Source organism: Scyliorhinus canicula, chromosome 2, assembly GCF_902713615.1.
Source record: "Scyliorhinus canicula chromosome 2, sScyCan1.1, whole genome shotgun sequence".
In the NCBI taxonomy this organism is placed as follows: Eukaryota; Metazoa; Chordata; class Chondrichthyes; order Carcharhiniformes; family Scyliorhinidae; genus Scyliorhinus; species Scyliorhinus canicula.
The window spans coordinates 174,032,631-174,317,576 of NC_052147.1; the positions used below are offsets into that span (position 1 = coordinate 174,032,631).

Here is a 284,946-nt window from a genome sequence, read left to right on the forward strand (position 1 = left end):
GCATTTGAGGAGATTTAAAACTTTGATGCTTTCATTAACTAATCTATATACTGAGAGCTGTTTTAGATTTTTAGAGGATTTGTTTTCACCTCCACATGAATCCTGAGGTCTGCCCATGATGAATACTGGGTGGATTAGTATTGTGTTGGCATGGGAGATACGAGTGACCACGGTGGCTGGGCGGGGATATGCATTGGTATTGACTTGGCATGAGGGGTATGAGGTGCCATGGAGTCGAGTGCTTCCAAAACAACTGGGAATTTGGACTGATTCTGGGAGAAGTGAGTGACCACTCAAAGGATAGTGTAACATATACCCGATGAATGGCTTTCTTTGGTTGTGCTTCAAATAAAGGGTGCAGTATTCTGTAGTTTAAATATAAATTACTTACAATAGTGTTCAGTTAATGGTGCTTTTAGTCTGCTTGATACAATAGATGTCTTATAACGTGAAATCTTGTTGCATTATCCATTCAGCTATTAACTGAAGTTCAGATTTCTTTTTTTAATTTTTCAGTCTCCATGCAGGTCATAATAAATACAAGAATAAGGAGTCTTGCTATAATCGTGTGCAGACTTTGGTGAGACCACACCTAGGAGTACTGTGTACAGGTATAGTCTCCATATTTAAGGAAAGATATACTTGCTTTAGAGACAGAACAGCAAAGGTTTACTTAATTGGTTCCTGGGATGAGAGGATTTTCCTACAATGAGAGGTTGAGTAAATTGGGCCTATATGTTCTAAAGTTTAGAAGAATGAGGGGTGATCTCATTGAAACATTCAAGACGCTTAAGGAACTTGAAAGGGTAGACACTTACAGGTTTTGTTCCTTAGTTGCGGAACCTAGAACACAGGCACAATAACAAGATAAGGGGCAATCATTTAGAACTTAGATGAGGAGCAATTTCTTCACTCAGGGGATTGCAAATCTTTGGAAATCTCTAACCCAGATGGTTGTAGACGCTGCATCATTGAATATATTTAAGGCTGAAATAGATACATTTCTGGTCTCTCAAGGAATTAAGGAATACGGGGAGCAGTGGGAAAGTGGAGTTGAGGTTGAAAATCAGCCATGATCGTACTGAATGACATGGGCAGGCTTGATGGGCCCTACTCCTGCTCCTATTTCTTATGTTCTTACGTTCATCTAAAAGGATAAGGGTGAATGGGAACACTACACCTGGAAGTTCACTACACCTGGATGACACACCATCTTCCCCGAACATATATAATCGTTCCTTCATAATTGCTAGATCAAAATCTTGCAATTCCTATCCTAACATCACTGGCAGTACCTCCACTGTTTGTGGACTGCTGCAGATCAAAGAAAGTGACTCACCAGAACCTTTCCAAGATCAACTATGTTGGGCAATAAATGCTGACTAAGCAAGCAATGCCCACATCCTACCAATGAGCAAAAAAAGACTTTTGCCTAATCAGTACAGAATAGATTACATTTTAATAATTTCATAACTATTGTAAATACAATTTTCTTCAGTTAACAATCTGTGCATTGTCATTTTAAGTGCATTCAAAGTTTGTTTAAAGTTATGATATTCTGAAATTTATTGAAATGTGTTTGTTCAAAAGTACAATGAATAACATTGAGAGTTCTTGTACATTCCCCACTTCCATCTGTTCTTTTGGCTGTTTATTTTTGACCCGCTAGCTAATGACTCACAATTCCTTATTGAATACATTTTACAAGTATTTGGTTTAAGCTGATAAAGTTGTGGCAAACACAACTTATATCTTGTTATTCACTTATTTTTTTCTGTTAAAAGATCACGAATTTGTTAAAGAATGTATTAATCGCGTGCTTTGCATATATACCTATCAATATGGCCAGTTCAGAAACAAACATTAATTAGCCATGGAGGCAAATACAGTTTGGACCAATCGGATCGATGTTAACGTTCAATAATTAATAAATCAAATAAGCTGCATTATAAACGTGTTTTCAAATAGCTTGACACATTATAAGTAAGACGTCGGTTCAGTTTTCCTACTGAAGCATTTATCTGTCAACTGATACTTCAGAGGAATGCTGGGCAAGGGAGGTCAAAGCCGCACGAATGATGATGTGAGATCAAAAGTTCAGCCACAACGCACCCTGTCTTTCGGGTTAGTTGCTATCCCCACGCTCACGAGCCATCCAGCAGGCTGCAAGTCAATAGCTTCGGGTAGGTGTGCGGTTTCTTTCTCAACACAACCATTGTGACTAAAACCCAAATCCAATTTTCTGACTCACATTATATTCATGATTGACCTCGCCAACTACACGGACACTGAACAAACTGGGAGTTGATTGACAACACCAACAGTTGCGCCAGTGACTTCGGGAAAGTAAAGCTTTCCAAAATGAAAATTGCAAAACACGGATTTGATTTTATTGGTTGAACACAAAGTTTCTTGTTGCTAAAATTTTCTCCGGAAACAAATAAGCCGTCACTGGTACTGAATATTTAATGATATTTAAGGCGGACTCAGCGCCCCTGGGATTTGATTGGTTTGGTTTGTGAGTGGAGCCAGTGGGGGTTTGGCCGCCCCCGGTCACTGACTCGATGTGGTATGACCCAGTAATTTAAGGTGCCCACAAACCCAAATAGAGAATCAACGGGCTTTTTTGCGCGTTGACTAAAATCGGTGACACCCCTGAAAACCAACTTGTCCGGACAGATGGACACTGAAGGAGCGGTGAGTGACCTGGGTGGGGAGGGGGCAGCAAGGGTGGCAGTGAAGTTGTTTATCAAACACTTGGGAAAGGATTGTCTGTTACACTGACCAATCCGATTGTAATCGCAGACACAGCGACGGCTGGTTCCTTCACTCAGCCAGATATATACGAACTATTAATAAGTTTGGGATTGGCAGAGACACCTCGACATTATGGGTTTAGGCTAAGCGTTGGGCTCGGTTCGCAAGGCGTGTCGGCAAAACATGGCCACGCCGCCGCTTTACCTCGACGCCAAGTGTGAAGGGTGCTGTGGCGGCGACTTGAGATTGTGGGCTAAGATTTCATCTTGGGTATACTTCGTGTTGCATTTGTTTAACGAGATTGCGCGCTTCGCCGTTTAATTTCTGGGAAAGAAAGGTGCAAAATTCAGTCAGGTCAGGTTAGGGCTTACATTTTCAGAATATGAAATGGTTTTAACAATAAGATGGAAGTTCGTAACACTTTGAACGACAGCAACTTTTTATTGGGCTGCTGTCTGATTCGGTCATTTCGACATTAAATCCCGGTTGCCGTTTGTTTGACCCCGATATTGCTCGATGTGAGGCGAAGTGTTGGAGGAAAATAATGGTATCGTATAGTTTTATAACTTACTTTGTCGACGATATTTACAGTAGGATTTAGATTTTAACGGCCGTAATAAGCAAGTCCAACATTGGCATCCCAGGGTGTTTGGACCTTATTTTGTTGGTCAATTTGTTTATGAGGGGGGAGTTTGCGAGCGTCGCCTTTCCGCAGATTCCCGCCAAAAGCCGTTGCGCGAGCGCACTGGTTCCAGTTCACACCAGTTCGGTCCGATCCCCGCGGACAACAGGTGAACTGCCACTCGCTTTAAATCGGTGTGACCGGACTACATGCACACATATATACCACGCGTTAAATAAATTATTACATTTATAAATAAAAACACAAACAAATAGGTGAGCAAAATTAAAAGACATTGTTTTCTAATGTTGAGAATGGGATGGGTCGAACGAGATTCGTTGTGCTGATTTCAGTGTAGAGTCAAAATTCGGTGTTTGGAAATAATGTTTTTTTTTCTTTGTTATGCCGTTTCCTTGTGATTTATACGCTTGGAGGAGGCCCAGGGTGGTTGTGCCGTGGCCGTTAGGCGGGCGGGGAGGGAGAGCCGCGTGCCAGGGTAACGGCTGTTGGGACTCGCGCCTGCGCGCGGGGTGGCCGGCTCCAACACGGGGATTATTGTTTAAATGCGGCTGAACCACAGAGGCAATAATTGCAACATCGAGTTATTGCTTTATGCATTTCTATATCGATGGTTTGGCAAGATTAAGAATGTTATCAATTGTGATTTAAAAATATATATATAGACAGACGTGTTTTTACTGAGTTACTTTGAGGAGTTTGGGTTTTTAATGACAGTTGAAACGTGAGAGTTGTAGCCTAACCCAGCCCCCCCCCCCCCCCCATCGCCAGAAAGAAAGACCTGGAGAATGCTTGAATTTGTTTTTGAATGGAAAATCATGGAAGCTTTGAAAGTGAATTATGCATGGTTCTTGGGAGTGCAGGTAAGAGCTTCTCATGCTGATGGAGGAGTTCCACTGCAATTTGTAATTTTGGTGAATGCGAGAGAAATCCAGTAGAAATGGAGTAAATAAGTTCAGATATTTCAAAATATTGTATGAAATCAGTTTTTTAACAAGAAGTGAAGGTGTACCTTTCCAGATTCTCTAGAAGTTTAAAACCCAAACATTAATCAAAATTCAATTTTATTTTCTACATTAAAAAGAAATACTCATTTAAACATTTTCAGATTTCATGAATGGTTCACACAACCTTGCCCATTCCAAAATGGTAATCAAACGAGTTCTAATTCTAACATTTTAATTTGCACTATTGCCTACTGTACTGATGTAACACCAAATATGTAAAATTGTTTTATTTAATTGCTAATTACTTGTAGTACACGAAGGACAAACTCTTCCCTCTCCATTATAAACAATTGGATGTATAGTTGATAATACCATTCCACATAAAGCATGGAGCAAGACCAGGAGGTCAGTCTTACAGCTGATATGGGACTTTAATCTGTGGTGTTGAAAGAATGATACAAATCCTGATTTCTCCTGCTTCTTCAAATTTTCTCCTTGGCAGAAAATTAGGTATGTACTGATCAGTTGAGAAATCTGATTATACTTGAGAGAAATGCAAATCACTGTTCAGACAGACAGTCTGCATCCAATGGGAACTTTGCTTTGAATAGCATAGCGCAACAAACCAAATCTGAGGCTCTTTGAATAGTTGGACTGAAAGTAGGTCAGCAAAGTCCCGAAAGACATGCTGTTAGGTGAGTTGGGCATTCTGAATTCTCCTGTGTACCCACACAGGTGCCGGAATGTGGCGACTAGGTGCTTTTCACAGTAACTTCATTGCAGTGTTAATGTAAATCTACTTGTGACAGTAAACATTATGATAGTAACTTGAGCCTATTATTCCTTTTACCTTGTGTTTCATATGCAGATCTTAAGCATATTTTAAATGATGAGTACAAGAGTGCGAAATGGATTGGGACGTTACAAAAAGTTCTAAATCTACAAAATAAAATAACCCATACAAGTGTAGTATTTTAGAACAGTTGAGGCCTGTCATATTTCTTTATTCAAACAGATTTTAAGAAGGCTCACGCAATAAACATCCTTTTAGTTTGAAACCTTTTTCCATGTTTTTGGATCATTGGTGTTTGATTTCACTAATTTAGAAGTACTGAGGAAAGGGATGAGGGTTAGCATGTGGTTTAGAATAACCCAGCATGGGTTTGATTTCTCCATTCTGGCTGAGGCGGAATGGAGGCTTGCCGCCTCATTGCCCTGTGGTAAAATCACAGCATAAAACCATTTTTGTGTCCCTCAGTAATTGAGAATGTTACCTAGAGAAGAAAATAACCTTAATTTCCAAATGTAATATATGTTTGTGGTGTTCAAATTCTATAGCTGAGCGTAAGAATGTAGATAGGACAGAATAAACTATGCAGCCCCTTGAACATGCTCTGTCATTCAATACAATCATGGCTGATCTCTGCTAAGCATGCTCAGATCAGCCATAAGTGAGTGCAAATAGTCATGATGAGTGCAGTGTAATTTTAAATCCTATTTTCTGCTGATTTTTCTTTGGGTAGCTTTGCTTGTTCATCATGCTTTTGTAATTAATAATTGCTGTTTAACATTTTAAGAAAATCCATCTCAAATTTTACTTGTTGTAGAACAGAAAATAACTCGGTTATGTTTGCCAGTTTTGAATTTGGATTACACATACAAAGTGTCATAATATCAGTTGTTTAGTCCAGTTACCTAAAAGAGAGGTGAAGGAAGTGGTAATGGAACTTGAGGACAGGCTGGATTTAATTGAAGACAAACTGAACAATTTAATCATTTAATAATCTTTAATAATTTTTATTGTCACAAGTAGGCTCACATATTAACACTGTAATGAAGTTACTGTGAAAATCCCCAAGTCACCACATTCCGGCGCCTGTTCGGGTACAAGGAGGGGGAAATCCGAATGCCTAAATGATCTAACTGCATGTCTTTCGGGACTTGTGGGAGGAAACCAGAGCACCCAGAGGGGACCCACTCAGGCACAGAGAGAATGTGCAGACTGTCCGCACAGACAGTGACTCAAGCCGGGAATCGAACCTGGAATCCTGGCGCTGTGAAGCAACAGTGCTAACCACTGTGCTGTCGTGCAGCCCAGTGGGTAATGGTTAGGAAATCATTAACAAATGGCAATAGAAGGTTGACTTCCGGTGGCGGCAATGCACAGCTGAGCCGCACGTTCGGCGGCTCCCGAGATAAACGGACTGCGGGGCTTTTTTAAAGGCCCCCAACGGAGCTGAAGAGGCAAACCCCACGTGGGAAGAGGCCAGGAGTCGCCCCTATGGTCAGGAGCGGGGCAGGGAGAGAAACGACGGAAGAAACGCCCAAAAAAAAAAAATCGGGACCCGAAAAACAAAATGGCGGCCGGAGAAAGCTTCAAGGAGCTGAAGAAGTGGGTCCAGGAGCAGCAGACGATTCTGCTGCGCTGCTTCCAGGAGCTGAAGGTGGAGATGCTGGAGTCCATCAAGGTAACCAACAGGGAACTGATGGAGGCCCAGACAGCCCAGGGGGCTGCGATCCGGGAGCTACAGCATGAGGCCACCGAAAGGGAGGATGAGGTCGTGGTCGGGAAGGTGGAGATGCACGAGGCGCTCCATAAAAGATAGCAGGAGCGGTTCGAGGAGCTGGATAACCGGTCGAGGAGGAAGAACCTACGGATCCTGGGCCTCACGGAGGGGCTGGAGGGGTCGGACCTAGTGGCCTATGTGGTGATGATGCTGAACTCGCTGATGGGGGCTGGGTCCTTCCAGGGGCCCTTGGAGTTGGAGGGGGCCCACAGAATTCTGGCTAGGAGGCCCAAGCCGAGCGAGCCGCCGCGGGCGGTGTTGGTGAGGTTCCACCGGTTCGTGGATCGTGAGTGTGTGCTCCGGTGGGCTAAGAAGGAGCGGAGGAGCAAATGGGAGAACACGGAGGTGCGGATCTTCCAGGACTGGAGTGCGGAAGTGGCGAGTTGGAGGGCCGGGTTTAACCGGACGAAGGCGGTGCTCCACAGACGGAAGGTGAAGTTTGGAATGCTGCAGCCGGCGCGTCTGTGGGTCACCTACAAGGATCGACACCACTACTTTGAGTCCCCGGAGGAGGCGTGGGCCTTCGTGCAAGCCGAGAAGCTGGACTCAAACTGAGGGTCCCCCGAATGGGGGATGCTGTATAATACTGTAGTTATTTATACTGTATTTGTATTGGCGGGGTTTAGGGTAAGAGGTGGGGTGGCCTTAGGGTGGGTGGGGTGATGTCGTACGGGTGTTTTTTGTATGGGTTTTCAAGCGGGTTGGGTGGATGGGTTCGGACTGAGGGGTAAACGGGGTGTTCGGGGAGCTGGTGGGGGGGACTGACAAGGGGAGTGGCCCTGGAGGAGGCGGGGCCCGGCAGGGCGAAAGCACGGGCTTTCTGCGGGGTTCCCGCGCTGGGAGAGGGAGGGGGTGGGGTTCCTTTTCCCGCGTAGGAGCGGGTGAGGGTGGACGCATTGACGGGCACAATGGAGGAGGGGCAGTCCCATGTTGGGAGGAGCCGAAAGTAGGGCGGGAGCCGCCGGGGTCAGCAGAAGATAGCTGGCTCACTGGAGTGCTGTAGAGGGGGGGTGGCGCGGCTAGGAGGGGTCCGAGCTGAGGGGGGGGGGGTTACCGGGTTGCTGCTGAAACGGTCAGGAAGGAGCTGGAAGACGCAGGGGGTGCTGGAGGGGGGCGGGGGGGGGGGGGGAGTTGCCGCCGTGGGAAACTGGCAGAGCATGGGACGCTGGCCGGGGGTGGGGTATGGCTAATCGGCAGGGGAAGGGGGCAGGGAGCCCTCGGATCCGGCTGATAACCTGGAATGTGAGGGGGCTGAATGGGCCGGTCAAAAGGGCTCGAGTAGTTGCGCACCTGAAGGGACTGAAGGCGGAAGTGGCCATGCTCCAGGAGACACACCTGAGAGTGGTGGACCAGGTCCGGCTGAGAAAGGGACGGGTGGGCCAAGTATTCCACTCAGGGCTGGATGAGAAGAGCAAGGGGGTGGCGATCCTGGTGGGGAAGAAGGTGTCGTTTGAGGCGTTGAAGGTGGTGGCTGACAATGGCGGGCGGTACATGATGGTGAGTGGCAAGCTGCAGGGGGAGCGGGTAGTGTTGGTGAATGTCTATGCCCCAAATTGGGACGAAGCGGGGTTCATGCGGCGTATGCTGGGCCGCATTCCGGACCTGGAGACGGGGGGGGGCCTGATCATGGGGGGAGACTTTAACACAGTACTGGTTTCCCATTGGATCGATCCAAGTCCTGGACGGGTAGGAGGTCGGCGGCGGCTAAGGTGTTGAGGGGATTTATGGACCAGATGGGGGGGGTGGACCCTTGGAGGTGGGGACGGTCTGGGAGGCATTGAAGGCGGTGATGAGGGGGGAATTGATCTCCATCCGAACCCATAGGGAGAGGGGGGAACAGAGGAAAGGGAAAGACTGATGGGGGAGATGGTGCAGGTGGATAGGAGATATGCGGAGGCCCCAGAGGAGCGATTGCTGGGGGAGAGGCGTAGCCTTCAAGCCAAATATGACCTACTGACGACCAGAAAGGCGGAAGCCCAGTGGAGGAAAGCACAGGGGGCGGTGTATGAACACTGGGAGAAGGCAAGCAGGATGCTGGCGCACCAGCTCCGGAAGCGAGACGCGGCCAGGGAGATTGGGGGAGTGATGGATAGAGCTGGGAAGGTGGTGCGGAGGGGGGTAGATGTCAATGGGGGATTGGTAGGCTCCCATTGAAGCAGGCAGGGAAGAGTTTCAGGTACCTAGGGGTCCAGGTGGCGGGGAGCTGGGGGGCCCTGCACAGGCTCAACCTCACAAGATTGGTGGAGCAGATGGAGGAGGAGTTTAAGAGATGGGATATGTTACCGCTGTCACTGGCGGGGAGGGTGCAGTCCGTCAAGATGACGGTGCTCCCGAGGTTTTTGTTCCTGTTCCAGTGCCTCCCCATCCTTATCCCGAAGGCCTTTTTCAGGAGGGTCAACAGCAGTATCACGGGATTTGTGTGGGCGCATGGGACTCCGAGGGTTCGAAGAGTGTTCCTGGAACGAGGCAGGGATGGGGGGGGGCTGGCGTTGCCCAACCTCTGTGGGTACTACTGGGCGGCCAACGCAGCGATGGTGCGTAAGTGGGTAATGGACGAGGAGGGGGCAGCGTGGAAGAGGATGGAGGCGACGCCCTGCGTGGACACGAGCCTGGAGGCACTGGTAACGGCACCGTTGCCGTTCCCTCCAACGAGGTATACCACGAGCCCGGTGGTGGCGGCTACCCTCAAAATCTGGGGGCAATGGAGACGGCACAGGGGAGAAATGGGGGGCTCGATGGAGGCCCCGATACGGGGGAACCATCGGTTCGTCCCAGGGAGCATTGATGGCGGATTTCTGGGCTGGCACAGGGCAGGGGTTAGGAGGTTGAGGGACCTGTTTGTGGAGAGGAGGTTCGCGAGCTTGCGGGAGTTAGAGGGGAAGTTTGGGCTCCCCCCGGGGAACATGTTTAGGTACATCCAGGTGAGGGCGTTTGCCAGGCATCAGGTGGAGGGGTTCCCCTTGCTGCCCCCACGAGGGGTGCGGGATAGGGTGCTCTCGGGTGTGTGGGTCGGAGGAGGGAGGATCTCGGACATATACCGGGTATTGCAGGAGGTAGACGAGGCCTCGGTGGAGGAACTGAAGGGGAAATGGGAAGAGGAGCTGGGGAGGAGATCGAGGAGGGGACGTGGGCGTATGCCCTGGAGAGAGTGAATTCCTCCTCTTCCTGTGCGAGGCTTAGCCTCATACAGATCAAGGTGCTGCATAGGGCCCACATGACTGGGTCGAGGATGAGCAGGTTTTTCGGGGGAGAGGACAGGTGTGCTAGGTGCTCGGGGAGCCCAGCGAACCACGCCCATATGTTTTGGGCGTGCCCAGCGTTGGGGGAGTTTTGGAAGGGGGTAGCAAAGACGGTGTCGAGAGTGGTGGGATCCAGGGTCGAGCCTGGCTGGGGACTTGCAATTTTTGGGGTGGCAGTGGAGCCGGGAGTGCAGGAGGCGATAGAGGCCGGTGTTCTGGCCTTTGCCTCCCTAGTAGCCCGGCGGAGGATCTTGCTCCAGTGGAAGGATGCGAGGCCACCAAGCGTGGAGGCCTGGATCTCTGATATAGCGGGGTTCATTAAATTGGAGAGGGTGAAATTTGCCCTGAGGGAATCAGTACAAGGGCTTTTCAGGCGGTGGCAGCCTTTTCTGGACTTCCTGGCGGAACGGTAGGGAAATAGGCTGAAAGCAGCAGCAACCCGTGTGGGGGGGGGGGGGGGGGGGGGAAGGATTGGGGGGAGGGAGAACTGAGCACATGGGTTGGCGGAGGGTGCTATCTCTCTTTTTTTTCTCTTCTTTTTCTTTGTTTTTGTTCTTTTTGTTTGAAGTTGCTCTCGAAGCTGGGGGGTTACTGTTCATGGGGTGTTACTGCGGTTGTATGTTAATAGAGTTAAGATGTGTATATTTTATATTTTGTAAAAATTTCAATAAAAATTATTTAAAAAAAAACAAATAGCAATAGAAAAATATTGCAGAACAAGATAGAGTTAATGCATATACTTAGATTTTGTGTGACTGCTTTATGGTCAGTGCTTAAATTTTAAGATAGTCACAACGCTATAATAATAATAATCTTTATTGTCACAAGTAGGCTTACATTTAACACTGCAATGAAGTTACACTGGGAGTAGTCCTGCTAACCATGTCTTACTAGCAAGATGATTTTACCTATTAATAATTGGGTTGAGTTCTTTAAAATCAGATTGGTTTAGAAATCCTAAAACAACAGACTCAAAAAATGTATGAATGGTAGTTGTATTTAACCTGACATTGACACGAGAAATGGTCAGTAACAAACAGGTGTGTTGTTTAGATTTGTTATCATTCTAAAGAATCTGCATAGGAAGAAAATTATTAGCAACATTTTACTGATTTATCCAAATGAGTTGTTCAAAAGAGTGAACTAGCTTTAATTATTCATCTGATCACTAGAGTTGGAAGGGCTGGTTTCTGACCCGGGTCTCTTAATGGCTCAAGAGTTAACCTGCAGCAGGTTAAATTTCAATTATGGCTACCAGCCATTACTTCCACCTTGTCACAAAGTGTAAGCACCTGATTTTGCTGTCTGGAAGTCTTCCATGTTCTGCAATCCTGTTACAGAGAGCACAAGCTATTTTAAGGATTGCAACTCGCACTCTGCCCTGTTTCTGCTTGGTTTGTGATCAGTGGGACAACTGGCCCATTGTTGGATGGATGTAATAGATGTGGTCCCCTCTCCAAGGCTCCTTGCATTTATGAGATCTGTGCTATTTTGGCATATGGAGTGATGGTGGATGTGTCATGACTCTTGCAATCGACTTCAACTAGTGGTTGTTCTCGTTGCCCCACATGTAGATATGTTACTTGGCTGGCATCTGTTCTTGTATCCAATGGGCCACGTTCTGAACTTGCACTACGGTCTGTCAAACTCCTCTTTTCTCTTGTTTACATCCAGAGCAATAGCCACATCCTCGCTATTTATCTCCTGAGGCAGAATCTTGGAATTAATGAAAAGAGAGAAAACTAATATTGATGTAAGCAGGTCTAAAAGCCATGGGTTTGAGGTTGAGTGGCCTGGCACATCCTTTGCTTCCCTGTGATTTATCCAGAGAAGAAGAGAGCTTATAATATGGGGTTGGCAGGGAATTCCTAAAGGATCCTAGAGGAACGTGAATTCAATTTAACAGAGGTTGCCTGTTGCTGCAGGAAGAAGAAAAAGATAGACAAGTGTTCGCAATTGGCATGGGTCCTGTAATTTCTCTGCCCTTGACAGGTATTCCATGACCCCCTCTAGCATGCCAGATGCCTATGTCAGAACTTATAGGGGCAGGCATTTAAGCATTACATTTCGTAGCACCATGCAAGAAAGATAGAGGAAATGTAAAAGGCTGGTGCCTCTTGGTATTCTGCACTTCTCCGCTGTCAACAGGGAATGTTACATGGGTAAGAGAACAGACATAAAGTGAGAATTGAAGAGTTGCCATGCATGTGAATCTTGGGAAAGGAAGTCCATGCGGATGTGATATCGGAAAGGTGAAAGGGAACCGTAATGTGCATTGTATGATAGAAATCTTCACCTCGGGCTAGCTTGTCTGTCTTTGGAAACCCTCCATTTTACTCCCTTGCCGAAGTTCTGTTTGTGAGAACCTCCCAGCATAAATAATATTAATAATAATCGCTAATAGTCACAAGTAGGCTTCAATGAAGTTACTGTGAAAAGCTCCTGGTCGCCACATTCCAGCGCCTGTTCGGGGAGGCCGGTATGGGAATTGAACCCATGCTGCTGGCCTTGTTCTGCATTACAAGCCAGCTGTTTAGCCCATTGTGCTAAACCAACTGGGACTAGCCACGTGGCTTCGCACACCAAATCAACGGTGTCAATTTCCATCACAAGTTTATTGAAAGAAGCCTGGTCAAAGTCTGTTTTATTCTGGGAGAACAGTAACAAGGTAAATGTTATTTTGGTGAGTGAATTAAACATTTGCGCTAATGTTGTTACCTGTAGAGAAATGCGGCTAGATCAATTGTGCACTCCTCCCATCCCGTTCGTAACATTGGTGACATTGCTAGCTCCAGTGATGTCTCACTTCAGGTAAGCGTTCCATCTTCTGCTGCATCTGCTTCAGGAGAATCTCTGGTGTCCAAGTCAGAGAAATTACAACGGCCTTATTTCATTGAAGAACGTTGTCTGGGTATTATTTCCATTTTATATTTAATTGCTTGGGAAAGACAAACGTAATAATTTAATAATGAAGTTGACGTTGGTTGCTTAAGTTTACTGCAGGCTTTTTAAGTTCTGTATCCACTATGGAGATCTCTATCCCAGTGTTTTAAAAAAACTTTTCTGCCCAGGACCCATTTTACCGGCCAGCTGAGCTTCGCGACCCACACTACTTGGACTTCACAACTGACTTTTTTTGCTTACCTTTAATACGACAGGTGTGCCTGCTTGGTCCTCATGATCTCACTTGCTTTGTCATTCAATGCTACACTTCTGCTAAGGGCTTCGGCTGATTATTTAAGTTCTTGCTGCATCCTTTGCAAAAAATCAGCAGGTTTGTCCTCGAATTCTCCATGCTTAGTCTTCAAATAGTTTTGAAGGTTTAATCGTTCATTTGCCAGTACTTCCCTGCACATAACATGTGGGCATTGCATCCTATTTGCATGGGCACAATTAATAAAGCCATACGTCAAGAAATCATTTTTGTACTGCTTTGTTTCTGATTTCAGTTTTTTAATGGGTTGTTCATCAGAGACCCTGGAGCTCACACCAGCACTGCTTTGTCCTGCTTTGGAGTCTCCTGAGAGGCGCTATCCAGCAGATTCAGTTGTGAGATCCTGGACTGTTGGAGCTGTATTCTCCGTCCCGCCACACCAGATTTTTAGTTCAGCACGCCGGCGGGATGCTCCATTCCAGCAGCTGGTCAATGGGATTTCCCATTGTGGGGCAGCCCCACGCTGTCGGGAAACCCCTAGGCTGCCGGTAAAACAGAGAATCCCGACAGCGGAGAATCCAGCCCTTGTGTCACTGGTCCTCTCTTCCTAATTATGAAGTGATACATCTTCAGTTCTTCACACACTCTTGTGGCTTGCTTACTGGCAGCTGCAAGATGGCGGAATCTCTCCAGGATTTCATGGCCAAAGCACGGATCGCGTGACATCGGTGTACCTAGTTGGCGCGTGATCTGCTATCTCACACCACTTCTGGTGTGAAGAATCCGCCGTTTTAATAAGAAATTTGGTCCGGGGGGAGAGCATGCTGACGTCAGGAGGAGATGGTACTGGACAACGCAAAGACGTTTGGACGAGAAAGTACTGGGGTAGCGCGCTGATGTCAGGAGTGGCATTCTGACCTGCTGGGGTGCTGCCGGATCTGCCTGAAGGGGCATGCATGCGGACCACACTTTTTTTTTTTAAAACAGCACATGGTGTCCCATGTGTTTTATTTGTGAAGACTGATAACTTATAATTCACACAGATTTTACATGATGGTGCTTAAATTTCACTTTCCCTGCCCCAGATGAGAACCACAAATAATTTATTTTCTGTGATTGCTGGTGACTTCCTGGATCTCAGTTTGAAGAACAAACAAATTCTTGCAATTCCTGTTTATGTTGCTATCATATACTTCCTCCTTCCTGTGATGTTGTAGGCAATGAAGTACTTGTGGCTGCCAATGAACTGGTGCTGACTGCCAGCATCGTGACCCGCCATTCTCACCCCTCACACAAACTTCACTCGGCTGCCCTCCGTGACCTTCACAGGCTCCGAGCCTCAACACTTGTACTGCCCCCACCTCCTCCGATTGGTCAGCAGAACAATTAGATGCCGTTGGCATCGTTCTCAATCTAAAAGCCAGTTGCGGCTGTTGGGCGCTTCTCCCGTGATCGGGCGTGCACGACCTATGACTCCGTGACTCTCCTGATACCTGCCTGTGACCAAACCCTGGGTTTGAAAAAACCTACTCTCCCCCACAGCGCACCATTGGGGGAGACAGAGTTCCATTTCCTGCGTGCTCATAGTGAACTGATCCTGAATATCAGTGGCCATTCATGTGTCATGCATAGCTATTATTTTCTGCCATTCATGTATTCAAATGTCAATAACGAAGATAACTACCAAAAGGGAGAAAATTTAAATAGATTGTAGGTGTAAATTGGACATCTTGATTAATGAAGTCTAATTGTGGGCCGCCTTCCAGCAGTTAGCTAAAGAGAAGAATTTTGGAGACTTGGGACGGTTTCCATTTTAATCAGTGTTGCTATGATTTTGGTGACTGATGAATGGCACTAGTTTGTGCTTGGAAGCGGGGGAGGAGAAGCCATAGTAGACCTGTGGATTATAGACCCATCACTAACAGTTGATTAAAGGTTTTAAATAGAGGTGGCAGTTTATCCATTTAGCTGAGATAAGTACTGACATGGAGGATCAAATGCCTTGTGGTCATGTGTGACATTTTCTCTGAATTAATTCATTGTGGATAGAATAGACTAAATTTCCTCATCTCCTTCTGTACTTGCAATCATAAAGGCATAAATATAATAATTAATGAAAAGTCAATTTACAATAAAATCTATTATATATCGCATGTTGAATGGACTAGTCGAGATAAGCAAGCAGCTCCAGGTCCTTCAAAATACTGTTCAATGTTATGGAAGAAATGGTTAAGGTTATGGAAGATTACTGTTCAATGTTCTGGAAGATTAGGTTACTGGAGGATGAGCAATGATGAAACTCATTGGGTGGGGTTTTCTGTCCGTTGACTCAAAATCGGGAAACACGATTGGGCGAAGAATCTGTTCCGATTCCAAAAGCGCCGATTTTACGTCTAATCGCAATTCTCCGTCGCCTTGACAGCAGTGCCAACGCGTTCCAGAAATCACGTACAGTCAACAGTTTGCATACCATTAGTGGGTCTGGCCCAGTATTCTCTGGGGCCTCCATGGTTCTCTGCCTCCCGATGGGCCGAATTCCTTACAGCAAGGTACGCTTCTGCTTTTAAAAATCGTGAAACCAGCGAAGGAGAGAGAGAGAGCAGGTAGGACATGGGAGAGGTACAACTGGGCTGCCAGGCCGGACATTGGCTGTGGGGGGGGGGGGGGGGGGGGGGGGGGGGTGATGGGTTGTGTGGTCAGGGTAACCTTGCATGGGGATGGGGCTGTGCCACGATCGGACCACCTTTGCCATGGCCTGCAAGGCAGCCATCTTGCTGTGTACCACACTGACCACCCATCTTGACCCCTAGTTCTGCAGAGTGACACTGGCCATATGGGTTCCCCCACCCACCACCATGCAGCCCACCCTCCACCCTAGCCCAGGAAACACCCACCGGTAGCCCCTACGGCGAGGGTGGGGGGTTGACACATGGCATGAGGAACCGCAACTCAGTGGAGTCTCACCTCCTTGCCTGGAGCCGATCTCCACCCCGGCAACTTCTCTTTCTCTGTAGGGCAGGTCTGGCCGTCCCCCTCCAGCTTTCTCCCGCTCCTGGCGATTATGGGGGGGTGGAAACAGAAAGCAACAGTGTTAGACAATTCGACGCACACAGCCCAAGGAGTGGTAGCTGGTGGCCTCAGTGGCCAGGCGGCCGGTATGGGTGCCGGCATGTGGTGGAGAGTGGGGGTTCCGACGCCCTCCGGATTGGGGGGGTGTGTGGGACGGGTTAGTGTCCAGCTGAGACCTTTTGTGTTTTCTTTTAAGGAGATAAAAGTGAAAGAAGCCAGAGAAACTAAGAATAAGCATATTAGTGCTGCAGGTTTTATAGTAGAAAACATTTTGAAGGAATGTGCACTCAGTTCCAACTTTGGACTTTCTGATTTTTTTTACACACCATGAAAGATCTCCAGAGCCACTGGGTGGGATTCTCTGTTGGTCGACGGCAAAATTGGAAACGCGATTAGGCGGAGAATCGGTTCCGAAGGTGACGGTTTGACGCCAATCATGATCAAATGTCGCTGCAACAGCGGCGTCAATCCGTTTCAGAACGCATGTATAGTAAACCTAGTTGGCATTCCATTAGCGTGCCCGACCTGGTATTCTCTGGGGCCTCCGATGTGCCGAATTTCCAACGGCAGGGTTCACTCGTGCTTTTAAAAATTGTGAAACAGGCACCTTAGCTGATTAGAGGAGAGGAGGAAGTGGGATATAGAGAAGTGTGATGGCGGGCTGCCAGACCAGATACGGGTGTGGGGTGTGGGGGGGGGGGGGGGGGGGGGGGCGCAAGGCCGGAGTGACCATGGATCGCCATTGTTGCGGCCTGCAAGATAGCCATCTTGATGACCCCACTGACTGCTCACCTTGGCCCCAGGTTCTACTGCAGACAGACGCCAGTCATGCGAGTGCCCCTCCACCCACCCGCTGGTGGGGCATCAGGCGGCCCACCCTGGTCCAACGCCCACTGCAGCCTGGGCGGGGACTGTGAAGCATACTGCTGGCATGGGCAGCACCAGCCAACGGTTGCAGGCATGCAGCAGGCATGATCGCCAGTGCCAGAGCGCGGGGGGGGGGGGGGGGGGCAGTAGAATTGTGGGGGGAGGGAAGAGCTCTCAGTGCCAACCAACACACCATGCTAACATGTCGGCCTTTCACTCACTGCAGACAATGGATTTTGGAATTCAGCCAGCAATGGCGCTCTTACTCCTAGTCGCCGCAGCTCTGGGAGATACAAACTGCCGCTGCTCAAGGAGGAGGACCATGCAGCAGGGTGTGCAGCAGCGGAGCCTGCCCCAGAGGAACAGAAGGCAGCCGCCCACAAAGGAAAGCTGGCTGTCCAACAGGCTGAAAGGAGGTGCCTCATGAGGCCTCATGTGTACCGGCAGCACCTGTTATTCGAAGACCTGCCGGACTGGGCATGCTGTCAAAGTCTTCGGCTGAGCAGAGGGACAGTGCGACATATGCCAGATCATGACATACCTGGCAAGCGAGGGAATGGGAGGGAGGGAACGGGGGAAAAACAACCGCTCCCGGTGATTGTTAAGCTGACGGTTGCCGACGGGGTCCTTCCAGGCGCTGAGTGGTGACTTGCCCTGGAGCTTGGTGCACAGGTGCATCTGCCCCACCACGGAGGCCCAATATGCTGAGTCGGCAGAATACGTCCATTTCAAAGCCCACCAGGATGTCTGGGCAGTGGGGTTCGCCGGCATTGACGGAATCCCCCTGGTCCAGGGGACCATCGACGGGATGCATGTCCCCCACGAGCACCTGCAGAGGATGGGCCCCTCAATGGGTTCCACTCTGACGTACAGCTGACGTTCAGGTGCACATCATGTAAGTCTGTGCCCGATACCAGGCAATGTGCACAATGCCTTCATCCTGGCACACTCGTTTCCTGATATGCGGGGGCGATTGTGTCCTGGCTGAAAGAGATTATCTGCTGCAGCCATCGCTGATGACGGCAATCCGGAAGCTGCAGACAGACTGCTGGAGACCCACTACAATGACACCTATGCTGCGGCCAAGGGTGTGATTGAGCGGTGCTTTGGCTTCCTGAACATTGCACAGCAGAGGGGCGATGTGGTGTCGGAGTAGGATGAATGCCAGACCTCTGACGAGTAAAGCTGGATGAGGGTAGGCAGGAAATGGGACCCAGACAGGCACGGAGGCCACACGACATGTGCGCCAAGGGCCACGTGCATAGGACGCTCTGATCGTCTCCAGGTTCACTGGTTTGTGGGGGGGGTACATGAGGAAGTGGCTAGGAGCCACAGCATCCCGTCTGCAACCCCCTCCATGATACGTACCTGCCGCACTACAGGGTGTGGGCCCTGGGTTGGCAGTAACACCGGGTTTGGTCCATGGAATAAAGGATGATGACAATCCGCTCTGTGATTGAGCTCTGGTGCATTGTATGACAACGTCTGACTCTTGCCCACGGTCGGACTTTCCGCCTTCCACCTGGGTGATCTGTGCATGTGTGCTGGCCATTCCATCACACTGTCCGATCGAATCCCTGGGGTGATAGTGGTAGGGACAGGGAGGAGCCCCTGCACCGCACTCTGGCCAGCCCAGATCAGCCAACCTCTCACACTCATCTGACAGAATACTGAGGCGTTCTAACAGATGATTAATATTCACAAATATTTACAGATACATTCCCTAGTCCCTGTAACTAAACCCTGCCCTTCACCGGTGCAAACTTAACTGGTGTCTAACCTTCTGGCCTAACGAGCCCTTATGCTGCATCTAGGTGGATCCCCAGACGGTACATCAGGAGTGGAGGCGTCCTGAAGTGATTCCCGCCATGCGACCTGGGTCCCCATGGTGGCCATTTTCTGGAGGGATTGGGCCTGGATGGACCCAGTGGCAGCTCGGGTACCTCACGTGGCATGGAGCCGCCCTGATCGGCCCACTGCTCACCTGATGATGCCAGGGACAGGAGAAGGGGGGAGGGGGCTGTTCCGACACCTCCCCTGTAGGAGTCACCAGCACAAGCCGCATCACCACTTCCTCCATGGTGCCCTGTAGCCCCCGGGCTATGGCATGGGACGGGAGCTACCCCTGAGGCTCCCTGGCATGGCCAGTCCAGGAGGCCTGCTCTGGCCTCGACCAGGGTCTGCATGCTTGCGGCCATGGAGCACAGGGAGTGGACTACCACTGTCTGGAACTGCACCATCTCCCTCTGGGACTGGGCCACCTCCCTCTGTGTCTGCGCCATGTCGGTCCGGGCTATGCTGCCGGCGTTCTCAGCCATGGCCCGCTGTGACTGGGCCACGCTCAGAAGTGCGGCTGCAATTGCCAGGTGACTCTCGCACATGGCTGCCTGAGTGGCAGCAACCCTGTCCTGCACCTCCGCCAGCGCCTGCACAGAGTGCCCCAGGCCTTGGGCATGCTGATCCATAGACAAAACTTCTCTCTCTCTCTCTCTCTCTCTCTCTCTGTGTCTCTCTCTCTCTCTCTCTCTCTCTCTCTCTCTCTCTCTCTCTCTCTCTCTCTCTCTCTCTCTCTCTCTCTCTCTCTCTCTCTCTCTCTCTCTCTCTCTCTCTCTTTCTTTCTTTCTTTCTTTCTTTCTTTCTTTCTTTCTTTTCCCCCCCCCCCCCCCCCCCGGGTGGCAAGCATGGACGGCACTACCTCCTGCTCCTGCACGCGGTTGGACTCCTCCAACAGCACCTGCAGGTACTGGATGCTCACCGACGGCCCCTGATGTAGTCCCTGGCTCTGTGCCTACATCTTGACGGGACTGTCCGTTCCAGAAGCCCGAAACCCATCTGGACAGCAGCTTTAATTCCTGGGGTCGGCCTGCCCTCCCGCCATCCTCGCCCCGGGATGTTTCCACCTCCACCTGATATACCGGACCAGCTGTGTGGTGAGCACCACATAGTGTCCCAGGAATCTCTTCGCTAAAGTGCCCAACCGAGATGAGTGTCTCTGGGATGGTGGAGGCTATTGGAGATAGCTGTGACGGGAAATCACTGTCATCCCTGGATTCGAGCTAAATGGTGTCTTGGGTCTCTTGTCGAGGGCTGCCGTGTGTCCTGCTCTTCTTCATGCTGAGTGGTTGGGGGGGGGTCGGTGGGGGGTGATGGCGGGGCCGGCGCTCCGGCTATGGCATCCCGCCAACCTCCCTTTCCTCTGGGCCAGGGTGGGGTGGCAACAGAAAACAACAGTGTTAGACAGTCCAATGCATGCAGCCCAGGGGGTGAGTAGCTGGAGGCCTCAGCGGCCTGTATAGGTGGTGGCATATGGTGCAGGCTGGAGGTTCAGTCGTACCCCGGGGGTGGGGGGGGGGATGGGGTTGGCGCTAGGGGCACAGTTTCCCTACTCACCGAGGCCACCCTGAGGAGGTTGTGCAGAGTTTTATGGCATTGCTGGCTGGTCGGGATATTGTTGTTCACGGCGCTGACCACCTCTGCCACCTGCATCCGGGCATGGCCTACGACGATGGCTGGCAACTTCCTTCCAGGGCTGGGGTAAGGGTCAACCGCCTCTCTTCCACTTTGCCCAGGGGGGTCTCCAGCTCGGCGTCTATGAAATGGGGTGCTGCCCACCTTGCTGCCACCTTGTTGGCTGGGATGGTGTGTGCGGAGAGTGAAGTGTGTATATGTGGCTGCAGCTTGTCAGCCTCCTGAGTGTCAACCGCCACCGTTTCTCTTTGGAATCTATTGTGTTCCACTTGGCGCCGGTGCTAGCTCTTCAACAAGTCACTGAATCGGTCAAAGTGTGGTGCCAGTGTTGCTGTCATGGAAGACCACAAACCCTGCCCTGGCGTCAACACCTGGGGCGGTTCCCCCCGGGTGAGAGAATCGCCGAGGCGCCGTGCTAGTCACGCCACGCTGCCCCGACACCCGCACGCGATTCTCCCACCTCCCCGAAACCAGCGCCACAAGAATCGTGCCGGGCCGCTCGGAGAATTGCCACAAACGGCGAGCAGCGATTCTCTGGCCCAGGTGGGCCGAGCAGTTGGCGAGAAAAATGACATTCCCGCCGACGGCGTTCACCCCTGGTCGCTGCCGGCGGCAACTGTGCGGGAACTCTGGGGGGGGGGGGGGCCAACCTGTGGGGGGGAGAGGCTCTTCACTTGGCGGGGGGGGGCTTCTGATGGGGTCTGGCCCGCGATCGGGGCCCACCGATCGGCGGGCCCCCCCCCCCCCAACCAACCGGGCCTACCTCCTTCCGCAGCCGGCCCCAGAACTCCGGTGCCATGTTGAGTCGCGGCCGGCGCACGTAAGGAGTTCCCCGCGCATGCGCAGGATGGCGCAGCCCAACTGCGCATGCACAGGAATGAGCTGCCCCAACTGCGCATGCACGGGTTGGCGCGGCGCCCGTTTGGCGTCGCGTAAGGGGGCTGGAGCGGCGTTAACCACTCCAGCACCATGCTGGCCCCCTATGAGGGCCAGAATAGGTTGTGCCCGGGCCCTGTTCACGCCATCGTGAAAGGCGACGGCGTTCACGATGGTGCGGACACCTCGTCCTGGGAGCGGAGAATACTGCCCTTAGTCTCAGAAATGGAGAATCCTGCCCATTGTGTTTTGGAGTAGGGGAGATTGCAAAGAGAGCATGGTACAAACTGCATCTGTTAGTAAATCAGAAAGCGAAATTAATGGACATTGGATTATATTGCTGTGGTGAATGTAACTCCGTAATTCACACTATTGTATATACATGAGACCATGCATTTGTAAGCGCAGTTGCGTTGCCCGACCACTAGGGGAGTAGCGCTGGGAATGCTTTGGAGTTTGTACAGGGCTCCACCCTTGGCTCCGCCCACAACTTCTCCCCCTGGACTACTGTATAAATACCAATGCTCAGAGCCAGTTGTTCAGTTCATCGAGAGTTCAACGCGGAACAGGCTGGCTCTGTAAGTAGATTAAAACCACTGTTCATATCTTTAAGCTCGTGTCTAGTGAATTGATGGTTCCATCAATTGCTGACTTGGCAAAGGTACATAATTTGCTTGTGGAAGAAGGAAAATAGGACTCCTTATCTCAAAATTGGATTTAAAACCAGATTTCATTCCAAACTGTACATACTTCCATCTTAAAACTCATGAAAATAAAAGCCTTGCAAGTAGCTGCATATTTGCCGTGCATTATTCAACGAATTCAATAATTGTATGTTCTGTAGTTGAGTCAATGATTTTTAAAAATAAATCCTTTTCTTTTTACAGCAGCAAAGTTCTAATTTGCCACAGATGGATTCTTCATCTCCATCACCAAACCCAGTTTCTCCAGTGCCACTGAACAATAACAATCCAACCAGTGCTCCAAGATTTGGAACAGTCATTCCCAATCGGATTTTTGTAGGAGGGATCGATTTTAAAGTCAGTTGTTTTGTACATTGTAATTTATTAGTGAAACATAATTACAATTAAATAGAACTTTGTGGATTCAAGACTATTTGTGTTTCAGGCAGCCTTTTCTTTTTTTCCCCCACTTCCAAACAGACAAATGAAAATGATCTAAGAAAGTTTTTTGCACAGTATGGAACAGTTAAAGAAGTCAAAATAGTAAATGACAGAGCTGGAGTTTCTAAAGGGTGAGTACAATATCATTTTGATTTTCAAATAAAGAAGTTATGAATCACAAAAATTGTGTGAGGTCGGGTTAATAGGAGAACGTCATCAAATGTGCAGAGATTTAAATTTTTTGCTGGCTCCCAGGAACATCATGAACTAAACTTTGCTCATTCCGTGTCAAGAGCTGAAATTATTAGACACCTTCTTGTATCCTAGACTCCATTGGTTAAATGCACCTTGTGCCATAGGCAGTTCAGGTGTGAGTTTGTATGGCTGACCAGGTGAGGCATATTTGTGTCTCAGTTGTACGGAACCTGGCAATGCCCTGTGGTTCTGTGTTCAAAAATACAATTCCAAATATTCTTTGAGCAAGATTGCTGCTGATGAGTAAATTTCAGACAAGATCTTGGGCGGTATTCTCCGCTCCCGATAAAAATCGGGATGGCCGTCGTGAAATCGGCCGAGGTTCACGACGGCCTCGGGGCCCGCTCCCCACACCTAGAGCGGGCCCCCGTCGTTCCCGGCCGTGACCTCGCCGTGCCGGAAATGACGCGGAAACGGTGCTTTTCTGATGTCATCCACGCATGCGCGGGTTGCCGGTTCCAACCCGCGCATGCGCGGATGACATTAGCGCGCAGACGGCACGAACCCGCGCACGTGCGGTGCCGTCTTTCTCCACCGCCGCCCGGCAAGACGTGGTGGCTTGATCTTGCCGGGAGGCGGAGGGGAAAGAGTGCGTCCGTTTTGGACGCTGGCCTGACGATCGGTGGGCACCGATCGCGGGCCTGTCCCCTCCTGAGCACAGTCGTGGTGCTCCCTTCCAAATCGGGCCCCTAGATGCCCCAAATGGGCATCTGGCGCCCATTTCACGAATGAAGCGACTAGGTGTGGTTGCTGCCGTGGTGAAACGGGCATGAAGGGCCGGCCGCTCGGCCATCGGGCTCGGAAAATCGCCGTTCACCGTAAAAAACGGCGAGCGGCAATTTTTGAGTGGGGGGGGAGAATCGCCAAGGGGGGCGTAAAAAATGTCGGGAGGCCCTCCCACGATTCTCCCACGCCACGTGGGGAGCGGAGAATTCCGCCCCATAACTTTAAAGAGGAGTAAATGGAATGTACAATGGGAGTATTTTGTTCAGGTTATTTTGAGATTGCCAAGAATGTTCATAATTGGGGTAGAACTATTAGAGTGCTCAAAATTGTCCAAGGTTTTTGCGAGAGTAAATAAGAAATTTTACACAAGTAAATTATATTTTATGATGGTGTTCAGAATGATAGGATCAGATATTTGTAGAATGTTGGTAACGTCACTTGACGAGTTTAAAGGAAAATGGGTAAAATACACATTTGGGAAGGATATTTCAAACGGAACTGGGATATATCTCCAAAGAATTGGAAGAAATTTCTTTCAGCCACCTAATGAGAAACCGTTTGCATTAAGAAATTTAGAAAAAGCTTTCCAGACTTCCGCTGGCGGTCATGCTGTGAGTGGTTGCACACAGGACAGCTCCTGCTTGAAGGCATAATAAAGAGCTCTTTTTAGCCGAAAATGGGAGTAACTTTGGCAAAGTGTAGCTGAAGATTGGAGAAGACTTGTGTGCGTGTGTCTCACCTTGGGATGTGGCATGTCTGCTGGTTACAAAACCCGGCAGAAGGAGGTGAAAGACCTTGCCAAGGAGTTGGAAGAGACCTGTGGTGCAGGCACTATTGGGAAGATGACGGAGGGGGAAGAGTTAGTGCAAATTGGAAGGCCCCAGGTGGAACAGTTGATCGTTTTCATCAGGGAAGAGTTCCGTCAGCAGAGGAAGAAGGTGCAGGAGGACAGATTGAAGTCCATCGAAGGGGTTGTGGCACCCCTGAAGGGCTCGGTGGAAAGGGTCGAGAAGTCTCTGGAGGCAAGGGTCGCAGATCCGAGAGATAGAGAGGGTGATGTCGGATCGCAGCGATCGAGTGGGGGCGGAGATGGGGCTCTTGGGAAACTGTTGCAAGACACTGAGAACAAAGGTGGAGGAGCAAGAAAACAGGTTGAAGGCAAAATTTGCGAATAGTCGGCCTGCTTGAAGGAGTGGAGGGCACGACTGCCACGAGGTATGTCTCGATGCTGGGGGGGCTGGTGACGGACGGGATGCTGGACAAGGCCCGTGAGGTGGACAGAGTGCAAAGCTCTCTGAGGCAGAATCCAAGAGCTGGGGAGCCGCACAGGCTGATTTGTAAGACTCCACAAGTTTGTGAAGAAAGAAGATCCTGTAGTGGGCCAGGGAGAAGTGGAACTGTGAATGGGAGGGGAATAAAGTCTGAATATACCAGGACATTGGAGCTGAACTGGCAAAAAAGCGGGCGAGGTTCAATAGGGCCAAAGCGGTGCTGTATCGACAGCAGATCAGGTTTGGGGGGCTCTATCTGGCAAAACTATGGGTAACTAAGTGTGGGTTCTACAGGCCCATCTCGCTACTCAATCTAGATGTAAAGATGCTGGCAAAGGACCTGATGCAGCAGTTGGAGAACTGTATGCCAGAGGTAGTCACAGAGGGCCAGTCGGGCTTTGTCAAGGGCAGGCATATAACATCGAACATCAGTCACCTGCTGAACGTGATAATGATCCCATCTAGGGAGAGAACACCAGAAACGATCACCTCTCTGGACGCAGAAGGGATGATCAAAATCCTAAAGGACATTTGAGCCTTCTCTGATTGCAAGCTTAACCTGAGCGAGACCTCTCCTGTGAACCGGCAGGGGGGAGGGACAGAACTCAGTGGACTGCCTTTCAACCAGACCAAGCCAAATTCCACCGCCTGTGCATCTAAATAGCCAAAGATGGACACTGATCCACAAATGGAACCTGACGAGTCTGGTGGAGGAAGTCAAAAGGAACCTGCAGAGGTGGTGCTTACTCCCACTCTCCCTCGCAGGGAGAATACAGACAATCAAAATGAAAATACTGCCCAGGTTCATCTTCCTGTTTAGATCCCTCCTGATCTATATCCTCGAGGATCTAAAAGAAGGTCCTACAAAGGTAAAGAAACATGGGAGGCCTGGCCCCCTCGAACGTACAGTTCTACCACTGGGCAGCCACTGCAGAACGAGTGAGGGGGTGGGTGAAGGGGCTGGGAACAGAGTGGGTGAAGATAGAGGAGCATTCCTGCACTGGGGTGTCCCTCCTGACCCTCAGCCACAGCCGCTCTCCAAATTCTACCCCCCGCCAAACACTAAAGGAGCCCAGTGATCGCTACACACGGGACATGGTACAAAATGAGGCAGCACTTCAGCCTAAACAAAATGTCCAACATGGCTCCCATCTGCAACAACCACAGGTTTACTCCCGCAATAATGGACACCACCTTCAAAAGGTGGAGATAGGCCGAGGGGACACTGATGGTTAGGGACATATACAAGGACGATAGAGTCGCAACCTTGGGGGAACTTAGAGGTTCCAATTACCAAGACCAAACGACCTGAGGTTAAAAATTCAGGTTAAAAACTTACTCCGTAAGGAAACAATCCTAGATACCAGGACACCCATTAGTGGAAGAACTGCTGGACGCGGGCAAATGGGGCGAAGGCACACAAAGAAAACGAGAGGGACAAAGCCGCAGGGGACTGATCCGCAGGCAAGCTGAAGTCCAAACTAAACTGTAAATAGACACCTATAAATATGTGCTTGTATGCCGACTAAACGGGGGCCATGGCCACACCTGGAGGGAAGATAATTGCCTGTAAATATGCGTTAATTTTGTTAATTTTTTTATTTCCCTTTTTTGCACAGTTTTGTAATATGTAATTCATGAATTGTGAAATATAAGATGTTAAAACCCAGTAAAAACTTTGTTTAAAAGATGTGCTTAAAAGATCCCCCATATCAGTCAAGTGAAGCTCTCTGAACTGTTTTTAATGCAATTATATTCTCTAATAAACAGGAGACCAAAATTGTACACCGTATTCCAGATGTGGTCTGATCAACACCCTGTACAGCTGTAACAAATCATCCCTATTTTTATATTTCATTCCCGTTGCAATAAATGAAAGCATTCCATTTCCTTCCTAATCACTTGCTGTATTCATACTATCTTCTTGTGATTTATCTACCAGGGCACCCAGATCCTTCTGCATCTCCCAGAGTTCCACAATCTCCATTTAAATAATATACTGCTTTTCTATTGTTCCTGCCAAAGTGGACAACTTCACATTTTCCCACAATATATTGCATCTGCCAAATTATTGCCACTCACTTAACCTTTCTCCGTCCCTTTGCAGACTTTTTTTTCCTCTTCACAAAAATATCTTATGTCATCAGAAAATGTAACAATCATACATTTGGTCCCTTCATCCAAGTTATTGATATAAATTGTAAATAGTTGAGGCCCCAGCACTGATCTTTGTGGCGCACTCACTCGTCACATCTTGCCAACGTGAAAATGACCCATTTCTGCGTACTTAAATCATCTACACATGCTAATATGTTACCACCTAAACCATGGCCTGAATGTTGCACCGGTTGGGCACACACATTGGCCAGGCCCAGAAAAGGGTGCAAATGAGCTTCCAACACGATTTCATGCTGCTTCGCCAATTAATGGGCAGCCATTGTGAAACGCATGCTGAGAAAGACTTAGCGCTGCCAGGGAGGATGGGCGCCAAGAGAAGGGAGGATGCAGGCTTGCACTTGAATGATTTCATATGCTGTCGGGTTGGATGCACACCCACTCAAACCATGTAAAACTTTGGCCCATGAGCTCTTATTTTGCATAGTAAGTTTTGATATGGCACCTAGATCGAAGCCTTTGGCAAGTCTATATATACCACATCGACAGGTTCTCACTTTATCCACATTGCTTGTTACTTACTCAAAGAGCTCTAATAAATCAGCCAAACATTATTGCATTAAGATTTTCGAAGTGCCCCATTAAATTCCAGAATTTCCTACAACCGATGTTAAGCTAACTGGCCTGTAATGTCCTGCTTTCTCTCGTGATGAATGTAGGAATTTCAGATATATATTTTGTGACATCATTAAGATTTTCGAAGTGCCCCATTAAATTCCAGAATTTCCTACAACCGACGTTAAGCTAACTGGCCTGTACCCCTGCTTTCTCTCGTGATGAATGTAGGAATTTCAGATATATATTTTGTGACATGTAACTGGTGCAGTAATGATTAAAAGCCTGGGTTAGGATGTATGTCTGACTGCTGTAGCACTGCTTTTAAACAAGGCAGCTAGACTTAGTGGCGATAGAGGAACAATTAAAATAATGTAAAAGTAAGGTCATAATTCATTCAAGCCATGGATCTTGTTTGCCAAAGTAGGGCTAATGGTATTTTGTTATAGAAGGAAGGTTCCCTGGGGAGTAGTTAATAATTAGAGACATTGCGTTGGTCAGATGATCATAACCCAGTTTGTGGGATAGAGATTATTTGGTTAATGGAGGTGCCAGGGGTTGAAGCATTTAGGTGTTTGGTTTTCATCTGTTTGTGAGCAGACTAGCAGCTTCTGACTAACTTACAGTTTAGTTAAAAAGATTTGACTGAACAGAACAGAGTTTTTTTTTATTGCCAAATGTTGGAAAGTTAAACAGTAGTTTGATGTAGGAATTAATCTGCAATCTGGATCCTGAAGCATCTCTCTGTCAAGCGGTTTATCCAAGACTTCTAAAGCAAGTATTCCTGGGTCTGCTAACTATTTAAAAATGGGTTTTGACCAGAGATGAGTTTGCTTGATTGGAGATGAAAAGATAGCAGTTAAGAGAGAAAGTGTTTCATTTTAGCCTAACTGGTAATTGTAATCTATTTTCTTGTATGATAACGTGAGTTTAATACTGTGTTAGTAATAAAGTTTGTTTTAATATACCATATCCCTATTTGTGTGTGGAACACTTCTGGAGTGAGCTATCCTTTTCTCAGTCTTACAAATAAAACAAAATATTGATGTTTTTGTCCAGTATCGAGCAAATGCTGGGGTCTGGTCCAGGATCGTAATATTCTCCCTCCTTAGAATCCCTACTGTGTAGATAGAGGCCAATCGACCAATCCAGTCTCCACCAACCCTCCGAAAGAGCACCCTACCTAGGCCTACTTCTCCGCCCTAGACCCGCAGCCCCACGTAAGCTGTACATCTTTGGACTGTGGAAGGAAACTGGAGCACTGGGAAGAAATCCCTGCAAACACTGACTAATGTGCAAACTTCACACAGTCACCAAAGGCCAGAATTGAACCCAGGTCCCTGACTACACTGTCACCTTGCCGCCTTCTTAAATAGAGGAGTAATGTTTGCTATTTTTCAATCTGGTGGGACCGTTCCAGGATTGAAGGTATTTTAGGAAATGAAAATCAATGCATCTACAATCTCAGCAGGCACTATTTCTCGACCATAAGATGAAGCCATCAGGACTTGGGACTTGTCAGCTTTTAGTAATTTCCCGTTGTGGTTTACACTTAGTTCTGGCATGTTATTTGTTTCTATCGCAGTGAAGACAGATGTAAAATATCTGTTCAATTTGTCCACCATTTATTTAGTTTCGATTATTAATTCCTCAGACTCACTCTTTATAATAATAATTAGGGAACCAACATTCACTTTGCTGCAGAAAGAAATTCTTCCTATCTTTTTATATTTCGCGCCAGCTTTCTCTTGTACTATAATTTCTCCCTCCTTATTAATCTTTTAGTCATTCTTTGCTGTTCTTTACATTGTGTCCAATCTTATTCAAGTTGAAAACACTTTAAATCTACCATCTTCTCCCTCAAACTGATAGTTACATTTAATCATATTGTTATCACTGCTAGCCAGGGGTTCCTTCTCAATGAGGTCATTAATGAATCCTTTCTCTTTGCACGCACATCTAGTATAGGCTGCACAAAGAAACTGTCCCAAAAATATTATATCAACTCCTCATCCAGGCTACCTTTTCCGTTCTGATTTGCCAAATCTCAGCACACCCATACTTATTGCCATACCTTTCTCACCCATCACTATTATGTTTCTGTGCACCTTGTTTGACTCCGTGACTTTTTTACTATTTCTCATTTTTATCCAAACTCATTGTACTCCTTGATCTCAAGAACTAGATCTTCACTTAATCTTCTGTCACCATGATTTGGGGAGCTTGGCTGAAAACTACATGGGTACAACAATTCATAAAGTAAGTACAGGCAGTCATCAGAATTGCGGCAGTTGGTTCCTGAAAACTCATAGGAAATAGAAATGTCATGGTTTCAGAACCTATTTTAAAAGTACAAAGAATACAGCACAGGAACATGCCCTTTGGCCCTCTAACGCTTTACCGGTCATAATACCAACCGTTGCCAAAATCCTCAGAACTTCCTTGTGGTGTATCCCTCTATACCCATCCTATCCATGTGTTTGTCAAGATGCCTTTTGAACTCTGTTAATGTATCTGCTTCCACAACCTCCTCTGGCAACGCATTTCAGGCACTCGCCACCCTCTGCGTAAAAAAACCTGCCCCGCACATTTCCCCTAAACTTAGCCCCCACAGACCTTAAACCTATGCCTCCTGGTGATTGACCCCTCCACCCTGGGAAAGAATGCCTCCCCATCCACTCTATCCATGCCCGTCATAATCTTTTAGACCTCTTATCAGGTCACCCCTCATCCTCCTTTCTAATGAAAACAGTCCGAGTCTATTCAGCCTCTCCACATAGCTAACACCCTCCAGGCCAGGCAACATCCTGGTAAACCTCCTCTGCACCCTCTCCAAAGCCTCCACAACCTTCTGGTAGTGTGGCGACCAGAATTGTGCGTAATATTCCAAGTGTGGCTTTATATACTGGTTTTTATACTGGATGCCCCGTCCAATGAAGGCAAGCATTCCGTATGCTTTCTTGAATACCTTGTCCACTTGTGTTGCCACCTTCAAAGATATGTGGACCTGCAAGCCCAGATCTCTCTGACTTTCTATATTCCTAAGACTTTTGCCATTTACGGTATATTTCCCCTCCTATGTTAGACCTACCAAAATGCATTACCTCATATTTGTCCGGATTAAACTCAATTTGCCATTCCTCTGCCCAAGTCTCCAACCTAGTCCTGCTGTATCTTCTGACAATCCTCAACGCTATCTGCCACTCCACTAACCTTGGTGTCATCCACAAACTTACTAATCAGACGGGTGGCATTTTCCTCCAAAACATTTATGTATACTACAAACAGCAGTAGTCCCAGCACAGATCCCTGTGGAATACCACTAGTCACAACCTTCCATTCAGAAATCCTCCCTTCTACTGCTACACTTTGTCTTCTGTGTGCAAGCCAGTTGTGTATCCATCTGATCCCATGTGACTTAACCTTTTGTACCAGTCTGCCATGAGGCACCTTGTCAAAGGCTTTACTGAAGTCTATGTAAACAACATCCATCACCATCTCCTCATCAATCATCTTTGTCACCGCCTCAAAAAACTCGATCAAGTTAATGAGGCACAACCTCCCCTTAATGAAACCATGCTGTCTATCGGAACCATGCTGTCTATCACTTATGAGTCCATTTGTTTCCAAATGGGTATAAGTCCTGTCACTGAGAATTCTCTCCAATAATTTACCGACTACTGACGTGAGGCTCACCAGCCTATAGTTTCCAAGATTATCCCTGCTAGCTTTCTGAAACAGCGGTACCACATAAGCTATTCTCCAGTCCTCTGGGATCTCACCTGTAGTCAATGAGGATACAAAGATGCCAGTCAAGGTCCCAGCAATTTCCTCCCTTGATTCCCTCCGTATTCTGGGTTAAACCCCATCTGGCCCAGGAGACTTATCTAATTTAATTTTTTTTTAAAGACACAATACCTCCTTTTCGATGTTAACTTAATCCAGAGTGTCCACACTACCTACCCAAGAATCATCTTCCACAAAGTCCTTTATATGGTGAACACTGATGCAAAGTACTCTTTTAGTACCTTGCCCATTTCCTCTGGCTCAACACATAGATTCCCCCCACTGTTTTTTAAAAAGTATTTTTATTAAGGTTTTGCAGAATTGTTCATAATAAAACAGTAGTAACCATAATAACAAACAAACTAGAGTGAACATTAACATAGTGCAAAAGGAGAATATACAATAAGAATTAAATAGACATTACCCAATCTTCCCACACCATCCCAATGAAGCACTCACACCCCCCCACGGATTGCTGTTGCTGCTGACATTTTAATTTTCCCCGAGAAAGTCGATGAACGGCTGTCACCTCCGAGGGAAGCTAGCGTAGACCCTCTTAAGGCAAACTTTATTTTCTCGAGGCTGAGAAACCCAGCCATGTCGGTAACCCAAGTCTCTACACTCGGGGGCTTTGAGTCCCTCCACGTTAATAAAATACGTCTCCGGGCTACTAGGGAGGCAAAGGCCAAGACGTCGGCCTCTTTCGCCCCCTGAACTCCTGGGTCTTCTGACACTCCAAGGATCGCTATCTCTGGACTCGGCACTACCCGTGTGTTAAGCACCTTGGACATTGCCCTCGCGAACCCTTGCCAGAACCCTACCAAGCTCCGGGCATGCCCAAAACATGTGGACATGGTTTGCAGGGCTGCCCTTGCACCTCATGCAACTGTCTTAGAACATAGAACAGTACAGCACAGAACAGGTCCTTTGGCCCTCGATGTTGTGGCGAGCAATGATCACCCTACTCAAACCCACGTATCCACCCTATACCCGTAACCCAAGAACCCCCCCTTAACCTTACTTTTTTAGGACACTACGGGCAATTTAGCATGGCCAATCCACCTAACCCGCACATCTTTGGACTGTGGGAGAAAACCGGAGCACCCGGAGGAAACCCACGCACACACGGGGAGGACGTGCAGACTCCACACAGACAGTGACCCAGCCGGGAATCGAACCTGGGACCCTGGAGCTGTGAAGCATTTATGCTAATCACCATGCTACCGTGCTGCCCCCCAAAAAACTTGCTCATTCTCGCTGCCGTCATGTGTGCCCGGTGGACCACCTTAACTTGAATTAGACTGAGCCTGGCACATGCTGAGGAGGAATTAACCCTGCCCAGGATCTCTGCCCACAGACCCGCTTCCAACACCTCACCTAGCTCCTCCTCCCACTTGCCCTTGAGCTCCTCCACCGGGGTTTCCCCCGCCTCCTGTAGTTCCTGTAGAGATATCCGACACCCTCCCCTCCCCCACCCAGGTGCCTGAGACCACCCTGTCATGTATCCTCAGTGGAGGCAGCGTCGGAAAAGGCCACTACCTGTTTTTTCAGGAAGCTCGTACTTGCAGATATTTAAAGGCGTTTTCTGGCGGCAGATTAAATTTGTCCTCTAGCGCCTTCAAACTGGGAAAGCGTCCGTCTATGAACAGATCTCCCATCCTTCTGATGCCTACCCTCTTCCAGTTCTGGAACTCCCCATTCATCCTACCCGGGACAAACCTGTGATTGTTGCCTATCGGGGTCCAGACCGACGCTCCCTCCACCCTCTTGTACCTCCTCCACTGTCCCCAGATCCGCAGTGTCGCCACAACCACCGGACTTGTGGAGTAATGGGTCAGCGAGAACGCCAAAGGATATAACTTGGAAGGATATAACAAAATCACCAATCACTGTCGGTTGCCTGTTAAGCCTTGAACTTCTGCTAGTCCGAGTGCATACAAAATGCACCGTGAGCATATAAATGCAGTAAAATCGCAACGGCTGTGCTGAAAATATTTAACAATAAAACGCTCATCCCCAATCTAATAAAGATTCACCTGTCCATCATTCATATGTTCAGGTATAACGTTCTGGTCGAAAGAATGTGCTGGTTGAAACCGACATAAAGTTAAAATGGGGTGTCAATCTTTAAATGTCAACGTGCTATTCGTCATAACTCAAACATTGTAAAGTCAAGAACTTCCTGTACTTTAAAAACGCAGATTTAATGTATATTTATCTATAATATGTGAAATTTAATAATAGCATGCCGATTGTTACTTTATTGTTATTGTTCCTGCTGGAGAACATTTGAAAAATATTTGTTTGAGATGTGGACATTGTTGGCAAGGCCAGCCTTGGTTGCCCATCCCTAATTGCCCTTCAGATGGTGGTGGTGAATTACAATTGTAAGAAAAGAGTTTGTGAAGCACTACCATGGTCCTTTGTTTTGCTTTGCATGTACATATTCCGTTATGGTCTGTTGTTAGTATAGACTTAATTCTGTATTACATGCACAACTGCATTGAATGCTGAAATGCCGAGGCCATTTGGTGAATTGTTACAGATGCGTTGATCCACAGTCTTGATGGTAATAGAAGGTAAAGAAAGGGGAAACTAATCTTAGAATCGCTACAGCGCAGAAGGAGGCCATTTGGTTCATTGAGTCTGCCCTGACCCTCTCCCCATAACCCAGTAATTGTACCTAACGTTTGAGACACTAAGAGGCAATTTAGTATATCCACATAGCCTGCACACCTTTGGACTGTGGGAGGGAAACCGGAGCACCTGGAGGAAATCCATGCAGACATGGTGAGAAAGTGCAAACTCCACAGAATTAAACCAGGGTCCCTGGCGCTGTGATGTAGTGCTAACCACTGTATCACCCCACCAATTTTCCTAATCATTTGGAGCCTAACCATTCCACTCATGTGATGTAGCCTCAAAAGTATTTGCATTTCAGTACAGAACAAATAAAGTGCTATAATATTATTTCCATGTCACGAAAATGTTTTAGACCATTTTGTATTAAGGTACTCAGGGCTTCCAGGGTTAATTTAGGTACTGTCCTTTCCCCTATCTCACATTATGATGTAGGCAGCTACTTGCGAGTAATAGAGTGTAGTGGTGAATCTGATGCAAGTCAACATGAAGTTAACACCTAACCAGGACTGTATCCTGTGTTTGTGTGTGTGTGGTCGTGGCAGCAGGTAAAGACGTAAAGAAACTGCAGTCTGACCTGAGTGGAGTGCCTAACTTGTGGACCTTGAATATGCAACTGGAGATCGCCAAAGATCAGCAATGTGATGGAAGGGGCCATTGACAGTGCTGTCAAGTGGTATTTACTTCACAATAATCTCATTGATGCTTAGTTTGTGTTCTACCAGGGTCATTCAGCTCCTGACTTCATAATTGCTTTAGTCCAAACAGGGACAAAAGAGCTGAACTCCAGAGCCAGAGTGACTGCCCTTGACATGAAGGCAACATTTGACCGAGGTGGTATCAAGGAGCACTAACAAAACCAGTCAGTGGCATTTGGCGGGGTGGGGGGTGGACTCTGCATTCGTTGGAGTCATACCAAGTATAAAGTCAGGTGGTTTTGATTGTTGGAGGTTATTTTCTCCATCCCAGGACCTCACTGCAGAAGTTCCTCAGGGTAGTTTCCTCGGCCCAACCATCCTCAGCAACTTCATCAATGACCTTCCCTCTATTCTAAGGTCAGAAGTGTACAATCATTAGTGAACCTTCCCAATGTTCAGCACCATTCACAACTCCTCATACTGAAGCAGTCCATGCCTGCTATACAACAAGACGTAAACAACTTTCAGGCATGGGCTGATAAATGGCTAGTAGCATTCGTGCCACACGAGTGCCAAGCACTGACATCTCCTGACAAGTGGAATTCAATCCCCCCCCCCCACCACCCCATTGACATTCAATGGCACTACCATCACTAAATCCTCTACTATCAACTCCTGGGTGTTACCATTGACCAGAAACTGAGCTGGACCAGCCATATAAACACTGTGGCTACAAGAGCAGGTCAGAACATCTCCGGAATGCCTAAAGCCTGTCCACAAAGCACAAGTCAGGAGTGTGATGGAATACTCTGCACTTACCTGTGCAGCTCCAAAAACGTAGGACACGACAGCCTGTTTTATCTGCTCCCCAACTACTATCTCCCAACAGCCACTCAATTCACTGACGCACACTGGCAGCAGCAATCATCTACAAGATGCACTGCAGCAACTGAACATGGGATTCTTCAATGGCACCTGCCAAACCTAGAAGTGTGATCAATGTAGAACGTGTGAGACATATTTTGTATCTGTGACAGTAATGTTATTAAAAGCCTGGGTTAAGGTATACATTTGTTGCAGTAATAATTTTTTAAAACCTAGATTAAGGTGGCCAGACTGTATCTACTAAAGCTATAATTAAGAAGTCGTAAACAGTGAGATCATGAGTGATTCTAACCATTTACTTGTTTACATATAGAGGTCTAATGGAACATTGTTATCGTTGCTGGAGAATCCCTGGAGAGTAGATAATTTACGAGAGATTGTATTTAATCCTAGCTAAGGAGGTCATGTGACATCTTAGTGGGATACAGATTGTAATTAATGGGAGGAACCGAGTCTGTCTAGTTTTGCAGTTTACTGTAGGAATTGAGTTGACGAGGCAGAGGTTTGAACAGCAGATTTTTGCCAATTGTTGCTAAGTTGAACATACGTGTACTGGTTCTGCTGCTGAAAGGAGGTCACTCCAAAAATCTCCACACAACAAAGTGTATTTTAACATAAAAGATATCTATTGGTCTGAGTAATCACTCACGGGGTGAAGTATCCGTTCCTCAAAATGTTGCAATTTTTTATTTTTTTTGGGGTTCTTATCCTAAGAAATGTTGCAGTCTGGTCCAGTACCACAACAAAATTGGGACTCACCCGGGATCCTAACAGAGGGACATTGGTAGTAGATATATGGGAAATCCACTGCTGCCAAGCCATACACCATCCTGACTTGGAATTATATTGCTGTTCCTTCACTGTTGCTGGACAGCACAGTGGATTTACCTGCACCACGTGGACTGCAACGATTCAAGATGCTAACCACCACCTCTTCTGGAAGGCAATTTTGGATGGGCAATAAAAATGCTAGCCTAGGTAGTGATGCCCACAGCCCACTAATTAAAGAACTCTATCACAGATTTAAGGTAATTGGTAGATGAGTGGGGTAACTGAGAAAAAAACCTCTGCATCCGATGGGTATCTGGAATTCACTGTCTAGTTTGGGGTGGAGACAGAAGATAACTGAATCTGCACCTGAAAGGCTACAAACCATGGGCCGGGATTCTCCCCTGCCCGGCGGGGCGGAGGGTCCCGGCATAGCGGAGTGCCACCAACCACTCCGGCGTCGGGCCTCCCCAAAGGTGCGGAATTCTCCGCACCTTTGGGGGCTAGGCCCGCGCTGGAGTGGTTGGCGCCATGCCGAGTGGCGCCAAAACCGGCAGCAACTGCCTTTGACGCCCACCGGCCGGGGTTGAGGCTGGCCGAAAGGCCTTCGCCGGTTCGCGCATGCGCCGGTGCGTCAGCTGCCGCTGACGTCACCGCCTGCGCATGCGCAGTACGGGGTTTCTCTTCCGCCATGGTGGAGGCCGTGGCGGCGGCGGAAGAAAAAGAGTGCCCCCACGGCACTGGCCCGCCCGCCGATCGGTGGGCCCCGATCGTGTGCCTTGTCACCGTGGGGGCACCCCCTGGGGTCCGATCACCCTGCCCCCCCCCCCCCCGCCCAGGACCCTGGGGGCACACTCGCACCGCCAATCCCGCCGCCACCAGAGGTGGTTGAAACCACGGCGGCGGAGAGAGGCCTCTTAGCGGCGGGACTAATCGCAGGCCGGAGAATCGTCGCAGAGGGCACGCCGATCGGCGAGGCGCGATTCCAGCCCCCGCCAATTCCCGGGTGGCGGAGAATTCCGGCCACGGCGGGGGTGGGATTTTCGCCGGTCCCGGGCGATTCTCCGACCCTGCTGGAGAATTCCGCCCCATGTGCTGGAAGGTGAGATAAGGATGGGCGTTAAGTTTTCGTTTTTTCTTTTAAACCGGCGCAGACACAATGGGCTGAATGGCCTCTTTCTGTGCCGTAACTTTCTTATGGTTCTATTTCAGGCATGGAGGCTGAAGGGCAGAAAAAAGATCCAGTGTGCAGCGCAAAAGGACTCTACCAGAGCTCATAGAGGTCCATTGCGAGACCTGATCGAAAATAAAGAACCTAGCCTGATCGCAAAAGGATAAGCAACCCCATGTAAAGGCTGAAATGAGGTTTAAATTTTTGCGCAATAAACAGGCAACACTGGTAGACCGATCGTTTAATGAGCGCAACTTGAAGAACACTGCAGCCTGGATTCAAAGTAGGTGCCATAATTTGTGGCGAATGCATGTGAAAAAAAAACAATTTAAAGAGAATTAAGTGCAAAGAAATTGGATTCAATTCAATTCTCCAAGCTCAGGAAATCAACTAGCTGGTCAAAGCCATTCATTCAAAAGATTTTCTGCAGAATCGCTGCAGTTTAATACAGCTCCGTAACAGTCATGGAAGCCGTCCAGATCTCAGCAAGTGCAGGAAGGGAAAAAACATGGGCGGGATTCTCTTGTCGCCTGCACCAAAATCGCGTTCAGCGATCGGCCGGACAATCCTCGTTTGTGCCTAAATTGGGGTCGTCGCTTTTGCGATGCTCCACCCCCTCAAACAGCGTACTCAGAATGTCACCTGAAGCCCTCCCCCGATGGGCTCAGTTCCCAACGGCGTGGAACACATATCGTGAACCCGGTGTGGTGGCTGCGGACTGAGTCCAGTGCCCGTCACAGTTGGGGACGTTGGGGGGGGGGGCTGAGCTGCTCCACAGGCAAGGGGGGCATTGGCGGTAGCTGGGGCACTGGTGGGGGCTGGGTTGGGGGGGGGGGGGGGGGTAAGCGAGGTGTTGCTGGGGGACAGTATGTGGCAGGCCGGGTCCAAGCGTGGCTGGTGCCATGTTCACGGGCGCAGCCACTGTAGGTCGCCACCGTGCGCATGCGCTGCCACGGACCCGGCAATTCTCCGGCTGTATCTGCAGGTAAAGCCAGGGGCTTTACGCTGTGCGGCTGCTCGCCCCCTACCTGACGCAGCCATTGCGCCATTTTTTCGGGCGTTAAACGCCACTGTTCACACGCTGGCGACAGCACTTAGTATGCAATTCGGAGATTCCAGCCCCATGTTTTAAAGCTATATTTCTCTGCTGAAAATGGCCGTGGATGGTAATCAACATTGCCAGGCCCGTTAAGGCAGATGGAAGGGTCAGACCTGGCACAAAATTGGGCATTCTGTAAAGATTTAAAAAAAAATCTTTTTATTGGCATTTTCAAAATTATGTACATTGCCGTTCATTTCCATTTATTGTACAGTACAAAAAGGCTTCTTCTTAGGTTTCTTTATTTACAGTCTGTCGCTGTCTGGCTCAGCATACAATCCTCTAACCCCTTCCAGCTCCCCTCTCCCTAAACCCCCATGATGTCCTCCTTTTTTTGAATAAATGTTTTAAAATACAGTTTTGTACAAGTTATGGATACAGGTATATACCTTGCAAAGCAAAACACATAGGCTCTAGGAAATATACCTGGTCGGGAGGATCTTTCCTGCCCTCTCCTAATTTCTTTTTACCGATCCACGAACTGGGCCATTTCTCGTTTCCCCTTCCTGATTTTCTTCACGTTCTCTTGCCCTGCTGTGGTTGCTGCCACTGTTGTCTTTCCCTGTGCTCCCACCCTCTCCTGTTTTTGTTCTCTTATCTGTTCCCCCTTCTGGCTCCCCTTTTTTTGTCCCCCCACCTCCCCTTCACAGCTTTAGGTGGTGCTGCTGATCGCCAGCTGAGCATGATTCTATGGCGGGCAATCAGGGAGGCAAAGGCAAGGGCGTCCGCCCTCCTAACCATGAAGAGATCTGGCTGGTCTGATACCCTGAAAACCGCCACTTTCGGGCATGGCTTCATCCTCATCCCCATCACTATAGACATTGCCTCGAAGAAGGCTGTCCAGTACCCAGCCAGTCTGGGGCAAGACTAGAACATGTGGGCGCAGTTGGCCGGGCCTCCTTGGCACCGTTCACATCTATCCTCCACCTCTGGGAAGAACCTGCAAATTTGGGTTCTGGCCAAGTGGACTCCATGTACCACTTTTAGCTGCGTTAGGTTGAGCCTCGCACTTGTGGGGGTAGAGTTGACCCTGTGCAGTGCTTCGCTCCAGAATCCCCACCCTATTTTGAATCCCAAGTCTTCCTCCTTGTCGTGTCCAGTTCGGTGTCATCCCTCTCCAGCAGTCGATCATACATGTCACTACAGTTCCCTTTGCCTAGGATGTCTGCATCCAGCAGCTCTTCTGGTAGTGCCTGTCGTGGTGGTCGTGGGTATATCCCTTTTTCCTCCGTAGGAAGTATTTAAGCTGCAAGTATCTGAGTTTGTTGCCTTCAGGTAGTTGGAATCTCTGCATCAGTTTGTCCAGTGTTGTGACCCTACCGTCAGTGTATCGGTCTCTGACTGTCAATGTCTCCCTGTCCTGTCTCCAGCTTTTGAAGGTGGTGTCGGTGAGTGCTGGTGTGAACCTGTGGTTATTGCAGATGGGGGCTTTGTCGGATATTTCGGCCAGTCCGAATTGCTGCCGTAGGTGGTTCAACGTCTGGAGAGTGGCTATTACTGCTTGGCTGCTGGAATGTTTCTTGGGCGTGGTTGGGAGTGCTGCCGCGGCGAGGGTAACTTGCCCAGTGAGTTAAAAAAGGCCTTGGGGATATAGATTGGGATGGGTCTTAGTAGGAAGAGGTACCTACACAGTTAAGGCCCCCCCCCCCCCCCATCAGTCGATATGTTGCTAGGTCGGGAATTTCCACCATTTTTATTAATTTTGTGTCATCCCAGTTGGGAGCATAAACATTGACCATGACATATCGTCCCCCTGGGTCCGTTACCGTCTTTGTCGCCTTACACATCATCCTCTTATCCAACAGACTCGGTACCCCCTTGGCCCTGGTCCCGTAGCAGGAATGGTAAGTGTGTCCCACCCAGACTTTCCTTATACGCTGTCGGTCCTGCTCTCTCAGCCCTGTCTCTTGGAGGAAGACTATATCGGCTCTCATGTTTCATAGGTGGGTGAAGGCTCTGTATCTTTTCACTGGGCCGTTAAGTCCCCTGACATTCCAGGTGACTATCCTGGCGGGGAGGTTTTGTTCCCCCCCCCCACGTCTATGGGATTAACCATACTTATCTGGTGGGTGCGTCCCTGCACTCCGGGGTTTCCCCCTGTTAGGGGGCGTCCAAGAAGGCCACTAGCAATCAGAGGGCAGCACGGCGGCCTCGTGATTAGCACAGCTGTCTCACGGTGCTGAGGTCCCAGGTTCGATCCCGTCTCTGGGTCACTGTCCATGTGGAGTTTGCACATTCTCCCCTTGTCTGCGTGGGTTTCGCCCCGCAACCCCAAAATGTGCCGAGTAGGTGGATTGGGCATGCTAAATTGCCTTTTAATTGGAAAAAATAATTGGGCAATCTAAATTTCTAAAAATAAATAAATAAATAAATAAAAACATGGCTGTCCGCCATGTGGATATGCCCCTACACTCCGGTTTTCCCTTTGTCCAGGGGGCACCCAACACGGCTGCTGATGCACTATCAATTGCAATGAGACGAGAATAGAATGTAATGGAGGCATTATTAAGCAGAAATGTGGAGCCTTCGCAGCTGCTGCCAAAATGGCTGTAGCTCGGAGAGCCCACACATTTATACTCCGCCTACTGGGCGGAGCCAGCAGGCAGGGATCTACCCCTGTACCTGCACTACAGGGGCCTTACCGTAATACACCTCATATGCGGTACATACAATACAACAGTGGTGACTACCACATTTACCCCCTGTCCGGCGGGGGTGGTGGAATGCCATCTACATGTAAGCGTTTAACATTTTAGGAACAGTTCATAAATTCAGACGATCGGGTGCCTTGATCCATCGTTGCGAGCGCCGCAGTCTCGGTGGTGATTCAGGCGTCGGTTCGGTCGTCAGTGACTCCAGGAGTGTATCAGCCTCATCTTAATCCCCGGGTGGGACCAAGGGGAGGACGGATCGTCCTGGAGCGGGCGCTGGGGGGTAGGGAGGATGGCGCCGGGGCAGAGGGGAGATGTGTGGGGACCCAGCTGGTGCCAGGTCCCTGAGGGAGACTGTGTCTTGGCGGCTGTCAGGGTTCGCTACGTAGGCGTACTGCGGGTTTGCGTGAAGAAGCTGTACCCTCTCAACCAACGGGTCAACCTTGTGGAGCCGCACATGCCTGTGGAGGAGAATGGGTCCTGGAGCTGCCAGCTACGTTGGGAGCGAAACCCCGCAGGTGGACTTCCTGGGCAAGGCAAAGAGACGTTCATGGGGGAGTTTCGTTAGTCACTGTGCAAAGGTGCGACCGAATGGAGTGGAGGGTGTCGGGGAGGACCTCCTGCCAGCGGGAAGCAGGGAGATTTCTGGACTGTAGGGCCAGCTGGACGCCCTTCCAGACCGTCCCATTCTCCCTCTCCACCTGCCCCTTTCCCTGGGGGTTGTAGCTGGTCGTCCTGCTCGAGGAAATGCCCCTGCTGAGCAGGTACTGGTGCAGCTCATCGCTCATAAATGAGGATCTCCGGTCGCTGTGAACGTAGGCGGGGAAACCGAACAGAGCGAAGATGGTGTTGAGGACTTTGATGATGGTGGCAGACGTCATATCGGGGCATGGGACGGAGAAGGGGAATCTGGAATATTCGTCAAACACGTTAAGAAAGTACATATTTCAGGAGTAGCCCCATGTTGGGAGGGGTCGGAGGTGTGGCGGGAGCTGCCGGGGTCAGCAGAAGTTAGCTGGCTCACGGGAGTGCTACGGAGGGAGTAACGCAGCTGGGAGGGGTTCTAGCCTGGATTTGGGGGTGGGGGTGGGGGGGGTACCGGGTTGCTGCTGAAATGGCCAGGAAGGAGCTGGAGTCTGCAGGGGGGGCCGGGGTGGGGGTTTGCCGGCGTGGGGAACGGGCCGAGCGAGGGGCGCTGGCCTGGGGCGGGCAGGGGACGGGTTATGGCTAGTCGGCAGGGGAGGGGGGCAGGGAGCCCTCTGATCCGGATGCTAACTTGGAATGTGAGGGGGCTGAATGGGCCGGTCAAACGGGCTCGGGTGTTTACGCACCTGAAGTGGCTGAAGGCGGACGTGGCTATGCTCCAGGAGACGCACCTGAAGGTGGCGGACCAGGTTAGACTGAGGAAGGCTGGGTAGGCCAGGTGTTTCATTCGGGGCTGGATGCAAAACATCGGGGGAGGTGGCGATTCTGGTGGGGAAAAAGGGTGTCGTTTGAGGCGTCAAAGGTGGTGGCTGACAGTGGAGGGAGGTATGTGATGGTGAGCGGCAAGTTGCAAGGGGAGCGGGTGGTGCTGGTGAATGTCCATACCCCAAATTGGGACGATGCGGCGTATGCTGGGCCGCATTCCGGATCTGGAGATGGGGGGCCTGATACTGGGGGGTGGACTTTAACACAGTGCTGGATCCCCCATTGGATCATCCATGTCCAGGATGGGCAGGAGGCCTGCGGCGGCTAAGGTGTTGAGGGGGTTTATGGACCAGATGGGAGGGGTGGATCCTTGGAGGTTCGCGAGGCCGAGGGCCAGGGAGTATTCTTTTTTTTCCCACGTGCATAAAGCCTATTCCCGGATCGATTTTTTTTGTCCTGAGCAGGGGGCTGATTTCGTGGGTGAAGGATGTCGAGTATGGGGGAGGAGAGGGACCAGCACCCGCTCTGGCGCCTGGAGGTGGGACTGCTGGCGGATGAGAAGGTGGGCGGGCGGGTTCGGGGGTGTATCAAGAGGTACTTAGAGGCCAATGATAATGGCGAGGTCCGGGTGGGTACTGTTTGGGAGGCATTGAAGGCGGTGATTAGAGGGGAGTTGATTTCCATCTGAGCCCATAGGGAGAGGAAAGAGAAAGGGAGAGGTTGGTGGGGGAGATGGTAAGGGTGGACAGGCGATACGCGGAGGCTCCGGAGGAGGGACTGTTGGGGGAGCGACGTAACCTGCAGGCCAAGTTCAACTTGCTGACCACCGGAAAGGCGGAAGCTCAGTGGAGGAAGGCACAGGGAGTGGTGTACGAATATGGAGAGAAGGCGAGTAGGATGCAGGCGCATCAGCTACGTAAACGAGACACGGCCAGGGAGATTGGTGGAGTGACGGATAGGGAGGCAATGTGGTGCGATGGGGGGTGGAAATTAATGGGGTCTTCAGGGACTTTTATGGGGAACTGTACCGGTCCGAGCCCCCGGTGGGGGGGGGGGGGGGGGGGGGGGGGATGGTGCGCTTCTTGGATAGGCTGAGATTTCCGAAGATGGTGGAGGGGCTGTGGGTGCCGATTGAGCTGGAGGAGTTGGTCAAAGGGATAGGCTGCACGCAGCCGGGGCCAGATGGGTTTCCGGTCGAATTTTACAAAATGTATGCAGACCTGTTGGGCCCTCTGTTGGTTAGGACCTTTAACGAGGCAAGGGAGGGGGGGCTTTGCCTCCGACCATGTCACGGGCGCTGATTTCCTTGATCCTTAAACGGGACAAGGACCCCCTACAGTGTGGATCATATAGGCCGATCTCGTTGTTAAATGTGGATGCCAAGCTGTTGGCGAAGATCTTGGCCACAAGGATAGAGGACTGTGTGCCGGGGTCATTCATGAGGACCAGACAGGGTTTGTGAAGGGAAGGCAGCTGAACACCAATATACGTAGGCTTCTGAATGTTATAATGATGCCGGCGGTAGAAGGGAAGGTGGAGATAGTGGTAGCATTGGACGCGGAGAAGGCCTTTGATAGGGTTGAGTGGGGGTACTTGTGGGAGGTGCTGGAAAGGTTTGGGTTCGGGGAGGGGTTTGTCAGTTGGGTTAGGCTGCTATATGAGGCCCCGATGGCGAGCTTAGCCACGAATAGGAGGAGATCGGAGTACTTTTGGTTGTACCGGGGGACGAGGCAGGGGTGTCCCCTGTCCCCTTTGCTCTTTGCGTTGGCAATTGAGCCCCTGGCCATGGCGTTGAGGGAGTTGAGGAATTGGAGGGGTCTGGTGCGGGGTGGGGAGGAGCACCGAGTGTCATTATTCGCAGATGACTTGTTGCTTTATGTGGCGGACCCAGTGGGGGGAATGCCGGAGGTGATGCAGATCCTTAGGGAATTTGGGGGCTTTTCTGGGTACAGGCTCAACCTGGGTAAGAGTGAGCTGTTCGTCGTGCACCCGGGGGATCAAGAGGAGGGGATTGGTAGGCTCCCGCTGAAAAGGGCGGGGAGGAGCTTTCGGTACCTGGGAGTCCAGGTGGCTAGGAGCTGGGGGGCCCTTCACAAGCTTAACCTCACTAGGTTGGTGGAGCAAATGGAGGAGGAGTTCAAAAGATGGGACAGGTTGCCGCTGGCGGGCAGGGTGCAGTCCGTCAAGATGACGGTGCTCCCAAGGTTTTTGTTCCTGTTCCAGTGCCTCCCCATCCTTATCCCGAAGGCCTTTTTTTAGGAGGGTCAATAGGAGTATTACGGGATTTGTATGGGCGCATGGGACTCCGAGGGTGAGAAGGGTGTTTTTGGAGCGGGGCAGGGATAGGGGGGGCTGGCGTTGCCCAACCTCTGTGGGTACTACTGGGCTGCCAACGCAGCGATCGAGCGGAGGTGGGTAATGGGCGGGGGCAGCATGGAAGAGGATGGAGATGGCGTCCTGCGTGGACACGAGCCTGGAGGCACTGGTAACGGCGCCGTTGCCGCTCCCTCCAACGAGGTATACCACGAGCCCGGTGGTGGCGGCTACCCTCAAAAATTTGGGGGCAATGGAGACGACATGAGGGGAGATGGGGGGCTCGATGGAGTCCCCGATACGGGGAACCACCGGTTTGTTCCAGGGAGCATCGATGGCGGGTTTCTGGGCTGGCACAGGGTAGGTATTAGGAGGTTGAGGGACCTGTTTGTGGATGGGAGGTTCGCTAGCCTGGGTGAGTTAGAGGGGAAGTTTGGACTCCCCCCCCCCCCCCCCCCCCAGGGAACAGGTGGAGGGGTTCCCTCTGCTGCCCCACGTGGGGTACGGGACAGGGTGCTCTCCGGGGTGTGGGTTGGAGGAGGGAGGATTTTGGACGTGTACCACGTCATGCAGGAGGTGGATGAGGCCTCGGTGGAGGAGCTGAAGGGTAAATGGGAGGAGGAGCTGGGTGAGGAGATTGAGGAGGGGACGTGGGCGGATGCCCTGGAAAGAGTGAATTCCTCCTCTTCCTGTGCGAGGCTTAGCCTCATACAGTTCAAGGTGTTGCACAGGGCCCACATGACTGGGACGAGGATGAGTAGGTTTTTCGGGGGTGAAGACAGGTGTGCTCGGGGAGCCCAGCGAACCACGCCCATATGTTCTGGGCATGCCCAGCGCTGGCGGAGTTTTGGAAGGGGGTAGCAAGGACGGTGTTGAGCGTGGTAGGATCCAGGGTCAAGCCAGGCTGGGGACTCGCAATTTTTGGGGTTGCAGTGGAGCCGGGAGTGCAGGAGGCGAAAGAGGCCGGGGTTCTGGCCTTTGCGTCCTTAGTAGCCTGGCGGAGGACCTTGCTTCAATGGAAGGATGCGAGGCCCCCAAGCGTGGAGGCCTGGATCAATGATATGGCGGGGTTCATCAAGTTGGAGAAGGTGAAATTTGCCCTGAGGGGATCAGTTCAGGGGTTCTTTAGACGGTGGCAGTCTTTCCTGAACTTCCTGGCAGAATGGTAGGATAATAGGCCAGCAGCAGCAGCAACCCGGGGGGGGGGGGGGGGGGGGGGGGGGGGTTTGTTTCGGGGCAAGGGAGAAATGTGTATATGTGTTTATTAGATATTCCGGGTGTTTATCTCTCCTTTTTGTAGTTACTGGGGGTGAGGTTTGGTTTTGGGGGTTAGTGTGTCTTTCTTTTTGTTGTTGTTAATATTGTTTTCTTGTTATTTTCTGTTTTGGATAGGTTTTTGAAAATCTCAATAAAAATTATTTTAAAAACAAAGAAAGTACATATTTCGATCGGTGGAGGAGAGGGGCCCTTTGAAATCCATGCTGAGGCGTTCAAAGAGGCGGGAGGCCTTCACCAGGTGCGCTCGGTCTGGCCAGTAGATGTGCGGTTTGCACTCCGCGCAGACCTGACAATCTCTGGTGATAGCCCTGACTTCCTCGATGGAGTAGGTCAGGTTGCGGGCTTTTATGAAGTGATAAAACGGGCGACCACTGGGTGACAGAGATCATTGTGCAGGGCCCGGAGTCGGTCCACTTGTGCGCTGGCACATGTACCTTGGGATAGGGCATCGAGGGGCTCGTTGAGCTTAACGGGGTGATACAAAATGTCGTAATTATAGGTGGAGAGCTCGATTCTCCACCTTAAGATCTTAGCATTTTTGATCTTACCCCGCAGTGTGTTGTTGAACATGAAGGCAACCGACCGTTGGTCAGTGAGGAGAGTAAATCTCCTGCCGGCCAGGTAATACTTCCAATGTTGCACAGCTTCTACGATGGCTTGGGCCTCCTTCTCGACGGAGGAGTGCCGAGTTTTGGAGGCGTGGAGGGTGCGGGAGAAGAATGCCACAAGTCTGCCTGCCTGGTTGAGGGTGGCGGCCAGAGCGACGTCTGATGCATCGCTCCCGATTTGAAAGGGGAGGGTCTCGTCGACTGCGTGCATCGCGGCCGTGGCGATGTCGGGCTTGATACGGTCGAAGACCTGGTGAGCCTCAGCCGTCAGAGTGAAAACGGTGGAGTGGATCAATGGGCGGGCCTTGTCTGCATAGTTAGGGACCCACTGGGTGTAGTACGAGAAGAACCCCAGGCATTGTTTGAGGGCCGTGGGGGAGTGGGAGTTCCATGAGGGTGCGCATGCGATCAGGGTCGGGCCACATAGCCGAGGATGGCTAATCGGTTCACGCTGAACACGCACTTCTCCTTGTTGTAGGTTAGGTTGAGGAGTTTGGCGGTGTGGAGGAATTTGGAAAGGTTAGCATCGTGGCCGCAGATGGTGACGTTACCCAGGTAGGGAAATGTGGCCCGCAGTCTGTACCGGTCAACCATTCGTTCCATCTCCCGTTGGAAGACCGAGACCCCGTTAGTGACGCGAAAGGGGATGCTAAGGAAGTGGTAAAGGCGGCCGTCTGCTTCAAACGCGGCGTGGGGCGGTCCGCCTTGCCAATGGGGAGCTGGTGGTAGGCAGATTTCAGGTCCACTGTCGAGAAGACCTGGTACTGCGCAACCTGATTGACCATATCAGATATGGGTGGGAGGGGGTACGCGTTGAGCTGGGTGTACCGATTGATGGTCTGACTGTAGTCAACGACCATCCTGTTTTTCTCCCTAGTTTTCACAACTACCACTTGGACTCTCCAGGGGTGTTGCTGGCCTTGATGATGCCTTCCCGCAGCAGCTGCTGGACCTCAGACCTGATGAAGGTCCTGTCCTGGGCACTGTACCCTCTGCTCCTTGTGGCGACGGGTTTGCAGTCCGAGGTGAGGTTTGCAAATAGGGAAGGCGGGTCGACCGTAAGGGTCGTGAGGCCGTAGACAGTGAGGGGTGTTAGGGGCCCGCCAAATTTCTGGGTTAGGTTCTGGAGGTTGCACTGGAAGTCCAGGCCGAGTAGCAAGGCAGCGCGGAGGTTGGGGAGGACGTAGAGCAGGAAGCCACTGAACTCTACGACCTGGATGGTGAGGTACCCCCGGATCGCCACGGAGTGGGATCTCCGGAGCCCAGGGTGATTTTTTGGTTAATGGGCTGTAGCGCGAGGGAGCAGCGCCTTACCGTATTGGGGTGGATGAAGCTCTGTGCTCCCGGAGTCCAGAAAGCAGGATGTCTTGTGCCCGTCGACCTTTACTGTCGTCGACGCAGTCGGGATGTTGCGCAGTTGGGACTGGTCGATCGTGATGGAGGCGAGACGTGGCTGATCGGCGGCGGTTGCAGGCGATGATCGGCCAGATGAGGTGCCCGACGGGCAGGGGTCCTGAGGCGGGGAAGAAGGCAGCGCCCACGGGGCGCACGTGGCGGGCGGCGTTGAACATTGCGGCGCCCACGGGCCGCATGTGTTGTGAGGGGGGCAAGATGGCGGCGCCCATGGGCTGCACGCGGTCTGAGGCGAGGAAGATGGCGCCACCCACGAAACGCACGTGGGGGGTGCAGGGACAATAGCGGCGATGGAGCGGGCCTGGCACACAGCAGCGAAATGTCCTTCCTTTCCACAGGCCTTGCAGAGCGGACTCCACGCCGAGCAGCGCTGCCGGTGCTGTTTTGTCTGTCTGCAGAAGTAGCACTTGGGTCCCCCGGGGTTATTTGGCTGCCATGCGCCGCAGGCCAGGGGGCGGCCACTGGTGGGGTCTACGATGGGGTGTTCGCCAGCAGGGTCCACGATGCACAGGAGGGGTGGGCCGAGCGGTCGGGGGCATATGCCTGTACATTGCGGGAGGCGACCATAAGTGAGATCGCTAGCTTCTTGGTCGCCGCGTGGTCGAGGGTAGCCCCTTCTCAGAGGCGCTGGCGGATGTAAGCTGACCCTATGCCAGTGACGAACGCATCTTGAATCAGAAGTTCAGAATTATTTCACCCTGTAAAATTCCATCCTGCGCTTGGCCAGATCAGCCCCAGTGTCCTGATAAATTCAGAATGTGCGTCCTTCCCAACTGCAGTTCCTGGACTGCCTGGCCCAGTGCAGGATTATTTCTCGGTTCTGGTGCCCGTGTAATTTGGCTATGATGGCCCTTGGTTATTCTTCGTCCTTGGGTTTTGGTCGCAGAGAGCCGTGCGCCCTGTCTATTTCTGGTGGGTAAGGGAAGGTCACCCTTCCCACTAGGTTGCCCAGCATTTGGGCCATGTAGTTTGTGGGGTCGTGCCTTTTTATTCCCTCTGGCAGGCCTACGATCCGCAGGTTCTGCCTCCTTGACCGATTTTCCTGGTCCTCAACCTTCCTGCTCAGGTTACCCTGCGCCACGACCAGTCTCTCCACCTCCTTTTCCGGTCACTTTGGTCGGTTGCGGCTCTTTCAAGGTCTTTGATGGTGGCTTCCTGGGCCTCCAGTTTCTTTTCGGCCCTGCTCAGAGCAATCTGTATTTGCACCAGAGTTTCAGCAACTGCACCTTTCATTGAGCGCTGTATGACCGTTTTAATTTCTTGATGGTGCTCTTTCAGTGCCTCTGAGAGGGATGCCACCATCCAGGTTGCTCGCGGCGACGGAGGGTTTTGTACTTGGCTGTTCTGCCCTTTTCACTCCTGTGAGACTTGCGCTCCGCTGCCTCGTGCACTGGTCCACTCACACGATTGCCTCCACGTCTGGTCCACATGTGGCCCCTGTCCTGGCCGTTTCCCATCATTTTATTTCTCCTTCTTTCGTCTCCCATGTTCTTTACGTTCGGAGAACAGATCGGTGAGAGTTTTGGCGAGTTTTAAAAAAATAAAAGTAAGGGCAGCACGGTAGCATAGTGGTTAGCATAAATGCTTCACAGCTCCAGGGTCCCAGGTTCGATTCCAGCTTGGGTCACTGTCTGTGCGGAGTCTGCACGTCCTCCCCATGTGTGCGTGGGTTTCCTCCGGGTGCTCCGGTTTCCTCCCACAGTCCAAAGATGTGCGGGTTAGGTGGATTGGCCATGCTAAATTGCCCGTAGTGTCCTAAAAAGTAAGGTTAAGGGGGAGTTGTTGGGTTACGGGTATAGGGTGGATACGTGAGTTTGAGTAGGGTGATCATTGCTCGGCACAACATCGAGGGCCGAAGGGCCTGTTCTGTGCTGTACTGTTCTGTCTAACAGTTGATCATTTTGCGGTTCTGTCGACGGAGAGCAAGAAAAAGAGGGAAAGAAAGGACCTCCCAGGGAGAGAAAAAAGGGAAAAGAAAAGAGGACCCCCTCCAAAAAAGAAAACGAAAAGGATAAGAGAACGGAGAAAACAAAAACCCCATTTAAAACAAAAGAAACCACGTGATTTTTTTTTAAAAACCACGGGGAGAAAAAAAACGGAGTTCTCCTTCGAGAGAGAGAGAAAAACGAAAAAGCGAGGAAACCCCGAAAAATAGAGAAGAGACCCACGAGGCAAAAAAAGGAAATAAAGAGAGAAAATAAAAGACCAAGGGAAGAAAGACCCAACGAGAGAGAGAGAGAAAAAAAGAGCCACGAGAGGAAACAAGAATAAAGAAAATCTCGCGAAGTTGGCCTGCTGCACCTCTGGCATTGCTTCTTCCCTTACAATTCTTTAGTAGCTCACCCAATAGTCCTCTTTTTTTTCCAGTACTCTAGTAAATGCCTTCTTATGCCAAGTTCTGAACTTTCCAAAATATTTCAATTGTTGCACTTAAAAGATATTTTTGCTAGTAGGAGAGATCCTCCACGTGCATGCTAACCCCTCTGAGCTCAGGCTCAGAGTAATTGTCAGACAAGGAATAAGTGAATCTTCTGATAACGTTGAAGAGGTTATGAAGCCCGTTGACACCTACTCCAACTTAAGCAATAAAACTTTGGAGTGAGCAAGATTTAGTAAGAGAGTCATAAGCCCAAGGAACCTGAACACTTTCCCAAATGAGTTTTACAGATTGGCTAAAAGTTGTGACTATGTGACCTTAGGTCAGAGCTCAAGAGATAGAATAGTAGCAAGAGTGACTGATGATATTCTTTTGAATACACTCCAATGAATAGTAGTGAGAGTGGCTGCTTTACCCTTTTGGATGTACTCCAATCTGAAGAATATCTGACTGTAGTAAAATCCAGCTAAATTTTCAGAGAATCAGAAGTTCTTCAGCAAAACTAATCAATTTTGTGTGGTGAGAGGGCAACACGGTGGCACAGTGGGTTAGCCCTGCTGTTCACGGCGCTGAGGCCCCAGGTTCGATCCCGGCTCTGGGTCACTGTCCGTGTGGAGTTTGCATATTCTCCCCGTGTTTGCATAGGTTTCGCCCCCACAACCCAAAGATGTGCAGGGTAGGTGGATTGGCCATGCTAAATTGCCCCTTAATTGGAAAAAATGAATTGGGTACACTAAATTTATAAAAAAAACAAAAAAATTTTGTGTGGTGAAGTTAAACCATACTACAGAGCAAACCCAACAATCCTCCAGAAAAGTGAGACTCCAGGAGAAAGAAAGCAGTTTCTAAGTAAAACACAAGATGGTGGCAAATCATATCTATGCTGTGGTGTCAGAGATCCTGGGCGGGATTCAGGAGACTAGGGGTTTCCAGACGGCGTGGGGCTGCCCCACAATGGGAAACCTCATTGACCGGTTGTTGTAATAGAGAAGCGGGTCGAGGCAGAAATGTGGCGCAGCGGGCGGAGAGTCCAGTCCCTTATAGGTACAAGCAATGTCCAGCAATCACTGTGCAGTGCTTTCACTGCAACTGCCTGGAAAAGATGTGCAAGTCCAAAATCTCAAGACATGAAGAGGATCCCAAACAAGTCCATGAGGTGGATGAGCCACACCTGGAAAAAGTCCAACAATGCTTTTTGGAAGAAATTAAGGTTTCCAGATCCACAGTTTAGAATGCTGACATATATTTGTAACCTCTCAAATGTCAAGTTAGGCCGAGGAGCTAGCATGATAGCCCTGTTGGATCTTGAAGTATGGCTAAAAGACCTCTGGCTACAGACAACAGACACACCATTATCATCCTGGAGGAATCCAACTCCCGGTCATAGGCATGATTCAAGAGCCGTTCCAGTATGGCAGCAAGCAAATAAAGTTCTGTATGTCGTCCGCAGTTCACCCATTTCTCTCTTGAGCAGCAAATATTTATTACCGTCAACCTTCTCAAAACAGCAGAAGACCTCAAAATAACCACTAGTCAACTACACTGAATTAGAGACTCAGTATTAATGATCTTGACTGGGACTTCAGTTCGGAATTGCCCTCTCTTTGCGGAGGCAGCTATTCTAGCTCCTTTGTAGATGGCAAATCTTCATTTGAGTACCATCACACCTTAAAACAAAAGACACAGAGGCAAAGGAGCAGTAGCAGAAGATTGAACTCGACTTTATTCCGAGTCAAACAGTCGCTCTCACAGAACTAGGAAAAACTAGAGCAATGAAGCTGGAGCTTCAAGCTAAAATGCACAAGATAAAGTCAATCCCAGGGAGTCACAAGTGTATATGGAGAAATAGAGCACAGCATTAGAAGCCAAACTCCAGATTGAGCTCAAAGATGAGAAAAAGACAAACATAAGGTGTAAACGTTCAACTTCCAGGAAGAACATGTCAGCCCTTAAGCTCACTCTCTGAACAAACTGAGTGAACATGCCCTCCAGAAGGAGAGGAATAAGTACATGATATCCAACCAAGAATAACAGTGTCAACAAATCAAAATACGACAGCAAGGAGTGAACCAGACATTGGCACCCGAGTATTTGAAAGCTATAAATTCAACTCGAGCCAACAAAGTCAACCCAAGGCAGTTGAGACCACCATTCCTCCAAACTGGAAAAGAAGGAGATGTGGATGAGTCTTAAAGCTTCCAGACCATCGAAACGGAGACTTTGGGAGGATGGGTGGCATGGAAATATTACTGCAAATACATTTGGGTGAAGACTTTGGGGGAAGTGTTGTATTATAGTGTTCGTGACTTAAGGGTTAATGAGGGATTAGGGAGTCACATGGGATCAGCCTGAAGGTAGCACCTGGACAGAACTGTATTTTGTGTGTGTGTGTGATCCTATAGACCTCTTCATAAGAAAAGAGGTAGAAGAGCCTATGTAGTTCAAATCACATCTGCCAACAATCAGACTAAGGGGAGGAGAAAACACAAATGGCTTGATTCACGAATAGAGATTTTGAGGAGGAGTTGTATAAGAGATTATAAATTTACAAAAGTAAGAAAGAACAGGAAAATTAGGGGAAATCAATATTAGAATGGTGGGTGATGGATGAGTATGGCTTGATGCAGCATAGAATACAGGTGGCAAAGCCCTGGGTAAGCTGGTGTGTTAAGTGATGGGAAGCCGCTGAGAAGGGCATTGGAGTAATCCAGTCTGCAGGTGTCAAGTCTGGAGGTGACAGAGTCACAGGTGAGAGTGGCAGCAGCAGATAGGCTGAGGTATGGATGAAGGCAGACAATATTACTGGGATGCAACGCGACAAATATTTTTTGAGATGAGTAAAATTGTGTGTGTGAATGGTAGGCCAGGGTTGAAATCATATTTGATTCAGGGGATCTGGTTGATGACAAGGGCACGGTTTGTCCTGCAGGCTGAAGATGATAGCTTCATTCTCCCTAGTGTTTAGACTGGAGGAAATTGATAAATGATCAAAGATAGATACTGAGCAATCTCATAGCACAGGGATTGAGGAGTCAAGTAAGGTGGTAGAAAGATAAAGCTGGGAGTCAAGCATCCATGTGGAAGCTTATCCTGTTTTCTATGATATTTTCATGGATTAAAATGGGTGAGAAATTATTAAACTTCTGGGAGATTCTGGTGATAATGTCTTGGGGTGGAAGCCATTGTTAGGGATAGTGTAATGTAATGGTTTGATATGTAAGAAGATAACCATACAAGAGTGAGTGAGACTACTAATCTCTGCAGTGAAGGCGAAATGTTTGAGAAAGATCATGTGATAGGCTACTGAATGAAGAATAATGTACCATTGTAATAAAATATCTTTGAACTTGTGCATTTTGAGGACCAAAGCACTTTTCTCCTCCTCAAACCTTCAGAGTTTTAAAACCCTAGCCTTTTAACACCTAATAATTTCTGATTTACCCTATACATTCCAGCTTTAATGGTGACCGCCATTGGAGGTAGTAACAAATTCCTGGAACCATAACATTTATGATCCTAGGTGCAAGTACTAGAAAACGGAATTTGAGGTGGATTTACCACACCCGGATATAATTACAGAAAGTCTAAATTGTTCACCAAACTATTGAATCCAGCAAAATGTGTCTAGCATTTTTGGTATTCTTCAGCATTGTTATATTAATTTCTTTGTGAGCAGTGTACTGTAACTCACATGGGTATTTTCTTTCAAGTTATGTATGCGAATATTTGCACCTGCCCCACAATATATTTTTTAAAAATATTTTTCTCCTTTTTCACATTGTTCAATGTCATCCAATTCTTGAAAATGCATGATAAACAAAGTTCCATGAGTTGTAGAACCCTTTATCCTTTCCGTCAACTTAAAATTCACTTTCTCGTGCGTTATGAACTCTAGCAGGCCCCCCGCCATGCCAAGGCACAGGGGAAGAAACTGACCTCCACCCCAACAGGACTCTCCTTCGGGCGATCAGTGAAGCGAAGGCTAAGACATCTGCCTCCGCACCCGCTTCCAACCCCGGTTGATCCAACACCCCGAATATGTCTTCTAGGGGATCTGGTTTGAGTCTCGTGCACCACCTTCGAGATTACCTTGAAGACCTCCCAATACCCCTCCAGTTTTGGACAGGCCCAAAACATATGAACGTGATTTGCAGGGCGACCCCCCCCCCCCCCACCCCTCAGAGCGTTCACAAACATCCTCCACCCCCTCAAAGAGTCGGCTCATCATTGTTCTTGTGAGGTGCGCCCAATACACCACCTTCAACTGTATCAGCCCCAAACCTTGCGCACGACGTTGCAACCTATATTATAGCCCTAACCTATATTTCTCCGCCAGCTCCTCCAGCCTCGCAAACCAGCCCCCCAGAAACAAATATTTTAATACCCTAACTCCCATCTCCGAAAACTCCCATCCCACTTCCCATGGCTTAAATGCATTTCCCTTGGCCCCGCCCACAACCTAAAGCGCTGGCGCAACTGCCTCTCGATCTTCAACGTAGCCATCACCACCGGACTCCCAGAATATTTCCCCGGGGTCATCGGAACGGCGCTGTTGCTAACACCCTCAACTCCAACCCCCTGCGCAGACTCTCCTCCATTCTAACCCACTGGTAGTTCCTCCCCTCTTGCCAAACTCCTCACCTTCTCAGCATTCGCCGCCCAGTAATAATACAGTAAATTCGGGAGACCCAACCCTCTCTGCAACAGCAGCTTCCTAATCCTAGCCACCATCCCCCCCCCCCACAAATAAACGAGGTAATCATCTTTTCCACTTTCTTAAAAGTGCAGTTTTGGGAAAAAGATTGGCAGGCACTGAAAAATGAACAAAAACCGCAGCAACATATTCATCTTAATTGCCTGTACCCGACCTGTCAACGACAGAGGAAGACCATTCCAACTTGCCAAATCCGCTTTCACCCTCCCCACCAAATTAGTAATATTATACCTACAGAGCCCCCCCCCCCCAATCCCATGCCACCTGCACCCCCAGGTATCTAAAGTGGGTCACCACCGTACAGAATGGCAGCCCCCACTCCTGGTCGGGGCGCCACAAACTGTTCGCTTTTGTCCAAATTTAGCTTGTATCCCGAAAAAGACCCAAACACTCGAAGCACCTCCAGCATACCACCGATTGACGCACTTGGTTCTGACACATACAATAGCAAGTTGTCTGCGTAAAAAGATACCTTATGCTCCACCCGCCCCCCCCCCACACTCCTCAATGAGATGCCCCCCCCGAACTCCTCAATGCGATGGCCAAAGGCTCAAATCACAAGCAGAAACAACAGGGGGATATAGGAAATCCCTGCCTGGTCCCTCGATGCAGAGCAAAATACCCCAAATTCATACTATTTGTGCGGTCCCTGTATCTCGGCTCCCTGTAAAGTAATTTTATCCACACCACAAATCACGACCCAATCCTAAACCACCATCAAATACCCAAACTCTACCCGGTCAAATGCCTTCTCACCGTCCAATACCGCCACCACCTCTGTCTCTCTCCCCTCCGCCAGTGCCACAACTACATTCAATACCCTCCAAATGTTCGAAAAGAGCTGCCTCGCTTTCACAAACCCCATCTGATCTTCCCCTATCACTTTCGGGAGGCACTCCTCCAAACTAACCGCCAACACCTTTGCATCCACATTAAAGAGTGACATGGGCCTATATAACCCACACTCTGTTGGATTCTTATCCTTCTTGAGCAACAAGGAGATCGATTCCTGCCCCTAAGTCTGTGGCAGCACCCTCTTCCCTATCGCCTGCTCAAACATCTCCATCATCAACGGCGCCAACTTACCCCAAAAAATTTTATAGTACTCCACCGGAAACCCGTTCAGCTCTGCTACCTTTCCCCAACTGCATCCTCCCAATCATGCCCTTTATCTCCTGCTCCCCTATCGCCTCCTGTAATGTGGCTCTAACTTCCTACCCCAACCTCGGGTATTCCAAACCATCCAGGAATTCCTGCACCCCCAATCCTCCCCTGGTTACGACTGATACAACCTCTCATAAAACTCCTGGGGCGAAATTCTCCGACCCCCAGCAGGGTCGGAGAATCGCCTGGGGCCGCCGAAAATCCGGCCCCCGCCGTGGCAGAGATTCTCCGCCACCCGGGAAGTGGCGGTGGCGGGAATCTCGCCACTCCGACCGGCGAGGCCCCTGCGGTGATTCTCCGGCCCGGATGGGCCGAAGTCCCGCCGCTGGGAGGCCTCTCCCGCCGCCGAGGTTTGAACCACCTCTGTAACGGCGGGATCAGCGGCGCGAGCGGGCCCCCGGGGTTCTGGGGGGGGAGGGTGGGGGGGCGATCGGACCCCGGGGGGTGCCCCACGGTGGCCTGGCCCGCGATCGGGGTCCCCCGCTCAGACTCCAGGCCAGTGCCCTGGGGGCACTATTTCTCTTCCGCGGCCGCCACGGCCTCCGCCATGGCGAAAGCGGAAGAGAAACCCACATCGCGCATGTGCCGACCGGCGAAAGCCTTTCGGCCAGCCCTGCTGCCGGGGGTGCCGTTTTTTTTGCGCCAGTCTTCTGGTGCCAACGCTCCGGCGCGGGGCTGGCCCCCAAAGGTGGGGAGAATTCCCCACCTTTGGGGAGGCCCGACCCTTGAGTGGTTGGCGCCACACCCCTACGTCGGGACCCTCCGTCACGCCAGGTAGGGGAGAATCCAGCCCCTGATGTTAGTTTCCCTGCTGTTTGACCTTTCACATCTTTTGCCCTCTCTGGGGACTGCAATTAACACTCTTTATCCTTGGTTTCTGTGGCCATTAGCACCTGGTTTCCCTGGGTTTCTGTGGCTATGACTCATCTTTCATTCTCGCTCCACAGTATAAATATTTCCCACTTTCTCTGTCTGTTGGCTTTGACAAAGAGTCATCTGACACGAAACGTTAGCTCTTTTCTCTCCCTACAGATGCTGCCAGACTCGCTGAGATTTTCCAGCATTTTCTCTTTCCTCAAACACCCCATTAATCTGGTCCGGAGCCACCACCAACCTCCCTGCCCTATCCTGCACCTGAACAATTTCCCTCGCCGCTGCCTCCCTCCGAAGTTGGCCTGCCCGCATGTGCCCTGTCTTCTCTCCATACTCGCAGACTGCTCCCCTCGCCCGCCTCAATTGGCACACCACCTTCCTTGTGGACAGCCAATCAAAGCTCACCTGCAACTCCTTCCTCTTTTCCAACAGTGCTAGATCCACATCCTCTGCATACCTCCTGTCTAGCTCCAACATCTTGTCTATTAACCTTTGCCGTTTCACCCACTCCTCCTTATCCACCTTTGCCTTAAATGCTATCACTTCCCCCCCCCCCCCCCTCACTACTGCATTCAAAGCTTCCCACACCACTGCCTGCAACCCCCCCCCCCATACAATTAAACCCTACATATTCCTCAATTACTTTCCCAATCTTATCACAAAACCCTCGGTCCCGCAACTGCCCCACATTTAATCTCCACCGTGGCCTCTGTGTTGCTCCCTTCTCCAACACCATGCCCACCCAATGCGCACATGATCTGATATCGCAATTGCCAAATATTTTGTCCCCTTGACCACAGCCAAGAGCGCCTTCCCCACCACAGAAAAATCTATCCGTGAATAGACCTTGTGCGGGATTCTCTGATCCTGAAGCGAAGTGTTGACGCCGTCGTAAACGCCGAAGCGTTTTACAATGGCGTCAACAGGCCCCTAGGAGCAGCGATCCTGCGCCGAACAGGGGTCCAGCACAGCACTGGAGAGCCTCACACTGCTCCAGCTGCCCATCCGGGCGTCAGAATGGGCGCCGCGGGTCTGCGCATGCGCGTTACGACTGGCACGAGTCCGCGCATGTGCGTGGGCTGCCTTCTCTGCGCCGGCCCCAACGCAACATGGCGGAGAGCTGCAGGGGCCCGACGCGGAGGAACATAGGTCCCCACCAGGATACGATCCCCCGCCGATCGGTCGGCCCCGATCACGGGACAGGCCACCGTGGATACGATCCCCCGCCCCCTTTGCTCCCCCCTGACTGGGCAAGCGGCCGCGGCCTGTCCAATCTTGGCTCCTGCACCAAGTTCTAGTCTCCACCCACTTGAATTCATGTGAATCCAAGATGGCCCCATACACCTTCTTTACAAATCCTACATCATCCCAGTTGGAACCACACACACTTATCAACACCACCAACCTCCCCTCCAACACCCCTGTCACTATTACATACCTATCTCCCTGATCCGCCACCATTTTCTTCATTTGGAATTTCACTCTTTTATTAACCCATCTCCCCCTCCAAGTATCCCCTTCCCAGAATCCCCCCTACACTTCCTCTCGAAGAAGTCTCACCCAGAATGGATCCCCCCTTCCTTTTTTCACACCTCCTGGGCCCATTGAAACCTGCCTGCCAGGCTCCAGTGTCTGCAGTCCCCCCCCCCCCCCCACCACACCTCCGTTCACAAGCTGACTTACGTTTGCTGGTGCAGGGGCTCCTGCCCAGGCCTTCCCTCCTCTCCCTCACGTCCAGCCCAAGGAAAAACAATACACGTCTCAAGAGAAAAACGTCGCTACAAAGAACAACAGTAAAAAAACTTAACCTCTATAACAGCATGAAGTAAAAACGTATGTCAAAACTACATATATACACTCTCTCCCAACTCCCCTTCCACAGTCCACAACATCTCTTCAGTCCTATTCTTCGCTTCTGCCCCAAGGCTTCTGCCTTCACAAATGCGTCCATCGTCTCAAAATAAAAGTCTCTGGAGTTGTAGGTCACCCGCAGCTTCGCTGGATACACCACTCCAAACACACCCTACTCCTGTACAATACCGTCTTCACTTGGCCGAAAGTTGCTCATCTCTTTGCCAGTTCCACTGTCAAGTCCTGATAAATGTGAATCAGCCCACTGCACCTCCCGCCTCTGCTTTGTACAGTTCATTACCTTGTTCGTGTGGTACCTGTGAAAACAGATGATCACTGCCCTTGGCGGTTCGTTCAACTTCAGCTTAGGCATCAGCGACCGATGACCTCGGTCCAGTTCATACTGAGAGGGTTTCTCTCTCCCTCCCATCAGTTCCTCCAACATCTTGGCAAAGTGCTCCGTCGGCTTCGGGCCCTCCACCCCCTCAGGCAGGCCCACAATCCTCACATTTTGCCGAATCAAGCAGTTCTTCCAAGTCCTCCGACTTTGCTCGCAGCCCCTTATTGGCCTCGACCACCCTCCACAGTTCATCCCCCATCGAGGTGAGCTGATCACTGTGCTGTGACACGGCCTCCACTACTCCCTTCATCTTCTCCCCCTGCTCCCTCACGTCGGCCGATGTCTTCGCCATAACCACCCTCACTGGGGTAATTGCCTCGTCCATCAATGCCTTCAATGCCACCGCTATCCCCTTTCTCAGCACCTCCATATGTTTTGCAAACTGCCTCCCCAGCTCCAAGGATATCACCTCGGTCATCTTCTCTGCCGTAAGCAGTGCAGCCACACTCAATCCTGGGCTGGCCCTCTCGCTCGACGGTGAACCCTCACTCTCTCCCTAATGAGAGGGTGAAATGTTTGATTTCTGTCCAGGGGTGGATGTTGGGGCACAATTAAACTTCACCAACATTTTATCAAGTTTAAGAAGTCCATTAAACCTTCTGCCGGTAGGAATATGGATAAAACTTCCAACTGGGCCTCTGAAGAAATTCTATTCTTTTTATTCTCAGCAGAACTCTTGCCACCTGGGAACGCCCTTGTAAAGTCCCAGATCTGCACAAGGAGGGAATTGAGTATATTCTTTATTAACCCGTGCTAATATAAATTGGCATGGTTCTAATAGGCCGAATGGCCTTTTTTTTGTGCTGTATGTTCTTTGTAATAATTGCAGACAGAAGAGGACAGGATCTTTTGCAATTCATAGCCCCTTAATGGTTTGTTCATGATATAAGAACATAGTAAGAAGTCTTACAACACCAGGTTAAAGTCCAACAGGTTTGTTTCAAACACTAGCTTTCGGAGCATTGCTCCTTCCTCAGGTGCTTCCTGCGGAAGAGGTAGTGCTCTGAAAGCTACCTGTTGGACTTTAACCTGGTGTTGTGAGACTTCTTACTGTGCTCACCCTAGTCCAACGCCGGCATCTACACATCATGATAGAAGAGCCAGTAGAGTTTTATAGAACATAGAACAGTACAGCACAGAACAGGCCCTTCAGCCCTTGATGTTGTGCCGAGCAATGATCACCCTACTCAAACCCACGTATCCACCCTATAACCCGTAACCCAAACAACCCCCCCTTAACCTTACTTTTTAGGACACTACGGGCAATTTAGCATGGCCAATCCACCTAACCCGCACATCTTTGGACTGTGGGAGGAAACCGGAGCACCCGGAGGAAACCCACGCACACACGGGGAGGACGTGCAGACTCCGCACAGACAGTGACCCAGCCAGGAACCGAACCTGGGACCCTGGAGCTGTGAAGCATTTATGCTAACCACCATGCTACCGTGCTGCCCCATTTTCTTCATTATTGTTGCAATGAATGCCTTTGATGTGCCCTTCAGACCCAACTAAACTCTGATAATGGCACCATCTTAATTTGGGATGAGGCCAGTGTCTTTCCATTCTGCCCAACTTAGTCGTACAGTGAGGACCTCAGAAATTCAGGGAACTTTTATTTGTTTTGGACTTGATAGAATAAAATGGTTGCTAACATTATGTGATAGTTGGCCACTTGATATTTGAATACTTTTTACATAGAAATTCAATGCTCAGGAAATTAAAAGGGTACATTTTTTCAGTCTCCACTTTGTTGCAGTTTTATCTGTTAAGTGCGGATCGGTTCTTCCAATTCACAATGCTCCTAATTTTACAGTCCTTAAAATGAATACAAAACTCCTCACTTTCTTCCATTTTGAACTTAGTTTTTTCATGAATTTTTCTTCTCAGACTTACGTGAGTGGAGAGATAGCGCAGTTGGCTAGGTCACCATTATGTGGTTCAGAATAACGGCAACAGTGTCGGGTTCAATCCCTGCTCTTGCTGAAGTTAACTTGCTCTTGTAGCAAAAGTACAGCAAAAGCTTTTGTTAGAAAATCAAGGGTACCAAGAGAAGAAGTCAAAAATAAAGCAACCAACAAATGTAAAGTGGGGGCATAAAAGATTACTTGATCAAGGTCACAACTATATCATGACAACTTTATAATCCAGTGTAGCATACATTTTTTTCTGTTTCGTGGCAGAATACAGCTCCCGGCTGTTGTAAAAGTGGTGGGAGTGCAGCATTATTGGTGAAGGAGAATATTATAGCCGTACTGCGGATGGACACATTGGAGGGCTCATACAATGAGGCATTCTGGGTAGAGCTCAGGAAGGGGGCAATCACAATGTTGGGGGTTTATTACAGGCCCCCCAAACTGCCAGCAAGAGATAGAGCAGCAGATAGGTAGAGAGATTTTGGATAGGTGCAAAAGTAACAGGATTGTTGTGGCAGGGGATTTTAATTTCCCCTGCATTGACTGGAACTCACTTAGTGCTAGGGGTTTGAATGGGGCAGAGTTTGTAAGGTGTATCCAGGAAGCTGCCTTGATGCAATATGTAGATAGTCAAACTAGGGAAGGGGCAGTACTCGATCTGGTATTGGGGAATGAGCCTGGACAGGTGGTTGAGGGTTCAGTAGGGGAACATTTTGCGAGTAGTGACCACAATTCTGTAAGTTTTCGGGTACTTTTGGACAGGGATGAGGGTAACCCTCGCGTTAAGGTGCTAAACTGGGGAAACGCAAATTACAATAACATTAGACAGGAATTGAAAAATTTGGATTGGGTGCGGCTGTTGGATAGTAAATCAACATTGGACATGTGGGAGTCTTTCAAGCGACAGTTGATTAGGATTCAGGAAAGTCATGTTCCTGAGAGAATGCAGGATAAGTATGGGAAGTTTAGAGAGCCTTGGATAACGAGGGATATTGTGAACCTCGCCAAAACGAAAAATACTTTTGTACGGTCTCGAAACAATCAAAACCCTTGAGTATAAAGAGAGTAGGAAGGTACTGAAGCGGTATGTTAGGAGGGTTCATGAAAAGTCCTTGGCAAGTACGATTAAGGTGAATCCCAAAGCTTTTTATTCATACAACAGAAGTGGACAAGGTAGTCAAGAAACCATACTGAATGCTTGCCTTCATTGGTCGGGGCATCGAGTATAAAAACTGGCAAGTCATGCTACAGTTGTATAGAACCTTGGTAAGGCCGCACTTGGAATATTGCGCACAATTCTGGTCGCCACACTACCAGAAGGATGTGGAGGCTTTGGAGAGGGTGAAGAGAGGTTTACCAGGAAGATGTTGCGTGGTCTGGAGGTTAGCTATGTTGAGAGGCTGAATAGGCTCGGACTGTTTTTATTAGAAAGACGGAAGTTGAGGGATGACCTGATAGATGTCTACAAGGTTATGAGGGGCATGGATAGAGTGGATGGGCAGGCACTCTTTCTCAGGGTGGAGGGGTCAGTCACCATTGGCCATAGGTTTAAGGTCCGTGGGGAAATGTTTAGAGGAGATGTGTGAGGCAGATTTTTTACACAGACGGTGGTGAGTGCCTGGAACGCGTTGCCAAGGGAGGTTGTGGAAGAAAATACATTAGCGGCGTTCAAGCGGTATCTTGACAAACACGTGGATATGATGGGTAGAGAGGGATAAGGCACAAGGAAGTGCTGAGGGTTTTGGCAAAAGTTGGTATCATGACCAGTACAGGCTTGGAGGGCCAAAGGGCCTGTTCCTGTGCTGTATTGTTCTTTGTTCTTGTTAATTACTTAACAAATGGCCCTTATTTGGTGACAAGCGCCAAGTTAACATTTAAGAAGTTCTGGGAATAAAAGCTTTAGAGCTGGAGTAGCATGGAAATTGATTTTAAAACTGGTTATAAAACAATTAAGAACAATGTTAACTTTTGATTTTTTAAAAAGTTTTATACAATGGCAATTCATTTTAGGTGCAACATTTTGTCTATTTCAGTAGTTTTCACTGACCAAAATTTGAAAAAATTATATTTGCATCACTATCACATCGATGTGACGTGAATCACTTTTCGTATGAGTTCCTTGTTTGTCAGAAATACATGTAAATGTGTTAAAATGTCTGCCCATACTTCCCTTTAGGTATGGGTTTATTACCTTTGAAACCCAAGAAGATGCTCAAAAGATCTTACAGGAGGTAAGAGCCAATAATTTTAATTTTACAAAAATCTTGTTTGTTAAAAGTGCTGTCTTTGTTAATTGTTCTCCAAGTTCCAGTTCCATCCTAATAATGTGCCCCAGCTTTTCCCTCTCCCAATTGAGTGGCACTAAAGCCAACTGTAATGTCTTTTTTGTTGTACAGAAAAAAAATACAAAGGAGATTTATGCATGAAGGCTGAGGTACTAAATGGCACTTGCATCTGTCTTCACCAAAGAAGGAAGAAGATGGTGCCAAATTTGTTGTGAAAGAGGAGAGTGCTGATGGGCTAAAAATTGATAGAGAGGAAATATTAGAAAGGCTGTACTTAAGTCATTAAGCCACCAGGATGGCATCAGTTGCATCTGAGGATTCTGGGGAAAGTAACAATCACATTTGATTTGCGGAGGCATAATTTTCCAATCCCCCTTAGATACAAGAATGGGCCAAAGGACTGAGAATTGCAAATGTTCCACCCTCGTTCAAAAAAGATGTCACCGCAATGAACAACTGACAACAATACTTGGTAGCTTCATCGGCAACCTTTGTGGCAAAATCTGCCTCTTGGGGATTGGTCTCTAACCTTCAGCAAAGATGTGCCGCATGAAGACATCTATCTCAAATGGATTTGTTTGCTACATGTCCATCAACCGATGCTGGTACTGACTGTTCAAAAAGGAATTATGGATAAGCCCACCAACCACAGGCCAGTCAGTTTCAACTTGGTGGTGAAAAAGTCTTTATCTGGGAATTTTCTGATGAGGTAGACAATAATACTATGATTGATGTGGAGCACATTGATTTCCAAAAGACTTTTGATAAAATGCCATGTGAATGATTTGTCATCAAGGAAGACCATGTAATAAAAGGGACATTGGCAGCATGGATACAAAGTTGGCTGAGGGACAGGAAATAGAAAGTCGTGGTGAATGGTTGTATTTCAGAAAGCAGAACAGCATTTAGAAGTATTAATTTCCTCGGCTTAGGTGAGCACAATTTCAAACTTTACAAATGACACAAAACTTGGAAACATAGAAAATAGGAGTAGTAGAAGGTCATTCAGTCCCTTGAGCCTGCTCAGTCATTCAGTATGATCCTTTTATTTCAACACCATATTCCCACTCTTTTCATACCCCTTTCGTGTCTACAAATCTATTTATTGCCTTATTAAATATTTTCAGTGACTTGGCCTCCACAGCTTCCTGTGGTAGAGAATTCCACAGGTTCACCACCCTCTGAGTGAAGACATTTTTCCTGATCTCAATCCTAAATGGCCTACCCCAGGGGTGGGCAAACTACGGCCAAAGGTATTATTTTACTTAATATAATATGCGGCCCTTTGTGAATTTCTGAATGTGGCCCTTGCACGGAAAAGTTTGCCCACCCCTGGCCTACCCTGTATACTGAAACTGTGATCCCTTGTCCTCGACCCCCCCCCCCCCCCCCCCCCCAAGCACCCCAAGCCAGGGGGAGCATCATCCCTGCAACCAGTCTATTTTGCCCTGTCAGAATTTTATAGGGTGCAATGAGATCCATGCTCAAGTTTTCTAAAACTCCAGTGAATGTAGGCCTAGTGAACCCAATCTCTCCCCATGCGACAATCCTGCCATCCTAGGAATCTGCGTGGTGAACCTTTGCTACACTCTGGCAAGTATCTCCTTTCTTGGATAAGGATACCAAAACTGCACACAATACTCCAGGTGTGGTCAGACCAAGATCCTGCATAGTTGCAGTAGACATCCTTGTTCTTGTACTCAAATCCTCTTGCAATGAAGGCCAATGTACTATTTGCCTTTTTAACTGCTTGCTGCACCTGTATACTTACTTTCACTGACTAGTGTAAACGGACACCCAGGTGCCTTCGTACATAAACACTTCCCAATCTATCACCATTAAATAATATTGTGCCATTCTATTTTTCCTACCAAAGTGGCTAACTTCACACTTATCCACGTTATACTCCATCTGCTATGTAGTTCCCCACTTACTCAATGTGTCTAAATTGCCTTGATGCCTCTTTACACCCTCCTCACCTCTCGCATTCCCACCTAGTTTGTGTCGTCAGCAGATTTGGAAATATTACATTTGGTTTCCACACCCAAATCATTGATCTATATTGTGAATATCTGGGGCCCAAGCAGTGATCTCTGTTGGACCTCAGTAGTCATCACCTGCCACTCGGAGAAATACCTATTTATTCCTACTTTCTGTTGCCTGTCTACGAACCGATTCTCAAACCATGCTAATATATTATCCCCAATTGCATGTGTTATAATTTTGCGTACTAACCTCTCATGCAGTACTCTATCAAAGCTTTCTTAAAATCCAAATAAACCACATCCACTGGTTCTACCTTCTCTGTTCTACTAGTTACACCCTCAAAAAAATCCAGTAGGTTTGTCAAATATGATTTCCCTTTCACAAATCCATGTTGATTTTGTCTAATCCCATTGATAGTTTCTCAGTGCCCTGTTACCACATCCTTTATAATAGACTCTAACATTTACCGTACTGTTGATGTTTGGCTAACCTGACTAATTCCCTGTTTTCTCTGTTCTCCCTCCCTCTTTTTTTAAATGGCAGAGTTACATTTGCCACCCTCCAATCTGCCAGGACTGTTCCAGAATTCTGCGGGTTCTGGAAGACGACAACCAATGCATTCACTATTTCCTTGGCTCCCTCCTTTATTATCCTGGGTGCAGATTATCAGGTCCTGGGGATTTATAGGAGGCACGGTAAACTGCGAGGCAAATGCTGATAGACTTCAAGAGAACATAGGCTGGGGCAATGGTTGGTCAAATGGCATTGAAATGTATTGCAGAGAAGTGTGAAGTTATACACCTTGGGAGGGCAAACAAAGAGGGGCAATACAAAAGATACAATTCTGAAGGGAGTGAAGGAACAGAGGGACATCGGGACTTTTGACCATAAATCATTGAAGGTGGCAGGGCAGTTTGAGGAATCAGAATTTACAGTGCTGAAGGAGGCCATTCGGCCCATCGAGTCTGCACTGGCCCTATTCAAGCCCACGCCTCAACCCTATCCCCATAACCCAGTAACCCCACTTAACCTTTTTGGACACTAAGGGCAATTTTGCATGGCCAATCCACCTAACCCACACATCTTTGGACTGTGGGAGGAAACCGGAGCACTCGGTGGAAACCCACACAGACACGGGGAGAATGTGCAGACTGTGGCGCTAACAATTATACTCAAAGCCCGGCAGTCGCAGTCTCGTACCAGAGGTATAAGGGCCCTCCAGAAGTCCTCAATCGACTCACCCGGCTGCTGGACGCGAGTAGAAAGTTGATGCCTCGCAAACAGGGTGTTCGCTGATGGTGCATAGTTCTCCTTGAGCAGTTCCATAGCTACGGTGTAGTCGGTCGCATCTCGAATGAGCGGAAAGACGCTGGAGCTAAGTCTGGAGTACAGGAGTTGCTTTTTCTGAGCCTCCGTCGGGGGAGGTTCTGCTGAAGAGATGTAGGCCTCGAAGACTGCGAGCCAGTGATCAAAGTCTTTTCTGGCGTGAGGCGAATGCGGATCCAGCTGCAGACGGTCAAGCTTGACTCTGATGTCCATGGTGACTAGGAAATCGTACAGCAATAAATTGTGGCGCTAACAATTATACTCAAAGCCGAGAGACTAGTACAATAGAGGCTTTATTGCTGTACGATGTTGTCCCTCCATCTGCAACAGTAGACTAAGGGTCTGAGCAGCTCTCATACATTTATACATAAGCTCCCTGTGGGCGGAGCTAGCCGGCAGGGGCTGACCGGAGGAACCTGTATTACAGGTACAGGCATACATCCCCCTACTGCAGTACACATAACTACAGTGGTTATCTCACCACATTCACCCCCTGTAAAAAATGAGTCCGGCGGGGGTGACATGTAACTCTAATACAAAGGATGCTATTTACAAGAGGGTCCAACAAGGAAAATCAAGAGTTCCTCCGGTTAGCAGGTTACAGGTTGAGCCGAATCGGTGGTCGGACGTTCCGCTGTGATCGGCGTAGCTGTGGTGGTGACGTCGGCACAGACGGTGATGGCCCCGATGGTGCAGGTGCTGGTGGTGTTGGTGCTGGCTGCTGGCGGGATGACTCCGAGAGAAAGCCGAAATCTTCCGTGTCCTCCAGGGTGGGCAGGGGGATGAGGGATGGACCTGATGGGGATGAATAGGGGGGCGCTGGGGTTGGCGCAGGAAGGGGTGTTGGCATGGGATCGGCACCTGAGGGAGCCAGGTCCCGGAGCGAGACTGTGTCCTGGCGGCCGTCGGGGAACTCCACGTAGGCATACTGAGGGTTGGCGTGGAGAAGGCGTAATTTGTCCACCAGGGGTTCCGCCTTGTGGTGCCGTACATGCCTACGGAGAAGGACTGGGCCCGGAGTCGTGAGCCAAGTCGGGAGCGACACTCCGGATGTGGACTTCCTAGGGAAGGCAAAAACACGTTCATGGGGTGTACTGTTAGTTGCGGTGCACAGTAGTGATCAAATGGAATGGAGCGCGTCAGGGAGGACCTGCTGCCAGCGAGCGGCTGGGAGGTTTCTGGACCGTAGGGCCAGCTGGACGGCCCTCCATACCGTCCCGTTCTCCCTCTCTACCTGCCTGTTACCCCGGGGGTTGTAGCTGGTCGTCCTGCTGGAGGCGATACCCCTGCTGAGCAGGAATTGACGCAGCTCATCGCTCATGAATGAGGCGGAGCTAGCCGGCAGGGGCTGACCGGAGGAACCTGTGTTACAGGTACAGGCATACATCCCCCTACTGCAGTCGGGGAATAGTCGGGGAAACCGAACAGGGCGAAAATGGAATCCAGGGCCTTGATGACGGTGGCAGACGTCATATCTGGGCATGAGATGGCAAAGGGGAACCTAGAAAATTCATCGACCACACTAAGGATGTAGGTGTTGCGGTCTGTGGAGGGAAGGGGCCCTTTGAAGTCCACGCTGAGTCGTTCAAAGGGGCGGGATGCTTTCACCAGGCGCGCGCGATCTGGCCGGTAGAAGTGCGGCTTGCACTCCGCACAGATCTGGCAGTCTCTGGTGACTGTCCGTACTTCCTCGACGGAGTAGGGCAGATTGCGGGCTTTGATCAGATGGTACAAGCGAGTGACTCCCGGATGGCAAAGGCTGTCGTGCAAGGCACGGAGCTGGTTCACTTGTGCACTGGCACATGTACCTCGGGAGAGGGCGTCTGGGGGCTCGTTGAGCTTGCCGGGGCGATACAAGATCTCGTAGTTAAAGGTGGAGAGCTCGATTCTCCACCGCAAGATTTTGTCATTCTTGATCTTGCTCCACTGCGTGTTGTTGAACATGAAGGCTACCGACCGTTGGTCAGTGAGGAGAGTGAATCTCCTGCCGGCCAGGTAATGCCTCCAGTGCCGCACCGCTTCATCGATTGCCTGGGCTTCCTTTTCGACAGAGGAATGCCGAATTTCGGAGGCGTGGAGGGTGCGTGAAAAGAATGCCACGGGTATGCCGGCCTGATTCAGCGTGGCGGCAAGGGCGACATCTGAAGCGTCGCTCTACTTGGAAAGGCAGAGTCTCGTCTACGGCGTGCATCCCCGCCCTGGCTATGTCAGATCGAATGCAGGCGAAGGCCTGTTGTGCCTCGGCCGAGAGGGGAAAATGTGTGGACTGGATAAGTGGCCGGGCCTTGTCTGCGTATTGCGGGACCCACTGGGCGTAATAAGAGAAAAACCCAAGGCAGCGTTTGAGGGCCTTGGGGCAGTGGGGAATTGGGAGCTCCATGAGGGGGCGCATGCGGTCGGGATCGGGTCCCAGTAGTCCGTTTTGGACTACGTAGCCAAGGATGGCTAAGCGGTCTGTGCGGAACATGCATTTCTCCTTGTTGTACGTGAGATTAAGGAGAGATGCGGTGTGGAGGAATTTATAAAGGTTGGCATCATGGTCCTGCTGGTCATGGCCGCAGATGGTGACATTGTCGAGGTACGGGAAGGTGGCCTGCAATCCATACCGGTCAACCATTCGGTCCATTTCTCGCTGAAAGACCGAGACCCCATTCGTGACGCCGAAGGGAACCCTCAGAAATTGGTACAGACGACCGTCCCCCTCGAAGGCAGTGTAGGGACGGTCCGATTTACGGATAGGGAGCTGGTGGTAGGCGGATTTCAGGTCGATAGTAGAGAAGACCCGGTACTGTGCAATCTGATTGACCATATCAGAAATGCGGGGGAGGGGGTACGCGTCGAGCTGCGTGTACCGGTTGATGGTCTGGCTGTAGTCCACGACCATTCTGTGCTTCTCCCCGGTGTTAACCACTACCACCTGGGCTCTCCAAGGGCTGTTGCTGGCCTCGATGATACCCTCCCGAAGCAGCCGCTGGACTTGGAACCTGATGAAGGCCTTGTCCTGGGTGCTGTACCGTCTGCTCCTGGTGGCGACGGGCTTGCAATCCACAGTCAGATTAGCAAAGAGGGAGGGGGGCTCAACCTTGAGGGTCGCGAGGCCGCAAACTGTGAGGGGAGGTAGGGGTCCACCGAATTTGAGGGTGAGGCTCTGGAGATTGCACTGGAAATCCAGGCCTAGTAAGAGTGAAGTGCAGAGGTCGGGGAGAATGTACAGACGGAAACGGTCGAATTCCACACCCTGTACAGTGAGTTTAACCAGGCAGAAACCCCGGATCGGGACAGAGTGGGAACCGGAGGCAAGGGAGATCTGCCGGTCGGCGGGATGGATCGCAAGGGAATAGCGCCTTACCGTGTCCGGGTGGACGAAGCTCTCGGTGCTCCCGGAGTCGATGAGGCAGGAGGTCACATGGCCGTTGACCAGCACCGATGTGGAAGAGGATGCCAGGTTGCGAGGACGGGACTGGTCGAGCGTAACGGAGGCGAGCAGTGGTTGGTTGGCGGTTGAGTCAGATGAGTCCGACGAGGAGCGGTAGCGACCCGTGTCCCGTGATGGCGGCCCCTGGAGACGAGATGGCGGCATCCGCAGTACCTGTGGGTAAAATGGCGGCGTCCATGGAGCGCACGTTATGGGGTCGGAACAAAATGGCGGCGCCCATGGAACGCACATGGCTGTGGTGGATGAAGATGGCGGCGCCCATGGGGCGCACGTGGCGGGGGCGGCAAAAGATGGCGGTGCCCACTGATCGTACGTGGGGTCGGGGGAAGCGGACGGCGGGGCCCATTGAGGGAACGGCTGAGGCGTGGGGACCGGCGGCGCGATAGCGGCGACTGTCCGGGACTGACACACCGCTGCAAAGTGGCCTTTCTTGCCACAAGCTTTGCAGGTCGCTGTGCGGGCCGGGCAGCGTTGGCGAGGGTGCTTCTGTTGGCCGCAGAAGTAACAGTGGGGACCCCCAGGGGGTGCGGTGCGGCGGGCAGCGCAGGCATAGTGCGCGGGGGCGGCTGCTGGGGGGGCCGTTTGCGGGGTCCACGAGGGGTAGGACGGATGGGCCTGGGGAGCCGTTTGCGGGGTCCATGAGGGGTAGGACGGGTGGGCCGAGTGGCTAGCGGAGTAAGTGTGCGCACTACGGGAGGCGGCCGTCATGGAGAGCGCCAGGGCCTTTGCGGCCGCGAGGTCGGGGGCGACCCCTTCCAGCAGTCGTTGCCGGATGGGGTCCGATGCAATGCCTGTAACGAAGGCATCGCGCATGAGTAAATCAGAATGTTCCGTGGCTGTGAGGGCCCGGCAGTCGCAGTTTCGTACCAGAGGTATAAGGGCCCTCCAGAAGTCCTCAATCGACTCACCCGGCTGCTGGACGCGAGTAGAAAGTTGATGCCTCGCAAACAGGGTGTTCGCTGATGGTGCATAGTTCTCCTTGAGCAGTTCCATAGCTGCGGTGTAGTCGGTCGCATCTCGAATGAGCGGAAAGACGCTGGAGCTAAGTCTGGAGTACAGGAGTTGCTTTTTCTGAGCCTCCGTCGGGGGAGGGTCTGCTGAAGAGATGTAGGCCTCGAAGACTGCGAGCCAGTGATCAAAGTCTTTTCTGGCGTGAGGCGAATGCGGATCCAGCTGCAGACGGTCAGGCTTGACTCTGATGTCCATGGTGACTAGGAAATCGTACAGCAATAAATTGTGGCGCTAACAATTATACTCAAAGCCGAGAGACTAGTACAATAGAGGCTTTATTGCTGTACAATGTTGTCCCTCCATCTGCAACAGTAGACTAAGGGTCTGAGCAGCTCTCATACATTTATACATAAGCTCCCTGTGGGCGGAGCTAGCCGGCAGGGGCTGACCGGAGGAACCTGTATTACAGGTACAGGCATACATCCCCCTACTGCAGTACACATAACTACAGTGGTTATCTCACCACACAGACTCTACACAGGCAGTGATCCAAGCCGGGAATCGAACCTGGGACCCTGGAGCTGTGAAATAACTGTGCTACCATGCTGCCCCCAAAGCATGTTAATAAGGCACCTGGGATCCTGGACATTAAAAATAGGGGCTTGGGAGTACAAAAACAAGGAAGGTATAATGATGCTTTTATAATCCACTGGTTCAACCTCGAATATTGTGCCCAATTCTCGGCACCACACTTCAAGAAGCATGCTGAAGTTTTCCGGAGGTGCAGAAAAGATTGTTTCAAGGGATGAGAGACTCATGTTACAAGGATGCATTGGAGAAGCTGGAGCTTTTCCTAGAGAAGGGAAGTTTCAAAGGAGATTTGATAAAGATGTTCAAAATCATGCGGAGTCGTGACAAAGTAAATTGGGAGAAACTTCCCATCAACAGAAGGGACAAGAACTAGAGAACACTCAATTTACTTTGAATGACAAAAGAATTGATAACAACGTGTGGAAAAATCTTTCCATGCAATGAGTGGTTAGGATCTGAAATGCACGTCCTGAGATTGTGGCAGAAGCTGATACAGTCATGGCTTTCAAAAGGGGATTGGATATATCTTGAAAAGTAAAAGAATTGCAAGGTTGCAGGGAAATGGTAGGAGAGTGAGAATAGCTGAGTTGCTATTGTAGCACACCAGTGTGGACACAAAGGGTTGAATTACCTCCAACTGTGTGGGAATCACAATCTAGTAATTCACACTGTGTTATATTGTATGTGTTGTGTTATTGTAAGCTCGGTATACGAGCAGTTGCGCGGCTCTGCCCATAGGGGGAGATGAGGAGTTTGTACTGGGCTCCGCCCACTAACCGGAAGTATAAAGCTTTGCAGTCGTGAGCCTGCCTGCCAGCCAGTTCATCTCGTCGCAGGCAGGCTCTGTTGTAAGACTATTAAAACCACTGTTCACTTCCAATCTCGTGTCTTGTGAATTGATGGTCACATCAAACTGTAATGTAACTATTCTGTGATTCTATTGCTGCTGGAGATCACCTAATCTGAGAAAGACCAAATTAACCCTGGGTAATTCCTGGCTGCTTGATTTACCATACCTCTGAAGCATATCTTTCTAGAATGTCATGTGACAGCTAGGGAAAGGTTATGTCATGAACATTGTTTGGTTTCTTTTCCAAACAAATCTCCATCCCAAGTATTCTCTAAAATCTTTTAATGCAAAGCCTGCTGACATGAACAGTCACGATTATTGCGTCTTAACAGTTTTCCATCATAGCTAGCCTCGCTACGACGGAACTTGATGAATTAGTAAATGTTATGGTAATAAATGAAGTACGATCCCTTCATCTGTCATCAAGGAAATTGCCTAATTTACATTAATGCATTAAACAACAGCAAGTCCCATTTCTTTTGCATCAACGTTATTCATAAAAAATGTAACATTGCAAAGTGCGGCCTGTACATCCCACATGCAGACATTGAATTTTATTTTCTTTTGATAATATTTTAATTTTTAGCAATTTATTTAGAAAAACTCACTAACACAAAATAACAATTACACAGTAACAAACCCCCACCGTCTACAATTCCACCCCCATCTCTCCTCCCCCTGTACATTTGGTGTTTTGTTTTGCCTTGTATTTTTACAGGAATTTATTTATGCCAGCCCTAATAAAAGGAATAGCAATGGTGGGAGAGGGAGGCGTTACTTGTGGAGTACCCCGCTTCAGTCTCTGTGTTCCGTCTACCCTCCCCCGTCCTCCCTGATGTACATATGGCTCTGTTTGTTCGCCGGTTATGTTTCTGCCTGGGGGGGGGGCAGCGTTAATCCGGCCTATGCTGGCTTCCATTCTGACTTGGGAACCGTTGTCCCTTCCATAGGGTGCTATCTCTGCAGCCTTGCTCTTGGCCCCCCGTTGTCTGTCCTGGCTGTTTCCGTCCGTTTCTTTCTCTGTTCTCCACCCCCGGACCCCCAATACTTCTTTCCTCCCTCCTCTTCACTGAATTCTCTATCTCTGGGATTCTTTGTTGCGCCTGCAGAGCACTCATGCCCGCGGATTTCTCGACGGCGTGGGGGTGCCCACAACGGGAAACTCATTGGCCGGTTGCTGGGAGGGAGTATCCCTCTGCTGGTGTGGATGCGCCGCACCAGAAAACAAATGCGGTTGGACAGGGAATCCCACCCCTCGTTCTTCGGTGCCTTTATACACCCCCTTTCCCCGCTCTGTAGGCTTCAAACAGGTCGTGGAACAAGTTGATGAATGGCTTCCATGCCTTGAGGAAGCTCTGTTCCGACCATCTGATGATGAATTTTGTTTTCTTCCACATGGAGAAATTCTACTCGGTCGGCCAGCCAGTCTGCAGCTTGGTGGCACTACTGATCGTCAGCCAAGCAGGATTCTTCAGCGCGCAATTAGGAAGGCAAAGGCAATGCCAGCGGCCCCTCTCCCCATGAATAGTTCTGACTGGTCGGATACACATGGCATTTTCTGACATGCCTGAGCACTGTTGGTGCCAATGCACCACCATTGGGGGACCTCTCCTGTTTCTTCTCATCCACTCAACTCGTCACTCTTGCCCCCGTCCTCAGTTTTCAAGTCTCCCTTCCAAAACCGCGGGCTCTCATTCCCACCCTCCATTTTCATGTTTTAAAGTCTGCAGTGTCCGTTACTACCACCAGGGATTTCGTCAACCTACTTCTCACTCCTGTTCCCACTCTCAGCAAGCACTGTTGTCCTGGGTCTAAAGCTGCTGTCATGGGAGTGTCCCTTTAAGAAATGTTTTGTCTTGTGATGTCATTGTGTGGGTGGAGCTGGGCTGTGGCTCTGAGTTTTACTTTCATTTTGGTTTGGCTTGTTTTGGTGGCTCTGGGTTTTTTGGCTTTCGTTTTCACTTTTGGCTGCTGTATTCAGACAGAAAGGTATCTTGAAGTGTTCTCTCCAGTTTAAATGCTGTTTCCAGATTACTTGATAACTTGAGAAGAAATAATTGCTTTCTGGAAGGAATTCAAACCTGCTGTTTCGAAACGGAAACAAGAGTGCATACCAGGTCTTGAGTGCTGTATGCTGGGCCACACCTTTGAAAAGGGTCTTCTGGTTTATGGGATCTTGTTATTAAATTGGAACAGCTTAAGGCGGAAATTTATTAAGGGTTATACATAGAGTACTGCAACTGTGTGGTGTATTTATGTTGGGTAGTAGATAAAAGTGCTTACTGTGTGTGTTTATAAAAATGTTAACTAAATTTGGAGAATAAACTTTGTTTTTGATTAAAAGTGCGTAAGGCCTATGTTGAATAACACCGGAAAGGCAGGCCCTTATGCTCATCGTAACCAAATCAATAAACAGTTGTCGGTCAGGTGAACTCCCTGATCTAGTTTGGAGTTTTCTAAATCCTGGGCCATAACAAATTGGGGGCTCGTCCGGGATAAAAGTCTATTGTGATTGGGTTGGCTTAGTGAACTTTAATACAGTGAGGGGTGAGTATATTTATGTTTGCTTTTCAGGTGGTGTATTCCAGTTGAAGTAGGGAGTGTGTTGTGGACAATGGCTCTTTCAGAGGCTCAGAAATTTTTGGGGTGGAGAAGGTCACATGCAGTACCGTACAAACAGATTTTTAAAAAAGCTTTTCGATTTGGCAAAAACATTGCAGTTAACATTGCCTGATAAAATAACGAAAAGAAGAGATAATTCGGCGGTAGCTGAGCATTTAAAATTGCCTGAGACACAGTCAGAATCATTGGAAATGGCAAGAATTCAATTACTGATCAAGCAGCTTGAACATGAAAAAGAATTAAAGCAGCTTGAATACGAAATGAGGGGTAAAGAAAGAATAGCCCTAGCAGAACAAAAAGCGAGAGAAAGGGAGGTACAGATCATGGAAAAAGAAAAGGAGAGAAAAAGAGAGAATTGCCCTAGCAGAACAAAAAGCAAGTGAAACAGAGATACAGACCAGGGAAAAAGAAAAGGAGAGAGAAGAAAGGGAAAAAGAAAGAATAGCCCGAGCAGAACAAAAAGAGAGAGAAAGGGAGGTACAGATCAGGGAAAAAGAGAAAGAGACAGAGAGGAAAAAGAAAAGGAGAGCGATGAAAGGGAAAAAGAGAGAGACTTTGAACTTCAGAAAATGGCCATGAAACGTGACAGTCAGTTAAAATTGGCGGATGTAAAGAGAAACATACAGTTTGAGGATAGTGATGAGGATAGTGAGAAAGAGCGCCATAGTCGAAGGCTTGGCGGGGATCTATTTAAATATGTCCAAGAATTGCCAAAGTTTGTTGAGGAAGAGGTAGAAGCCTTTATCAGTTCATTTGAGATGGTAGCTAAACAAATGAAATGGCCACATGACGTGGGTATTACTGATTCAAACAAAGTTGGTAGGTAGAGCTAGTGAACTGTTTGCATCACTATCAGAGGAGATATCTGGGACGTATGAGGAGGTGAAAAATCCATCTCAGGTGCATATGAACTAGTTTTTGAAGCCTATAGACAAAGGTTTAGAAATGTATGGAAAGATCCTGGTCAAGCATACATGAAGTTTGAAAGGCTCAAACAGAGTAATTTTGATAGGTGGATACGGGCTTTGAAAATAGACCAAACATATGAAGGTCTTGAGAAATAATAATTTTGGAGGAGTTTAAAATTCAATTCCTGATTTAGTGAGAACTCGTGGAAGAGCAGAGGGTTAAAACTGTGAGATTATCAGCAGAAATGGCAGATGATTACGAATTAGTTCATAAATCAAAGTTTGGTTTCTGACATCAGTTTCAGCCTGTGAGGGATGGAAACTGGGGAAAAGAGAAATACTCAAGTGGGAATGGTAAAGGGGACCTCATGGGAGATAATAAGGAGAGTGTACATCAGATTAAAAAAGAAATCCAAGAGGGTGGAAGAGAAATGAAAAGTTTCAGATGTTTTCACTGTAATCAGGCCATGTAAAGTCACGTGTTGGGGTTCGAAGAAAAGCACTGGGAAGGCTGCTGTAGTAAAACACGACAAGCCAATGGGGTTTGTTAAAGTGGTAAAGGAAAACCCAATTGAAGTGAAGGAGGTGCAAAAGATTGTACAGTCTGATCAAGAGGTGATTGATAAGAAGGTGCCAGATCTCTTTAAAGAATTTACTTGTGTGGGTAAAGTTTACTCGTGTACCAGGAAGAGTAGGTAAAGAAGTCAGAATTTTAAGAGATATGGGATCTTTGATGGTAAGAGATGAGGAGTTATGTAGTTTGGGAGGAATATTGCCAGAAAAGGTGGTAATAAGTGGAATTCAGGATGAGAAGAGTAGCGTTCCATTATATAAGATAAGGTTGGAAAGTCCAGTGAAGAGTGGTGAAGTGGTAGTAGGAGTAATGGAGAAACTATCTTGTCCAGGAATACAGTTTATTTTGGGTAATGATACAGCTGGATCGCAGGTGGTAGTGATGCCTACTGTGGTTGATAAGCCACTGGAAAATCAAACAAATGAATTGTTGAAGGACGAATATCCTGGGATTTTTCCGGATTGTGTAGTAACAAGGCCGCAAAGTCACAGGTGAAGACGAGGAGAAATGAAAGAGTGAAGATAAAGTTGAAATTCAATTATCAGAAACGATTTTTGGTCAGATGACTGGAAAAGGACAAAAACAGGTGGAGGATGAGACGGATATTTTTAGTTCAGGAAAATTGGCGGAGTTGCAACAGAAAGATACAGAAATAAAACGGATATATCAGAAAGCATACATGGAAGAGGAATTCGAGTGTGTACCAGAATGTTATTACCTACAAAATGATGTCTTAATGAGAAAATGGAGACCTTTGCATAGAGGCGAATAAAAAGTGGTCAGAAGTTCATCAAGTGGTATTGCCGGTCGGGTATAGAAAGGAGGTGTTGCGAGTAGCACGAGGTACCAGTAGGAGGTCATTTGGGAATAACTAAAACTAAAGCTAAAATCCAAAAACATTTTTATTGGCCTGGACTACATAAAGATGTCTTTAAATTTTGTTGATCATGTCACACATGTCAAGGGATAGGGAAACCTCAAGCGATGATAAAACCAGCGCCCTTAATACCCATTGCAGCATTTGAGGAATCTTTTTTCAAGGGTCTTAATTGATTGCGTAGAACCGCTTCCTAAAATGAAAAGTGGGAATCAATATTTTTTAAAAAAATAAACATTTTATTGAGATTTGTTTTGGCATTGTAACAGCGGCAATATAAACAATGTACATGAGAATATAAACATAGTGCAAATACCACCTCCCTCCCCCACAGGTAGCACCATTAATTAACCCTCTAATCTACGCTAACCTAACCCCCACCCCCCCCCTGCTGACGATTAATTTTCCACAAAGAAGTGGATGAATGGTTGCCACCTCCGGACGAATCCTAACAGTGACCCTCTCCAGGTGAACTTGATTTTCTCCAAACAGAAAACTAGCCATATCCGATAGCCAGGTCTCCGACTTCGGGGGCCTTGAGTCCAGGCTACCAGGGAAGCAAAGGCCAGAACGTCTGCTTCTTTCTCCTCCTGGATTCCCGGATCCTGCGACACCCCGAAAATTGCCACCTCATGGACTCAATGTCACCCTTGTTTTTAATACCTTGGACTTGACATCAGGAAACCCCTCCAAAATCCCTAAGCTTTGGACATGCCCAGAACATATGGACATGGTTCGCTGGTCCTCCTGCACATTTTGCAAATCTGGGCACATTTTGCCCAAAGACCCTCCTCTATCTCTCCCCCCCAGCTCCTCCTCCCACTTTTGCTTCAGCTCCTCAGTCTACATCGCCACTGATCCCATAAGTTCCTTGTAAATGTCCGAGACCCTCCCTTCTCCCACCCACCCTCTGGAAACTACCCTGTCCTGAATCTCCCTCAGCGGTAGGAGCGGGAAGGTTGATACCTGTCTACGCAGAAAGTCCCGCACCCGCAGATATCTAATTCGTTTCCCCTCATCAATGCAAACTTCTCCTCCAGCGTCTTCATACTTGGAAAGCTACCCTCTATAAACAAGTCCCCCATCCTCTCAATCCTCGCTCTCCGCCATATTCAGAACCCCCCATCCATACTCCCTGGGGCAAACCGGTGATTATCGCAGATTGGGGATCAGACCGATGCTCCCACATATCTTCTCCATTGCTCCCAGACTCTCAGGGCCGCCACCACCACGGGGCTGGTGGAGTACCGTGCCGGCGGGAACGGCAGAGGTGCAGTTACCAGCACCCCCAAACTTGTGCCCTTGCATGAAGCCGCCTCCATACGCAATCATGCCCCCCAGCCACTTCTTAATCATGGCTATGTTAGCCGCCCAGTAATAATTGCTAAAGTTCGGCAGCGCCAGCCCGCCATCTCCCCGACTCCGCTCAAGCATTGCCCTCCTCACTCGTGGGGACTTGCCCCCCCACACGAAGCCCGCAATTACTTTATTGACCCGCTTAAAAAAAGACCGTGGAATAAAGATGGGGAGACATTGAAATACAAACAGGAATCTCGGGAGGACCGTCATTTTCTCCGTTTGGACTCTCCCAGCTAGGGACAACGGGATCGAATACCATCTCTGGAAATCATCTTTCATCTGATCCACCAACCTGCCCAAGTTCAATTTATCTAACCGGTCCCAATCCTGCGCTACTTGAATACCTAGCTACCTGAAACTGTCCCCAACCAATCTAAACGGCAGTTCCCCCCCCAGTTGCCTCCCCTGACCCCTCGCCTGGATCGCAAACATCTCGCTCTTCCCCATATTAAGCTATACCCCGAGAACCGGCCAAATTCCCCTAAAATTCCCATGATTTCTTCCATCCCCTCAATTAGATCTGAAACATACAGGAGCAGGTCATCCGCAAAAAGCGAGACTCTGTGCTCCACCCCCACACCCCCGGACCAGCCCCTTGAAGCTCTCAGAGCAATTGCTAGCGGCCCTATAGCCAGCACAAACAGCAGTGAGGAGAGGGGGCATCCCTGTCTCGTCTCCCGGTGCAGTCTTAAATAGTATGAAGTCATCCTGTTCGTCCGTACACTTGCCACAGGAGCCGGGTATAGCAACTTGACCCAGTCAATAAAGCCTCGCCCAAAGCCTCGTGGCCTGTGACATGGTCTGGGGCAGAAGGGATCTGGGAGTGCAAAGGGATCTGGGAGTGCTAGTCGAGGATTCCCTAAAGGTAAACATGCAGGTTGAATCTGTGATTAAGAAAGCGAATGCAATGTTGTCATTTATCTCAAGAGGGTTGGAATATAAAAGCAGCAATGTGCTACTGAGCCTTTATAAGGCTCTGGTTAGGCCCCATTTGGAGTACTGTGTCCAGTTTTGGGCCCCACATCTCAGGAAGGACATATTGGCACTGGAGCGTGTCCAGCGGAGATTCACACGGATGATCCCTGGAATGGCGGGTCTAACATATGATGAACGGCTGAGGATCCTGGGATTGTATTCATTGGAGTTTAGAAGGTTAAGGGAGATCTAATAGAAACTTACAAGATAATAGATGGCTTAGAAAGGGTGGACGCAAAGAAACTGTTTCCGTTAGGCGAGGAGACAAGGACCCGTGGGCACAGCCTTAGAATTAGAGGGGGTAAATTCAGAACAGAAATGCGGAGACATTTCTTCAGCCAGAGAGTGGTGGGCCTGTGGAATTCATTGCCGCGGAGTGCAGTGGAGGCCGGGACGCTAAATGGCTTCAAGGCAGAGATAGATAAATTCTTGATGTCGCGAGGAATTAAGGGCTACGGGGAGAATGCCCATCAGCCATGATTGAATGGCGGAGTGGACTCGATGGGCCGAATGGCCTTACTTCCACTCCTATGTCTTATGGTCTTATGGTCTTTACCTTGTCTCATTAAACACCTTCATTAGCACCGGTCCCAATATCCTGGAGAACTTTTTATTGAACTCCGCCGGGTACCCGTCCGGTCCCGGGGCCTTACCCAACTGCATAACCTTCAAGCGCTCCATTATCTCTTCCAATCCGATCGGGGCCTCCAGTCAATCTACCAGCTCCCCATCCACCTTTGGGAAAGTCAACCCCTCCAGGAAGTGCCTCATCCCCTCCGGCCGCACAGAGGGTTCCGGCGTGTACAGCCTGCTGTAGAAATCCCTACTCATCCCAACCGAATCCTTACTCGCCCCTACCGAATCCCCAACCAAGTTCCCATCCCCGTCAATAACTCCCTATTTCTCTCGCTGTCTCCCTCTTTGTGAGCTGCTGTGCAAGCATCCTGCTAGCCTTCTCACCATGCTCGTAGATCGCCCCCCTCGCCTTTCTGATCTGTTCCACTGCCCTCCCTGTGGCCAACAAGCCGAACTCCACCTGTAGCCTCCGCCAATCCCTTAAAAGCCCTATCTCTGGAGTCTCCGTGTACCTCCTGTCGACTTGTAGAATCTCTTTTACCATTCGGTCTGTTTCTGCCCTGTCCGTCCTGTCCCTGTGAGCCCAGATCGAGATCAGTTCCCCTCTCATCACTGCCTTCAGCGCTTCCCAGACCACCGCTGCTGAGACTACCTCCATATCATTTACCTGCAGGTAATTTTGTATGCATTTCCTCAACCTCTCGCACACCGCTTTGTCCGCCAATCTGCCCCCCCCCCCCCCCCCCCCCCATCTGCTCCATGAACCATTTCAGTTTCTTTGCCATTGCTGGAACCCTGCCCGTTTTCGAGCATGACAGATCCAGGCCGGGTTCAATAACTGTATTGAAGTCCCCTCCCATGACCAGCTTGTGCAAGTCCAGGTCCGGTATCTTCCCCAACATCCTCTTTATGAATTCCACATCATCCCAATTTGGCGCATACACATTAACCAGTACTACCTTCATCTCCTCCAGCTTATCGCTAACCATAATATATCGACCTCCCACATCCGAGACTACTCTACCCACCTCAAATATCACCCACTTATTAAGCAAGTTCGCAACCCCCCCCCTTAGTCTTTGTGTCCAACCCCGAGTGGAAGACCGGACTGACCAGCCTTTCCTCAACCTAACCTGGTCCACTATTCTAAGGTGCGTCTCCTGCAATATTACCACATCCGCCTTCAGTCCCCTCAGGTGCATGATACCGCGTGCCCTCTTAACCGGCCCATTTAACCCTCGAACATTCCAGGTGATCAGCCTAGTTGGGGGGCAAAGTGCCCACTCCGCCGATCAGCCATCCCCTTTCTTGGGCCCGCCTCCAGCCAATGCTCCACACCTCCTCCGGCCCAGCCCCGGCAGCCCCCGCCACCGACCTCCTCTCGGTCCCTCAACCAAAGTCCCTCCCTCGTCAGCAGAACAACTACCCCCCCCCCCAGCAACACCACTCAGAAACCTAACCCATACAATAAACTAAACATATGCACACCCCCCTACTGCGCTTCCGTGAGCTAGCTCACCCAGCTAGCTTGGTGGCCCCCGCCCCTGGCAACAAATAGTCTCCCACATATTGTTCCTTCACTCCCCCCCCCCCCCCCCCCACTCATACAAACAAATTTCCTCATTTAACGATCCCCACACAATCACCCAACTGAAAGAAAAACACCAAAACCCAAGCAAGCACGTCTCCATCCTACAAAAGTGCACACCAAAGCAAAAAGCATTGCCAGCATTCCCCAGAAAGAATACACGAAAACGAAAAAACGTTTTTCTCCCTTCTTAAATCGAACTCAAAAACAGAAGAGAAAAAAATAAAAAAACAATATAAGCCAACAAGTTGTATCAAAGTTCAAAAGTTCTCAGCCCACCACCAGTCCTTTTCTTTTCGTGAAGTCCAGCGCGTCTTCGGGCGACTCAAAATAATGATGCTGGTCCTCATATGTGACCCAGAGACGAGCCGGATACAGCAGTCCAAACTTCACCTGTTTTTTGAAGAAGATTGACTTAATTTTGTTGAAGCCTGCCCTTTTCCTGGCCTCCTCCACACTCAGGTCCTGGTAAACCCGCAGGATACTGTTGTCCCACTTACAGCTCTGCGTTCGCTTGGCCCTCTGAAGAACACATTGCTTGTCCAGGAACCTGTGGAATCTCACCACCATTGCCCTCGGAGGGTCCCCTGTTCGCGGCTTCCTCGCAAACGCTCTGTACGCCCTATCCACCTCCAAGGATCGAGAGAATGTCCCCTGCCCCAGCAGCTTCTCAAACATACCCTCTATTAATACCCCAGCATCAGCTCCCTCCGGGTGCCCGACAATTCTTAAGTTCTGCCGACTGGACCTATTCTCTAGGTCCTCAACCTTCTCCAAAAGCCTTTTTTGCTGGTCCCTCAACATCCCACCTCCAGTTCCACCGCAGTTTGATGCTCCTCCTGCTCAGCCAGCGCCTCCTCAACCTCCTGGATCGTTCCGATCCTGGGCATCCAATCTGTGCTCCGATCAATCGACTCTTTAATCGGGTCCAGGTAGTCCCGTTTCTGCGTGGCAAAGCCGTCCTGAATGACCTGCATCAACTGCTCCGTTGATCGCTGGGTCCTCGGCCATGCTGTCTCCTGCTGCAGCTTCAGCACCGTCCTTGCCTGTCTTTCTATTTCTGCCTTTTCGAGCACTTCTGGTTCTTTTCTCCATACACTGATGCGTGGAAACGGTGCCCAATTGCCGCAGCCTTCGAATTTACAGTTTAAAACCAGAAAAAGTCGGGAGGGAAAGTCCGACCAGAGCGGGAGCCACCAAATGTGCGACTTACTCCTTTATAGCCGCCTCCGGAAGTCGGAATCAATATCTTTTGACTAAAATGGATGTGTCTACTAGGTTTCCAGAGGCCAGGGCAGCATGGTGACGCTGTGGATTAGCCCTGCTGCCTCACGACGCTGAGGTCCCAGGTTCGATCCGGCTCTGGGTCACTGTCTGTGTGGAGTTTGCACATTCTCCGGTGTTTCCGTGGGTCTCGCCCCCACAACCCAAAGATGTGCAGGCTAGGTGGATTGGCCACGCTAAATTACCCCTTAATTGGAAAAAATGAATTGGGTACTCTTTAAAAAAAAAAAAAAAATATTTTTTTAAAGGGTTTCCCGAGGCCATTCCAGTACGCAATATTACAGCTAAAAAGATTGTGGAGGAGTTACTTAAATTCTTTACTAGATATGGACTACCCACAGCAATACAATCGGATCAAGATCAAATTTTACCGCAAGATTATTCAAGGAAGTTGTGGATAGCTTCGGAGTAAAACAATTTAAATCAACTGCGTACCATCCAGAATCGCAGGGAGTGTTAGAACGGTGGCATCAAACGTTAAAGACAATATTGAGGACTTATTGCCAAGAGTATCCAGAGGATTGGGATAAAGGAATTCCATTCGTACTGTTTGCAGTTAGGGATGCACCTAATGAGTCAACCAAATTCAGTCCTTTTGAACTAATTTTTGGTCATGAGGTAAGAGGACCACTTAAATTGATTAAGGACAAATTGGTGAGTGAGCAGACTGAAATTACATTATTGGATTATGTGTCAAATTTTAGGGAACGATTAAATAGAGTAGGTGAATTGGCTAGACAACGTTTGAAAGTTGCAGAGCATGTGATGAAACAGGTAGTGGATAAGAAAGCAAAAGTTCATAGTTTTGCCAGTGGAGATAAAGTTTTGGTATTGTTACTAGTGATAGGTGAACCTTTAAAAGCAACGTTTTGTGGACCATATCAGATTGAAAGGAAATTAAGGAAGGTGAATTATGTGGTAGGAACACCAGATAGAAGGGACATCAGTGTGGCAAGTGAATATGCTGAAAAGGTATTTTGAAAGGGAAGGAGAGCAAATGAGGAGGTTTTAGTGATTCTAAGCCCAAGTGAAGAACCAAATCCAGATGACTCTGAATTTGACATTCCTCAAATTTAATTGGATAACTAGGATGTTCTTAAAATTTGGGATAAATTGTTGAGTAACCTTCCAGAGGAAAAACAAACTGACCTCAAAGGGTTATTAATATCACATGGCCAAGTTTGTGGAGATAAGTTTGGACGTACTAACATGGCTATACACGATGTAGATGTGTGAAATGCTGTTCCAATCAAACAACGTCCATATAGACTTAACCCTTTAAACTTGGCACAGGTTAACAAAGAGATTGAAATGGCATAATTAATCAAAAATGGCATGATTGAAGTGGGTTGCAGCCAGTAGAGCTCACCCATAGTGATGGTACCTGAACCAGATGGTACCCAACGGTTGTGTGTTGACTATAGAAAGGTTAATGCAGTTACAAGAATGGAGTCTTATCCTATCCCACGCTTGGAGGATTGCATTGAGAAAGTGGGACAATCGGCCTTTATCTCCAAACTGGATTTACTTAAAGGTTACTGGCATGTACCTTTATCCGAAAGGGCAAAGGAGATTTCAGCTTTTGTGACTCCAGATGGTATATACCAATTCAAAGTTACGCCATTTGGCATGGAAAAACCCCAGCTACATTTCAACAGTTAACTAACAAAGCCGTTTTAGGATTACCCAATTGTGCGGTATATATCGACGATCTGGTGATTTTTAATCAGACATGGAAAGAATATTTGAAGCATCTGATGGAGTTATTCGATCGACTTCAGGAGGCGCATTTGGTGGTAAACCTAGCCAAAAGTGAGTTTGGAAAAGCCCAAGTTATGTTCCTTGGCCACACAATTGGACATGGACAAATAGTCCCACGGGATGTGAAAAAAAAGTTATTGGGGACTTTCCAGTAGCTTCTACACAAAGGGAAACAATGCAATTTTTTGGCATGAATGGATTTTACCAAAACTTTGTGCCGCATTTTAGCAGCGTAGTTGCTCCTCTGACGGACTTGCTGAAGAAGCGTAGCAAATTTCAGTGGATGGCGGAGTTTCAACAGGCATTTGATGGCCTGAAGGCTGTGTTAACCACTGTTCCTGTGTCGGCCTCCCCAAATTACATAAAACCATTCAAAGTGGCTGTCGATGCGAGTGATGTGGACGTAGCTGCTGTGCTCTTACAAGACGACGAAGTAATAGAATGGCCTATTGGATATTTTTCCAAGAAGTTGAATAATCACCAGAGGAAGTATTCAATGATTGAAAAGGAGACTTTGAGCTTGGTGCTGGCGTTGCAACATTTTATCATTCATGTTACCAGCAATTCACCTGAAACAATTATATATACTGATGATAATCCATTGACCTCTTTGGAGCGATTCAGGAATAAAAATGTCAGACTGTTTCGATGGAGTTTATTTTTAAACCCATTTGATTTAAGAATTATACATGTGGCAGGACTAGAAAACGTGATAGCCGATGCTTTGTCATGAATGAGATGAAGAGAAGCAGGTTCGATGGTGGAAGAAGAAGAAGTAAAATGGACTGTATTATCAATGTTTGTCTGTTTTTTTTGTTTTAAAAATGTACATTTATTGTTAATTGTTCTTGTTGGAAAAGTGAAAAGATGAAAAATGAAACCATCTTTGAAGTTGATGGTTTATTTTTTAGTTCTTGGGGAGGTGTCATGGGAGTGTCCCTTTAAGAAATGTTTTTTCTTCTCACATGGCTTCAGTGATGTCATTGTGTGGGTGGAGTTGGGCTGTGGCCCTGAGTTTTGTTTTGGTTTGGGCTTCTTTTGGTGGCTCTTGAGTTTTTTGGCTTTTGTGAAGTGTTTCTCTATCTTCAGTTTAAGGGGGAAATGTATTACGGGTTACACATAGACTACTGTATCTGTGTGGGGTATTTATGTTGATATTTGATAAAAATGCTTACTGTGTTTATAAAAATGTTAACTACATTTGTAGAATAAACTTTGTTTTTGATTGACTTCCGGTGGCGGCGATGAGTGAGTAAGCCACGCATTCGGTGGCTCTCACTCCGGCGGGAGTTGTGGACCTGGTTCCCCGGTTTTTTTCGGGACTGCTGAGCGTTGGAAAGACGACCACGAAGGGGCTGAGTAATGCGCAGAGCTGCATGGAACCGCTGGAGAGCAGAAAGCAGTGAAAACGGGAAAGGAAAGGATAAAGGCAAAGTGCAGTGGAAGCTGACCCGGGAGCAAAGATGGCGGACCTACCGACCTCGGACCTGGCGATCCAGCTAGCGCTGGAAAACATGCTGCAGGTGATTAAGAGCAGTTTTGAAGAGTTGAAGCGGGATAACTTGGACCCACTTCAGAAGGCAGTGGATCAATTGAACCAGAGATTGGATGCCCAGGACAAAAAAGTTAAGGCGCTGGGGGAAGCGGTGGAGGAGCAGGCGGACACGCAGACGGTTGCGGCGCTGGAAGTCGATGGGTTGAAGGAGAGGCAGAGGAGACTGCTGGACAGAGTAGAGGAGCTGGAAAATAGAGCCCGCAGACAAGGGGTTGAGGGAGCTGATGCCACAGTGTTTGTGGCTGACCTGTTACTGCAGCTGATGGGGGGCTGACGCCTTTCCACGACGGCTGGAGCTGGAGGGGGCACATAGAGTACAGGCGAGGCAGATGCGTCCGCCCCCCCCCCCCCCTGTCCGATGGTGATCAGGTTCACGGATAAGGAGCGGGTGTTGCGGTGGGCAAAGAGCGCTAGGAGCAGCACGTGGAATAACAGCATTCTTTGTATCTATCAGGACCTAAGCCAGGAGGTGGCCAGGCGTCGAGCAGCCTTTAAACAAGTTAAGGAGGTTTTATTTAAAAAGCACGTGAAGTTTGGTCTGCTCTTCCCGGCTCGCCTTTGGGTCACGCATCAGGGCCAACATCACTACTTCTCCGATCCCGAAGAAGCGATCGACTTCGCGAAGGATCAGGGGCTGGTCACGCAAAAAGGACCCATGGGCTCAAGCTAGAGTCCGAGAGTTATTGTCTGGGGGGGATGCCTACTGTGCCTGCACTGACAGTCCACTGTTTACTGCTTTAAAGGTGCCTTGTGTTGTATTTTTGGCAGCTTTTGCCTACGGGGTGTGCGGGGGGAGGAGATCTCCCTCTCGCTTTCTTTCACCTTTTGTCGTGCTCTTTTTGTTTGTTGGAGCCTTTGCTGTAACATAAAGGTGGCTGGTAAGCAATGGGGATTAAAGTTTTTGGTTGTGGGTTTTTATGTTTGTTTTGGGTGGGTGTTATACAGGTACTGTGTTACTGCGTTGTTACTTTATTAATGCTCAGAAAGGGACGTGTGTTAATATTTATCTGTTTACAAAGCTGGAACTGTATTACACCTGGAGCAGCTTCACGTTGCTGTTTGATGTCCCCATCTCGTTTCATCTTTCCCAATTTAGTGAGACTGCTCCAGTAGGTCAGATCGGGGGGTGGTGTGTTGATGAGTGGGGGGGATGAGGTCTGGGAAACAATGAGAGTGAGACAAGTGGGCGCCTGAAGGCCAGTCAAGGGAATCAGGTTGGGGGGGGGGGGGTGTATACAGATGGCAGGGGGGGGGGGGTTATTGGGAAATGTTGCAAAGGGGGAGAAGTTATTCTGCTGATGTGGGAGGGGTCTGAAGTAGGTATTGGAGAGGTCAGGGTGGAAACTGCCAAGAGAGGCGCGGCACGTGGGCCGGGAGCAGATCCAAGAAGGGTTATGATTGACCGGGGTGGGGGGGTGGGGCGCGGCTTGTGCCCCCCCCCCAAAAACCAGGCTGATCACCTGGACTGTCAGGACTAAACGGGCCAGTCAAAAGGGCATGTGTGTTCGCGCACTTGCGGGGTCTATAGGCGGATGTAATTATGCTGCAGGAGACGCATTTGAAAGTGTCTGACCAGATTAGACTAAGGAAGAGCTTGATCAGCCAGGTCTTCCACTCGGGCTTGGACTCTGGGGTAGCAATTATGATCAATAAGCGGGTTTAATTTGAGGCGGAGGGCGTAACAGCAGACGGCGGGGCAGATTCCTTATGGTAAGGGGCAAGCTGGAGGGGACGAGAGTGGTGCTGGTGAATATATATGCTTCGAATTGGGACGACGCTGACTTTATTAAAAGAGTGCTGGGGAAAATCCCAGACCTAGACTCACGCAAGTTGATTATGGGTGTGGGGGGGGGGGGACTTCAATATTGTCCTCAATCTGGGTCTAGACCGGTCATGTCCCAGAATGGGTAGGCTTCCAGCAATGCCAAGGGAGCTGAAAGGGTTCATGGAGCAAATGGGGGCAGTAGACCCATGGAGAGCCAGACGGCCGACGGGAAGGGTATATTCGTTTTACTCACATGTCCACGGAGTATACTGTAGGATCGATTTCTTTATCATCAGCAGGGACTGTGTAGGGGAGGTAAAAAATACGGAATACTCGACGATCACTATTTCGGACCATGCCAGGGGTGATACACGAAGACCAGACAGGATTTGTCAAGGGACGGCAGCTCAACACGAATGTGCGGAGACTGCTAAATGTTATCATGATGCCGGCAGTGGAGGGGGAGGCGGAGATAGTGGTGGCGCTGGATGTAGCGAAAGCGTTTGATAGAGTTGAGTGGGGGTACCTGTGGGAGGTGCTGGAGCGGTTCGGATTTGCGGAGAGATTCATCAAATGGGTGAGGCTGCTCTACGCGGCTCCGATGGCGAGTGTACTTTAGGCTGTACCGTGGGACCAGGCAGGGGTGCCCCCTGTCCCCTTTGCACTGGCGATTGAACCTTTGGCTATGGCGTTGAGGGAGTCAGGGAGATGGAGGGGTCTGGTGCGGGGTGGGGAGGAACATCGGGTATCGCTGTATGCGGACGACCTGCTGTTGTATGTGGCGGACCCAGAAGGGGGAATGCCGGGGGTGATGGAGCTGTTAGCGGAATTTGGGGGCTTCTCGGGCTATAAGTTAAATTTAGGCAAGAGCAAGGTATTTGTAGTACACCCGGGTGAACGGGAGGAGGGAATTGGGAGGCTCCCGTTTAAGAGGGCAGTGAAGAGTTTCAGATACCTGGGGGTGCAGGTGGCCAGGAGTTGGGGGACTCTCCATAAGCTTAATTTTACCAAGCTGGTGGAGCAGATGGAGGAGGAATTTAAAAGGTGGGACATGGTGCCGCTATCGTTGGCGGGTAGACTGCAGTCTGTCAAAATGACGGTTTTCCCGAGGTTCTTGTTCCTCTTCCAGTGTTTGCCCATCTTTATCCATAGGGCCTTTTTTAGAAGGGTGACCAGCAGCATCATGAGCTTTGTTTGGGTGCATGGGACCCCGAGGGTGGAGGGTCTTCTTGGAGCGGGGTAGAGATGGGGAGGGGGGGGGGGGGGGGCTGGCATTACCCAATCACTCGGGGTATTATTGGGCGGCCAATGTGTCGATGGTGCGCAAGTGGGTGATGGAGGGGGAGGGGGCAGCATGGAAACGGATGGAGAGGGTGTCCTGTGGAGATACAAGCCTGGGGGCCCTGGTAACGGCGCCGTGGTCGCTCCCTCCTACGAGGTATACCACGAGTCCGGTGGTGGCGGCTACCCTCAAGATTTGGGGGCAGTGGAGGCGACATAGGGAGAAGTGGGTGGCTTGATGGAGGCTCCGTTAAGGGGGAACCATAGGTTCGTCCCGGGGAACATTGATGGGGGATTTCAGGGTTGGCACAGAGCGGGCATCAGACAGCTGAGGGACCTGTTTATTGATGGGAGGTTTGCGAGCCTGGGGGAGTTGGAGGAGAAATTTGGGCTCCCCCCGGGAAACATGTTCAGGTATTTGCAGGTAAAGGCATTTGCTAGACGGCAGGTGGAGGGATTCCCTTCGCTTCCCGCGAGGGGGGTGAGTGACAGGTTGCTTTCGGGGGTCTGGGTCGGAGAGGGGAAGATATCTGATATCTACAATGTTATGCAGGAGGTGGAGGAGGCGTCAGTAGAGGAGCTGAAAGCTAAGTGGGAGGGGGAACTGGGGGAACAGCTCGAAGACGGGACATGGGCTGATGCCCTGGAGAGGGTTAATTCTTCCTCCTCGTGTGCGCGGCTTAGCCTCATCCAATTCAAGGTGCTGCACCGGGCCCACATGACTGGGACAAGGATGAGTAGGTTCTTTGGGGGTGAAGACAGGTGTGTCAGGTGCTCGGGGAGTCCGGCGAACCATGCCCATATGTTCTGGGCATGCCCGGCACTGGAGGAGTTCTGGAAGGGGGTAGCGAGGACGGTGTCGAGGGTGGTGGGATCCAGGGTCAAGCCAGGATGGGGACTCGCGATGTTTGGGGTGGGGGTGTAGCCGGGAGTGCAGGAGGCGAAAGAGGCCGGTGTGCTGGCCTTTGCGTCCCTAGTAGCCCGGAGAAGGATCTTGCTACAATGGAAGGATCCGAGGCCCCCAAGCGTGGAGACCTGGATCAATGACATGGCGGGTTTTATTAAGCTAGAGAAGGTCAAATTCGCCCTGAGAGGATTGGTACAAGGGTTCTTTAGGCGGTGGCAACCTTTCCTCGACTTTCTGGCTCAACGATAGGGTACGGGGACAGTAGCAGCAGCAACCCGGGGGTGGGTGGGTGGGTGGGGGGGGGGGGGGGGGGGGGGGGGGGAAGAGAGAGACGATGACTATGTTTGTTTATTTAATTTTAATTTATTCTTAAGTTTTCTTGTTGTTTATTGGGGTTGGGGGGGGGGGGGATGTGATACATGTGTTGATACGGTCTGGGGGGTGTTACAGTTATTATGGGTTATTTTGTTGCATTTCATTGTTTGTCGTTATATTTCATATTTTCTGTAAAAAATTCCAATAAAAATTATTTTAAAAAAAAACTATTTCGGACCATGCCACACATTGGGTGGGCCTGCAGGTCTGCGGGGAGAATTACCAGCGCCCACAATGGAGGTTAGACATAGGATTGCTGTCGGAGGAGGGGATATATCAGAGACTGCGGAAGTGCATGCAAAATTACCTGCAGGTGAATGATACGGGGGAGGTTTCAGCAGTGACTCTGTGGGAAACGCTGAAGGCAGTAGTGAGGGGGGAGCTGAGCTCAATTCGGGCTCACAGGGATAGGACGGACCGAGCAGAAATGGATAGATTGGTTAAGGAGATCCACCGGATAGACGAGCAGGATTCGGGGTCCCCGGGAGAGGAACTACTCAGGAAGAGACGGAGACTGCAGGCGGAACTGGGAGTGCTATCCACGAGTAGAGCCATGGAACAACTTAGGAAGGCAAGGGGAGTGGTGATGAGCATGGGGAGAAGGCTAGCAGATTGCTGGTGCAGCAACTCAGGAGGAGGGAGGCGGCCAGGGAAGTAAGTAGGGTGGTGGATGGGAAGGGGAGCAGAGTGGGGGACCCGCCAGGACTGAATAAGGTGTTTCAGGACTTTTTAGTAAGCTCTACACTTCAGAACCCCCGGAGGAGCCGGAGGAAACTAAACGGTTCCTGGACGGACTAACCTTCCCAAAAGTGGGCAGGGGACTAGTGGACTGGCTGGGGGCCCCGATTAGAGCGGAGGAGGTGCTGGGGGCCTAAAGGCCATGCAGTCGGGGAAAGCCTCGGGACCGGATGGATGCCCGGTAGAGTTCTACAAACAGTTCTTGGAGATAGTGGGGCCGGTGCTGACCAGGGTTTTTAATGAGGCGAGGGACCCTACCTCCGACAATGTCGCAGGCCACCATCTCGCTGATATTAAAGCGGGACAAGGACCCGGAATCCTGCGGGTCACAGAGGCCAATTTTAATTAATGTGCACGCCAAGCTCCTGGCCAAGGTCCTGGCGATTAGAATTGAGGACTGTGTACTGGAGGTGATTGGGACTGACCAAACAGGGTTTGTTAAAGGCAGACAGCTGGCAGCCAACTGGAGAAGAGGTGGAGGTAGTGGTGGCAATGGACGTTGAGAAGGCCGTTGTCCGGGTGGAGTGGGACTATTTGTGGGAGGTACTCAGACGGTTTGGGTTCGGGGAGCGACTGGTTAATTGGGTTGATTGGGTTATTGTACCAGGCGGACCCACTGGCCAGGATGGACAATATACTGGAAACATTGAGAAAGTTTGGCCGGTTCTCAGGGTACAAATTAAATATGACCAAGAGTGAGATGTTTGTCGTGCAGGCAAGCGGCCAGGAGAATAGGCTGAAGGACTGCCATTTAGGCTGGTTGGGGAAAGTTTCCGATACTTGGGGATGCAGGTGGCACGAGACTGGGGCAGGTTACATAAGTTAAATTTGACTAGAGTGGTGGAACAAATGAAGAGGGAGTTTCGGAGATGGGAGGCACTCCCGCTATAACTTGTGGGGAGGGTGCAGACGGTAAAGTTGACAATCCTCCCAAGATTCCTGTTCACTTTTAAGTGCCTCCCGATCTTTATCCCGCGGTCCTTCTTCAAAAGGACCAGCAAAATCATGAACTTTGTCTGGGCGGGAAAATCCCCGCGGGTGATAAAGGCGATGCTGGAAAGGAGCCGCAGCGAGGGGGGACTGGCGTTGCCGAATCTGATCAACTATTACTGGGCGGCTAATATAGCCATGATAAGGAAATAGATGGTGGGTATGGGGTATATTTGGGAGCGGGTGGAGGCGGCTTTGTGCAAGGGCACCAGCTTGGCAGCCCTGGTCACGGCTCCCCTACTGCTTTCGCCGGCCAGGTACTCCACCAGCCCGGTAGTGGGGGCGGCCCTGCGGATATGGGGCCAGTGGAGGAAACATGTAGGGGAGGTGGGTGCGTTGGTTTGGGCTCCAATATGTGATAACTGTCGATTCGCCTCCGGGAACATGGATGGTGGGTTTCGAACATGGTGGCGGGCCGGGGTGAGGAGGGTGGGCGATATGTTCCTGGAGGGGAGGTTTTTAAAAAAAAAAAATTTTTATTCAAATTTTTCAACAACAAATTTTCTCCCAACAGTTAAAGTAAACAAGGTGTAAAACTAAACAGAAACAGAAAAAGAAATCCCCCCCCAATACAAAGGAATAAATTAATAACTAATAACAATACCAGAAAGAAGAAAATAGCAAACACACTGTCGCAAAAACAAACCCCCTTAAGAAGCCCTGAATCCCGCCCCGGGTTGCTGCTGAGACTGACCACCCTCTAACCCTCCACCAGGAAGTCGAGAAAAGGCTGCCACCGCCGGAAGAACCCTTGTACAGACCCCCTCAGGGCAAACTTAACCTTTTCCAGCCTGATGAACCCGGCCATGTCATTGATCCAGGGCCCGGGGCTTCGCGTCCCTCCACTGGAAGAGAATCCTACGCTGGGCTACCAGAGACGCAAAGGCCAGGGTACCGGCCTCTTTCACCTCCTGCACTCCTGGCTCCGATGTTACTCCAAATATCGCGAGCCCCCAGCACGGCTCCATCCTGGAACCGACACCTTGGACAAAGTCCCCGCCACCCCCTTCCAAAACCCCTCCAACGCCGGACATGCCCAAAACATGTGGGTGTGGTTCGCCAGGCCTCCCGAAAACCTCCTGCACCTGGGCCCCCCCCCCCCCCCCCCCCCCAGAACCGGCTCATCCTGACCCCAGTCATGTGCACCCTATGCAGCACCTTCAGCTGAATTAAGCTGAGCCGTGCGCAAGAAGAGGACGAGTTCACCCTCCCCAGGGCATCCGCCCACGTCCCATCGTCAATCTCTTCCCCTAGCTCCTCCTCCCACTTCGCTTTCAGCTCCTCGACCGAGGCCTCCTCCTCTTCCTGCATCATCTGATAAATTGCCGAGATCCTCCCCTCACCGACCCACGTCCCCGAGAGCACCCTATCCCTCACCCACCTAGGCGGCAGCAGCGGGAACTCAGCCACCTGCCGCTTAACAAACTCCCTAATGTGCATATACCTGAAAGTATTCCAGGGGGGAGGCCCCACTTCCCCTCCAACCCCTCGAAAGTCGCAAACTTCCCATCGAGGAAAAGGTCCCCCATCCACCTGATGCCTGCCCAATGCCAACTCAAAAACCCACCATCCATTCTCCCTGGTGCAAACCAGTGATTGCCCCTTATCGGGGCCCACACTGAGGCCTTCACTTCCCCCCTGTGCCGCCTCCACTGCCCCAAATGTTGAGGGACGCCACCACTACCGGACTCGTAGAATATCTTGCCGGGGGGAGTGGAAGCGGGGCCGTCACCAATGCCTCCAAACTCGTACCCACACATGACGCCACCTCCAACCTCTTCCATGCGGCACCCTTCCCCTCCATGACCCACCTGCGAATCATTGCCACATTCGCAGCCCAGTAATACCCACACAAGTTGGGCAGTGCCAAACTGCCTGCCTCCCTTCTTCGCTCCAGGAATACCCTCCTCACTCTCGGGGTCTTCCGCACCCACACGAACCCCAGAATACTCTTATTCACCCTCTTGAAAAAAGCCTTCGGAATCAATGTGGGGAGGCACTGGAAAAGAAACAGAAACCGCGGGAGCACCGACATCTTAACCGACTGGACCCTGCCCGCCAAAGAGAGTGGCAGCGCGTCCCACCTCCTGAACTCCTCCTCCATCTGTTCCACCAGCCTCAAAAAGTTTAGCCTGTGCAGGGCCCCCCAGCTCTTAGCTATCTGGACCCCAAGAAATCTAAAGCTCCTCTCTGCCCTCTTCAACGGGAACTCTCCTATCTCCCTCTCCTGGTCACCCAGGTGCAGCACAAAAACAGCTCACTTTTCCCCACGTTAAGCTTGTAGCCTTAAAAGTCCCCAAGTATCTTCAACACCTCTGGCATCCCCCCCGCCGGATCCGCGATGTACAACAGTAAATCATCTGCGTACAATGACAACCCCCCCCCGGGCACAATCCCCCTCCAGTTCTTCGAATCCCTCAGCGCCATGGCCAAGGGCTCAATCGCTAACGTGAAGAGCAGGGGAGACAAGGGACACCCCTGCCCCGTCCCCCCGGGAAAGCCGAAAGTCCTCCGACCTCCTCCCATTCGTCACCACACTCGCCACCGGGGAGCTGTACAGCAACCTCACCCAGCTGATGAATCCCTCACCAAACCCGAACCTCCTCAGCACTTCCCACAGGTAGCTCCACTCCACCCTGTCAAAAGCTTTCTCCGTATCCATCGATGCTACTATTTCCGCCTCCCCAGCCGCCGACGCCATCATCATAACATTAAGAAGCCGCCGTACATTGACATTCAGCTGCCTCCCCTTCACAAACCCCGTTTGGTCCTCATGGATAACCATTCGGACCACATCTTCCACCCTTCTGGACAGTACCTTCGCCAACAACTTTGCATCCATGTTGAGGAGCGATATCGGCCTGTAAGACCCACACTTCAGGATCAGTGAGATTATTGCTCTAGACATCGTCGGGGGCAGAGCCCTCCCCTTCCCTCACCTCATTTAGGGTCCTCACAAGCAGCGGGCCCAGCAGATCTGAAAACTTCTTCTAAAACTCCACCGGGAACCTGTCAGGTCCTGGTGCTTTACCTGTCTGTATGCTCCCCAGCGCCTCCATCAGCTCCTCCAACTCGATTGGGGCCCATAGACCCTTCACCCGCTCATCCTCTACTCTTGGGAACTCCAGCCTATCCAGAAAGCGGTCCATCCCGTCCACCTCCCTAGGGGGCACCGCCTGGTACAGCCCCTCGTAAAAGGATCTGAACACCCCATTACTGTCCCTGCCACCCCGCACCAAGTTCCCTCCTGCATCTGTGACTCCCCCTATCTCTCTCGCTGCCTCCCGCTTCCGGAGCTGGTGGGGGACAGCATCCGACTTGCCTACTCCCCATACTTATACACCGCCCCCTGCGCCCTCCTCCACTGCTCCTCCGCCTTCCGGGTGGTCAGTATATCAAACTCCGCTTGGAGACTGCGACGCATCCTCAAAAGCCCCTCCTCCGGGACATCTGCATACCTCCTGTCCACGCTTACCATTTCTTCCACCAGCCTCTCCCTCTCAACCCTCTCCCCCCTCTCCCTGTACGCCCGAATGGATATCAGCTCCCCTCTAACCACTGCCTTCAGCGCTTCCCAAACCACCCCAACTTGCACCTCCCCATTATCGTTGGCTTCCAAATACCCCGCTATACCCCTACAGACCCGCTCACATACTTCCTCCTCTGCCAGAAGCCCCACATCTAACCTCCACAGCGGGCGCTGATCCTTCCCCTCCCCCACCTCCAGGTCCACCAAATGCGGAGAATGGTCAGATATGCCTATCGCCGAATACTCCGCCCCCACCACTCTCGGGATTAGCGCCCTGCTGAGAACAAAAAAGTCAATCCGGGAATAAGCCTTGTGGACATGAGAGAAAAAGGAGAACTCCCTACTTCAAAAGGCTTCAAAAACCTCCAAGGGTCTACCCCTCCCAATTGATCCATGAACCCCCCTCAGCACCGAGGCCGCCGTCGGCCTCTTACCCGTCCTAGACTTCGAACGATCCAGAGCCGGGTCCAACACCGTATTAAAGTCCCCTCCCAGGATCAAACACCCCGTCTCCAGGTCCGGGATCCGGCTCAACATTCGCCGCATGAAGCTCGCATCGTCCCAGTTGGGGACGTACACATTGACCAGAACTTCCCCTGAAGTCTACCACTCACCATTACGTATCTACCTGCACTGTCCGCCACCAGATTCACCGCAACAAACGACAAGCTCTTGCCAACTAAGATGGCCACCCCTCGATTCTTCGCATCAAGCCCCGAGTGAAACACCTGCCCCACCCAGCCTCTTCTCAGCCTCACCTGATCCGCCACCTTAAGGGCGTCTCCTGGAGCATAGCTACGCCCGCTCCTAGCCCCTTCAGGTGTGCCAAGACCCGGGACCGCTTCACCGGTCCATTCAGCCCCCTCACGTTCCATGTGACCAGCCGAATCTGGGGGGTCTTCCCCCTCGCTCTGCGCCGATCAGCCATAGCTCTCCCTCGGCTCACCACGTGCCCAGAGAACCCCCCAGGCCCGTTCCCCACGGTGGCAGACCCCCCCCCCCCCCCCCAGCCTCCCTGTTCAACAGCTGTTCCCCTACAGCCCCTGCAGCAGCAACCCGGTAACCCCCCCCCCCCCCCCCCCAAAGCTAGGCCCCCCCCTAGCTGCGTAACCCCTACCATTGTACTTCCGTAAATCAGCCGACTCTTGCTGACCCCGGGTGCTCTCGCCATCCCGACGACGCCCTCCCCCCCCGATGCAACACAACCACCAATCCCCCCTCCCAGTGCCGGCCCCGCCCCCTTCTCCTCCAGCGCGGGAAGAAAGCCAGCGCTTCCATCCCAAATCCTGCCCCCCCCCCCCCGACCCAACACGCGGGAAAAAGACGGGCAACTGCCCCAGCGGGACCGCGAAGAGCTCCCCAACCCTCCACCAGTGAAAAAACTAAAAAGCACCCCAATAAATAAATAACAGCCCCAAAAAGCAGAACAGCGAAAATGCAACATCAAACACAGCCAATAAAAACGAAAGGATACCCGTACCAGCCTCCCCGAACAGGCGCCGGAATGTGGCGACTAGGGGCTTTTCACAGTAACTTCATTGAAGCCTACTCGTGACAATAAGCGATTTTCATTTCATTTCATCCCAAGGAGGACAGAGCCTCCAGACTATGTACATCATTGCCCAGCCCCCCAGTCCTCAGTTCGAGTCCAACTTCTCTGCCTGGACAAAGGACCAGGCCTCTTCCGGAGAGTCAAAGTAGAGCTGGCGGTCCTTGTAAGTGACCCAGAGGCGAGCCGGCTGTAACAGGCCAAACTTCACCCCCTTCCTGTGAAGCACTCCCTTTGCCCGATTGAAACCAGCCCTTCTCTTCGCCACCTCCGCGCTCCAGTCCTGATAGATCCTGATCTCTGCATTCTCCCACTTGCTGCTCCTTTCCTTCTTCGCCCATCTCAGCACACACTCACGGTCAACAAAACGGTGAAAACGGACCAGCACCGCCCTAGGCGGCTCGTTCGGCCTGGGCTTCCTCAACACCACTTGATGGGCCCTCTCCAGCTCCAAGGGTCCTTGGAACGCGACTCCGTGCCCATTAACGAATTCAGCATCAAAACCACGTAGGCCCCCAAATCCGAACCTTCCAGCCCCTCCGGGAGGCCCAAAATCCGCAGGTTCTTCCGACGGGAGCGGTTCTCCATCTCCTCCATCCTTGCCAGCCATTTCCTCTGAAGCGCCTCGTACGACTCCACCTTCACTGCCAGGCCCAGGAGTTCGGCCTCGCTCTCCGAGGCCTTTTGCTGTAGCTCCCGGATCTCCGCACCCTGAGCCGTCTGAGTTGCCATGAGCTTGTTCAGCGAGGCCTTAAACGGCTCCAGGATCTCAGCTTTCAGCTCACTGAAGCAGCGATGGAGCAGCTCCTGCTGCTCCTGCGCCCACTGCTGCCACGCTTCCGGTTCCCCGCCCACCGCACCTTTCTCTGCTCCAAAGCCGATTTTTTGACAGTCCCGCTCCTGGTCCAGTCCATCCACCGGCAGCTGAGCACAGTGGATGTGTTTCCACCAGGGGAAAAGTCCAACCAGCACCGCTGCGGGCCCTTAAAAGAGCCCGAAAGTCCAAAAATAGCGGGAGCTACCGAACGTCTGGCTTAGCTCTGCATCGCCGCAACTGGAAGTCCTGGAGGGGAGCTTTGCGAGCTTGAGGGTGTTAGAGGAGAAATATGGGCTGGTAAGGAGAAATGACTTTAGGTACTTACAGGTGCAGGACTTTATACGCAGACAGGTCCCATCCTTCCCACGCCTCCCACCAGTAGGGATCCAGGACAGAATAGTCTCTGGAGGAGAAGGAAGAGAGGGTAGAGTCTCGGATATCTACAAGATGCTCATGAAGGGGGAAGAGTCCCAAACAGAGGAACTGAAACTCAAATGGGAGGAGGAACTCGGCGGAGAGATGGAGGACGGGGTATGGGCGGAAGCCCTGAGTAGGGTAAACTGAACCGCAATTTGTGCCAGGCTCAGCCTGATTCAGCTTAAGGTCGTTCACCGGGCCCACATGACTATGGCTCGGATGAGCAAATTCTTTGGGGTAGAGGACAAGTGCACTAGATGCGCGGGAGGACCAGCGAACCACGTACACATGTTTTGGGCATGCCCTAAGCTTAGGGGGTACTGGGAGGGATTTGCGGGTGTCATGTCTCGGGTACTGAAAACAAGGGAGGTGATGAGTCCAGAGGTGGCAATCTTCGGGGTTTCCGAAGATCCGGGAGTCCAGGAGGAGAAAGAGGCCGATGTTCTGGCCTTTGCTTCCCTGATAGCCCGGCGACGAATACTGCTGGCATGGAGGGACTCAAAACCCCCGAAAACCGAACTATGGCTTTCGGACATGTCGAGTTTTCTGGGTATGGAAAAAAACAAATTCGTCTTGAGGGGATCTGTATTGGGGTTCTCCCGAAGGTGGCAACCATTCATTGACTTCTTCGCGGGAGATTGAACATCAGCAGGGGGAGGGGGGGAGGTTAGAGTAGGAGGGATAAATAGGCGGGTAGTGTTTATGGGAGTGGACCGGTTATGTGCACTATGGTTTGGTTGAAGTGTTGGGTTTCCGTTGCTGTTTGCATATTTCTGTAACCTGTAACTGTTTACAATGCCAAAAAATACCTCCATAAAATTGTTTTTTAAAAATCTTTGTTTTTGATTAAAAGTGCTTAAGGCCTCTGTTGAATAGCACCTGAAAGGCAAGCCCTTGTGCTCCACGTAACCAAAATCAATAAACAATTGTTGGTCAGATGAACTCCATGATCTACTTTGGAGTTTTCTAAACCCTGGCCCATAACACTGCTCCCTGCACCGACCAATTTATGCCACTAGAAGGAGCCAAGTCAATCCAAAACCAGGCAGCTGGTGAGTGTCGTTTTTTTTATATCTAAACAAATCTTTGGTACTATACAATAACAAACACGATATGCAATGTATATAAAATTGAAAATGCCAATAAAAATATTTCAAAAAAGCAGTTTTTGTATCTAAAGATTATTTCATTTTTTTTTCTTAAAATTTAGAGTACCCAATTAATTTTTTCCAATTAAGGGGCAATTTAGCGTGGCCAATCCACCTCGCCTGCACATCTTTGGGGTTGTGGGTGTGAAACCCACGCAAACACGGGGAGATTGTGCAAACTCCACACGGACAGTGACCCAGAGCCAGGATTGTACCTGGGACCTCAGCGCCGTGAGACAGCAGGGCTAACCCACTGCACCACCGTGCTGCTCCTAGATTATTTCATTTCTGAATGTAGGAATTCGTTCAGCTTTTAAAAGAAAAAATCTAATAATAAAATCACTTAAAAGTTTAACCTGAAACAGTGGTTATTCCTAAGTCTACTTTACTTACTTAGCAATGCGGGACCCAGGATTGATGCTACTAAGTAGTAATAGATGGAATCTTCTGTGAAGGTATGGGTTATACCGGGAGATAACTTGAAAATATAGTTTGACCTGAATAGCACCCACCGAAGCCTGCATAGGAGTCAGGGAGTGAGAATCCCTGTTCACCATTTAGAATGTCGGCCCTTTTGGTATAGGGGGACTTCTAAGAATAGTGGTGAGTTTTCAACAACAGAGTGTGCAACTTTCCAATGTATGTTTTCATGTTTTTTTATCCTAATGATAAAGGTCCTAAAGTTCTGACTAAAATATTTAAAGATTTATTTCACAAGTTAATTCAGCAAGAAATCGACAGTGCTGCATATGTATGGAACAGTATTTCAATTTGTACATGAACATTAGCAGGTGAGAAATGTCCGAAAGAACGGATTCTCCGCCCCGCCGCGCCACATTCCTGCCTCGACCTGCCGGCGGGATTCTCGTTATGCCAGCCGGTCAATGGCATTTCCCATTGTGGGGCAGCCCCAAGCCATCGGGAAATCCTCGGATGCTGAGAAAACAGAGCATCCTGCCGGCGGAGAATCCCGCCCAATAACTCTGGTTTTAAAATAGATTTTGATGGAAACCAATGATTCATTAAGTTGCTTTACCTAAAATCGCGATTTTAAGGAATGTGATGACAACTTCCAAGTGAGGACTTCCTGGGCGCGATTCTCTGACCCCCACGCCGGGTGGGAGAATCGAGAGAGTGCCGGGCGAATCACGCCCTGGCACCCCCACGCAATTCTCCCACCCCCCAAAATGGCGTTTCACGTTTTGCGACAGGCCGCTTGGAGAATCGCCGTTTCTAACGGCGACCGGCGATTCTCCGGCCCGGATGGGCCGAGTGGCCTGCCGAACCCGACCGGTTCACGCCGGCGCCAACTACACCTGGTCACTGCATGCGTGAACATCGCGTGACCGCTGAATGTGGGGCCTGTGGGGAGAGGAGGGAGGATCGAGCACCAGGGGCGTGCTCAGGAGGTGTCTGGCCCGCGATCGGTGCCCACCGATTGTCGGGCCGGCGTCTCTAAAAGACGCACTCTTTTCCCTCCGCCGCCCCGCAAGATCAAGCTGCCATGTCTTGCAGGGCAGCGGAGGGGAAGACGGCAACCGCGCATGCTCGGGTGACGTCACTTAGGCACCGCCGGCCGCGCCGCTTTGACTCAAGCGTCAAGGCCCGGCGCGCGAAATTGACGCGCCATCACTCCTAGCCCCCCCCCCCCCCCCGGTTGGGGGGGGGGGGGGGGTGGAGAGAGAGAGAGAATAGGGGGTGAGGAGCGGCCTCCGACGCCAGAGTGAAACACTCCAGGTTTCATTCTGGCGTCGACTGTTTGTCCATCTTTGGGAGAATTTCGCCCCCTATACTTGCATTTGAGGGTGTGCAAGTAATGTTCACTGGATTGAACCGTGGGATGTTGTCCTATGAGGAGAGATTGAGTTGGCTAGGCCTACACTCCCTGGAGTTTAGAAGAATGAGAGATAATCTGATTGAAACAGAAGATTCTTAGAGGGCTTGACAGCATAAGTGCTAGGTAGATTTTTTCCCTGGCTGGAGAGGAAAAAACTAGAGGTCACAATATTCGAGTAAGCGTTTGAACATTTAGAATATTTCTGAATATAGGAATTCATTTAGGAGTGTACAGCTTTCCAATGTATGTTATCATGCTTTTTTGTCCTGATGAGAAAGGTCCTAAAGTACCTGACAATAATATTTAGAGATTTATTTTATTTCACAAGTTATTTTAGCAACTCCCATCGTACATTTGGGTGGGGGGGGCCAGAGATTAAGACGCCATTTAAAAATGCCATTCTGACCTCTTCCTACATTGAGGCGTTCCGGCAAGTGGAGCCCCTCTGTGCACAAAACGGGGCTATGTTCCCTGCTGAGGCCTCTTATCTAACGTGAATGCCATTTTAAGCGTTGTGTTTCTTGGCGCTGCGAGCGCCAGGAAACACACAGCTAACCCACTTGCTATGGGACTTTGTTCCCATTTAGTTAAATAGAATAGTGACAAGTACATGCCTTACATATATCGGCTGCAGCATATTTAGAATGCACTTTACTATACCTGTTACAGGTATAGTCCCGATCATTTCAAATGTAATTCAACCTCTGCATTCAAAGTTGCCATGTATCCTGCCCTCCATTTTATTTCTGACCACGCATGGTTTGGAATTTAACAGTATTTTTGTTTTTAAATGCCATTGTCAAATGTCATTCTTCCTTTCGTCAAGGATTGTATTTTGATTCCGAAGGATACGCTTTATCATTTCAATTTGATTTGATTTATTGTCAGTATTTTTCTGCGATAAAGGCAACGTACACAATACGTACATAGTAGACAAAAAGAATAATCAACAGAGTACATTGACAAATGGTACATCAACAAACAGTGATTGGTTACAGTGCAGAACAAGGGGCCAAACAAAGCAAATACATGAGCAACAGCAGCATAGAGCGTCGTGAATACTGTTCTTACTGGGTACAGATCAGTCCGAGGGAGAGTCGTTGTAGCTGTGGGGATGAAGCTGTTCCTGTGTCTGGATGTGCGGGTCTTCAGACTTCTGTACCTTCTGCCTGATGGAAGGGCCTGGAAGAAGGCACAGCCTGGGTGGGAGTGGTCTCTGATAATGCTGTCTGCCTTCCAGAGACAGCGCCAGGTGCATACAGAATCAATGTGAGGGTGGCAAGCTTGTGTGATGCCTTGGGCTGAGTTCACCATACTCTGCAGTTTCTTGTGATCAAGCGCAGTTAAATATGTAACCCTTTGAAATGCCACCAGATTCTTTATTCAAAGGACTATGTCATGTATGTTTTTCTTTGGTGCGAAAGTATTTTTCTGAGGAAATGAAGCTACATTCAGTCATAAGAGTTATTTTATTGTGGTAGATATCCACATATGAAGAAGTTCCCTTTATGCCAAGACATTTTTGATGGAAGCAATGTAAGTGCTTGAAGGAAATTGAAATGATCAGTTTTAGGGAAGTCTATGTTACAACTAAAAATATTTTTCTCTGGTCGAATGACAGTGGAGGGATCTGACTTCATGTGATATTGGGGCAGCAGGGTAGCATGGGGGGCAGCAGGGTAGCATGGTGGTTAGCATCAATGCTTCACAGCTCCAGGGTCCCAGGTTCGATTCCCGGCTGGGTCACTGTCTGTGTGGAGTCTGCACGTCCTCCCCCTGTGTGCGTGGGTTTCCTCCGGGTGCTCCGGTTTCCTCCCACAGTCCAAAGATGTGCGGGTTAGGTGGATTGGCCATGCTAAATTGCCCGTAGTGTCCTAAAAAGTAAGGTTAAGGGGGGGTTGTTGGGTTACGGGTATAGGGTGGATACGTGGGTTTGAGTAGGGTGATCATGGCTCGGCACAACATCGAAGGCCGAAGGGTCTGTTCTGTGCTGTACTGTTCTATGATATTCTTAAAATAGTTTGCAATTTAAATCACATTTTCAAATGGTTTCCAGTGCGAGGGAATTGCCCAATGGAAGTTTTGAACTTCTTGGGCAATTGTGCAGCTCTTACCTCAGAACTTTCAGGGGAGTTCCTCAACACATCTATGGATAACCCCAAATACACTGCCATCGAAGTACTTTCATATGAAAGAAAATGGACTGGGTCCTCCACTTCGCCGGCAGCACACTCATGCCCGCAGATTTCCAGACAGCGTGGGGATGCCCACAATGGGAAACCCCATTGGCTGCTGCTGGGACGGAGGATCCTGCTGCCAACGGGAGTGCACCGCACCAGACAACAAATGAGGCGGGATGGGGAATCCCACTCAATAACTTTGAACGCCATCTTCAGTGATCGAAAATGTCCTCGGAAAGAATGTTCTAAAAACCACATCCCCATTGAAATTATAATATCCCCTTTGATTCTAGATGTAAGAAAAATTTTATTTGAGGAATAAAGGCCAAGGTTCCTCCAGTTGAGCATGTCCTTTTTAAAATCTAGTATAACTATCATTTTACTTGCCAATGATAGCATCGTTGAGTAAAGTTCAATTAAAAATGTTATTTCATTGCAGAATGTCAGCAAGAAATGATTGCAGGATGATACAAACAAAGAGGGCAGTCAGATCATAGCCAAAAGGCTGGAGAACTGTGTTCCAGAGGTGGTCACAGAGGACCAAACGGGCTTTGTCAAAAGTAGACAGCTAACATCAGGCACCTGCTGAAAGTGATCATGACCCCATCCAGGGAGAGAACACCTGAGGTGATCATCTCCCTGGATGCAGAAAAGGCCTTTGACAGGGTCGAGTGGAAGTACCTCATAGAGGTACTGGAGTGGTTTGGGCTTCGACAGGGTTCACCTCCTGGGTGAAGCTCCTGTACAACGCTCCCATGGCGAGCGTATGGACAAAGAACACCAGTTCCCAGTAATTCGAGCTCAATAGGGGCACCAGGCATGAATGTCCATTGTCCCCGTTACTGTTCTCCCCAGAGATCGAACCACTAGCGATCACACTCAGAACAGTTAGGAACTGGAGGGGGATGCAAAGGGGAGGAGGCAGAGAACACAGAGTCTCGCTCTATGCGATGACCTGTTCCTCTACATCTCGCACCCACAAAGCAGCATGGAAGGAATCGCGCTCCTGAAAGTGTTTGGTGCCTTCTCAGGCTACAAACTCAACATGAGCAAAAGCGAGATCTTCTCGATGAACCCTCAAGGGGGAGGGACAGCACTGGTGGGACTGCTGTTTAAACAAGCCCGACACAAATTCCACTACCTGGGGATCCAAATCGCTCATGACTGGGCGGGGGTTCACAGGTGGAACCTGACCAGCCTGACAGAGGAAGTCAAAAAAGACCTGCAGAGATGGAACACACTCCCACTCTCCCTGACGGGAGAGAGTGCAGTCAGGGAGAGTGCAGACGATCAAAATGAACGTGCTGCCCAGGTACCTCTTCCTACATAGATTCATCCCGATCTATATCGCCAAAGCCTTTTTCAACTCACTGGACAAGTTAATCATGGCACTTGTATGTGGGTGGGAGACGGTGGAGGGGAGAATGCTAGGATCCCAAAGAAGGTCCTACAGAAAACAAAGTCCGGGGAGGGGCTAGGGGACTAGCCCTCCCAAACCTACAATACTATCACTGGGCAGTGACAGCAGAAAGAATAATGGGATAGATTGAGGAGCCAGAGGCCGAGTGGGTGCACACAGAGGAGGCCTCCTGCAGGGGGTCCTTGCTCCGGGAAGCCTTAGCCACGGTGGCACTCCCATCCCCACCCAAAAACACTCCAGCAACGCAGTGGTGGCAGCCACCTTCAGACTTGGAACCAGCTACGGCCTGACCGAAATGTCTGACAAAGCCACCATCTGCAATAACCATAGGGTTGTGCCAGCACTCATGGGCGCCACCTTTAAAAGGCGGAGACAGGATGGGGAGACACCGACAGTCAGGGACCTATACACCGATGGCAGGGTCACAACACTGGACGAACTGACAGGAGAGATTCCAGCTAGCTAAGAGCAACAATCTCAGATTCCTGCAGCTTAAAAGCTTCCTGCGGAAGGAGACAAGGACGTACCCCCGACCACCGCAACGGACACTACTAGAAGAACTATTGAATGCAGACATTCTGGATAGAGGAAACTAGCGACATGTACGATTGATAGACTGTCATGGACACGACGAGGAGGAAATTGGAGGAAGACTTGGAGCTCACAATAGTGTGGGGACTCTGGAGCGAAGCACTGCACAGAGTCAACTCTACCTCCAAGTGTGCAAGACTCAACCTAACGCAACTAAAAGTGATACATAGAGCCTACTTAACAAGAACCCGAATGAGTAGGTTCTTCCCGGAGGTGGAGGACAGATGTGAACGATGCCAAGGAGGCCCGGCCAACCACGACCACATGTTCTAGTCTTGTCCCAAACTTGCTGGGTACTGGACAGCCTTTTTCAAGGCAATGTCCAAAGTGGTGGGGATGAGGATGGAGCCAAGCCCGGGATCAGCTCGATCACTTCATGGGGAGGAGGGCAGACGCCCTTGCCTTTGACTCCCTGATTGCCCGCCGAGGAATTCTGTTTGGCAGGCGGTCAGCAGCACCACCTAAAGCTGCAGACTGGCTGTCCGACCTATCGGAATTTCTCCAAATGGAGAATATCAAATTTGGCATCCGAGAGTCAGAACATGAGAGCTTCCTCAAAACATGGGAGCCATTCGTCCAACTGTTCCGGGATCTATTTGTGGCCAACAAACAAAGAAACAGAAAAATGAGTAGCCAAGAGCCAGGGAAAGTAGCCAAGACATGATAGATGGGAGGGAGGACTGGGGGAGCGGAGGAGAGAGAGGCGGAGAAAGAGGGAGTAACCCCAAACAGCAGAAAAGAAAGGATTAGCAGAGAAGAAGGGGGCGGGATAGGGGACTGTTGTAGAGAAGGGGGAGGAGGTGAACAAAAGAGGGGAGCCATAAGGGAGGAAAGAGGAGGGAACACAATCTGGAGGGAGAGCACAGGAAACGACAACGGCCACAACAAGCACAGCAAGGCGAAAGAGAGAAAGAAAGAACAGGGAGAAGGAATGACAGATGGCCGAAGCTGAGGCAAATGGACAAAAACAAAAAAGAAAACCGACCAAGAGATGCAAGTGACATCAGGGACACTATGCAGGTGCCCCTACCATCCGGTTTTCTTTTACTCATTTTGTATATTTAAAAAAAGAGGGGAGAAATCCCCCCTTACTGGCATGTGGAATAAAATTTGTCTTGCTTCTTTGTATATATACTTCCTTTTCTCCCTTTGTTTTTAGATTTTTTACATTTCTTTTTGATTTCTCTGTGTGTACATTTGTAAGTATACATATATGAAACCCAATAAAAACATTTTCAAAAAAGTGGGCAATCAGTAGTACGCATACCTCTGCCAACTTATGTTTTACTCTATGTTTTTACAATTGCACAGCAATTCCTTGAGGTTTTTCCCTGCCTGGCTGATGCTCTAACTATAAAGCTCAAAAAGAAAGATTTTTATTAAGTGAATCCATCTCGCTGAGGAGGCTTCTGACCAATCCACATCCAACAGCCTGCTCTGAAAACTGTTCACATTTTGACAGCCGTGACAATTCCATCAAGCAGCTGAGACAATCAACAACATTCTAACCCATAACATTCCAGAAGAAAAAGTAAATTTACCCACCTCCCTATGTTAAAGGATCCTTTTCAAACAAAATTCAGGATCCAGATTCCCATCTTCTACAAAACTATTTAGTCTTACATGGGCCGTACCCTTTATGTGAACCACATCTAGTTGAAATCCATCCATTAATTTTTGGCGTGTATTGCCTACAAGCAAACAGACCAACAAACAGGCAAAAACATTATCACCGCCCAGCTTTAGTGGCAGAGGTAACAACATTTTCCATGATTGCAGCTGACTAATATTCTTCACTGATGGGATTTATCAAGGTATGTTTTCCAAATTCACATTAAAATATATTTTTCAGTTACTTTCTTGATATTTCTTGGAGATAACAATCTTAAGTTCTATTCTAATTAGCATTTTGTATCGTTCTTTCATACAGCAACGTTAAAATATAAAGACGATGTTATTTCTTACAAGGCTTATAATATGTTTTATATCAATGTCTTTTCCTTTCAGGCAGAAAAGTTGAATTATAAAGATAAAAAATTGAACATTGGTCCAGCGATAAGAAAACAACAAGTGGGGATTCCACGTATGTATGTAATAATTTTCCCCATTGTTGGTGACTAAAACGGAACAGGAATAGTGCTTTCATAGCTGCAGTAATAAAAATTCTCGGTTCATCAGCCAGCATGCTAGAAATAGGCAAAAGTCCTATTTCAGAGAGAGGCGGAGAAAGAGGGAGTAACCCCAAACAGCAGAAAAGAAAGGGGATTAGCCTGTTTCAAACACTAGCTTTCGGAGCACTGCTCCTTCCTCAGGTGAATGAAGAGGTATGTTCCAGAAACATATATATAGACAAAGTCAAAGATGCCAGACAATGCTTAGAATGCGAGCATTTGCAGGTAATTAAATCTTTACAGATCCAGAGATAGGGGTAATTACCCCCAGAAAAAAGAGGTGTGAATTGTCTCAAGCCAGGAGAGTTGGTAGGATTTTGCAAGCCCAGGCCAGATGGTGGGGGATGAATGTAATGCGACATGAATCCCAGGTCCCGGTTGAGGCCGCACTCATGTGTGCGGAACTTGGCTGTATGTTTCTGCTCAGCGATTCTGCGTTGTCGCGCTCCTGAAGGCCACCTTGGAAAACACTTACCCGGAGATCAGAGGCTGAATGTCCTTGACTGCTGAAGTGTTCCCCGACTGGAAGGAAACATTCCTGCCTGTGATTGTTGCGCGATGTCTGTTCATTCGTTGTCACAGCGTCTGCATGGTCTCGCCAATGTACCACACTTCGGGACATCCTTTCCTGCAGCATATGAGGTAGACAACATTGGATGACTTCCTACAGAAACTCAGCACCCATGGAGGACTTCCTACAGAAACCCATCACCCATGGAGGACTTCCTGCAGAAACTCAGCACCCATGGACCAGTTGAACGAGGAACATTCCTCGTCACAATAGACATCTTGGCACTCTACACCAGCATCCCCCAGCCTCAGTACTCAACACCGACAACTGCCAATCTCCAGACGCAATTCTGCAACTCATCCGCTTCATTCTGGATCACAACGTCTTCATCTTCAACAACAAGTTCTTCATCCAGACGCACAGAACAGCCATGGGGACCAAATTCGCACCTCAATATGCCAACATCTTCATGCACAAGTTTGAATAAGACCTCCTCACCGCACAGGACCTTCAACTGACGTTATACACCAGGTACATCAATGACATTTTTTTCCTTTGGACTCACGGCGATGATTCACTGAAACAACTACACGATGACATCAATAAGTTCCATCCCACCATCAGACTCACCATGGACTACTATCCAAAATCAGTTGCATTCTTGGACACACTCATCTCCATCAAGGACAGTCACCTCAGCACTTCGCTTTACCGCAAGCCCACGGATAACCTCACGATGCTCCATTTCTCCAGCTTCCACCCTAAACACATTAAAGAAGCCATCCCCTATGGACAAAACCTCCGAATACACAGGATCTGCTCAGACGAGGACGAGCGTTACAGACATCTACAGACGCAGAAAGATGCCCTTGTACGAACGGGATATGGCGCTCGACTCATCGATCAACAGTTTCAATGCGCCACAGCAAAAAACCGCACCGACCTCCTCAGAAGACAAACACGGGACACAACCGACAGAGTACCCTTTGTCGTCCAGTACTTTCCCGGAGCGGAGAAACTACAACAGCTTCTTCGCAGCCTTCAACACATGATCGATGAAGATGAACATCTTGCCAAGGTCATCTCCACACCCCACTACTTGCCTTCAGACAACCGCGCAACCTCAAACAAACCATTGTTTGCAGCAAACTACTCAGCCTTCAGAACAAAGACGACACCACACAACCATGCCATGGCAATCTCTGCAAGACGTGCCAGATCATCGACATGGATACCACCATTACACGTGAGAACACCACCCACCAGGTACGCGGTACATACTCGTGTGACTCGGCCAATGTTGTCTACCTCGTGAAAATATGTAAATCGCTTATTGTCACGAGTAGGCTTCAATGAAGTTACTGTGAAAAGCCCCTAGTCGCCACATTCCAGCACCTGTTCGGGGAGGCTGGCACGGGAATTGAACCGTACTGCTGGCCTGCTTGGTCTACTTTAAAATCCAGCGATTTAGCCCAGTGTGCTAAATCATTCACTACAGGAAAGGATGTCCCGAAGCGTGGTACATTGGCGAGAGCATGCAGACGCTGCAACAACGAATGAACGGACATTGCACGACAATCACCAGGCAGGAATGTTCCCTTCCAGTCGAGGTACGCTTCAGCAGTCAAGGACATTCAGCTTCTGATCTCCGGGTAAGCATTCTCCAAGGCGGCCTTCAGGACGCACGACAACGCAGAATCGCTGAGCAGAAACTTACAGCCAAGTTCCGCACACATGAGTGCGGCCTCAACCGGGACCTGGGATTCATGCCACATTACATTCATCCCCCACCATCTGGCCTGGGCTTGCAAAATCCTACCAACTCTCCTGGCTTGAGACAATTCACACCTCTTTTATCTGGGGTTACCCCTATCTCTGGATCTGTAAAGATTTAATTACCTGCACATGCTCGCATTCTAAGCATTGTCTGGCATCTTTGACTTTGTCTATATATATGTTTCTGGAACATACCTCTTCATTCACCTGAGGAAGGAGCAGTGCTCCGAAAGCTAGAGTTTGAAACAGACCTGTTGGACTTTAACCTGGTGCTGTAAGATTTCTTACTGTGCTCACCCCAGTCCAACGCCGGCATCTCCACATCATAAATAGGCAAGACATCAGGCAGGATCTTCCTCAAGTTATGTTGGTTTTTCGGACTATTGACAGTGAAAATTTGGCACAGTTTTGGCTGTTTTAAGGAATAGCTTAGAAATGTAATTAGCGGACTTCCGGTGGCAGCTATGAAGGAGTAAGTCGCACATTTGGTGGCTCCCGCTCGGGTCTGACTTTTTGGACCTTTCCCCCCAATTTTTTAGCGGACTTAGTTTGAAAAATAGATGAGAGAGGCAATTGTGTACTGGATTCCCACATCGGTGCATGGAAAGGAGGTCTAGAAATGCTCGCAATGGCAGAAACGGACGGACAGAGAAGGCTTGGGCTGAAGCTGCAGTGGGAGAAAGCATGGCAGATGACCGGACCACTGGCTTGTCGACCTAGCGGCCAGCGTAGCAGCTGATGGAAGTTATCCAGGAGGGCTTCGCCAAGCAGAAGCAGGACTGCTTGGACCCGATTAAAGAGTCAATTGCGCAGCTGGAGCTTAGATTGGATGCCCAAGATCGGGCGATCCAGAAAGTAGAGAAGGCGCTGGCTGACCAGGAGGAACATCAAACTGTGCTGGAGCTGGAGGTGGGGATGCTGAGAGACCAGCAGAAAAGGCTCCTGGAGAAGGTGGAGGACCTAGAGAATAGGTCCCGCCGGCAGAACTTGAGAATCGTTGGGCTCCCGGAGGGGCCCGAAGGAGCGGACGCTGGGACATACATAGTGGACATGTTCAAGAAGCTGCTGGGGGATGGGGCATTATCCCGACCCTTGGAGGTGGACAGGGCTCACAGAGCACTCGCGAGGAAGCCGCGAATGGGAGACCCCCCCCGAGGGCAATGGTGGTGAGATTCCACAGGTATTTGGAAAAGGAGCGTATTTTACAGTGGGCCAAGCAAACACGGAGCTGTAAATGGGAGAACAGTATCCTGCGGATCTATCAGGACCTGAGTGCAGAGGTGCCCAGGAGAAGAGCGGGGTTTCACCAGATCAGAGCAACCCTTTTTAAGAAAAAGGTGAAGTTCGGACTGCTGTATCCAGCCCATCTCTGGGTCATGTACGAGGAGCAACATTTTAAATTCGAGTCGCCTGAGGAAGCGCTGGACTTCGCGAAAAGGAAAGGACTGGTGGCGGACTGAGAACTTTTGAACTTTGCTGCAACATTCATGTTTTAAAAAGTTTCTCGTTTTTCATTTTGTGGACGCTATTTGTAATGCCTTCTGTATTGATTTGGGTCCAGTTGTAGAGCTGAGTGAGTTAAAGTTTACATTTGCACTGTTGGGGGATGGAGGCGTCTTTGTTTAGCGTTTTTTTTTCTGTCGGGCAATTGTGTTGGGATTGTTTGTCATTTGAATATGTGTGTATGAGTGGTGGGGAGGTAACGAGGGAACAACAGGTGGGAGAATGTCTGGCGCCAGGGGTGGGTGTCACCAAGCTAGCTGGGCGGGCTAGCTCACGGAAGCGTAGTAGGGGCGAGCAGATGTCAGGCTTATCAAAGGGGTCGATTTACATTGTGCTGTTACTAAGGGGAGGAGGGGGGAAAATGTTCTGCTGACGAGGGAGGGACTGTTGCTGAGGAACAGAGAGCAGGTCGGGGGCGGAGGCTGCCTGGGGGTGGGCCGGTCGGGGCGCGGGCTGGAGAGTGGCCCAAGAAAAGTGATGGCTGATCGGGAGGGGGGGGGGGGGGGGGGCGCGATGAGCCCTCCAACTAGGCTGATCACCTGGATTGTACGAGGGCTAAATGGGCCGGTCAAGAGGGCATGCGTGTTCGCGCATTTGAGAGGACTGAAGGCGGACGTGGTAATGCTGCAGGAGTTGCACCTTAGAGTAGCTGACCAGATTAGATTCATGAAAGGTTGGGTCGGACAGGTTTTTCACTTGGGACTGGACTCGAAGATTAGAGGGGTCACGATCCTGATCAACAAGCGGGCGGTGTTTGAGGCGGGAAGAATAGTTTTGGATGTGGGAGGTCAGCACATTATGGTCAGTGGGAAATTGGAGGGGGTGCAGGTGGTACTAGTAAATGTGTATGCGCCAAATTGGGACCATGTGGAGTTTTTAAAGAGGATGCTGGGGAAGATACAGGACCTGGATTCACAGAAGTTGTTCATGGGAGGGGACTGCAACACAGTTATTGACCCTGGTTTAGACTGGTCAAGCTCAAAAATGGGCAGGGTGCCAGCAATGGTAAAGGAACTAAAAAGGGTTCATGGGGGACGGGGACGGGGGGGACCCCAAGGAGTTTTGGGGGGGGGACCCCAAGGAGTTTTGGGCAGCCGAGGGTGAAGGAGTTCTCCTTCTACTCACACGTGCATAAAGTGTACTCCCGGATTGATTTCTTTATTCCGGGCAGGGCTTTACTGATGGGGGTGGTGGACACAGGGTACTCGGCGATCACAATCTGAGACCATGCTCTGCACTGGATTGACCTACAGGTTAGTAAAGACAGTAATCAGTGCCCGCACTGAGTGTTTTAGCTGACGAAGAGGTGTGTGGGCAGCTAAGGAAATGTATTCAGAACTACCTGGCAGTCACCGACACGGGCGCAGCAGTGGTCTGGGAAGCATTGAAGGCGGTGGTTAGAGGGGAGCTGATCTCGATACGGGCCCACAGGGAGAAGGTAGACAGGGCAGAGACAGACCGACTGGTAAAGGGGATACTATAGGTCGGCAGGAGGTATGCGGAGACCCCAGAAACGGGGGCTTTTAAGGGAACGGCTGAGGCTACAGGCGTAGTTCGGCTTGTTAACCACATGGAGGGCGGTGGAGCAGCTGAGGCGAGGGGGGCGATTTATGAGCATGGAGAGAAGGCTAGCAGAATGCTTGCACAGTAGCTTAGAAAGAGCGAGGCAGCCAGGGAGATAGGGAAAGTAAAGGATGGAGATGGGAACCTGGTTGGAGACTCAGCAGAGGTAAATAAGGCGTTTAATGAGTTTTATAGTAGGCTGTATGGGTCGGAACCCCCAACGGGGCCGGAGGGGATGAGGCACTTCCTAGGGGGGCTGAATTTCCCGAAGGTGGACGAGGAGCTCGTAGAAGGGCTGGGGGCCCCGATCGGGATGGAAGAGATAGCGGAGGGTCTGAAGGCCATGCAGTCGGGTAATGCCCCGGGGCCGGACGGGTACCCAGTGGAGTTCTATAAAAACGTCTCTGGGATATTGGGGCCTTTGTTTATGAGGACATTCAATGAGGCAAGGGAGAGAGGGGTGCTTCCCCCGACGATGTCACAGGCCATGATTTCGCTGATCCTGAAGTGGGACAAGAACCCGAAGCTGTGTGGGTCCTACAGGCCGATATCCCTATTGAATGTGGATGCCAAACTGCTGGCCAAAATTTTGTCCTCTAGGATTGAGGATTGTGTTCCGGACGTTATTGGGGAGGACCAGACGGGGTTTGTTAAGGGAAGACAGTTGGTGACCAATGTAAGAAGGCTATTAAACGTGATCCTGATGCCCCTGGAAGGTTGGGAGGTGGAGGTAGTGATCGCAATGGACGCAGAGAAGGCCTTTGATCGAGTAGAATGGAATATCTGTGGGAGGTACTGGGACGGTTCGGATTTGGACGGGGCGAGGCTTTATTGACTGGGTCAGGTTGCTGTATCAGGCTCCTGTGGCGAGCGAACGGATGAATAGGACAAACTCGGACTATTTTAGGCTGCATCGGGGGTGGCGAGACAGGGATGCCCCCTCTCCCCACTGTTGTTCGCGTCAGCCATAGAGCCGCTGGCAATTGCACTGAGAGCCTCAAGGGGATGGAGGGGGCTGGTCCCGGGGGGGTGGGGATGGAGCACAGAGTCTCGCTTTATGCTGACGACCTGCTCCTGTATGTATCGGACCCAGCAGAGGGGATGGAAGAAATCATGAGGATTCTGGGGGAATTTGGCCACTTTTCAGGGTATAAACTAAATATGGGGAGAAGTGAGATGTTTGCTCTCCATGCGAGAGGACAGGAGAGGCGACTGTGGGAGCTGTCGTTTAGACTGGTAGGGGGAAGTTTTCGGTATCTAGGCATCCAAGTGGCACGGGAATGAGAACGGCTGCACAAATTAAATCTGGCCGGACTAGTAGACCAAATGAAGGACGATTTTTGGAGGTGGGACGTGCTCCCATTGCCACTAGCTGGGAGGGTGCAGACGGTGAAGGTGACGGTCCTCCGGAGATTCCTGTTTGTGTTTCAGTGTCTCCCCATCTTTATTCCGCGGTCCTTTAAACGGGTCAACAAAGTGATCACTGGCTTTGTATGGGCGGGCAAGACCCTGCGAGTAAAGAGGGGAATGCTTGAGCGGAGCCAGGGAGAGGGCAGGCTGGCACTGCCAAACTTCAGTAACTACTGTTGGGCGGCGAATATAGCCATGATCCGGGGGGGGGGGGGGGGGGGGGTGTCGATCGGCATGGGGGCGTATGGAGGCGGCTTCATGTAAGGGCACCAGCTTAGGAGCGTTGATATCGGCGCCACTGCCGTTCCCGCTGGCACGGACTCCACCAGCCTCATGGTGGTGGCGGCCCCGGGAGTCTGGGGGAAATGGAGGAGACATGTCGACGCAGAGGGAGCATCAGTTTGGTCTCCAATCTGTAATAGTCACCGGTTTGCCCCGGGAAGGATGGATGGGGGGGGGGGGGGGGGGGGGGGAGGTTTAGGACATGGCATGGAGCAGGGATTGAGAGGATGGGGGATTTGTTTATAGCAGGGAGCTTTCCTAGCCTGAGGGAGCTGGAGGAGAAATTGGATTGGCGAGGGGAAATTAATTCGGGTACCTGCAGGTGCGGGACTTCCTACGTAGGTAGGTTTCAACCTTCCCACTCCTACCTCCAAGGGGGATACAGGACAGGGTAGTTTCCAGAGGGTGGGTGGGAGAAGGGAGGGTCTCTGACATTTACAAGGAACTTATGGGAGTCAGAAGAGACGCAGACTGAGGAGCTGAAGCGCAAGTGGGAAGATGAGTTGGGAGGAGAGATAAAGGATGGTCTATAGGCGGACGCGTTGAGTAGAGTTAACGTGTCCACAACATGTGCCAGGCTCAGCCTGATACAATTCAAGGTCGTTCACTGGGCTCACATGACAGTGGCCCGGATGAGCAGGTTCTTTGGAATAGAAGATAGGTGTGCAAAGTGTGCGGGAGGGCCAGCGAATCATGTCCATATGTCTGGACATGTCCAAAGCTGAGGGGTTTCTGGCAGGGGTTTGCAGATGTCATGTCCACGGTGTTAAAAACAAGGGTGGCACCGAGTCCAGAGGTGGTGATTTTCGGGATGTCGGAAGATCCAGGAATCCAGGATTCCAGGAAAGAGGCAGACATTCTGGCCTTTGCTTCCCTGATAGCCCAGAGACGGATATTATTAGCTTGGAATGACTCAAAGCTCCCAAAGTCGGAGACCTGGCTATCTGACATGGCTAGTTTTCTATGTTTGGAGAAAATCAAGTTCGCCCTGAGAGGGTCAATGTTAGGCTTTGCCCGGAGGTGGCAACCGTTCGTCGACTTCATTATGGAAAATTAATCGTCAGCAAAAGTGGGGGGGGGGGGTTAGTTTAGCTTAGAGTAGGGGGTTAAGAAAGGTGGGACCTGTAAGGGAGGAAGCCGACTTTTGCACTATGTTTATAGATTCATGTACGTTGTTTATTATTTTGTTGTTGTAAAACCAAAAAAACCTCAATAAAATGTTTATTAAAAAAAAGAAATGTAATTAGCAATCTACTAATGAAATCAATGTTCTCAGAAATCCCACAGACAAAACTATTTGCTCGATATTTGTGGTGAGCTATCCAATAGACAAAGCTATTTTTTTCTTAAAAATAAGTTATATTTCTTTGTCCATTTCAAGTTTGTTTTTTCTACCATATGTGTGCAGAATTTATTTTTTTGCATTGGCATAGCATAACATTTTCAATAAAATGACTAGACTTATTCCTGCATAGGCAAGTGGCTGTGACTGGTGAGCAATAATGAAAGTTGGAATCTTATGCCCACCCCCATGATGCGTTTGGTGTCAATGGGGCCTTTAATCAGGTGGAAGGGTAGCAGGTGGGAGCCCCGCCACCTTTCTGCTTCCAGCCTGATTACCCTGCCACCAACTGAACTTTTAAGTGGGCAGTTAATGCCTGTTTAAGGGCTTCATCCCGTATCCACTGGTATTAACCCAGGGATGGGCAGGGGACTCACCATATGGGGACCACAACAAACCAACTCTGTCAGGGTTGTTTGTGGGCTCAAGGAAGGGTCATCCGCTCAAAGGCACTCGGTGCCTGATGGAGGGACCTGGCATCGGGAAGGAGGAGGCATACTCAGAACTACCCACTACCCTTGCTGCTGAGCCATCACAACCCATGACACGTCTGTCAACATCACTCCAGCAGCAATCGTCTGCCTTGGGCTGGTGTTGTACTGGCAGCAGGCCCCTTCCTCTATGGGGCTGCTGTGCAATAGAACTGCTGACTACTGACTGGCTGGCAGCTCTCAACAGGCAATCTTCCACCACCACTTGATCCTGGGGGCAGGCCTGCTTTGGTGTCAGGTACCTGGGTGGAATAAGCTGCAGTGAGTCTTCCCTAAAAATGCCAACAGCCAAGACCCCCATTGCGTCCACGAGATCTGGCTAAAGTTTCTTAGAGAATGTTCATAGATTCATAGAATTTACAGTGGGCCATTCGTCCCATTGAGTCTGCACCGGTTTTTGGAAAGAGCACCCTACTTAAGCCCACACCTCCCTGTGACCCCAGCTAATTTTTTTTAATTTGGACACTAAAGGCAATTTATCATGGCCAATCCACCTAACCTGCACATCTTTGGACTGTGGGAGGAAACTGGAGCACCCAGAGGAAACCCACGCAGACACGGGGAGAACGTGCTGACTCTGCACAGACAGTGACCCAAGCCGGGAATTGAACCTGGGACCCTGGAGCTGTGAAGCAACTGTGCTAACCACTGTGCTACCGTGCTGCCCACTCTCATGTTGCTGATGAGAGCGAGTTGGGTATCTGACAGGAGGAAGCAACTTTGAACCTTGTTGTCAGCAAACAACAGATTAGAAGTTAGGGCTTCCTACTACCCTCCATCTGAAAAGGCCGTGCACACCCCGCAGATGGAGCAGACTAATGGAAAAAGAATCAGATTCTGAAAATTATACAACTGGACAGTATGCAAATTTAAAGCTTGTTTCTACTTCCCGAAATCCACAAAGAAGTTAACCCTATGAACCCATTATCTCAGCCTTTTCCCCCCTACTGAACTGATTTCTTCATACCTCAATTCTATTTTTTCTCCCATTGCCCTGTCTCCTGCTAACATCTGTGGTTCTCCTGACGCCCTCTGTCAAAACAGTTCTGCTTTTTGGCCTTAATTACCTCCTTTTCACCATATATCTGCAATCCTCCTAAATCTCTATCCCCCACAAGAATGCTGAGCCAGCCCCCATTCTCTTCTCCCCCCACCCCCCCTCTCCAGGCCACATTTCTTCATTGTCAAGGGCCCAATCAGTACCCGCCAACCATTACCCTCCTCAACTTGTTCTCAACACTGAACAACTTCTACTTTAACTCCACTCACTTTCTCCAAATGAACAATGGTGCTATGGGTACTTGCATGGGCCCTAACTATGCCTACTTGTGGAATATGTGGAGCATGCTTTGTCCAGTCCTACTCGGGCTGCCTTTCTGGTATATTGATGATTATATTAGTGTTTCCCTGAATTGGAACTTTAACCTTGCTTTCAATTTACACCCTGCTCTTGTCTTCACATGGTTTATTTCCGACTCTTCCCGTCCTTAACTTCTTTATCTCAATATTTGTAGATACGTTTTCAACCAATATTCACTTAGTCCACTGGCTACCATAATTACCTTGGCTATATTTCCTCACACCGTTTTCTGTGAGGTCTGTATCATCCCAAGTTTTCTATCTCCATCAAGCCTTTTGAATAATGTAGCCTTCCATAGAAAGCAAAGAGTGGGGATTAATGGGTGTTTCTCTGGTTGGCAATCAGTAGCTAGTGGTGTCCCTCAGGGATCCGTGTTGGGCCCACAATTGTTCACAATTTACATAGATGATTTGGAGTTGGGGACCAAGGGCAATGTGTCCAAGTTTGCAGATGACACTAAGATGAGTGGTAAAGCGAAAAGTGCAGAGGATACTGGAAGGGTCTGGCAGATGGAATACAATGTTGACAAATGTGAGGTTATCCATTTTGGTAGGAATAACAGCAAACGGGATTATTATTTAAACGATAAAATATTAAAGCATGCCGCTGTGCAGAGAGACCTGGGTGTGCTAGTGCATGAGTCACAGAAAGTTGGTTTACAGGTACAACAGATGATTAAGAAGGCAAATGGAATTTTGTCCTTCATTGCTAGAGGGATGGAGTTTAAGACTAGGGAGGTTATGTTGCAATTGTATAAGGTGTTAGTGAGGCCACACCTGGAGTATTGTGTTCAGTTTTGGTCTCCTTACTTGAGAAAGAATATACTGGCACTGGAGGGTGTGCAGAGGAGATTCACTAGGTTAATACCAGAGCTGAAGGGGTTGAATTACGAGGAGAGGTTGAGTAGACTGGGACTGTACTCGTTGGAATTTAGAAAGATGAGGGGGGATCTTATAGAAACATTTAAAATTATGAAGGGAATAGATAGGATAGATGCGGGCAGGTTGTTTCCACTGGCGGGTGAAAGCAGAACAAGGGGACATAGCCTCAAAATAAGGGGAAGTAGATTTAGGACTGAGTTTAGGAGGAACTTCTTCACCCAAAGGGTTGTGAATCTATGGAATTCCTTGCCCAGTGAAGCAGTTGAGGCTCCTTCATTAAATGGGCCGGAAAGTGGAGCTGAGTCCACAAAAGATCAGCCATGATCTAATTGAATGGCGGAGCAGGCTCGATGGGCCAGATGGCCTACTCCTGCTCCTAGTTCTTATGTTCATACTCGTGGGAACCAAGGATCCCCCTGCTGCAGGGCCCTTGAGCATGTCCATTCTATTTGACGCAATACTGCTCTTTCCTTTCCTCACCTTCCCAGACCCACAATAAGGTTCCCTGTATCGTCACCATCAACCCTACCAACCTCCATATTTAACAAATCATACTTCATCATTCCTGCCACCTCCATCATGATGCACCCACCACAGCATCTTCCCTTCCCCTCCCCTCTTCGGCATTCCGAAGAGACCGTTCCTTCCACGATACCATACTCCTTAGTCACCTCCAACAACTCCTCCCTTTCCACAGCATCATACAGGTGCAGATGTAATACCTGCCGTCTTTCCTCCTCTCCTCACCATTCAAGGCCCAAACACCCCTTCCAGGTGAAACAGCGATTTATGTGCACTGTGCATTCTGTATTTGCTGCTCACAGTATGGTCTCCTTTACATTGGGAAACCAAACACAGACTGAGTGTACCTGCAGTGTTAACTATGTTTCTTTCTCCAGGCATGCTATCTGATCTGCTAAGCATTTACAATTTTTCTGTTTTTGGTTAGACACAGACCACCATAGCAATTTTACCCCGTAATACAAAAATTAGATTATCCTGATGACCCAAATGCCCTTGTCCCTTCCATATTATCTACTTTTGTTGTGTTCCCTACATCCCTTTCCCCACCTGTTCCCTTCCCATTTTCTACTCTTTTCACTTCTCCATCCACTCATCTCTTCTTCACCTCCTTCCCCTATCCAACCAGTTGCCCTTTAGTTCTCTACTCCCTCTCTCATCTGACTCCTCTTGCCTTCAACTTTAGTTTAATTATCCCCCATCCTCTAATTCTGTCAGACCTGATCATTGCCTTCTGCATTGCTAGTCAGCGAGTAAATAATGGGCCAGAAATTGTTGCAGTGGCAGATTGATGACAAACACAGTTAATTGGATTTTAATGCTCACTATTAACATCACATAGTTTACACCACAAATTGATGGATTGTTGACCTGATAATAGTACAACAATGTCAGAGTCACAGCTGGGATCTTTTGTATAGGCTAGATAGCTTATTTCTTTGACCAATGAAAGAAGAGGATAGAGAAAGAAATATGGTTAACAATGGAGAAGGTAAATGGGTGAATTTAAGTCAAATATACACATAAATAAGTAAAGTTGATTAAGTGAAAGAGAACAAGATATGAAAACAGAAAACTTTGTATCATGTCCGGAGCAAACATCAGACCATTAACAGGGTCATCTACAATATTAGTTAGGAGCAGGAGCCCGAAATGCCTGCGACTAATTCATAATAACATTGTAAGTCTATCAGGTAAAGCAGAGTGCAGCAAATAGTCCAGCAATTTGCAGAGAATCTAAACATATTGAGGTATCTTGTTCACTTTGCAAATTGCAGGACTTCAATTAATGCCGAATGCTGTTTAATGTATCATTATAGTAGTAGGATCTCCCAGCAATTTTTGTCCCAATTAAGCATAGAGAAGTAGTATCAGTGAAAGAATATAACATCATCTCAGTCAAATAATGGGTAGAATGATTGAAGGATATCCAGTAACAAAATACCTGTGATTACATAAGCAAGACATTTCCAAAAAAATGGGGGGTAGAAACCGTAGGGATCAGTTCTGAAATTGAAACAGCCTTGGCATTGGAATAGAGAGTGCTGACAAAACAGCAGATGATCTGAAAAGTGAAGTATCAGACTAATAAGGAGGTCTTCAGTTCTAGTGAAGAGTTTTCACATGAAACACAGGGCTGAATTTTGCTTTGGAAGTGGACAAAGAAGCAATAATAATCATAATAATCTTTATTAGTGTTACAATTAGGCTTACATTCACACTGCAATGAAGTTACTGTGAAAATACCTTCGTCGCCACACTATGGCCCCTGTTCGGGTACACAAAGGGAGAATTCAGAATGTCCAATTCACCTAACAAACACGTCTTTCAGGATTTGTGGGAGGAAGCCGGAACACTTGGAGGAAACCCACGCAGATACGGGGAGAACAAGCAGACTCCGCACTGAGAGTGACTCAAGCCAGGAATCGAGTCCAGGTGCCTGGCGCTGTGAAGCAGCAGTGCTAAACATTGTGCTACCGTGCCGTTTCGCATTACTGCCCGGTTTGTAGCTATGCTACCATCTTCCTGTGTCTGGCTCAGTGGCCGGATAACCAATTAGACCAGTTAAACTGCCAATGGAGAACACACGTCACACGTTGTCTGGATTTTGCTGATGGTAGATAGGCCTCCCCAGTCTGGTTCTGGCCTGTAGATGGAAGCTTGGCAGTAACAGAGGTACATCCTACAAAGCAGCCCAGCATGTATCTACTGGACTGCAAGGGCCATTGCCATGGCAGCAAGTCTTCCTATAGACGGGTTCCTTTTCCACAGTGATGTTCTGACAGCTATGACTAGAATTTATTTAGTTGATCAGTTCTTCAGAGGATACCCCCATGTTGAGGGCCAGCAGTACTGAGTTAATTAGGAGGTTCCTTCCCAGAAGATTGCTGAGCCAGTCTCACTGCCAGCAAATGCAGGTTCCAGACCCCCAATTGGTTCTGAAATCTTCAGGACAATTCAAACCCATTGACTGTTTTCTGCATTGAAGCTGATTAACCTGCTGTGTATTTTCATCTTGTTTCAGTCTTCCAGTATTTACAATATTTTATAGAATATGTACACAGCAGGTCTGGCAGCATCTGTGGAGAGAGAAACCAAATTAATGTTTCAAATCCTTACCGTCTCCAAAACTGAAGAGTGATAGAAATGTAATGAATTATATTCAGGTGAAAATGCACTTGTGAGGGCTGACATTCTCAGTGCCACGACAGGAATGGTTTCGCTTGAATATTTTCCCCTGGCAGAATAATATTGATGCCACTATCAACCCAGCATGATGTATGGGATGTCTTTGAATCATTAAATACATTTTTCCTTCAAGCCCTACGGATAATTGTTTAGAACTTATTTGAATTGTGTATTTTAGAAACTTCATAATTTTCAGTAAGTAGGTGTTTATTTTTAACATCTCTGTCTGCTAAATAGGAACAAGTTTAATGCCAGCAGCTGGGACAATGTATTTAACAACTTCAACCGGATATCCTTACACATACCACAATGGAGTGGCTTACTTCCATAGCCCGGAAATCACTTCTGTTCCACAACCTTGGCCTGTGAGTAAATATGGATCTGAATATTTTAGTCTTTGGCTCGTAATGAACTACAAACTGTAAAAAATACTGCCCAATTTGACATATATACAGTAAATGGGACTAGTTCAGTTATCCAGTCATAGAGAAGTTAGGATGTTAAAATGTTTATATTTCATGTTATCTAATTGCACAAAATATTGGGGGAGCAACAATGATTAGATCAAGGATTGAATCTCACTGTTCTTGTCTCTTCCTGGTGATGCTAATCAACAAACCTCTATTCATTGACACTTGAAATGCACTTTGCTTAAAATTAAAATTTCAAAAGAGTTACTGTGCAGGATAGCAGGAGTGTTTATTAACTCTAAGGCCGGTGTCTTCCGGTGGCGGCAATGCGGAGCTAAGCCGCACGTTTGGCAGCTCCCGCTTTTTCTGGACTTTCGGGCTCTTTTAAGAGCCCGTAACGGCGCTGTTTCGACTTTTCCCCCGGGGGGAAACACAGCCAGTGTGCCCAGCAGCCGGTGGATGGACTGGACTCGCAGTGGAGCAATCCAGAAGTCAGTATTACCACAGAGAAAGGCGAGAGGCAAAAAAAGCAAGATGGCGGCAGGCGGGGAAGCAGCAGCAGCGTGGCAGCTGTGGGCACGGGAGCAGCAGGAGCTGCTTCAGCGCTCCTTCAAGGAGCTCAAAGCCGAGATTTTGGAGCCGTTTAAGGCCTCGCTGGACAAACTGGTGGCGACTCAGACGGCTCAGGCCAGGGAGATTCGGGAGCTGCGGCACAAGGCTTCGGAGAATGAGGATGAGCTTTTGGGCCTGGCAGTGAAAGTGGAGTCGCACGAAGCACTGCACAAGAAATGGCAGGCGAGGATGGAGGAGATGGAGAACCGCTCCCACCGGAGGAATCTACGGATTTTGGGCCTCTCGGAGGGGCTGGAAGGTTCGGATTTGACGGCCTATGCGGTCCTAATGTTAAACTCACTGATGGGTGCGGGGTCGTTTCGTGGTCCCCTGGAGCTGGAAGACGCCCATCGAGTGCTGCAGCGGAAGCCCAGGCCGAACGAACCGCCCAGGGTGGTGCTGGTCCGTTTTCACCGCTTGGTTGACCGGGGGATCGTGTTGAGGTGGGCAAAGAAGGAGAGGAGCAGCAGGTGGGAGAACACGGACGTTCGGATTTTTCAGGACTGGAGCGTGAAGGTGGCGAGGAGAAGGGCTGGCTTCAATCGAGCAAAGGGAGTGCTCCACAGGAAGGGGGTGAAGTTTGGCCTTCTACAGCCGGCTCGCCTCTGGGTCATGTACAAGGACCGCCAGCTCTATTTTGACTCTCCAGAGGAGGCCTGGGCTTTTGTCCAGGCTGAGAACTTGGATTCGGACTGAGGACTGGGGGGCTGGGGGGAAATGTACTTTGCTTGGAGGCTTTGCCCTCTTAGGTATCCTTTCGCCCAGAGTGGTTGTGTTTGCTGATGGTTGTTTCCTGTTTGTTTTCGCTATTTTTTAGTTATGGTTATTTGGGTTCTTTCAGGGTTTCTTTGGGGCTGTTGGTTATTTATTGTGGTGTTTTTTTTTTCCACTGGTGGGTTGGGGAGTAGTTTGGAGTCCCGATGGGTCATGTGTCCGTCTTTTTCCCGCGTGTTGGGTCGAGAGGCGGGGCTCGGGTTGGAAGCACGGGCTTTCATCCCGCGCCGGAGGAATTGGGGGCGGGGCCGCCGCTGGGAGGGCAGCTGTGTTGCATCCGGGGGGGGGGGGGGGTGTCAGCAGAAGTCAGCTGACTCACGGAAGCATAATTTTGGGGGTAACGCAGCTGGGGGGGCCCTAGCTTTGGGGGGGGGGGGGGGGTTGCCGGGTTCTTGCTGCAGGGACTGTGAGGGAATGGATGGTGAAGGGGGTTGGGGTGTTCCCTGGGCACGTGGTGGGTTGAGGAAGGGCTATGGCTGATTGGCGTAGAGGGAAGGGGACGGCCCCTCGGGTTCGGTTGGTCACATGGAACGTGAGGGGGCTGAATGGTCCGGTGAAGCGATCCTGGGTCTTGGCTCACTTGAGGGGGCTGGGAGCGGATGTGGCTATGCTCCAGGAGACGCACCTCAGGGTTACGGATCAGGTGAGGCTAAGAAAGAGTTGGGTGGGACAGGTGTTTCACTCGGGGCTTGATGCAAAGAACCGTGGGGTGGCAATTTTGATGGGTAAGAGCCTGTCGTTCGTCGCGTCCAAAGTGGTGGCGGATAGTGCAGGTAGATGTGTGATGGTGAGTGGGAGACTTCAGGGGGAGCGGGTGGTCTTGGTTAATGTCTATGCCCCAACTGGGATGATGCGGGCTTCATGCGGCGTATGCTGGGCCTGATCCCGGACCTGGAGACAGGGGGATTGATTCTGGGTGGGGACTTGAACACGGTGCTGGATCCGGCTCTGGACCGCTCGAAGTCTAGGACGGGCAGGAGGCCGGCAGCGGCCTCGGTGCTGAGGGGGTTCATGGATCAGATGGGAGGGGTGGACCCTTGGAGGTTTTTGAAGCCGGGGGGTAGGGAGTTCTCCTTTTTCTCCCATGTTCATAAGGCGTACTCCCGGATTGACTTTTTAGTGCTTAGCAGGGCGCTGATCCCAAGAGTGGTGGGGGCGGAGTATTCGGCGATAGCCATTTCTGATCATGCTCCACATTTGGTGGACCTGGAGCTGGGGGAGGGGAGGGATCAACGCCCACTGTGGAGGTTGGATGTGGGGCTTTTGGTAGAGCAGGAAGTGTGCGGGCGGATCCGTAGGGGTATAGAGGGGTATCTGGAAACCAATGACAACGGGGAGGTGCAGGTTGGGATGGTTTGGGAAGCGTTAAAGACAGTGGTTAGAGGGGAGCTGATATCTATTCGGGCATACAGGGAGAGAGGGGAGAGGGTCGAGAGGGAGAGGCTGGTGGAGGAGATGGTCAGGGTGGATAGGAGAAATGCAGACTCCCCGGAGGAGGGGCTTCTGATGGAGCGGCGCAGTCTCCAGGCGGAGTTTGACATTTGACATAAGGCGGAGGCACAGTGGAGGAGGGCACAGGGGGCGGTGTATGAGTACGGGGAGAAGGCAAGTCAGATGTTGGCTCACCAGCTCCGGAAGCGGGAGGCAGCTAGAGAAATTGGGGGAGCCACGGATGCAGGTGGAAAGGACATCAATGGGGTGTTCAGATCCTTTTATGAGGGGCTGTACCGGGCGGTACCCCCCGGGGAAGCAGGCGGGATGGACCGCTTTTTGGATAAGCTGGAGTTCCCAAGAGTAGGGGACGAGCGGGTGGAGGGTTTGGGGGCCCCAATTGAGTTGGAGGAGCTGGTGGAGGCGTTGGGAAGCATGCAGACAGGGAACGCGCCGGGGCCTGACGGGTTCGTTAGTGATGGAAAGGGATAAGTATACCCCGCAGGGCAAGAGTTATAGCTGGGGGAAGGGCAATTACGATGCCATTAGACATGACTTAGGATGTGCAGGTTGGAGAAGTAGGCTGCAAGGGTTGGGCACACTGGATATGTGGAGCTTGTTCAAGGAACAGCTATTGCGTGTTCTTGATAAGTACGTACCCGTCAGGCAGGGAGGAAGGGGTAGAGCAAGGGAAACGTGGTTTACCAAAGAAGTGGAATCTTTTGTTAAGAGGAAGAAGGAGGCCTATGTGAAGATGAGGCGTGAAGTTTCAGTTGGGGCGCTTGATAGTTACAAGGAAGCGAGGAAGGATCTAAAGAGAGAGCTAAGACGAGCAAGGAGGGGACATGAGAAGTCCTTGGCAGGTAGGATCAAGGAAAACCCAAAAGCTTTCTATAGGTATGTCAGGAATAAAAGAATGACTAGGGTAAGAGTAGGGCCAGTCAAGGACAGTGGTGGGATGTTGTGTGTGGAGGCTGAGGAGATAAGCGAGATACTAAATGAATACTTTTCGTCAGTATTCACTCAGGAAAAAGATAATGTTGTGGAGGAGAGTGCTGAGACCCAGGCTATTAGAATAGATGGCATTGAGGTGCGTAGGGAAGAAGTGTTGGCAATTCTGGACAAGGTGAAAATAGATAAGTCCCCGGGGCCTGATGGTATTTATCCTAGGATTCTCTGGGAAGCCAGGGAAGAGATTGCTGAGCCTTTGGCTTTGATTTTTATGTCATCATTGGCTACAGGAATAGTGCCAGAGGACTGGAGGGTAGCAAATGTGGTCCCTTTGTTCAAGAAGGGGAGTAGAGATAACCCCGGTAACTATAGGCCGGTGATCCTCACGTCTGTTGTGGGTAAAGTCTTGGAGAGGATTATAAGAGATACGATTTATAATCATCTAGATAGGAATAATATGATTAGGGATAGTCAGCATGGTTTTGTGAAGGGTAGGTCATGCCTCACAAACCTTATCGAGTTCTTTGAGAAGGTGACTGAACAGGTAGACGAGGGTAGAGCAGTTGATGTGGTGTATATGGATTTCAGTAAAGCGTTTGATAAGGTTCCCCACGGTCGGCTATTGCAGAAAATACGGAGGCTGGGGATTGAGGGTGATTTAGAGATGTGGATCAGAAATTGGCTAGTTGAAAGAAGACAGAGGGTGGTGGTTGATGGCAAATGTTCAGAATGGAGTTCAGTTACGAGTGGCGTACCACAAGGATCTGTTCTGGGGCCGTTGCTGTTTGTCATTTTTATAAATGACCTAGAGGAGGACACAGAAGGTTGGGTGAGTAAATTTGCAGACGACACTAAAGTCGGTGGAGTTGTAGACAGTGTGGAAGGATGTTGCAGGTTACAGAGGGACATAGATAAGCTGCAGAGCTGGGCTGAGAGGTGGCAAATGGAGTTTAATGTAGAGAAGTGTGAGGTGATTCACTTTGGAAAGAATAACAGGAATGCGGAATATTTGGCTAATGGTAAAATTCTTGGCAGTGTGGATGAGCAGAGGGATCTCGGTGTCCATGTACATAGATCCCTGAAAGTTGCCACCCAGGTTGATAGGGTTGTGAAGAAGGCCTATGGTGTGTTGGCCTTTATTGGTAGAGGGATTGAGTTCCGGAGCCATGAGGTCATGTTGCAGCTATACAAAACTCTGGTACGGCCGCATTTGGAGTATTGCGTACAGTTCTGGTTGCCTCATTATAGGAAGGACGTGGAAGCTTTGGAACGGGTGCAGAGGATATTTACCAGGATGTTGCCTGGTATGGAGGGAAAATCTTATGAGGAAAGGCTGATGGACTTGAGGTTGTTCTCGTTAGAGAGAAGAAGGTTAAGAGGTGACTTAATAGAGGCATACAAAATGATCAGAGGGTTCGATAGGGTGGACAGTGAGAGCCTTCTCCCGCGGATGGAGGTGGCTAGCACGAGGGGACATAGCCTTAAATTGAGGGGTAATAGATATAGGACAGACGTCAGAGGTAGGTTTTTTACGCAAAGAGTGGTGAGGCCGTGGAATGCCCTACCTGCAACAGTAGTGAACTCGCCAACATTGAGGGCATTTAAAAGTTTATTGGATAAGCATATGGATGATAATGGCATAGTGTAGGTTAGATGGCCTTTAGTTTTTGACTTCCCATGTCGGTGCAACATCGTGGGCCGAAGGGCCTGTACTGCGCTGTATCTTTCTATGTTCTATGTTCCCGGTGGAATTTTATAACAAATTTTCTTTTTTGCTGGGCCCGCTGCTGGTGTGGACCCTGAATGAGGCCAGGGAGGGGGGACTCTGCCCCCGACGATATCCAGGGCAATTATCTCTTTGCTCCTGAAGCGGGACAAGGACCCCCTTCAGTGTGGGTCTTATAGGCCGATCTCGCTTCTTAACGTAGATGTCAAGTTGTTGGCAAAGGTGCTGTCCAGGAGGGTGGAGGATGTGGTCCCGACGGTGATTCATGAGGACCAAAAGGGGTTTGTGAAGGGGAGACAACTGAATGCCAACGTGCGGAGACGCCTGAATGTTATGATGATGGCGCCGGCGGCTGGGGAGTCAGAAATAGTGGCGTCCATGGATGCGGAGAAAGCTTTTGATAGGGCGGAGTGGAGTTACCTGTGGGAGGTGTTGCGGAGGTTTGGGTTTGGTGAAGGATTCATTAGCTGGGTGAGGTTGCTGTACAGCTCCCCGGCGGCTCGGAGGACTTTCGGCTTTCCCGGGGGACGGGGCAGGGGTGCCCCTTGTCTCCCCTGCTCTTCGCGTTAGCGATTGAGCCCTTGGCCATGGCGCTGAGGGATTCGAAGGGTTGGAGCGGGATTGTACTGGGGGGGGGGGGGGGGGGGGGGGGGCGCGGCGCACCGGTTGTCGCTGTATGCAGATGATCTGCTGCTGTATGTCGCGGACCCGGCTGATGGGATGCCAGAGGTGCTGAGGATACTTGAGGAGTTTGGGGACTTTTCGGGATATAAGCTAAATGTGGGGTAAAGCGAGCTGTTTGTCCTGCACACGGGGGGTCAGGAGAGGGAGATAGGGGAACTCCTGTTGAGGAGGGCTGAGGGGAGCTTTAGGTATCTTGGGGTCCACGTGGCTAGGACCTGGGGTGCTATGCATAGGCTTAACTTTTCGAGGCTAGTGCGGCAGATGGAGGAGGAGTTCAGGAGGTGGGATGCGCTGCCGCTCTCGTTGGCGGGCAGGGTCCAGTCGGTTAAAATGACGGTGCTCCCGAGGTTTTTGTTTCTTTTCCAGTGCCTCCCCATGTTGATCCCAAAGGCTTTTTTCAGAAGGGTGAGTAAGTCGATTCTGGGGTTTGTGTGGGCTAGGAAGGCCCCGAGAGTAAGGAGGGTATTTTTGGAGCGAGGAATGGAGGTAGGGGGCCTGGCACTGCCCAACCCGTGTGGATATTATTGGGCGGCGAAAGTGGCGATGATTCGCAGGTGGGTGACGGAAGGGGAGGATGACGCATGGAAGAGACTGGAGGTAGAGTCCTGTGCGGGTACGAGTCTGGAGGTCTTGGTGACGGCCCCACTTCCACTCCCCCCGGCAAAGTACTCCACGAGTCCGGTGGTGGTTGTGTCCCTCAGTGGAGGCGGCATGGGGGGGAAGTGAAGGCCTCAGTTTGGGCCCCGATACGGGGCAATCACCGTTTTGCACCAGGGAGAAAGGGTGGGGGATTTGGGAGTTGGCACAGGGCAGGCATCAGACAGTTTGGGGACCTCTTCGTGGATGGGAAGTTCGCGACTCTGGAGGAGCTGGTGGGGAAGACTCATGTCTTCACAGTGGAAGACATGAGTAATATCCCAAAAATTATAGAGGGTCAGGGGGCTGAGTTGAGTATGGTTGCCATTACAAAAGAGATGGTGCTAAAAAAGCTAAAAGGTCTTAAAATTGACAAATCTCCTGGCCCCGATGGGCTACACCCTAGAGTTCTGAGAGAGGTGGCTGAAGAAATAGCGGAAGCGTTGGTTGAGATCTTTCAAAAATCACTGGAGTCAGGGAAAGTACCGGACGATTGGAAGATCCCTGTTGTAACCCCCTTGTTCAAGAAAGGATCAAGACAAAAGATGGAAAATTATAGGCCAATTAGCCTAACCTCGGTTGTTGGTAAAATTCTAGAATCGATCGTTAAGGATGAGATTTCTAAATTCTTGGAAGAGCAGGGTCGGATTAGAACAAGTCAACATGGATTTAGTAAGGGGAGGTTGTGCCTGACGAACATGTTAGAATTCTTTGAGGAGGTGACAAGTAGGTTAGACCAGGGAAACCCAGTGGATATAGTCTATCTGGATTTCCAAAAGGCCTTTGATAAGGTGCCACACAGGAGGCTGCTGAGTAAGGTGAGGGCCCATGGTGTTCGAGGTGAGCTACTGGCATGGGTTGAGGATTGGCTGTCTGACAGAAGGCAGAGAGTTGGGATAAAAGGTTCTTTTTCGGAATGGCAGCCGGTGACCAGCGGTGTCCCACAGGGTTCAGTGTTGGGGCCGCAGCTGTTCACCATATATATTAATGATCTGGATGAAGGGACTGGGGGCATTCTAGCAAAGTTTGCCGATGATACGAAGTTAGGTGGCCAGGCAGGTAGTGCTGAGGAAGTGGGGAGGCTGCAGAAGGATCTAGACAGTTTGGGAGAGTGGTGCAGGAAATGGCTGATGCAATTCAACGTGAGAAAATGTGAGGTCTTGCACTTTGGAAAAAAGAATCCAAGCATAGACTACTTTCTAAACGGTGAGAAAATTCATAATGCCAAAGTACAAAGGGATCTGGGAGTGCTAGTCGAGGATTCCCTAAAGGTAAATATGCAGGTTGAATCTGTGATTAAGAAAGCGAATGCAATGTTGTCATTTATCTCAAGAGGGTTGGAATATAAAAGCAGCGATGTGCTACTGAGACTTTATAAGGCTCTGGTTAGGCCCCATTTGGAGTACTGTGTCCAGTTTTGGGCCCCACATCTCAGGAAGGACATACTGGCACTGGAGCGTGTCCAGCGGAGATTCACACGGATGATCCCTGGAATGGCGGGTCTAACATATGATGAACGGCTGAGGATCCTGGGATTGTATTCATTGGAGTTTAGAAGGTTAAGGGGAGATCTAATAGAAACTTACAAGATAATACATGGCTTAGAAAGGGTGGACGCAAAGAAACTGTTTCCGTTAGGCGAGGAGACGAGGACCCGTGGCACAGCCTTAGAATTAGAGGGGGTAAATTCAGAACAGAAATGCGGAGACATTTCTTCAGCCAGAGAGTGGTGGGCCTGTGGAATTCATTGCCGCGGAGTGCAGTGGAGGCCGGGACGCTAAATGGCTTCAAGGCAGAGATAGATAAATTCTTGATGTCGCGAGGAATTAAGGGCTACGGGGAGAATGCTGGTAGGTGGAGTTGAAATGCCCATCAGCCATGATTGAATGGCGGAGTGGACTCGAATGGCCTTACTTCCACTCCTATGTCTTATGGTCTTATGGAAGTGGAACCTCCCCCTGGGAACGCTTTTAGGTATATGCAGGTCAGGGTCTTTGTTAACAGGCAGGTGGAGGAATTTCCGCGGCTGCCGCCAAGGAGGTGCAGGACAGGGTGCTTTCGGGGACGTGGGTCGGGAAGGGAAGATCTCGGCTATTTACCAACTGATGCAGGAGGAGGAGGAGGCCTCAGTAGATGAGCTCAAAGCGAAATGGGAGGAAGAGCTGGGGGAAGAGATTGAGAATGGGACGTGGTCGGACGCCCTGGAGAGGGTGAATTCTTCCTCCTCTTGCGCACGACTCAGCCTTATTCAGCTGAAGGTGCTGCACAGGGCTCACATGACGGTGGCAAGGATGAGCCGGTTTTTCGGAGTGGAAGACAGGTGTGGGAGGTGTTTGGGTGGCCCGGCAAACCACATCCATATGTTTTGGGCATGTCCGGCTCTGAAGGGGTTTTGGAAGGGGGTGGCGGGGATTTTGTCGGAAGTGGTTGGGTCTCGGGTCAGGCTGGGCTGGGGGCTCGCGATCTTTGGGGTAGCTTCGGAGCCGGGGTTGCAGGGGGCGAGAGAGGCCGGCATTCTGGCCTTTGCATCTCTAGTAGCCTGGCGCAAGATTCTGTTACAGTGGAGGGATATGCGGCCCCCGAGTTCGGAGACCTGGGTCAACGACATGGCTGGGTTCATCCAGTTGGAGAGGATGAAATTTGCCCTGAGGGGGTCGGTACAGGGGTTCTTTCGACGGTGGCAGCCCTTTCTCGATTTTCTGGCGAAGGGGTAGAGAGTGGTCGGTCTCTGCAGTAGCGGGGGGGGAGGGGGGACAGGGGGGGTGGGTTTGGTGATGGTTGGGGGGTGTGTTTTTGCGGCGGTGGATTTGTTATGTTATTTTCTTCTTTCTTGATTTGCTATTTGTTATTATTTATTTTGGGGGGGAGAGTTATTTTCTTGTTTTGGTGTGTAAACATGCCTCGTTTGTTTTAAATTGCGGGGAGAAAATTTGTTATTATTAAAAAACTTGAATAAAAATTATTTTTTAAAAAAAACTCTAAGGCCGGCTGGTACTCTCTTGAATCAGGCAGACAATAAGAGGCACTGGAATTCGTGTGTGTAGGATGCAATAGAGTGTTTTACTTGTTTTTGGTTGGGGATAAATTTACACAAATGATACTGGTTGAGGAAATCTTGTAATACATAAAAATAACAAAAGAAGGGCAATGCATCCAGAGCACATATTGGGAAATTGTGTATTTCCAGTGGATGGTTTTGCATCCTAGAAGGAAAATAGCAAGCATGAGACGTGCAATTTTGCAGTATGAAGTTGAATTTTACGCCTGAAATTTATGCAATGCTGTTTATTTATTTGCATCATACTGGAGGATATAAAAATAAAATGTTGACTAGAATAAGTTTATGTATCAAATGCTACATAGGAAATTCTTATATTAATTACTGCATTACTTTCTTTTGTCAACCAACTCTTGAGGTTTTCCACAGCTCCTGAAAACAACTAATATTAAAGCTTGTTTTCAAGCAAAAGTTGCACACTCGCCTGTGGGATTGCTGTACGATCCGTAGGTTTCAGGTGAAGCAGAGTTAGAGATGGGAGATAATTGGGCTAGTGTGGACACGCATAATTTAATTTATTCAAGTATAGAGATGTCTTTGCATTAGAGGTTGAGGAACGACAATTCACCACTGTCAAAATCATAGAATTTACAGTGCAGAAGGAGGCTAGTCAGCCCATTGAGTCTGCACTGGCCCTTACAAAGAGCACCCTACTGAAGACCACGTATCTACGCTATCCCCATAACCCAGTAACCTCGACTTAACATTTTTTGGACACTTAAGGGCAATTTAGCATGGCCAATCCACCTAACCCGCACATCTTTGGACTGTGGGAGGAAACCAGAGCACCCAGACGAAACACACGCAGACACGGGGAGACGTGCAGACTCCGCACAGACAGTGACCCAGCTGGGAATCGAACCTAGGACCCTGGAGCTGTGAAACAACTGTGCTAACCACTATGCTACCGTGCTGCCCGTGTAATTACAGTATGATTCTCACTGGAACTTTTTATTATAAATGTGAATATAGGGATTTATAGTGGATAAGCTGACAGACATAGGGGGCTGGATTCTCCGTCCCACCGTGCCACATTTCTGAGCCACCCTGTCGGCAGGATGCTCCGTTACGCCAGCTAGTCAATGGGGTTTCCCATTGTGGGGCAGCCCCACACAGTCGAGAAACCCCCAGGCTGCTGGCAAAACAGAGCATCCTGCCGGCGGTGAATCCAGCCCAAGATTTTTAATATTTTTAACTCTGATGTGAAAGTAAATTTTTGAGAACCAATATTTAAGCCAAAAGTCATGGAGTCAACTTATTTACACCTTTAATGTCTTCGAGGAATTGACAAACTTATTTGACTTGGGTCCAAATGAAATCCAAAAAACATTCCAAGTGGAGTAATTTAAACTGAACCATATTAATTACCAGTAAGTAATTAATCTCCTCTTCCCTCGGGGTGCCCGATGGCTCCTGGGTTTGTCCATGGGACTGGAGTGCGAGCGGAGCCAACCCATGAGGGCATCCTGACACCTGGCGCTGCCAGTCCTGGATGCCCGCTCTGGTATTGACAAGCATCTGTATGTTAGTGGCCATGGAGCACGGGGGGTGAGCCATCTCCCTCTGGGACTGGGCCACCTCCCTCTGGGTCTGTGCGACGCCGGGCAGCACCTGGGCAATGGCGCCAATGCTCTCAGCAATGGCCTGCTGTGACTGGGCCACGCTGCGCTGCATGTGGCCCAGGGGTTGGGTCTTTGATGGTATCAGGGCACGCGGCCATTGTGGATGGCATGGTTGGGTGCAGCCATGTGGGTGGGGGTGGGACTGTCCCATTTTTTGGGGGAGGGGGGCGGGTCACGTGTGTGAGGGGTACAGGGGTTGGTGCCGGGGCACAGTGCTGGGTACTCACCCTGCTGTTTCTGAGGAGGTGGTGCAGCTTTTTTCTGCACTGGTCTGCAGTCCGGGCCACCACCCTGACGGTGGCTGCCACCTCTGCCCAGGCACGACGAACGATGGCGCCTGCTGTCCTCCGCCCAAGCCCAGGGTACAACACCAGTCTCCACTCCACAGTGTCCTTGAGGGTCCTGAGTTCGCTGTCCCGAAATCGCGGCACGGCTCTCCTGGCAGCCATATTGCCTGTAACGCTGTGTGTGGGGCGGGGGGGAAGAATTATTAAGTTCAGCTGCGGCATTGTGTCAATGACTGAACCGGCGGCTGGTCTGTCGGACGTTGCACGATGCGACTGTGGTAGCCCCTTGTGGGCCGTTGAATCACTCCACGGTTTTCACAATGCCGTCAACACTTAGCTTCATTTTGGGAGAATCCAGTCCCATATCTTTCGGGACATGCGGGAGGAAACCGGAGCACCCGGAGGAAATCCACGCAGACACGGGGTGAACGTGCAGACTCCACACAGTGACCCAAGCCGGGAATCAAACCTGGGACCCTGGCTCTGTGAAGCAACAGTGCTAACCACTGAATACCTTGCCGACCATGTCTCCCAAACAGAGAATCCTGCCCAAAGACTTGGGGAGTGGGTTAGGGAGTGGTGTGTGAGGAAAGTATAGACCCGGAAATGAAAATTAATTCAGAACTATTGGGAATCAGGTGGTGCTCTCAAGCACGACATAAAATCTTTTTGTACAAAATGAAAAATTGAATAAATCAAATGTTATTCAAGTAAGTAATTTCCTTGCATTTTTCAATATAGGCTGCTGATATCAAGGTAATTCCAAATTATTTATGTCAGCCTTCCGGTGGCATATGCGAGCAGGGCGGCTGCATCAAGAAGAGCTCCCGCCGGCGGCCACGATTTGCGGCGCTTTCGGGGATTTCCCCGAGGCATCATTCACCTTGCCCCGACTATCGTCGGCCTTTGGGGCCGTCACGGGCAGTTAGCAGGGCCGGTTTAAAAACCGGCGAAGAACCCCACGCAGATGTCGGGCGGCGGGGGCGGAGCTAAAAGGAGGCCGAGGTCGCAGGCCCGAGGTCAAGGCGCAATGTAGGTGAGATGTCCTGCATCGATGGCTCCCACCTAGGATGAAGTAAGAAGTCCGGTCCCAGGGGTGCTCTGGGGGTATGTAGAGGAGAAGAGAAAGAAGGTTCAAAGAAGTTTGGTGAAAGTTTATTTTTTCTCCCCTTTTTCTCCCTTTTTTTGTGTGAAGGAAGGAAACATTTTTTCTTTTTAAAATTCAGATTGATGAAGGACAGGAGGGTGGAAGGGGGAAGAAAAGAAAGGAAAAAAATAAGCCGCTAAAGGATGCGAAGAGCAGCGTCGAAGAAAGGAGGAAACGTGGGTTTGCCGCTGAATGAGAGGACGAGCAAATGTGCTGATAAGATGGCGTAAGCCGAACAGCTTACGGTGGAGAAGATGACCGAGGTGATGGTGGTGGAGCTGGAAAAACAGTTTGTGAGGCACATGGAGGCCTTGAGGGACGAGACGGTGGTTGCATTGAAGTCATTGGTGGAGGAGGTAATTGCCCCGGTGAGGGTGGCTGTGGCAAAGACATCGGCCGAGGTGAGTGAGCTGGGCGAGAAGATGAAGGAAGTGGAGGAGGCCGTGTCACGGCACAGTGACCAGGTCACCTCGATGGGGGACAAGCTGTGGAGGGTGGTGGAGGTCAACAGAGGACTCCGAGCAAAGCTCGAAGACTTAGAGAACCGCTCAAGAGAGAGAATTGAGAATTGTGGGCTTGCCCGAAGGGACAGAGGGCCCATGGCCAACACAATACTTCGCTAAGAAGTTGGTGGAGCTGATGGGGGGGTGGGTGAGAACCCATCCCGGTACGAACTAGACCGAGCTCATCGGTCATTAAGGCCGAAGCCCAAAGTGAACGAGCCGTTAAGAGCAGTAATTATCTGCTTCCATAAGTTCTACATGAAGGAGAAGGTATTAAGCTGGGCGAAGCAGAAGTGCAGTGGGATGGTACTGCAGTTCGGATCTACCAGTAGTTGACGGTGCAGTTGGCAAAAAAGACGAGCGGCGTTCAGGCGAGTGAAGGCGGCATTGTACAAAAAGGGGATGCGATTTGGTATGGCGTACCCGGCGAAGCTGAGGGTAACGTAAAACGCCAAAGACTTTTATTTTGAGACAGCGGAGGTGGCTGATGCGTTCGTGAGGGCAGAAAGCTTGGGACAGATGTGAGGAGCGGAACTAGAAGAGAGACTGTGGACTGTGTGTTGGGTAGCTGGAAAATGTATAAATGCTACAACTTTCTTTTTACCTCTCCACCAACGGGTCCGCCTTGTGGAGTCGGACGTGCCTACGGAGAAGGACGGGTCCTGGAGCTGCGAGCCAAGTCGGGAGCGACACCCCGGATATGGACTTCCTGGGGAAGGCAAAGAGACGTTCATGGGGTGTGTTGTTAGTGGTGGTGCACAGTAGTGACCGAATGGAATGTAGTGCATCAGGGAGGACCTCCTGCCAGCGGGAGGCCGGGAGGTTCCTGGACCATAGGGCCAGTTGGACGGCCCTCCATACCGTCCCGTTCTCCCTCTCTACCTGTCCGTTTCCCCGGGGGTTATAGCTTGTCGTCTTGCTGGAGGCGATACCCCTGCTGAGCAGGAACTGACACAGCTCATCATTCATCACTGTGCATGTAGGCGGGGAAACCGAACAGAGTGAAGATCGTGTTGAGGGCTTTGATGAAGGTGGCAGACGTCAAGTCGGGGCATGGGATGGCGAAGGGGAACCTGGAGTACTCATTGACCACACTGAGAAAATACGTGTTACGGTCGGTGGAGGGGAGGGACCCTTTGAAATCCACGCTGAGGTGCTCAAAGGGGCAGGAGGCCTTCACCAGGCGCACACGGTCCGTCTGGTAGAAGTGTGGCTTGCACTCCGCACAGACCTGGCAGTCCCTGGTGATTGTCCGTACTTCCTCGACGGCGTAGGGCAGATTGCGGGCCTTTATAAAATGGTACAACCGTGTGACTCCCGAGTGACAGAAAGGCTGTCGTGCAGGACCCGGAGTCGGTCTACTTGTGCGGCGGCACATGTACCTCGGGATAGGGCGTCTGGGGGCTCGTTGAGCTTGCCGGGACGATACAAAATCTCGTAATTGTAGGTGGAGAGCTTGATCCTCCACCTCAAGATTTTATCATTCTTGATCTTGCCCTGCTGTGTGACATTGAACATGAAGGCTACCGACCGTTGGTCAGTGAGGAGAGTGAATCTCCTGCTGGTCAGGTAATGCCTCCAATGCCGCACAGCTTCAACGATAGCTTGGGCCTCTTTTTCGACGGATGAATGCCGAATTGCTGAGGCATGAAGGGTGCGGGAAAAGAATGCCACAGGTCTGCCTGCCTGATTGAGGGTGGCGGCTAGGGCGACGTCTGATGCGTCACTTTCCACTTGAAAGGACAGATTCTCGTCTACTGCGTGCATCCCGGCCTTGGCGATATCGGCTCTGATACGGGCGAAGGCCTGTTGAGCCTCGGCCGTCAGGGGAAAATGGGTGGACTGTATGAGTGGGGGGGCCTTGTCCGCATGGTTTGGGACCCACTGGGCGTAGTTTGAAATGAACCCCAGGCAGCGTTTGAGCTCCATGAGGGGGCTCATGCGGTCGGGATCGAGCCCCAGAACTCCGTTCTGGACCACATAGCCGAGGATGGCTAAGTGGTTCGTGCTGAACACGCACTTCTCCTTGTTGTAGGTGAGGTTTAGGAGAGTGGCGGTGTGAAGAAATTTGGCAAGGTTGGCACCGTGGTCCTGCTGATCATGGCCGCAGATGGTGATGTTGTCTAGGTACGGAAAGGTGGCCTGCAAACCATACTGGTCGACCATTCGGTCCATCTCCCTTTGGAAGACCGAGACCCCGTTGGTGACGCCGAAGGGAACCCTGAGGAAGTAATAGAGGCGACCGTCTGCCTCGAAGGCCATGTATGGACGGTCCACTTTACGGTTGGGGAGCTGGTGGTAGGCAGATTTGAGATCTACCGTTTACCCGGTACTGTGCAATCTGATTGACCATATCAGATATGCGTGGGAGGGGGTACGCGTCGAGCTGTGTGTACCGATTGATGGTCTGGCTGCAGTCCATGACCATTCTGTGTTTCTCCCCAGTTTTAACTACTACCACTTGGACTCTCCAGGGGCTGTTGCTGGCCTCGATGATGCCTTCCCGAAGCAGCCGTTGGACCTCGGATCTGATGAAGGTCCTGTCCTGGGTGCTGTACCGTATGCTCCTGGTGGCGACAGGTTTCCAATCCGGGATTAGATTTGTGAAGAGGGAAAGTGGATCGACATTTAGGGTCCAAGGCCGCAAACAGTAAGGGGTGGTAGGGGCCCGCTGAATTTCAGGTTTAGGCTCTGGAGGTTACACTGGAAGTCCAGGCCGAGTAGTAGGGCAGCGCAGAGATTATGGAGGACGTAGAGGCGGAAGCTGCTGAATTCTACGTCCTGGACCGTGTGTGTGACCGTACAGTATCCCCGGATCGCCACGGAATGGGATCCGGAGGCCAGGGAGATTCCTTGATTGGTGGGTTGTACCGCGAGGGAGCAGCGCCTTATCGTATCCGGGTGGATGAAGCTTTCGGTGCTCCCGGAGTCCAGCAGGCAAGAGGTCACGTGTCCGTCGATCTTAACGCTGGTCGATGCGGTGGTCAGGTTGTGCGGGCGAGACTGGTCGCTGGTCACTAAGGCGAGTTGTGGTCGGTCGTCGCTGGTGTCGGATGATGGGGGGCACGGGTCCTGGAACGCTGGTGGCGCCCATGTGCCGTGGGGGAGACAAGATGGCGGCGCCTGTGTGGTGAATGTATAATGTAAATTCACACTGTGTATCACTGTGTCCCTGTGGGCTCCATCTGTGAGCTGTTGCACGGCTCTGCACACAGGGGGAGATGAGCATGTACAGGGCTCCACCTGTGGCTCTGCCCATGGCTCCTCCCACAACCGGAAGTATAAAGTGCTGCGGTCTTGCAAGCCTGCCTTCAGTTAAGCTAGTCGCAGGCAGGCTCAGTCGTAAGTTGATTAAAGCCACAGTTTACTTCTACTCGTGTCCTTGAGTGAATTGATGGTCGCATCAGCCTGAAGATCTTGGGGAGGACAAAATGGCGGCGCCCATGGACTGCACGTGGAGGGGGTTGAAAAAGATGCGGTGCCCATGGGCTGCACGTGTTGCGCAGAGGGGAAAATGGCGGCGGCCACTGGCCATGCTTGGTCTGAGGGGGAGAAGATGGCGGTGGCCACTGGCCACGCGTGGTCCGGGGAGGTGAAGATGGCGGCGTCCATTGCCTGTAAACGAGGGAGGTGGGGGCGATAGCGGCGACTGCGCGGGCCTGGCACACCGTGGCGAAGTGCCCCTTCTTACTGCAAGCCTTACATAGGGCAGCGCGGGCCAGGCAGCATTGGTGGGGGTGTTTCTGCTGGCCGCAAAATAATATCGGGGACCCCCATGGTTCCCTGGGTGGTGCGTGGCGCAGGTGTATTGGCTGGGTAAGGCCCCCGCTGGGACGGCCGTCTGTGGAGTCCACGATGCGTAGGAGGGGTGGGCCGCGCGGCTGGGGGTGTAGGCCTAACATTGCACGAGGCGATGTCATAGAGAGCGCTAGCTTCTTTGTCTCTGCGAGATCGAGCGTGGCCCCTTCTAAAAGTCGCTGGCGTATGCGGTACGACCCAATCCCCGTAACAAAAGCGTCCCGCATAAGGAGGTTAGAATGTTCAGTGGCCGTAATGGCCTGACAGTCACAGTCCCGGACTAGTGGGATTAGGGCCAGCCAGAAGTCTTCTATGAACTCCCTAGGGAGTTGAGAGCAAGTGGCGAGAACGTGCCTGGCAAAGAGCGTGTTCGTCTTCTGGGCGTAATTTTCTTTAAGTAGCATCATGGCTTCGGTGTAGTTTGGCGCGTCCTGGATGAGCGGAAAGACGTTGGAGCTCAACCTCGGGTACAGTATCTGTATTTTCTGAGCCTCCGGAACAGGGCTTGGCGCCGAGTTGATGTGCGCCTCGAAACAAGCTAGCCAGTGCTGAAAGTCCTTTTGGCGTCGCTTGATTGCTGATCCGGCCGCTTGATACGGAGATCCATCTTCTGAAAATCTTAGAGCAATAAATTGATGCACGATCAATTGCACAAAGACGAGAGTTGAATACAACTGAGGCTTTATTGCTCTAAGATGTGTGGCCTCTCACAGCAGCTGGCAAAATGGCTGCTGCACGGAGGACACACATATTTATACCCCGCCTACTGGGCAGAGCCAGCAGGCAGGGACTACCGTCGTACCTGGAGTACAGGTCCTACCATACATCACCTAATATAGGTGGAACAGTAGTTTACCACAGGCTGCGGACGTTGGAGCCTGGATAGCAGGCTTCAATGGGCCTACGTGGCGAGCGAGGGGGTCGGGGGGGGGATTGATGCTGGGAGATGTTTTTTCAAGGGGAAATGTAGGGGGGTTCTTGGGAGTGGGGAAGTGATTCTATGTTAACAATGGACAGGGGTGGGTCATGTTTATGGGGCAGGGCCAGGTGGTATGATGATGGTGGATAAGAAAGGTGGGGGCTGAGAAACCCCCAGTAAGGATAGTGACGTGGAACGTGAGAGGGCGAGGAGGTCCGGTCGAGAGGTCATGGGTGCTTACGCATCTTAAAAGTTTGAAAGCTGATGTGGCAATGCTGCAGGAGACTCACTTGAGGGTTAAGGACCAGGTGAGACTTAAAAAGGGCTGGGTTAGTCAAGTGTCTCACTCTGGATTTGACGTAAGGGCTCGAGGGGTAGCGGTGCTGTTCAGCAAAAGGGTACACTTCCAGATGGAGAAGGTGGTGGCAGATCAGGGAGGTAGATATGTGATTGTGACAGGGGCGCTGGAGGGGGGATTAGTGGCGCTGTTACGTGTATACGGTCCCAATTGGGACGATGTGGGATTTGCGAAGAAGATGTTTGGGGCCATCCCTGACCTGGACACACAGGAGCTGATTGTAGGGGGGGGGGGGACTGGAACTGATTAACAAAGTTTTTGAGGAGTTTTATGAGAGGTTGTACAGGTCAGAGACACCCGGTGGAGACCGTGAGATGCAGGAATTTCTAGATGGGTTGGAGTACCCAAGGCTAGGGGAGGGGACAGGGCTACATTAGAAGGAGCAATAGTGGAGCAGGAGATAAAGGATGCGATTGGGGGGATGCAGTCTGGGAAGGTGGCAGGGCCGGATGGGTTTCCGGTGGAATATTATAAAAAATTCAAGGATAAGCTGGCACCCATGATGGTGGGGAAGGTCTGAAGAGGCGATAGGGAAGGGGGTGCTGCCACAAACCTTGGGGCAGGCATCGATTTTACTGTTGCTAAAAATAGATAAGGATCCGACGGAGTGTGGGTCGTTTAGGCCCATATCACTTCTGAATGTGGACGCAAAAGTATTGGCGACGGTACTGGCTGGAGGAGTGCCTCCCAAAGGTTGGTGAGGATCAGACGGGGTTCGTGAGAGGGAGGCAGCTTTTTTCTAACATTAGGAGGGTTTTGAACGTCGTTATGGCACCGGCGGAAGGGAAGAAAACAGAGGCGGTTGTGGCATTAGACGGCGAGAAGGCGTTTGACCGGGTAGAATGGGAGTACTTGATGGCAGTCCTGGAGCGGTTTGGGATTGGACCAAGATTTGTGAACTGGGTAAAGCTATTATATAAGGAGCCGAAGGCGAGTGTCCACACAAACAACATCAGCTCGAGATACTTTTCTCTCCACCGTGGGACGAGGCAGGGATGTCCTATGTCCCCCCCTGCTGCTTGCACTTGCGATTGAGCCGTTGGCCATCGCATTAAGAAGTTTGGGAGCATGGAAAGGAATAGTGCGGGGCGGGGAATAGAGCATAGGATGTCCTTATATGGCGACGACTTGCTGCTGTATGTGTCAGAACCGAGTGTGCGATAGGGGGAATATTGGAGCTACTGCGAGTATTTGGGTCTTTCTCGGGTACAAGCTGAACCTGGACAAGAGTGAATATTTTGTGGTGTCTCGGCCGGGGGTGGGGGCAGCGGTTAGCGGGCTGCCATTCCGTAGGGCAGGCACTCACTTTAGGTATCTGGGGTGCAGGTTGCCCAGGAGTGGGGTAGGCTTCACAGGTACAACATTTCTAGTTTGGTGGGGACAGTGAAAGCCAATCTGGCAAGGTAGGATGGTCTCTCTCTGTCGCTGGCGGGTCGGGTACAGGCAGTTAAAATGAATGTGTTGCCACGATTTCTGTTTATTTTTCAATGCCTACCGATTTTCCTGCCAAAGGTTTTTTTCAGGGAGATTGAGGGAAAGATTACCTCGTTCATATGGGGAGGGAAGGTGGCCAGAGTGAGAAAGCTGCTGCTACAGAGGGGAAGGCAGGCAGGGGGATTGGGTCTTCCGAACCTGATGTACTACTACTGGGCGGTGAATGTGGAGAAGGTGCGGAGCTGGGTCAGAGGGGTTGATTCCCAGTGGGCCAGAATGGAGGAGAGTTTGTGCAGGGGGTCGGGACTGAAAGCACTAGCAACAGCGCCGCTCCCGATAGCTCCGGGGAAATACTCGGAGTCCGGTAATAATAGCTTCATTGAAAATCTGGAGGCAGTTTCGCCAATACCGGGTTGGGGGCAGGGTCAAGGGAAATGCCGATTCGGGGGAACCACAGATTTGAGCCAGGAAGGTGGGATGGAAATTTTCGGAACTGGGAAGAGAAGGGGATTAAGACGCTAAAAGATTTGTTTCTTAGGGTTCGGTTTGCAGGATTGAGGGAGCTGGAAGCGAAGTATGGGCTGGAGCAGGGAGAAATGTTTAGATAAATGCAGCTTCGAGAATTTGCCAGAAAGGAGATACAGAGCTTCCCAAAGGAACCGGCCTCCACATTGCTGGAGGAGGTGCTGACAACAAGGGGACTGGAGAGGGGGGTAGTGTCAGCGGTGTACGGAGCTATTTTGGAAGAGGATAAGGCACCACTGGAAGGGATCAAAGCAAAGTGGGAGGAAAAGTTGGGAGAGGCTATAGAGGAGGGGGTCTGGTGTCAGGTGCTCCAGAGAGTAAATGCCTCCACCTCATGCGCGAGGTTGGGGCTGATACAGCTGAAGGTGGTATACAGAGCACACCTCGCAAGGGCGAGGATGAGCCGATTCTTTGAAGGAGTAGAAGATGTGTGAGAGCGTTGCCGGGGGGGGGGGGGGGGGGGGGGGGGGGGCACTTATCACGTTCATATGTTTTGGTTCTGTCCAAAAGATAGAGGATTACTGGAAGGAGGTTTTTAGTGTAATTTCCAAGGTGGTGCGCGTGAAACTAGACAAGGGACCCTGGGAAGCCATATTCGGGGTGTCGGACCAGCCAGGGTTGGAAACGGGTGCGGAGGCAGATATCGTAGCCTTTGCCTCGTTGATCGCCCGAAGGCGGATCCTGTTGGGATGGAGAGCAGCCTCTCCACCCTGTGCCCTGGTGTGGCGGGAGGACCTATTGGGATTCTTGACTCTTGAGAAGGTTAAGTTTGAACTGAGGGGATGAACGGAGGGGTTCTACAAGTCATGGGCATTATTCATTTGCACTTTCAAGAACTGGATAACATCGAACATTAGTTGGGGTGGGATGGGTGGAAGGGTTGGGGGGCTGTGCGCATTAAGGGTGTCTATCGGTAATCCCTGATTCCTTTTTGTCATTTGTTTATGTAAACATGCGGGCTGATTATTAGGAGTTGGTGGGAGGATGGGACCGTTGTTATTCTTATGGGGATTGACATATTGTTGCTGATTATTGTTTATTGTCGGTGGGTGTAAATTCGGGAGAAAATGTGAAAAAGGAAGAGAATAAAAATATTTATTAAAAAAAAGAACTATTGATGTCAAATTGTAATTGAGCATATGAGTACACCTGAAAGCAAAAATTATGTCAACATGTTTGGGTACTGTTGAGAAAATAGATAAAAATTTAAGATAGTGGACAAAACAGTGACAGACATTTAAGGTGATAGTATGTAATTCTCAACAAACTTCTATTTCAGCAAGAAAGAAAGAGTCTACGATAGGATAACGGCTCTATGATAGGTTAAGATATTGCGCTAAATAAGCGGCGGGATTCTCCCATACCTGGCGAGGCGGGCAGTCCCGGCGCCTAGGAGTGGCGTGAACCACTCGGCGTCAGGCCGCCTGGAAGGCGCGGAATTCTCCCCACCTCCAGGGGCTCGGCCGGTGCCAGCGGGGTTGGCGCCGCGCCAAGCGGCGGCGAAGGGTCTTCGCCAGCCGGCGCGAGTTGGCGCATGTGCAAGCGTAGGGCAGCACGGTAGCATGGTGGTTAGCATAAATGCTTCATAGCTCCAGGGTCCCAGGTTTGATTCCCGGCTGGGTCACTGTCTGTGCGGAGTCTGCACGTCCTCCCCGTGTGTGCGTGGGTTTCCTCCGGGTGCTCCGGTTTCCTCCCACAGTCCAAAGATGTGCGGGTTAGGTGGATTGGCCATGCTAAATTGCCCGTAGTGTCATAAAAACTAAGGTTAAGGGTTGTTGGGTTACGGGTATAGGGTGGATACGTGGGTTTGAGTAGGGTGATCATGGCTCGGCACAGCATCGAGGGCCGAAGGGCCTGTTCTGTGCTGTACTGTTCTATTCTATGTCTATGTGCGTGAGGGCCAGCGTGTGCTGTCGTCATCCCCGCGCATGCGCTGGGGTATTCGTCTTCGCACCGGCCATAGCGGACCGGGTCCACAGCAGCCGGTGCAGAGGGAAAGAGTGCCGCCACGGATCGCGGGCCAGGCCCATTCCCCAGCCCTACCTCTGTTGCCCTCTAAATCCATCACTTTCAAATATATATCTAGCTTTCTTTTGAAAACTCATGTGGAATCTACCTCCAGCACTCCCCCGGCAGCACATTCCAAATCCCAATTCTGAATAATGAAGTTTCTCCTCATCTTACCCCTAGTTCTCTTGCTGACCATCTTAAAATTATGACACCTAATCACTAACTTACCAACTAGTGGAATCAGAATATCCTTCTTTACCCTCTCAAAATTGTTCATAATTTTGAAAACCTCAATGAGGCTGCCTCTTATCTTCTCTAAGGAGAACAAGCCCAATTTCTCTAATCTTTCCTTGTATCTAAAACTCCTCATTCCTGGTATCATACTAATAAGTCACCTGCATTCTCTAGAGTTTTAACATCCTTCCTTAAATAAGGCGCTCAAAAAACACAATATTCCAAAAGTGATCTGACCAATGATTTGTAGAGGCGTAGCATCACTTCCTTTCTTTTATACACTATGCCTCTATTTATAAATCCAAGGATCCTAGAAACCTTCTTAACTGTTTCATCTTGCCTGGCCACCTTCAGAGAATTACACACATGATTGTTCTACCATTGAGCCTATGTTGTCTCCCCATGTTTCTTCTCCCAAAATATATTACCTCACATTTCTCTGCATTGAAGTTTTCTATTAGGTGTCTGCCCAGAGAGGAATTTAAAATTTGGGTCAGAGCCCCGACAATGGTGTCTGCCCATTTGGCCAACTTGTCAATGGGCTTCTGAAGATGCTCAGCATCATCCTCAGAATTCACTATTCTCCCTAGCTTAGTATCATCTGTAAATATCGAGATTTTACCCTCAACAACTATCTCTAAATCGTTTATATAAATCAGAAAAAGCAAGGGTTCAACACTGAGCCCTGGGGAACACCACTTTCAACTCGTCTCCAGTCTGAGAAATGCCCATCTGTACCTGCCCTCTGTTTCCTATCTCTAAACCAACTTCTAATCCATGCTGCCAAGGACCCAACAATCCCAAACATTTTTAATTTGTGAACCAACCTGCCATGTGGCACTGTATCAAATGCTTTCTGAAAGTCCAAATATACAACATCCACAACACTGAGAGGCTGATTTTGCTCACTGGGCTAAATCGCTGGCTTTTAAAGCAGGCCAGCAGCACGGTTCGATTCCCGTATCAGCCTCCCCGGACAGGCGCCGGAATGTGGTGACTAGGGGCTTTTCACAGTAACTTCATTGAAGCCTACTCGTGACAATAAGCGATTTTCATTTTTTATTTTTTCATTTCACTACCCTTTTCAACTGCCCGTGTCACCTCGTCAATTAAGTTTGTCAGATATGATCTGCCCGTGGCCAAGTCATGTTAACTGTCTTGTATTGTATTTAATTGAAGCGTGAAGGGTAGGGCCCATTTAGGACCAGGGGAGAAATCTGTGGGTGGAGGCAGAGGGCATTGTTAGAGTGTTGAATAAATATTTCACATCTGTCTTCACACAAGAGAATGAGGAAGTAGTTATGGAACTTGGGGAGAGAGATTGTGAGGTTCTTGAGCAAATTCTCGTAGACAGTGACAAGATATTGGCGTGCTTAAAAGTGAACAAATGTCCAGGTCCGGGTGAATTTTGTCCCAGGATGCTGTGGGAGGCGAGGGAGGAGATTGTCGGGGCTCTGACCCAAATTTTCAATTCCTCTCTGGCCACGGTGGAGGTGTCAGAGGACTGGAGAACAGCAAATGTGGTCCCACTATTTAAGGTAGGCTGTAGCGTGTCGCGTCTTTTCGTCCGACGTCACTTCGTCCAACGACACTTCGTCCACGTCCTTTGGTCCAACGTCTTTTTGTCCGCCCGTCTTTTGGTCCAACGTCACTTCGTCCAATTATCCAATTACAAATTAACTGCGTATAAAACCATTTAATTGATAAAATGCAAGTACAATTCAGCAAGTGAATTTAATTGCTAAAATGCAAGTAATTGATAAAATGCAAGTAAAATGCAAGTTGAAAAATGCAGTTAAAAAATCTAAAAATGCAGTTAAAAAATCTAAGAGTTTACTAATTACTTAAAATTCCCAAAATTACTTAAAATTGATGTAAATTGTAAACAACATTCCTCAAGAAATCAATTTTTGTTGTAGAATCATATTGAACGACCAATCTTTTGAGGCGTTCAGTTATTTTCTTATATCGCGTACATGAAGTCGACTGATCTCCCCAAAGAATTTGAGCCTTTTTGCCTATTATGAACCCTTCCTCTTCCTTCAGTTTTGATTAACCTCCGGATATTCAAATGAGCTCCACCCGCCGAACGCTTTATCGCAGAATGAAACCCCTCAGCAGCATTATTTGATATTTGCGAATTAAGAAAGAGAACGGTAATATCTATCCTTTAACGAGGCTCGTTAAAGGAAAGAGAACGATAATAACTATCCTTTAACGAGGCTCGTTAAAGGAAAGAGAACGATAATAACTATCCTTTAACGAGGCTCGTTAAAGGAAAGAGACCGTTAAAAATAAAAATCCTTTATTGCATATTATACCTTGCTATGTGCATTAGAGAAGATTTCTATTTACAAAAAGTTATTGTGGGGAGTGGAGTGGAGTGCTACTAAGCAAGTTACAAAAAGTCAAGTCACAAAAAGTCTTTGACGAAAAAAATCATCGGACAAAAAGACGTTGGACCAAAAGACGGGCGGACAAAAAGACGTTGGACCAAAAGACGTGGACGAAGTGTCGTTGGACGAAGTGACGTCGGACGAAAAGACATAGCACCGGCTGTAGAGACAAGCCAGGGAACTACAGACCAATGTGTCGAACGTCAGTGGCTGGGAAACTACTGGAAAACATTCTGAAGGAGAGAATCTATCTGCACTTGGAGAGGCAAGATTTGATCGTGGATAGCCATCATGGTTTTGTCAGAGGGAGGTCATGTCTGACAAATTTGATCAAATTTTTTGAGCATGTAACCAAGTGTATACATTGAGGGTCAGCTTTTCATTCATAGAATTTAGTGTAGAAGGAGGCCATTCGGCCCATTGAGTTTGCACCGGCTCTTGGAAAGAGCACCCTACCCAAGGTCAACACCTCCACCCTATCCCATAACCCAGTAATCCCACCCAACACTAAGGGCAATTTTGGACACTGTGGTGGTATGATTAGCATAGCTGCCTGCCATTGGTGCAGAACACCGGCTTACCATTGGCCCTGGTCGGTCATGTGCCTCTCGACCGGTTGGTTGAGACCAGTCATGTGACGGCTCCCCGATTGGTCGAGAGGCTGAGTTAACCCTGCCTCCAGGGCGGGGTATAAATACCCAGTACTCCTGGCGGTCGTCTTTCTACTGTAATCGACCGCAGGGCTAACATCTAGCAGATTAAAGCCATACTTTTGTTCAGCAAAACTTCTCACGTTCAATTGATGGTACATCAATTTAATCTGCTAGAAATTTGAAGATGGAGCTCCGGATCAAGCCCGAATGCCTCCGCATCAGCCCGCAAACTCTGAACGCATCGGAAATCTTCAAACATTGGCTGGCATGTTTCGATAGCTATCTGGCGACCGCAAGCAGCCCCCCCACCATGGCACAGAAGCTTCATATTCTCCATTCCAGCGTGGGCATTGTGGCCTACGCGATGATAGGGGAAGAAAATGAATACGACGTGGCCATGGACAAGCTAAAAGGACAATTTCTTAAGCCGGTAAACCGACTGTTCGCCCGACATCTGCTGGCTACGAGACAACAGTTCCCCGGTGAGTCCTTAGACGCTTTTTACCGGGCCCTCGCTGTCCTGGGGAGGAATTGCGCCTGCCTCAAAGTTTCAGCCACTGAGCACATGGAACTTTTGATCAGAGATGCTTACGTGGCTGGGATGCAGTCCGCCGCTATCCACCAGCGGATGCTGGAAAAAGACGACCTCAGCCTAACTGAGGCACGGACTCTCTCCACCTCCCTGGAGGTCGCCGACTTAAAAGCCCGCGCCTATGTCCCCAGCCGCACTGCAGCGCCCTGGGCCTCCTGGCACGCTTCCCCACCGCCATCCGCTGCTCCCGACCCCCCCCCTCAGGCCCGCGCCGCGGGACCCCCCGACAAGTCCGCGGGGCCCCGCTGCTATTTCTGTGGGCTTGCCAAACAACCCCGCCCGTGCTGCCCGGCCCGTTCCGCCCTTTGTAAGAGCTGCGGGAAGAAGCGCTATTTTTCGTCGGTCTGCCACGCCAAATCGGTCTCTGCTGTGCCACGCAGCGACCGGGGATCTCCTCCTCCGGGCCCTTCCAGCACACCGCACCAATCCCCCCCCGCCCCTGCGCCCGGCCTGCGCGCCTCTCTGCCCCCGCTCTCAGCCGCTCCGATCGGCCCGCCGGCACCGCTAACCCCACCCCCCGCAACCACGAGGGCCCTGCGGGCGCCGCCATCTTGGGGCCCCGACTCCACGTGCGGGTCCTGGGCGCTGCCATCTTGGGGCCCCGACCCCACGTGCGGGTCCTGGGTGCCGCCATCTTGGGGCCCCGACTCCACGTGTGGGTCCTGGGCGCCGCCATCTTGGGGCCCCGACTCCACGTGCGGGTCCTGGGCACCGCCATCCTGGACTGGCACACAAGGTCCTGCCAGCACCCACTCGGCCGCCGACGACGACTACGGATCTCCTCCACAGCTTGCGGCCATTCAGCTCGACCAGTCACGTCCACGCACGCTCGCCAAGACGACGACGCAAATACACCTCAACAGGCACGAGACGGGCTGCCTACTGTACTCCGGGAGCACGGAAAGCTTCGTACACCCTGACACGGTAAGACGCTGCGCGCTCCCTGTCCACCCTGTAAAACACAAAATAGGGTTAGCCTCAGGTTCGCACTCCGCCCGCATCACCGGGTGCTGCATCGCGGACCTCACGGTCCAGGGGATGGTTTTTAAAAATTATAAACTCCTTATCCTCCCCGACCGTTGCTGCTTGCGACCGACCAGTCCTAGGACTGGACTTCCAGTGCAACCTGCAGAGCTTGACCTTCCAATTCGGCGTCCCTATACCCCCTCTCACTGTCTGCAGTCTCGCGTCCCTTAAAGTGGACCCTCCCTCCTTGTTTGCTAATCTCACCCCCGATTGCAAACCCGTCGCGACCCCGAGCAGACGGTACAGCGCCCAGGACCGGACCTTCATCAGGTCCGAGGTCCATAGGTTGCTGAAGGAAGGGGCCATCGAGGCCAGCAACAGTCCCGGGCGAGCCCAAGTGCTGGTGGTCCGGACTGGGGAGAAAAACCGGATGGTCATCGACTATAGCCAGACCATCAACCGGTTTACGCAACTGGACGCGTATCCTCTTCCCCCGTATTTCCGCCATGGTAAACGAGATTGCGAAATACAAAGTCTTCTCCACGGTGGATCTCAAGTCCGCTGATCACCAGCTCCCCATCCGCGCGAGTGACCGCAAGTACACCGCATTCGAGGCAGATGGGCGCCTCTACCACTTCCTCAGGGTTCCATTCGGTGTCACAAATGGGGTCTCGGTCTTCCAACGGGAGATGGACCGAATGGTCGACAAGTACGGATTACGGGCTACCTTCCCGTATCTCGATAATGTCACCATCTGCGGCCACGACCAGCAGGACCATGACACCAACCTCCGAAAATTCCTCCAAACCGTAAAACTCCTTAACCTAACTTACAATAAGGATAAGTGCGTGTTTAGCACCGACCGTCTAGCCATCCTCGGCTACGTAGTGCGTAACGGAGTGATAGGCCCCGACCCCGAACGCATGCGCCCCCTGATGGAACTCCCTCTCCCCAATACCCTCAAATCCCTTAAACGCTGCCTGGGTGTCTTCGCTTACTACGCCCAATGGGTTCCCAATTACGCCGACAAGGCCCGTCCCTCATTCAGTCCACGACCTTCCCGCCGTCGTCAGAGGCCTGCCAGGCCTTTAGCCGCATCAAAGCGGACATCGCAAAGGCCACGATGCACGCCATCGATGAGTCCCTCCCCTTCCAGGTCGAGAGCGACGCATCAGAAGTAGCCCTGGCGGCCACCCTGAACCAAGCGGGCAGACCCGTGGCCTTCTTCTCCAGAACCCTCCAGGCTTCCGAACTCCGCCACGCCTCAGTGGAAAAGGAAGCCCAGGCCATAGTCGAAGCTGTGCGACATTGGAGGTACTATTTGGCCGGCAGGAAGTTTACACTCCTCACAGACCAACGGTCAGTAGCCTTCATGTTCGATAATGCACAGAGGGGCAAGATTAAGAATGACAAGATCTTACGGTGGCGGATCGAGTTGTCCACGTACAACTACGATATCTTGTATCGTCCTGGGAAGCTCAATGAACCTCCTGATACCCTGCCCCGCGGTACCTGCGCCAGCGCGCAGATAGACCGCCTCCGCTCCCTCCACGCGGACCTTTGCCATCCAGGGGTGACCCGTTTCTATCATTTCATAAAGACCCACAACCTGCCCTACTCCATCGAGGAAGTCAGGACAGTAACCCGTGACTGCCACATCTGCGCAGAGTGCAAACCGCACTTCTACCGCCCCGAGCGCGCGCATCTGATCAAAGCATCCCGCCCCTTCGAACGTCTCAAGGGGCCCCTTCCCTCTAGCAGACGCAACATTTACTTCCTGACGGTGATCGATGAATACTCCCGCTTCCCCTTCGCCATTCCCTGCCCCGACATGAATACATCGACCGTCATTAAGGCCCTCCTCTCCATCTTCTCCCTGTTCGGCTACCCCGCGTACATAAACAGCGATCGGGGGGTCCTCCTTTATGAGCGACGAGCTGCGTCAATTCCTGCTCAGCAGGGGCATTGCCTCTAGCAGGACGACCAGCTATAACCCCCGGGATAACGGACAGGTCGAGCGGGAGAATGGTACCATCTGGAAGACCATACTACTGGCCCTCCGGTCCAGAGATCTCCCTATTTCCCGATGGCAAGAGGTTATCCCCGATGCCCTACATTCTATCCGCTCCCTCCTCTGTACCACAACTAATCAGACACCTCATGAACGACTTCTTGTTTTCCCCAGGAAGTCGTCCTCCGGATCCCCTCTCCCGACGTGGCTGGCCACCCCCGGACCCATCTTGCTCCGGAAGCATGTGCGGGTGCACAAGTCTGACCCGTTGGTGGAACAAGTCCAGTTACTCCACGCAAACCCGCAGTATGCGTACGTGGAGTACCCCGACGGTCGGCAGGACACAGTCTCCCTCCGGGGCCTAGAACCCGCCGGCGTGCGGCTCTCCCCCCCCCTCCACCACAGACCCCCCCCCCCCCGTCCTTTTTCCCCCAGCGCCCCACCCAGGCCACCCCTCCCCCATCCATGGCGTTTCCCCCACCAGCCCGGGGTACTGAGACAGTTCAAGGACCATCGCTCCCGGAGTCCAGGACATCAGCTGAACCACCACCATCGGCTGAACCAACTCCACTGCGTCGGTCTGCCAGGACGTCATGGGCAACGAAAAGGCTGATCGAGTCCATTTGACTTCAACACCACCATGGACCTTGTATGGACATTATGTACTGTTGCTAAATGTCTGGGCCAGTGGGAAGCCAAGGATGCATTTTTTTTTTCCTTCTCTCCTTACTACTCATACCACCAGTTCTCCCCCCCCCCCCCCCCCCCCCCCCGGCTTCTTTCTCCGCAAGGGGTGAATGTGGTCGTATGATTAGCATAGCTGCCTACTATTGGTGCAGAACACCGACTTACCATTGGCCCTGGTCGGTCATGTGCCTCTCGACCGGTTGGTTGAGACCAGTCATGTGACGGCTCCCCGATTGGTCGAGAGGCTGAGTTAACCCCTAGGTATAAATACCCAGTACTCCCAGCGGTCGTCTTTCTACTGTAATCGACCGCAGGGCTAACATCTAGCAGATTAAAGCCATACTTTAGTTCAGCAACTCGTCTCGCGTTCAATTGATGGTACATCAGACACTAAGGGCAATTTATCATGACCAATCCACCTAACCTGCACATCTTTGGACTGTGGGAGGAAACCGGACAACACGGAGGAAACCCACGCACACATGGGGAGGATGTGCAGACTCCGCACAGGCAGTGACCCAAGCCGGAATCGAACCTTGGAGCTGTGAAGCAATTGTGCTATCCACAATGCTACCGTGCTGCCCTACGTGCAGTTGATGTAGTTTACATGGATTTCAGCAAAGCCTTTGACAAGGTCCCACATGAGACTTATTAAGTAGGGGACACAGGGTGATTTGATAAGGTGGATTCATAATTTGCTTAGCTGTAAGAGACAGGGTGATGATAGACGGCTGCCTTAGTGTGTGGAAGCCAGTGACCATTGGTGTACCACAGGGATCCATGCTGGGCACTCTACTCTTTGTCATTTATATAAATGACATAGATGATTATGTGGGGGGTAGGATCAGTAAGTTTATGGATGACGCAAAGATTAGCTGGGTGGTTAACATTGAGGTTGAGTGTCTTGGGTTACAGAAAGATATTGACGGGGTGGTCAAATGAGCGGATAGGTGGCAGATGGAATTTAACTATGAGGTGATACACTTTGGAAGGAGAAGTATACTATGAAAGGTCTGACACTGGGAAGTTCCGAAGAACAAAGGGACCATGGCGTGTTTGTCTATAGATCTCTGAAGGCAGAAGGGCAGGTTGATAGGGTGGTGTAAAAGGCATATGGGACACTCGCTTTTATCAATCGGGCTATAGATTACAAAAGTAGGGAGGTCATGATGGAGGTGCATACCCAGCCCTGGGTCACTGTCCGTGTGGAGTTTTCACATTCTCTCCGTGTCTGCGTGGGTTTCACCCCCACAACCGAAAAGATGTGCTGGTTAGGTGAATTGGCTGTGCTAAATTGCACCTTAATTGGGGAAACAATAGTTGGCTACTCTAAATTTATTTTAAAAAATAATGGAGCTGTGTAGAACTTTAGTGAGGCCACAGCTGGAGTTCTGTGTGCAATTCTGGTCACCACATTTTAGGAAGGATGTAATTGCCGTGGTGGGGGTGCAGAGAAGATTCATCAGAAGATTGCCTGGAATGGAATATTTAAGTTATAAAGAGAGGTTGGATGGGCTTGGGTTGTTTTCTCTGGAGCAGAGAAGACTGAGGGGTGACCTGGATTGAGCTGTACAAGATTATAAGGGGCATGGACAGGGTGGATAGGAAGCAGCTATTCTCCTTCGTTGAAGGGTTAGTTACGAGGGGTCACAAAGTAAAAGTGAACGGGTAGGATGTTAAGGGGGGATTTGAGGAAAAGCCATTTTACCCAGAGAGTGGTGACGGTCTGGAATGCACTGCCTGGGAAGGTGTTCGAGGCAGGATGCCTCACTTCCTTTAAAAAGTACCTGGATGAGTACTTAGCACGCCTTAACATTCATGTCTATGGGCCAAGTGCTGGCAAATGAGATTAGGTGGGCAGGTTAGGGCCTTTCATGCGTCGATGCAGACTCGATAGACCGAAGGGCCTCTTCTGCACTGTAGTATTCTGTGATTCTGATTCTGTATGTTTATCTTATCCTGTATTATGGCACCCATCAGTTTTCCCACTATTGATGTCAAGCTAACATCTGTAGTTTCCTGCGTTATCCTTTCTTAAACAATGGCGTCACATTTGGAATCCACCAGTTCCCCAGGACTAACCCTGTGTTCAGAGAGGCCAGGAATATTTCTGTCAACGGCTCCGCAATTTGTTCCCTTACTTCTGTCAGCAATCTAGGATCTATCCCATATGGGCCTGGCGACTTCTCTACCTGGAATACTGCCAGCCTTTTAGCAATTCTGGTCAGTTGCTCACTGGGCCATTGTCACCATCTTCTATTTTGGTAAAGACAGAAACAAAGTACTTATTTAGTACCTCTGCCATACCCACTGCTTCAGTGAGCACCTTACCTTACTTGTCCCTTATGGGCCCCACTCTATCCTTCATTCATCTCTTACGATTGTTTGAAGAATATTTTACTATTTGTTTCAGCACATCCTTTCCTCATGCTTCCTCTCAGCCTTACTTGTCTCAGCCTTAGCCTTTCTCCTGCATTTGAGGTACTCTTCCTGATTTCTATTGCTATTATTATTCTGGAATGTATCATATGTCTTTCTTTTCTTCCTAATTTTCTCCTCAATAACTGTAGTCATCCAGGGTACTCTAGCTTTGGATACCCAGGGCGGAATTCTCCCAACGGGAGTCTGAGTGCCGACGACGGAGTAAAAACCGGAGTTTTACACCGGCGTCGGCCCCCATTCTCAGACCTGTCCGTAGGGCTGGCAGGGGCGTGGCGGGATTTGCAGGGATGGGGCCTCGGCGTCGGAGACGCGGCGCCTTTTGTCCCACGCATGCGCAGTTGGGCAGGCGCCAACTAGCGCATGCGCAGTAGTCGTCCTCCCCCAGGCCGCCCTGCACAACAATAGCGCAGGGCGATAACATTGCCGGCGGAGGAAAGGAGGCCCGCCAACAGAGAGACCAGCCCGTCAATTGGTGGGCCCCGATTGCGGGCCAGACACCATTGGAGGTCCCCCCCCAGAGGCTGCCCCCCGAGCGTTCCCGCCAGCAGCGATCAGGGGTGAATGGCGCCGGTGGGACTCTGTCGTGTCGGAGCGGCCCGCTCGGCCCATCCGGGCCGGAGAATCGGCGGCCCCGCCGATTCCAGCGGCCCACGACCGGCGCCGCTCCGGCGCAAATAGCGCCGATTCTCCGCACCTCGGAGAATCGCGCGCCGGCATCGAGGCATCATGGCGCGATTCTCCGGCCCGGCGCAGAGCTTGGAGAATCGTCCCCCCCAGTCTTTATTTATCATGGGTATGTACCTAGCTTGAACCCTATTCATCTCTCCTTTGAAAGTCTCCCATTTTTCATCCATTATTTTATCCACGAAAATGTGTTTTTAATCAACCTTTAGACCCCTAAAATTTGCCCGTTTCCAGTCTGGGATTTTAAAAAGTCCACCTACCTTGCACATCTTTGTGTTGTGGGGGCGAGAACCACGCAAACACGGGGAGAATGTGGAAACTCCACACAGATAGTGACCAGGGTGCTTGGCGCCGTGAGGCAGCAGTGCTAACCACTGCGCCACCATGCCATCCCAGTCTGGTATCTTAATCCGTGACTGATTTTTATCCTTCTTCAACTTAATATTGAACGTTATTATATTGTGATCGCTGTTTCCCAAGTGCTCACCCACTCTTGATATTCTTCACCTGGCCTACCTCAATTCTTAGGATCAGGTCCAGCACCACTTCCTCCCTGGTAGGACTGGAAATATATTGTTCCAGAAAGTTCTCATGCACACAGTGAAGGAATTTCTCTCGTTCTGTGCCCCACACTCGACCTTTCTCCCAGTCTATCTTGGGGTAATTGAAGTCCCCAACTATTACAACCCTACCTGTATTGCAGATTTCCATAATCTGCATACAAATGCTCTCTTCTAACCCTCCTCTCCACTATTTGAAGGTCTGTAATAAATACCCAACAAGGTAACCGCTCCCTTCCCATTTCTCACCTCCAGCAACCCTTATAGACTCTAATTCAGGAACTGAGTCTCGTTCGACGGCTATGATACTATCTTTGACCAAGACTATTGCACCTCCTGGAGGTCTTTATTACCCACCCTGTTTCTACTAGAAACCTTATAACCTCAGATATTAAGTATCCAGTCGTGGAGTGGTTTGCACCAAGTTTCTGTCACTGCACGAACATAACTTGCCACTTGTCAGCCCAAGCCTGGATATTGTCCAGGTCTTGCTGTATTTGTACATGGACTGCTTCAGTTATCTGAGTCGCGAATGGCGCTGAATATTGTGCAGTCATCCGCAAACATCCCCACTTCTGACCTTATGATGGAAGGCAGGTCATTGATGAAGCAGTTGAATATGGTTGGGCCTAGGACATTGCACTGAGGAACTCCTGCATTGATGTCCTGGAGCTGAGATGATTGACCTCCAACCATGACAACCATCTCCCTTTGTGTCAGGTATGACTCAACCGACAGAGAGTTTTCTCCCTGATTCCCATTGACTCCGGTTTAGCAAGGGCTCCTTGATGCCATACTCAGTCAAATGTTGCCTTGATGTCAAGGGCATTCACTCTCACCTCACGTCAGGCATTCACCTCTTTTGTCCATTGAGGGTATCCTCAATGTGAAAACGGGACTTTGTCTTCACAAGGACTATGCAGTGGTCACTTCTACTGATACTGTCATGGACAGATGCATCTGCAGCAGGAAGATTGGTGATGGTGAGGTCAGGTATGTTTTTCCCTTTTGTTGGTTTCCTCACCACCTGTTGCAGCCCCAGTCTAGCAGCTATGTCCCTCAGGACCCGGCTAGCTTGGTCTGTAGTGGTACTACCGGGCCATTCCTGGTGGCGGACATTGAGTACCCCACCCAGAGCTTATTCTGCGCCCTTGCCGCCCTCAGTGTTTCCTCCAAGTGGTGTTCAACATGGAGGAGTACTGATCGGCTGATGGTGGCCAGCACATGATCATCAGAAGGAGGTTTCCTTGCCCATGTTTAACCTGAAGTCATGGGACTTCATGGGGTCCAGAGTCGATGTTGAAGACCCCCAGAGCAACTCCGTCCCGACTGTATACCACTGTGCCACCATCCCTGGGTATGTCCTGCCGGTGACACAGGACATACCCAGGAATGGTGATAGTGCTGTCTGGGATATTGTCTGTAAGGTATGATTCTGTGAGTATGACTATAAGTACCACAACTTTACTTGAGACCGTTCATATAAAATTTCCCCCCAAAACTGGGTGAAAAGGGTGAAAAAATAAAAGCTCTAGCGTGAGCCACCCATCGTGCAACCTCCACCTAGATATCACCACCGGATGTCCCTTCCACTCCTATAATATTTTTATGAAGAATGTTATAGGATATCAACTAGTACACATTAGGTAATAATAATTATTGTCACAAGTAGGCTTACATTAACACTGCAATGAAGTTACTGTGAAAAGCCCCTAGTCACCACATTCCGGCACCTGTTCTGGTACACAGAGGGAGAATTGAGAATGTCCAAGTTACCTAACAGCACGTCTTTCGGATTAAATAATATCAAAATAGGTTGGCAGGGTGCGAGTTGTAATCGCAAATGGTCATCCTGAGATAACTTGGGTAAGCACGGTAGCATGGTGGTTAGCATAAATGCTTCACAGCTCCAGGGTCCCAGGTTCGGTTCCCGGCTGGGTCACTGTCTGTGCGGAGTCTGCACGTCCTCCCCGTGTGTGCGTGGGTTTCCTCCGGGTGCTCCGGTTTCCTCCCACAGTCCAAAGATGTGCAGGTTAGGTGGATTGGCCATGCTAAATTGCCCGTAGTGTCCTAAAAAAGTAAGGTTAAGGGGGGGTTGTTGGGTTACGGGTATAGGGTGGATACGTGGGTTTGAGTAGGGCACAACATCGAGGGCCTGTTCTGTGCTGTACTGTTCTATGTTCTAACTTGATAATTTTGCAACACTGGCCTGTGAGACAATTGTGTGAGGACACAAAGTTAAAATATTCAAGAAAATAATTAAATGGAGGTTATGGGGAAAACGACACAGTTAATCAAATTAAGCTGAGTGGATAAAATCCTTTTGAAGGAAATTCTATGTAATTACTTGAAAATAACATACAGTCCGGGAACAAATGATATTGTGGAACAAGAATTTTTTTTTTTTTTTTTTTTAAATAAATTTAGTGTACCCAATTCATTTTGTTTCCAATTAAGGGGCAATTTAGTGTGTTCAATCGACCTACCTTTGCACATCTTTGGGTTGTGGGGGCGAAACCCACGCAAACAGGGGGAGAATGTGCAAACTCCACACGGACAGTGACCCAGAGCCGGGTTCGAACCTGGGACCTCGGCGCCGTGAGGCAACAGGGCTAACCCACTGCGCCACCATGCTGCCCCTTGTGGAACAAGAATGACTATAGAAATGTTTATAACACAGATTACATGGGATGATTAGAATGGATCAAATAATCTGTTTTTCTTCATCAGTATGTATTCTGCGATCTGTTGGGAAGAGAAAGACAGCCTTTTAGGGATTCTGATAATGTAAAGTTAAGGTATTAAGATAATGTATTGTTTTTCTGTGTGTGTGGGCTTTTAAAGTACTTACTGTTACTCTTTTCCATCAGCCTCGTTCTATTTCAAGCTCACCAGTAATGGTAGCTCATCAAGCCCAACCAATTTATCAACAACCAGCATACCATTATCAGGTAAGAATTTTTGTTACAGTATTTGGCCTGTTTTGCAAAGAAATGTATGAATATTGTGATGTTTCAAATGGGATTAGATTTTCTAAATGCATGCTCCTGGCATTGGGGCTTTCTGAGCTAGTAATGCTCATTGGATGTGGAGGTAGCACAATCGAAAGTGACAACCAAGGCTGTTTCTTTGCCTGTCTGCCATTTTCTGTCTCGTGACAAAAAAACTGATTGTGATCTTCCTGGCTGACTAACTCAGCTCAGACTTGGAGTCAGAATTAGATCACAACAGATTTACTCATTGCTTCACCAGTGATCTTAATAGAATCTTCTTGAATGAGTTTTGGAGACATAGAAAGATCAATGGCGTGGCTTCTTTGTTTAGTTTGAAGATGTCAATCCATTTTGAAAAAGGAAAGTATTACAATTAAATGCAGACTAAAGTAGTACACACTAGTCTTGTGACCTCAAATTGTACATGTTGGGAGATGCATGAGATTTGTGCAAGTGGCAAAATGAAAAGTACAGTGCTCAATACTCTACTTTTGTACTGCTGGCGTATGTACCCTATTAACATATGATTTTCTGTACACTCAGTTGAAGCAACATCTTTTGGTCTGGCTGCATCTAAAAAACACAAACCTAAGTGTCTGTGGACATCTTTTCTAGTCTCACTGAAAAAAGAGACATTTGGGGGCGATTTTGCACCATAATTCGCAGCAAGCGTAAACAACGACTTGGGTGCAAATTCTCACAAGAATCTGGAAATGATATTCTCACTGCAAAGATCTTGGTTTCCCAAATTTCCCCACCCCTCGCATGTGATGAACCTACCCACAAACGGCAGGAACCTCATTCAAATTTATTCAAATACATTTTTATGTTATTAACAGGCCTATACGCCTCATGATTCCCCCCCTCACTAAATATTAAAAACTGGAGAGTTTGCAACAGTTTTAGAAGAGATTCAGGATCCCATCCGGGGCGCCAAGGTAAGTATAGCCCCTGGGGGAAGAAGGACATTATCGGCCAATGTTCTAGCACTGCTCCCTGGTACCAGTTGGCAGTGCCAACCTGTGCAGTGGGAGGACGGGGCTCTCTGATGAGCCCCATGGTAGGAAGGGCTCCCGATATGTTGTGGGGTAGAGTACGGGTACTTGTCTGTGAGGTGGAGAGTGCCACAGTTGTGCGGGGGGGGGGGGGGGGTGAGGTGGTGAAGAGAACCCTCGATAGTTTGCGGTTTTGGGGGTGATGTGACCATCAATTCATTAGAGACACGATTGGAAGTAAACTGTGGTTTTAATAGTCTTACAACTGAACCTGCCTGCGACCAGAACAACTGAGAGCAGGCTCACGGCTGCAGCACTTTCCGGTAGTGGGAGGAGCCATGGACAGAGCCAAGGATGGAGCCCTGTACAAGCTCCTCATCTCCCCCTATGGGCAGAGCCGCGCAATGACTCACATACAGAGCCTACAAGGACATAATACAATGCAATGTAATACAGTGTGAATTACAATACAGTATGAATTCACCACATTCACCCCCTGTAAACAAATCAAGTCCGGCGGGGGTGACGGGTCTACAAGTTGAGCCGGTCCGGTGGCCGAGTCGTCCTTTGGGATCGGCGGAGCACCGGGGTTGCAGCCTCTTCGGGTGGCTGGGTGGTGACGATTGTTGTGGGTATGAGGGTGGACTCCGGGGGTGTTTCGGTCCGGGCTTCATTCCTGACCGGTGCGACGGGCGAAGGGGGGTGCAGGAAACCTATAGGCGCGTGGGCAGGGAACCTATAGGCGCGGGGGTGCAGGGCATGGGGGACTGGGTGGGGTGTAGTGTGAGGGATACTTCGGCAGTGGTGGTGGATCCTGCGGGCGCCAGGTCCCGGAGGGAAACGGTGTCCTGACAGCCGTCGGGGTATTCAATAAAGGCGTAGTGGGGGTTCGAGTGAAGCAGTAGCACTCTCTCTACTAGCGGGTCTGTTTTGTGTGTTCAGACGTGCTTCCGGAGGATAACCGGACCCAGTGTCCTCAACCAGGATGGGAGTGAAGCCCCTGTGGTGGTGCCCCTAGAGAAAACAAATAATCGTTCGTGAGGGGTCTGGTTGGTGGCGGTGCATAGGAGGGACCTAATAATATGGAGCGCGCCGGGGAGGACCTCCTGCCAGTGAGATGTCGGGAGATTCCTGGACCGTAGCATCAGTAGGACGGTCTTCCAGACCGTCGCGTTCTCCCTCTCCACCTGTCCGTTCCCCCTCGGGTTGTAGCTGGTAGTCCTGCTCGAGGCGATGCCCTTGTCGAGCAGGTACTGACGCAGCTCATCGCTCATGAAGGATGAACCCCTGTCGCTGTGTAAGTAGCTGTGGAAACCGAACAGGGTGAAGACACTGCGCAGGGCTCTGATGACTGTGTGGGAGGCCATATCGGGGCACGGGATGGCAAAGGGGAAGCGGGAGAATTCGTCGATGACTTTAAGAAAGTACACATTTCAATTGGTCGAGGGGAGTGGCCCTTTGAAATCGATGCTCAGGCGTTCAAAGGGCCGGGATGCCTTTACCAGGTGGCCCTTGTCTGGTCGATAGAAGTGCGGTCAATCCCTGGTGATGGCTTTTATCTCCTCGGTGGAGAAAGGCAGATTTCGGGCTGTGACGTAGTGGGCGAGCCGGGTGACCCCCGGTGGCAGAGGTTGTGGACAGCCTTCAGGCGGTCGTCTTGCGTGCTGGCGCATGTGCCGCGGGACAGGGCATCTGGGGGCTCATTGAGCTTCCCCGGTCGATATATGATGTCATAATTATAGGTGGAGAGTTCGATCCTCCACCACAAGATTTTATCATTTTTAATTTTGACCCTTTGCAAGTTGTCAAACATGAAGGCAACCGATCTTTTGTCGGTGATGAGGGTAAACCTCCTACCTGCGAGGTAGTGCCTCCAGTTCCGTACGGCTTCCACAATAGCTTGAGCTTCCTTTTCGACTGAGGAGTGTCGAAGTTCCGAAGCGGAGAGGGTTCGGGAGAAGAAAGCGACTGGTCTCCCTGCCTGATTCAGAGTGGCGGCGAGAGCGACCTCTGAGGCGTCACTCTCCTCCTGAAAGGGGACGGATTCATCCACCGCCCGCATGGCGGCTTTGGCGATGTCCTCCTTGATGCAGTTGAAGGCCTGGCGGGCCTCAGCTGACAGTGGGAAGAGTGTGGTCTTAAATAGTGGGCGGGCTTTGTCCGCATACTGGGGGACACACTGGGCGTAATGAGAGAAGAATCCCAGGCACTTGAGGGCCCTGGGACAATGAGGGAGAGGGAGTTGTAAGAGGTCCGGGTCGGGGCCCAGGATTCCGTTTTCCACGACATAGCCGAGGATGGCTAGTCTGGTAGTGCGGAAAACGCATTTCTCCGTATTGTAGGTGAGGTTGAGTTTCTGGGCGGTTTGGAGAAATCGATTGAGGTTGGCGTCGTGGTCCTGCTGATCATGGCCGCAGGTGGTGACATTGTCCAAGTACGGAAAGGTGGCCTGCGCGCAGCCTGTACTGGTCCACCATTCGGTCCATTGTTCGTTGGAACACCGAGACCCCATTCGTGATGCCAAAGGGGACCCGGAGGAAGTGGAAGAGTCGGCCATCTGCCTCGAATGCCGTGTAGTGGCGGTCCTCCAGGCGGATTGGGAGCTGGTGGTAAGCAGACTTCAGATCCACCGTGGAGAATATGCGGTACTGGGCGATCTGATTGACCATGTCTGCAATTCTGGGGAGGGGGTACGCATTGAGGTGCATGAACCGGTTAATGGTTTGGCTGTAATCAACCACCATCCGGAACTTGTCCCCGGTCTTGACGACCACCACCTGAGCTCTCCAGGGGCTGTTACTGGCCTGTATGACTCCGTCACGTAGGAGCCGCTGGACTTCAGCTCTAATAAATACCCTGTCCTGCAGGCTATACCGCCTGCTTCGAGTGGCTACGGGTTTGCAGTTAGCAGTGAGATTAGCGAAGAGTGGAGGGGGGTCGATTTTCAGAGTCGCTAGACTGCAGATAGTGAGTGGAGGTAGGGGTCCGCCGAAGCTGAGGTCGGGGAGTACGTACAGCTGGAAATTAGAGTAGCTGGCGCCCTGAATCGTTAGGGTCGCGACGGTGCGCCCTTATATGTGGACGGAGTGCGAGCCCGAGGCGAGGGAGATAGTTTGCTGTGCAGGGAAGATAGGGAGCGAACAGCGTCTTACCAGGTCAGGATATACGAAGCTCTCGGTGCTCCCGGAGTCGAAGAGGCACGGTGTCCTGCACCCGTTGATTTTAACGGACTTCATCGAGCTCTGGAGGTGCTTCGGACGCGACTGGTCCAACATGACTGCGTTGAGTTGCGGGTAGTCGGCGGCTCGATCAGCAGTGCTGGAGTGGCCCCGTGATGACTGTCCGCTGAGGTCGTAGTCGTCGAGGTTCGGTTCGGTTGATGGCCAAGGTGGCGGCCCCCGTTATTCGCACGTGGCGGTTGATGAAGAAGATGGTGTCCAAGATGGCCGCCCCCGTGGATCACACGTGGCGGGCGGCAAGGAAGATGGCGTCCAAGATGGCGGCCCCCATGACCCGCACATGGCCGGCCGCGTGGGGGAGGATTGCCAAGACGGCGGCCCCCATGAATCGCACATGTCGGGCGGAGTCGGCAGACACGCTGCAGCATTACAGGGTCTGCGGGCCTGCGACTTTGGGAGGCGAGTGCTCTGGACTGCGGGGGAGTTAGAAAGTTTCGATTTTGCCAGGCATACTCGGGCATAGTGTCCTTTGCGACCGCAGCTGCTGCAGGTCGCGTTGCGGGCCGGGCAGTGCTGCCGTGGGTGTTGGGGCTGACCACAAAAATGGCACGCTGGCGCTCCATAGTGGGTGGGTGGCCGCGCGGCGCAGGCCTGGGGCAATCGCTGGTTGGGGGCCCACGATGGGGTCGCTTGGTCCGCGGGGAATGAGTTCAGACTGCGGAACGCGACCTCCATAGTCGTTGCTAACTCTACAGTGTCCTCCAAGTTCTGGGCCCCTGTCTCAAGTAATCGCTGGCGCACATAGTTAGACCTGAGCCCTGCAACGTATACATCACGGACAGCGAGTTCCATATGCTGGGAGGCCGTTACAGCCTGAAAGTTGCAGTCCCGAGCAAGGGCATTTAAGTCGGACAGGAAGTCTTCCAGCGACTCTGCGGGGCGCTGGCGGCGGGTAGTGAAAATGTGCCGCGCGTAGACCTCGTTTATCAGCCGCACATACAATCGGTCGAGCATAGCAAGGGCCTCAGTATATGAGGTGGTACAATTTAGTTGCGTAGAGATACGATGGCTCACCCGTGCATGCAGTAGGCTGAGTTTCTGCTCCTCTGTAGTCTCGGAAGTGCTTGATTCAGCCAGGTCGGCCTTGAAACATCAAAGCCAGTGTAGGAAGATTTCCTTCGCCTCTGCAGCTTGCGGGTCGAGTTCTAGTCGATTAGGTTTGAGGGCTGATTCCATCACAGTTTTCTTCAAGTTTTCTAAGACTATTAAATTGATGTGACCATCAATTCACTAGAGACACCATTGGAAGTAAACTATGGTTTTAATAGTCTTACAACTGAGCCTGCCTGCGACTAGAAGAACTGAGAGCAGGCTCACACCGGCAGCACCTTATACTTCCGGTAGTGGGAGGAGCCATGGGCAGAGCCAAGGGTGGAGCCCTCTACAAGCTCATCATCTCCCCCTATGGGCAGAGCCGCGTAACGGCTCACATTCAGAACCCACAAGGACATAATACAATGCAATGTAATACAGTGTGAATTACAATACAGTATGAATTCACCACAGGGGGAAGAGTTGAGCCCTTATACCTCTTTGATCGGCAGAGGGCGGAGTTTAGCTTCAGTGCTAATGATGCACCATCTTTAAAGATGACTCCCCGATCTCTGTGTAGCTGGCTTTGCCAGCTCTATCAAGCCCCACCTTTTCAGACTGATGGTGTAAGCTATACCCCCAGATTTCTTTCAGTCAGAGGGGCTGAAGATCTGGTCTGAAAACTCGGCTGTGCATCTGCAGAGATGCATGCCAGTTTTCTATCAGAGTCTGCCATTCTAGCAAATTCCGTCCTTTGGAGCTATTCATCTTGCACTCAACAGGACCTTCGTAAAAATACGAAATGTAAAAGGAACAACAAGTTATACTTGCGAGAAGGGAGTGTTGATTGGTTGGCAAGTGTACTCTGATTGGCAGAGGTCCATGGAGAATGTACCAGTTAACTGATGACTGACAGTTAACTGCCAAGCTTTGTTGAAATTCAAACCAGGCTGGTTGACTTTGGTCAAGGTGTAGCCCTGGGGAATGAACCTAAGCATGGCTGTTACCTGTTTTGTTTAGTTGAAACAGTTGCAAAATGTGTACATGTTCTTTCTGTCTACAAAGCACATGGCTCTGTATGTATGTGATTTCCCGATTGGACAACTTCTGTTAAACCTGAGTGTTGTAAGAATTACGCTGACGACCATTTAAAATTATTAGTATACCTTACATGTGCTAGAAGCTACATATGTTAATACAAAGAATATTCTCACGGTGCATCATTTTAGATTCCTCAAGACAAAGTTCCCTTGGCCTCTACCACTCAATAAATGTCAACAGCAAAAATATTTGGAGAACAACTTTATTCTGCAATAATACAAAAGCAAATGACTAATCAAAAGCAACATACTGCAAATGCTGGAAATTTGAAATAGAAACAGGAAATGCTGAACAGGCCAGCAGCTTTTTAACTATTTTTACATTACATGGCAAACTTTGCATGGCTAGACATGGAGAGGCGGTGGTGTAGTGGTATTGTCACTGGACATTGTCTGGGGACCTCGGTTCAAATCCCGCCACTGCAGATGGTGAAATTTGAATTCAATAAAAATCTGGAATTAAAAGTCTGATTGACAATTGTCATAAAAACCCGTCTGGTTCACTAATGTTCTTTAGGGAAGGAAATCTGCTGTCCTTACATAGTCCAGCCTCGCCTCCACATGACTTCAGATCCACTAGTCACCATCTGCCATTCTGAAAAAATAACCTTTATCCCCACCTTCTGCCAGTCAGCCAATCCTCTATCCATGCCAGGATCTTATTCTTAAAAGAAGGAGGTCTAGTACCCGACAAGTCTTGGGCAAGACGAGAACATGTGGGTATGGTTGGCCAGGCCTCGCTCGCACCATTCACATTTGTTCTCCACCTCTGGAAGAACCCACTCATGCGTGTTCTGGTTAGTTGCGTCCTGTGCACCACCATGAGTTGATTTGGCTCAGCCCTGCCCTTGTGGAGGTGACATTTTCCCTGTGCAGTTCTTCGATCCAGAGCCCTCCCCCATCTCCCTGCCTCGCATTTCCTTCCACTTTTTCTTTGTTTCGTACAGGGGTTAGCGTACCTATTACAATACATAGAACAGTACAGCACAGAACAGGCCCTTCGGCCCTCGATGTTGTGCCGAGCAATGATCACCCTACTTAAACCCACGTAACCCGTATACCCGTAACCCAACAATCCCCCCATTAACCTTACACTACGGGCAATTTAGCATGGCCAATCCACCTAACCCGCACATCTTTGGACTGTGGGAGGAAACCGGAGCACCCGGAGGAAACCCACGCACACACGGGGAGGACGTGCAGACTCCACACAGACAGTGACCCAGCCGGGAATCGAACCTGGGACCCTGGAGCTGTGAAGCATTGATGCTAACCACCATGCTACCGTGAGGCCCCTATAGCTGTCCATAAATCTCCGCACAGTTCCCCTCCCCTAGCTCGCCCATGTTCAGTAGTCTTTCTAGCAGCGACTGTCCTGGAATCTGGGGGTATGTCGTTGTTTCCCTGAGGAGGAGGTTCCTGACCTTGTATGTACCTCAGACCGTTTCCTCTCAGGAGTCACAACTTCTCAGTGAGTTCCTCCAGGGTTGCTACTCTACCGTCCGTGTATATGTCCCTCAGTGCCTATTTTGACAATATAGTTGCCTCAGTGCTGGTAGCAATACTGCAAGAAGGCTGCTGACTTTCACTAGGAGAGATTGAAGATAGCTTTGGACGATGGTCTCAAGCGGCACTGGGCCTTGAGAGCAGTGCTTTTGGACAACAGTAACTCAACATGTTGAGCAATATGGGCTAGCTGCTTGAGAGACAACCGCATAGGCATTGGCAGAATGGCAGTGATAGAAGTATGATTGCTGTCATTCTGTGAGATAACAGGTTTGTGTTCCACAGTACCGCTGTCACTCCACAGATGGGTGAGGGTGATGCCACCTCAATATTCCTCATAATCTACTGCAGCACATTTTGCTGGACTGTTACGAGAACTTTCATGCCCTATTGAACAGCGAGTCTGACTTGCATGACTTCAGCCCTTTTGACTACTTGAACTTCCAGTGCAGCACTGCAGAAGGCCTTTGCCTATGTTGCAGTGTGCCTGTGCTGCAGTGTAATTGTTGCCTGTGACAGCAGCCAGCACAAGTTCTGTCATGGGTACTTCTGGCAGTGCTGCCATGGTGAGAGATGGAAAGGATGAGTTTCAGCCTCTTGTGATATGCCCTGCGCCATGGTGGAGCCGGTTACTACATTCCCCTCGCCAGCAACTGGAGGCTATCTGGCCGACCTGTCAAAGCATCATTCTTCTCACTGTGTATGTTCATCAGTGTTATCCTATAGTCCACTTCATTAAAATCCTCATTTGAGTCTCCTGCAGCAGAACTCATATGTGGCTGGTTGTTTTGTCCTTATGAGAGAGTCATAATATCAGAGTACAGGGTCGCCTATTTAAGATCGATGAAGAGGAATTTCTTAGGGGGCAGTGAATCTGTGGATTTCTTTGCTGCTGAGATCTGTAGAGGCTGGGTCACTAAGTATGCTTAAGACTGAGATAGACAAATTTTTAATCAGTGAGGGAATCAAATGGTTATGGGGATAAAGTGGAGTTGAGGATTATCACATCAGATCAGTCATGATTTTATTGAATGGCACAGCAGACTCAATAAGCCAAATGGCCAACTGCTGCTTCTATGTTTTATGGTCCATGATGACTTGGACTTTGAGAGGTTTTGCATATGAGTTGATTTGTACCCCTGGTCTGGCTGCAGCCCACTCATGCCCAGTGACTCATGACGTGCCGATCCTGAATAAACTGGTCTGTAACATTCACACAGTGCCAGTGTCTGAGCTTCTGGTTAAGTGATAATGCTTCTTTCTCAGTGCTCTTTTCCTCTTCTGTACCTTTGCCTGTGGCTGCAGGGATGAGGGAAGAAGGTAGTCCACAGTCACACTCCAACCCCTTTTCAAGGTCAGGAGTGACTGGAGGGAGTGCATAAGGCAGAAACATACTGTCATCCATGATAGCCTTCACAGTACCAGGTGCCACAGACTCTGTGACATCGGTGTCAGAGAACAGTATGCTCGAAGATGTAGAGTGGATGGATGTTTACAGCTGGTAATCTGCCTTGCTGCCTGATAAGGGTAATCTTCCCCACAACAGAGAGAACAAAATATTGATTGATGACTAATCAGAATTTTCATGGCCCATTGGTACAGGATATCTTGGCAAGCTGGAGAAACACAGTTTGGGGGTGGAAAAGAGGAAAGGATGAATGTGTGAGGGTTGGGTGGATGGAAAGGTGTGAGTGAGTGAATGGGAAGAGAGCACATGAATGAGTGAGTGGGGATCATTAGTGCCTGAGTGGGATGCTGATCAGGGAGGGATGGCATGAGTGAGTATGAGGAAGTTAGTTTGGATGAAGGGTGGATGTCTGGTATGGGGGAGACGGGCCTGACCTTCACGAGGGAATGTAGAAAGTTTGTCTGAAACCTATATGTGTAAAGAAAGTAACATTTTTACAAAGTACTTTAAAAAACACATGCTGACTTATAGTATGTGAAGTTTAAATGTTAGTATGCTGCTTTGCAGATTTGGTTTTGTTGGGTTTATGTTCATTTTCAAGAGTTTTTTTATGCATATACATTCATGAGAAGTAGGAATCACTGGCAAGACCAGTCTTTGTTCCCATTCCTAATTGCTCATAATATGTTGGTAGTGAGTTAAAATGGAAACACATTGAAAAAGTGTTTGCACATCACTGCTGTAGTCCTTTGCATGTATATAATGTTCTTTTAGTACACATAACCCAGATGCATGGAACAGCCATGGGGACCAAATTTGCACCTCAATATGCCAACATCTTCATGCACAAGTTTGAACAAGACTTCCTCACCACACAGGACCTGCAACCGATGTTATACACCAGATACATCGATGACATTTTTTTCCTTTGGACCCACAGCGAAGAATCACTGAAACGACTACACGATGAGATCAATAAATTCCATCCCACCATCAGACTCATCATGGACTATTCGCCAAATTCTGTTGCATTCTTGGACACACTCATCTCCATCAAGGACGGTCACCGTAGCACTTCGCTTTACCGCAAGCCCACAGACAACCTCACGATGCTCCACTTCTCCAGCTTTCACCCGAAACACATTAAAGAAGCCATCCCCTATGGACAAGCCCTCCGTATACACAGGATCTGCTCAGACGAGGAGGAGCGTAACAGATGCTGAAAGATGCTCTCGTACGAACGGGATATGACGCTCGACTCATCGATCGACAGTTCCAATGCGCCACAGCAAAAAACCGCACCGACCTCCTCAGAAGACACACACGGGACACCACTGACAGAGTACCCTTCGTCGTCCAGTACTTTCCTGGGGCGGAGAAACTACGACATCTTCTTCGCAGCCTTCAACACATCATCAATGAAGATGAACATCTTGCCAAGGTCACCCCCACTACTGGCCTTCAAACAACCGCGCAACCTCAAACAAACCATTGTTTGCAGCAAATTACCCAGCCTTCAGAACAGCGACCACGACACCACACAACCCTGCCAGGGCAATCTCTGCAAGACATGCCAGATCATCGACTCGGATACCACCATTACACGTGGTAACACCACCCACCAGGTACGCGGCACATACTCGTGCGACTCAACCAATGTAGTCTACCTCTTACGCTGCAGGAAAGGATGTCCCGAAGCGTGGTACATTGGCGAGACCATGCAGACACAGCGACAACGAATGAACGGGCATCGTGCAACAATCACCAGGCAGGAATGTTCCCTTCCAGTCGGGGAACACTTCAGCAGTCAAGGGCATTCAGCCTCTGATCTCCGGGTAAGCGTTCTCCAAGGCGGTCTTCAGGACACGCAACAACGCAGAATTGCCGAGCAAAAAATTATAGCTAAGTTCCGCACGCATGAGTGCGGCCTCAACAGGGATCTTGGATTCATGTCGCATTACATCCACCCCCCACCATCAGGCCTGGACTTGCAAAACCCTACCAACTGTTCAGGCTTGAGACAATTTACACCTCTTTAACCTGTGATTATCCCTCTCCCTGGATCTGCAATGATTTGATTACATGCAAATGCCTGCATTCCAAGCATTGTCCAGCATCTCTGACTTTGTCTATATAAATGTTTCTGGAACATACCTCGCCATTCACCTGAGGAAGGAGCTGCGCTCCGAAAGCTTGTGTTTGAATCAAACCTGTTGGACTTTAACCTGGTGTTGTAAGACTTCTTACAATACAGGGTGGTTCAAGCTAACGGCATTGAATGCTGAAATCCTGAGGTCACTTTGGTGATTTTATACAATGACTTGGTCCACAGACTTGACAATAAATTTAGGTGAAAGGAAAACTAAACCAGTCTAGCAGCATTTGCATTTCAGTATAGTTCATAAAATGTGCTCTAATTACATGATCCTTATCACAGAGATTTTTAGACCTTTGTCTTTGGCTACTCTCACCCTGAAACTTCAGTACATATTTCTCCAAATGTAATTTTCTTTAATGTTTTACTTGACCTCAAACCTCCTCAATTGTAGCATGTTTTATTGTAGTATTAAGTTCTAATATGTAATAACTGGCATTGAGTCATGTCTGAGAATAATAATAATAATAATCGCTTATTGTCACAAGTAGGCTGCAGTGAAGTAACTGTGAAAAGCCCCTAGTCGCCACAATTCAGCATTACACAATGCACAATTCTGCATTACAAGCCAGCTGTTTAGCCCCCTTTGCTAAACCAGCCCCTGACATAGCTAGTTTAATTCTTCAGTCAAGCTTTTAACAGCTGTTTCATCTTTGGGTGCAAGATCAGGTTCTGCGCTACTTGGCCAGATTTATCAGAATACGATTAACTCTTTCTAGATATGATTGTTGATTCAAGGTTACATCCATTCTATTCTGATTTCTGTCTCGTGTATATACTGAAAGGCCTTGAAGCCGGACTACCATTCCGTTCTTAAATTCCAATTTACTATAACAAACTGATCTGATTCCACAGAAATCCCCCATTCAAAATCATAGACATATATCATAACGATGCCTGCAAGTTTCTCTTTGTAAACTGGTAGAACATTGCTTAATCCGGATTCAGTTGTAAACAGTCTACTAACCGAGAAATACCTAGCCTCAATGCATCATTCAATCCATAAGTAATAGGTTTAATTTCCATAGCCTCCCTTCTATCGCACTTGCTTCTTTAAGGGCAGCACGGTAGCACAGTGGAGGGCAGCACGGTGCACAGTGGTTAGCGCTGTGGCTTCACTGCACCAGGGTCCCAGGTTCGATTCCCCGCTGGGTCACTGTCTATGCGGAGTCTGCACGTTCTCCCCGTGTCTGCGTGGGTTTCCTCTGGATGATCCGGTTTCCTCCCACAGTCCAAAGACGTGCAGGTTAGGTGGATTGGACGTGCTAAATTGCCCTGAGTTTCCAAAGATTAGGAGAGGTTATTGGGTTACGGGGATAGGGTGGGAGTCAGGGCTTAAAGTGGGTCAGTGCAGACGCGATGGCCGAATGGCCTCCTGCACTGTATGTTCTATGTTCTAAGCAGATTCTCAAACAATTCTTTGCATTTTTCACTCTGACAAGTTTATAGCTTTTGTATCAATCTTCACAAATATGTGGCTAAAAGAGCTAAGAAAATATTCAAAATCACCTTTTCTTCCATGTGGGAGTCCGCTCTAACATCTTGATCACCAAGGCTTTGAATTTCGCTTCTGAGACAGCTGTGCAGAGCTGGGAAATGTCCCTGGCTTGCTACATTTGCCTCGACCAAGCGTACAGTATGAAGTTTGGTCTGTCAGCCACATTGAAGTCAGAGAACCAAGGCAAGCCTTTTAATCAGCTCACCTTCACACTTGGCAGCCCTGTGGCTGAGACTTCCTCCCAGTTGTTTTCTTAAACATCAAGCCCTCTAGTCCTCATTCCCCACACCCCCGAACAGCTCCCTAAACATGCCAACTTCTTCCCTCCACCCATCACCATGGCTCCTTGCATTTCCTATGCCAACTCATGCCTTCACCCATCCACATGGCCCCTTAAAGTCCCATGCCAATTTATGCACCCCCCCCCCCCCCCCCCCATCTACCGCCGCTTGCTCTAGTCCACTCCATGACAATTTACCCAATATCTACCACAGGGAGACCTTAGAAGCCAGACTTCCCTGTATAAAAATTTATCATGAAAGCCCACTCAATACATATAAATCCCCTCAAGTACTTGATCCTTTAAAAAAAAACTTACTTTTGTATTCATAATAAGGGTCAGCACTTTCTGAAAAGAAAATATGGAAACAAATTGCAGACGAGAGGAGGACATAGTCCATGGTCTGAACTTGCTGAACTCAAATTTTCAGCCAAGAATGACTTAATCAGTGCCTAATCATAAGTTGGGTTCCTCCAGTTTACGTTGGGCTTCAATATAACATTGCAGCAGAAATTTGCGTGCTGACCCTTGTTCTGCTATTAACCCATTCTTCCATGTTGTTTCAGACAGGGATGACCTTTATGCCACTATTAACACCTGCTTTAACCTTTAATATCATCATTACCACTCCCTTTGTCTTGTGCCCATTACATCTTTGTCATTTAATCTCGCCTGGTCGCCTACCTAACCCTATTCTTTTAGTTTTGCAGCCACACTTTCCAACCATGAAGGCTCCTAATTCTCGTCTTATTCCTAGATTGTTCTGTAGTCCTTATATTGCATGGCCTAGTCAATCTATGGTGTTAGGACACTGTTGTAAAACTGTTGTCCTCTGTGTTTTCTTTTTAATTCCTGTCCTGCTGGCTGCCTTTAATCTTCCCGTACCAGCCTCCCCGGACAGGCGCCGGAATGTGGCGACTAGGGGCTTTTCACAGTAACTTCATTGAAGCCTACTCGTGACAATAAGCGATTTTCATTTCATTTCAGTTTGCGCTGGCTGCTACCACACTGGGACGTCTGCTTAAACTACAGACTTTACGCAAACCGAAACGCCCCTGGTCTAATGGACTAGCCCAGGCTTCCCTCTTCAGTTCTGTGGCAGAGTTCATGGTGTCAGTTTGATAGATATGACAAGCAGCCAATCAATAGGTCTGCAATTCTAAGCTATCTCCTGTTTTTGCTTACCATTGGTGGAGCCATTCCGAATCTTCCAGAAGAAAGGCAGCTCATGTGAAGAGCTCTATTTTTGTCCTGAGTTCTCTGAGAAGATACAGGCAGGAAGCAGCTGAAAGACGCTTATTCTCTGCCAGGTGATTCAAAAGGCCTGTGAAGGCACTCTTATTTGGGAGGACTGTAGGCAGCAGTTGGATCTGAGAGGGGAACCTCTGGAGTGAAAGGCAAGCAATTTCTCACCAGGTCTGCAATCATCTGCCTGAATGAAGCCAAACTGAGGACGCTTCATGATGCAGCTGGCATTTCTGCACAGAGATCAGGTGAATGGAAAAGTCTATGATTTATCAGGTTTAAAGATCCAGCGATATCTCAAGCTCCATCTGGCGGGCAACGGGTAGAATTGCGCCAGCCTGAATCTCTTGTGTAAAGCTCCATCTGGTGGTTGAAGGTTAGGATTGCACCGACCTGAATCTCTTGTATAAATCAATTCCCCAGAAGGTCACATTGGGAGGAGACTGGCATCTGCAGAGGCCATGATCACAGCAACAAAGTTTCATCTCAGTCTATTTCCTTCCATTCCCATTATTAAAATGTTTCCCCTACCCCTTATCAAATACGGGATTCTCTGTCCCACACACCCGTTTTCTGGTGCGACACACCTCCGCCGGCAGCGAGAATCTCCATCCTGGAAGCTGGCCAATAGGGTTTTCCATTGTGGGCACCCCCAGACCGTTGGGAAATCTGCGGCTGTGACTGCGCTGCCGGCGAAACGGAGGATCCCGCCGACAGAGAATCCAGCCACATGCAAATGTCTTGTGTGTGTCTGAGTGGAGGGTGGGGCAGGATTTTGCGAATAGGTAGACTAGTAGACAATTGTTTCCTTATTTCCTTTCTACTCTTCATCTTTTACTCTTGAATATATAAACAGTTTGTTAATGTTTTACTTATAAATCTGGTGCCTATACCTCATTGGAGCAGTCAAGCGTTAAAGATCTTAGAAAAACATACAAATTATTGGTTAATCCACTTATATTGGGACTCCGGGGTCTGTGGAGCTGGAACTGAACACGCATTCACCCAGAGTGTAGTAACAACAGCCTCTAAGTTCCATCTCTTTTGTGGACTATTGCTAAAGAATCTCTCCCTCCCACCATCAGAGGTTCAGTTGCCAGTACATGATTATTTCTTAGTGCCAGTGGCACTTTCACATTCAGGACATGCATTGAGTTTCCTTGCTGTCCACCGTTTCACCTCATTTTGGGAGTGGAGTCTCGTGTTGTGCACTTTTAGCCAGGTGTTTCCCAGCAGCGGCGAGAACAAGACTCTCCTTCATTTTGGGGCCTTGGCGAGGAATGCCCTGCCAAGGCCACACTTGCCTATTTCCTGTAATAACAAACTCCACTCGCTTGAGACCTTCCCACCGCGGCCTCTGGGGCCCCCCCAGCTCACCCATAAGGATGCCATCGTGCACACCACTTCATAAGGGCAAGGCACCTCTGGGCCCAATCCCCAGCAAGGGTAAAATGCCATCTTGGCACTGCCAATCTGGCAGTGCCCCTGTCACCTGGCTATGCCAGGATAGAACCATCAGGGTGCCAGGCTGGCAATGCCCAGGTGACATTGGGGTGCCAAGGTACCACCTGCCAAAGCCCAACCACCCAATGACCCCCTACCATCTCACTGCTCACTTGAATATGCAAATGTGGGTGGCGCCCATTATGGGCGGTATCTAAATCGTGTCGTCTCGCGAGAACCCATTAAATCTCGCAAGGCATAGCAAGCTGGGTAAACCTTGAGAGGCTCCCGTGAGATTTACTGGCCTCATCATGGCCCGAGTCAGTTGTGGCCATTAGGTTTTGCCCATTATCTCTTGTCCGTCACCTTTAATCGATGTTTGACTTTGTGGGAGGCTTTCTCTGCTCTTCATACAATGGTCACATTCCTCCATTCACTAGATCCTTCTGGTATGTATGTTGCCCTCATGCCGACATCAGGCAGTTGTCCTTTGGGTACAATAACCCTGAACCTGTGCTTCAGTTTCACATTTTCTGTTGTCACTTGGCCCCTTAGCAGCAGTATTGTGATCCTCATAACTATCAAACATATGCGGCGGAATTCTCTGTTCCTGAGACTTAAGTGTTGACGTTGGGCAGGATTCGTGGACTTCCACGACAGCAGAATTGATGCCGCATCTGGGCCGATTCAGCGACTGTTAAGGGGGCTAGCACCAGCGCCACATGGAACACATTCGATTCCAATGAGAAACAGTGCAGGACTCGCCTGATTGACACTCGGGAGGTTGACAAGCTTCAGCCACATATACACACTTCACTCCCCACACACACACACCATCCCAGCCAACAAGATGGCACTGGTTATGCTGGAGCGCGCCCATCCCGCTGATGGGCCTGACGGGATATATCCAAGGATTCTATGGGAAGCAAGAAATGAAATTGCAGAGCCGTTGGCAATGATCTTTTCGTCCTCGCTGTCAACAGGGGTGGTACCAGAGGATTGGAGAGTGGCGAATGTCGTGCCCCTGTTCAAAAAAGGGAATAGGGATAACCCTGGAATTACAGGCCAGTTAGTCTTACTTCGGTGGTAGGCAAAGTAATGGAAAGGGTACTGAGGGATAGGATTTCTGAGCATCTGGAAAGGCATTGCTTGATTAGGGATAGTCAGCACGGATTTGTGAGGGGTAGGTCTTGCCTTACAAGTCTTATTGAATTCTTTGAGGAGGTGACCAAGCATGTGGATGAAGGTAAAGCAGTGGATGTAGTGTACATGGATTTTAGTAAGGCATTTGATAAGGTTCCCCATGGTAGGCTTATGCAGAAAGTAAGGAGGCATGGGATAGTGGGAAATTTGGCCAGTTGGATAACAAACTGGCTAACCGATAGAAGACAGAGAGTTGTGGTGGATGGCAAATATTCAGCCTGGAGCCCAGTTATCAGTGGCGTACCGCAGGGATCAGTTCTGGGTCCTCTGCTGTTTGTGATTTTCATTAACGACTTGGATGAGGGAGTTGAAGGGTGGGTCAGTAAATTTGCAGATGATACGAAGATTGGTGGAGTTGTGGATAGTGAGGAGGGCTGTTGTCGGCTTCAAAGAGACATAGATAGAATGCAGAGCTGGGCTGAGAAGTGGCAGATGGAGTTTAACCCTGACAAGTGTGAGGTTGTCCATTTTGGAAGGACAAATCTGAATGCGGAATACAGAGTTAATGGTAGGGTTCTTGGCAATGTGGAGGAGCAGAGAGATCTTGGGGTCTATGTTCATTGTTCTTTGAAAGTTGCCACTCAAGTGGATAGAGCTGTGAAGAAGGCCTATGGTGTGCTAGCGTTCATTAGCAGAGGGATTGAATTTAAGAGCCGTGAGGTGATGATGCAGCTGTACAAAACCTTGGTCAGGCCACATTTGGAGTACTGTGTGCAGTTCTGGTCACCTCATTTTAGGAAGGATGTGGAAGCTTTGGAAAAGGTGCAAAGGAGATTTACCAGGATGTTGCCTGGAATGGAGAGTAGGTCATACGAGGAAAGATTGAGGGTGCTAGGCCTTTTCTCATTAGAACGGAGAAGGATGAGGGGCGACTTGATAGAGGTTTATAAGATGATTAGGGGAATAGATAGAGTAGACAGTCAGAGACTTTTTCCCCGGGTGGAACACACCATTACAAGGGGACATAAATTTAAGATAAATGGTTGAAGATATAGAGGGGATGTCAGAGGTAGGTTCTTTACCCAGAGAGTAGTGGGGGCATGGAATGCACTGCCTGTGGTAGTAGTTGAGTCGGAAAATTTATGGACCTTCAAGCGGCTATTGGATAGGTACTTGGATTAGGGTAGAATAAGGGAGTGTAGGTTAACTTCTTAAGGGCAGCACGGTAGCATTGTGGATAGCACAATTGCTTCACAGCTCCAGGGTCCCAAGTTCGATTTCGACTTGGGTCACTGTCTGTGTGGAGTCTGCACATCCTCCCCGTGACTGCGTGGGTTTCCTCCGGGTACTCCGGTTTCCTCCCACAGTCCAAAGATGTGCAGGTTGGGTGGATTGGCCATGACAAATTGTCCAAAATTCTATGATTAACCTAGGACAAAAGTTCGGCGCAACATCGTGGGCCGAAGGGCCTGTTCTGTGCTGTATTTCTCTATCTATCTCTATGGGTCGGCTGGGGTCAGAGGGCAACTGGGGGGGACCTATACGACCTATGGCCCTAAGTTCACAGTGGGCAGTCAGCGGCGTGCATGGCTGCCTTGCAGGCCACGGCAATGGTGTTCCTTGCCCGTCCACCCCGACCCCACTGGCCACCTCCTACTTCTCCCCCCGGCCCTGGCAGAAGTCCCCCGACCAGCAGCATGACTGTCAGCAAACTATGGCGATGTAGGACACTATCCACACCCACCCCTCTCCCTTAGCAGCCATGGCGCGTGTTTCATGATTTTGAAAAGTACAAGTGAACCTCGCTCATTATAAGAATGACTACCATGTTGGAGAATCATTGTCTTCCCATCACACCTGACCACGCTACCTAGATTTTTCCACTCTTTCTGGCTGCGCGTGCGCCGTTTTTTTAGGTATGCTAAATTGTTATTATTCATTTACGGAATGTGAGCGTTGCTGGTTAGGTCAGCATTTATTGCCCATCCTGGTTGCCCTTCAGAAGGTGGCGGTGAGTTGCCTTCTTGAACCGCTGCAGTCCTTGAGATGTAGGTACACCCACTGTGCTGTTAGGGAGGGAGTTCCAGGATGTTGTCCCAGCGACAGCAAAGAAACGGTGATATATTTCCAAGTCAGGATGGTGAGTGACTTGGAGGGGAACCTCCAGGTGGTGGGGTTCCCAGGTATCTGCTGCTCTAGTCGTTCTAGATGTTAGTGGTTGTGGGTTTGGAAGGTGTTGTCTAAGGAACCTTGGTGAGTTACTGCAGGGCATTTTGTAGATGGTACACAAAGCTGCCACTGTTTATCGGTGGTGAAGTGTTTGAATTTTTGTGGAAGGGGGAGCAATCAAGCAGGCTGCTTTGTCCTGGATGGAGTCAAGCTTCTTGAGTGTTTTTGGAGCTGCACTCATCCAGGCAAGTGGAGAGTATTCCATTACACTCCTACTTGTTCCTTGTAGATGGTGGACAGGCTTTGGGGGGGGGGGGGGGGGGGGGGGGGGGTCAGGAGTTGAGTTACTCGCCCTAGGATTCCTCGTCTTTGACCTGCCCTGGTAGCCACAGTATTAATGTGGCTAGTCCAGTTCAGTTTCTGATCACTGATAACCCCCCCCAAGGATGTTGATTGTGGGGGATTCAGGGATGGTAATGCCATTGAATGTCATGGGACGGTGGTTAGATCCTCTCTTGTAGGAGATGTTCATTGTGTGGCGCGAATGTAACTTGCCACTTTTCCGCATTTGGACATGGACTGCTTCATTATCTGAGGATTCACGAATGGTGCTGAACATTGTGGAGTTATCTGACCTTATGATGGAAGGGAGGTCATTAATGAAGCAGCTGAAGATGGTTGGGCCTAGGACACTACCCTGAGGAACTCCTACAGTGATGTCCTGTAGTTGAGACCTTTGACCTCCAACGACCACAACCATCATCCTTTGTGTCAGGTATGACTCCAACCAGCGGAGAGTTTTCCACCCAATTCCCATTGACTCCAGTTTAGCTAGGACTCCTTGATGCCATACTTGGTCAAATGCTGCCTTGATGTCAAGAGCAGTCACTCTCACCTCTGGCATTCAGCTCTTTTGTCCATGTCCAAGTCAGGAGCTGAGTGACCCTGGTGGAACCCAAATTGAGCATCCGTGAGCAGGTTATTGCTGAGTAAGTGCCACTTGATAGCATTGTTGATGACTCCTTCCACCACTTTGCTGATGATGGAGAGTAGACTGATAGAGCGGTAATTGGCTGGGTTGGATTTGTCCTGTTTCTTGTGTACAGGATACACCTGGGCAACGTTCCATATTGCCGCGTAGATGCCAGTGTTGTAGTTGTACTGGAACAGCTTGGCTAGGGGTGCAGCAAGTCTGCACCACAAGTCTTCAGTACTATTACCAAGATATTGTCAGGGCCCATAGACTTAGTATCCAGTGCCTTCAGCCGTTTCTTGATAGCACGTGGAGTGAATCATAATTGCTGAAGAGTGACATCTGTGATGCTGGGGACCTCTGGAGAAGACCGAGATGGATAATCCACTTGGCACTTCTGGCTGAAGATTGTTGTGAATGCCTCAGCCTTGTCTTTTGAACATATGTGCCGGGCTCCTCCATCATTGAGGATGGGGTATTTGTGGAGCCTCCTCCTCCAGTGAGTTATTTAATTGTCCACCATCATTCACAGCTGGATGTGGCAGGACTACAGTGCTTAGATCTGATGCGTTTATTGTGGAATTGCTTTGCTCTGTCTATTACTTGCTGTTTGGCACACAAGTGGCCTCGTGTTGTCGCTTCATCAGGTTGACACCTCACTTTTTGGTATGCCTGATGTTGCTCCTGGCATGCTCTCCTGCATTTTTCATTGAACCAGGGTTGATCCCCTGCCTTGGTGGTAATGGTAGAGTGGGGGATATGCCAGGCCATGAGGTTGCAGATTGTGGTTGAATGCAGTTCTGCTGCTGCTGATGGCCCGCATTGCCTCATAGATGCTCAGTCTTGAATTGCTAGATTTGTTTGAAGTCTATCCCATTTAGCACGGTGGCAGTGCAACACAACATGATGGAGGGTATCCTCAATGTGAAGACGGGACTTTGTCTCCAGAAGGACTGTGCAGTAGTCACTTCTATCGATGCTGTCATGGACTAAAGTTTTAAAGGATTAAAGTTAATCTTGGACATTCTTATACAATGCCATAAACTTGCCAATTCTTTTGAGACTCGTGCTTTGATGAATGCCTTTATGCATTCATGTGCATAGATGTGGAACTAATCTTCATCACTTCTCGGGTCGGAGGATAATTTCATAGCACAGATATTTTGGGATTTCTCATGCAGACCAACCGAATGGACTTACCTCCAAGCACTTGAAGCAAATTCTTCGCATGGACTGCCAGGGCAGAGGTTAGTTTTCAGTTGGGTTAGTTGGCTTAGATCTTGTGGAGCATCTCATTGATCAACAAGTAATTTATTTCACAGAGCTGGTTACTGAAAGGGCATCCAGCTGCAGTGTTCATAACTACAATGTTCCTACCTTTGCACACCTCTAAATTTGTCATTGGCAAATTCCACTCCCCACCCCGCGCCCCCTCCCCCCACTCGCCCCCAGTCGAGTTCCTATCTATTTTTTCCATGATTTTATCCACAATTATTGTCTTTACCATGTATTATGTACAAAAACTGTTTTTTGTTGCCATGTATACGAAATGTAAAATTTTCTGTCCTTGCCCCACACTTTAATGAAGTAGCAGTTCTGGATTGTAAGTCATATGCTATTGGGAGACTTAAAATAGGGCCCCAATACGTTTAATGCATATTTTTCACTGATATCTTCAACAATCTTTGTGTACTTGTCATGGTAACTACCCGTGCATTCTTTAGTAGGATTTTTAATCTGTGACAAGAGGATGAACAAATTGTCAGTGTAACTTTAAGACAATTTACTGTATTTGTTTCAGACTCCTACCACCTGATGCCACTTACAATTCTTTAATATTCTGATTAGAAATGTGAACGGATGCATTAATCCCATTATTTAGTAAATTGCAAATGTATTCAGTTTCCAAAGACAGTTATGAACATAGAACATACAGTACAGTGTAGTTACCAGGACGAGTTTTGCAATTTAATTTCTTTTTTTTGTACTTTCTCAGCTGCAAAGGTACCTCACTGGGGGCTTGATTCTCCGCCGTCAGGATGTTCCTTTTTGCCGGCAGCCCAAGGGGTTTCCCGACAGCGTGAGGCTGTCCCACAATACGAACCCCATTGACCAGCTGGCGAAACAGAGCATCCGGCCGGCGTGCTGAACCAGCAATATGACGCAGTGGGATGGAAAATCCAGCTCCAGATATCATGGGCTGGATTCTCCGATCCCCGACGCTGAACCCGCGTTCGGGGACGGGGCGGAGAATCCCTGATGACGCCTACAATCGGGGAGGGGGGGGGGGGGGGGCACCGCTTTCGCGATGCTCCGCCCCCTGAAAAGCGGCGTCGCACGCCGTATCCACGGCCTCCGTACATTGGCTGAGGCCTGCCCCGCGATGCTTCGTCCCCAATTGGCTGAGTTCCCGACGACGTGGGTCTCTCATGGTTTCACCTGTTGCAAACTCAGCCTGACAGCTGCGGACGCAGTCCAGCAGTGCCACAGTGGGGGGAGAGTCGATCCACGGGCAGGGGGCACTGTGGTGGGGCAGTTTGGGGAGCGCAAGCTGGCCGAAAGAGGGGGGGGGGTACTATTTTGCGGGCGCGGGTCCTGCAGACCACCGCCGTGCGCAATGGCGGCCACGGACCCGGCAATTCTCCAGGCCGTCTCGGCAACTAGAGCCGGGTGCTCTACGCTGTCTCTGCTGGTCCCCAGCAAAACGGGGAATTGGCCGTTTTGCGCCAGATTTCCTGGCGCAAAACGCTACCGGCGTGGTCTCCACTTCGGAGAATCCCACATCTGTACTAATAAAGTGGCATCACCATTCTTTTCAGTGACTTCAATGTGTTCCTTCTTTGAACCTCAAGAAACGTTCATATTCAAGAACTTTCATATTCCTTCGCTTTTTACTACTGCGTGAATCAAAATAAAATTTAAACCAATCCTTTGCACATGTATACTCTAGATGTGCAAACAGTGTCCAACACGGTGCAATTAAATGAATCCGCAACTAATACACTCACTCCTGAAAGGAAGCTGCTCGTGACATATACAATTCCTTCAGACTGATCAATACCATCATCTTCCACTCACCTCAAAAACCCTGTTGCACCTTTTTGCCCTCATTGTGGGCAATTTACCACAATATTATTTGCAATCACATCTGAGACACCTATTAATATTCCTGGGAATCCTTGGAGTTCATTTGCCTGTAACTTGCTGTCTGCTAGCTCAGTTGGCTGGTCGACTGGTTTGTGATTCTCATAGAATATAATTTTTTTCTTATAGAATAGAATTTACAGTGCAGAAGGAGGCCATTCGGCCCATCGAGTCTGCACCGGCTCTTGGAAAGAGCACCTACCCAAGGTCAACACCGCCACCCTATCCCCAAAACCCAGTAACCCCACCCAACACTTTGGGCAATTTTGGACACTAAGGGCAATTTATCAGAGCCAATCCACCTAACCTGCACATCTTTGGACTGTGGGAGGAAACCGGAGCACCCCGGAGGAAACCCACGCACACACGGGGAGGATGTGCAGACTCCGCACAGACAGTGACCCAAGCCGGAATCGAACCTGGGACCCTGGAGCTGTGAAGCCATTGCGCTATCCACAATGCTACCGTGCTGATGTGGAACAATGGCAACAGTGTGGGTTCAATTGATGAAGGCCCCACCTTTTCAACCCTGCCCTTCACCTGAGGTGCGGTGACCATCAGGTTAAATCATCACCAATCAGCTCTCTCTCAAAGGGGAGAGCAGCCTTTGGTCATTTGGGACTATGGTGACTTTCTTTCACTTTTGCTGCAAGCCTGTCATCTTCAAAAATGTCTCCATCCACATTACTGCTGTCTGTGATTCTTTTGTGGTAATTTCATAGAATTTACAGTGCAGAAGGTGGCCATTTGGCCCATTGAGTCTGCACCGGCTCTTGGAAAGAGCACCCCACTCAAGCCCATGCCTCTTCCACCCCATCCCCTTAACCCAGTAACCCCAATTAACCTTTTGTTTTTGGACACAAAGGGCAATTTAACATGGCAATCTACCTAACCCACACATTTTTGGACTGTGGGAGGAAACCAGAGAACCTGGAGGAAACCCATGCACACACAGGGAGAATGTGACCCACAGACAGTGACCCAAGCCAGGAATCGAACCTGGGACCCTGGAGCTGTGAAGCTAACCACTATGCTACCAAGCTGCCCTAATGATGCCTATGAATCATTGATATATACCATAAATAGCAAGGGGGCCCAGTACTGAACTGCGTAAACCTATAGGAAATGCTTTTCTTATCAAAAAAACACCCACCAATCATAGCATTTGCTTTCTGGCAATGAGCTATTTTTGGATCCAAAATTGCCACTCACTGGATCACAAAGCAGGGGCGAAATTCTCCGACCCCCAGCAGGGTCGGAGAATCGCCCGGGGCCGCCGAAAATCCCGCCCCCGCCGTGGCAGAAATTCTCCGCCACCCGGGAATTGGCGGGGGCGGGAATTGCGCCACGTCGCGTTGCGAGCCCTCTGCGGCGCTTCTCCAGCCCGCGATGGGCCGAAGTCCCGCCGCTGGGAGGCCTCTCCCGCCGCTGAGGTTTGAACCACCTCTGGTGGCGGCGGGATTGGCGGCGCGAGCGGGCCCCCGGGGTCCTGGCGGGGGTGCGGGGTGATCGGACCCCGGGGGGTGCCCCCACGGTGGCCAGGCCCGCGATCGGGGCCCGCCGGTCGGTGGGCAGGCCAGTGCCGTGGGGGCACTCTTTCCCTTCCGCCGCCGCCACAGCCTCCACCATGGTGGAGGCAGAAGTGAATCCCCCAGCGCGCATGCGCCGGTGTTGCCGCTGACGTCACCACCAGCACATGCGCGAACCGGTGAAGGCCTTTCGGCCAGCCCGGGCGGCGGGCCTGAAAGGCAGCTAGTGCTGGTTTTCGCGCCAGTCGGCGTGGTGCCAACCGCTCCGGCGTGGGCCTAGCCCCCAAAGGTGCGGAGAATTCCGCACCTTTGGGGTGGCCCGACGCCGGATTGGTTGGCGCCACTCCCCTATGCCGGGACCCCCCGCCGGGTAGGGGAGAATGCCGCCCCAGGTTTTAATCTTCTGACCAGTCTTCTGTGTGAGACCTTCTGAAACCCATGTAGACTAGATCAACCCTCCCCTGTTATCGCCTGAAAGCATTAGTTGGACATCAAATCCATGATTATCCCATGATTACCCTTGATTATCCCATGTTTCTCGAAACGATGATTTATACTGTCTGTCAGAACTTTTTGCAATACTTTACCCATGACTGAGGGTAGGCTGCCTGGCCTGTAAATACTCAGGCTATCCAACAGTAGGACAACATAAAGTCTACCTTCTTCAGGACAATTCCAGTTGGCATTCACTGCCAGCTTCCAGGTCAAGACATTTCTTCATAATTTTTTTTTAATGACCCACGCTTGTACTGTTACCTCTTGAAGAAATCTAACTGTACTACATGGCCAACTTTTGTCATAAGGATTACTGTCTCTTCTAACTGCTACAGCAATAGTTAAATAGAGACTTGATCCTGGTACTATTGTGAAATACCGTCCGTATTATTGCTTGAATTAGTGAGTCTTGAAAGTTTCAACTGAGCTCTTTTGAGACTCATTTTGGCCCAATTCTCTTAATGCTTGTGGCTTTCCTTGTTAAAGCATAGCATGTTTTTTTTATCTCATCAAAAAAGATGGTGTTGGTCATTGTAAATACTTTTTTAAAATCAGCAGCTATCAATACACAGTCCTGGACAGCTGTGACTGTATATTGTCAGGATTGTCTCTCAGTTGAGAGCACAGGCATGCTGCAGGAGCTCACAAGCAAATCATGATTGTTCCAGATGTTTCTGTTTTCCACATTTTAATGATATTTTGGGCACCTTTCTGTTGCTTGTAACAAAATTACCTGAAAACGTTAATATGCTTTTTTTTTTGCCATAGAACCCTTATTTACTCAAAAGAAAATTTTCAGACACCTGTCAAAAAGTATGTATGAGCATGTACATCATTACCAATTATTTTTGTTCCAGGCACCAGCTCATTGTCTCGCAGGTCAGTGGCAGTGGGGATTACCTCAGGTAAAATTTTTAATTGCTAGCTTTGCATGATAAGTAAGCTATTTTTATGGTTGAAAAGTAAATATAGCTGTACCAAGTTGTTATTAGCTGGTGTTTAGAATTACGTCCCTCTCTGCTCTTAAGAAAAGAGTGGAATTCTCCCACCCCACCATTTGGTGGTGGATGGAATGGAGAATCTAGCGGGAGCCATAAATTTGGAAAACTGCCAATGTAAAATCAAGTTCCAATTCTCCTTAGGGCAGGTTAATAGCGGGACGGTCTTCCCTGCCGGCTGGTGGCATGAACGACATTTGCATCTCACAAATGTCCTTTAAAACAGCTGCCCAAAATCATCCCGTCAGGCCAACCAATCTTGCGTCACGCCAGCATGAAATTATGTTGGTCTAAAACCTGATTGCTGAAGAGTGCCGTGCATGAGACAGTCCTCATTGCTCAAGAGACTCCAGGGGAAGTGCAACGAAACCTTTCTGCCATACTGTTGAGCTGCTCCAAGGGTGCTATACATAACTCCGCTCCATCTCCATGCCGAGCTTGTCTTCATGGACAGCACTATGCTGCTGGACGCACAGACCCTCTTGACTGTGGGGGGAGAGGATTATAGGGATTTCCTTCCACTTGATGCCATACACCAGTGTCTATCTGGACAGGACTGTCCTGTAGGACTCATGCTCAATGATAAACTAAAACTGCACCGAGCTATTTTACTCATTTGTTGTAGTTAATTAAGTTTGTCATAAATAGGTCCAGTAAAAAATATAATTGAAATCTCTTCAGTTTTTGAGATATTGCTGCTTAATGTTAATGTGGTCCTCGCATGCCAGCTTGTCAATAACGAGACGACTGGTGTGAAATAGGATAATGTCAGATCTGAAATTCTTAGACAGTCTTTCAAGAAATCTGTACCTGAGCTAAAAAGAAAGGAATCCTCAGATATTTATACATAAATGCACGTTATTGTACTTTTCTAGTTTTATTTATATTTTAAAAACTAGCTAATGAAGTTTTGCATCTTTGATAAGAAATTGCTTTCCGATTTCCTGTACTTTGTTACTTCTTAGTCTAACAGATGAATGAAAATGACGCATCCCACAAAACATCTCATTATCATTTTTTTATAGCTGAGAAAGATCTTCCGAACGGGTGTACCTTCTTTAGATACCATGAAATATTAAATAGTGCAATTTTTGTACTTGTTTGGCTGATATCCTTGTTAACTGTGTGTGAATAGCCTGAGTTAGATGTGAATGAAGCGACTTAATGAAAAGGGGTAATATGAAATGTTTTGACTATGTATCCTATGTATGCTTTTAAGTAAATCTCCAATTATATATTTTACCTGTTCGCACTTTGGAGTATTACAGGAGGAACCTGGATTGTTGTATCACATTGCCTCATGCACACAACAAAATATTTTCTAAAACTTTACCCAAATGGCTTATTGTTTCACTTTGATGTGTAACTTCATGAAATAATTGTGTGCCATCTGCATTACTGACTTATTTCTTTAGTCACCAGCTTCTACAGCCTCTGTGTTGTATCTACAACCATCTGAGATAATATATCAACCAGTGGAAATGCCTCAGGATGGCGGATGTGCACCTCCTCCACTTCCAGTGATGGAAGCCTCTATGCCAGAGGTAAAAATACTAAATTGGTGAACCAAAAGAAAAAAAAAACAATTGTAGGTTTTTAAAAATCTGATTGAGTGTAACTTTCTTGTTTCTGCCTTCTATACAATTCTGATTGAGTTTTTCATGAACAAGTCATCTTTGTCTTAATGTTACTTTCTCTATTGGTTTTCTGCTTTCTATTTTTGCTGACTTTTATGTTCTGTTTTCTTTTCTTCTTGTCTTTCACTTCCCGTTTTAATTTTTTTGTTAGTAGAGTTTGTTCTTAATTGTGCCTGGGGAATCAATTGTACTCAAGTCCACGAAAGAAAGAGAAGCAGTGTAATTTTCACAACAAGTCTCCACCCACAATTCTGCATTGGGGTTCACTGGAGCTTCCCTCGTGAGTGTAATTGAACCTGTGCCAGTAGTAGAGTCAGCCCTGGTATTGGGTGTATAATGAGGCAGGAGGAATTGTTCTAGCCTTCTATTTGTTCCAAATTTGACTGTTCGACATTTCAGTGCAGGAGTACCTGACAATCCTTGACCGAACAGACTATCCCTGTGCCCATGCAGATCAGAGACTGTAAGCATATCAGGCTGTTGAAGAGTAGACTAAATGAATCATTTTTATTTAATGTTCCCCCAGGATAACATATCAACAGTCAAAAAGTCCTCAATCTCAGCAGCCTACAGTGCAACTTCAGGCTTGTCAATAAGGGGAGGGAAGATTAAATATGAGTGCAAGTTAGCTAGTAATAGAAAAGAAGATAGGAAGAGTTTCTTTCAATATATAAAAGGTAAGAGAGAGGCAAAAAATAGACATTGGATCACTGGAAAACATGGCTGGAGAAGTAATAATAGGAAACAAAGAAATGGCAGCCGAACTGAATAGTTACTTTGCATCAGTCTTCACGGTGGAAGACACTAGTGGGATGCCAGAGTTCCAGGCGAATCAGGGGGCAGAGGTGAGTGCAGTGGTCATCACTAAGGAGAAGGTTCTGGGGAAACTGAAAGATCTGAAGGTGGATAAGACACCTGGACCGGATGGACTACACCCCAGGGTCTGCAAAGAGAAAGCTGAGGAAATTGTGGAGAAATTGGTGGTGATCTTTCAGGAATCACTGGAGGCAGGAACGGTCCCAGAGGACTGTAAAGTGGCTAATATAACACCACTGTTTAAGAAGGGAGGGAGGCAGAAGACGGGAAATTATAGACCGGTTTGCCTGACTTTGGTCATTGGTAAGATTTTAGAGTCTTATTAAAGCTGAGATCGCGAAGTACTTGGAAGTGCATGGTAAAATAGGACTGAGTCAGCACGGTTTTGTCAAAGGGAGGTCATGTCTGATAAATCTGTTAGAGTTCTTTGAGGAGGTAACAAGGAAGTTGGATGTGATTTATTTAGATTTCCAGAAGGCCTTTGAAAAGGTGCCACATAGGAGACTGTTCAATAAGTTAAGAGCACATGTTGTTACGGGTAAAATCCTGGCATGGATAGAGAATTGTCTGCCTGGCAGAAGGCAGAGAGTGGGGATAAATGTTTTTTTCAGGATGGCAGCCGGTGACTAGTGGTGTACCTCAGGGGTCGCTGCTGGGACCACAACTCTTCACAATATACATTAATGATCAGGAAGAAGGAACTGAAGGCACTGTTTCTAAGTTTGCAGATGATACAAAGATCTGTAGAGGGACAGGTAGTATTGAGGAAGCAAGGGGGCTGCAGAAGGATTTGGACAGGCTAGAGAGTGGGCAATGAAGTGGCAGATGGAATACAGTGTGGAAAAGTGTGAGGCTATGCACTTTGGAAGGAGGAATTCAGGCTTAATTTTCTCCATACAAAGAAAGCTAGCCGTGTCTGATAGCCAGGTCTCCGTCGTCGGGGGCTTTGGGTCCCTCCAAGCTAATAGTATCCCTCTCCGGGCTACCAGGGAAGCAAAGGCTAGAACGTCTGCCTCTTTCTCCTCCTGGATTCCCAGGTCTTCTGACACCCCGAAATTTGCCACTTCTGGACTCAGCGCCACCCTTGTTTTTAACACTGTGAACCTGAAGTCCACAAACCCCTGTCAAAATCCCCTAAGCTTTGGACATGTCCAAAACATGTGGACATGGTTCGCTGGACCTCCCACACATTTTGCACACCTGTCCTCCACCCTAAAGAATCTGCTCATCTGGGCCACTGTCATGTGATCGCGGTGAACAATCTTAAATTGTATCAGGCTCAGCCTGGCACATGTTGCAGACGTGTTAACTCTAGTCAACGCGTCTGCCCATAGACCATCCTCCATCTCACCTCCCAGCTCCCCCTCCCACTTGCGCTTCAGCTCCTCGGCCTGTGTCTCCTCCGACCCCATAAGCTCCTTATAAATGTCCGAGACACTCCCTTCTCCTACCAACCCTCTGGAAACTACCATGTCCTGAATCCCCCTAAGCGGTAGGAGCAGGAAGGTTGACACCTGTTTACGAAGGAAGTCCCGCACCTGCAGATAGCTGAATTTGTTTCCCCTCGCCAACCCAAACTTTTCTTCCTACGCCCTCATACTCAGAAAGCTCCCCTCTATGAACATATCCTCCATCTCTCAATCCCCATGCTCTGCCATAACCGGAACCCCCCCGCGTCCATACTCCCCAGGGCAAACCGGTGATTATCACAGATTGGGGCCCAGACCGATGCTCCCACTGCTCCCACATCCTGTACCGACGTATTACCAGCATGATGACGACAGGTCGCGTTCCCAACATCATTACGCTCATTCCAGAGGATGCAGTTGCCACAATGATGATAAAAATCAGGAGCCCACCTGTGTTCAAATTCAATTAAAGTGGGTATTTAAGCTCGTTAATATGGCAATTGATTGGAACAATATGTAGTGTCTGCAATAAAACGCTTGCAGAGTGTGTTTTACGCCAGGAGGGTTTCCCCTTTTATTAGGATGTTTGCTCGGGCGGAGTTAAAGGATTCAGCTAAGCTGAGTTTCAGGTTAGCAGTTCAGTGCTGTACACCCTCCTCATCTGTACAGGCTGCCAATCCCCCACCCTCCGACTGGACCAAAGTGATAAATGCACACTGACCTCAGTGCGAACACCAATGCCTTTTGCATCATGCGGCCTTGGAGCTCCGGTCAAAATCACTTTCCTCCAGCACTCGTACGCTGGCACATGGTTACACATACTGAGGACATACTCGCTGTGGTGAATGAGATTCACACGGTGTTATAAGTTACCAATGTCACTCTGTTCCCATTGTATATACGTACCGATATTGTAAGTGCGGTTGCACTACCTGACCACCAGGGGGACTAGCTCTGGGAGTACTCGAGAGTTTGTACTGGGCTCCCCACCTTGGCTCCGCCCAGAACTCTTCCCCCTGGAGTTGCTGTATAAAGATCCGTGCCACAGAGCCAGCCGGCAAGTTCAGCGAAAGTTCAACGGCGAACAGGCTGGCTCTGTTGTAAGTATATTAAAGCCGCTATTCTAATCCTACAAGCACGTATCCGTAGAATTGATGGTTCCATCAAATTAATATACTTACGAAACAGTTGAAGTAAATCATGGAAGCAGCCCTCAAGCCCGGACGCCTAGAACTCGACCCGCAGGATGCAGAGGCTAAAGAAATTTTCTCCCACTGGCTGAGATGTTTTAAGGCCTACCTGGCAGAAGCCAGCACCGCTGGAACAACGGAGGAACAAAAGCTGAGCCTACTGCACACAAGGGTAAGCCACAGAATCTCCACGCAGCTAAACCCGGCCGGTTCTTACACCGCAGCGCTGGCAATATTGGACAAAATGTACGTTAGGCCCATCAACGAGGTTTATGCACGCCACGTGTTTACGGCTCACCGTCAGCAGCGACAGAAACACTAGCTGAATTCGTACGGGAACTTAACAATCTTTCCAATGACTGTAACTACCAGGCCGTTACCGCGGCCGAACATAGGGAGCTTGCTGTGCGGGATGTTTTTTTACCGTGCCTCAGATCAAACTATGTGCGCCAACGGCTGCTGGAAAAGGGGGCCCAAGACTTAGACACTACTGTGGAGGCTGCTACCACAATGGAAGTCTCCTTCCGCAGCCTCACCTCGTTTCCCGCGGACCCCGCGACCCCATCGTGGGCCCCGACCAACAACTCCCCCAGGCCTGTGCCGCACGGCCCCCCAGCTACCGTGCTGCCAAAGCCAGTTACTCTGCGCCCCAGCCAGCTACTCAGCTGCCCCAGTCTGCCATTTTTGTGGACAAAGCCAGCACCCGCGGCAGCACTGCCCAGCCCGATCCGCGACCTGCAGCAGCTGCGGGAAGAAAGGCCACTATGCCAGAGTGTGCCTCGCGAAAAGGGCCCCAGTTTCTAACTCCCTAGTAGAGAGAACAAATCGCTCCCAGTACCAGCGGGTCCGCGGGGCCCGAAACGCTACAGCCTACGCCCCGACTCCGCCCCCTCCCGCCACGTGCGATCCATGGGGGCCGCCATCTTGGCAAACCCCCACCATGCGGCCGGCCACGTGCGACTCATGGGGGCCGCCATCTTGGACACCATCTTCCTCGCCGCGATCCACGGGCCCCATCTGCATCTCCATGCTCAGATAGCTCATCAGAAGACTACGACTTCCCCGGGCACTCTTCACACGGCCCGCAACTCAGCGCAGCGCTCCTGGATCAAGCTCGCCAGAACGTACCGGCATCTACTCGACCGGACGCCCACTCGGAAGACTACGACTTCCCCGGGCACCCATCACGCGGCCCGCAACTCAACACGGTCACCCTAGATCAATCCCGCCCCAAGCACCTACGAAGTTCGATGGCGGAGGTCCAGATCAACGGGTACAGCACACCATGCCTCTTTGACTCCGGGAGCACCGAGAGCTTCATACACCCAGAGCTGGTAAGACGCTGTTCGCTTCCTATTTTTACTGTGAGCCAAACTATCGCCCTCGCTTCGGGCTCCCACTCAGTCCAAATCCAAGGACGCACCGTCGCCACGCTCACAATTCGAGGCGCTACTTATTCGAAATTTAAACTTTATGTCCTGCCCGACCTCTGCGCGCCACTCTTATTAGGCCTGGATTTCCAGTGCAACTTCAAGAGCCTCACCCTCAGCTTCAGCGGGCCCCTGCCCCCACTCACTATCTGCAGCCTAGCCATGCTGCGCATCTCCCCCCCCCCTCCTCTCTTTGCCAATCTCACTCCAGATTGCAAACCAGTAGCTACTCGCAGCAGGCGATACAGCCTACAGGATAGGGTCTTTATCCGATCGGAGCTCCGAAGGCTGCTCAGTGAGGGGATCATAGAGGCCAGTAATAGTCCCTGGAGAGCTCAGGTGGTGGTCGTCAAGACCGGGGAAAAATTTTGCATGGTCGTCGACTATAGTCAGACCATAAATCGCTTTACGCTCCTAGACACGTATCCCCTCCCCAGAATTGCAGACATGGTTAACCAGATCGCCCAATATCGGCTATTTTCCACGGTGGATCTGAAGTCTGCATACCACCAGCTCCCAATCCGCCCGGAGGACCGCCGCTACAGGGCGTTCGAGGCCGATGGCCGCCTCTTCCATTTCCTCCGGGTTCCCTTCGGCGTCACTAATGGGGTTTCGGTGTTCCAACGAGCAATGGACCGAATGGTAGACCAGTACGGGCTGCAGGCCACGTTTCCGTATCTGGACAATGTTACCATCTGCGGCTATGACCAGCAGGACCACGACGCCAACCTCCACCGTTTTCTCCAGACGGCACAGAAATTAAACCTCACTTATAACAAGGAGAAATGCGTTTTCCGCACAAACAGACTGGCCATCCTCGGCTACGTCGTGGAGAACGGAGTCCTGGGCCCAGACCCGGACCGTATGCGCCCCCTCTTAGAACTCCCCCTCCCTCATTGCCCCAAGGCCCTCAAACGGTGCTTGGGGTTCTTTTCATACTACGCCCAGTGGGTCCCTCAATATGCGGACAAAGCCCGCCCGCTCTTTAAGGCCACACGATTTCCCCTATCAGCTGAGGTGCGTCAGGCCTTCAGCTGCATCAAGGAGGACATCGCCAAAGCAGCCATGCGGGCGGTGGATGAATCCACTCCCTTTCAGGTTGAGAGCGACGCCTCAGAGGTAGCTCTAGCAGCCACTTTAAATCAGGCAGGGAGGCAGTTGCATTTTTCTCCCGTACCCTATCCGCTTCAGAACTCCGACACTCCTCAGTCGAGAAGGAAGCACAAGCCATCGTGGAGGCTGTTCGTCACTGGAGGCACTACCTCGCAGGTAGGAGGTTCACCAACGATCGGTTGCCTTTATGTTTGACAACTCGCAAAAGGGCAAAATAAAGAACGATAAAATCCTTCGGTGGAGGATCGAACTCTCCACCTATAGTTACGATATTAAATATCGACCGGGGAAGCTCAATGAGCCTTCGGATGCCCTATCCCGCGGGACATACGCTAGCGCGCAGATCAGCCGTCTGAAAGCCATCCACGATGACCTCTGCCATCCAGGGGTCACCCGGCTCGCCCACTACATCAGAGCCCGAAACCTGCCTTTCTCCAACGAGGAGGTAAAAGCGGTCACCAGGGACTGCCCGATCTGTGCAGAGTGCAAACCGCACTTCTGTAGACCAGACAGGGCCCACCTGGTCAAGGCTTTTAGGCCCTTTGAACGCCTTGCGATCGCTTTCAAAGGGCCACACCCTCCACTAACAAGAACATTTATTTCCTCAACATCATAGACGAGTTCTCCCGATTCCCTTTTGCCATTCCGTGCCCCGACATGACCTCCCACACAGTCATTAGGGCCCTGCATAGTGTCTTCACCCTGTTTGGTTTCCCCAGCTACGTGCACAGCGACCTGGGTTCGTCCTTTATGAGCGACGAACTGCGTCAGTACCTGCTCGACAAGGGCATCGCCTCGAGCAGGACTACCAGCTACAACCCCAGGGGGAACGGGCAGGTGGAGAGGGAGAACGCGACGGTCTGGAAGACCGTCCTACTGACCCTCCGGTCTAGAAAACTCCAAGTCTCCCAATGGCAAGACGTCCTCCCAGACGCGCTCCACGCAATTAGATCCCTCCTCTGTACAGCGACCAATCAATCCCCTCACGAGCGGCTCTTCATTTTTTCTAGGGGCACTCCCACGGGGGTCTCTCTTACGGCGTGGCTGAGGACACCAGGCCCAGTTCCCCTGAGAAAGCATGTCAGGGGGCACAAAACCGACCCCCTTGTTGAAAAGGTGCGCCTCCTCCATTCCAACCCACAGTACGCATTTGTGGAGTTCCCGGACGGTCGCCAGGACACAGTATTACTTCGGGACCTGGCACCCGCTGGATCCAGCCCCCCCCCCCCCCCCCCCCCCCACTGAGGAACCCCTTACCCCGTTCCCTATGCTGCCGCCCCCTCGCGCCCCCGATCCCGCAAGCTCGCCCCACCTGTTCCACGCGCCAGCACCAGCCCGCCCCCAGTCTCTGGTCGAGCCAGAGGTGTATGAAGTTTGGAGGAGACCCGCCCCGGAGTCTGCCATCGTACCCCAGCTCTCAACACCCACCCAGCCACCGCAAGAGGCTGCAACCCCGGTGCTCTGCAGATCGTAACGAACAATTCGTCGACCGGACAGACTAACTCTGTGAGCCACCACCCCCGCCGGACATGATTTTTATCACAGGGGATGAATGTGATGAATGAGATTCATACGGTGTTATAAGTTACCAATGTCACTCTGTTCCCATTGTATATACGTACCGATATTGTAAGTGCAGTTGCACTACCTGACCACCAGGGGAGTAGCTCTGGGAGTACTCGAGAGTTTGTACTGGGCTCCCCCCTTGGCTCCGCCCAGAACTCCTTCCCCTGGAGCTGCTGTATAAAGATCCGTGCCACAGAGCCAGCCGGCCAGTTCATCGAAAGTGCAACGGCGAACAGCCTGGCTCTGTTGTAAGTATATTAAAGCCGCTATTCTAATCCTACAAGCACGTGTCCGTAGAATTGATGGTTTCATCACTCGCCCTGGCTGATCTCATGAAGTCATTAAGCCTCTTATGGCATTGAGACTATATGCTGCACTAGCCCAATGCTACTGACCTCAACAGTGAACTCCTCCCAGGCTGCATGTGTTTTAGATTGATTTCCCCTCTTTCTGCTGGATGGCTTTAGTTGATCCTGTCGGTTTGAAACAGCACAAAGCAGAGCCCACAGGGAGTCATCATTAAATCAAGGCTAGTTTGGCTGTTCTCGCCTGCCTCTCCCCTCATCCCAATGGTTCGGGCATCACTGGAGGAAAACCTCTAACAACTAGACAACTCCCCTATGCTAAGATGTGGGTGTTGTTTCCAACGTGGGTCCAGAGCTGAGATTTTGAGGGCCAGACAGCGCAGATAGGCGAGGGAAGGCTCCAGATAGTGGCCTGGGAATCTTCAAGAGTCTCATCATTGGCGTCAGAGGGGAGTAAGGGGAAGAGCACTGGGCTATTCGACTGGGAGAGGCTGCACCTGATCACTGCCAGGCTATACCCTGGGATAAGCGGCTGATCCCCTGCTGGTGACTTTAAGTTCCCATTCCCCTCTTCACTAGCATCTGGCAAAATCTGGGCATCCCGACTGTGGGAGGCTGCACCTTGAGCTGTTAAACTAGGAGAGGTGGCAGTTTATTCCCCCACCAGCCCACCAAATTCTGGATACATGGGTGATGCCCCAGTGTGCTTTTGGAGTACCCACACACTTTGCCCTTCCCCTGATAAATCGGGCTGTTTGACTGAGGGAAGATGCACATTCAGCTGTTTGAGGTGGGCAGGCTGTACCTTAGTACATCCTTCCTTCTGTGCTGTTTGGTACACAGACAACAGGCATCAATGATGCCCTGTGGTTTCTTTGAACACCCCCTCTTCCAGGCTACCTTCCCCAGAGGCTAATCAACTGGTGGGATACTGCACCTGATCACCCTCCTCCCTTCAACACCTAGGGGACAGATACCATCGTGGAGACTGATCCCCTGGGCAGTCTTTGAATTACCACCCAACCACCTTTCCGCAGGATCTGGAGACATCTGGACTTTTTGACTGGGGAAGACCGCATCTGGACTCTGCCATCTTCTCCCACCTCCGCTTCCCCTGTGAACAGTGGCCTGTAGACTGATTCCCAGGAGATGCCTTTATAATGCCTCGTGAAATATGGACTGTACGATTGCAGGAGGCTTGCACTTTGTGCTGTTCAACTGGGGGAGGCTGCACCTGATCCCTCCCCAGCCACCAACTACCTGATGCGCGACGACAACGGGTTGGAGGCAGAACCCCTTGAGTCCCGATCACGTTATCCCCCACCCACGCCCGCAGGTCTGGTTAATAGATTTGGTCTGTTTGACTGAGGGAGGCTACATACTGCACCTGAACCTTACCCGTACCCTGGACTAGACAGAGACAAGTCATCCACACCCTCTCCTCCAGCCATCTGCCCCAGGTCTGCAGGGATTTGTGCTGTTTAACTGCAGGAAGCTGTACCTGATCTGAGTGTCCTGGTACATGAATACAAAAGGCTAGTTTGCAGGTGCAGCAAGTAATTAGAAAAGTTAATAGAATGTTATAATCTACTCTCCCCCGTCTTCGTGGGTCTCTTCCACAACACAAAGGTGTGCAGTGTAGGTGGATTGGCCACGCTATATTGCCCCTTAATTGGGACAAAAAGATAATTGGGTACTCTAAATTTATATTAAAAAATAAATAAAATAATTTACTACAAGGGGAATTGAAAGTAGGAAGGTTATGCTTCAATTGTACAAGGCACTAACGAGATCTCATCTGGATTACTGGTGCGATTTAACGGCCGTTTCGCGCTTGAGTGATAGCCCAGAACCAGGAACTGCATCAGGCAGGCGCCAATTGGTTTGCGATCTAACCAGCCCATTGGAGAAATCAGAATCGCACCGTGGCCTGTCGAGAAACCAATAATCACTACTTAAAGTCAATCTCCATACAGTTAACGGGAACGATCTCCTATCTAAAGGCTTCCAATGATCTAACCGCCTCCCCAGAAAGTGGTCACGTGGCTGCCGATTAGTACACCTTTCTAAAAACGTGAAGCTGGCGGAATGTGGTGGCGAGTGGGGCCATCTGTGTTGATGAGTGGGCCATTGGGCTGTGGGGGGCAGTGCGAATGCCTCGGCGCCCGTGAGTCCGCCATGCCACCCCCTGGATCGTGTGTGCCGATAACAGGGGATCCCTAGCTCCTGCAACACCACGGACACAGCAGCGAACATCCGAACACCCAAGGGCTGGGCTCCAGCATCAGGAACATTTCCGTGACCAGAGGATGGGGACCAGCACCAGGTCTAGGTAATGTTATGAATGGTTGTCTGGGCACAGGTTCTGGGGCCCGGTGACCAGGGACCCAGTCTGCACCTGCACCCGGTCCAGGTAATATTAAGAGTGGGTGCCTGGGATACAGGGTCTAGGGTCCGTGACCAGGGGCCCCCACTGCACCCGGGGATGTGTGGGCAGGGTGTGTTGGATGGCACCCTGCGGATTGGCAGGGGATATGAGGCAGTGAGGGAGCCATGGGGGACAGAACGGTCCCAGCGTGGAAGATACCGCTGGTTGCCGGTCTCACACCCTCTCCAATTCCTTACAGATGTTACACGGGGTGGATATTTTGGACCCCAAGGAAGCAGCCCTCACGGTGCTGCTGGCAGGCCAGGTGGCCAGACTCCGGAAAAGGCAGTGACAGCAGAGTCAACAGGGGTTCGAGGCTGCAGTCTAAGTGCAGGGCCCCTCCCCACACTCTGAGGACTAAGCTGCCCATCAGGCCAGGGAGGGACCCAGACGGGGAGGCCGCTGACGGACCATTGTGTACAGCCGTTGCTGGTCTTTTGAACAGATGACGGACAGAGTGTACCGCAGGAGGGGGTAGGGGATGGTGCGGCACCTGTGCCATGTCCTCACAGACTTGGCACCACGTAGAGGAAAATACGCACTCACAATGGCCGTCAAGGTCATCACAGCCTTGAACGTCACACCTCAGGATCATTCCGGGGGCTTGTGCGGCATTGTGCGACAAGCTACAGCCCACAAGTGCATCCGTAAAGTCACGGATGCCTTGTTTGCCCAGGCGGCTAACTGCATAAACCTTTACATGGACCAGACCCAATAAGATGCCCGGGCAGGAGGATTCTTTGCCGTCGATGGGATGCCCCAGGTCCAGGGGGTAATAGATTCCACGCATATCATCTTGCACATACCAGGTCGTCAGGGAGTACCCTACATCTACAGGAAGGGGTTCCAGTCCCTGATCATTCAGCTCGTGTGCAACAACCACATGAAGATCATTCATGTGTGTGTACGCTTCCCAGGGAGTATGCACAACAGCTACATCCAGGGGCAGTCGGACATTCCCAGCCTCTTCAAGGACCACTGTAGAATGGTTGCTTGGCTCTTGGGGGATATGGGGTACCCTCTGAGGACCTGGCTAATGACGCCAGTATGGAGGCCAGTGATCAATACGGAGACCCAATACAAGAAGGCCCATGTGGCCACCCGGGCTGTCATTGAGCGCTACATGGGACTCCTCAAGAGGCGGTTCCGATGCCTCGACCACTCTTGTGGTACACTGCAGTATAACCCCCAGACGTTCACCTACTTCGTGGTGGTCTGCTGTGCTCTCCACAACCTGGCACAGCAGCAGGGTGACATGGTGAAGGGGGAGGAACGTACGACCACCTCCGAGAAGGAGCTCAACGCGCTGCACCAAAAGAGATGGAGGACTAGCCCGGGAAGGATCCGCAGGACGAGGTGGAGGATGTAGCAGTGACGGTCTGGCATGCCCGGAGGGACAGGGAGGGGAGACCCTCATCCTCGCCCACTTCACATAGGATGTGGCTTCGTCCATCATCTCCGTCGCTTACCGTATCCTGTGGCTTTTGATGTCCCTGGTGGGCGTCCTGTTGGGGCCGGAGACTTGCCGGCGGCACATGCCTTGACATGCCACCCAGATCTGGAGGCCAGCCCTGACGGCTCCCCCATGTCTGCACCATGGTGGTGACGCCCTCAGTGATGCTCCTCAGTGACTGTGACCTGCTCTGGCAAGGTCCCCCAGTGAATGGGATGCTTTTATGAGGAAATGTTGGACAGGTTAGTCTTGAATCTACTGGAGTTCAGAAGAGTAAGTGACGACTAGATTGAAACCTAATATCTTGAGGGATTTTGACAGGGTGGATGTGGAAAGGATGCTTCCTCTTGTGGGAAAATCCAGATATCGGGGTCTTTAATTAAAAAGAAGGGATTGTTCATTTAAGACAGATGAGGACAAATTGTTTTTCTCAGAGTGCCATGAGTCTTTGGGGCACTCTTCCTCAAAAGGCAGTGGAAGCAGAGTCTTTGAATGTTTCTAAGGCTGAGGTAGATAATTTTTTGATAAGGGGTGAAAGCTTATCGAGGCTGGGTGAGAATGTGGAGTTGATGTTACAATCAGATTTTATTGAATGGTGGAGCATGCTCAAGGGGCAGTGTGACCTAATCCTCTTAATTCATATGTTCATATTGTCACCTGCACAGTGCTAAACTTTGGATATGTCAGATATTAAACAGATGCACACTTTTCTTAAAGGCTGACAAATTTATCTCCCATACAAAAATGCTGCTGAATTCTGCTCTGTGCAGACATTTGCTGGGTCCCCTGATACTGCCCCATGCCAGAGGGCCCGTTAAAGTACTGGCCGTGACACCGTTCAGTGTCACTGTTAATAACCTTGGAGGCCAGACATCCTGCCTGCCAACACTGATTTGGCAGGAGGCTTACCTTTAGGTTTAAACCTATCCTCTCTGTAAAATTGGATTAAAATTTTATACGACCAGTTACAGCAAACCCTGAAGTTGGAAGGCCACACCCGTGCAGGAACGCAATATCCAGCCCTTTGTCCTTGCCCCTTCTGTATTCATTATATGACTTTTGTGGACATTTAGCATCAAATATTAGCCCCAACCACAAAAGGCTGACAAGGGTTGGCAGGTTAGAAATTGGGAATGTCTTCAACCGCCATGTTGGCTGCTGCCATTTATATGTCAGTGAGTTATGTGGTGCGCGTGTATCCCATCTTGGAGGTCGGATACTTCCTTTTTTATATCAGGCTTCCAATTGCACTTTTGAATTCTGAGTCCTCAGCTGAATTATCTGGCAATGAATTCAAGACAGATGACCAGCTCCAGCAATTAAACGCTTTTCTGACTACTCCTCTTTGAGGTAAATTGAACAGAATTGCTTCCCTCAACCCCTCAATCAAATGTTTGGCCTCCCTTATCCTGATTACAGTTCATTTGTTGCTGCAAGTGGTAACGCATTCACCAAACTCTAATTCTAACCTTGTTTTTCCTCACCAATTACCAAGCTCTGATCATCGACCACCAAGCTCCAATCACTTACCGCTGTTGGGGGTTCTTCCCCACCCTCTGATCCAGAGGTGAAAGAGCAACCACTGAGTTAAGGCTCTTGCCTGTAGGCTGATACAATACAAATTGCAAAGTTTATGTAGATTGGAACTGAACCATAGAATCTACAGCTCAGAAGGAGGCCATTCGGCCCATCGAATTAGCACTGGCTCTTGGAAAGAGCACCCTACTTGAACCCAAACCTCCACCCTATCCCAGTAACCCCACCAAACCTATTTTTTTTGGACACTTAAGGGGCAGTTTATCATGGCCAATCCACCTCTGTGCACGTCTTTGGACTGTGGGAGGAAACTGGAGCACCCGGAGGAAACCCACACAGACACTGGGAGAATGTGCAGAGTCTGCACAGTGTTCCAAGACCAGGGATCGAACCTGGGACCCTGGAGCTGTGAAGCAACAGTGCTAACCACTGTGCTACCATGCCACCCAATGGCAATTGTGTGCCAGTACTCTCTCCACACTTCTTTTCTTTCAACAGTTAGTCATTTTTCTGCCACCTCCCATGTAAAAGTTTGGGAGTCAAATTTAGAGTTCCAAATATCTGATAACCACAGAAGTAATAATGTCTTGGGGTCAGGTCATGGTAGTGCTTTCTTGCCTTTAGACAGTAATATTTTAAAATACATTTGCAATTTTTGTCCTGCTTCAACATGTTAGCATGAGTTTTCATTGTTGGGAAATGAGGAGTTTTGTGAATATGCTCAATTTTGTATTTTGACAGAGCCAGCGACTAGGGGCTTTTCACACTAACTTCATTGAAGCCTACTTGTGACAATAAGCGATTATTATTATTTTCATTGTGTAGTGGATAGTGTGTACAGTAATATAACTTTTTGCCCCCTAGCCCTATGCTGACCACAGTGTTCAAGCACCATATCACCAGGTTTACACGCAAAGTCCTATGGCAGTAGCAGCTCCTGTGATGCAGCAAGAACAAGTGAAGGTAGGAACACGTTCTTCCCCCCCTGATTATTCTGGTTTCTCCCAGGAAATACCTAGCTGTTGGCAAGAAGGGTAACACAATGGCTATTTCGTCTTTTCTCTAATGGTGTGATCCCACACCAAGAAATTGTGTTGATGATTTTCAAATGCAACCTACTTAATGTGATAATGGTTAAATCTTGCTGGAATGATGATTCTTGCAGCATGCACCATTAGTGAGACTTCCTTACTCTTCAACTTGCTGGACATACAGTGTAAATGGCATGAAGATATTTGGGGCCTTAGTGAACAAAGTGGGGTTGAAAGGTCAATTAATGTAAATCCCACAGGTACTTGCATAAAGATTGCACTTGCTGCAACTGCAGGAGGCATGCCCACAGGACAAGCAATCACAGTGCCTGTGATATCACTGGCAGCCACAGTTATCTGCCTGCATCAACAAAAAGAACCATCCATAATATTGTGCAATGTAAAGATATGGATGAATGGGGCCACAAGCAAAGCAAAGAGAGGGATGCTGATAAAAGCAGCAAGTGGATGATGATTTGTCCCAGGCACATAGTAATGACATCAGTGGCACCAGTTTCCTGGTTCAGTGCGGCAACAGGAGATACTTTGTGAACTTTCTGATCCTCATATGATGCTTGGCAATTTGTTTTGCACAACACTATCTCCTGTCAACATACTGAACCAGGAAGTCAGTGCCACTGATTTCATCATTGTGTGCCTGGAGCAGGAAGTCGGTTCCTAGCACATAGGAAGATGGTTGTGGTTGTTGGAAGTCAGTCATCTCAGTCCTGCGGCGAGTTCCTCAGAGTAGTGCTCCAGGCCCAATCATCTTCAGCTCCTTCATCAATGACCTTCCTTGCTTCATCAGTGACCTTCCTTGCAACGATAATGTGGCCCCATTCACAGATCCGGCGAAGAATCATTGAAACAATGACATCAATAAGTTGAATCCCACCATCAGACCCACCATGGACTACTCTCCAAAATCGGTTGCATTCTTGGCACACGCATCTCCATCAAGGACGGTAACCTCAGCACTTCGCTTTACGCAAGTCCACAGATAACACACGATGCTTCACTTCTCCAGCTTCCACAAGAAGCCATCCCCTATGGACATGTCCTCTATATATACAGGATCTGCTCAGAAAAGGAAGAATGTAACCGACATCTACAGATGCTGCATGACGCCCTCGTAAGAACGGGGTATGGCACTTGACTCATAGATCGACAGTTCCAACGTGCCACAGCAAAAAATGCACCAATCTCCTCAGAAGAGAAAACACGGGATACAACCGACAGAGTACCCTTCGTCGTCTAGTACTTCTCCGGAGCGAAGAAACTGAGATATCTAATTGGCACCCTTCAAACGTCTCAATGAAGACAAACATCTTGCCTCTAGACAACCGCGCACCCTCAAACAGACTATTGTTTGTAGCAAACTACCCAGCCTTCAGGAGAACAGCGACCACGACACCACGCAACCCTGCCATGGCAACCTCTGCAGGACGTGCCAAATCATCGACATGGATACCACCATTACATGTGAGAATACCACCCACCAGACATACTCGTGCGACTCGGCCAACGTCGTCTACCTCATACGCTGCAGGAAAGGATGTCCCAAGGCATGGTACATTGGTGAAACCGTGCAGACGCTGTGACAATGGATGAACGGACATCACAAGACAATCACCAGGCAGGAATGTTCCCTTCCAGTCAGGGAACACTTCAGCAGTCAAGGGCATTCAGCCTCTGATCTTCGAGGAAGTGTTCTCCAAGGCGGCCTTCAGGACGCACGACAACGCAGAATCGCCGAGCAGAAACTTACAGCCAAGTTCCGCACGCGTGAGTAAGGCCTCAACCGGGACCTTGAATTCATATCGCATTACATTCACCCCTCACCATCTGGTCTGGGCTTGCAAAATCCTACCAACTGAGACAATTCACACCTCTTTAACTTGTGATTATCCCTCTCTCCAGTCGTACCGCCTAGACCTGTAAAGACTTAATTACCTGCAAAGACTCGCATTCAAAGTATCATCCTGCATCATTGACATGTGAGTTTGTAGAACCTTCCTCTTCACTCAGCTGATGAAGGAGCAACGCTAGTGACTCCAAACAACCCTATTAGATTTTAACATGGTGTTGTAAGAAGTCTTACTGTGCCCACCCCAGTCCAACGCCGACATCTCCACCTCATTGTGTTTAAAAGAATGAAATGAGATCTAATGAGATATATAAGATGATAAACGGCATTGACAAAGTATATGTAGAGCGGATGCTTCCTCTTTTTTTTATTTAGAGTACCCAATTTATTTTTTCCAATTAAGGGGCAATTTGGCGTGGCCAATCCGCCTAGCCTGCACATCTTTGGGTTGTGGGGGCAAAACCCACGCAAACACGGGGAGAATGTGCAAACTCCACACGGACAGTGACCCAGAGCCGGGATCAAACCTGGGACCTCGGTGCCGTGAGGCTGTAGGGCTAACCCACTGCTCCACCATGCTGCCCTAGATGCTTCCTCTTTTGAGGCAATCACAAGAGGTCATACTTTTAGGATAAGAGGCATCAGATTTAAAACAGAGGTGAGAAACTACGGACGTAATTCCCTAGCCACGTTGCACTCAAGCGAGAGCGCAATGTGGCCAGAGAATCTCGGGAGAGCTCTCTCGCGGGCCTCCCGGCAGCCTCCGCTCCTCGCGGATTCACCCAAGTCCCGCGAGATATCTGAGTGAGAATTCTGGCCAAATAGAACACCCGGAAGTAGGTCTTAAACCTACTTAAGACCTACCTATCCAGGATACACCGACCTCCCTCGATTCACCAGCCTCCCCAGGAAGGCACCGATCAGTACTGATCCACACAAACAGGCGGAGCACCACCCGGGGGGTTTCAGAGACCCCTGGGTGGTCAGTCTCAATGCAGGGTGGCTCCTTAGCCTTCCCCTGGAATGTGGGCACCCTGGCACTGCCAAGCTGACTGGAGCACTGCCAGGGTGGCACTGGAAAGTGCCAGGGCTGGGGGGGTCATGCCCATGAATGGAGGGCGGGTTTGAAGGGTGGGGGTGTGCAGGGCAGTTAAGTAAGGGTCTCTGGGATGTTGGGGATGTGACAGTTTGGGTTCCTGGAATGGAGGGGCTGGGGATGTGACGGATTGGGTTCCTGGAATAGAGGGGCTGCTGCTAGGGGGCTTGGGGGTGCTTGAAGAGGGGTGGGGCACCCCCAGGGCCCCCAGAGTGGGGTGTCCTCACTTGGCGGGTGTGGGCTAGTGCCCATGTGTGTGCGGGGTGACATTGCCCATGGGTGGGGAGTGGGGGGGGGGGGGACCCACAAGCTCACCTCGAGATCAAGGCACCCTTTCAAAATGATGGGCGGATCGCGGAGCTCAGCTCCCTAGTGCTATAAACCAGTGAGAAACTTCCAGGTTCTATAAAAGTGACTAAGAGCACAATTCTCCGGCCTCATTGAGGTCTCAGTCAAGCGTAAGAAGGCCTGTGACTAGCGGGAGAGGCCAAAAACAAGATCTGCGCGGGCGGCAAACATTTTGCGTTGCAACCGGCCTGCTCCCGTAGGCGAAATCGGGTTCTCGCCGTAGAATGGCAAGACACCAATTATCACAACTTAAGCCCCATTTCCAAACAATAAACGAGAGCAACCCCATATCCAGCAGCCTCCCCAGCAAGTGCTCACGCAGGCGCCAATTAGTACTCCTTTTTAAAAACATGAACCTGGCGGAAGAACTTTGTGGGGAGGCAAGAAATTGAGTAGCCATCTTTGCTCACAGGCAAAGAGCCCAGGGGTGCTGGGATTGCCTCCCCAGTGCTCTGCTGGGGGTGGGGGACCATCTGCAGGGGTTGGCCGCCATGAGAGGGTGGGGGAGAAGCGCTGGGAGAGGGGGGCAACTGGATGTTCAATTCCTTGCGGCACTCTCATGCCAACCCCTGGACCCCAGCACCATTCTGGATGCCCTGTCCATCTGCCCACGGATCACCCAGAACATCCACCGACTGCTGTGGGTTCTGGCCATACGGCTGAAGGCAATTGCTATGAGGGTGGCAATCGTGGTTAAGTGAGCATTTGACACTGCCAAGTGGATTCCCCTTGATGGGCGGGCCGTGTAGCATGTGGGAGTCATTGCCCAGCATCCGAATCACGCCTTGATGCCTGGGGGCTATCACCCGGTGCTGGGTGATAGCCCCCAGCGAGTCAGACCCTCCGCCATGGCCGTCATTGCGCAAAGCCTTGGACATCTTCACTCGAGGTGCTGACATCGTGCACCAGGTTCTCCACTGCGGTTGCCACCCTAGCAGTGTTGGCCTCAGTGCCACACATTGCCGGTGCCATCTCCTGCGCCGTAGCCTCCGAGACTCCTCCAAGCGGCTATGGATCTACTGGAGTGACGCTGATATCTCCCTCTGAATTTCCCTGCTGCACCCTATCGTCTTCATCAGCTTCAGTATCCCAGTTCCAGAGGCTTGAATACTGCTGGAGGCACACCAGACGCGCAACATCCGAACATCCAAGGGATGGAGCACAGATCCGAGGATATGTCCACGGCCAGAAGCTGGGTGAGCGCCACGGGGAGGCGTTTAGCGAGATGCCTGGAGAGATGGGTAAAGGGTCGGGGGTTAGCCTGCATTGTGGAAGAAAGTGACAGAGGCATCATAATAGTTTGCAAAAAGGTGTTTAATATGCTGTACCATACCCCACATCTGATGGTGCCGCCCCTGCCAACCCCCTCCCACTGGTGCCCTCAGTGATCCCCAAGGTGCTTGGCCCTCCTAGCACTATCACTATGTCTTGGAGTTTCCCCAGGATGCACATCAGAGGTGGAGGCAACCAGCTGCTTACCTCCTATTGTGGTCTTCGATGCCCCCGGCGGGCGTCCTCTGGGGCCGGAGGGCCCTGGCTCACTTGTCGTCGGCACATGCACATCCGTGCCTCCCTGACCCGTGTACTGACTGCGACACATAGCCTCTTCAGAGGGGTGGAACTTTTCAGAGGGGTGGAACTCTTCAGGGCGGTGGAACTCTGGGGAGCTGGTGCCCACTGTCACCACTCCATGGGATGGGTTTGGTCTGGCACCCAGCGACCCCTCCTCTCAATCGGCGCCCATAGAGCCCTGGGGTTCAACTTGGGACAGAGGGGCAGCTCGTTTGAGCCCCAGCTGCTCCTGCATCATCTGGCTCTGCCAGCCCTGGCGGTTTCCCATGGTCTGCACCATCGTTTCGACGCCCTAAGCAATGTTCCTCAGTGACTGAGGCATGCTCTGCACTGTCTCAGCCATGCCCACATGTGACTGGAACAAGGTCCATTGCACTTCGTCCATGCCCATCTGAGTGCAGGCCATGTCCCACAGAACGTCATCAAGGTCAGCCCGGTGCTGGGTGATAGCCCCCAGCGAGTCAGACCCTCCGCCATGGCCGTCATTGCGCAAAGCCTTGGACATCTTCACTCGAGGTGCTGACATCGTGCACCAGGTTCTCCACTGCGGTTGCCACCCTAGCAGTGTTGGCCTCAGTGCCACACATTGCCGGTGCCATCTCCTGCGCCGTAGCCTCCGAGACTCCTCCAAGCGGCTATGGATCTACTGGAGTGACGCTGATATCTCCCTCTGAATTTCCCTGCTGCACCCTATCGTCTTCATCAGCTTCAGTATCCCAGTTCCAGAGGCTCAGCATCAGGTTGGGACCCAGCTGGATCCTGGGGTCCAGCAGACCTCTGACTGCTCGCTCGACTGGAGGTTCCTGCCTGCACCTGATGTACATCAGCAGCAGTGTGGTGCTCACCAGATTGTGGCCCAGAAACCTGACCGCTAACATTTCCCATTGAGATGTGTGTATCTGCGCTGGTGGAGGGTGGGTATGACAGCTGTGACGCGACTAATATGGTGTCACCCGGGATGGGGCGCTCGGTCGGCTGGAGGATCTGCAGGAGAATGGACATGTGGTCAGTGGGAGGGATGGATCAGTCTGTAAGGCAGTCACTACTCACGTTTGACGGGTCCCCCGAGTAGAACCTGGTGGTTCCACATCTGCGGCGTCCTCGGCCACCCTAGTCACTTCCAGGGCCCGCTCCTCAAGAGGTGAGGATTCTTGGGCGGAATTCTCTGATAATGGGACAATGTCCCCACGCCTGCGAGAAAACTGGCGCGAGTCACTCTGGACTTAGCCGATACGGGGCCCTGCACCTCCGGCCGGAGGTCCGCGGCTGCGCGTGGCCTGTGGCGGTGGCCCCGTGCAACAGGGCGGAACAGCCCCGACAAATCAGGCCCCCCCCCCAAGATCGTGCGCACCCGCCGATCAGTGCCCCACCCCCCCTCCCCCGGTCATGAGCCTGGCCGTCCTGGAGGCCCCACCTCCCGGAGATGGATCCCCTGCCCCTCCACCAGGGCGGCCGCGGACTGAGTCCACAGCCGCCACTCTAAGTGCCTGCCGGGTAGAACCATGAGTGAACCACGCCAGCGGGAACTCGCCCAGTTGCCGGCGGAGAATCACCACAGGGGCTTCTTTTAATGGTCTCGACCGGCGTCGCGTTGACCGCGCGCCAGAGCAGCGTCAGACCCAATCGCGGGTCTGACACCCATTCTCCACCCAAACGCGATCGTGGCACAGAGGCTCGGAGAATCCCGGCCCCTATGTGTGGCACCCCCACCGCCAGTCTGGGCCTTCTCCCGCCGCTTGTGGGAGACCTTTTCCTGAGGAGACATCATTAGCCACATATGTTGTTTCGTGGTGGGAGGGGGTGTGTGAAGGCAGGGTTGGGGAGAGGATGGGCTGGCGATCACTTGGAGAGTTGGGGGGGGTGGATGCTCCCTGGGAGAGGGTGGGGGAGGGGGTGAGGCGGTATTGGTGTCTACTCACTCATACTGCCCGGTGTAGGTCTTTGACCTTCTTCCTGCATTCAGGTCCCTTGGTCATACTGTTGGAACTAAAGGCCGCCGTCACCTCATCCCAGGCAGCTGCCTTGTGGTTCACCCTCCAGAACCCCCGGTGTTGTGTTTGGTTCTTTATACCTGATGAAGGAATCCATCAAACACTTTGACTTGTCCAAACCAGAATCTTTCATTGAGTCTCCTGCAGTAAGGTAGCAATCTGATACAGAGTGCGTTATCATGGAGTCTGCTTATAACACCTAGCACTGACCAATCACTTGTATTACCCTCTCAATCTTCTTCTTAAGATCGCCAGATGTGTCTTCCCTTATCTGGAAATCACTGGTGACATGGCCTTGGTATAGAGACTGCATGGTGTGCTTGCACCGTCACCTGCTGATTGGAGATGGCACACCATCCATCTATGATATAGCCTATAGGCATATCACCATATTGGGAGAACAGGACATACCTCCTGGACTCTAATGTGTCCAGGAGCCTCTCCAGGTCAGCATCACTGAATCTGGGGGCTGGTATCCTTGGTGCCATTATTGCGAGTTGGCTGGGGTTGGCTGAGCAAGTGGTGCTGCTCGACCTCGTTAGCAGGGGGCTGGCAAACGTGGTCCCGGCGAATCAGCTGGCGATGCGTTATTTCTGGCAAGATCCCAGTGAGGCCTTGTTAAGTGGACCAATTAACATTGAATTGTGTTGCCGGTTTCGCTGAGCTGAGCGGCGGGAAGTTTGTGGCAATTCCTGCTCGCTACCACATTTGGAAATTTATCCGGAGAATCGCGTCCTAAGTGTCATTGAATAGCGGTGGGGAGCTCGCCGGCAGAGCCACCGGGAAACTCCCTGAAACCCCGCCACAAATGAACATAGATATTTTTTGGAGAATCATGCCCTACTTCTCTCAAAGGATCATGAATCTGGAATTCGTTACCCCAGAGTGCGGTGGATGCTGGGGCATTAAGTAAATTTAAGGAGGAGATGGCTAGATTTTTAATTAGTGAGTTGAGTTGAAGGGTTATTGAGAATGGGCAGGAAAGTAGAGTTGATGATGAGATCAGCCATGATCGCATTGAATAGCGGAGCAGGAACGAGGTGCTGAATTGCCTACTCCTGCTCTGAGTTCTTATGTAAGTTCAGGATGTTCCAAAGTGTTTTGTAGGCAATAAAAAAATTTTTGGAATGTAATCACTGTTGTGCCAGGATACCTAGTAGCCAATTTGGGCATAGCACAACAAACAGAAATATGATCATGACAGGATATTCCTTTTGAGCAAAGGTGATTAATGGAAACCATTGTAACAGGTCAAATAGCTTTTTGTTTGCTGAAATTCCGACAATTATGTGACTTACGGCATCTTAAAGCTGTGCAGAATCACTCTGCATCAGGCTTTTTCTTTTGGTAGTCTGAAAGGGTGAATTTATAATTGTATGCTTCCAGTGAGTGACTTGCATTGTTCTGTGTCACATCATGTTTTGGATAAACTCAGTGCATCAAATATTGATGCCCAGTAGGGAATATCTAGTCTGAACATCCAACAGGATCTAGTCTGAGACCAAATATATTCTGTGGGAGAGCACTTATTTCCTAATACAGGGGTTTCCAAACTGGGTATCGTGGGACCCCTCCAGGAGTTCCCAGAAGGTATCGCCCATATTTTGTTTTGGGCGGGGGGGAAGAGATGCTGAGCGAGGCTGGTGCGTATGGGGCCCAAGAAAAACCGACGGTGCAGGGGGCCCGAGAAGAGGGTGAGTGTGTTTGTGAGGGTGAGAGTGGGTGAGGGCGTGTGGATGTAAGTGAGCGGATGGGTGAAATTGTGGGTGAGGGAGTGTGTGTTGAGTGGGTGCCCCATTAAAAATGACAAAAGATGGTAAGACTTGGAAGTGGTTATTGAATAACCACTCATTGGTTATTGGTAGAACCCTCAAGAGTATTGACAGTCAGAGAGATCTAGGTGTACAGGTCCACAGGTCACTGAAAGAGGCAACACAGGTGGAGAAGGTAGTCAAGAAGGCATACGGCGTGCTTACCTTCATTGGCCATGGCATTGAGTATAAGAATTGGCAAGTCATGTTGCAGCTGTATAGAACCTTAGTTTGGCCACACTTGGAGTATAGTGTATAGTCGCCACACTACCAGAAGGATGTGGAGGCTTTACAGAGGGTGCAGAAGAGATTTACCAGGATGTTGCCTGGTATGGAGGGCATTAGCTATGAGGAGCAGTTGAATAAACTCGTGGTTTGTTCTCACTGGAACGACGGAGGTTGCGGGGCGACCTGATAGAGGTCTACAAAATTATGAGGGGCATAGGCAGAGTGTATGTCAGAGGCTTTTCCCCAGGGTAGAGGGGTCAATTACTGGGGGGCATAGGTTTAAGGTGCGAGGGGCAAAGTTTAGAGGAGATATACGAGGCAAGTTTTTTTACACAGAGGGTAGTGGGTGCCTGGAACTCGCTGCCGGAGGAGGTGGTGGAAGCAGGGACGATAGTGACATTTAAGAGGCATCTTGACAAATACATTAATAGGATGGGAATAGAGGGATACGGACCCCGGAAGTTTTTAGTTTAGACAGGCAGCATGGTCAGCACAGCCCGGAGGGCCGAAGGGTCTGTTCCTGTGCTGTACTTTTCTTTGTTCCTTGTTCTTTAACAGACCTTTAGTATAATAAATAAGCCATCGGAACATCTTTTAAATGTGTTTTTGTATGTTTGTACCTATTGTGCAATAATAATCATTTTTAGGGTTTAACTTTTCAATATAATAAGAATGTTTCTCAGTACTCTTGGGAGGTCTCAAGGGTTCTGTGGCTGGAAAAGTTTGGGAAACTCTGTACCAATGCATTGAAATGCTGAAGAGTAGTGAGGTTCTATCCTTGCAGTAATGTTTTGTGCCAGCCTCATCCATGATTTTCTTTGTAATGGCACTACAATCAAGATACCAGTATGACTATCTTTATGAAGGTTTTAACTTTGCACAAGAATTTCAGTGTCCATGCTTTATATAGAAAGTACTTTGATCACACCATGGAACGCGACAGTAAGAAGTTGTATGGTGTCAGATCAGCTCACCTTTTCCTGTGCTGTTTCACTTTTTTGTTTCTTGATTATTTTTCCTCTCTGTATACAGAAAATGTCTTTGCTGCTGCTTCCTACACAAAAACAGACTCTATTGTTCATTGCTTTTATTACAATTTTCCATGAATTCTCATAAATGTCTCCATTCCCTCAGGTCTTTTAGTCAATTTAGTTGAATTTGTTTCAGTTTCAAAAATAAGGGCAGTGTGCAATTGGGTGAATAATTTTGGCCCAAGTAGTCCTTTTGTAGACAGTTTATATTCAGTCCTTGAACTTAAATATACTCAATTTGAAGTTGATACTTATACTTGATTTTATAATTTTTACAGAGTGCCAGGGGTGTCTGACTCCCACAATTTCTATCTTTGGAAAGCTCCACCCAATAATGTCTCAGACTCATTCGAGAGCTTTCTGGGATTAACTACCACTGAAAAGAAACCACAAACATTTAATCCAATTTCAATTTGAGCATTACAGATTCGCCTGAGGATTCAATTTGTTATAACCCACACCCCAAACTTGGAACATCACACTCAAACATTTGACTAATTACCCATCTTTTCCCTTCTCCCCTTTCCATTGGTTGATTACCATTTCACTGTAATCTATAAGACTTGCAAAAAAGGAGGTCCACAAAGAGCATAGTGCAAGCACAGTAGAAGTGGATGACACCTCAATATTAATGAAATTCTGTGAGACTGCCCTGCACTGAGACCCAAACAACTATCAATTCTGTTCTTGCCCTGTCATCTGTTCAGGTTTGTGAGGAGATTTCTGCCCGCTGCCAACACTATGACCAACAAATTCACGAACCCTGCAGATTCTGTTCTTTGGTCATTTTGGAACCTGCTGTGTACTGAGAGATAGGGGCGGGATTCTCCGTTGCCCGACGCCAATATCGAATCGACTATCGGGCGCAGAATCCCTGTTTATGACTGAATCGGGGGCAGTGCCTGTTTTCAGATGCTCCACCCCCTCCAAAACGGCTTCCCAGAGGAGTAAGCGGCACGTGGTTGGGATGGCCTCAGGACGTTACCTGAAGGCCCTCTCCCGATTCTCCACCCCTGATGGGCCGAGTTCCTGACCGCACGGGGCATGTGTGGCCTCAGCGGCCGGGAACCCAGCATGGCGGCTGCGGACTGTATCCAGTGCACCCAACAGTCGGGCATGAGCCATACTGCTGGCCGGGGGTGGCTCTACTTGGCAAGGGCTGGGGGGACTATTAGGGCGTGGCGAGAGGGTGTCCGGGGGGGCTCTACCTGGCAGGTTGGGTCTGCGCACGGCCGGCGTCCTGCAGGTCGTCGCCATGCACATATGCGGCCACGGACCCGGAAATTCTCCGGCCGTTTATTTTGTGAATGCCGTGTGTTTTATGTGGCGCAGCTGCTAGCACCTCACTGGCCGGACGGTTGGTGCTAGGGCCTCGCCGATTTTTTTCTCGTAAAACTAGACATTTCCTCCGGACATAACCTCAAAATCGGAGAATCCAGCCCAGGAGTTGTGGATTATAAACCGGTTGATCTGAAAAATTAATGAGGAGGTATCAGTCCTTCAGTTGGCCAGTATGTGAATGGTGACAATGTTTTTGGGGAGGGGGGGGTAACTTTATTAAATATTGTATGAATCAGTCTGAAAGGGAACAGCAAGAATTAGCTTTCCTCCTAACTCCAGTGGAATGTGGTGGACTGAACAGCACAAGAATAGCTAACTTTAACTCAATTCATATTTGGGAAATATGAAATTCTCAATGAGCAGTACACTGGCTTGGTGTGGCTGTCAGAGCTGCCGCACTTCATTGCTGGCCACCACGACTAACTGATCTATGTGTGTATGGGGAGAGAGGGGCTTCACTGAATTTTCTGTCATTTTCTTTTTATTTAAAGTACTCAATTTTTCTTCCAATTAAGGGGCAATTTAGCATTGCCAATTCACCTATCCTACACATCTTGTACTGTGGGGCCTATAGGAGAACAGCCCAGCGGTGTTGGCAAAGGATGAACAATCTGCTGTGCTCCGAGAAGCGAGTTAAGTGCTGTCAATTTCCAGCTCAACACTTCAAAATCACTCAAAGGGGCGTGATTGGAATCTACGTAACTCTTTTTTTAAAATTTAGAGTATCCAAATTTTTTTTCCAATTAAGGGGCAATTTAGCATGACCAATCCACCTACCCTGCACATCTTTGGGTTGTGAGGGTGAGACCCACGCAGACACAGGGAGAATGTGCAAACTCCACACGGACAGTAACCCAGGGCCGGGGATCAAACCGGGATGCTCAGCAATGTGAGGCGGCAGTGCTAACCACTGCGCCACCATGCTGCCCACTGAATTTTCTCTTATGGGGAAATAGGGGGACCATGTCTGAAACAAAACAGAACATAAAATAATGTTAATGTACAATCAAATTTTAATAACAAATGTAATTATGTTGAATTTACTCTTTTGTTTTTGTTGCAGGATGGAGTCATTTAATTTTCAATTGTTAAAATGGGATAACATTGGAAAATAGTTTGGGAAGTATCACTAACAGGCAGAGGCAGAAGAAATGTAATGGGGAATAAGGAAATGGCACAGCTACGGGGAGGGGGGGCACCAATTGTGGGTGGGATCACTTTTTACTAAATATGCACATTAGAATGAGGCAGTTTCACTTTAATATGCACTCCCACGATCTACCCAAGGCATGGGATCTAACCCCCACGCCCGCGAGCGTCGTTCAGTGCTAGTCACAAACAGGGACCAGATGGTACGGCACTTGTGGGGGTCTCACAGGGGATTGGAGGCCCCCAGGTGCTTGCCCTCTGGGCAGTGTGGCACCCTGCCACTGCTGGTGCCACCTTGGCACTGCCAACTCGGCATCCCAGCAGTGCCACCTGGGTGTCAGACTGGCACTACCAAGGTGCCAGCCTGGCATTTTTCACGAGGCAGGGATCTGGCCTGGGGGTGCCCTTTGTGGGTGCAGGAGGGTTGTGAGGTCACATCGGAGGGTCGAGAGAGCGGGATGCCATTTAAAATACGGGACACCACGTTCCCCGCTGAGACCCAAATCTACCTGAATGGCCGTTCGATAGCTTGGTGTTTCTCGGCGCTCCAGGCGTCGGGAAACACCTGGCTAATCACACTACATGACTGTTCCCATTCGGGTAGAGCGTGCCCTATGTCAGCAATGTGCTCGTGGTGTGTTGATCCTCAGTGCCCCTGTAGTAGGTTCTTGATTGTAATATTTTTGCATTGCATGAATATTCATTCTATTCAAACCTTTTTTTAAGGCAGCATTTGGCTGAAGAGTTCCACTGTTTTATTCCTGTTGCATCAGCAGGGTTGCACAGTGGTTTACACTGGTGCCTCACAACACCAGAGACCCGCGTTCGATTCCAACCTCGGGTAACTGTCTGTGTGAAGTTTGTAGGTTCCTCCCATGTCTGCCTGGGTTTCCTCCGGGTGCTCCGGTTTCCTCCCACAGTCCAAAGATGTGCAGGTTTGGTGGATTTGTCATGCTAAATTGCCCTTTGGTGAGGTTACGGGGATAGGGTGGGGGATTGGGCCTAGGTGGGGTGCTCTTTCAGAGGGTCGGTGCAGACTCAATTGGCCGAATGGCCTCCTTCTGCACTTTAGGGATTTTATGATTCTATTTTATGATCATTGCAAATGACAGAGTAGGGAGTGGCCAGGAGCAACGAATGGGCTGCTCAAATCATCACGGGTACTTTTTAGGTGACTTGGCATATCTTAGGGCCTTATTTTTCTTTTTTTTTTTGGATTCTTTACGTTATATTATTTGTCAATTTTCATCCTCATTTATCAATATTCTCTCTTTGATTTTGTTGTTTTAAAAAAAAACTATTTTAATGAAATCTATTAGGACAAGACACGGACAAGATTAGGTGCAGTCTATGCCCCCCCCCCCCCCCCCCCCCCCCCCCCACCAGCTTCTGGTCACCGAATTAATGCAAGTTACTGATTGACAGGGTTATGTGATTGCAATATTATGAGGTTCATGGTTATTACTATTAACTTAATTATACTGGTGCTTTCTAATGGTAATTCAGAGTATACTTGGGTGTTTACATTGGCCATTTGCACACTTTCTGTAAATAAAAAAAATAAGCTGCAAATACTAACAGCACACCAGGTCAGTATACATCCATACAGAGCAAACACAGGATATGATGGAATGTACATACCTGAAGATTCGTAACCCATCAAGCATTTTATGCCTGAAATGAAAAGAAGCATTAACGCTGTAAATTTGAAACCAAAGGAGAAAATGCTGGGAGCCATTCATTCAGAATCTATAGGGGAAAAAAGTCCAGAAAATGAAATCACAGCATGTCCTTTTTAGATGTTACAAAATGTTCGCATAACCAATGCGTGGAACAGGGATTGTGTTAGTTATAGCACATTGCCAAGACTGATAAGTAATGGGCTGTGTGTGGTATATTGACACATGTGCAAAGATACTAGCAGGCCAGTGCAGCAAAGTGACATCAATGGATTTCCACGTATGTGCAGATGGGTATCAGTGGCCATTTTGCATTAGCAGGAGTTCTTTTTTTAAATTACAACCTACCCTCGAGATTAAGGGTGGATCTTTCCATTCCAGTGACGGACAGCAAAGTTGGTGTGATTCCTGCCAGGCAGTTGGGCAGGTGGACACCCACAATCTTCCGATTTTCAGCAAGACTTAAGTAGGACCTAGTACTAGGGAATGAGCCCGGCCAGGTCATCAAAGGTGCAGTGGGGGAACATGTCGTGAACAGTGACCACAATTCCGTAAGTGTTTGGATACTCATGGAAAAGGACGAGTGTTGTCCAAGGGTTAAGGTGCTAAATTGGGGGAAGGCTAACTACAGTCAGATTAGGCAGGATTTGGAGGCTGTTGTTTGGGAGAGGCTGTTTCAGGGTAAATACACATTTGGCGTGTGGGAGTCTTTTAAGCAGCAGTTGATGTGAGTGCAGGACAGGCATGTGCCAATGAACAGGAAAGGCAGGATTCAGGAGATGTGGGTGACCAGGGAAATTGCGAGTCTGGTCAAAAAGAGAAAGGATGCATACGTGAGGTGTAGACAACTAAAATCAGATGAAGCATTTGAACAATACAAAGAATGTAGAAAAGAGCTTAAGCAGGGAGTTAGGGCATAAAGGGGTCACAAAATGTCTTTGGCAGACAGGATTAAGGAGAATCCCAAGGCATTTTATATGTATATTAGGAACAAGAGGGTAGCTAGAGAAAGAGTTGGTCCACTAAAGGAAAAGGAGGGAAATTATGCGTAGAATCAAAGTGCTCCAACTGTAAGATGTGGCAGATGTGTGACGCTTCCAGCGTCCCGCACTACATCTGCTGCAAGTGTAACCAGTGGCAGCTCCTCATAGACCGCATGGTTTGGTTGGAGCAGCAGTTGGATGCACTTAGGAGCATGCAGATGGTGGAAAGCATCATAGATAGCAGTTATAGAGACGTGGTCACACCCAAGGTACAGACAGACAGATGGATGACCGCTAGAAAGGGCAGGCAATCAGCGCAGGAATCCTCTGTGGCTGTCCCCCCTCAAACAGATATACCGTTTTGGATACTGTTGAGGGGGATAGCCTACCAAGGGAAAACAACAGCAACCAGAACAGTGGCACCACAACTGGTCTGTTGCTCAGCAGAGGAGGGCAAAGTGCAGGAGAGCGATAGTTATAGGGGACTCTATAGAAAAGCACAGATAGGTGCTTCTGTGGACACGAAAGAGACTCTAGGATGGTATGTTGCCTCCCTGGTGCCAGGGTCAAGGATATCTCTGAACAAACACAGGACATCCTGAAGGGGGAGGGTGAACAGCTAGAGGTCGTAGTACACATAGGTACTAACAACATAGACAGGAAGAGTGATGAGGTCCTGCAGAAGGAGTTCAGGGAGTTAGGCAGTAAGCTAAAAAGCAGGACCTCGAGGTTTGTAATCTCAGGATTACTCCCTGTGCCACGTGCCAGTGAGGCTAGAAATAAAAGGATAGTGTAGCTAAACATGTGGCTAAACTGGTGGTGTAGGAGGGAGGATTTCAGATATCTGCACCATTGGGATCTCTTCCGGGGCAGGTGGGACGTGTACAAGAAGGACGGGTTGCATCTAAACTGGAGGGGCACTGATATCCTGGCTGGGAGGTTTGCTACATTCGCTCGGGAGGATTTAAACTAGGGGTGGGGACCAGAATGTGAGCTGAGAAGGTGTAATAACTGAAGGGGAAATAGAGAACCAAAATAAAAGAACAACATCATCCTCGGGCAAAGCAAAACAGGTGACAAGTGTGAGAAGGGAGATGGTCAATGTAAAATTGAGGGTGTTGTACCTAAATGCGCACAGTATATGGAACAAGGTAAATTTGCTTATTGCACACATTGAAATTGGCCGGTATGATGTTGTGGTCTTCACAGTGACGTGGTTGCAAGGGTATCAGGGCTGGGATCTAAATATACAAGGATATGTGTCCTATCGAAAGGACAGGCAGATGGGCAAAGGGAGCGGGGTTGCAATGTTGGTAAGGAATGAAGTTAAATCGATAGCAAGGAGCGATATAGGATCAGAAAGCATAGAATCTCTGTTGGTAGAGTTGAGCAAAGATAAAAAGACCCTGATGGGAGTTATGTACAGTCCTTCCAGCAGTAGTCAGGATGCGGGGCAGAAAATAAATCAGGAGATGAAAATGAAAATCGCTTATTGTCACGAGTAGGCTTCAATGAAGTTACTGTGAAAAGCCCCTAGTCGCCACATTCCGGTGCCTGTCCGGGGAGGCTGGTACGGGAATCGAACCGTGCTGCTGGCCTGCTTGGTCTGCTTTAAAAGCCAGCGATTTAGCCTTGTGAGCCTTAGATCAGGAGTAAAAAAGGCAATATTACAATAATCATGGGGGACTTCAATATGGTGGATTGAGAAAATCAGGTTAGTAGTGGATCCCAAGAAAATAAATTTGTGGAATGTCTAATTTGTGGAAGGGCAGCACGGTAGCACAAGTGCATAGCACAATCGCTTCACAGCTCCAGGGTCCCAGGTTCGATTCCGGCTTGGGTCACTGTCTGTGCGGAGTCTGCACATCCTCCTCGTGTGTGCGGGGGTTTCCTCCGGGTGCTCCGGTTTCCTCCCACAGTCCAAAGATGTGCCGGTTAGGTGGATTGGCCATGATAAATTGCCCCTAGTGTCCAAAATGCCCTTAGTGTTGGGTGGGGTTACTGGGTTATGGGGATAGGGTGGAGGTGTTAACCTTGGGTAGGGTGCTCTTTCCAGGAGCCGGTGCAGACTCGATGGGCCGAATGGCCTCCTTCTGCACTGTAAATTCTATGTAATCTAAAAACATATGTTTTTTGGAGCAGCTTGTGACAGAGCCTACTAGGAAACAGGCAATTCTGGATTTGGTGATATGTCTAATGAGACAGACTTGATGAGGGAACTTAAGGTGAAAGAACCCTTAGGGAGCAGTGACCACAATATCATAGAATTTACCACCCTGCAGTTTGAGAGGGAGAAGCTGCAATCAGATGTAATGGTATTACAATTAAATACGGGTAACTGCAAAGCTACGAGGGAGGAGCTGGCCAGAGTTGATTGGAAAAGGAGCCTAGCAGGGAAGACAGTGGAACAGCAATGGCAGGGGTTTTGGGGGTTATTCGGGAGGCACAACAGAAATTCATCCCAAGGAGGAAGAAACATGCTGTGGGGAAGACAAGGCATCCATGGCTGACGAGGGAAGTCATGGACAGCATAAAAGCTAAAGAGAAAGCATACAAAGTGACGAGCATTAGTGGGAAGCCAGAGGATTGGGAGCCTTTAAAAGCGAGCAGAAGACAACTAAAAAAGCAATAAGCGGGGAGAAGAAGTATGAGTGCAAGCTAGTTAGTAATATAAAGGAAAATAGGAAGAGTTTTTCAATATATAAAAGGTAAGCGAGAGGCAAAAATAGGCATTGGACCACTGGAAAATGTGGCTGGAGAAGTAATAATAGGAAACAAAGAAATGGCAGACAAACTGAATAGTTACTTTGCATCAGTCTTCATGGTGGAAGACACCAGTAGTATGCCAGAGCTCCAGGAGAACCAGGGAACAGATGTGAGTGCAGTGGCCATCACTCCGGAGAAGGTTCTGGGGAAACTAAAAGGTCTGAAGGTAGATAAATCACCTGGACTGGGTGGACTACACCCCAGGGTTCTAAAAGAGATAGCTCAGGAGATTGTGGAGTGATTGGTGATGAATTCAGGAATCACTGGAGGCAGGAAGGGTCCCATAGGACTGGAAAGTGGCTAATGTAACACCCCTGTTTAAGAAGGGAGGGGAGGCAGAAGATGGGAAATTATAGGCTGGTTAGCCTGACTTCGGTCATTGGTAAGAACATAAGAACTAGGAGCAGGAGAAGGCCATCTGGCCCCTCGAGCCTGCTCCGCCATTCAATTAGATCATGGCTGATCTTTTGTGGACTCAGCTCCACTTTCCGGCCCGAACACCATAACCCTTAATCCCTTTATTCTTCAAAAAACTATCTATCTTTACCTTAAAAACATGTAATGAAGGAGCCTCAACTGCTTCACTGGGCAAGGAATTCCATAGATTCACAACCCTTTGGGTGAAGAAGTTCCTCCTAAACTCAGTCCTAAATCTACTTCCCCTTATTTTGAGGCTATGCCCCCTAGTTCTGCTGTCACCCGCCAGTGGAAACAACCTGCCCGCATCTATCCTATCTATTCCCTTCATAATTTTAAATGTTTCTATAAGATCCCCCCTCATCCTTCTAAATTCCAACGAGTACAGTCCCAGTCTACTCAACCTCTCCTCATAATCCAACCCCTTCAGCTCTGGGATTAACCTAGTGAATCTCCTCTGCACACCCTCCAGTGCCAGTACGTCCTTTCTCAAGTAAGGAGACCAAAACTGAACACAATACTCCAGGTGTGGCCGCACTAACACCTTATACAATTGCAACATAACCTCCCTAGTCTTAAACTCCATCCCTCTAGCAATGAAGGACAAAATTCCATTTGCCTTCTTAATCACCTGTTGCACTTGTAAACCAACCTTCTGTGACTCATGCACTAGCACACCCAAGTCTCTCTGAACAGCGGCATGCTTTAATATTTTATCGTTTAAATAATAATCCCGTTTGCTGTTATTCCTACCGAAATGGATAACCTCACATTTGTCAACATTGTATTCCATCTGCCAGACCCTAGCCCACTCACTTAACCTATCCAAATCCCTCTGCAGACTTCCAGTATCCTCTGCACTTTTCGCTTTACCACAGATTTTAGAGTACTTGGAAGTGCATGATAAAATAGGACTGAGTCAGCACGGTTTCGTCAAGGGGAAGTCATGTCTGACAAATCTGTTAAGAGTTCTTTGAGGAAGTAACAAGGAAGTTCGGCAAAGGAGAACCAGTGGACATTATTTATTTAGATTTCCAGAAGGCTTTTAACAAGGTGCCGCTTCGGAGACTGTTAAATAAGTTAAGCGACCATGTTGTTCAGGGTAAGATCCTGGCATGAATAGAGGATTGGCTGACTGGCAAAAGGTTGGGAGTGGGGATAAATGTTTTTTAGACGGGATGGCAGCTGGTGACTAGTGGTGTACCTCAGGGGTGGGTGCTGGGACCACAACTTTTCACAATATACATTTATGATCTGGAGAAGGAACTGAAGGCACTGTTGCTAAATTTTCAGATGATACAAGGATCTGTAGATGGGCAGGTAGTATTGAGGAAGCAGGTGGGCTGTAGAAGGATTTAGACAGGCTGGGAGAGTGGGCAAAGAAGTGGCAAATGGAATACAATGTGGAAAAGTGTGAGGTTATGCACTTTGGAAGGTGAAATGGAGGCACAGACTATTTTCTAAATGGGAAGATGCTTAGGAAATCAGAAGCACAAAGGGAAGTGGGAATCCTTGTTCAGGAATCTCTTAAGGTTAATTTTCAGGTTCAGTCGGCAGTTAGGAAGGCAAATGCAATGTTAGCATTCATGTCAAGAGGGCTAGAATACAAGACCAGGGATGTACGTCTGAGGCTGTATAAGGCTCTGGTCAGACCCCATTTGGAGTATTGTGAGCAGTTTTGGGCCCCGTATCTAAGGAAGGATATGCACGCCTTGGAAAGGGTCCAGAGGAGGTTCACAAGAATGATCCCTGGAATGAAGAGCTTGTTGTATGAGGAACGATTGAGGACTCTGGGTCTATACTCGGAGTTTAGAAGGGTGAGGGGGGGGGGATCTGATTGAAACTTACAGGATACTGCGTGGCCTGGATAGAGTGGACATGGAGAGGATGTTTCCACTTGAAGGAAAAACTAGAAGCAGAGGACACAATCTCAGACTAAAGAGAAGATCCTTTAAAACAGAGGTGAAGAGGAATTTCTTCAGCCAGAGGGTGGTGAATTTGTGGAACTCTGCCGCAGAAGGCTGTGGTGGCCAAAGTGTCTTTAAGACAGAGATAGAAAGGTTTTTGATCAATAAGGGGTTATGAGGCGAAGGCAGGAGAATGGGGATGAGAAAAATATGAGCCATGATTCAATGGCGGAGCAGACCCGATGGGCCGAGTGGCCTAATTCTGCTCCTATGTCTTATGGTCTTGTGGTCTTACAAGTAGGTGAGATCCTTTTTTTAAAATTTTAGAGTACCGAATTTATTCTTTCCAATTATGGGGCAATTTAGCGTGGCCAATCCTTCTGCCGTGCACATCATTGGGTTATGGGTGCAAAACCCACGCAAACACGGGGAGAATGCACAAACTCCACACGGACAGTGACCCCGAGCCGGGATCGAACCTGGGACCTCGGCGCCTTGATGTAGCAGTGCTAACCACTGTGCCACCGTGGTGCCCTTGAAGCAGGTGAGATCCTTAATCAATATTTTGCATCGGTATTCACAAAGAAGAGGGACATGTTGATTGGTGGTGTCTCAGAGGGATGTGTAAACACTTTAGAACAGGTCATTATTACGAGGGAGGAAGTGCTAGGTGTGTTCAAAAGCATTAAGGTAGTCACATCCCCAGGGCCAGATGGCTGAGGGGAGATGAGATGAAATCACTGGGCCTGTAACAGATATCTTTGTTTCCTCGGCCAGAGGTGAGCTCCCAGAGGATTGGGGATAGTCAATGTTGTCCCGTTATTTAAGAAGGGTTGCAAGGATAATCCAGGTAATTTTAGGCCAGTGAGCTTGACGTCCGTGATCATGAAATTGTTGGAAAAGATTCTCAGAGATAGGATATATGCACATTTGGAAGTGAGTGGTCTAATTAGCGACAGACAGCATGGTTTTGTACGAGGGAGTAGGAGAATCGCACCCATGGAACAAGCCTGCCCACAGATCAGTGGGCCCCCACCGTGCCAGCCCGCCCCCCCCCCCCCCCCCCCCGGGTCGGATCCCCCTCCCAGAAGACCGCCCCCACCGACTTAACTGCCAGGTCCCGCCGGTACGCGAGTTGAGTGATTGACGCCAGTGGGACTGGCCAAAAGCGGACGGCCACTCGGCCCATCAGGGCCTGGAGAATCGCCGGGAGGGTGGGCGCTGCCAACGGCCCCCAACCGGTTTGGTGTGAAACCCGCCCGAAAAACTGCGCAGGAGAATACAGCAGCCAGCGGCGGGGCAGGATTTGCGCTGTGCTGTTTGCGTGGTTTCGTCCCCACAACCCAAAAATGTGCAGGTTAGGTGGATTGGCAACGCTAAATTGCCCCTGAATTGGAAAAAATGATTGGGTACTCTAAAAAAAAATTTTTACGGAACAGACTTCTTGAGGCTTCTAACCTTTTGCCTCTGGGTTGCTGACATCCTGCACAGTCTAGTGAAGACAGGTGAGCTGGAGAGAGTGAATAGAATGTGCTGGTCTGATTTTTAAATATGGCGTCGGGACATTCAGACTCGCCATCTGAGGATGGATGGACAAATCAGCTGCCGGCCACCAGGTGACTCAGATGGGAACACACTTTTGCACAATTAATGATGTGGCAGAATCTGATGCAGGATCCCACTATTCTGGTCAGTGGGACAGGTGCCACCGGAGCCACCCTCCACTGCACGGGTCTAGGACAACTCATCGCGGCCGACTCATCGCCGCCGACTCATCGCCAGCCCAACTCATCGCCAGCCAACTCATCGCCAGCCCAACTCATCGCCAGCCCAACTAAAAATTGAAATTCATGGTAATTCATGGTAAAGCTGTCGGCGGCGGGTAACTTTTGAACGGCCCGCACCAAGCATTTGATAGATAGACCGGCCGGCGAACCAAGTTATATCACAGTTCAGACCGGTGGTATTTCAAATTTAATTCATGGTAAAAGCTGTCGGCGGCGGGTAACTTTTGAATGGCCCGCACCAAGCATTTGATAGATAGACCGTCCGGCGAACCAAGTTATATCACAGTTCAGACCGGTGGTATTTCAAATTCAATAAAAATTAATGGAGCTTAAACAGGACAAACAAAAAAGAATGATTTTGAACGTAAAAGCAGTGTTGGTGCCGCCGACAGCTTTTACCATGAATTAAATTTGAAATACCACCGGTCTGAACTGTAATATAACTTGGTTCGCCGGCCGGTCTATCTATCAAATGCTTGGTGTGGGCCGTTCAAAAGTTACCCGCCGCCGACAGCTTTTACCATGAATTACCATGAATTACAATTTTTAGTTGGGCTGGCGATGAGTTGGCTGGCGATGAGTTGGGCTGGCGATGAGTTGGCTGGCGATGAGTTGGGCTGGCGATGAGTCGGCGGCGATGAGTTGTCCCATTCCCCCACTGCACTGGTCTCAAAATGGGAGAATTCCACCGGATATCACTGTTCCTTCACTGTCACTGAAACAAATCCTGGAATTCCTTTCACCAGCAGTGTCTGACCTACACCAGGACATTTAGAGATGGGCAACAAATGCTCACCTTGCCAGAGTTACCTACATCCCATGAAAGAATAAAAAAACTTATAAAACACTGGTTAGATCCCAGCTGGCCAATTCTGGTCACCCACATTTAAGAAGGATTTTCTTTTTTTTAAATAATTTTTATTAGGGTACTTGCAAGTTTTTATAATAATAACAATAACAGCGACATAAACATGGTAAAATAAACATTTCCACCCCCATCACAATCTTCACACACCCCAACTATAAAACAACAGTCTGGCCCTCTTTCCCACACCCTTTGTAATTCTGCTGGCATTTTAATTTTCCCCGAGAAAGTCGACGAACGGCTGCCACCTCCGGGTGAACGCTACCATTGACCCTCTTAAGGCAAATTTTATTTTCTCGAGACTGAGAAACCCAGTCATGTCACGAACCAGGTCTCTACACTCGGGGGCTTCGAGTCCCTCCACATTAATAAGATCCGTCTCCGGGCTATCAGGGAGGCAAAGGCCAAGACGTCGGCCTCTTTCACCCACTGAACACCCGGCTCTTCCGACATTCCAAAGGTCGCCACTTCCGGACTCGGCACCACCCGTGTTTTGAGTACCGTGGACATTATCTTAGCGAAACCCTGCCAAAACCCCCTAAGCTTTGGGCATGCCCAAAACACGTGGACATGATTTGCTGGGCTTCCCGCGCACCTCACACACCTGTCCTCTATCCCAAAAAACTTACTCATCCAGGTCACCATCATGTGTGCCCGGTGGACTACCTTGAATTGTGTCAGGCTAAGCCTGGCACATGATGAGGATGTTCCACTCTCCCACCAAGGTACTGGAGACTACTCTGTCCTGTATCCTCCCTGGCATCAGCAGTGGGAAGGCTGTAACCTGCCTTCTCAAGAAGTCTCGCACCTGCAAATACCTAAACCCATTCCCTGCTGGCAATTCAAAGTTATCCTCCAAGACTTTACAGCTGGGGAAGCTCCCGTCTATAAATAGATCCTCCACCCTCCTAATTCCTGCCCTTTGCCCCCTCCGGAACCCACCATCCAGCCTACCCGGTACAAACCGATGATTATTATAAATCGGGGTCCAAACCGATGGACCCTCCGCTCTCTTATATCTCCTCCACTGCCCCCCAGATTCTCAGAGCTGCCAGCACCACCGGACTTGTGGAGTATCGGGCTGGCAAGAACGGAAGAGGTGACGATATCAGTGCTCCCAAACTTGTGTCTTTACATGACGCCGCCTCCATCCGCTTCCACACAGACCCGTTCCCCACTACCCACATCCTAATCATGACTATATTAACCGCCCAGTAGTAATTGCAAAAGTTCGGCAGCGCCAACCAGCCCTCCCCCCGACTGTGCTCCAGCAACTGTTTCTTCACTCATGGGGTTTTACCCGCCCACACAAAGCCCGCAATAACCTTATTCGCCTGCTTGAAAAAGACCCTTGGGATGAAGATGGGGAGGCACTGAAAGACAAAGAGAAATCTGGGGAGGACCGTCATTTTCACAATCTGTACCCTCCCCGCCAGTGATAGCGGGAGCATGTTCCATCTCTTAAAGTCCCCTTCCATTTGTTCTACGAGCTGGGATAGGTTTAACTTGTGCAGTGCCTCCCATTCCCGGGCCACCTGGATTCCCAGATACTGAACGCTCCTTCCTAGCATTCTAAATGGCAGCTCTCCCAGTCTCTTTTCCTGCCCTCTTGCCTGGATCGCGAACATCTCACTTTTCCCCATGTTCAATTTATACCCTGGAAAATTACCAAATTCCCCAAGGATCCGCATAACTTCCCCCATCCCCTCCAACGGGTCTGAAATATAGAAGGTCATCTGCGTAAAGTGAGACCCGGTGCTCCCCGCTGCGCGCCCCCCCCCCCCCCTCCCCACCCCCCCCCAAACCAGCCCTTTCCAGTTCCGAGAGGCTCGTCACACCATGGCCAATGGCTCTATGGCCAGAGCAAACAGTAATGGGGAAAAGGGCCCCTCGTCTCTCGGTGTAGTTTAAAATACCCCGACCTCAGCCATTTTGTACGCACACTCGCTACTGGTGCTTGATAGAGCATCCGCAATAGTCAATGAAGCCCTCACTAAACCTTCCCAGCGCCTCCCACAGGTAATCCCACTCCACTACCACCACCTCCATCTCCCCTCCTTCTGAGGGCATCATAATAACATTTAAAAGCCTTCGAACATTGGCCTTGAGTTGCCTGCCCTTTACATGTTCTCACCAGCAGTGGGTTCAATATCTCTGAAAACTTCTTATAGAATTCCACCGGGTAGCCATCCGGCCCCGGGGCCTTGCCCGACTACATGGCCTCCAACCCCTCAATTATTTCCTCAATTTCAATTGGGGCACCCAGCCCATCCACCAGATCCTCATCCAGCCTCGGGAACCTCAACTGACCCAAAAACTGCCTCATCCCCTCCACCCCCGCTGGGGGTTCTGACTCATATAATTTGCTGTAAAAGTCCTTGAACATCTCATTCACCCTCACTGGGTCCAGAACCGTATTCCCACCTCTACTCTTTACTCTCCCTATCTCACTGGCCGCCTCCCTTTTTCTGAACTGGTGCGCCAACATTCTGCTTGCCTTTTCCCCATACTCATAAATCACCCCCCTTGCCTTCCTCAGCTGTTCCACCGCTTTCCCTGCAGTCAACACCCCAAACTCCGCCTGTAACCTATGCCGCTCCCTCAGTAGCCCCGCGTGCGGGGCCTCTGAGTATCATCTCAACTAACCCTATCCCTCTCAGCCCGTTCCGCCTTTTCTCTGTGGGCCCGTATGGAGATTAATTCTCCTCTGATCACTGCTTTCAAAGCTACCCAAACTGTTGCTGCAGATACCTCCCCCGTATCATTTGTTTTCAGGTAGTTCTGGATGGACTTGTTCACCCGCCCACAGAACGCTTCGTCCGCTAACAACCCCACACTCAGTCTCCATAGAGGACGTTGTCCTCTCTCCAAACCAACCCGTAGATCCACCCAATGTGGGGCATGATCCGATACAGCGATTGCCAAGTACTCAGTATCCACCACCCCTGGTATTAGAGCCCTGCTCAGAAAAGAAAGTTGAGGCGAAAGTATACCTTGTGGACATGGGAGAAAAAAGAAAACTCCTTCGCCCTTGGCCGTGCAAACCTCCATGGGTCTACTCCCTCCATTTGCTCCATAAACCCTTTCAATTCCTTTGCTGCGGCTGGCACCCTCCCTGTCCTGGATTTTGACTGTTCCAATTCCAGATTAATGACTGTGTTAAAATCTCCCCCCTTGATCAGTTGTGTGACTCTTAAGTCTTGGATCTTACCTAACACCCATCTCATCAATTCCACATCGTCCCAATTCGGAGCATACGTTCACGAGTATCATCCGCATACCCTCCAGCTTTCCACTCACCATTATGTACCTACCCCCCATGTCTGCCTCAAATGCCACTCATTTATTGATCAAGATCGCTACCCCCTGGTCTTTGGCCCCAACCCACCCCTTTCTCAATCTCGTCTAGTCTATAACATTTAGGTGCGTCTCTTGTAACGTTGCCACATCTGGCTCCAGCCCCCTCAAATGCGCAAACACGTGAGACCTCTTGACCGGCTCATTCAACCCTCTAATGTTCCATGTAATCAGCCTGGTCAGGGGGCTTCCTCCCCCGCCGACTAGCCATCACCCTTTTTAGGCCAGCCTCCAGCTTGCACCTCCGGCCTCCTCGAGCCCACCCTCGGGCATTCGCCGTCCTCGACCTCCCATTTGTCCCCTAGTAACAGTTCCTCCCCTGTCAGCAAAGCAGCTCCTCCCGCTTCCTCCTCCCCTGGTAACAACATTAGAAACCCAAATCCCCCCCGTCTCAAACTCCAGCTTAACCACTGTGCTTGCATGAATCAGCTGACCTAGCTGACTTGATAGCTCGCACCCATGGCACCAAACAGTCTGTCTTCCCATTGTTGTCTCCCCTCTCCCCCACTTGGACAAACATATCAAAGCATCACATTTTCCAGTAAACAAACATCAGAAAAAAAAGTGAAAAAACAACCACAGAAACCACCTCCCCTCCAACCAGCTCCCAGTAAGACAAAGTTAACTTTTGCCATCAAAACAGCCCCTTAATGCACACAACACTACTTATTCAAACCAGCACAAAAATGATTTTCAACAAATCGCCACTGCAATACTCTCCAAGGATTCAGTGTCTGTCGTCCACCTGCAGTCTTTCTTCCTTGATGAAAGTCCATACATCGTCTGGTGTTTCGAAGTAAAAATTCTGTTCCTCATATGTGACCCACAGACAGGCTGGGTACAACATCCCGAACTTCACCCCCTTCTTAAAGAGGGCCATTTTTGCCCGATTAAACCCAGCTCGCCTCTTGGCCAAATGCGGGCCCAGGTCTTGATAAATGCCTTCTTCATCACCTATTGTACATGTACGTCAACTTTTTGCAACTCATGCACTAGCAAACCAAGGCCTCTCTGCACAGCAGCATGTTTTAATATTTTATCATTTAAATAATGATCCCTTTTGCTGTTATTTCCACCAAAATGGACAACATCACATTTGTCAACATTGTATTCCATCTGCCAGACTCTAGCCCATTCACTTAACCTATCCAAATCCCTCTGCAGACTTCCAGTATCCTCTGCACTTTTTGCTTAACCACTCATCTTAGTGTCGTCTGCAAACTTGGACACATTGCACTTGGTCCCCAACTCCAAATCATCTATGTAAATTGTGAACAATTGTGGGTTCAACACTGTGGATATGGTCTGCCGGTCCTCTCAGACACTTTACACACCTGTCCTCTACACCAAAGAATCTGTTCATCCGGGACACTCTCATGTGGGCCCGGTGGACGACTTAAACTGAATCAGGCTGGCATGAGCCTGGCACATGTTGCAGTCCCATTAACCCTGCTCAGCGCGTCCGCCCACAGGCCTTCTCCAATCTCCCCTCCCAACTCCTCCCATTTATGCCTCAGCTCCTCAGTCTGCGTCTCCTCCACCCCCATGAGCTCCTTGTAAATATCTGAGAAACGTCCCTCCCCCACCCATCCTCTAGATACTACCCTATCTTGGATCCCCCTTAGTGGCAAGAGTGGAAAAGATGGCACCTGCCTGCGCAAAAAGTCCCGCACCTGAATATACCGGAATTCATTCCCCCTCATCAACCAAAACTTGTCCTCAAGCCAGGGAAGCTCCCTTCCAAGAACAAATCTCCCATCCGCTCAATCCCCACCCTACGCCATACCCCGTCCAACCTCCCCGGGGAAAACCGATGGTTGTCACATATTGGGGACTAGACCGATGCTCCCGTTGCTCCATCGTGCCTCCTCCACTGTCCCCAGATCCGAAGGGCCGCCACCACTACAGGACTGGTGGAGAAGCGCGCCGGCGGGAACGGCAGAGGTACCGTCACCAACGCCCCCAGACTGGTGGCCCTTCATGAGGCTGCCTCCACCCGCTCCCAAGTTTCCCCACCCCCTCACCCCCACCACCCACTTCCTTATCATGGCTATGTTAGGCGCCCAATAATAGTTGCTGAAATTCGGCGGTGCAAGCCCCCCTGCCCCCTGGTTCCGCTCGAGCATCACCCTCTTTACTCGTGGGGACTTGCCCGCCCATACAAAGCCCAAAATGATCTTGCTTACCCTCTTAAAAAAGGAACCTGGAATGAAAATGGAGAAACACTGGAACACGAATAATAACCTCGGGAGGACCGTCATTTTAACTGTCTGAACTCTCCCAGCTACCGACAGCGGGAGCGCATCCCACCTCCGGAACTCCCCTCGCATTTGATCTACCAGCCAGGACAGGTTCAGCTTGTGTAGTCGACACCATTCCTGCGCCACTTGTATTCCCAGGTACCTGAAACAATCCCCAACTAGCCGGAACGGCAGCTCCCTCAGCCAGTCCCCTTGGCCCCTCTCCTGGACTACAAGCATTTCACTTTTTGTCATATTCAATTTGTACCCCAAAAACCAGCCGAATTCCCTGAGGGTCGCCATGATTCCGTCCATCCCCGCAGTCGGGTCCGAAACGTACAAGAGCAGGTCATCTGCATACAATGAAACCCTATGCTCCACCCCCCCCCCCTCCTGAACCAGCCCCTTCCAACCCCCTGAAGCCCTCAGAGCAATTGCGATCAGCTCTATAGCTAGCGCAAATAGCAGTGGGGAGAGGGGGCACCCCTGTACCGTCCCACGGTGCAGTCTGAAATAGTCAGAAGTCGTCCTGTTTGTCCTCACACTCGCCTCCAGGGCTTGATATAGCAGCCTGATCCAGTCGATGAAACCCACCCGAAAACCAAACCATCCCAGCACCTCCCATAAGTAGTCCCACTCTACCCGGTCAAATACCTTCTCCGCGTCCATAGCCACCACTACCTCTACCTCCTTTCCCTCCGAGGGCATCATGATCACATTGAGCAATCTTCTTATATTCACCTCCAGTTGCCTACTTTTAATGAACCCTGTTTGGTCCTCCCTAATAACACTCGGCACACAATCCTCAATCCTAGTGGCCAAAAGCTTTGCCAGCAGTTTGGCATCCACATTAAGAAGGGAGATCGGCCTATAAGACCCACACGACTCCGGGTTCTTGTCCCGTTTTAAAATCAAGGAGGTGGTAGCCTGCGACATCATATGGAGAAGCATCCCTCTGTCCCTTGCCTCATTAAAAACTTTGACCAGCAGCGGCCCCAATATTCCGGAGAACTTTTTATAAAATTCTGCCGGGCACCCATCCGGCCCCGGGGCCTTACCTGACTGCATGGCCTTTAAGCCCTCTAATATCTCCTCAATTCTGATCGGGGTGCCCAGCCCTTCTACTAGCTCCCTGCCCACTTTTGGGAATGTCAGGCCGTCTAAGAAGCGTCTCATCCCCTCCGGCCCCGCGGGGGGCTCCGAGCTATAAAGTTTGCAATAAGTTTGCTCTGTTCACACCCGCCGCATCCCCGACCAAATTACCGCCTCCATTCACCACTTTACCTATTGCCCTAGCCGCCTCCCTCTTTCTGAGCTGCTGAGCCAGCATCCTGCTGGCTTTCTCTCCGTGTTCATATATCGTACCCCTCGCCTTTCTGAGCTTCTCTACTGCCTTTCCCGTGGACACCACCCCAGACTCCGCCTGCAGCTTCCTCCATTCCCTCAAGAGCTCCGCACTCGGGGTCCCCGCATACCTCCTGTCAATCTGCAGGATCTCCGCTAACAGTCGGTCTGTTTATGCCCTGTCCGTCTTGTCCCTGTGAGCCCGGATTGAAATCAGCTCCCCTCTCACCACTGCCTTGAGCGCCTCCCACACCACCGTTACTGAGAACATCCCCCGTATCATTGACCTGCAGGTAGTTTTGTATACACTTCCTCACCCTCTCGCACACCCCTTCATCCGCCAGCAGTCCCATATCCAGCCTCCACTGCGGGCACTGGAAGCTCTCTTCACTCACCTGTAGTTCAACCCAATGCGGGGCATGGTTGGAAATGGTGATTGCCGAATACTGCGCATCCAGCAGCCCTGTCAGTAGATCCCTACTCAGTATTAAAAAATCGATGCGGGAGTAGACCCTATGAACGTGCGAGAAGAAGGAGAACTCCTTCCCTGTCGGCCTAGCAAACCTCCACGGATCTCCCCCCCCCCCCCCCCCCCCCATCTGCTCCCTGAACTCCCTCAGCTCTTTTCCCATTGCTGACACTCTGCCCATTCTTGAGCATGACCGGTCCAGGCCTGGATCGATAACTGTATTGAAATCCCCTCCCATAACCAGCTTGTTGGAATCCAGGTCGGGTATCTTACCCAGCCCCCTCTTTATGAAATCCGCATCATCCCAGTTTGGCACATATATGTTGACCAGGACCACCTTCCTCCCTTCTAGCCTACTGCTAACCATAACGTAGCGACCCCCCCCCATCCGAAACAATATTCCCCACCTCAAACTGCACCCGCTTGTTCACCAGAATTGCGACTCCCCTAGTCTTAGCGTCTAGCCCTGAGTGGAATACCTGACTAACCCAGCTCTTCCTCAACCTGATCTGGTCCACTACCTTCAGGTGCTTCTCCTGCAACATTATCGCGTCCACCTTTAAAGCCCTAAGATGCGCGAACACTTTAGCCCTCTTCACCGGCCCATTTCGCCCTCTAATGTTCCACATAACCAGCATAGTTGGGGGGCACTGCCCCCCCCCCCCCCTTCTTGCCAGTCAGCCATCCCCTTTCCTGGGCCTTGCCCCCAGCCCCTGCCTCCTGGCAGCGCCCATCCCCGACCTCTTCTCCACTTCTAAAATCTAATCCCTCCCTCGTCAGCCAAGCAACTCCCCTCGTCCCCCCCAGCAACAACACTCTGTAACCCAACCCCATCCCTAATCTGATTGTATACCCCCCCCCCCCCCCCACTGTGCTCCCGCAGACTAGCTCACCCAGCTAGCCTGGTGGCCTGTGGCTCAGGCACCAGCATGTCTCCCACCTATTGTTGCCAACCTGCCCTCCCCCCGCCCATCGAAACCATCGCCCTCATCAACCCAGCCCCGACAGCCACCCCCTTTAAGAAACAGACGCCGCCCAAAGTCAGTATAAAGAAAAACAAAGCCAAACTCTCGCCATAGTACAGATCAAAGTAATACCACTCAAAATAATACAAAGTCAAAAATCCCCACCACCATCCCCCTCACAACACAGAAAACCCACCGAAATAGAATAATTTTTAAACTACTTTCTCATGAAACTAAACACAATTATCAAAGAAAAAAGCCAAGAACGAAAACAAAAAAAACAAATAAATTAGTGCAAACAGCATTTGAAACGAACAGGAAAAACAGTTTCTCAAACTTAGAGCAGAATGTTCTCAAGTTGACACCAGTCCTTTCTTCCTGGCGAACTCCATAGCATCCTCGGGCGACTCAAAGTAATGATGCTGGTCCTCATGCGTAACCCAAAGTCGTGCCGGATACAACAGATCGAACTTAACCTGCTTCTTGAACAGGATCGACTTGACTTGATTAAAGCCTGCCCTCCTCTTGGCCACCTCCAAGCTTAGATCTTGGTACACCCGCAAAATGCTGTTGTCCCACTTACAGCTCCACGTGTGCTTGGCCCATTGGAGAATACGCTCATTATCCAGGTACCTATGGAATCTGACCACCATCGCCCAAGGGGGTTCTCCCTGCCGCGGCTTCCTCGCCAGCGCCCTGTACACCCGATTCACCTCCAACGGTCGGGGGAAGCCCCATCTCCCAGCAGCTTCTGGAACATGTTCGCCACAAACTCCCCTGGATCAGCCCCCTCCGGGAGGCCAACAATCCTTAGGTTCTGCCTAAGGGACCTGCTCTCCAAACCCTCTACCTGTTCCAGCAGCCTTTTTGCCGGTCCCTCAGCATCTCCATCTCCACCGACGTCTGGTGTTCCTCCTGTTCATCTAGCGCCTTCTCCAGTTTCTGGATCGCCCAGTCCAGGGCATCCAGTCTCCGCTCCATCCTCTCCACCATTTTCTTAATCGGACCCAGACATTCCCTTTTCTGTCTGGCGAAGCCTTTTCCGGATGATCTGCATCAGCTCCTCCGTTGATGGTTGGGTCGAAGCCCCAGGGATCTGGACACTAGCTATCTTGTCTGTTGCTGCAGCCAACACCCGGCTCGATCCTGACTTTTTGTTTCTTCCCTTTCGATTTCTTCGGGCTCTCTGTTCCAGAAACCAATATATACCACAGACACTTGTTCACTGTTTCTTCAAGTCCAGCGCTTAAAAGCGAAAACAAAGTCAAGGGGAAAGGTCCGAATGTCTTGCCAGAGTGGGAGCCACCAAATGTACGCCCTATCCCTCAGGGTCGTCACCAGAAGTCCCTGATAGATAGTTTTTTGAAGAATAAAGTGATTAAGGATTATGATGTTCGGGCCAGAAAGTGGAGCTGAGTCCACAAAAGATCAGCAATGATCTCATTGAATGGCGGAGCAGGCTCGAGGGGCTAGATGGCCTATTCCTGCTCCTAGTTGTTATGTTCTTATGTTTCAGAAATACAGCAACTCAGCCTTTTGGAGAGGAGAGAAGGCCCTTTCCCTGAGTGTCCTTATGTAGTGATCAGAACTGTAATTTTTTTTGAAAAATGATTTTTATTGGGTTTTGATATAATCACAGATATATACACTGAAAAACAAAACACAAAGAAAGTAGGAAACACTTGACAGGAAAGAGGGTCTTCCCACCCCCCTTCTATTTTTTTTCTTTTTATAAATCAATAAAACAGGGTGGAGCGGGCACCCAAGTGGTGCCCCTAATGCTATTTACATTTCTTGTTGCCTCAGCAATTGTTCGTTTCTTCTTCCTGTTTTTTCTTACTTTCTCTCGCCTAGTTGTTGTTGTCTTCCCCTGTGCTCTCTCCCCTGTTTATGTCCCCTTATCTTTTCCCCCTTCTGGCTTCCCTCTATTGTACTCCCCCCCCCCCCCCCCCCCCCCCCTCTTTTCAGCTACCCCCATTTCTTTCCTGCTAGGTTTGGCTACCTCTTCTTGCTTCCCCCGCGCCCCCGGTCCTCCCTCACTTCTCTCTCTTCTATCTTGTCCTGGCTATTAATCCCTGGCTTCTGGTTACTTATTTAAATACAGGTTGGCCCAGTCCCGGACCAGTCGGGTGAATGGCTCACATGTTTTGTGGAAGCCCTCTTCCAACCCACGGATGGCAAATTTGATTTTCTCCAATTGGAGAAATTCCAATAGGTCGGACAGCCAGTCTGCAGCTTTAGGTGGTGCTGCTGACTGCCAACCTAGTAGGATTCTACGGCAGGCGATTAGGGAGACAAAGGCAAGGGTGTCTGCCCTCCTCCCATGAAGAGATCTGGCTGGTCTGATACCCCGAAGACCGCCACTTTTGGGCATGGTACCACACTCATTCCCACCACTTTGGACATTGCCTCGAAGAAGGCTGTCCAGTACCCAGCAGGTCTGGGGCAAGACCAGAACATGTGGGCGTGGTTGGCTGGCCTCCTTGGCACCGTTCACCAGTGTCCTCCACCTCCGGGAAGAACCTACTCATTTGGATTCTTGTTAAGTGTGCTCTATATACTACTTTTAATGGTGTTAGGTTGAGCTTTGCTCATGTGGAGGTGGAATTCACCCTGTGCTTCGCTCCCACCCTATTTCGAACCCCACGTCTTCCTTCCATTTCCTCCTCGTCGCGTCCAGTTCGGTGCCGGCCCTTTCTATCAGCCTGAAATACATGTCGCTATAGTTCCCTCTGCCTATAATGTTTGCGTCCAGTAGTTCTTCTAGGAGTGTCTGTCGTGGTGGTCGCTGGTATGTCCTTGTCTCCTTCCGTAGGAGGTTTTTCAGCTGGAGGTACCTGAGTTTGTTACCCTTTGCTGGCTGGAATCTCTGTGTCAGTTCATCCTGTGTTGTAATCCTACCGTCAGTGTATAGGGCCCTGATCTTCAAAGTCCACCCGTCATGTCTCTATCTTTTAAAGGTGGTGTCAGTGAGTGCTGGCGTGAACCTATGGTTATTGCAGGTGGGGCTTTGTCGGCCATTTCGGTCAGTCCAAATTGCTGTCGTAATTGATTCCAAGTTTGCATGGTGGCTACCACCATTGGGCTGCTGGAATGTTTCTTAGGTGGGGTGGGAGTGCCGCTGTGGCGAGGTCACCATGCAGGAGGCCTCCTCCGCGTGCACCCACTCAGCTTCTGGCTCTTTATGCATCCCATCACTCTTTCCGCTGTCGCTGCCCAGTGGTAGTATTGTAGGTTTGGGAGGGCTACCCCTCCGCGGATTTTGTTTTCTGTGGGACCTTCTTTGGGATCCTAGCATTCTCTTCTCCCCCCCCCCCCCCCCCCCATACAAACGCCATGAATATAAGTAAGAAGAGGTACTTAGGCAGTATGATCATTTGATCATCTGCACCCTCCCCATGAGGGAGAGTGGGAATGTTTCATTCTGTCGGTCCTTTTTAATTTCCTCCGTCAGACTGGTCAGGTTCCACTTGAGGACCCCGTCCAGTAGTGAGCGATTTGGATTCCCAGGTAGAGGAATTTGTTTTGGGCTTGCTTAAACGGCAGTACACCAGTGCTGCCCCTCTCCCTTGCAGGTTCACTGGTAAAATCTCGCTTTTGCTTATGTTGCGTTTGTAGCCCGAGAAGGCACCAAACTCTTTCAGGAACACGATCATTCCTTCCATGCTGCTTTATGGATCCGAGATGTAGAGGAGCAGGTCATCTGCATAGAGCGGGACTCTGCGCTCGCTGCCTCCTCTTTGGATCTCCCTCCAGTTCTTTGCTCTTCTGAATGCGATGCTTAATGGTTCCATCGCTAGGGCGAACAGCAGCGGGGATAAGAGGCATCCCTGCCTGGTGCCCCTGTGCAGCTGGAAATACTGTGAGCTGGTGTTGTTTGTCCGTACGCTCGCCATGGGAGCGTTGTATAGGAGTTTCACCCATGAGGTAAAACCCGTTCCGAGCCCGAACCGCTCCAATACCTCTATGAGGTACTTCCACTCAACACTGTTGAAGGCCTTTTCTGCTTCCTGGGAGACGCTCACCTCAGGTGTTCGCTCTCCGGATGGGGTCATGATCACGTTCAGCAGGCGCCTGATGTTCGCTGTCTACCTTTGACAACGCCGGTTTGATCCTCTGCGACCACCTCTCCAGCCTTTGGCTAGGGTCTTGGTCAATATTTTGGCGTCTACGTTTAGTAGTGAGACGGGTCTGTATGAACGCACTCCGTTGGGTCTTTGTCTTTCTTAGGTATTAGCGCGATTGAGGCTTGTGCTAGCATAACTGGCAGTGTGCTCCTTGTCAGCGAGTCTGTGAACATCTCCCGCAGGTGCGGGGCCAGTGCTGTCGCGAGCAGGGTTCTCCCCAAGCAGTCAGGTCCGGAGCGCAGGGGTTTCCTTTTGTCCAGGGGCACCCAACATAACCGGCAACTTATGTGTCCGCCACACGGGTAGGCCCCTGTATTCCGAGATCTCCCTTTGACAAGAGACCGTACTAAGTTGTTGTTTGCAGTGCTTCTTTGCTCCGGGCCCCTGGTTGCGACCCTATGTAGCCATACTATCGCTTTCGCTCCGCTCCTTTCTTTTCCTCTTTCCTATGACCCCCTCCCTTTCTGTCGCCGCCCCCCCCCCCCCCCCCCCCCCCCCCCCTTCAACAAACCTCTAATCCACTGGTACCTCGTCTTTATCTAGTGAGGATTGGAAAATGACTTTAAAAACATGCATTGTTTTCTCCCATGCTTCGATTAACTGCTTGGGATACAATCCATCCTGCCCTGGTGATTTATCCACCTTCAAAGATACCAGTCCCTCCAGTACTTCCTCTCAAAATGCTTACTGAAGATAATATTTCACACTCTTCCTCTTAAACTAGAATGTCTGAATTATCCCCCTCCTTGGTGAAGACAGAGACAAAGTACTCATTGAGTACTCATTGAGAATCTTGCCCTTATTGTCTGTAGTAAGTTACCATGTACATCTTTTGATGGGCACTTTCCTTAGTTATTCTCTTTTAATGTACTGGTAAAACTTTTTTGCGTTTTCTTTGGTTTAACCTATCAATATTTCTTTATATTCCCCATTGCTTTTCTGATTTTCTTTTTTACTTCACCCTTGTACTTTCTATACTAGTCCACGCTTTCTTCAGTATTAGGCTTTTTGTAACTGTCAGAAGCTTTCTTTTTCTGCTTTATCTTACCCTGTACGCTTCTGGATAACCTCAGGGCTTTAGATTTGGTAGTACCACCCGTTTTCTTTGCGGGGATTGTCAGCACTGTCTGTGCCTGTAGAATTTTGCTTTTGAATGTCACCTACTGATTTGACACTGATTTCTCATTTAGTGGCTGTCCAGTCAACTGACCAGAATACCCCTCAGCTTTGTAAAATTTTTCATCCCCCAATTTAACACTTTTACTCCTATTTTTTGTCCTTTTCCATGATGATGATAAATTTAAGTGGATTATGGTCACTATCCCCAAAAAGGTCCACCACTGCTACTTCAGCCACTTGCCCAGCTTAATTTCCTAGGACTAAATCTAGAATTATGCCCCCTCTTGTTGAACTTGTTACATGCTGGCTAAAGAAGTTCTCTTGAATGCAGTTTAAATGCATTAGCTTGTACCTCTGGATTACTAGCCCAGTGATATAATCACAACACCATCTCATATTTAATTACTCAGTGCCCTTCACCTGTGTGTATTTAATCTTGATAATTCAGTTAAATAAAATTAGCATTCATGTGTCTTGTGAAGAGGGAAAGGTAATCATTGAATTGTCTTGTTCGTTATTACGCTGAAAGATGTGTTTGACAAGATAATTGCTGGAAAATGCATACTACAGCACAATGGGCATCTATGAAGGATTGGGTTAAAAATAATGGGCGCGATTCTCCGCAAAGGCGGAGAGTCGTGAAGGCTGCCACGAAAACGGCCGTGTTTCACAGCAGCCTCCGCGCCCCCTCCCGGGACCCGATTCTGCTCCCCGGTCGGGGCTAGCATCGTGGCCCCGTGAACTACGGCATCGCGGGCTTAACGAATTTCGCTAAGCCCGCGCGCCAAAGTTAGCGACGGCTGACGCATATGATGACGTCAGCCGCGCATGCGTGGATTGGACGACTCCAGCCCGCACATGCGCGGTCCGTAATGCCCCTCAGCCGCCCCGCGGACTTATCCTGCGGGGCGGCGGAGGGAGAAAGAGTGCGCGGGAATCGGACCCGCTGCCCGCGATCGGTGGGCACCGATCGCGGGCCCATGCCACCCTTGGCGGCCGTGCCAATCGGTGGCATGGTTGTGCAGAACAGCACTTTGCCGCCGTTTTCACGAACTTGTATAGCAGGTGTATTAAAATTCGTGAAAACGGCTGTAAAGGCCTTGGAAATCGGCCCATCGGCCAGGGGAGAATCCGGCGAGCAGCGATTCGTGTCGGGGGGCGGGCGTGGGGGGGGGGGAGAATAGCGGGAGGGCGTCAGACCAGCGTCGCCGTAAAAATTTGCGCCGCCCGCTATTCTCCGCCCCGTCATGAGTGCGGAGAATCGCGCCCAATGCCTGGGTTAGCATAATTCTAATAATGGATCCAGTGTATAAGCATGCACTAGCATTGAAGGATCCTGATTTCCCCTTTTGTGAGGTTTTTGAATTGTTCTGGCACTGTAGATGTATCTCCATAGATGATGCATGCAGCATTGAGGCAGTTAGAAGCTCTTGCCATGTTTTTGTTGCTTAGTTTTAAGACACCTTATGGCCATCCCTGGGGAAGCAAGCCGAACCCTCCCTCTCCCCAGCTGCACCTCCTGCAACAATGTACCAACAGCATCTTTTATCAAAATTGGGGCGCTTGTTTATCCGATATTACGATTGAGACAACTTCCAAGCGAGTAATTCATTTTTTAATTAATGCAAACAGCAAAAAGAATTTGTAACTGATGCAACCAAGCCCCCACAAGAAAAATACATTTAAAAGGGTTGCCAGTGCACACAGTTCATTGCTGTGCTCCCAAAACCATTGCTAAGTGCATCCAATTAACAGCCACAATATATAAATTGCCAGAACGTATTTTCATATATTTGGCTTCAAGAAAGTTCGATTCTTTACAGTGTTCTGAATGACGTGAACTGAAGTACAAGGAAAGAACTTGTACTATTCAGGACTAAACCTAACTATAGAATTTTGCTTTCCTCATACAACTGAATATGATGAATTTGTATCCACTTTTAAACAATGTGTAGTAAAGACAACTTATTAACCCAAGCTTTTAAGTAATTAAGTGTAGTATTGATGGCAGCTTTTGGAAGTCCAGTTTAAGGCCTTGTAACCCATTAAAAAGTATGGAGACAGAAAGCCAATGAATTGGTTTTCGGATTATTCAGAAATCTATTGCTAAAGCAGATTATTATCCTTTTTTTTTTAAAGTTACTTTATTCAGTTGGATTGAGAGATCATTTTGACAATGATAGAAACAATAACATTATTCTTTATTATGAAAGCAAAGGGCCGTACAAGAAAGTTACATTTTTGTTTCCTGTTATAATTAGTTTAGGTTAACATTTTCAGCATTTATAATAAACATGGTTGCCAATTATCCTGTATTATATGTTTTGCCTCCAGGAATCTAGGTTGCATCCTGTCAGAAGAAATTTTTCCCAACCTCCACCAGTCGGAATAAAACCTCGTTACACACGCAGTCCACATTATCATTTGAGGAAGGAATATAGAGCAGAAGATTCTATTCTTACTCCACCTTCTTCAACTGAATCTGTTAAGTAGAAGAATTTGTAATGCCATTGTTGTATTGGAACACATACGTATGAAAGGCGACATAATTGATAAGTCTTAATCTTTGCAAGTACAAGTAAGAAGTGATTCTTAAAGATACAAACATTTAATTGGTTAAATAGTGTAGGCTTAAATAAGTACGGCATCTTGGTTTGTAAATTGGAAAAATGTTATGTTATCAAACATGCCACAGTTAATATGTCAGCATGTCTGCATTTTATACTTCAAACTGAAGAGATCTTGCAGTGTAAGTTAGAACCAGAATATTTTTAAGAATCATGACAACAATGTGAATTCTTAGAAGTTGCAAATAATCCAAACCAGGCATAATGTGTGGCTGTTGGGTACAGAGCAGTAGTTATGCAGATTTTGAGAAATGGCAGGAGGTTAGAAGTAAAAATTTATTTAACAGGAAGAAGGAAACAAGCCTCAGTTTTGAGCTTGAATGTCACACCTCTAATTTTTAAGAAATTTTAATGTTTACACTTTTTACCTTTTCCTTTTTATTATTTGTATTTTCCACATAGATTCATACAATTAGATTTTTTATAATTTGTGTATTTTTTATTTATAGTAATATGTTTTGTAATATTATAGTAAGTTAATTTAGATAGGATACTTTATACCCTTTCCCACTCAATGTGGATGGTTTACTTAGTGTGTAAGGCTGAGTAAAAAGCCCTGACTTTTGGACCACTTATTTTTGCACACAGTACCTTTTATTGTTTTGCCCATTTATACATATCTTTCTAAAATGTCAAGTTTTTACATAGGTAGGATAAACGATTAATATAGTATAATGTTGAAGTATTACTGTTTTACTATAGTTTAGTTTGTTAGTTGTAGCTTAGATATAGTTAAGTAATTATTAGAGTTCTAGATGTAACGCAAGTTAGGGCATCCTAAATACTCAACTGACATTGTACCATTTAAGTGCATTTACTATTTCAACGTAAGATAGAGGTATCAGTGAGTGCATTGCATGTGTTCTATTGAAAATAGATTTCCGTTCCACTTGCTCACGGTAGTAGAAATATTTATATCAAACTTTTATTTTAATTGGCACTATCCAAACTTTTCAGTGTCAATTCTGGGACAGTGGAGCAATTTAACTGTTACCACTGTTTATCTATTCCAAGAAACCACAACAGGGGGTTGTTCACCTGATTCACACACCACCCAATTTTCCTTTTTCATTCAAATCAATAGAAAGGAAATGGAGCATGGTGTAAATTGGGAGGCTGCCATTGCTTCATATTTCCTGGCCAGTGGGAGTGGTTAAAATCGCCAGACCCGCCCCACATGTTCTGTGCTGTACTGTTCTATTCTATCTCAATCTTGTTTCGGTACAAGATTTTGTAAACAGCATTCTGTTTTGCTGCTCACAGACACTATCTCGAACATACTGTTGATTTCCCACAGGTAAATACAATGAATAGTTGGATTTTGCATCCCACAGAGCTGAAAGTTTGAGTTCACATCAGGAAGGAATCTACATGGGAGCGTCTTAGAAATAATATTTATAGTTTTGAAGTAATATTGGATGCATTTTCCAGAACACTCAGCACAACTTTGAGAGTTAGCATTGCAGTTTAATCCCCCCAAATAATGCTGGCTGCGATTTCCAGTTTAATTGAATGGCTTGGCTGTTCATTTTCTAATTAGATATCCATTTCTTCCTTTTGTTCCTGAAAAGTTATTTCAGAGCGATTGAAGGCAGTATCTCTGCACCAAATTTATATCTTCTTTCAATATCTGGCAATTTATGGCTGGAAACATTACAAAGCTTCTGAAGCTAAATACCAAAGCAGCCACCTATTTTTGACTTTTAAGCATCTGCTTCAACTATTATACTGTTTGAAGTAAACTAGTCACAGCAACTGCAGTTAAAAGAAAAAGCCAAAGCAAGTGTTATGCCCCTGGTACACATCACTGAGATGAAATGGAGGAGATTAACATTTTTGAGTGTCGAATGTCTTTTGGAACTTGCACGTCCATTAACAACTTTTGTAGGTCTAGTTTCTACAAAAATAGTATCCTCCTCCCCAAATCGGCTAGTCTGGATTTGAATGTTTGATTAATCTCCCTGAAGTTTTTATCCTGTCTGGCTTGGTAGGTGTTTGCTGCCAGCATGTGATCAAGTTTGACTTGCAACTAAATTAGTTACTTGCTCACTGCAACAATGGTGGCCCGCTCTATGTACTGTAATATTTCAGGTTCACCATCACAAGATCCTTATCTGTCAGATAATTGGCTTTGTACTTCAACTCTTAATCATTGCCTGATTTCTCTAATCTATGTAGTTTGTCTTCCTTTAGATATATCTTTGTTGTGTTTTCTTCTCCCTCATCCTCTGCTCCCTGGTAATTTTACCATCATTTTGAGGAAATGTCCTTGCTTTACACGGTGATTTATGTTCAAAGGCTTTTAGTCCTTTCACCTGTACTTTTAAGAAGAAGGAAGATTCTGATTAAGATAACGGCATTCTGGTTACAACAGCAAATTGGTTTACGCAGACTGAAGGCTGATTATAATATCTTGCAGGCCTATAAATGGCGTTCTTGCTCTGTGAGTGGACATGACATTCCATACGCACCTAGTGTGGAGTCCTTTCACAATAAATCATTGGGTTTCATTGCAAGTAAGTTGGTTGAGACTATTTTTGAAATTAGATAACCAAGGACACTTGCTGACGTACCAGAAAAAGCAGCTTACTTTTCCCTTAAGCTTGAGATTGATCTTTCCGTTTTCCAGAGAACATTGCAAAGCAGAGGGAACAGGGACAGAGACCTGTGACGCTGGGTTTCTGCTGGTCTTTGCCTCGACCTCCCTACCCCCAGCCCCGATCCATGCTTGGTTGTGGGATTTCCTAAACTCCGTCCCAGGGATGGGCATTGTGACTAAAGCAGGTGTAAGAAATTTAAGCCAACGCAAATGAGTTTGGAGATTCTATCTGTACTTAAAGGTATTACTATCTTACAGCAATTTATTGATCTTTGCCAAAGTTCTGGACACAAGCCTCTGCAACAGAGTGAACTTGTAATTGGGCCCATCAGGCTATGCTAATAACCTGGACTCAAACACGAGTCTGCACCCTCACTGCACTCCACCTCACAAGCACCTGGGCAGAAGGAGTCAGGAATATTGTAAAATACCAGTGGCTCCTTCTTTTGAGATATACTGATCAGCAAAGTCTCAGGTTTAATCCTTGGTCAGTTTTGAATTAGCTAATCTCAGCAGTGGGACTCAAGTTAGCTGCATGCTTGCATAGTAGGGACGATTTTAAAAATCAGACAGCGTTCTTCCTATAGTAATCATTAATGGAATGACTTGAGGCTATCAAATAAGGACAGAATCGGATTCAATTGTGACACCTTTCATTGTCGAAAAGCATGTTTTCAATCCATTTCAATGCTCAAACAAAAATAATGATCGCTTGGTTGAGTTACCAGATGCCAGCTGCCACCTACAGCACTGTCAGTACCTTCAGTATAGGAGCAGGAGGAAGACCAATTGGAAACTAAAGAAAAAGGCTTTTTAAAAGAAATGTATACCAAATAAAGTGCATATCTTACATTTTATGGATTAATTGCAATTCAGAATATCTTCTTTTGTTATTCTCTGTATTTATGGATTCTCCTAACATTTCATATACTATTACAATCCAACCAGTGTGCTGACAACATGCTTCCCTGCCGGAGTCTTGTTTTGTTGTATAACTAGGAGGTGCATCTTGTAATCTTCTCCCATGTGGTGATTGAACTAATAAATTATAAGCCAAAGTGTTACAAACTTCATCAAAATCCATTAATTTTAAAATCACAACTAATATATACCTTACAATAATTTAGAGTTGAATTTTCTATGTAAATAATATAAATGTTCAACAAGCAGCCACTAATTTCAGATACTTAAAAAAAGTTAACAGTTACAGCAGTGAAATATTGCAAGTGATGTCATAACTCTTTTTATGTTACCTTCTCCGTTACTGAAATCATATAAAACATCACTATACAGTAATCAACCAGTTGATTCTTGATGATGCCCATGTTTAGTAAGGTGCAGTCCTTAAACCACAATTTCTCTGAGCTAAAATTTGTTTGTAAATCTATCTTTACTCTTATAGACTACGAAATTATTATAAATATATGTTAGATCTAGATTTTGGTTCCTAAATCATTTTATGATGACAGTATTCAGGTTAACCATGACAATACAGAATGTTGAGAACCCAAACGGTTTTTTTAATGTGAATTTGAGCCAGTACTATGATCCGTTATGCCTTAAAATTATTCCCTCTATGTTTGTATTACACAGCGAGTAGAACAATAGATTTATACAACAGTTTTGTTATTACATCTTTTGAGAGTAATTGAAAATAATTATGATGTGCATAAGTAGGTTGTCGCATGCAAAATCAACCAACTTAATAACGTATATTATTAATAAAAACTTTTGGAAGTTTGTATAGCAGTTTTGCCAAATACCTAACAAGCAGTAGTTACAGCTTTAAAAAATTACCTCCCTACTGAAAACTAATCTTAAACTCTATAGTTTATTTTCTGCACATAATTTCCTTACCACACACTCTTTTGCAAAAGGGACTGCTTGCTTTTCAGACTACCTTGTTGCACCCTACTCCAATGCTACAGCAGTATCTTATCATACTGCTGGTCTGCAAGAAGTTTGCTTTTCGTTAGATTTTTAGAAGTCAATTTATCTAAAACTTTATGCAACACTTCTTAACATTCTCATAAGGGTGGAACTTGGAAGACTAAACAACCATGAAGGACATATTTGGACAGTCACTTTTAGGCTTTGTGTGCTTTCCTGGCTTAACTATAGTCTTATGCTTCTGCAAAACAGAAGATTATTGGTTTGATATTCAAGATCTCCTGTCAATAGTGTTTAGTTTTCTTCATTTATATGTTGTGACGTAATCAGTATTAGCAGTGTTTGGTGTGTAGGTCACATTTTTACTCAGTGTTTGAGGACCTACAAACATAAGGGTAGAATTTATGTGCTAATACAAATTACCTTGCTACCTCATGTAAAGGTTGTGGTTGAAAATTTTACATTAGTGCAACATACAACAAATGACGTGTGTGTGTGTGTAACCATTGATATTGGAATTAAAATATAGAACTAAATTTAATGCTAATATAATATTATTTATATTCAATCACAACTTAATTGTGACATTCATTTGTTTTGTTGGGGGTAATTATCAGCTTTATTGCCTGGTGTAATAACTGGCCAGAGGGTATCACCTGCTTTATATAAAATCCACTTGAATTTCATCGCATTAATTTCAGTGAGATGGAAATCAAACAGGAGATCCAGTCAGTCAAGTTGAAAATTGTTGCCATTGTCTCTGAACTTATTTGTGAACCCAGACTGTGACCTTTGATTGCTTCTACAATTAAGATACCAGTGTCACACTGTTATCTGGATGCCAACCGCAAAATGTGAAATTTGTACACAACTGCAACAATGCTATCTAACGGTTGAGTTGTGAGGCAAGTGCCCAAATGCAACTAACTTTGGTTTATTTTTTATAAATTAGTTGGTAAGTTAATTTTTATTGTCATCCTTGAAATTCATGGTTTGTAACTATTTGGATTTTAGAAGTACCATTTTAATTTACTGTTCAGCAGTCTCATAGTAGTTCTGCAAGTGTATTTTGTGTTATGCAGCTGTACACTATCTGTCCTTGCAAGGGCTGATCCAAGAATAATAATTGTAGCACACTACCAAACATTATGCATGGAACAACCTACATGTTTAGTTTTGCAGTCGACAGCATATCACAACTCAAATCAAAGTATTTAACAGCTAAAATTACTACTGTATTTAAAGTTGAAAGAATATACAAATGAAAAAACAAGATTGGGCAACTACTGCAAAGTCCAATCAATTTACAAGGAATAATTTTATCCTCTCAAACAATCCTGTCATTACACAATTAGAGATGCAATATTTTCTAGATTTGAAACAGTCCATTAAATTCTCAAACTGCCATGGTGCTCTTTGAACACGTTCTCTGGATTATTAGTCTAGGCCTCTGTAACATAACCACCACAGTACTATTTTCTCACAAAACAAAGTAACTACAGTGAATTGATTGACAGTGAAGTGCTTTGGGACATTCTGTACATGTGAATGATATAATGTAAATGTAAACCGCCAAGGTCTTTCAGGTGAGCTGCCTCAAACATAAAACCTTCCAATTTTTGAGTCAAATTCCACTTTAATCTCCACATTGAACAATTAATATACTGTTAACAATGGAGTCCTAATAGATTAATTAAATCCAATATAATACAAAATATCTATATATAATGCTAATATACAGTTGACTGAACATTTTGAGTCAAATGTCAGGCACATTTGTGGATGTAGCTGCCTTCTTCATCTACAGGCTTTTTGTACAGAGAGTAAAAAATGTTACAATGTACAAATTTTTCGAAGAGATTCTTTCAAAGGAGAAGCTGAAAATTTGACGTAAAAATGGAAAATGCTGATAATACCCAACAGATATGGCAACATTGGAGAGATAAACAAGAATTAATGTTTTAGCTTGCCTGACCTACTGTCAGAGCTGTTCTATCAGACCTGCCCAGTAATTCCAGCATGTTCTGCTTTTATTTCATCCTTTCAAAGGATCGTAGTGTTAATTAGATTTTCCGGCAACAGTTGATCAAAATCGCACTCTGAAACAACTTGACCAAGCAGACGGGTTGCGGAGCTTGGAACTTACACAGTGTCAATTCTTACACATTATAAGTCAAAAAGAGAGAACTCATGGGTTTTTTTGTCAGCCATCTAATCAATCCAATGTTGGTTAATCACTAGTAGTTTAGTATCACTTAATGTAACATTAAACTGCCCTATAATGGCACATTAAAAGTGTTGGAACACATCATTTAGAGTTTCCTTTTACTGTCGGTAAAATACATGAAGCACACATAAAATGTAACTTTTGAAGAAGCACCATTGTTCTTGGCAATAATTTGTTACAAATGTTACATTTGAATCTGACTAATCGTGAACAAACTAAACTCAGTTCAATGCATCACAACCAACATTTTTCAGTTCGGTGGTTACTGATTATACTCGCATCACCATGTAAATCTCTTTACAAATAGGGAACATTTTACATGGATTATGTAGAAATGAGGTGACAAATTTTACACATAATCCTTTTAAATTTTAGTCAATAATTTAAGACAACTACCAGGAAGATGGTCATTATCACATACTTCCCTTATTGTACTACTGTATACAACTTTTACTATGCTCATGTAAAACTAAAAAATTATGTCCAAATGACTGCTTTGTGAATTATTTAAAGTCAGATGTCTGTAAACAACTAAGTCTGTTCAAGCAAAACGAGTGTTGCAGCATGGTTTAATGGTTCTAGCATAACCATATTTTTGATAACTAAATTCCTAATGAGGATTAATGAGTGTTTTTTAATGTGATGCAGATTTGAGTTAGGTTTGGTACCGAACTGTAACTAAAGTGTAGCTTTGTCGTATTTAAATATTAAAGTAAGGCAACATTTGTTAAACTAAAAAAACATATTTGACCAGTAGAATATATTGTTAAGATGTAGCGATATGTAAGGCTTTCAAATTATATACATGACTAACAACTCAAAAATGATTGTAATGTTTTAAAAGTAGTCTTGTTTATGTAAGTCCCATTGTAAATAAAGCAGTTCACTATTATGGTTCAAACTTGTGTTTAACAGCTGTGTGCATCGTTAAAAATTGTCCTCGGATCTAGTCATTTGTGATTGTAGTATATGTTTACATATAGATAAGTAACTGGAGTTTAATGCAGAGAATAGTCTGGAATAAATTTTGGGATCAAAAATCAACAATAGGAATGCCCTTTAGAAAGAGACAAATCCTCCAACTTTAGCCAGGTTAAAAAAGAACAAAAAGACAATAGGTTATTGAGGTTACCTAATAGAGCCCCAAGATGGTATGGTGTTTCGGTACAAAATGATAGTTCTCGTTTGATATACTTTGTGCAATTTTTTGTAATAACAGGATGGGTATAATCATTCTGATAAACATGGTGGGAGTTGGTTAGCTCAGTTGTCTACTCTAGAAAGCATGATAGTGGTGCAGAATAACACTAGCATAGTTTCAATGCCTGTACTAGCTGCAGTAACTCATGGAGGCCTACCTCTTTGCCTTATCCATACTTGATGTGGAATGGTGAACTTCAAGCTGTATAGCTAATTGTCTCTCTAATGGAGAGAGATGCCGAGGACCTTCGTGGGCTACAGCTAATTACCTACCTCAGGGGAAAAGCGCTCCTTCGTGGGGGGGGGGGGGCTCCGATGGGGTCTGCCCCGCAATCGGGGCCCACCAATTGGCGGGCCGGCCTCTCGCAACCCCCCCCCCCCCCCCCCCCCCCCGGGCCCACTTTGTTGCGCAGCCTTCCCCTGAATCCCGACGCCATTTTGAGTCAGGGCCGGCGCGCTGAAGAAGTCCCCCGTGCATGCGCGGGTTGGCGCGGTGCACATTTGGCGCCAGGAAGGGAGGCTGGAGCGGCATGAACCGCTCCAGCACCGTGCTGGCCCCCTGTGGGGGACAGAATCGGTCATCCCCGTGCCCAATTTGCGCCATCGTGAAACACGAAGCGTTCACGATGGTGCGAACACTTCATCTCCATTTTGGAGAATCGCCCCCCCTTTTCCAAAAGTCAATGATTTTGCACCTGAGATTCCTTGAAATGAAAGTTCTCCGTCTCTGTGCTGGACTTCAACTCGGGATGTCCCGAAGCGTGGTACATTGTCAAGACCATGCAGACACTGCGACAATGGATGAACGGACATTGCGTGACAATCACCAGGCAGGAATATTCCCTTACAGTCGGGGAACACTTCAGCAGTCAAGGGCATTCAGCTTCTGATCTTCGGGTAAGCTTTCTCCAAGGTGACCTGCAGGAAGCAAGACAGCACAAAATTGCTGAGCAGAAACTGATAGCCAAGTTCCACATGCATGAGTACGCCTCAACATGGATCTTGGATTCATGTCTCACTACATTTAACCCTCCACCATCTGGCCTGGGCTTGCAAAATCCTACCAACTGACCTGGCTTGAGACAATTCACACTCTTTAACCTGTGATTATCCTCTCCAGTCGCACCGCCTGGACCTGAAAAGGCTTAATTACCTGCAAAGACTTGCATTCAAAATATCATCTTGCATCATTGGCTTTGTCTCTATATGCTGTGTAACCTACCTCTTCACTCACCTGATGAAGGAGCTACGCTCTGAAAGCTCGCAATTCCAAATAAACCTGTTGGACTTTAACCTGGTGCTGGAAGGACTTCTTACTGTGCCCTCCCCAGTCCAATGCCGGCATCACTACATCAGGACTTCAACTTGTAATAGAGTAGGGTGTTGAACTTGAAAGAGAAGGGGTGAGGCAAACTATTACTGTCCCATTGCCAGATTTCTACCAGACTATGAATCAGCCGCTTGGGTGATGTAATAAAAAGACATTCAAAAATAGTCACTCCAGTTCAGTGACTTCTCCCCACCATGAGTTCAGAAGTTAATTGATTAGTAGGGATCTAGCCAGACCATGGCTATTTCCCCGTGGCCTAGGTCATTGGGTTCTGTAATGCCCCATCCATTAACTCCTGAATTATTCATCCATCGTGAATAGACAGGAAAGACATCTTTCCATATAGCTATTGGATAGTCTGTGTTTGAGAGGTAGCAAGTGTGAGGTCCAGTACAGTTTCAGTAAATCTTTTGAAGTAATCCTTGACAATAGCAGGCATGAAATACCATGGGCGTTGTCTCAATTGTATTTCACACTAGAACCATCCAGAAAAATGTTCAACTTGTAATACCTGACATCAGGAGCGGAATTCTCCGATCCTCCGCAGGGTCGGGGAATCGCCCGGGGCCTTCGTAAATCCCGCCCCCACCGTGGCTGGAATTTTCCACCACCCGGGAATCGGCGGGGGCGGGAATCGCGCCCCCCCCCCCCCGCGGCGATTCTCCGGCCCGCAATGGGCCGAACTCCCGGCGCTGTCAGGCCTCTCCCGCCGACGTGCTTTAAACCACCTCTGTGCAGGCGGCGCGAGCGGGCGCCGGGGTCCTGGGGGGGCAAGGGGTGATGGGACCCCGGGGGGTGCCCCCACGGTGGCCTGGCCCGCAATCGGCGGGCAGGCCTGTGCCGTGGGGGCACTCTTTTTCTTCCGCTGCTGTCACAGCCTCCACCATGGCGGAGGCGGAAGAGACCCCCTCCACTGCGCATGCGCCGGTGGTGACGTCCGCTGACGCTCTAGCGCATGCGCCAGTCGGCGTGGCGCCAAAGGCCGTTGCCACCAGTCGGCGGAGCGGGAGCTACTCCAGCGCGGGCCTAGCCCCTAAAGGTGCGGAGAATTCCGCACCTTTGGAGAGACCCGACGCCGGAGTGGTTGGCTTCGCTACGCCGGGACCTCACGCCCCACCAGGTAGGGGAGAATACCGCCCCAGGTAACTACCAGTTCCAACAGATGTTTGAACAGCGGATTAAATTAGAGATTAATATATATGCACAAGGCTTAAGTCGGGTGCTCTTTCCAATGCTGGTGCAGATTTGATGGGCCGAATGGCCTTCTGCACTGTATATTCTATGATTCTAAGTCACATCATTGTGACGGGGAGATGGTAGTGTGGTAATTGGTTAAGAAATTCCTATCGTTTGGTGAAATTTTGATTTTGTGATCATGGAATTATGCCCTTAATATTTTTCCAACCTCTGAAGAGATATATTTGAAATATGTCATGCTTTAAACTTTTTGAAGAAAGTATAATGCAGATTCTGGCAGAGTGAGATTTGTATGTAGTGTGCCTACTCCTAGCTGCTTAGCTGAACTGTGGCCATGTTGGATGTGGTGCCAGTGCGCACACTGTCAAGTGAAGAGGAAGGGATCAAAAATATGTCACAAAGCACAGATTCAGAGTACGGTTCCGAGATGGAATATGGCTGAGGCGCCTAGCTGGTCATTGCTGCAGATCAGAAGGAAATCAGGCAGCTGGCAACCAACTTACAGAGAGCACGATTAGCAAGCACTGAGGCACAACCCAGCAGTTGATATTTGCACTCCAACCCCTTATCAGCATCACTTTACAGGTAAGGCCGAGACAAACCTTTTCCTCTTCTCCCAATAATCCCAAACTCCCTGCAGGCAATAACTGGTGAGAGCATCCTTTTAGATTTGTGTATCTTTAAAGGCCTCACTAATGGACCAGTATGTGCAGGTTTTAAGGGTAGGGGACATTTTTGATGAACATCTGTGAGTCAAACCTGTTTTCATGGTTACAAAGCATGAGGTAGAAGGGCTTTCCTCCAACTGTGCCCTAATCCCTGTATTCACTATAGCTGCTCAGCTTTGTTGATCAACAAGGAAAGTTTAATACACTGCATCATTGAAAATTAGCATATACAATTGTGATGACAAGGCGCAGCCTGGAATCCACTAGTTCTGCCTGTGGGAAGATTGCCAAGCAGGAGGATTTAATTTGGCAGGAAGTCAAATCCAGTAGAGTAAGAATGGTAATGTACTGTGGGTTTCATGTTGGGCGGTACCTTTGTACTCAGCACCCTTTACCCATTCTGGTCTTCAATATCTCTTTTCAGAGAGAAGCCAAATGTGAGAATGGATCCAATGATCCTGGGAGCTTTTACATGATTCCTCATTAGAGACAGGAGGGGTATGATTGAAAGACAGCTCCAGCAGGAGTCACTGCATTTGGGACAAGGCCAGGAGAAGTTTGAACATCAGCAGGAGGCTGAGGATCTGAGACCCACATCATGGAGACGACTGACAACAACGAGGGCCTATCGTCCACGAGTCCTTTCTACAAATGATTGAGATCTGGTCCACCACATATGCCACTTGCTCCGAGAATACCTTATGCCATGTGGGTTTGGAGACTTCCCCTGACAGTAGCCCTCAAGGCGGTGGAAGCATTCAATTTATTTCCCTCTGGGTCTTTACAGGGGGCTGTTTAGCACAGGGCTAAATCGCTGGCTTTGAAAGCAGGCCAGCAGCATGGTTCGATTCCCGTAACAGCCTCCCCGAACAGGCGCCGGAATGTGGCGACTAGGGGCTTTTCACAGTAACTTCATTTGAAGCCTACTCGTGACAATAAGCGATTTTCATTTCAGGGAACTGGCATTTCTCGGTCAACAACACATTGGTGCATTCAGGAGGTGCCCAGTGCCATTGGTGCATCCAGTGCCCTTTATAGGGGTCCCATCATTATGTGAACTTCGCTCTGGATAAAGATAGCCAGGCTCAGAGATTCATGGGTTTTGCAGCTATCTCAGGGTTCCCAAGAATGAAGGGAACAATTGTTTGCACCCATGAGGCTATGCAGGCTCCCTGGCAGCAGCCCTTGAAGTTCATAAGCAGCAAGGGCTTCCATTCCACCAATGTGCAGTTGGTTGCAACATTGGCAGCACATTCTGCACGTTTGTGGGAGTTTCCATGACTCCTACCATCTCTGTTGTCCCAGGTGCCTGGGATTTTCAAGTGGCCAAAAATATGTAGGGTTGTTTGCTGGCGATAAAGGTTGCCCATTTAAGTAGCTCATGACTCCAGTTTGTTGCCCTCAGACTCCAGTCGAGGAAAGGTGCAATGATGCTCACGCCACCATATGCTCCATCATAGAGCAGACCATTGGATTGCTGAATCTGTGATTCAGATGCTTGGACTGCTCAGGTGGCTTTCTGCCACCCGAAAAGAGGGTTTGTCACATCATTACAGTTTGCTGTGCACTTCACAAACTGGCTTTGCAGAGAGGTGAGGTCCTGCCAGAGGGTGAACTGGAGGAGGAAGAGCCCTCTGGAAGATGAAGATGAGGAGGTGCAGAAAGCCCAGGATGATGCTGAATGACAACATGAGCACCCACCATGATAGAGGATGGGAGGCATGGCCGTGATACCCTCTGAGATTACAGGTTTCAAAAGGAGTAAACATTTTAAATCTGATCATCAAGAGTCACCTTCTCCAGCTCTCCAAGTCATTTCATGATTCTGAAGGAATAGCCGAACCATCGCTGAGACAATTCACACTTGGGCTTTAAGTACTCACGATTCACAAGTGTCAGATCTTATCTGTGATCATCGGCATCCACTAATGTGCTCACTCTCAACTTAAAGTCCAGCAAAGGAAGAACAGCAATGTGAGTTGAGGCTAGACATTTCCCACGCCATGTAAGGATGAAAACACTGCTATGAAGGAAGTGTGGTCCAGCGTAGGCCTCTCATCCTAAAGTGCACATTTGGTTTGGGACATTATTAGTTAGGAAACACCGATTCATGATGAGCCCTCATTAGCCATTGCTATCGCTTGGGGACCAATGATTGAGAAACCACTCATCATACACGCCTAATAAAGAATTATCACATATCTCCGTGACAAGACACATGGGTCCAGTACCAAGTGGGACTGGAGTTGGCATCACAGGAATGTTCATCTTAAAAGGTTGCACCTCGAAATAAAAGGATGCAAACCAAAATGCTTTCACCTGACAACATTAACATAACTATGGAATGGCTTTTAAAAAGACCAATTTATTCACAATGATGGAGCACACCTGACCCTGAGGTGATATCAAAAAACTTTCTTAATCCTACCACTATGCTTGGTGCAGCCCCGACAACCGCAGCAGGGGTGGAGGCGGCCTGCTGACTGCTATGTCTCGTTGCTTGTGATGCCCTGAGCAGATGTCCTCAGCTGGCCCGAGTCCTGGAGGACCCCGGTCTCATAAGGGTTTCCTTCTCAGAGGCAGAAGCACTGTTGGTGGACTGTGTTGCTGGATTGGGTATGGGTGCAGGCACAGGGGACAGCGAGCAGCTGCACACACCTTGAGTGGAGGCCCCTGGGATGTCTGGCTGACACTCACCCTCCTTGTGGGTGCCACAGGACCTGGCAGGACTCGGAGGAGGTGGGGCACATAAAGAGTGGTCAAGCTGCCTGGTGTCCATGTGGCCTACATCCTCATGGTGCATAGCCATGGAATGCAAGGCTGAGTATAAATCTGGACCAAGTACTCCATGGTGGTAGCCAACCTTCGCATGTCGGCCTCAAGATGCTTGCATGTTGGACCCAAGCCATCAGACAGAATGCAGGAAGACTCCTCCATCATGTGTTCTACTCTGACGAGTGACTGTCACAGCTCTGCCTCATGTTCCCCTGCCTGCCGTTGCATTTTTACCAATGAACTGACAGCTACTTCCAGAGACTCATCATCTGACTGGGACTGAGCAGGTGTCTGGTCTCCAGCAGCCCTCCGAGTGCCAGAGACCAGATCTGTCCCTGCCTCTGACTGCTGCAAGTATGTATCAGTGAAGTGTTCTCCAGGAAGTGACGCAAACCTTGAACTACGCCCCACTGAGGTGTGTTTCTCTGCACTGGTGGAGGGTGCAGGTGAGCCCTGTGACAGTTCTTCCTGAGCCCCTCATCCTCGGTTGTACTTCAGAGGCTCAGAGATGTGCTGGGCTGGCTAGCATGGTCTGCTGGTACCTGCAAAAGACAAAAGTACAGTTTTAGTGGATGATTTGAAACTAATTCAGAGCATATGGCACTCACATAGCCAACTAATGTGGCGACTAGGGGCTTTTCACAGTAACTTCATTGCAATTTAAGCCTACTTGTGACAATAAAGATTATTATGAAGAATTTTATCATATTATGGTCACTCATCTCCAACGGGTTGCCAATTATTCCTTTCTCTTTGCACAATATCTTGTCTAGGATGGCCTGATCTGGAATTTCCGGTGGCAGCCATGGCGTGACTGGTCGCACACAGGGCAGCTCCTGCTTCAAGGCGTAGAAAAGAGCTCTTTTTACCCGAAATTCAGTGCAACTTTGACAGAAAAGTGTAACTGAAGGTCGGAGGAGAAGTTCCCTCGGGGAGTGGTATGTCTGCTGGTTACCAAACCTGGCAGAAGGTGAAAGACCTCGCCAAGGAGTTGGAAGAGACCTGTGTTGCAGCGGCCAGTGGAAGGATGGCTGAGGGGGAAGGGCTAGTGCAAGTTGGAAAGCCCCAAACTGAACAGTTGAGGGCTTTCATCAAGGAAGTGTTCCACCAGCAGAGGAAGGAGATGCAGGAGGATCGCTCTGAGGCTATCAAAGGGCTCGATGGAGAGGGTGGAGAAATGTTTGGAGGTGCAGGGGTTGCAGATCCGAGAGATTGAGAAAGGTGGGGAAGGGAGAGTGATGAGGCGAGGTTGGAGAAGAAACATGGTCAGGGGCAGAGAAAGGGGCATCTTGGGTGGGCCAGGTATAGAGTGAAATTAACGGGGGTAGAGCCAAAAGGGGAGGATGGTGGTCCGTGTAGGGGAATGGAGGCGTAAACCCCCGGTAAGGCTGATAACATGGAACGTGCGAGGGCTCAATGGACCGGTCAAAAGACCTCGGGTACTCTGAAGGACCAGGTTAGCCTAAGGAAGGCGTGGGTGGGTCAAGGTTTCCACTCGGGGTTTGATTCAAATTAGCGGGTGTGACAATTTTGATGAGTAAGATGACGGGTTTTGTGAGCGCGAAGGAAGTGAGGGACCCGGGTGGGAGATATTTGATCGTGTGAGGTATTAGAAGGGATGCCAGTGGTGTTGGTGAATGCACCGAATTGGGATAAGCAGGTTTTATGAGGGGGTTGCTGGCAGCAATCCCGGATCTGGCCATGCACCTGTTGATTATGGGGTGAAATTTTAATTGTGAGCTGAGAGGACATGAAGCGTATGAAGTCAGGGAAGGCACCGGGCCCGATGGCTACCGGCGGAATTTTATAAGGAGTTTGCGATGGACCTGGCACCACATATCTTGGGGACGTTTAATGAGGCGTTAGAGAAGGGGAGCTGCCAGAGACGATGACGCAGGTAACGATCACGTTAATATAAAAAAAGGGGGAAGGACCCATTGGAGCATGGGTCGTATAGGCCCATATCGCTGTTAAATACAGACGTGAAAAATGCTGGCTACGTTGGTGGTGGGAAGGATGGAAGGTTGTGTCCCGGGAGTTGTTGCGGTGGACTAAACAGGCTTCGTAAAGGGCAAGCAGCTTGATAGCAATATAAGGAGGCTGCTAAATGTGATCATGACCCCATCGGGAGCTCAGGTACCGGACGTAGTGGTGCCCATGGACGTGGAGAAGGCATTTAATCGGGTGGAGTGGGTGTACCTGTTTGCGGTCCTGGGAAGGTTTGGGTTTGGGCCGAAGTTTATGGAATGGGTGTGCCTGTTATATGTGGCACCGAGAGCAAGTGTGTGGACCAATGACATGGGTTCACGGAACTTTGAACTACACGGGGCAACAAGGCAGAGATGCCGGCTGTCACCACTGGTTTTGCGCTGGCTATAGAACCTTTTTTCAATGGCTCTTAGGGGGTTGACAGAGTGGCGAGGGATTACAAGGGGACGAAAGGAGCATCGGGTGTCGCTCATTGACGACAACCTAATATTGTATGTTTCAGACCGCTGGAGACCATGGAGAGGATCATGGGCCTGTTGGGGAGATTTGGAGCGTTATCAGGATTTAAGTTAAATGTAGGGAAAAGCGAAGTATTCCTAGTTAATGAGTTGGGTCGACGAGCCAATTTAAGGGGGATGCCATTTAATGTGGCTGGAGATCGGTTTAGATACCTGGGTATTCAGGTAGCGAGGTAATGGGTGATGCTTTACAAATCGAATTTGACAAAACTGTTGAAGGAGGCTCGGGAGGATCTCAAGAGGTGGGACACGCTGCACTTGACTTTAAAGGGAGCGTCCAAGTGGTGAAGATGAATATGCTCTCGGGATTCCTGTTCATATTCCAAACACACAGCTGTTTCTGTAGGATGGTGGTTATCACATACTCCAGACATACCTGATCTTTATACTTGTGGTAGTATGAATAGAGGTACTGTACAGTACCTGGGAGTGTGAGCTACCATTGGTGGAGAAGGCTCGCTGCTCATTGGCCCAAGTGTTTGCATTTCATTGGTCGGAACGTAAGGTAGCTCCGCCCAGTGAGGTGGGGTATAAGAACCTGTGTTTCCCAGCAGCCGGCCTTCTTTCTGTACTCGAGCTGCTGGGGAAACATATTGTTGATTAAAGCCTTCAATTCGGACTACATCCTCGTTTCAGTAGTTATTGATCACGCATCAATTTAATCAACAAGATTTTAAAGGATGGAGCTCCTCATCAGGCCGGAGAGTCTACGAGTCAGCCCCCACGCAGCTAACGCAGCAGCTACATTCAAGCATTGGCTAGCTTGTTTTAATAGCTACCTCAGCACGGCAGAAAACGTACCGACGTGGGAGCAGAAGCTGCACATCCTTCACTCGTGCGTCGGCACCGCCATCTACACGCTCATCGAGGACACATCCGACGACTCCGCCATGGAACTGCTTAATCATAGATCATAGAATTTACAGTGCACAAGGAGGCCACTCGGCCCATTGAGTCTGAACCGGCTCTTGGAAAGAGCACCCTACCCGAGCTCAACACCTCCACCCTATCCCCATAACACAGTAACCCCACCCAACACTGACAGCAATTTTGGACACTAAGGGCAATTTATCATGGCCGATCCGCCTAACCTGCACATCTTTGGACTGTGGGAGGAAACCGGAGCACCCGGAGGAAACACACGCACACACGGGGAGGACATTTCATCCGACCAGTGAATCAAGTTTACACTCGGCACTTGCTGGCTATGAGGCAGCAGACCCCTGGTGAGTCGTTAGACGGTTTTTACCGTGCACTCCTTGTACTGGGGAGGAACTGCGGCTGCCCACAAGTTTCTGGTAATGAGCACTCCGAATTGTTAATCCGAGACGCCTTTGTTGCGGGTATGCAGTCCCCACAAATCCTCCAGAGACTGTTAGAGAAGGAAACTTTGAGCCTCACAGAGGCACGGGCCCTCGCGAACTCTCTAGATGTTGCGTACAGAAACGCCGGTTCATACGCCCCTGACCGCGCGGCGGCCCCCTGGGCAGCGTGGAATTCAGCTTCCCCTTCCTCAACGGACTCTGAATTGCCTCAGGCCTGCGCTGCAAGACGCCCTGGAAACCCCACTGGACCCCGTTGCCATTTTTGTGGAGAGGCAAAACACCCCCGACAGCGTTGCCCAGCCCGATCGGCAACGTGCAAGGGCTGCAGTGGGAAGGGCCATTTTCTGTCGGTTTGCCAGGCCAAGGCGGTCTCTGCGGTCCCGGGCAGCGACTGCGGGACGCCGCTCCGTCTCTCTCCAAGGGCCCCGTGCGGCTCGCGAACTCCTCCGTCCCCATCTCCCAACGCCACTTGCGGCCTCCGGGCGCTGCCATCTTGTTTTTCCAATGCCACGTGCGGGGGACGGATGCCGCCATTTTGTCCAGCCCCGCCATGCGCAACCAGTGGGCGCCGCCATCTTGGATTGGCTCCGAGGACCCTGACTACGCACCTCCCAATGAAGACTCCGATCTTCTGCCACGGCTCGCATCAGTCACCTTGGACCAGTCTCGACCCTGCGCCCTCTCTACGCCGACGACAAAGGTCCTGCTCAATGGACACGAAACGTCCTGCCTGCTGGGCTCCGGGAGCACAGAGAGTTTCATACACCCTGCCACGGTAAGACGCTGCTCTCTTCCTGTCCATCCCGTAAAGCAAAAAATCTTCCTGGCCTCTGGCTCCCATTCGGTTGAGATCAAGGGGTATTGTATAGCGGACCTCATGGTCCAGGGGAGGGAGTTTAAAAATTACAGGCTCTACGTCCTCCCCCACCTCTGCGTGGCCACACTCCTGGGGTTAGACTTCCAGTGTAACCTCCAGAGCCTAACGTTTAAATTTGGCGGCCCTATGCCTCCCTCACTGTCTGCAGCCTTGCGACCCTCAAAGTCGATCCCCCGTCCTTGTTTGCAAACCTCACCCCGGATTGCAAACCTGTCGCCACCAGGAGCAGACGATACAGTGCCCAGGACCGGGTCTTCATCAGGTCCGACGTCCAGCGGCTTCTGAAGGAAGGGGTCATCGAGGCTAGTAACAGCCCCTGGCGAGCACAAGTTCTGGTGGTAAAGACCGGGGAGAAGATTAGGATGGTCATAGACTACAGTCAGACCATCAACAGGTTTGCGCAGTTGGATGCGTACCCTCTCCCCCGTATATCCGACCTGGTCAACAGGATCGCACAGTACAAGGTCTTCTCCACGGTAGACCTGAAGTCGGCCTACCACCAGCTCCCCATCCGCGTGAGCGATCGCAAGTACACTGCGTTCGAGGCGGACAGGCGGCTCTACCACTTTTTAAGGGTTCCCTTTGGTGTCACAAACGGGTCTCGGTCTTCCAATGAGAGATGGACCGAATGGTCGACCGATACGGTTTACCAGCAACTTTCCCGTATTTCAATAATGTCACCATCTGCGGCCACGATCAGCAGGACCACGACACCAACCTCTGCAAATTCCTCCAAACCACAAAACTCGTGAATTTGACCTATAACAAAAGAAAAATGCGTGTTCCGCACCGACCGCCTAGCCATCCTCGGCTACAAAGTGCGAAATGGAGTGATAGGCCCCGATCCGGAAAGCATGCGGCCCCTGATGGAGCTCCCCCTCCCTCACTGCTCCAAGGCCTTGAAGCGCTGCCTCGGGTTTTTCTCTTATTACACTCAGTGGGTCCCCAACTATGCCGACAAAGCCCGTCCCCTCATACAAACTACCTCCCCTCATACAAACTACCTCTTTCCCCCTGTCGACGGAGGCCAGCCAGGCCTTCAGCCGCATCAAAGCGGATATCGCAACGGCCACGATGCGCACTATTGACGAGTCCCTCCCCTTCCAGGTCGAGAACGACGCGTCTGATGTAGCTCTGGCAGCCACCCTCAACCAAGCGGGCAGGCCCGTCGCCTTCTTCTCGTGCACCCTCCATGCTTCCGAAATCCGCCACTCCTCGGTCGAGAAGGAAGCACAGGTCATAGTAGAAGCTGTGCGGCATTGGAGGCATTACCTGGCCGGAAGGACGTTTACCCTCCTCACAGACCTTCAGGTGGCCTTCATGTTCGACAATGCACAGCGGGGCAAGATAAAAAACGACAAGATCTTGCGGTGGAGGATCGAGTTATCCACCTACAACTATGACATCCTGTATCGTCCTGGGAAGCTAAATGAGCCTCCCGATGCCCTGTCCCGCGGCACCTGTGCCAACTCACAAGTGGACCGCCTCCGAGCCCTCCACGAGGACCTCTGCCACCCGGGGGTCATCCGCTTCTTCCATTTCATGAAGACCCGCAACTTGCCCTACTCCACCGAGGAGGTCAGGACAGTCACCAGAAACTGCCACATCTGCGCAGAGTGCAAGCCGCACTTCTACCGCCCCAAAAAAGCGCATCTGGTAAAGGTTTCCCGTCCCTTTGAACGCCTCAGCATGGACTTCAAAGGTCCCCTCCCCTCTACCAACTGCAACACGTACTTCCTCAACTTGATTGACGAGTACTCACGTTTCCCGTTCGCCATCCCCTGCCCCGACATGACCACAACCACCATCATAAAAGCCCTCCACAGCATTTTCTCCCTGTTCGAATTCCCCGCCTACATACAGAGTGATAGGGGGTCCTCCTTCATGAGTGATGAACTGCGTCAATTCTTGCTCAGCAAGGGCATTGCCTCAAGCAGGACGACCAGTTATAACCCCCGGGGTAACGGACAGGTCGAGAGGGAGAACGGTACGGTCTGGAAAACCGTCCTGCTGGCCCTACGGTCCAGAAATCTCCCAGTCTCCCGCTGGCAGGACATCCTCCTAGACGCCCTCCACTCTATCTGGTCTCTACTCTGCACTTCTATTAATCAAACTCCTCACGAACGCCTTCTTGTCTTCCCCAGGAAGTCTTCCTCAGGGACCTCGCTCCCGACCTGGCTGGCAGTCCCCGGGCCCATCCTGCTCCGGAAGCATGTGCGGGCGTACATATCGGATCCGTTGGTCGAGAGGGTCCAGCTGCTCCACGCTAACCCGCAATATGCGTATGTGGAGTACCCCGATGGCCGGCAAGACACGGTCTCCCTGCGGGACCTGGCGCCCGCTGGATCCCCGCCATCCCCCTCGTCACCAGCCCCACAGGCTATGGCGGGACCCCCCAACCGCAACTGCACGCTGCAGGCGCTTCCCCCCTGGCCCGCCAACCCCCTCACCAGCGCCGCCTGGAGGACTAGACGCCCCCCCCAGCCCGGCCCTCACCAGCGCCGTCTAGGGGTGTTGAAACCTCCACAAGGACCGGATCATCGCTCCTGAAGTCATGGACGCCCGCATCTCCATCAACATCTCCGCCGAAGCGGAGACTACATCCTCGTTTCAGTAGTTATTGATCGCGCATCAATACTTCTTTCAAAAACTGGACACAGTTATTGGATTGGATTGGATTGGATTTGTTTATTGTCACGTGTACCAAGGTACAGTGAAAAGTATTTTTCTGCAAGCAGCTCAACAGATCATTCAGTACATGGAAGAAAAGGGAATTAAACAAAATTCAAGAAAATACATGAGAATACAACACAAGATATACAATGTAACTACATAAGCATTGGCATCGGTTGAAGCATACAGGGTGTAGCGTTAATGAGGTCAGTCAATAAGAGGGTCATTTACGAGTCTGGTGACAGTGGGGAAGAAGCTGTTTTTGAGTCTGTTCGTTCGTGTTCTCAGACTTCTGAATCTCCTGCCCGATGGAAGAAGTTGGAAAAGTGAGTAAGCCGGGTGGGAGGGATCCTTGATTATGCTGCCCGCTTTCCCCCAGCAGCGGGAGGTGTAGATGGAATCAATGGATGGGAGGCAGGTTCGTGTGATGGACTGGGCTGTATTCACGACTCTCTGAAGTTCCTTGCGGTCCTGGGCCGAGCAGTTGCCATACCAGGCTGTGATGCAGCCCGATAGAATGATTTCTATAGTGCATCTGTAAAAGTTGGTCAGGGTTAATGTGGACATGCCGAATTTCCTGAGTTTCCTGAGGAAGTATAGGCGCTGTTGTGCTTTCTTGGTGATAGCGTCTACGTGAGTGGACCAGGATAGGTTTTTGGTGATGTGCACCCCTAGGAATTTGAAACTGCTAACCATCTCCACCTCGGCTCCATTGATGCTGACGGGTGTGTACAGTACTTTGCTTCCTGAAGTCGATGACCAGCTCTTTAGTTTTGCTGGCATTGAGGGAGAGATTGTTGTCATTACACCACTCCACTAGGTTCTCTATCTCCCTCCTGTATTCGGACTCGTCGTTATTCGAGATCCGGCCCACTATGGTCGTATCGTCAGCAAACTTGTAGATGGAGTTGGAACCAAGTTTTGCCACGCAGTCGTGTGTGTACAGGGAGTAGAGTAGGGGGCTAAGTACGCAGCCTTGCGGGGCACCGGTATTGAGGACTATTGTGGAGGAGGTGTTGGTGTTCATTCTTACTGACTGTGGTCTGTTGGTCAGAAAGTCAAGGATCCAGTTGCAGAGTGGAGAGCCAAGTCCTAGGTTTTGGAGCTTTGAAATGAGCTTGGCTGGGATTATGTTGTTGAAGGTGGACTGTAGTCAATAAATAGGAGTCTGATGTAGGAGTCCTTGTTTTCGAGATGCTCTAGGGATGAGTGTAGGGCCAGGGAAATGGCGTCTGATGTGGACCGGTTGCGACGGTATGCGAATTGAAGTGGGTCAAGGCGTTCCGGGAGTATGGAGGTGATGCGCTTCATGATCAGCCTCTCGAAACACTTCATTACAACTGACGTCAGGGCCACCGGGCGGTAGTCATTGAGGCATGTTGCCTGGTTCTTCTTTGGTACCGATATGATGGTGGTCTTCTTGAAGCAGGTGGGGACCTCGGAGTGGAGTAGGGATAGGTTAAAGATGTCTGTGAATACCTCTGCCAGCTGGTATGCGCAGGCTCAGTGCACGACCAGGGATCCCGTCCGGGCCCATCGCCTTCCGTGGGTTCACTTTCAGGAAGGCCGATCTGACTTCGGAAACTGTGATGGTGGGTATGGGTGAATTATGGGCTGCTGGGGCACTCGACAGCGGATTGTTGGTTACCTGCTCAAACCGAGCATAGAATGCATTAAGTTCATCGGGGAGGGGTGCGCTGCTGCCAGAGATACTGCTCGGCTTCGCTTTGTAGCCCGTTATGTTGTTTAGTCCTTGCCACAACCGCCGAGAGTCTGTCTGTGACTCTAGCTTAGTTTGATATTCTCTCTTGGCATCTCGGATGACTTTGCGGAGGTCGTACCTGGATTTCTTGTATAGGACAGGGTCGTCTGCCTTGAACGCCTCAGATCTGTCCTTCAGTAAGGAGTCAATCTCGCGGTTGAGCCATGGTTTCCGGCTGTTTGTTGCGATCTGCGGAGCACTGGGGTTGCAGCCTCTTGCAGTGGCTGGGTGCGTGTTAAGAGCTGGGGTACGATGGCAGACTCCGGGGCATGTCTCGTCCAAACTTCCTACACCTCTGGCTTGACCGGAGACTGGAGGCGGGCCGGTGCTGGCACGTGGAACCGGTGGGGCGAGCTTGCGGGATTGGGGGCGCGAGGGGGCGGCAGCATAGGGAACGGGGTAAGGGATTCCTCAGTGGGGATAGCGGGGGGGGCTGGATCCAGCGGGTGCCAGGTCCCGAAGGGATACTGCGTCCGGGAACTCCACAAATGCGTACTGGGGGTTGGAATGGAGGAGGCGCACCTTTTCAACAAGGGGGTTGGTTTTGTGGCCCCTGACGTGCGTCCTCAGGAGAACCGGGCCTGGTGTCCTCAGCCACACCAGAAGTGAGACCCCCGTGGTAGTGCACCTAGAAAAAATGAAGAGCCGCTCGTGAGGGGTTTGATTGGTCGCTGTACAGAGGAGTGATCTAATTGCGTGGAGCGCGTCTGGGAGGACTTCTTACCATTGGGAGACTTGGAGTTTTCTAGACCGGAGGGTCAGTAGGACGGTCTTCCAGACCGTCGCGTTCTCCCTCTCCACCTGTCCGTTCCCCCTGGGGTTGTAGCTGGTAGTCCTGCTCGAGGCGATGCCCTTGTTGAGCAGGTACTGACGCAGCTTGTCGCTCATAAAGGACGAACCCCGGTCGCTGTGCACGTAGCTGGGGAAACCGAACAGGGTGAAGACACTATGCAGGGCCCTAATGACTGTGTGGGAGGTCATATCGGGGCATGGGATGGCGAAGGGGAATCGGGAGAACTCGTCTATGATGTTGAGGAAATAAATGTTCTTGTTAGTGGAGGGGAGTGGCCCTTTGAAATCGATCGCAAGGCGTTCAAAGGGCCTAGAAGCCTTGACCAGGTGGGCCCTGTCTGGTCTATAGAAGTGCGGTTTGCACCCTGCACAGATCGGGCAGTCCCTGGTGACCGCTTTTACCTCCTCGTTGGAGAAAGGCAGGTTTCGGGCTCTGATGTAGTGGGCAAGCCGGGTAACCCCTGGATGGCAGAGGTTATCGTGGATGGCTTTCAGACGGCTGATCTGCGTGCTGGCGCATGTCCCGCGGGATAGGGCATCCGAGGGCTCGTTGAGCTTCCCCGGTCGATATTTAATATCGTAACTATAGGTGGAGAGTTCGATCCTCCACCGAAGGATTTTATTGTTTTTTATTTTGCCCCTTTGCGAGTTGTCAAACATAAAGTCAACCGATCGTTGTTCGGTGATGAGGGTGAACCTCCTACCTGCGAGGTAGTGCCTCTAGTGACGAACAGCCTCCACGATGGCTTGTGCTTCCTTCTCAACTGAGGAGTGTCGGAGGTCTGAAGCAGATAGGGTACGGGAGAAAAATGCGACGGGCCTCCCTGCCTGATTTCAAGTGGCTGCTAGAGCTACCTCTGAGGCGTTGCTCTCAACCTGTAAGGGAGTGGATTCATCCACCGCCCGCATGGCTGCTTTGGCGATGTCCTCCTTGATGCAGCTGAAGGCCTGGCGCGCCTCAGCTGACAGGGGAAATCGTGTGGCCTTAAAGAGTGGGCGGGCTTTGTCCGCATATTGAGGGACCCACTGGGCGTAGTTTGAAAAGAACCCCAAGCACCGTTTGAGGGCCTTGGGGCAATGAGGGAGGGGGAGTTCTAAGAGGGGGCGCATACGGTCCGGGTCTGGGCCCAGGACTCCGTTCTCCACGACGTAGCCGAGTATGGCCAGTCTATTTCTGCGGAAAACGCATTTCTCCTTGTTATAAGTGAGGTTTAATTTCTGTGCCGTTTGGAGAAAACGGTGGAGGTTGGCGTCGTAGTCCTGCTGGTCATAGCCGCAGATGGTAACATTGTCCAGATACGGAAACGTGGCCTGCAGCCCGTATTGGTCTACCATTCGGTCCATTGCTCATTGGAACACCGAAACCCCGTTACTGACGCCGAAGGGAACCCGGAGGAAATGGAAGAGGCGGCCATCGGCCTCGAATGCCATGTAGTGGCGGTTCTCCGGGCGGATTGGGAGCTGGTGGTATGCAGACTTCAGATCCACCATGGAAAATAGCCAATATTGGGCGATCTGGTTAACCATGTCTGCAATTCTGGGGAGGGGATACGCGTCTAGGAGCGCAAAGCAATTTATGGTCTGACTATAGTCGACGACCCCATGCAAAATTTTTCCCGGTGTTGACGACCACCACCTGAGCTCTCCAGGGACTATTGCTTGCCTCTATGATCCCCTCACTGAGCAGCCGTCGCACCTCCGATCGGATAAAGACCCTATCCTGCAGGCTGTATTGCCTGCTGCGAGTAGCTACTGGTTTGCAATCTGGAGTGAGATTGGCGAAGAGAGGAGGGGGGGGAGATGCGCAGCGTGGCTAGGCTGCAGATAGTGAGTAGGGGCAGGGGCCCGCCGAAGCTGAGGGTGAGGCTCTTGAGGTTGCACTGGAAATCCAGGCCTAATAAGAGTGGCGTGCAGAGGTCGGGCAGGACATAAAGTTTAAATTTTGAATAACTAGCGCCTCAAATTGTGAGCATGGCGACTGTGCGTCCTTGGATTTGGACTGAGTGGGAGCCCGAAGCGAGGGCAATAGTTTAGGTCACAGGAAAAATAGGAAGCGAGCAACGTCTTACCAGCTCTGGGTGTATGAAGCTCTCGGTGCTCCCGGAGTCAAATAGGCATAGCGTGCTGTACCCGTTGATCTGGACCTCCGCCATCGAACTTCGTAGGTGCTTGGGGCGGGATTGATCTAGGGTGACCGCGTTGAGTTGCGGGCCGCGTGATGGGTGCTCGGGGAAGTCGTAGTCTTCCGAGTGGGCGTCCGGTCGAGTAGATGCCGGTACGTTCTGGCGAGCTTGATGCAGGATCGCTGCGCTGAGTTGCGGGCCGCGTGATGAGTGCCCGGGGAAGTCGTGGTCTTCTGATGAGCTATCTGAGCATGGAGATGCAGATGGGGCCCGTGGATCGTACGTGGTGAGCTGCAAGGAAGATGGCGGCCCCCATGGATCGCACGTGGCAGGAGGGGGCGGAGTCGGGGCATCGGCCGCAGCATTTCGGGCCCCGCGGGCCCGCTGGTGCTGGGAGCGATTTGTTCTCTATTGGGGAGTTAGAAACTGGGGCCCTTTTCGCGAGGCACACTCTGGCATAGTGGCCTTTCTTCCCGCAGCTGCTGCAGGTCGCGGATTGGGCAGGGCAGTGCTGCCGCGGGTGCTGGCTTTGGCCACAGAAATGGCAGACTGGGGCAGCTGAGTAGCTGGCTGGGGCAGCAGAGTGACTGGCTGGGGCCGCAGAGTAACTGGCTTTGGCAGCGCAGTAGCTGGGGGGGCCATGCGGCACAGGCCTGGGGGAGTTGTTGGTCGGGGGACCACGATGAGGTCGCGGGGTCCGCGGGAAACGAGGTGAGGTTGCGGAAGGAGACTTCCATAGTGGTAGCAGCCTCCACAGTAGTATCTAAGTCCTGGGCCCCCTTTTCTAGCAATCTTTGGTGCACATAGTTCGATCTAAGGCCCGCTACGAAAACGTCCCGCACAGCAAGCTCCCTATGTTCAGCCGCAGTAACGGCTTGATAATTACAGTCATTAGAGAGATTGTTCAGTTCACGTACAAATTCGGCTAGCGTTTCTGTAGGCCGCTGACGGCGAGTCGTAAACACGTGGCGTGCATAAACCTCGTTAATGGGCCTAACGTACATTTTGTCCAATATCGCCAGCGCTGCGGTGTAAGAACCGGCCGGATTTAGCTGTGTGGAGATTCTGTGGCTTACCCTCGCGTGCAGTAGGCTGAGTTTTTGTTTCTCCGTTGTTCCAGCGGTGCTGGCTTCTGCAAGGTAGGCCTTAAAACATCTCAGCCAGTGGGAGAAAATTTCTTTAGCCTCTGCATCCTGCGGGTCGAGTTCTAGGCTTGAGGGCTGCTTCCATGACTGTTTCGTAAGTATATTAAATTGATGGAACCATCAATTCTACGGACACGTGCTTGTAGGATTAGAATAGCGGTTTTAATATACTTACAACAGAGCCAGCCTGTTAGCCGTTGAACTTTCGGTGAACAGGCTGGCTGACTCTGTGGCACGGATCTTTATACAGCAGCTCCAGGGGGAGGAGTTCTGGGCGGAGCCAAGGGGGGAGCCCAGTACAAACTCTCGAGTACTCCCAGAGCTACTCCCCCTGGTGGTCAGGTAGTGCAACTGCACTTACAATATCGGTACATATATACACTGGGAACAGAGTGACATTGGTAACTTATAATACCGTGTGAATCTCATTCACCACAGATGTCTGATACAGTTTAAGGTCGTACACAGGGTAGATATGACCTGGGCAAGAATGAGTGGGTTCTTTCAGGGGGTGGCAGATGAGTGTGAGAAGTGTGGGCTGGGACCAGCGAATCACGCACACATGTTCTGGAAAAAGTTGGAGGGGTTCTGGATAGGAGTGTTCGCGGCGCTAGCAAGGATAGTGGGGGAGGAGGTGGGGCTGGACCCTTTTGTGGTGATACTTGGGATATCGGAGTAGCCGGAGCTGATGGAGGGGAGGAAGACCAATGTTGTGGCCTTCCCCTCTCTGATTGCCCAGTGACGAATTTGATTGGAGTGGCGGTCAGCATCGCTGCCAGGGGTAGCGGCCTGGCCTGGCTGGGTGATTTATACGACTTTCTTCGGCTGGATAAGATCAAATACGAGTTAAGGGGTTCAGCAGAGGGTTTTGAGGCAAGATGGGGAATGTTCGTGACCGTGTTTGAGGAGTTGTTCGTCGCAGGAGGGGGGTGAGGGCAAAAAAGGGGAAAACTTTGTACAAACTATATAGTCGTGTGTTGGGAAGCTTGTTTCCCAAATTGTTTATGTGTTGTAACTTTTCATATACGTTTGGAATAAAATACATTTTTTTTAAAAAAGATGTCCTGATCTCTAGTTGGTTCCTCAATGTATTGGTCCAGAAAACCATCCCGTATGCACTCCAGTAATTCCTCCTCTATGGTATTGTTACTGTTTACCCAATCTATCTGCTGATAAATTCACCCATAATTACAGATGTTCCTTTATCACATGCACCTCTAGCATCCTGTTTAATGCTATTCCCTACATTGCTACTACTGTTTGGGGGTCTATGTACAACCCCACTAACGGTTTTCCCTTGGTGTTTCTCAGCTCTACCCATACTGATTCCACATCAGCAGAGGTAATCCCCTTCCTCACTGTTGAGTAAAGTTCCATTTTAACCAGCAACACAACTCCACCACCTTTTCCTTTTTGTCTGCCCTTCCTAAATAATGAATATCCTTGGATACTCAATTCCTTTTTTTAAAAAAAATTACAGTACCCAATTAATTTTTTCCAATTAAGGGACAATTTAGCCAATCCACCTACCCTGCACATCTTTGCATAGTGGGGGCGGAACCCGCACAGACACGGGGAGAATGTGTAAACTCCACACGGACAGTGACCCAGGGATCGAACCTGGGACCTCCGCGCCGTGAGGCAGCAGTGCTAACCACTGCACCACCATGCTGCCCTGGATGTTTGATTCCTGTCTCTGGCCACCCTGCAGCCATGCCTCCGTAATTATAAATTTTAAATCATACTGCAGTCAACCTCAGGCAGGCTGATGGGAATTCAGGCTTGACTGAAGTCAAATATACAACACAGACAAACTGCCAGAACATGCCGAGGCCTGCCCTGTTAATCGCCCGTCAGGAGATATATGGCTCCATTCATATGCATCGATTTGTTTTGACTTGCTCAGATCGATTCAGACTTGCTGGCACCCAGAATAATAAAGTTACGTGCAAACAGCACCACCAGAAATGGACACCTGTGGGGGGGGGGGGGGGGGGGGGGGGAGAGAGGCGGGCCGAATGTACTGTCAAGCGGTCATCATCGAATCAATTGGGTATTAGGACCCTCTCCTGGGGTTTCATTGGACGAAATTCAGAGAAGTTTCTGGTCAGGTGCAAAGGAAGGGGAAATAAAGGTAGACACCCAATACACACCCCAGGGACTCGACGTGGAGGGGATCTTCACCATCTGGAACACAGGCCAGAGAAGGAAGGAAGCTACCAATGAGACCCACCTTCACAATAACGGACCTCAGAGAATCGGACCCGCAACTCAACAAATTCATCAATGCGGTAGTATAACAAATCTTGGGAATCTTGGTTTTGGGCTAATTAAGGGTAAATATTGTTGAATAAAACTGGTTTGACTTTAAATTTGTTCTCCTCGCTAATAAAGACATCTGGGTAAAACTTTTAATGAATACAGTGGGCGAAGTATCTGGGCCAGAATCTCCATTTCAGACACTAGGTGCTGACGCCAGGACTGAATTGGTTGTGTTCTATAACCCTGAAAACGGTGCCGGTCCTGGAGCAATTCAGGATCAGTTAATGGACTAGCACCGTGTGCCACGATGGATGAGTAGAGGAGCTGGTTTAGCTCAGTGGGCTAGCTGGTTTGTAATGCAGAACAAGGCCAGCAGCACGGGTTCAATTCCCGTACCAGCTCTGTGTACCCAAACAGGCGCTGGAATGTGGCGACTGTGGGCTTTTCACAATAGCTTCATTGCAGTGTTAATGTAAGCCTACTTGTGACAAAATATTATTATTATTAGTGCATTTTGAATGGGGTTCAGGATGTTAAGGGCTGGTTTAGCTCAGTGGGCTAGACAGCTGGTTTGTAATGCAGAACAAGGCCAGCAGCGCGGGTTCAATTGCTGTTCTAGCTTACCCGAACAGGCGCCGGACTAGGGGCCTTTCACAGTAACTTCATACTTGTGACAATAAAAGAATATTATTATTATTATTGGCACTCTAGAGGCTGGCAAGCTGCAACCGCATATAAGCACTCCACTCCCCACACATTCATTCCAGCCAAGAAGCTGCCACCCCGAAGAGCAGCACCCTGTTTAGCCAATTCGAAGCTCGATGCCATGCTAGATGCCATGGAGAAGAGGCAGGGCACCCTGTTCCCCGGGGTGGGAAGGAGGCTGTACACACCGCCTGAGCGCAGGTGGCAGAGGCCATCAGCACCAGGGGCCCCATGGCCAGGACCGCCAGCAGTTCCAGGAAAAGCTGTCCAACCTCCTGAGGGCAGCCAAGATGAGTAATCAGCACCATGCCCCTGGCATCAACCCACATCCCACACACCCATAACCTTCCTCACCCAGAGGGCGACTGAACTCCACTGCCGGCTGTCTGCTCGCACAAACCCTGCACCACATGCCGACACCCAATGCCGCCCACCATGGCTGGGTGCCCTGCACACACAGGCCATCAGCTGCCCACACTCTGTGCTGCCCACATCCGATTGTCTCATACTGAGCATTTTCTGTCTCTTTCCCCCCCCCTCCCCCAGGAGATGGCAGCGTACAATCGCAGAGAGTGAGAGCAGACTGGAGGAGGTGTGCCAGACCTGCGGCCCCACACGCCATGGAGCAGTAGGCATTGGAACAGGTCGGTGTACTTGGAGAGCGAGCAGTCGCCGAGGTAGAGGTCTGCATCAGAGACCAAGTGAGCACCCGCTGAGTTGAGGTGTCCCTATGGCACACATGGCACCACCCCCACACTACTCCTCCGCCAACCAACTCCAGCACCCCACCGCCTCCACACCATCCCTCCACTACCCCACCCCACCCCTTCCACCACCCCACTGCAGCACCCCACCCCACCATTTCCACACTACCCTTCCAATACCCCACTGCAGCACACCACCACCTCCACATTGCCCCTCCACCCGCATTCCAACATGTGTCATGTCTTGTGCCTTGCAGGATCACCTGCAATCAGGCAGGCCCTCCTCGTGCCCAGATCAGGCCACAACCCCAGGACACATCGAGCAGCAAGGCCAGACCGGACAGCGACGCGCGCCCCCAAATGCCAGCCTATGACATCCCGGGACACCGGTCCGGGGATGACACCGACTTTCCATCACAGCTGTCTCCAACACCGTCCACCATTCCAGAGACACTCAGCTCAGTTGGGCATTATAGTGAAGACGCTCCTGGGGCACTATCTAGTATGCACCACACATGTGTAGCGGTACAGCAGGTGGAGGTAGGAACTCCCAAGGGCGGTCGGTTGGAGGAGTCCCTGTGCTCCATGGCTGCAAGCATTGAGACCCTGATTGAGACGCGAGCAGGCCTTCAAAACTGACAGCGTCATATGGCGGAGGAGCCCCCGGAGCTCGTTCTTGCCGCACCCCCATCCCAAGCAGTAGTCCAGGGGGCCATTGGGCCTCCACGAGGAAGGAGGAGGTGATTGGGCTCATGCTGATGACCCCTGCAGGGAAGGTGCCAGAACACCACAGCGCCTCAGGCTCACCAGCCCCCCCCCCCCCCGGTGCATCTGATGGGCAGCAGGCAGAACAGGGTGGTACCACACCACCTGGGATACTCGAGGAACTTCCAGGCCTGACCAGGGCTAGTCGCTTTAGAGGGCAGCTGCCAAAGTAGACTCAGGTCACTGTGCGGGATTCGCTGCAGACCGCCTGCAGCCCTGATGTACCGCTTGGGGATCCACCTAGATGTAGCTTTAGGGAAGATAAGGCCAGAACCTTAGACACCAGTTAGGTTGGCACGAACCTGGGGCAGCATGGTGGTACAGTGGTTAGCATTGTTGCCTACGGCGCTGAGGACCCGGGTTCGAATCCCGGCTCTGGGTCACTGTCCGTGTGGAGTTTGCACATTCTCCCCGTGTCTGCGTGGGTTTCGCCCCCACAACCCAAAAGATGTGCAGGATAGGTGGATTGGCCACACTAAATTGCCCCTTAATTGGAAAAAATAATTGGGTACTCTAAATTTATAAAAAATAAAAATAAAACTTTTTTTTAAAAAGGTTGGCACGAACCTGTAGAAATATATTCACCTGTTCGCAAAAAACACCCGTTCACAAACATTCCAACCTACCTTGGTGCTCTGTCAGAATGGTATGAGGGATGGCCTGGGCTGGGCTGACTGGGGGAGATGTGCGGCCATTGGAGATAGGCACCAGCCAGGCCCCCCAGGTCAACCACTGCACATCGCCTGGTATACTCCTCCACCCCCATTCCTCACCACCCTTCCCTGGCCGCATTGCCACCTGTGCCACACAAAGGGTTCGGTGAGACCGTGTGATGGAATGAATAGTTCGTATGCAGGAATGACCCAGGGGGACGGTGGAAAGTGCTACCGTGGGCACGAGACAGACGTTGTTGAAGGATGCGGAGCACCAGAGCTCATCACAGAGCAGGTCGTCATCATCCTCCATCGCATGGACCAGACCCACTGTTACTGCCAACCCATAGCAAGGCAGGTAGGTATCACAGAGAGGGGTGCATGTGGGGGGGGGGGGGGGGGGGGGGGGGGGGTGTGCAGGGGGGTCGATATGGGAGGGGATGGTCTGCCTGGGAGGGTGGGGTGTGGGGGTGGGACGCGATGTTCATGCCGCCATTGGCCAGGTCCCCTAGTCGGTGAATCTGGAGGTAATTAGAGCATCCCGTGTGCAGCTGCCCTGGCACACGCATTGTGGCTGCCTTTTCCGCATGCCCGGCCCATCATGGCCCCCCTCTGCATCCTCCTCATTGGATGAGGCCTGACATTCATCCCCCTCCTCCAGCATGTCACTCCTCTGCTGCTCCATGTTGTGGAGAACACAGCAGGGAACCACGATGTGGGAGACCCTCCCAGTGCTATACTGGAGGGCCCCTCCAGTGCGGTCCAGGCACCTGAACCGCATCTTCAGGACTCTGATGCACCGCTCAATCATGGCCTTGGGTGCAACATGGGCATCGTTGTAACGGGTTTCCTCGCCGGTCTGTGGCCTCTGAATAGGCGTCATCAGCCATGACTGCAGTGGATAACCCCTGTTGCCCAACAGCCAATCCCTCACCCACAGATGCGCCTCAAAGGTGTCAAGAACCATCGAGTGTGCCAGGATGAAGGCGTCATGCATGCTGCCTGGGTATCGGGCGCAGACCTGCATGATGTGCATCTCGTGGTCACGCACTAGCTACACGTTCATTGAGTGGAACCCCTTTTGGTTTGAGACGGCCAGCCCCTCATACACCAATGCTTTTCGGAGGACATGCGTCCCATCGATCATCCCCTGGACCTGGGGCATCCCGGTGATGATGGCGAACCCCGCTGCCTGTGCAACTTGGTGGCTCGGTCCTCATTGAAGCTGATATATTGTTGCAACCAGTAATATAGGGCCTCCGTTACGGCGTGGATGCACCTGTGCACTGAGGTCTGTGAGATCCCAGGTATGTCTCAATCGACACCGGGAAGGACCCTGTGGGGAAAATGTTCAGGACTACCGTCACCTTGACGGCCACCAGAGCCACGTGTCCTCCCCCACGCCCCAGAGGTTCCAGGTGCGCCATGATCTGGCAGATATGTCATATAGTCCTCCTGCTCAGCCGGAGTCTTTGACGTTATGCCCGGTCCAGCAGGTCCTCTAATGACAGGTGCTACCGATACTCACAAGTAACACGGGAATACGGTGCCACATTCCCACCTGCTCCTCGATCTGTTGGGCGGTCGGTTCTCCATCCTCACTGGCTGGCTCCTGTTTGTCCTACATACATGCTGTCTCCAGACAAGGAGAATGTTCCCGGTTTCCCACGTAGAGCAGGATGAGCACACTGCAGATTTGAGCTCTCCTGCCATAACGTACCCCTTTAACTTTTGGAAAAGACTTAAAATCAAATAGTATCAATTATTTAAGGACGCTTCTTCCCTGGTCCTCGTTACTACAGAATATTGTCCTTACAAACTACAGACCACTACGACGCTGCGGACCTGGGTTCGATCCCGGCCCCGTGATGTGTGTGGAGTTTGCATATTCTCCCCATGTCTGCGTGGGTTTCACCGCCACAACCCAAAGATGTGCAGGTTAGGAGGATTGATCGCACTAAAATTGCCCCTTAATTGGAAAATATTAATTCATTAAAATTCATTAAAAAAAAACTACAGACCACAAAATATAGACCTTACAAGTCACAAGTGATAAAACTACTAAATTCCTACCTGACCGTACTCCCCCAATCAGCTTCTTCCAGTTGCCTTGCATCACTTTTGTATCCTGTAGTCACCTCAGGAGCTCCAAACTCCAAGCTATCATTCCTCCTGCTTCCATTCTCAGTTTCACTCTTTCCCATGTTCTTTTATCTTACCATCTCAACTCTCAGTCTTGTTCTTTCTCATGCTCTTTTATCCTCCCAGCTCCACTCTCAGTCTCGCTCTTTCTCACGATCTTTTATCCTCCCATCTCTGCTCCCAGTATCACATTTTCTTGCGCTCTTTCATCTCTCTGACTCCTCTCCCAGTCTTGCTCTTTCTCGTGCTCTTTTATCTCCCGGTTCCACTTTCCTATGTGAGGTTGGTGTGCTTCTTAGAGCCATCCCTGGAGTAATGGACATGCCGTTTGGCCTGCACTCCCCAAATAAAGGCCTCAAGAAGCCTGGCCTGAAAGCTTGTCTTGCCTTCTTCTTGAGGCTGCTAGCCTTTTCCCTCCTGATTCCAGACATCCTGTACAATGTGTTGAAGGAAGGTCAGCTGGAGAGAATAATATGAGTGAGCTGGACTGGTGTTTAAATTTGGCACAGGGACCTTCAAACCCGCCAGCTCAGGACGGGTGGGCAAATCAGCTGCCAGCCAGGGGGCAGCACAGTGGTGCAGTGGGTTCGCCTTGCAGCCTCACGGCGCCAAGGTCCCAAGTTCGATCCCGGCTCTGGGTCACTGTCCGTGTGGAGTTTGCACATTCTCCCCGTGTTTGCATGGGTTTTGCCCCCACAACCCAAAGATGTGCAGGGTAGGTGGATTGGCCACGCTAAATTGCCCATTAATTGGAAAAAATGAATTGGGTACTCTAAATGTTGTTTTTTAAATCAGCTGCCGGCCCATCAGGTGACTCCGATGTGAACTTGCCTATGCATAATTAATGAAGTTTCACGTGCTAAATCTGGCACAGAACCCACCATTCTGGTCAGCCTGACAGGCAATGCCGGAGCCACGCACCACCGTGCTTAGTCTCAAAATGGTAGAATTCTTGAGTTTCCACATTCTCCCCATGTGCCCCAAAGATGCGCCACTTAGGTCGATTGGCCAAGCTAAATTGCCCCTTAATTAGAGGAAAAAATAATTGGATACTCTAAAAAAAAATTTGAAAGAAAAGAAAAGAGAATTAAGTGCATTCCAATTATGCGAGAGTGATTTTGAAGTGCTGAGCTGGAAATTGACAGCACTTAATTCTCTTTGCAGAGCGCAGCAGATTGTTCATCCTTTGCCAACACCACTGGGCTGTTCTCCTGTACAGAAAACTATACAAACTACAGAAGGGATGTAAATCACTTGGTTGCATTGTGTACCGAAAACAACCTCTCTAAATGTTGGAAAGACCACTCACGTTGATGCAACAGTCAAGAAAGCCCAACAACGTCTTTACTTCCTACGGAAGCTAAAGAAATTTGGCATGTCTACATCGACTCTCACAAACTTCTACAGATGTGCGATAGAGATCATCCTATCCGGCTGCATCACAGCTTGGTATGGCAACTGCTCGGTCCAAGATCGCAAGAAACTGCAGAGTGTGGTAAACTCAGCCCAACACATCACACAAGCTTGCCACCCTCCCATTGATTCTGTATACACCTCCCGCTGCCTCAGAAAGGTTGACAGCATTATCAGAGATCCCTCCCACCCAGGCTTTTCCTCTTCCAGACCCCTTCCATCAGGCAGAAGATACAGAAGTCTGAAGACCCGCACATCCAGACATAGGAACAGTTTCTTCCTCACAGCTGTTATGTGAGAGGTGTTTTCAGAACCCCAAAATGTATCATGGAGTTCAACCAACCCCCATCTTTAATGGATTGTTGCTTTTGAAGCACACGGCTTGTTCCCCAGCTGTAGTATTACAATTATGGACACGTGGTTTTTAAAACAAAACAATGTTTATTCCATGAACTGAAATTAACCTTTCAAATAAACATTGGATCTCTTAACACCCCTTACTTCAAAGATAACCCCGAAAATAATACAACACTACCCAATCCTGCAAACTGTTCCTTTACACATCCAAACGACTTAACAAATCCTTCAAACAGAAGCACATTAGAATTCAATACTGAGACCTTTTTACAATTCCAATTTCACCAAAGGATTAAGAGATAGTCCTTCATGGCAGAGATCACCAGCAATGCAGCTCACAGCCACACCCAAGCTTTCTTCAAACTGAAACTAAAAACTCCCAAAACTAACCTCAAAATGGCCGAACTGAGCTCAGCTCCACCCACTCTCTGACATCACTATTTTCTTAAAGGTACATTGCTTAAACATCCATTTCATAAAGGTACTCTCACATGACACAGCTACCAGACTCCTCAATGACTCTCCCTTGGACTGATCTGTTCCCTGGAAGAACACTATTCACAACGCCCTATGCTGCTCTTGTTTGGCCCTTGTTTCGCACTGTAACCAATCACAATTTGTTGATGTACCATTGTCAATGTACTCTGTCGATTATTCTTTTGTCTACTATGTACGTACTGTGCACGTTCCCTTGGCCACAGAAAAATACTTTTCATTGTACTTTGGTTCATGTGACAATAAATATCAATCAATCAATCAATCAGGGTGAATTCCACTTCATCCTGTATCAAGCTGAGTTTACTTCAGTTCAAAGTGCTACATAGAACACATTGGACAAAGGCAAGGATAAGTGACCACTTTCAAGACGTGGAGAACAAGTGAGACCGCTGTTCATTCACATCGGCTAACCATACGCATCCATTTTGGTCTTGTCCTAAATTTGCTGGATACAGGATTTCCTTTTTTAACACAATATCCAAGATTTTGCAGGTATCCTATTGCCCACTGGTTGCAATATTTGGAATCTCGGACTCCCCGTCATTCCATTCGAGATTAGGGGCGGATGTTCTTGCCTGCGCCTCCTTAACAGCCAGGAGGCAAATACTACTCAGTTGGAGATCTCCCTCATCACCCAAAGCATCTGCATGGGTGGAAGGTATGGTGCGGGATTCTCCATTGGCCGACGCGGGAATCAGGAAATGTGGCTTCACCTGGTTTTCTGCAATTCTCCACCTCCAATGGCCCGAGTTCCTAATAGACCAGTTCACTTGTGCTTTAAAAAATCGTCAAACCGCATCCTGGCTGATGAGGGAGAGAGAGGAGGTAGGACACAAAAGGCGAACCATGGGCTGCCGGGCCAGACACTGGCCAAGGCAGGGTGGGGTGAGCAGGGAACGGGTTGTGTGGCCAGGTTGACCCCCCACGGGATTGGGGCGATGCCCAGGCACAGACCGCCATTGCCTCGGCCTGCAAGGGAGCCATCTTGCTGTGCACCCCACTGACCACCCACTTTGGTCCCTGGTTCTGCAGACTGACACTAGCCATATGGATGTACCCACCCCTGCAGCCCAGCCTCCATCATATCCCCCCCCCCCCCACCCAGCCGCCACCCACCAGCGGGGCATCAGGCGGCCAACTCAAGGGCAATGCCCACTGAAGCCGCCACGGGGGTTGCGGGCGGGGGCTGCAGAACGAACCACTGGCAAGGGCAGCGGCAGCCTGCAGTACCCCTGGCATCAGGGCGGGCACCAGGGCCAGAGGTCCCCACAGTGCCAGCACCATGGGGCTACAGGTGCGGAGATGGAGAGGGGGAAAAGCATGGTCAGAGACCGCAGTGCCAACCGGGGCCACCATGTAACCCCCCACCCCGACACCCCCTCTCCTGCAACCCCCTCCGTGATACATACCTGCCACATGACAAGGCCCTAGGTTGGCAGTAACACCGGGTCTGGTCCATGGGATGGAGGATGATGACTACCCACTCTGTGATGAGCTCTGGTGCTCCACTTCGTATGGCAACTTCTGGCTTCTGCCCACGGTAGCACATTCCACCATTCACCTAGCATGCCAGCTGGCCATTCCAGAGAGGGGATGCAGGGATGATGGTCGTGGGGTGGGTGGGGGAGGGGGGTGGAGTGTTGGGAGCCCAAACCACCAACAATGTCCACCCATTCCCCGCATTCCCCCACCCCACCCCACCCCACCTCCCCGCATCCCCTCTCTGGTCAGCCCTGACCAGGCCACCACAGACTTATCTGACAGAGCACTGAGGCAGGTTGTAACAGTGTTAACAGGTGTTTAATCTGACAACATATATACAGAGTTGTGCTCTAGACCCTGTAACTAAACAGTGTCCTGCACCAGTGCCAACTTAACTGGTGTCTAACTTTATTGCCTTGTGGGCCGTAACGCTACGTCTAGGTGGATCCCCAGAGGGGACATCAGGAGTGGAGGCAGCCTGCAGTGATTCCTGCCCTGTAACCTGTATCCCCGCTGATAGCCGTCTTCTGGAGCGACCGGGCCTGTCACTGCTTGGGTGTCCCAGGTGGCATGGTGCCACCTTGTTCAGCCCATTGCCAATCAGGGACAGTAGGGGTGGGGGGTCCAAGGTTCTGCGGTGTTCACGGGCTCCATCGCCTCCTCCTCCCTCAAGTTGCTCAGTGGCCCACGGGGTACTTCATGAGAGGGGTTGGATTGGATTGGATTGGATTGGATTTGTTTATTGTCACGTGTACCGAGGTACAGTGAAAAGTATTTTTCTGCAAGCAGCTCAACAGATCATTCAGTACATGGAAGAAAAGGGAATTAAACAAAATTCAAGAAAATACTAGAAAATACATGAGAATACATAATAGGGCAACACAAGATATACAATGTGACTACATAAGCATTGGCATCGGTTGAAGCATACATGGGTGTAGTGTTAATGAGGTCAGTAAATAAGAGGGTCATTTAGGAGTCTGCTGACAGTGGGGAAGAAGCTGTTTTTGAGTCTGTTCGTGCGTGTTCTCAGACTTCTGAATCTCCTGCCCGATGGAAGAAGTTGGAAACATGAGTAAGCCAGGTGGGAGGGGTCTTTGATTATGCTGCCCATTTTCCCCAGGCAGTGGGAGGTGTAGATGGAGTCCATGGATGGGAGGCAGGTTCGTGTGATGGACTGGGCTGTGTTCATGACTCTCTGAAGTTCCTTGCAGTCCTGGGCCGAGCAGTTGCCATACCAGGCTGTGATGCAGCCAGATAGAATGCTTTCTATGGTGCATCTGTAAAAGTTGGTAAGGGTTAATGTGGACATGCTGAATTTCCTTAGTTTCCTGAGGAAGTATAGGCGCTGTTGTGCTTTCTTGGTGATAGCGTCGACGTGAGTGGACCAGGACAGATTTTTGGTGATGTGCACCCCTAGGAATTTGAAACTGCTAACCATCTCCACCTCGGCCCCGTTGATGCTGACAGGGGTGTGTACAGTACGTTGCTTCCTGAAGTCGATGACCAGCTCTTTAGTTTTGCTGACATTGAGGGAGAGATTGTTGTCATTACACCACTCCACTAGGTTCTCTATCTCCCTCCTGTATTCGAACTCGTCGTTATTCGAGATCCGGCCCACTATGGTCGTATCGTCAGCAAACTTGTAGATGGAGTTGGAACCAAGTTTTGCCACGCAGTCGTGTGTGTACAGGGAGTAGAGGATGGGGCTAAGTACGCAGCCTTGCGGGGCACCGGTATTGAGGACTGTTGTGGAGGAGGTGTGGTGTTCATTCTTACTGATTGTGGTCTGTTGGTCAGAAAGTCAAGGATCCAGTTGCAGAGTGGAGAGCCAAGTCCTAGGTTTTGGAGTTTTGATATGAGCTTGGCTGGGATTATGGTGTTTAAGGCGGAGCTGTAGTCAATAAATAGGAGTCTGATGTAGGAGTCCTTGTTTTCGAGATGCTCTAGGGATGAGTGTAGGGCCAGGGAAATGGCGTCTGATGTGGACCGGTTGCGACGGTATGCGAATTGAAGTGGGTCAAGGCGTTCCGGGAGTATGGAGGTGATGCGCTTCATGATCAGCCTCTCGAAACACTTCATTACAACTGACGTCAGGGCCACCGGGCGGTAGTCATTGAGGCATGTTGCCTGGTTCTTCTTTGGTACCGGTATGATGGTGGTCTTCTTGAAGCAGGTGGGGACCTCGGAGTGGAGTAGGGATAGGTTAAAGATGTCTGTGAATACCTCTGCCAGCTGGTATGCGCAGGCTCTGAGTGCACGACCAGGGATCCCGTCCGGGCCCATCGCCTTCCGTGGGTTCACTTTCAGGAAGGCCGATCTGACTTCGGAAACTGTGATGGTGGGTATGGGTGAATTATGGGCTGCTGGGGCACTCGACAGCGGATTGTTGGTTACCTGCTCAAACCGAGCATAGAATGCATTAAGTTCATCGGGGAGGGGTGCGCTGCTGCCAGAGATACTGCTCGGCTTCGCTTTGTAGCCCGTTATGTTGTTTAGTCCTTGCCACAACCGCCGAGAGTCTGTCTGTGACTCAAGCTTAGTTTGATATTCTCTCTTGGCATCTCGGATGGCTTTGCGGAGGTCGTACCTGGATTTCTTGTATAGGACAGGGTCGTCTGCCTTGAACGCCTCAGATCTGTCCTTCAGTAGGGAGTCAATTTCGCGGTTGAGCCTTGATTTCCACTTGGGGAACGTACGTACTGCTTTCTTTGGCACGCAGTCGTCCACACATTTGCTGATGAAGCTGGTGTGCAATTGGAGCTATCCCCTGAGGCTCCCCCTGGCGGTGCCAGGCCTGGAAGCCCGCTCGGACCTCGATTAGGGTCTGCATGCTCGCGGCCATGGAGCACAAGAGTGGACCATCTCCGTCTGGGACTGCGCCAGATCACCCATTGACTGTGCCACCACCTTCTGGGTCTGTGACACATCAGCCAGTGGCTGCGCCATCTCCCTCTGGGACTGGGCCACCTCCCTCTGTGTTTGCGCCACCTTGGCCAATGCTTGGACAATGCCGCCAGGGTTCTCAGTCATGGCCCGCCCTGACTGGGCCACGCTCAGAAGCGCCGCTGCAATGTCCAGGTGGCTCTGGCACATGGCTGCCTGTGAGGTGGCAGCCTTGTCTTGGGCCTCGGCCAGCATCTGCACAGAATGCCCCAGACTTTCAACATGCGGCGTTGGCCTGCGTGGCATGCATGATTGGAACCACCTCCTGCATCTGCACGCGGTTGGACTCCTCCAGCTGTGTGGTGCGCAACAGAGAGTGTCCCAGGAGCCTCTTCACTTAAGTGCCCAACCGAGGTGAGTGTTTCTGGCATGGTGGATGGTGATGGAGACAGCTTTGATGGGAAATCAGTAACACCCTCATACTCCCAGGTTTTCTGAGTCCCGGGTGGAGAGCTGCCATCCGAGCTGCTCTCCTCGTCACTGCTCGGCTCATGGGGGGCCTCCAGCTGTGGTACTGGCTGGGAGCAGGTGACACCGGATGGACCCGCTCAATCACCAGCGGGTCCTGCAAGACACAAGGCAAGACACATGATTAGACCGTGGGCTGAGGGGTGGTGGGGATAGAGGGCGTGAGGGTGGTGTGGGGGTGAGGCTGAGGGTGATGCTGAGGGTACTGTTGGGTGAGGGTGGTGTGGGGTGAGGGTGATGCTGAGGGTGAGGGTGGTATGGGAGCAAGGATGGTGTGGAGGTGAGGGTGGGGGTGATGTTGGGGTGGGTGGGTGTTGACACACATGTCACGGGGAACTCAGCAGGGTCTCACTTTGTTGCCTGCAGCCGACCTCCACCTGGTGACCCCCCTTTCCTTCGGGCAGCTGACCACATCCAGGGCCCTCTGCTCTGCTATGGTGAGGGGCCGTGGGTCTGGCAGTATCCCTCCAGTTTTCCCCCGCTCCCGGCTGTTTTGGGCAGCCTTCTCCTGGGGGGTGGAACGGAAAACAACAGTTAGACCGTCTGATACATGCACTGAATCCAGGTTTGGCCTTTGACCCCACAATTGCATCTTGGTCTGCCGCCTCTGTCCAGGTTGCCGTTATCTGTTGGGAACACCTTCTTATGCCAGCTTCAGAAAAGAGCAACTTCTGCCTTTCTCTGACAGCCTGGGGAGATTTATGCAGGCAGGCATCATTGAACCATGGGGCTGGTCTGCTGACGTGCCACTCTCAATCAGTAGAGATCTTGGCAGCGAGGCACAGCCACCCTTTCTGAACAAGGAGCTGGTTAATAGGCCTCATGGATGCAGCTTTCACCAATGAAAAAAGTTCCCCGCCACTAAATTGCATTTAGAATCTAAATTTAATCAGGTGGAATGGGGTAAACAGAGAGAAAGTGGAAATGACACACGATTCCGCTTACAACATTGGCAATTGCATGCTGTTCAGAAAATCTCGGCCTTAGTTTGGGAAGAACTGCCTTAAACATTCACTCCATCCACCAGTGTCGCATTGTGTGTGTAATGTGTATCATTCCCAAGGTGTATTAGAGCAACTTGCTAATGGGAGACTGCACGTCCTCCCCGTGTGTGCGTGGGTTTCCTCCGGGTGCTCCGGTTTCCTCCCACAGTCCAAAGATGTGCAGGTTAGGTGGATTGGCCATGATAAATTGCCCTTAGTGTCCAAAATTGCCCTTAGTGTTGGGTGGGGTTACTGGGTTATGGGGATAGGGTGGAGGTGTTGACCTTGGATAGGATGCTCTTTCCAAGAGCCGGTGCAGACTCGATGGGCCAAATGGCCTTCTTCTGCACTGTAAATTCTATGTCTAATGTTCCTTAAACCCAGGGTCTCTACCACCTAGAAGAACAAGGGCAGCAGTCAAACCACCACCTGCAGGTTCCTCCCAAGTCACACACTATTCTGATTCTGAAATATTTACCTGTTCCTTCATTACTATTGGGTCAAAACCCTGGCAAATCCCTCCCTAACAGCATTGTGAGTGTACCTACACCACACGGCTGCAGTGGTTTAAGAAGGCCGGTAACCAGCAGCTTCTCAAGGAAGATTCGGATTGGACAATAAATGCTGGTATTGCCAACAAAGTCCACATCCCATGAACAAATATAAAAAATGTCTACAAAATGGTATTATAATTACTTGTGTGTTTTGTCAGTTATTTTATATTCAAGACCTATTTTTTAAATTTAATTTTTTTTTAATGCGCTCTGCATGGAAGGAATCGTTTTGTTTGTAATGATTAAAGAATTGCATTTTTATTGACATATAATTTC

General features: G+C 49.7%; 1 protein-coding gene and 1 pseudogene across 5 annotated transcripts; one reads left to right on the forward strand and one right to left on the reverse strand.

Moving 5' to 3' along the window:
- The first annotated feature begins 1,870 nt into the window (after positions 1–1,870).
- On the forward strand, positions 1,871–242,821 carry LOC119961774 (protein boule-like). 5 transcript variants are annotated; one of them, XM_038789076.1, is made up of 11 exons: positions 1,871–2,183; positions 22,472–22,624; positions 22,748–22,839; positions 63,822–63,876; positions 108,701–108,776; positions 123,431–123,558; positions 160,174–160,254; positions 186,508–186,555; positions 188,064–188,192; positions 202,396–202,494; positions 241,356–242,821. In XM_038789076.1, the coding sequence occupies exons 2-11, from the start codon at positions 22,496–22,498 to the stop codon at positions 241,512–241,514; spliced, it is 996 nt and encodes a 331-aa protein (XP_038645004.1). In that variant the 5' UTR covers positions 1,871–2,183; positions 22,472–22,495; the 3' UTR covers positions 241,515–242,821. The 5 variants fall into 5 exon arrangements, with proteins under 5 accessions (XP_038645004.1, XP_038645002.1, XP_038645001.1 ...); XM_038789074.1 differs by lacking the exon at positions 1,871–2,183 and adding an exon at positions 2,540–2,697; XM_038789073.1 differs by lacking the exon at positions 1,871–2,183 and adding an exon at positions 2,707–3,027.
- LOC119962478 lies at positions 14,365–14,606 on the reverse strand (annotated as a pseudogene).
- Positions 242,822–284,946: the final 42,125 nt, after the last annotated feature.

Coding starts and splice junctions, on each gene's coding strand:
- LOC119961774 (XM_038789073.1), top strand. CDS start 2,941: ATGGCCACGCCGCCGCTTTACCTCGACGCCAAGTGTGAAGGGTGCTGT. Junction 22,625..22,747: donor TAGGAGGGATCGATTTTAAA/GTCAGTTGTTTT, acceptor ACTTCCAAACAG/ACAAATGAAAATGATCTAAG. Junction 63,877..108,700: donor CTCAAAAGATCTTACAGGAG/GTAAGAGCCAAT, acceptor TTTTCCTTTCAG/GCAGAAAAGTTGAATTATAA.